This window comes from Patella vulgata, chromosome 9, assembly GCF_932274485.2.
Source record: "Patella vulgata chromosome 9, xgPatVulg1.2, whole genome shotgun sequence".
Taxonomy (NCBI): domain Eukaryota; kingdom Metazoa; phylum Mollusca; class Gastropoda; family Patellidae; genus Patella; species Patella vulgata.
In genome coordinates, this window is record NC_065887.2 from 6,832,981 (window position 1) to 7,114,441 (window position 281,461).

General features: G+C 36.5%; 3 protein-coding genes and 2 long non-coding RNA genes across 6 annotated transcripts; 3 read left to right on the top strand and 2 right to left on the bottom strand.

Annotated features, from left to right (window-relative positions):
• Positions 1-30,733: 30,733 nt before the first annotated feature.
• LOC130014381 (tripartite motif-containing protein 2-like) lies at positions 30,734-33,946 on the top strand. Its single transcript, XM_056103498.1, has one exon. The coding sequence runs from the start codon at positions 31,282-31,284 to the stop codon at positions 32,536-32,538; it is 1,257 nt and encodes a 418-aa protein (XP_055959473.1). The 5' UTR covers positions 30,734-31,281; the 3' UTR covers positions 32,539-33,946.
• Positions 33,947-39,423: 5,477 nt separating this feature from the next.
• LOC130014364 (uncharacterized) lies at positions 39,424-40,946 on the bottom strand. The gene is made up of 3 exons (XR_008789346.1): positions 40,820-40,946; positions 40,054-40,142; positions 39,424-39,608 (listed from the first exon to the last, which is right to left on the bottom strand). It is a non-coding gene; the product is annotated as an uncharacterized LOC130014364 (long non-coding RNA).
• Positions 40,947-58,377: 17,431 nt separating this feature from the next.
• On the top strand, positions 58,378-60,960 carry LOC126807965 (tripartite motif-containing protein 2-like). Its single transcript, XM_056103337.1, has one exon. The coding sequence runs from the start codon at positions 58,445-58,447 to the stop codon at positions 59,702-59,704; it is 1,260 nt and encodes a 419-aa protein (XP_055959312.1). The 5' UTR covers positions 58,378-58,444; the 3' UTR covers positions 59,705-60,960.
• Positions 60,961-64,695: 3,735 nt separating this feature from the next.
• On the top strand, positions 64,696-193,198 carry LOC126807949 (hyccin). Of its 2 annotated transcripts, none has more exons than XM_050532900.2 (12): positions 64,696-64,758; positions 69,679-69,774; positions 70,587-70,688; positions 79,486-79,620; positions 97,014-97,058; positions 159,882-159,962; positions 163,379-163,494; positions 168,436-168,531; positions 169,490-169,666; positions 171,737-171,824; positions 188,158-188,317; positions 191,970-193,197. In XM_050532900.2, exons 2-12 carry the CDS (start codon positions 69,685-69,687, stop codon positions 192,482-192,484), a joined length of 1,605 nt encoding a protein of 534 aa, XP_050388857.1. In that variant the 5' UTR covers positions 64,696-64,758; positions 69,679-69,684; the 3' UTR covers positions 192,485-193,197. The 2 variants fall into 2 exon arrangements, with proteins under 2 accessions (XP_050388857.1, XP_050388867.1); XM_050532910.2 differs by lacking the exon at positions 64,696-64,758 and adding an exon at positions 66,293-66,533 and having other exon boundaries at positions 191,970-193,198.
• On the bottom strand, positions 187,545-213,166 carry LOC126832066 (uncharacterized). Its single transcript, XR_007684538.2, has 3 exons — positions 213,051-213,166; positions 190,810-190,967; positions 187,545-187,901 (listed from the first exon to the last, which is right to left on the bottom strand). It is a non-coding gene; the product is annotated as an uncharacterized LOC126832066 (long non-coding RNA).
• Between the last annotated feature and the right edge of the window lie 68,295 nt (positions 213,167-281,461).

Below are 281,461 nucleotides of genomic sequence, written 5' to 3' on the forward strand. Positions count from 1 at the left end.
AATGTTTTTTTAATTCGGTAACAGGCACATGTTACATAATCTTGATTTAAGAAGCGTCTAAATAATATTATAATAATAACTTTTTTATGAAGTTTTCATTAGGCTGCATAGACAATTGGTATGATCATCATGCCACACTAAACTAACGTTAGGGTGGTCCAAGTTTAAAATTTGCAAGAGTTCTCAACGCAAATGTTAAACAAGGGAATAACTGTGCCATCTGAAAAAAAACAATGAATAGTATGGACCGTGTTATTTTTGAGTATGTCCTGTAGCCTCCTTCCAAAATTTCACCACGTGTCAGTATAACAGGTTAAACTTTGTTTGTAATTTATATCAATATGGAAATGCTACAGGCCTGGACCGGAGGGCAATTACAGACAATAAGTGCTGGTTTAAGTAAGAGGTTCACGAGTAAGGATGATGTAAATATCAAGGCTGTTCTGTTATAACCAAGGCAAATCAATTAGGAGTTCATTTTTACATTATATTTCAGGAGGTGAAACATTGCTTTAAACAAATCAACCACACAGAGCTCGACATATCTTTTCTTTTCGTCCCATAGGGCAGTTGACGGAAACAGAGAGGGTGACAATGATGTATATCGTAGTTATCAACATACTGATTATAATGACTACTATCCATGGTGGCAAGTAGATCTAGAATGGATGTATGACATCACAAGTCTAACTATATCTAACAGATATGATTTCAAGAATGGTAAGTCATTGGGTGGGGGCTGAATGGTTAAGATCATAAGGTTTGTCATTGAGTCAAGTGACGTGGTTTCGCTTCCTAGTTTGTACGTGACAGAGTGTAGGGTCGCCTGTCCAACCTCGTTGGTTGTCTCTACGTCTTCCGATTTCATCCCATTGCTAAAGGCCCAGTACACTCCAAAATTCACACCTGTGTGACTTTTGACTAAACCTGCAGTTGGCCTTAATATTTAGACCAAACCTGGAAACATGGTGTCTACCTTTGAGATTGGCTTAGACTTATGTGACACTCAAGGTTTACTTATTTACTGACTGTTAACTGGTTTCTTGTTGGGGGGGGGGGGGTACTGAAGGGATGTTCGCTAGAAATAAAGAGGCATATTATTTCTATTTCCAGTTGAAACCACGAGGAGGTCTCCCTTCTTATTCAACCACATATTTTTTTTTTTTATTATTATTATTTTCTTACTTTTTTTTTATTGCATATTTATTTCCATCTTTCTTTCATTTCAGGTGTCAGGTTACTGTGCAAGAGTGGTATGATTGACCTCAACACAAGTATTAAGGCAAAAGGTGGGTATATGACAATGGCTTGCATATGTCTGTCTTGCTTATTTACTATAGCTGTGATCCTGTAAAGTGTCATCTGCTGTTGATGGCTGGTCTAAATGGCCCTTTTTGTAGCCGGATTCAACTGCACAGTAATTCTTGTACTCGCGGAATTCATAAAGCTTTCGTCCACGCAGCAGAAGTGCTTGTCTTTGCACTTCGGGTCTGGATTGGTATTCTCTGTGGTACAGACTTTCTCTTTCTATTTGCCGCAGGGAATATCTTGTCTTTGGAGAAAGAGGGGCCCCAAGGAGTTTAGCTTTCTGCTCAGTGGCACTCTTTATTCCATCATTGCTTCTCAATATTGTTGAGGAAAGTCTACCCATCGCATTTCTTCCGTAATTTACATTCTTTGGAAGTGAAACACTCAACGAGCGGTTGATTGCTTCACATTTCTGTGTATTTGTTTGGAATTTGGTTTTTTCTAAAGCTGCTTCACTTATTCGGATTTTTAAAATTTCACTTAGAATTGATTTGTCATTTTCATTCATTTTCAGGGAATCAACTTTATTTGAGGCCAGATACATGGAACGGTTCCACCAGTTATTTGTTATCCCACCCCGGCACACAACAGAATGAAGGCGGCACTTTGAGCAGTCGCCATCGTAACACATGATAGTGGACTCTAGGACTTTTGGTAGGCGTTTTCTCATCTCCTCAGTATTACCACAGTGATTTTCAAACAATGTAGTCATGATTAGACTGCATCTAGCTTTTACATCTTGGCTCAGTATTTTCTTGATCTTGCCCTTATCCAGTCTGGTTTTACCAGGAAACATCTCCTCGCTGAATTTTGCATTTTAGCAGTGCCTAAATTGAGTGGCAGCCAGGTGTGAAGGGTCAGCTAGTCGCTCCACACTCCACATCGGATGCAAAATTTTTAAACTATCTTCAATTCCAGCAGCTGATCGTCCATCTCCATCTGTTGTTGCACATTTGATGAGGACGTTTTGGAGAGCTAGTTCTGTGCCAATGCTTTTCCCCATGTCATACTCAGATAATGGTGCGTGAACTGGTAAATTTGCAGTACAGCCTTCATGTCCCCCAGGGCAGTTGACAGTAAAACCTTTTCCCTTAAGCCAGGCACCTTGCCAGCACAGTTTATTTTGCATCACAGCACTCAGGATATATTTGTGCTTTGTGTTTGTCTCGCATGCAATTCCAATGGCTTGCGAGGCTGCTTGCCCTGGCTTTTTACTGTGGCCTATGGTTATGCTGTTGTAACGCCCATCCACTGCAACATTTATTATATTTGGGTTTACTGACCCTCCCTTCTGATTAAAAGATTTGACTGCTTCTATTTTTTCCCTCATGTTAATAGTGTTCAACCTTGTCATTTTAGCACTAACTTGGTTAGAAAGAGTCTGCATGCCACTGCGAGAGGGCGGTGGAATATCCAAATCTGTCAACAGCAGCCGAGCTCTGGTGTTTCCAACCGGCATATCTAACAGTCCAGATTGTAGGGTCAGATTAATAGCGGCTGCCTTTCTTCCTGGTTTGCCAGTTGGAATCTCTTTATACAACTTGTAGACAGGTGAGATAAATGTACATTTTGTACACTTTACAGAGTACATCCAACCCGCTCCCCACTTCTGCTCACTAACAGGCTGGAAATTTGGTACTGCACAGGCCTTTCTTCTCCCCTGGGCATGTAACCGAATGACAGAATTCCACATTTCAATCATTTTCTGGATGTCTATAATCCTGTTTCCCTGGATAGTATTCGCCTCAGAATTCTCAGTCTCATCCAAATTTAACATTTCAGGTCTACATCTCAAAACCCGATGACTTCCCGGACTGGCATTAGTAGAAAGATGATGCATATGAATTTCATCCCTGATCTCTGTGACACCTGTGGAAGTTGAGGGCAAATCATAATCAGTTTGGGTTCCAGCCGAGGACCCCTGTAAACGTTGCTGTTTAGTGTTGACTTCATGTCCGAGCTTGAAAAAGACAGCCTTGCGTTTATTATGGCCTCTCATATTGGAAGATAACATAAATGGCTTGTATGTTGACTGTTGTGCATATCTCTGGGTCAGGAAAGTTGTAGGTACCATCAACATTGTAAATCATTTGACAGACCAGAATGGAGAGTGAGAACTATGATTGGTCAGCCATGTATCAGATTCCATACTAGGGGGTGGGGATCATAAAACTGTTGTAGGGTTACATAATCAGATTATCTGAACTTAATTGTCCTATGTAAATACAGCTATGTAGGAGACATTTTAAAATTTATAGGCACTGCATGTTTCAACATCTTAGATTTGACCACAATTTGGCTCTTGAAACTGCGTTAAGAGAGAAAAACTAAGATCTTTTCGACGAAAATGTTAAAAAAATCTAATATTACATGATAATTACTGTTTTAAAGGATTTTCTTGTTTGATTTATATTGAATTTTTGTTATCTTTTTACAGAATGCATTTATGTTCAAAAATAAAAATGTTCTGTTTAATTCAAAATTCATGTGCTTTTAAATTTCTGTCTGAAATTCCGCAGTTTTCTGATGTATTGTAGTGTTTGCAGAATGCTGCACAGCTCATCTGAAAATGCATAGATTTTCATAATCTTTGGCCAGGGAATTGCATATATGTTTGTTTATTAGATAACAACAGATTTGTTTAAACTGCAGAAACATGTGAGGTATATAGGACTAAGACTAGTAATTATTTCCCTTTATTTCATGATGGACGAATGTAGTGCGAGTTATAAATAGACAATTTTTCCCTTAATTTTGTTCTCCCCTCTTCCTGCATTTTTGGGTTGACTTTTTGGTCTAGAATTGGAGAAAAGGGATCAAATTTGCAATTTCATAGCAGTTTTGGGTAATACTGATGATATTACAGCGGAGGGATAGGGGGTGTAAAGTGTCTTTCTGCAGAGCAGTCATTGTGTCGGAAGTGAGATTTTCACCCCAGTCAACTTCAAATCCGTGTAGCAAAAAATCTAAATGGTCAACCCCTACAAAATTATGATGAGGAGATTGCCAAATGTTGTCCCCATTGTGCCTATAAAGATTGGAACCAACGGAATGTTGAGAAAAAAGCTACAGCCTGTGATGTTACAGCCATTTAACATTGAAGTCAATGGGCAAATAATTGCTAGTCTGAGTCCGACTCCTTTATTAGGGTTGTCTTTCTTGCTTTTATCTTCCATTTATTTACGTTTTTGTTGTCTCAGAGATGGACTATTATTTAAAAAAAAAGTTGAAAATCGTAAAGTTTAGGAAATATTAATCATATAATGATGAAAATAAAATAAGAGCATATGATAATAAAAATGTGTTTGAAATTGAAGGCTCTATAATTAGCCTATAATTAAGGTATCAGTATGGAACGGATCGTAATCGTACGGTATTCACTACGGTCAGACTGATATTTAGGAACGTAAAGTTATCAGTCTGGAACGGATCGTAATCGTGTGGTATTCACTAAGGTCAAACTGATATTTAGGAACGTAAAGAAGACCATTTTACTAACCGTCTCCATTTTAAGAAAGAGCAGATATAAATATATGATTATATCGACAGAATCTCCACACGAATCTTTAATTTAGTAGAAGAAGAGCAAGTTGATCATTGTCGCCATATTTGACCTATTTCTCTATTTGTTGTATATGCATTAAGGCGTGGATCTAACCAACCCGAGTAGCTCATTATTGAGCCGAGAGATTTATGAAATGAAATTGGGGTTTAATGACCCGCATTCCTTCACTATTCAGGCTAATGAACACGAGGCGTTCAAGCCAGCTCTTTATTCACAGAGCCGCCTGGCTCCCCTGAGAGACTTTCACTGACAACTAGTCATTGTCGAGACTAATGATTTTTATCGCCGCTGTTGATCAATATATATATTAAATAATAGCCCGAATTTAAGTATACCAAAAGTTAAAGAAATATAACCAGTTTTTGAGCCATTCAGATATGACTGCCAAAATTGTAATCAGCGCGCATGTTTTTTTAGGCTAAAGTCTAACCATAAAACTTAGTGTCCATACATAATAAATATTTTATTCCATTAATCAATTCCATTCCGCCATTGGTTTGTCTTAAACTCGTCATTTGTGTTCATGGGCATCAGGGTCGAGATGGCAACGTTATATGTTTTATTCGTCTAATTTACTATAAAACATCATTCGGTTTGCCTCACGGGTTAATGGCATATTAATAGCTTTATTCACTGAGATGGTTCCTTTACTTATAGTTTATTTTTCGAATTGCTTTTTGTATTTATTTAAATGGAAATATTTAGCACCTTCTTGTTAAACCGTTGAAAGATTTAAAGTTTGGATTAATGTTAAGAGAGTGTGGGTCAAAGATGCCGCTGGCAGAGTGTGTATAGGGTGTTAAAGTTTAAAAGTTATTCCCTACAAGGTGGTTCTACGGTTCTTACCATAGAATTCAGCTGTGAAATAACACAGTTTCTTTCATTATGTGTACAACAATAAAACTAGTTCAATTGCAAGTTGTCTAAACCACGGTGCTGTGATGTATGCATCTAAATGTTTCGACGACCCACCAATCAGTAGTTGCATGATGATTAAATTTATCGGACATGGAATGTGAAAATGCTTTGGAACTTTCAACTGTAACACGTTGCAATAATTACTCAATATAAGCCAAAAGGATCCGCCTTGTTCATTTATAGTCCGGCCCTGTCTTCAGTATTAAAATATAAAATTGAACACAAAGTATATTTAGTAATCCGTATTGTAGTAATGGCAATCACGGCTTGTGTTTTTTTGTTTTGTTTTTTGTTGTTTGTTTTTTTTGCAAAATATAAAATAATTACGATGTCGTTTAACACTCACAATAACATATTTGGTTACCGGCCATTCAGCCATTCAGGTCGTACATGTGTCAAGTATACAGTCATATATACAAACGCCTAACTATAGAAGCCTACCATTCTTAATTTCTACTTTTCGCCCTCCAAAACACGAAAGTCGAAAAGTAGCAGTTACGACAAAATGTGAGGCGACAGCAACGCTATACAAGCCAAAATCGACTCGAAAATAGGAAATCAAGAAATAATACACTGCGATAATAGCGCCCCTCGTTTTTTTTTCCTAATTTCTTATTTTCGACTTGCATTTTGGCTTGTATACCGTCTTGTTGACTTTCGACTTAGTCATATTTTTGTATTTATTGATGTCAGTAAGATGTTACTATGGAGAACGTAAATTTCAGATTATACATTCCAGACTTCGTAATTGTAAAAGTGCTTTAAACTTCCATAGATTTTTAATGCATATTTCACATAACCCGACATGCAGTTGTGGTCATACTCAAGAAGACAGCGACCATTATTTTCTGCACTGCCCAAATTATTCGTCTCAGCGTATCTCAACATTAAATACCCTCCCATTTAAATCCATAAATACAAAAGCGTTCCTATATGGCGATACCAACGAAAGTAACCCGTTCAACAAAGTGAGTTTTAGTAAAGTTCACAAGTATTTAAAACTAAACAAGCGCTTTGAATAGATAAGGTAATTGTCAGGCGACGATGATTGGTGTTAAATAGTGATGATGACCATGATGATGACCATGAAGATGATTTATTTATATATTTATTTATATACTAGAAGAATGCCCGGCTTCGCTCGGGGGTCATAACTCCGAAACCGGAAGTGGTAGACTAACGCCACCTGGCCTATGTTACTCCCCGGTCCGAGCTACCCCTATACCCCAAATTTCAGACTCGGAAATGACAACGTGAATGATGGATCAGTCGAACGACAGAGTGAATGACAGGAGTTTTCCAGTCGAATAATAAAGATAATGGCAACTCTGGTCATAGCATATCTGTTTAAAATATATATCATATAAATGTTTATACACGTATTTGAAAAATACATTTAGGTCTACGTGTAATGTTGAATGTATAAATTCGGAAATGTTTTGATCTCTTGAACTGTATTATTTAAAATACACGATTAACGTATTAAATTGTAAATAATGAATCAAGCCAAGACATGTATTAAATGTTTTAAATGTTTTATTGAATTGGAATAGAAACTGAAAACAGATTAACACCCTGTGTGAGATATTTCATTCAAATATTGTGAAAGGGTTGGTAATAAAATTGTCATTGTGTCATTTTAATAACATTGAATCGTCCTATTCTGTTACGTAGTCGTCTCAACATATTGTTGTCATGGGTTACTTCTGCTAAACAACTCAATAGAAACGAGTAAAGTATTATAAACGAAATTATATCTAAAGAGTTCTTCATGACATGTATTGACTGTAAGACACAAAGCGTACAGGATCTAAGTGTGATGTTAAAGGTCAACACGCAAATATTGAAATTGGGTATGTTCGTGGATTGACTTATAGAATGTTGTTAATATTTCCATTTAAATAAATACAAAAAGCAATTCGAAAAATAAACTATAAGTAAAGGAACCATCTCAGTGAATAAAGCTATTAATATGCCGTTAACCCGTGAGGCAAACCGAATGATGTTTTATAGTAAATTAGACGAATAAAACATGTAACGTTGTCATCTCGACCCTGATGCCCATGAACACAAATGACGAGTTTACGACAAACCAATTGCGGAATGGAATTGATTAATGCAATATATATTTTATTATGTATTGACAATACTTTTCTGGTTAGATTTTAGCCTAAACACGACATGTGTGTTGGTGACAATTTTGGCAGTCATATCTGAATGACTCAAAAACTGTTTATATTTCTTTAACTTTTGGTATACCTAAATTCGGGCTATTATTTATGGTAGAAAGATATAATAAAATGACCTAAAGCTTTAAAACATATTTTTAAATATGTTGAGGCACCCTAAATTAAATTTGAAGCACCAGGGATAAATAAATAAAAATAGCTATAATGCATGGTTTTATTGTAACTAGTGAAATGATAAATATTGTACAATTTATCTAAAGAGTACATTTATGAAAACGTGGTACTTTTCTGATATCTAGTTAAATTAACACTTACCCAGATCTTGGCATAAGCATGACTTAAAATGATCACGGCTAAAACACTTCCGTGCGAATCAAGAATTCTTTATGTAAGAATAGAGCTTTATAAGACCGTAAATGCACCACACATTATGTCTCCATAAGATGGTAGCTATAATCTTTCAATCCAATCCCCTAATTAAGTATACCCCCACCCAATCATAAAAAAATAATAACATAGCAAAACGGTGTTTAATTCTGATCATCTAAATTATCAAATGATATTCGCCGAAGTAGTAACTGAGAAGGGCGTGTTTTAAGATATACATAATGTATCTTACTATTTTTCGCTTATATAATTTGATTTTCAAATACAAACCATTAATACTTATCTTAGCATTAAAACAATCAACCATTTGTGGTTATATTGAAATCTGTAAAAGACGCATTCTTTTTGAATATATTTTTAAAAAATAATAAATGGAAAAAAACATATTATTAACGCTTTTTCAACAAGCAATTGTTATACTCTTAGTGATTTGTAGAGCGTCAAATCACAATGTTATTGTACTGTTTTAAATTGTAGATTTTATTCATTCATGTAAAACATTTATTACAATTTTATAATAAAATGTATAAAACACTGAGTTCGAGATTCAAATCACAAATCCATCCAAGCTAGGATACTGCAAATCCGAATATTTTTGTTTATAAAATATTTACTTTCCATTCAATAAATATTCCAGTCATCTAGTTTTGGATTTGGGGAAATTCATTCTCCTTTTCCCATATATACAGATTGCCGTATTATTTAATAATCAAACCAAACAGCATGTAATCAAAGAACGCTTGTATCCGCCATATGTAATATTGTCACGTGACATTGTTATGTTTCGTTTCGCTCGGGAAGCGTTTATTATACATAATAGAACTCCAGTGTAGTAAGCCATAACTATGAACAATATCATGTCCCAAATAAATAATCTAATTTGTAGATCTGCAATTGGTCACATGATGGTCCGAACATTATTTGTATGGCTCTATTTGTTGACAGCAAATACCGCTAATAATTATCTTGGATAAAATACCTCGTTTAGTAAACGAGGCAATTTTACCCAGCCTCGTTCTGAACAAAATACCTCGTTCCAAAAACAGGGCAATTTGAAAAAAAAACACGTTTTGGAACTCCAGAGAAACGAGGTATTTTTTTCACCTCGTTACAACGAGGCAAAATCGGGGAAAAATTTTGAATGCCTCGTTCGGCATTTCTGTCCAAACGAGGCATTCTGAGGTTTTTAGTGATACACCACTACGGGTTCTTCGTCGCAGAAGACACTAACGTCGGCATCGTCTGAGATTGAGGACTCCATAACCGGAACTGGCACATCGTATCGGGTTTCGGCTGTAAACGATTCTTCTACTTCCATGGGTTCAGTTGTTGGGACCTCCATAACTTCTTCTTGTTGTTCGTCCATATCTTTCGTCTGCTTATTAGATTTAATGTTGTTTTTTTAAACATAAATTAGTTTACAATTCAACTAACACAAAAGTGTAAAAAGATTTTTTTCTAGTCTGTGCCCGCGTTTATGTCTACTCTTGGCAAAATCGTTATAATATAAAAAAAATCATGAAACAAGAATCAAAATGGCCGCCAATCGGGTCTCCAACGCCAATCCAAGCTCCCAAGATATAATTTCAAAACAGATTCTTACCTGCTGGTTCAAGTTGAACCGTTTCTGCTTTAATCATAATGTGATTCTGTAATGTAAGTATTTGAACAACATCGTAGCGCCGAACAACTAATGTTAATTAAGCATGATTTCAGAAAAATTGAACAGATTTGATAATAACATGCCGAGATTTTTTTCCTGACCGCGCCATATTATAAACATGAACTTCCGGTTTAAATTGTTGGAGTTTTTTTTAAGGAAACGAAATACTAATATTATACAGCGAAACAATATCGATGCTAAATTACATACATGGTATTATTTTTTTTATATAAATATTCACAAACCTGCGGTCTTGTATTCTATGTGACCATTAGCTTACATTTGTCAAACATATCACTGCTCCAAAATCATTTCAGCACGTTGTTAAATGTTAAATTAATTGTGTGAAATCACTTCATTTAATGTCCGCTTCCACCGAGATGATATCGCAAGAAAATGTAGCCTATAGTACGTTGATTTTATCAACCAATCACATTCAATAACAGTTTTACTTATTTTCTTGTCAACGCATTTGGAGTCAATTGTTAAAATCACACCGGGCATGAGCGCTCAACAGGCCTTTGATCTACCAGTTTACTGGGCCCAACTTTATTTTAACTACAGACATCTTAACACCAATTAGCATTCAAGTCTGTCTGGCTATATTGTCTGAGTAAAAAATACCTTTCTCTTACTTGTGGACCCCCGGATTAAGACTTTGTATGGAGTTCAAATTTAAAAAAAAAAATATTTGTTGACGGTACACATTACTTGTGTTAATTATATGGGAAAAAACACAAGATTTGTGTTAATGCATTAAAAAGAACACAAGTTTGTGTTAATGCAATGCAAAACAACACATAACTTGTGTAGAATAATTTTCACACAAGTACTTGTGTTGAGATCCAACACAAGTTTTTTTTCAGTGTAACTTCAAATTAATTGCCAACCCTTTTTTACAACATTTAAAAGAAATATCCCACACGGGGTGTTAATCTGTTTATATACCAATTCAATAAAACATATGATAAGATTGGCTTTATTCATTATATTTGGACCTAAAATGTCAAAGTGGCATTAACAAATCTTCAAAAATTCATTCATCAAAAAATATTAACCAGTGACGTGAATATGTCATTAGGTTCGGAATTTCTTCCAACTACAATAACAATCTTGAAATTGTTAAAAAAAAAAAACGAATGACAGGCTACCAACATCACACAAGAACTGAAGGAATTTTTACCAGGCTTGGCCATAATGGCGTCCACATGTCACGTGACTACCATTAGCCAATCATTATCGGCACACGGGTTGGCCAGACTCTCTATATATATAAGGCTCTGGTCCCAATACAGGCGTTCGCCCTGTTAACACCTTGACTCCAGTGATCCAGTATCCCAGTTATCCAGTCTTATAGTGCTCCAGTTATCCAGTGTTCCAGACTCTAGTTTTCCATTATCCTATTTACCAGTTTTCCAGTATTCTATTCTCCAGTTCAGCAGTATTCTATTCACCAGTACTCTATTCACGATGAACCCCATAATCAAAACCTACGAAGTCCCCGAAGATGAGACCAGCAGGGTGTCCTACCACGTGGCGGTCAGTAGCACAGAGAGATTGACCGACAGGTCTATCTTGAAGTGCCTGATCGACCTGCTCGGCAAGTGGGACGATATATTAACAATATATCAGGTTAAAGAAGAATGGCATGTCCACGTGAAGACGAAAGAGGTCAAAGCCACACTACTAGAAAAAGAAAGCCACACCTACATGGGGATAGAATACAGATTCTTCAGACGATTCTCGAAAGTAGTAACCCTCACCGTATATGACTTTCCAGTCTCTTACTCAGACGACTATTTTCATAATATTATGACCGATATTGGGTACGTCAGATCCTTCAAAGACCAAAGACTGCCGGGCACTAGAGTTTACAAGAGAGTAAGAGAGGTGGAAATAGAAATCAAGACGGAGGAAATGAAAAATATTCCACAGATAATAGTTCTGAAGACCCCTCACGGAGATGCCAGAGTCCGAGTCGTAACACCAGGCCAAGCTTCTCCATGCTTCCGATGCGAGAAGTTGGGCCACTCACGCAAGGAGTGCCCTCTTCGAGGCCCAGAAAGGGAAAAGAACAAACGGCCAGCACAACACCCAGTTCCAGTAGCAACAAAGCCAGTCGAGGACAGTAAAACAGTGATCGAAACAGTAACGCAGTCACCGCCAGTAACACAGTCTCCGCCAATAGAACCAAAGGCACCGAAACGAAGGAGAGAAGAGGGAGGTAGAACAACAGCAAAAGAAACAAGCTTCGAATTTACAAAGCCAAGACCACCTGCAATAAAAATAAATGAGAGCAGCTTTAACATCCAAGAATGCAGCTACCATCCCTCAACCTCAACACCTCTTGAGATCAGCTTCGATCCTAACATTGACAGTTTTATTGCTATCGACTAAAAAAAAGAAAAAAAAAATCCTTAATCAAACATAACACGTGATTGTCTGCGATATCACCTCGGTGGAAGCGGACGTAAAATACAACAAACTACTACAATACAGGCGTCATATATATATTCAAAATGAATGTGCTGAATACGGCTCGAAGGGCTTTTCACTTTCCTAAAAAAAATAACATTATCGATTTATTCTTGTGACGGTCTATAGATTAGATTAGAAATGTATGACTAGAGTGGAATGCGGTGGTGGGGATGGGGGGGACAGACGCGTGCGCTTTGGACCATAAGGTCTGTCAGTGAGTCAAGTGGCGTAGCTACGATTCCTAGCACGTGCAGGGCCTTTGGCATTCTTCCACTATTAGCAAGCGAATTGTTGAATTAAAATTGAACCATACGTTAGTCCCGAAATGCCGAAATGACCTAGTTTGTGTGGAGTGGATGTTAATCTCTCTCTCCGTACATTCCCTTGTTTTTAATCATTCTATATTTAATAAAACCATGTTAATGCACGGACTTTTTCTTTTTCTTTTTTTTTTCGTTTCCTCTGTCAGTGAGTCAAGTGGCGTAGCTACGATTCCTAGCACGTGCAGGGCCTTTGGCATTCTTCCACTATTAGCAAGCGAATTGTTGAATTAAAATTGAACCATACGTTAGTCCCGAAATGCCGAAATGACCTAGTTTGTGTGGAGTGGATGTTAATCTCTCTCTCCGTACATTCCCTTGTTTTTAATCATTCTATATTTAATAAAAACATGTTAATGCACGGACTTTTTCTTTTTCTTTTTTTTTTCGTTTCCTCTTATCTAGCGACATTCAAATATATTTTTGATTTGTCAGATATCCCCTCACAGCCTCACAATAATTTTTGGCCCTCGAAGGAATTATTGTAGCACAAATTAGAAATTTCCTCGATTCTGATTGGTCGAAAAGTGTGGTCGAATGGACAATAAACCCCCCTCTAAATTATCAAGGCGAATTACTACGTATAAATATAACAGTGTACTTTTTTTTCATTTTTGTGCTCAATGATCTTCCTCAACTCAAATCTTTATTGGCAAATATCTTTAAGGAATTCTGCACACATGACTATCACACCATTTTCAAACATCATCTTTTATGAAATCACATTTCTGAAATACATAAAACAGTAGAAAATCAGTCATAAATTAATTAAAACCGTTTTCTGGTATCCAAATAAATTCGTAACTAGGCAGTGACAGTGTCAGTAGGCCTATGTTTTCTTTTTTGGTAGGCGAGCTTCACTCACCAATTTTTATTAATCAGGTGGTGGATTTTTTTTAAAAATCATGCTTTCGAAATCTGACTAGCATGATCTACCTAATAATAAGTCATTAGTCACAAGGAATCGCTTGAGAATACAATGAGGGAGTCGAAAGCAGCTGAAATATAGGCCTAATCATTATCATTGCCAAAATTGTCGTTGACAACACGTCAGAACAGCTACATAGCAACCACTAGCATCTTAGACTAGACATCATTGTCATGGTTTATATGGTATTTTAGAGGATGAAAGCATGAACTTCAATTGTGTAAAGAAGAACTAGCTACAACATTGTGATAACAGTCTGCAAAATAAAATAATAAAGGCTGGAAACTTACATGAAACTCCCGAAGCGAAGTCATTTTTGTTGCCAAGAGTTACTCCTCTTTTAGTCTCGGATAGCAGGGCGGAATTTTTTTCAATCACGTTGACACTCGTCTCGAAATACCGCAATAATAGGCCTACTAATTTCTTGTTCTTTTAAAAATCTTCAAACGTTAAAAATATTTTTTGTTGTCGATATCCGAATAACATTTTCTTTCATAATTCATTTACCAGCAACTCGAGACTCAAACATTTTAAATTTGCAGGTAAGCAAGAGACCGTCTACAATCTATTGAAAATATTTTGAAAAATGAACGCAGGCGCGTGACCAAATAACGACTTTTTAAAATGAGTGTAAAAATGTTTCCAAAATAGTTCCGAAGAAAATCTCCAAATATTTGTGCTACAATATCGATAAACACGTTCCTGTTCCGTATTTATCGGGTGTTTATTGTCCATTTAACCATGCTTGAATTATCCATTAGAACAACTCGACGCTATCGCGTCTCGTGTTCTAATGATTCAAGCATGGTTAAATGGACAATAAACCCCCTCTAAATACGAAACAGGAAGTGTTTATCTCCTAATTAGTGGGCATAAATCATCTATCGTAGCAATGATCTCTGTATTAAAATTATATTTGGAACGTGCTTAACGAGTTTTATCACATATGTGTGGTTTAATGGTCGAGAGCGAGACATTAAGTAATATATAGTAACAACATGAGGGCTGTGAGGCCCGAATGTTTTTACAATATATTACGCAATGTCTTAAGCTCGAGACCATTAAACAACTTAAAATACAGACACTTGCACGTCACTCGAGTTCAATATTATACCAAGTTACGCTTGGCACATTGCCCGTACGATTATTTGAAATAATGGTACTCCAACATCAAAGGATGACGTCACATCTGTATTTTAAGAGATAATAACTGACACCAATATTGTCCTTTAACCGGACTATATTACACCATAAACAAAATATTTATAAAATTAAAAATAAATATCAAAAACTCTATATAAATATAAAATGGAAAAGATGATCCAACAACGTGGGTTTTCTTCGGGTCCACCTCTTTCCTCGCACAGAGTTAAAGCCCCTTACGCTAAATGCCCTTAGAGGTGGATGGATTTTCCCCATTTATTTTAACCTAAACGGGACTTGTTACCCCCCCCCCCCCCGCACACACACACACACATACACACGAGTTTTCACACTACTAGCTGACACCGGCCGACTCTAGTGTAAGATATGTTTATACATGTATTTGATAAATACGTTAAGGTCTACGTGTGTTGATGAATGTGTAAAAGTAAAGCGTTTTGATCTCTATAATTGTAGTATTAGAAATAAATGAACCACGTAATAAATTGTAACTAATGAATAAAGCCAATCTTATTATATGTTTTATTGAATTGGTATATAAACAGATTAACACCCCGTGTGGGATATTTCTTTTAAATGTTGTAAAAAAGGGTTGGCAATTAATTTGAAGTTATCTTTGTGTTATTAAACATTGAATCGTCCTATTCTGTTCTGTAGTGTTCTCAATATGCTGTTGTCGTGCTAAACAAATCAATCGAAACGGGTAATGTATATATTATAAAAGAATATTTGTCAATAGATTAATTCATAAATATATCTCACATGAAAAGGTTCAACCTAAGTACGGTATTTCTACTTGTCTGGTTATGACAAGCGAGAACGCAGTGATTAATGCACTTGCACGCTAACATGTAGATCCGGGTTCGATCGCGGTATTGGCCGTGAAAGTTCATCGAGATTTTGTGGTTTGGTGTCCCCTTGTGTCACGAAAAAAGGTATCATATACACATTAGCGTAATTGCCATTTGAAATCCAAAATACGAGCAGGCCTTTAGCCGCTGTCCGGGCAATATGTCCATTATAGCACACTGTGTGGTGTACGGGTCATGGCCTCATTTAGAAGGTTAAAAATCCTTATGTCCTGAAAAATGATCATCCACAAACGCATATCCATACATGCACGCATAAATATAAATATATTGAAAATTTCATTCTTAGCGACGTTATCACTACTTGAAGACGGAGAGAGAGAGAGGGGAGAGAGAGAGAGAGAGATGGGGGTTAACGTCCAACGCAAACGTCCTCGATAATGATAATCCAAAATCCCACACCCACACGTGCACCTGTGCACACAGACAAGTGCGGCGACAATACATTATGAATGTGGACGTATAAAAATAAATATATTGAAACTTTCATTCTTATCGACGTTATCACTACTTGAAGATGGAGAGAGATAGGGAGGGAGAGGGGCAACGTCCTACACAAACTAGGTCATTTTGGGACTAACATATGGTTCAATTTTATTTCATTAATTCACTTGCGCGTATGGGTCTTTAGCAGTGGGGGGAAACTGGAGGATCTGGAGAAATCCTACGAAGTTGGACAGGCGACCCGAATAACGAACAAATTTGTTGTTGGGTAATCGCGAATAACGAACTAGTTGTAATTAGTAATAAAATAAAATTGACCAAATATTTTAAAACAACCCCCGTCCCCGTCCCGTAAAAGCACGGTAATCGACTAGCTATTTAAAATAGAGATTCGCATCTGATTTTTAAAATCCAAACCAATGAATATTGTCGTAAATGGGTTAAAAGTATCTTGAAATCGAAAATGTACAAGTTTTTGTCATCTAAATTGGGCACTTATCGAAAATAAATTCCACCCTACAACAGCAAAACAAACAAGGTGTGTAACAATGTAATACAATATCATTTGGGTTCTAAATTTTAATATTGTATTCTGAATTCATATTTTATTTGTAACTCATTTTGGACATATATTAAGTGGCAGATTAATTGTAAGATTTAATCTATATCAGGTGTGGGGGTGTTGATATAATATTATGTAAGATGTAATGGGTTTGTCAAACTTGTATACTCGGAGTGTCTATATGATATAAGATTTAGGCTTAACACGTATTGACACCTTTTGTCTTGAGCTAAGATGTGTGACTCTTAATAATTACTTTTTATTGTTCTGATTACTAATGCTATTAACTATGGCGTGCCTAGCTGACGCGACAGATAATGCTCCACGATAATGCTGCGATATCACCTCGGTGGAAGCGGACGTAAAATACAACTAACTAACAACAATTAGGAAGACACTTGCGACAAGGTACTGGGCTAAGATCTCGCAACTGGGCGAAAGATCCCCAACCTTTTTCAGTCTAAAAAATACAAGATATGTGAGAGATCCTAGAAAGAAAAGCTTCGGCCAGGGTATCAGGGAAACAATCAAGGAACTGCGACTGGGGGAGCTCGTGATAAATGAACACGACCCCCCAGTGATCGCCCCTTAGACGCTCCCTATACCGCCGGTTAATCTAGATCTACTACAGAAAACCGACAAGAAAAACAACCCCTCTAGAACACCTGGAAGACAACTGGCCGTCTGATGACTGGGACCATGTGTACACCGATGGCTCACGCAATCCTGAAAGGGGCAGCAACTCGTTTGGAATATACCTGCCAAACGGGGGACAGGAAATAAGCAGGAAACTGCCCAATAACTGTTCGATGTACACTGCAGAGCTTGTGGCCATTCGTGACGCTATATCATGGATTTCCCATCAAAAGACCAGTAAGTTCGTCATTCCAAGCGACTCTCTGAGCAGTCTGATTTCAATCCAAAATGACCACTCGGAAAGAAGACCAGAAGTCATTTTGGAAATCAGGCAGCTGTACCAGAGGGTTTTAGAGAAGGGAAGCAAAGTAGAACTGGTGTGGATTCCATCACATGTCAACATTAGAGGAAACGAGGAGGCAGATCGACTCGCCAATGAAGGTCTCAAGGACACAGCACCACTCCGCACCATAGACTACAGCCCCACGGAAATCTACAGTATGGTCAAAAGACACGTCAATTCAATCTGGGAATTAAATCTCGTTGAACTTGACACATACAGATTCCGGCTGGATGACAAGATCTACACAAAGACAACACTCAATCACCCTAGAAGAGATATTTGTAGACTTATATCGAAGCTAAGGGTGAAAGAGCGGCTGCGAGACTACAAACACCAAGTCATCATCTGTGAGTGCGGAGAAGAATGTACCGCCAACCATGTCCTGGTAGACTGCGAGGTATACGAGGAGGAGAGAGAGGAACTAGTGAGAACAATGGAGACCAACAACATACCATTCAACACTAAGAACCTACTCTTCCCGAGACCAGATCTGAAACTGCAAATCTTCGAACAAATCTACTCCCTAATGGACACAGTTGGACTAAGTAGAATAGTGAAGTAAGAGGGGGACACGGTTAGACGGGCCCGGCATCTAAACACTAAACTACATAGGGGATTTATACCAAACTGGCAGGATAGTGGAGTAAGGGGGAGTCACGATCAGACGGACTCGGCATCTAAACACTATTCCACCAAAAACAGACACCAAACCTACAGAGTGGAGTAAGGGGAGGTCACGATAAGACGGGCCTGGCACCTAAACACAAACCCCACAAAGATGACATCTACCAAACTAGCAGGATAGTGGAGTAAGGGGGAGTTACGGTCAGACGAACTTGGCACCTAAACACTATTCCGCAAATAAAACTGATACTAAACCCAGAGAGTGGGACAGTGGAGTAAGGGGAGGCCACGATAAGACGATCCTGGCACCTAAACACTAACCCCAAACGATGACATCTACCAATCCAGAAGCAGACGAGATCATCTACCAAACGATATGTGTTGTATTAAATAAAGGGAAGAACTTCCCACTAAACCAAATCCATGGTCTAAGGCCAAATGGAAAGATTGCAAAATCATATTCTAAAAAACGGGAATCAGCTTCGGCTCTCCTATGTCTTGTCTGCGATATCACTTATGTGGCAGCAGACGTTAAACACCAAGAACGAACGAACGAAGACACTTGTCTACGATATCACTTCGGTGGAAGCGGACGTTCAATAAAGCTATTTCACAAACAATTATGAAGACAGGCAGACCCGGAGAGAGACCTAGATAGACCTGGGGAGACCCAGAGGGAATTCGGCCCGGACCTCGGGAGAGGAGGTCTGCCATATTGATTGGCTGCTAAAATGCAAGTATATTTTTTGAGTGTACGGATTGATTAGCTGAAATGAGGGGAGTTATTTCACACCAGAGACGGTCGCTTGTCCAGTAGACCAGTTAATCTATAACCCTTTTGCCCTTCCTTCTTTTGGCCGATCTCTCCAATACTATTATAAACACCCCGAAAATAAAAGAGGCGGGATTTGTTTTTATAATCTCACGCCCGATACAAATCGTGTTTACTTGTGCCTTTGTCTGTAATATCCATATTTAGCACAGTAATATCGAATATAGTCATTAAAACAAATGAAAATAAGCCGGCAATGGCACTCTGTACCAGTCTCCTCATATAACAGAACAAAAGCGACAATGGGAAGTTGTTTGAAAACGTATCACATACCTTGAGATAGTTGATCATCGGGTCCACACACAATTAAGCAGTTTTATTCTCCAAAATATAACTAAGATTGCCCTTTTAAAGTAGCTAAGTCTCTAACTCAATATCATCCAAAGTCGTCGACATTGAAAACACGAATCATTTGTCAATTTAAATCAACATTGATGTTGTGATCTTACCGAGTAAAGATGGGTTTCTGATATCCAATATTTAAGACAAAATAAACATTTTACCATTGGTACCCGAATCGTGTACCATAATGCGTTTCAGCGCCATTTGTAACAAGGGACTCAAAGAACGAGGCTAGACATATTCCACAAGTCATGTCAAACGGTGACGGGATATTCTTATCTGGAGAGCATGCGCAATAAATACTATCGGTGTAGACTGAAATAACCAGACGCTAGATATTGCCATTCGGTTGAGACTTCAGGCGTATTTCGCCGAACATAACTCATGAGAAATTACAGTAAAAACAGAAACGATTGAATGTAAATCAGTTTATATACAATTCTATTACATTATTATATGAGTTGCGACCCATTTGTGTCATTTTCTAGGTCCCAAATATTAGCTCTTTTAAGTTATATTCACAGTTTAGGCCTTCTAATGTGGAATACGATATAATTACTAATAATTTCATGTATTTCTTATTCTTTATTTATATGTCATATCAGAAACAATTGTAACGTCCCATTTGGGGTTACAAATCCAGATTTCGTAACAGTACTGAGCGCATAGAGAGTTTATGTCATAGTGACAATATAAAAACTAGGAGTATTTTACGGTTGATCCAAATATAGTTGTACTGTTACTAGAGTAGATATATAATGTCATTTCAGTAAGATACGAGGTATTTTGTCTACGACGTCCTAATTGAACACCCTAAATCAAAAGGTTATTTATTTAAAAGTAAAACAAATGACTTAAACAACCATACTCTAAAAAAAGAAAACTGTGGTTGAAAGTGCTAGAGTATTTGCTCTGTTTAGTAGTTTTAAAAAGCGTTTCGTAACATTCGCAAAACTCTTCTTTTTAATTCCACGTAGATCTGAGATACTGTATGAAATAGAGGTCTGGGGTTTTATTTTTACCACTGAAAGTGTTGTTGGGTGTGCTTAACGCTATTTCGAAAGTGTTGAGCAGATCAGACATGTTGTAAATCTTTAACGGGTATGAAATTTGAATAACGGTCATAATGCCATAATTCTGTAATTTTTTTTCAACCGAATTTTGAAAAAGTTATGTTTTTATAGCCGGGGACATTGTAGTCGGGGCAATATTCACGTGTGATATGTTGTTTCAGGGTTTTGGGGGACGAGAAACACGAATATGTCAATTGCATATGTGATAACAGGTGTGATAACTACCATGCATTGTTCCAGACATCCATGAATGTTATCCTTCATATATTGGGGGGTTTGGTGGTCGAATGGTTAACGTGTGCGCGTTGCATCATAAGGCATGTCATTAAGTCGAGTGGCGTGGTTCGATTCCCCGCTTATACCCGACAAGACTTTTGAACACAATAACTCTCCTTTTAATTGAGGTTGAATGCTCAGACTTGGTGTAGACGTTCATTAGGTGAATGCTTTGATGGAGTTCCGAAGATGAACATTTTCGGCTTAGGGTAAGCAGAGATAAGCAATCTGATTGGTTGATGCTTTGGGTCACGATAACTTTAGTTCTAATTAAGTGAGAGTGGTGTAACTTAGTGTATAGTTTCATTTAGGCTAAGTAGCGATAAGCAATTTGATTGGTCAAGACTTCGGAACATAACGATTTTGCTTTTAACTGAGGTGGGATGTTTAGACTTACTGTAGATGTTCATTGGGTCAATGTCTTGACCGAGTTCAATGCTTAACATTTGCTATTAAAGCTGAGCAGAGCAAAGCAATTTCATTGGTCGATACGTTGGGACAAGATAGCTTTGATTTTAACTGATGGAGATTGGTGAGACTTAGTGAATAGTGGGACATTAGCCTCATTGTTGCTTGTTATGATTGATTTTAGTAGCCTAGGGTGTCCTCTTTCAGAATCTCCCGGGTGAACCTCGGTCACCCTTGAGCGTTTTGAGAAATTCAAGATGGCGTCCAAGACGGTCGTCATTTCAAATAACTCCTATAGAATTTAGTCTAGGATAATAATTTTCGTGTCTAACCGTATGTTTTGGGGTTCAAGGAATACACTGAAATTGTTCATTATGTTGTGGAGTGATTAGATGATAGTACAATCCAAAATGCCAGGCAGTATGGCCCTTTAACTCGTTAGCAGCGGTTGGGGGCGATTATTTCACCAATAAAAAGCTATATCTATCTAGAGACAAACTATATATTTCTGGACATAGGAGCATACCGCACTTGAAAAGCTTGGCATAGGTTAAACATTTACAAAACCAAATTCTACCCGCAAAACACGGAAATAATCCCCACATTTAAAAAAACAAATTCTACCCGCAAAACACGAAAATAACCCCCACAAAACTATAGGTAATAATCAGTTTAATCCTTTAGTCGGGTTTCTGGTTGCAACCTGCAACAAACGCAAAATACTGTACATTCTAAGTCATCCCTAGCTACAAGCGAGTGTACAATATGGGATGTAACTCTTGCATCCGCATCTGCGATGAGCAACATGACAGACTCCGGAGCAAGTTGGATGTAATGTTCTCTATTTAGTATCCTTCACTCAGCAATACAGTTCCGGATCAAGTTCCCGGTGGATTACGATCTTCCGGTGGACGCCACACAATAGCTTGGTGATGAGCTCTTTTAATGTTCCCTGCAAATGCATCATTCGTTCTGCAATGGTTTGGGTGGGGATGATTACGATCCCTATCAAGTTTTAGATGTTTAGTATACGCTCCAAATTGCCAAATACAAATCTTGCTATATATATATATGGTAATTAAGATTTCTAATATACATTTTGTCATTGTGACCAATCTGGCGTCCGAGGGGATTAAGAATTTTTTCGTGGTCTGTATTTGCGACTTTGAGTGAAGATGGCTCAATTAATTTTAATCAAATTGGTGTGAACTTGCCGTGTACCTTTTCAAAACTGTAAAATATTTTCTCTGATATATTGATATTTAAATACCTTGCATATAGTAACCATTGGCTGTAAGTACATAAGATTTTAATGTTTAGTACGTTTGAATTATTCTCTTGTCGTTACCAAGCACAGAGAGAGAGAGATAGAGAGAGACAGAGAGACAGATAGAGAGATGTCCACAAACTGTCATTTCCGGACTAACATATAGTTCAATTATATTTCAATAATTTGATTACGCGTAGGGGTCTTTAGCAGTGGGAGGACCCAGATAAAAACCCACGAGGTTGGACAGGCAACCCTACTCCTTGTCACGTACAACCGGGGACTCGAAACCACGCCAGTTGTCTCAATAACAAACCTTATGATACAACGCGCACGCGCTAACCATTCGGCCATCCACACACCACACACACCCTAGTTAGATGAAATTTGTCTCTGTGCATCAAAACACATTTTTATTGATTTGTTTCCGTATGTTTTGATGTGTTTTCAGTCACCATGTTAATAAATATTAATGTCAGGGTTTTACTTGTTACATGTATATTAAATCAAACTGTATTTAGGACGTATTTTAAGATTTCACATGTCAATGCACCTTAAGTTATTACATACGTTGAAAGCAACCTGATAGATTTTTAGAAAGATTAGTCATCTCGAGACCCTGTACTCATTTGACCGGTATTTCCCTTTTTATTTATTGATAGACTTTACTATGGTAGCTGATTGGTATCATGTCGTGAAGTCGAACTTCATAAGGCGACAACCCGACATTACGACATTTTAACCCGACATCACGACAACTCGACACGTAATGTTGCGTAAAATTTCGAAATGTCGCGTAAAAATGTCGTGATTCCAACTGTGAAGGGTTCTTTTATGAGCCGCTAATGTGTACACAGGAATGTTTGGTTTTTTTTGTCCCATCTACACTACCGACAGGAAGAAACCACACTGCAAAATCCAGAAGAACTTTCGTGGCCAACACCAGGACCAGTGTACATAATTCTAATATTGAGACACGGGACCTTTAAGGGGTTAAAATAAAACTTCTTACTACTGTTTGACTATATATTACAGTATTAACAAAGTATATCACCCGCCATATTGTTTTGACTCATTGCAATGACGACATCTCGTCTGCTGTCATCACACAATACGCACCAGTTTTAACACTTCCCGTCGGTTTTATTGCAAACGAGACGTTATTTGATCATTCTACTGTTTCCAATGTAATTAAATTGGTCATTTTACAACATGTTATTAATTACAAATAAAACCTGAGCCGCGATCAAATGACCGGACGTAACGCGAAATGAGGCCAAAGGAATTCCCTTTGCTTTTTGTTAGTATCAGCCTGTATCACCCAATCGAGGGTCTGGGTGATCCAGACTGCACCAAGGCAAAACCACGCTTGTTTGTCAGGTGAAAGTTACACGAAATGAGGTCAATGACGTCGCACTACATTTTGCGAAATAAAAGGCAAACTATTTATTCCCAAAAGATATTATATTAATTTTTTACGACTTTACCTGTCTGCCCGAGAGATCAAATCAATTTTCCTAAGTATTTTACATACTAATGAGAGTATTCAGCTGTCATTCTGAGATTCTTAATTCACGGTCAGCTATGAATGCTAATTTTAATGTTAGTTAAACACGTCTCGACCAATCAAAAATAAGGGCTTCCTCATTTCGTGTAACTTCCGGTCCGACGAAGTGATAATCGGCAAGTGATAGCGCTTCGTGTTTGATTTGTAATTAGTAACGCCGTAAAATGAAATGATTTAATTACACTGTAAGTCGCGTAATGATCAAATAAAGTCTCGTTGGCAATAAAACCGACGAGAAGTGGTAGAACTAGAGAGTATTGTGAGATGACAACTGACGAAATATCGTCAGTGAGTCAAAACAATATGGCGAGCGATATTCAGTGTTAATGCTGTAATATATAGTGAAGCAGTTGTAAGAAGTTTCATTTTAATCCCTTCAAGTGCCTGTGTACTGAGCTGAGAATGATCACTTCTACCACTTTTCTGGAAAGGCGACAATCCGACATCAAGAGATTTTGACCGGCAGTACCACATTTGTACGCGACATGATATCAATCAGCCCCCATATTACACCGAGGACACAGTGAACAGAACTTCTATGGAATTTTCCATAAACGAATAGAAGTATTAATACTTAAAGGCTCAATACCACTCTTGTTGTAACTGAATAATATGTCCCAATCTTTATTCTGGTCAACAAATTGTACTATTTTAGAATATTTCAATTAATTGATGATACAAATTTCATCTTAACACACCTTATTTAAAAATTTTGAAAAATTCAACATAATGGTTTGAAACGTCTAACGTAAACCTTTCCAAATGAAACTTCGATTTAAAAATATTTTCGAACCCTCTGGACAAGTAAAATAGGATGTAATGGATAATTTACACAACAGGTAGGACACTTAAACATCTAGTACTTAGATAGAGATATTATTTATTTTCTGGAGCTTTCAAGCCAGCAAGAGGGTTATTGTCCCTTTAATACATAATTATACACAATTAATGCTTGTATACAGTCTGCCCTAAAGGTTGCCTCTCATTTTTCTGTTAATGTCTTTTTTCCGTTCATAGAATATAATAAATTCTTTACGGTGGTGATAAAGACTTGATTTAAATATTTCTATATTTAACTTTCCCTTTTATCCTTTTAGACTATCTTACGAATAGAAAATAATACCCAATATAAGCACACGACAAGAGATTTGCAATTGTATAAACAATTAGACATGTGATATTGGATAGTAGTTTCTCGAATTCTATAACAATAACCTTTATAAAATACCAAGACCAACTTGAATTATATAACAATAACCTTTTATAAAACACATAAACCTACTTGAAGATTCTTTTAAATATACAATCTATGAATGTTGACTTGACGTTACAATGAATAAATGAAATGAAGTTTAACCTACACATATCGTACTACAGGTATACTCCCGAACAGCAATATAGCAAAAATCATAGATTGATAATTAATAATAATCAATATTATTGAAAGCCTAAATATTGTCATATTCATTACGAGAAATGGAGTGAAATGTACACAAAACCACGTGTATTGGACAGGGCGAATCGGCGACGTCGATTGGCAGGCCTTTCATCCGTAAGTGACGTCGGTGATTAACGGTAAATGTTAGCTTGATCAATTAATTATTGATTTAATTATTAAATGTACGACTGTTTAAATCTCTTCGGTATCCAAGACATCTGAGGGTCTACGGAGTTGATTTGAGCTTAGCATGTAAAATAAAGGTCTATAATTAATAAAAGAAAGACTTCCATTAGGCATATTTAGCTCTTAACTAATCACACGAGTTTGCACAACACTAGCTGACATGGGCTGTACTATATACCGAAAAAAAACCCGAAAAACTCTGAACACCGAAAATCAATAAATTCCGAAAAAACACCGAATTACCGAAAAAAAAACGGGGGTCACACACACAAGGTGTTAGGTGGGTCAGGCTAGGCCACGCACAAAAATTGTGGAGATCTCTAGGTCACGCACAAAAATTGTGGAGAACTCTAGGTCACGCATTCAAATTGTAGACAAGGAGCCCAGAGGGTCAACCTAGCTGAACAGTGTACCCATTTTCCCCTATATGGTATCGATAATGCATGTATATCGGGTATCATCAGAATGTAAGTCTGCCGAGATTTTGGTGGCGGGTGTGGTATTCCCCGCCCAAAATGCAATGCCCCCAACTAGGCTAGATTAGCTCAAAAGTGTACCACATGAAAATCGTACAGCAGTGTACCGTACATCTTCAGGTATTACAAAAATAAGAAAGAAAATAAGAGGAAAGTCGGGACAGCCCAACTTTAAAAGTCCATATTTCCACGCGTAAACGGCCATGCTTCTAACTGATCTCTAAATAGCAGACGGTGAGGTAATCGCTTACGTTCATCCAGGGACCCTTTAGCAGCATCATACGAACTTAATCCAGGTAAAGTTTATGGCTTATATCTGAAACTTTCTGTCGGAGATTACAAGAGTTAAAATTTCAATTGAATCTAATAGTACTCTACACACCTAAGTAATGATCCATCATAGTTGAAAATAAAGTCATCACTCAAGACACAAAGTTCACACGAAAAATAACCTGCCTTTCACAAGGCCGAAAGTAGGTCTTCAATATGTTCACATGTGGAATGACACTAACGCTTGCATGCATACTCTTCAAAAAAGTAGGGGATATTGAAATGCAAATGCTTATGCAAATGAAATGAAATGAAATGAAATGGGGTTTAACGTCCTACTGTTTTGCTCCGAACTGGGCTAATGAAGACGGGCATACGCCATACAGTGTGCTATGAGGGTAATTTTGCCCGAACAGCGGCACTACGGCCTACTCTTATATCGAATTCCAACTGTCAAGGGATCTTTTACGTGCACGCCAATGTGTACACGGGACCTCGGTTTTTCGTCTCATCCGAATGACTAGACAGCTGTCCTTGTCAGGCCCTCCGTCCTGCATCACTGACAAGGGGTAACCACGCCGGAAAATCTGGATGAACTTTCTCGGCCAATGCAGGGATCGAACACCCGACCTCCAGGCTAGCGAGCCAGCGCCTTACCCACTTAGCCACCGTGATCCCCAAATGCTTATGCAGGTTGTGATATGATAAATAGTCATGGACACTTGACATGCTTTGAGAGTATGTTCACGGGTGAAAAACTTATCGCCCTAACAGAAGCACTGAGGTGCATGTGCGACACGCAATAGCGCCATACACATGGGAAGGGTTCATTGTCAAATTTGACACTTCAAGGAAGGCTTGATGAAAACTGCCGCGTGCTGGTTTATCAATCCATGTTTGCTTTCCTATCGGTTCTTGCATAAGATTTACTGTTAAGCGTATCTTTGCTTTTATCGGCAGACGTGTTCGTCGACCTCAACGTCAACCGATAACACCGCACGAATTGGCCGTGGCACTGCAAGTGGAGTGGTTCAGACAGATTGTCCCAAATCGTGATTGGACGGTTGATTAGGAGCAAGCCACGACGAATTGCTGAATGTCTGAGGATTGGTGGAGCAATTACTCATTATTAAGACAAAAATCAACAACGTCCATTTTCACTTTTGACAGTGTATCTCTTTGTAAGTGAAATGGGGCCGTCAGAAAAGACGCCCATTTGAACTGTTAATGTTCATGTATAGGCAATTGGCCTGTTATTAACATACACTGGTTACCTCTAATAAAAACAGCAGTGCATTGCCGCAGTTTGTATTGTTTCTCAATATCCCCTACTTTTTTTAAAGAGTATATTACAGGGAATGCAGCCCTGATCCCTTATACAGTTTTTTTTTCTGTATGTAGAACATGGCCTTGTACCAGTAGGAGACTAAAACTTATTTGATGCTCCATAATTCTTATAGTCTTACGTGGGACTTATTGTGATCCATGATCAACCTAGAGTGTCCCACTATATGTATGTGTTGCCTAGCGTGACCCATTACCCACCTAGAGTATCCACCATCTTCATACGTGACCTAGAGTTCCCCACAATTATTATGCGTGGCCTAGACTGACCCATGACCCGCCTAACAATTTGTGTGTGTGGCCTAGGGTTTTTGTCGGTGTGTTTTTTTTTCGGTATTTAGTGACTTTTCGGTATTTAGGTTTTTCGGATCTCTTTCGGTAATTAGTTAAAAAAAAAACATTTTTCGGTATGTTGGTTTTTTTCTTAGATCTTTATAGGTATTTTTCGGAGTTTTTTATGGATTCTTCGATACTGTTCGTTTTTTTTTAGTGTATTTGAAAAATACGTTTAGGTCTACGCGTGTTGTTACACATGTAAAAGTTAAACCTGTTGATCTCTTAAATTTTAATGAATTGTAACTAATGAATAAATTCAAGACATATCTTATTATATGTTTTATTGAATTGGTATATAAACAGAGTAACACCCCGTGTGGGATATTTCTTTCAAATATTGTGAAAGGGTTGCCAATAAAGTTGAAATTATCTTTGGGTTATTAAACATTGAATCGTCCTATTCTGTTCTATAGTCGTCTCAACATGTTGTTGTCATACGTTACGTCTGCTATAGCAACACCACAATAGAAACGAGTAATGTATTATGAAAGAAAATTACTGTATAGACTAATTCATATTATATCTCTCATAAAAAGGTTAACGGTAGTCCTACTTGTCTGGTGGGTGTAAGGATATATGACACTTGGTCGCTAGCACTTACATCAGGGTTCGATCTCGGTGTTAGCCGTGCAAATTCCTCTGAATTTTGTGGTTTGGTTTGTTTTCCCATTGTGTCAGTTGTGCAGGACTTAAGTGTGTGTTTGTGGGTGTGTTTGTGGGTGTGTGTGTGGGGGGGGGGACGTCTACTCGCTCGCACCGAAAAAGGGTATCGTAATTGCCATTTTAAATCCGAAATAAGAGCAGGCCTTGGGCCGCAGTCCGGGCAAAATTTCCTTCATAGCACACTGTATGGCGTATGAGTCATTTCCTCATTTAGAAGGCATGTCTTTATTTACGTCCCCATTTAGAAGGTTAATTAATAATCCTGATGTGTGTCCTAGATACACACACGTCCTGCGTCATCAGCAGAGTTACAAAATCAGTGACGTAAATATAAAGTGTGAAGGATATTCTATAAAGACAAAGGATACCCGGTCTTGTGCACGACAATCTTTACACGGATTTCAAATGACGAAGTCTTATTTAATGGAAGTTACCACATAATAAAAATATTACGAGTGACAAATGTTTGGTAATTTTCTGAATTTTATCCGTTCCGTTTCTGGTTTTTTTTAGTCAGTCGACCAATTATCAAATTGGCACATTGGCACATATAATCTTTATCTAAACGCTATCTTATATTTATGGCGAGCTCTCCTTACATTTCTAAAATGGTTTCATTCAAGATAACGTTCAAATAGCGCAGCGACCATGTTTACGGTGAAAGTACAATGAGACCGTCCACCACAATAGTATACATGACAGGGTAGGTAAACACGTGACAGGATAACTAAAGACATGACAGGGTAACTAAACACATGCCAGGGTAACTAAACACATTCCATTTAGATGGTATCATCAATATATCATATCATTTAGCTAAAGAAATGAGTTCGGTCCGATAACCGTAAACACAATAGTTTCTTATTTTGGCCTATTATAATATCATACTTCACATCTGTGTAATTTAAAATATCTGCCAATACACGGTATAGGTCGTAATGATAGGATAACAGGCCCGGCCCGTCGTAACAAAATGCATACTGGGCAAGGGGGAAGGGGGTAGGGTATGCTCTCGGCGCAAGGGGCCAAAAATTGTAAGCAAATCGATCAATTTTTTCCAAATTATTAAGACGGGGCTCCTCCCTTACGATGTTCAACGCAGCTTCTACTCTCTTACTATGCGAAAAATTACAGCGGTCGATTAGTTAGTTACAATTTGAGTGGATGTCTCAAAACTAACTATTTAATGAAGAAATGTGTAGCTGAATTTTAACTTATAAATTAAATAGTTTGTAATAGCTTGAATTCGAAAATCAGGGTAACAGCCTCTGTTAAGAATTATTGAAAATTAGTTCCACCCTACAATATAAAAACAAACAAGACATGTATAATACATCATCATACAAGACAGAAGTATATGTACATACAATAATTACAATAAAAATATGTTACATATATAACCTCCTCATAGTAATATCAGATGTACTACAAAGAGTGAGCATACTCTGTCCCGGTCACGATATCAGAACACGACGCTAAGATAATCTCGGTGTCCTACGTCATCAACAGAGTAACAAAATCAGTGACGTAATGGTAACGTGTGTAGGATATTTTAGAAAGACAGAGGATATCCTGCGTCGTGCATGACAATCGTTACACGAGTTTCAAATGTTGAAGTCTTGTTTGATGAAGTTATCCCACAATAGAAATAGTTAAAGTGAATTTCGTGGATTTTTCCGTTTCGTTACGAATGGGGATATTACGATGTCTGTCGGAGACCCCACGAGAAAACCAATTTTGCTCGATTTCGATCAATTATCAAGTATCTTTGACTTCTGGAATGGCACATATACTTTTTATTTAAATCTACACGCTATCTTACATTTATGGCGAGTTCTCTTTACAATTTTATAATGTTTTATCATGCCATTTAAGACGGGTCGTAGCTGGATCCCCGTTCCATTCAAGATAACGTTCAAATTGTGCAGCGACCAGTACGGTAAAGAACAATGTTGCAGTCCAGCATAATTGTACACATGACAGGGGTAGCTAAAGACATTACATTTGAAATGCTAACATTAGATCATGTTTCATATGTATACCACTTGTAAAAGATCCGCCCCTAAACCCCGAACTTTTAAATAGAGAGGGATATAAAGATAGATATCTAAAGGTGTATATAAAAGGTATATAGTCGTGTGGTATAACCAGTATAAAGACAGGGGTATAACGTTAGATATCTAAAGATAGATTTGTTTAGTAGTATGTTATAACCTGTATACATCACAATACTGTAATGTAGGACAAGTGTCTATTTCAATTCGGTAATGTGAACAACCATATAGATATAATCTGTGAATATTGCTGTACGTTTAATCCAAACCCTGTTTAAATTGGACATTCTTTGTTGAAACTTGGATGTACTTTTTGCACGGGACCCTACTGTGTTATAGATTTCTCTAAATATGGCGGAGGGAGACGATAATACACATAGCTGTAGTATCTGTTTAGAGGATTTTACTAAACCTAAAATACTACCATGTTTTCACACGTTTTGTGAACAATGTATAGACGACCATATCAGAGCACATTCACATCTCAACAAGTTTAATTGTCCTAATTGTAGGATCGACATTCAAATACCTGATGGTGGTGCAAGTGGGTTTTCAACAAACATTTATATTCAACCGAAAAGTAAAACGGAAAAACATTTCTGTCCGAGACACAAGGCAAATGAAATAGATTTTTATTGTCGAGATTGTTCTGTTGCTGTTTGTAGTAGATGTCTTATATTGGATCATACAACTCACTTAAAAACTGACCTTAATGACGTAGACCAAGAAATCAGAGGAAAGTTAAACATTATAAAGGGGGAGTTAGAAGAGAAGGTTGACGAAGTCGCGAAACATTGTGAATCTTTAACCAATCAAATATCTGATATCAAGAACCAAGCTAAAATAGCCTGTGATAATGTCGATACACAGGTTAAACAAGTTTGTAAAGAAGTCAGAAAACATGGCGGTGACATAAAATGTGAGATGAATAAAATTCGTGACGACGAAAGTAAAAAGTTACAGACATTACATGACGATATGATCCAAATGAAAAGTTCTCTACAGAACAGTTTGAAATCTGTGAATGAAGTGTTAAATGGTAAATCTACATTTCCAGTTGTAGATGCGTTAACCAATGTACAAACACTGACAAAAGATAGCAGATCAACCAGTTTAGATATACCCCCAGTAAGATATGTCCATTATCCTATGGTAGATATAGATGTTAAAACATTAAAACTACTACTAGGTGAAATAGAAACAATGGAGTCACCAACCTGGACATCTAGTTTTAGTTTGTATCGGGTGAAGACAGATGAGTACTACTCTGGTGATGATATAATGATACAAGGAATGCCATGGTATGTAGATGTTAGACGTCTTTCAGATACATCAACATTAGCATGTTACCTGAATCTGAGAGGAGTAGATGATAAAACAGTTAAATCCGTTACAGCTAGTTATACACGAAAACTATTAAATATAAACGATGTGAGTAAATCTATAGTGAAACAACGTACAGATCCATTTACACCTGGTGATGGAAAGGGTAGTAGTAAGTTGATAGAGTGGAATAAACTAGAAGATGTGAGTGAAGGATTTATAAACAACAATAAAACATTTACTGTGCAGGCGTCTGTAAAAATAAACAACATAGAACGATACTAACATTTATATTAGATAACATAGTATGATAGATCGGTGTCATCATAATACAAGAACATATCCACAGAACATATGTGAATAAAATAGATTTTAAATCTTTTTGTTTCAACTAATACAACGTTATATAGGTATGTATCTATGGTCGTGTGTGTAATAATAACTGATACAGTGTAAAGTTTGTGTCTATGGTTGTGTGTACAATGAATCGGTAAATAACTATTAACTGTGTAATGGTATCAGTTATGTGTAATATTAAATAGCTATTAACTATAAAGATATCATTTGTGTTCACTTGAGGTTGTAACGGTAAATTTAAGACGATTATGTGATACACAAAAACAAGGTGATTTATAGACAATTTATATAATTTAATATAATTTATCGACAGAAGATGATAAGAAGATAATAATTGTATTTATATAATTTTATGTTATTTATTGACAGAAGATGATTAGAAGATAATAATTGTGTTATGTAAAATGTGATATTTATAAACCAGGACCCACTTGAAGCACGAGGCTTAATAGACTGATTATTTAATAAACAAAAGGTTGGTTATCAGAGCCCCCCCCCCCTCGCCCTCCCCACCCTACCCTGAAAGTTCTTACCCCTCTTATTGGCCCCAGAATTGTGTTATGTAAAATGTGATATTTATAAACCAGGACCCACTTGAAGCACGAGGCTTAATAGACTGATTATTTAATAAACAAAAGGTTGGTTATCAGAGCCCCCCCCCCCGCCCTCCCCACCCTACCCTGAAAGTTCTTACCCCTCTTATTGGCCCCAGAATGCTGATTTTGGTGGAAACGTCCCATTAGATGCACCAATGTGTCTTGTATAATGTCTTTTTAAGGTTTACCGAGTCTCATCATTGACTTCGAAATCACTCTCGACAATCCAATATGGCGGAGATTCCAAATGGCGTCAAATCTTATATCATACATATGGCTTTCAATATGTCTTCATATAGGTTATTAATGCTACATAGTCTGGATCAGCCGATATTTTGGAATTTCGGGATAGGTCAACGTGTATCAGCTCTTAAAGTTTCGAATTAACAACCAACTCGGATTTAGTAGATATGACCACCTGTACGACGTTATCACCTAAAGAGATTTCAAGTTTTATATGAATTATATTTGGAGGGTAGTTCAAAATAACAGGGAATATAAATCATCTGTACTCAGCTTCATTATTGCTTATTGATTAATATATACTATATTTATTATGTATTATAACTATAGCCTATTCTTTGCTTGATAAAGATGAGAGGACCCTCGTGGAAACGTTGCCATAGAAATAAATCTGTTAAGTAGCTTGTATTCCATATAACCGTGTTATGTTTTTTAATTGGTGGTTGGTGTATTTGTAGACATTTTAAATATTGCAATAAATAAATTATACCACCCAGCTCTTAGTTTCTTTCGTAACTCTGTGAATAACATCGTTGGGTCACGTACAATAGTTGGTTGTCATAACAACATGTTGTGACGGGTGTCGTGCACAAGAATAAAGACAGACCTTCATTGACCAGCTTTCGGTTCAATCGAACACGTTTACGGAACAACCTTAAGCTAACGAAAATCTTTAAAACCTGAATGGAATTTCATCTTAAAGCAATACATATGAGGCATTTTAAATCAGGAAGCTAATTCTGCACAGGGTATGTAGATAGGTGCACGATAGCCATGTCGGGTCTAAATATTAAGGCTAACTGCGGATTTCGTCAAGGTCGCGAGATTTTAATAGGGTTAGGACACGTGAGTATGTGGACTAGGGATAGGGTTGGCGCTAGCCATGTTTATATCTCGTGACCTTTGATCAAATCTGCAGTTGACCTTACTATTTAGACCTAACGATGATTCCTTGTAGCCAATAGACTGAAGCGGGACATGGCGTTAAGGCATGGGGTGGGGGTGCAGAGGAAATAAAATTCGGGTGAGTGGCCGGGTTTGTCGGGGAAAATTACTGTCTGTAAATAATATTCTTATGGTATTAGTTGCATTGGGGTCCAATAAGATGGACACCGTGATAGGTTACACGTTTTCTTTGAGGTGGGGTGGGGATCTAACGCGTGCGCCTTATATCATAAGGGGTTTCACTGGGCCAAGTCCTCTGGTTTTCTTCCACTGCGAAAGACCACTAAACACAAACGAATTATTGAAATAAAATTGAACCATATGTTAGTCCCGAAATGACATGGTTTGTGTCGAGTGGACGTTAAACCCCATGTACCTGTCTCTTGTCGCATAGCTTGAGATATCTCGAAATAAAGATAACTACAGTGAGCAGCCTTACCGGAGCCTTCAGGGAATTCGATCACTATCGTGTTAACAAGGTTTAACGGACGCATGATGTGCCTGTGGAAGAGATAGTCCTAGAATACTGAAAATCAACAGGTTCATCCCCTCCGATATCAATGATTCATACTAAATTCGAAAATCAATTTGGTTGTTGGTCGTCTCACGGTTGTGGAGAAAATCGTTAGCAATGGATTGTGATCACAATGTTACAATGAATAACCGTTGAGACAAATGAAATGAAAAGGGGTTTAACGTCCTACTGTTCTGCGCCGAACAGGGCTAATGAAGACGGGCATACGCCATACAGTGTGCTATGAGTGAAATTTTACCCGGACAGCGGCACTACGGCCTACTCTTACATCGAATTCCAACTGCGTGCATGCCAATATGCAAACGGGGCCTCGGTTTTTCGTGCCATCCGAACGACTAGACAGCTGTCCTTGTCAGGCCCTCCATCCTGCATCACTGACAAGGAGGGAACCACGCCGGAACAACTGGATAAATAACCGTTGAGACAGCCTAACACAAGCTTATAAACCACCTGAATGGTATCAAAGGACATCAGGCCCCGAATTCACAAGCCATTATCAGGGTTAAAGTAGCTAAGTCTCTAACTCAATATCATCCAAAATCTTCGACATTGAAAACACGATTTATTTGTCGCTTTAAATCAACATTGATGTTGTGATCTTACCCGGAAAAGATGGCCTTATGATATCCAATATTTAAGACAAAATAAACATTTTACAATTGGTACACGAATCGTGTACCATAATGCGTTTCAGCGTCATTTGTAATAAGGGACTCGAAAAACAAGGTTAGGCATATTCCACAAGTCATGTCAAACGGTGAAGCTATATTCTTATCTGGAGAGTATGCCTAATAAATACTATCGGCGTAGACTGGAAAAACCAGACGGTAGAGATTGAAATTCGATTGAGAATACTGGCGTATTTCGCCGAACCTAACTGATTAGAAATTACAGTAAAAACAGAAACGATTGAATGTAAATCAATTTATATACATTCATATTACATTATTGTATGAGTCGCGACACATTTGTGTCAATTTCTAGGTCCCAAATATTAGCGACTTAGCTCCTTTAAGTTAAGAATTTACACAAATTTGTTCGCCTTATTGTAACTTCAAAATAGCCCTTTATAAAACCTAATTGTTGTTTTAATGTATCAAATACCTCAATAAGAATCTATCTGTTTCTGGATCAGAGATATTTCTCATGATTGAAAATTGGGTAAATTTTAAAATTAAGTCTGAGAATACTTTGTGAATTCGGGGGCCTGATCTTCTGTTGATAGTGGATAGGATCAGTCCTCGGTCTAGTGTTGTTCTTGCTCTATTCATCCTTTCTGGCCAATATTATTTTTCATCACGGCATCGACAGCCTTTCATATTCTCATAATACACAGCTTGAAGTAGCCAAGTCTCTAACTTAATATAATCCAAACTCTTCAACATTGAAAACACGAGTTATTTGTCGATTTAAATCAACATTGATGTTATGATCTTACCCGGAAAAGATGAGCTTCTGATATCCAATATTTAAGACAAAATAAAAATTTTACGACTCGTGTACCATAATGCGTTTCGGTGCCATTTGTAACAAGGGACTCGAAGAAAGAAGCTAGAAATAAAGTCACCATATTCTGGAGAGCAATAGTAATAGATTGGAATAACCAGACGCTACACTGAAAAAAAACTTGTGTTGAAAGAACACAAACTTGTGTTGTTTTCAACACAAGTTAGGTGTCTCTATTTAACAACACAAACTTGTGTTGAAAGAACACAAACTTGCACACGGGGCCTCGGTTTTTCGTGCCACCCGAACGACTAGACAGCTGTCCTTGTCAGGCCCTCCATCCTGCATCACTGACAAGGAGGGAACCACGCCGGAACAACTGGATGAATAACCGTTGAGACAGCCTAACAACAAGCTTATAAACCACCTGAAGGCTATCAAATGACATCAGGCCCCGAATTCACAAGCCATTATCAGGGTTAAAGTAGCTAAGTCTCTAACTCAATATCATCCAAAATCTTCGACATTGAAAACACGATTTATTTGTCGCTTTAAATCAACATTGATGTTGTGATCTTACCCGGAAAAGATGGCCTTATGATATCCAATATTTAAGACAAAATAAACATTTTACAAATGTCAAACGGTGAAGCTATATTCTTATCTGGAGAGTATGCCTAATAAATACTATCGGCGTTATAGACTGGAAAAACCAGACGCTAGAGATTGAAATTCGATTGAGAATACTGGCGTATTTCGCCGAACCTAACTGATTAGAAATTACAGTAAAAACAGAAACGATTGAATGTAAATCAATTTATATACATTCATATTACATTATTGTATGAGTCGCGACACATTTGTGTCAATTTCTAGGTCCCAAATATTAGCGACTTAGCTCCTTTAAGTTAAGAATTTACACAAATTTGTTCGCCTTATTGCAACTTCAAAATAGCCCTTTATAAAACCTAATTGTTGTTTTAATGTATCAAATACCTCAATAAGAATCTATCTGTTTCTGGATCAGAGATATTTCTCATAAACAGTGATTGAAAATTGGGTAAATTTTAAAATTAAGTCTGAGAATACTTTGTGAATTCGGGGGCCTGATCTTCTATTGATAGTGGATAGGATCAGTCCTCGGTCTAGTGTTGTTCTTGCTCTATTCATCCTTTCTGGCCAATATTATTTTTCATCACGGCATCGACAGCCTTTCATATTCTCATAATACACAGCTTAAAGTAGCCAAGTCTCTAACTTAATATAATCCAAACTCTTCAACATTGAAAACACGAGTTATTTGTCGATTTAAATCAACATTGATGTTATGATCTTACCCGGAAAAGATGAGCTTCTGATATCCAATATTTAAGACAAAATAAAAATTTTACGACTCGTGTACCATAATGCGTTTCGGTGCCATTTGTAACAAGGGACTCGAAGAAAGAAGCTAGAAATAAAGTCACCATATTCTGGAGAGCAATAGTAATAGATTGGAATAACCAGACGCTACACTGAAAAAAAACTTGTGTTGAAAGAACACAAACTTGTGTTGTTTTCAACACAAGTTAGGTGTCTCTATTTAACAACACAAACTTGTGTTGAAAGAACACAAACTTGTGTTAAATGTTGAAACAACACAAGACTTGTGTTAAAATTTACCAAACAACACAAACTTGTGTTGAAACTTGTGTGAAAATCTACACAATACTTGTGTTGAAACTTGTGTTGAAATTTCTGAAACTTGTGTTGAAATTTCTGAAACTTGTGTTGAAATTTCTGAAACTTGTGTGGTTTCATAAAAACTTGTGTATAACCACCAACAAAAACTTGTGTTTTATTTTCCCTCAATTTAGCAATCTTTCCCATGCAGCCCCCACCCCTTTTGCTCTGTTTAACCTGTAAAGTTTGATAAATGAGGTAACAATAATTTTATTTGTTAAATTATCATTTATTCATAAAATGACAGGAAAAGTAAATTAACACCACCAAATCAAAACTAAATAGACATCATTTGAAATGTTAACAGAAAAACAGAGATATAATTCTAATACTAATAAAAATGTTGTTATACTTTGCCCCCCCCCCCCACATTACAAAATACAAAATAGCTATTTAATTTTTTCTTTACCCGAAAACAAGAACTGAGAAAAGAAAGATCCCTACCCCATACCCCAAAAATATATAATTCAAATATATCTAAATTTAATAACATCCAAACCAAGCCCTAATTAGATTAATTATGCACTAAATTGAAATACTTTCAGAAACTGAAAAGTGCTACAAAGTCATATTACAAGTGATTTGTGAGGCATCTAGAAATAACTAGCATACACAGAAAACTAACAAAAGAAAAATGCACTATTTTGCAGGAGTAATAAAATGATGTAGAACCTTTTCCTCATTAAAAAAAAAACAACAAACAAAATGAATATTTTGTACATAAAAGGAGCAAAGCATCAAGATTACAGGATTGAAAAATAAAAAAATATCAGAGAAAATCGCAAACATTAAATAATATGTACAAAATATATATAAATAACCATGAGTCAAAAGCAAGGAGGAGTCACTGTGGTTCAGTGAGTATAAGGCATTGGCCGAGAAATTTCAACTGGATTTTTCGACATAGTTCCCACACGTCAGTAGTGTAGGACATGGCAAGGGATAATTGGGTATAAGCCCGGAATTGAAACTACCCCCACTGCGTTTACTTTAAAGAAACCTTGACAATTGAATTATCTGACTCAATGACAGACCTTCTGATCCAATGTGCGTGTGTTAACCATTCGGCCCTCCTGGGTTCCCTTTAAACAACCCTTGACAGTTGAAATATTTGATATAAGAGTAGGTTGTAGGACAGAAACACCATAATAACACAGAAAAGTAGGATCTTAAGCCCTATTTCATTTCATAAGCAAGGGAAAGTCACCTTAATGTAGGTCAAGGTTTTTTGTAATTCTGGGTATATTTGATCTACATTTGGTTTCTAGATTATGCCTATTAAATACTTTATGATTTCCGACCAAATTCTAAGAGATGTCACTTTACATTCTATATTATACATAAATTTCTGTAGAGAATTAAAATCTAATTGTGTTTGGGAAGAATATTTAACAGTAAAAACAAAAAATAAATATTCAAAAATTGGGTCAAATGCATTCTTTTCCAGAATTATAAAATAAATTGATGCTTGGGATCTCTTGTTGTTATCATACATCAAATAATCTTCCAGCCTAAAAAATAAAAAGTAGGCAATAAGAATACTTTCTTACTATTTATGGTTCACAATGTTTAAATAAACAATTTATTTTGCCACATCGAGACTGAGTCTCTATTTTGTTTCATCTTTGGGTAACACTTATTGTGTCTTGTCCAGTAACAGACCCAGGCAGATTATTATATTTTATTTCCATCGACAACAAATTGGATATTACCTATTAAAATCTATTTGAAAAGTAAAATATTGTCCATCATTTTTATACTGCTATTTACTGTAAAAATACACATAGGATCTATCACAACTTGAAGAAAATCAATGGATGTGATTGTCAAAAATCAAGAATGCCAAGACTTGGAATAGGAGAGTCCTAGGCATTGCCTCAAGAAGAATAACTAGATTACCAATCAAGTGTATAGAACTAGTTGATGATTAAAAATACAAATATGTATGTTACTTACATTTTACCTGATTATCAAGCTCTGTGAGAAAGAGTTTCCATAATATGAATAGCCATTTCCAACTGTCTTGATCTTTCTGATGTAGTTAACTGAGAAAAAAAACATACTATGTATTAGTTGACTTAAATCTACTCGACAGTTAAAAGATGAAAGTTTTAATTTAATTACATTGTATTGTAATGTGTTGGTTTGCTTTGTCACAGATGAGACAAAATGAAAAAAATGAAATGAAATGGGGTTCGGCGTCCTACTGTTCAGCTCCGACTGGGCTAATGAGGTTGGGCATATGCCATACAGTGGGCTATGAGAGAAATTTTGCCGGGTACCGTGACCCTAAGGCCTACTCTTGTATCAAATTCTAACTGCCAGGGAATCTTTTACATGCACGCCAATGTGTACACGGGACCACGTTTTTTTGTTCAATCTGAACGACTAGACAGCTGTCCTTGTAAGGCCCTCCGTACTGCATTGTCTTACTGCAAACCCGCGACCTTAAAATATGCGAGCCAGTGTCTAACCCACTTGGCCACCCACAGATGAGAGTCATATCTACATGTATCTGGACATAAGTAAGATTCTGTTTGTGCACATACATGTACGTGTACAAATTTACTATACTAAACTGAATTTTAAATTTCAAAACAATAAAATGAAATGGAGGTTTATGTCACATCAGCTCCAACCGGGCTATATTGTGCCAAACACATTATGGTGAGATTCTAAACTACCATAACAACCATCTTTTCTCTTAGAATTGAACACTCACCCTCCAAAAACACCTATGAGAAAGCATAGGTGCTCAAATCACCATTTCTTCAGCTCTTTCTTTTTCCATATTTGGGTTTTTTGACTTATTTTATTATATGATCTTTGATTTGCTATGGCATCTAATATGGAAACAGAAAAATATGAATATGTGACATGTAATAAACGATACCTTACCATATACAAACTGTGTGATATCTAAAACCATTTGAATCCCGAAGATCTTACCCAAGCCGCGACCTTAAAATATGCGAACCAGTGTCTAACCCACTTGGTCACCGTGGGTCCCCACAGATGAGTTAGTCATATCTACATGTATCTGGACATAAGTAAGATTCTGTCTGTGCACATACATGTACGTTCACAGTTTTACTAAACTAAACTGAATTTTAAATTTCAAAATATTAAAATGAAATCGAGGTTTATGTCACATCAGCTCCAACCGGGATATATTGTGCCAAACACATTATGGTGAGATTCTAAAATACCACAACAACAATCTTTTCTATTAGAATTGAACACTCACCCTCAAAAAACACCTATGAGAAATCATAGGTGCTCAAATCACCATTTCTTCAGCTCTTTCTTTTCCCATTTGGGTTTTTTGACTTATTTTATTATATGATCTTTGATATGATCTAATATGGAAACTGAAAAATATGAATATGTGACATGTAATTAACTGTTTAAGATACCTTACCATATACAAACTGTGTGATATCTAAAACCATTTGAATGACGAAGATCTTACGTAAGCCGTGAAAATCTGTTTTAATAACCCTTGTTTGTCATGTGACTGGACTGTCACAGTAATTAGAAGAGAGCCATGTGGCTTAGTGTGTAAGGCATTGGCTTGCTACCCGGGAGGTTGCGGGTTCACTCCCAGTGTTGACCGAGAAAGCTCATTTGGATTTTTCAGCATGGATTCCCTGTCTAGTCGTCATGGTGGCTAAGTGGGTAAGACGTTGGCTCACTAGTCTGGAGGTCGGGTGTTCGATCCCTGCATTGGCCGAGAAAGTTCACCCAGATTTTCCGGCGTGGTTTCCTCTTGTTAGTGATGCAGGACGGAGGGCCTGACAAGGACAGCTGTCTAGTCCTTCAGATTGAACAAAAAAACGTGGTCCCGTGTACACATTGGCGTGCATGTAAAAGATTCCCTGGCAGTTAGAATTTGATACAAGAGAAGGCCTTAGGGTCACGGTACCCGGCAAAATTTCTCTTGTAGCACACTGTATGGCATATGCCCAACTTCATTAGCCCAGTCCTCCGTACTGGATTGTCTTACTGCAAACCCGCGACCTTAAAATATGCGAGCCATTGTCTAACCCACTTGGCCACCATGGTCCCCCACAGATGAGAGAGTCATATCTACATGTATCTGGACATAAGTAAGATTCTGTTTGTGCACATACATGTACGTGTACAAATTTACTATACTAAACTGAATTTTAAATTTCAAAACAATAAAATGAAATGGAGGTTTATGTCACATCAGCTCCAACCGGGCTATATTGTGCCAAACACATTATGGTGAGATTCTAAACTACCATAACAACAATCTTTTCTCTTAGAATTGAACACTCACCCTCCAAAAACACCTATGAGAAAGCATAGGTGCTCAAATCACCATTTCTTCAGCTCTTTCTTTTTCCATATTTGGGTTTTTTGACTTATTTTAGTATATGATCTTTGATTTGCTATGGCATCTAATATGGAAACTGAAAAATATGAATATGTGACATGTAATAAACGATACCTTACCATATACAAACTGTGTGATATCTAAAATCATTTGAATCCCGAAGATCTTACCCAAGCCGTGAAAATCTGTTTTAATAACCCTTGTTTGTCATGTGACTGGACTGTCACAGTAATTAGAAGAGAGCCATGTGGCTTAGTGTGTAAGGCACTGGCTTGGTACCCGGGAGGTTGCAGGTTCGCTCCCAGTGTTGACCGAGAAAGCTCATTTGGATTTTTCAGCATGGATTCCCTGACTAGTCGTCATGGTGGCTATGTGGGTAAGACGCTGGCTCGCTAGCCTGGAGGTCGGGTGTTCGATCCCTGCATTGGCCGAGAAAGTTCACCCAGATTTTCCGGCGTGGTTCCCCCTTGTCAGTGATGCAGGACGGAGGGCCTGACAAGGACAGCTGTCTAGTCATTCGGATGATACGGAAAAACAAGGTCCCGTGTACACGTTGGCGTGCACGTAAAAGATCCCTTGACAGTTGGAATTCGATGTGCCGCTGTCCGGGCAAAATTTCCCTCATAGCACACTGTGTGGTGTATGCCTGTCTTCATTAGCCCAGTTCGGAGCAAAACAGTAGGACGTTAAACCCCATTTCATTTCATTTCTAGTCGTTTCAATGGAACACAAAACCTGAGGTCCCATTGGCGTGCATTTAAGCCGATAGTATGGTTGTTGGAATTTGTTGGCTGTAGCACCCGTGTCACAGTTCGACTGCCAGTTTGTGATACCCACTCGATATGAATGAGTGGTGATTGGCTAATGAATTCTAAAATCAGACGAATGCTTCGGCGAAGCGGACACACCACTCAAATACAATTCAGCCAAATATATCAAACATGTTTGATTCAGGCGTATGTCAGTGGATAAACTAGGTGAAGTTTAGCGCCAATTGATTCAGCCGAATCCTTTGGCTAGTTTACCCAGCACTGACGATTTAAGTTTGTACTTTCTTTATATGCAAATATCACATTTGAAAGAGGCTGTAGGCCTACTTTCTTTATATGCAAATATCTTATTTGAAATAGGCCATTAGTATGTGATTCCCCACTTGAATGTGACTAGGAATAGGGTCGCCTGTCCAGCCTTGTGGGTTTTCTCCGGGTCCTCTGGTTTCCTCCCTTTGCTAAATACCCCTAGGGTGTATTCGAAACAGTGTTCCGGTGCAGAGAACGGACGGAGAATGGGTTCTTGTCGGACTTGAGCAGTCTGGAATGCGTTAACGAACACGTTCCTGTTCTCAAATCCCACAATACCTCATAGCTGGTGTGAGGGAGAACAAACATGGTCGACGCATCGATAACTGCTGAGAAAACAGCATCATGGGTGCATTTATTAATTTAAAAGTTTAATACCGTTCGAAAATTGGATGTAGTATGTGGCCAGTATAACATCAAGTAAGTTAGGTTGCCAGGCAATGAAACATATGCCCACAGCAGTTTAATCATTTGCACAGTCAACAGGGATTGTTGCATATTCATTCTTTTGTAGGTAATTTGGGCATTTACAAGAAAATTTCATACAAGATTATAATTTTCGTCGTTTGTGGGTTTACAAAGGTCGACGCATCGATAATTGCTGAGAAATTTGTATGAAATTTGACAGATTTTTTTGTTTTACTAATTTAAATAATGCATACAAATTTCATACAAATCGGATGATAATTTTGTTGTTCGCGCATTCACAAGGTTCGAAAAAGTGAAACAAGGGCCACAACTCTAGACATAATTCGCGGAAATCGCAGATTATTGAAATTAAATAGGATTCATCTCATTAAAATAAAAACATATCAATTTCAAAATAATCAGGTCTGTAGACGACAGACGAGGGTGATGACAATATGCGACCACATTTCCATGTGGGCGTATCAAAAGGTGATGTAATCATCATCCAAATAATTGAAAAGGAGTAAAACGGAGTCATAATTTATCAAAATTATGCTTAATAGCGAAGTCAATACCAAACAAGTTATCGTAACAGATTGTATAAATTTAATTCATGGATACCGTTCTCTCATGTTCGAGACTCATGAAAGTGTTTTCATGTTCTTCAGCCGTTCTCGAACCTGCGCGAACACTGTTTCTAATACACTCCTACGGTACGCGCAAACAAATCATTCAAATAAAATTGAACAATATTAGCCTCGAAATTACCTAGCGCCAGTAAGTATAAAGGATCTATCCGACAAACACTAACAACAACTCTAGGTTTATGCATAATTAATATAACACAACATACACAGATGGCAATAGAATGAGACAGTGTACAGGAAAAGGGCGGAAACGGGAGAAGACTACCTGTCCTACTTGATTCTAGGACATATAGCATGGCATGGACCTACTTGATTCGACCAATTTAATACAAGGAAATGAATGGCATAGTTTGTGTCAAGTGAATTTAGTGAACTTTAAACCCCATTTACTCGCCGTCTCTCTACAGAGATAAATACTTTTCGTGTTACATACAATAACAATTATTGGCCATTATTAAAAAAAATATATTAAAAGAAAATGAAATTCTGTTACCTGTTTTTCTTTATGTAGTACATGCTAACATCAATGACTGGAAAAAAAATAACGAAACTGTAGAGAAACTTCTGAATCATTGAAAGTCTAATATTACTATTAGGCCTACACATTGATGACATTGATATATAAAAAAGGCTGATTTGTTTGTTGTTGTTTTTTTCTTTTACAGAAATAAGATTACATTTCAACTAAACAACTAACACAAAAGTTAGTATCTAGCTATAGTCCTTGTCTGGATATACATTTCTCCTTTTGCCCGAACGTCTATAAAAATCAAAGCTGGCGGCCAATAATTGCAACCGGGTATTACTATAAAATCAAGACAGATTCTTACCTGCTGGTCCTAGTCGGGGGTTTCTTGCAATTATAAGTATTTGAACAACGGTGTAGCGCCGATTAGCTAATAATAATTAAGCACGATTTCAGAAAAATTTAGACAGATTCATTAGATTGCTGAATTAGCGGAACACTTTTAGAACACATCAAAAAAAAATTCTTTGTGGCGCCATTATATAAATAGACTTCCGGTGCAGTCAGTGGCAGTGGTTCTAAATCTGACTGTTTTAAACGAAACGAATTATTATATACATAGAAGCAATATATACATGCTAAATTTAATACACGGTTTTATTTTTTGTAAAAATTTACAAACCTGCGGTCTGGTATTCTATGTGACCATTATAATTTTTTTTAAAATATCACGGCTAAAGCACTCTGTTGATGCTAACTTCACTTCATCTAACTGAATGTCGCTGATATAATATCAAAGAAAGCATTTGTCGCAATGACTAAAGTATAGATACTTCTTCTTATTTAGTTGTATTTTACGTCCGCTTCTACCGAAGTGATATCGCAGACAAAAAGTATAGATAACTTGGAGAACCATTATATCAATAAGTCGATTATGAGATACACGTGGATGATCAATTAAATTTGATTGGTTACTTTTCAGTTAACCAATACTGTCCAATTTCGATTACATCAACCAATTACATTATTAAGAGTTTTACTAATTTTTTTTGGTTCATTGCACATTGAATCAATTTTCGAAAACACCAGGGTGCTGAAAATAACATGTACACTATATATTCATTTGATCTATCAGTTTATTGGGTCAATAAAACCCCCCAGACATTTCAACTATACAGACAACTTAACACCAATTAACATTCAAGTCTGTCTGGCAATTGTCTGATTAATTGGTACTCACTCCCTTCCAGTGAAGAACAGCATGTGATTTTCGAGATGTGAATTAAGCCCTTTATTACTTTTCTTAAAACTTGACGACTCCCGAATTCAGACTTTGTATGGATTTTTTTTTAAAAAAGAAAACAAATCGTGGAAGGTACACATTACTTGTGTTAATGATATGAAAAAACACACAAGATTTTATAAATCGACACAAGTTTGTGTTAATGCAATGCAAAACAACACATAACTTGTGTAGATTAGTTTTAACACAAGTACTTGTGTTGAGATCCAACACAAGTGTTTTTTCAGTGTAGAGATTACCATTCGATTGAGACTTCTGGCGTATTTCGCCGAACATAACTGATTTGAAATTATGGTAAAAACGGAACTGGTTGAATGTAAATGAGTTTATATACATTCATATTACGTTGTTATATGCGTTGCGACCCATTTGTGTCAATTTCTAGATCCAAAATATTAGCGATTTAGGTAATTTAAAGTGTCACCTTTCAGAACAAATCAAATCACCTCTGCACAGGGCCCAACTTATTGTTTTCTTGTGCGGTTTCCGGGTTTGTACGGGGTGAGTCGGGGTTTCATGCTTTCTATTCCGAAAATTCTTTTGAAATTTGACTATGCGGAAAAAAAAACGACCCCCCCCCCCGATTTCCAGCGGTTTCCGGGTTTGTACGGGGTGAGTCGGGGTTTCATGCTTTCTATTCCGAAAATTCTTTTGAAATTTGACTATGCGGAAAAAAAAAACGAAAAAAACCCCCCGATTTCCAGCACTCTATTGGCATTATCCAGAGAAAAACAGGGTGGGACTGAATTTACGACCACAGCGCTACATTGACTTTAAAGCAAAATGAGCATGAAATTGAGGTAGGCCCACCGATGAAAAGTGGTACAGTTGAAACAGGGCCCACAAAAATGACCCCCCATCCCCCCTCCTCCCGCCACGCCTAAAGCCCAACAAATATTATTTATATAACCTACAAATATAATTTAGGGCGTATATAGCCTACATAAAATAGTCCGCATAAAATACATATTTTATATATTCGTCATGACAATACCCAGAAAGTATGCAATTAATTATGTATGTACAACTCGAGCCAATTCCTTAGTAACGTCATGTGCCCGACCCCATCTTTGTCAGTTTCGCAGGACGGGTGCCTTGTTAAGAACAGTGTCTAGTCGTTCTGATGTTACGAAAAATCGAGGCCCCGTGTACACATAATATGTGTCCACGTAAAAGAAGCATTGACAATAAAAGTAGGCCGTAGCGCGATGTACAAGAGACATTTCCGTCATAGCACACTGTATGGTGAACGCTCGTCTTTATTAGCCAAGTCAGTTCAGAAAAGTAGGAGTTTTGTTTAATATCGTGGAGTCTGATTCCTGGATCGTTAAAAAGATTTACTTCCCTTTGACCACTTGAAAAGCAAATTTAATGTCGTAATTATCGACACTGTCTTACCTTAAATACAATAAGAATATTTGTATATAGATTAGATATGTTACTGTACGGATGTTTTTAGAGGGAAACAATCAGCATATTAATTACACTAACGCTTTTATTACCCGTGTTCTTGAAGGTATGTCGTAAATATTAAAAAGGTCAGAGGTTATTGGATTGTTTACGGCAATAACACACAGGTTGTTGAACGAAGTTCTACTTTTTACTTGCACTTTCCACCGGTAAATATTGCTTAGTTTTCTACACGGGGGTAATTTTCCAACTGAAGAATTGTTGAATAAAATAGATGAAATGAGCGTATACGGCTGTACATAACAGAAAGTCCCAAAATGTCATTGTGTGTTGTGTCATGAGGAACGTAATTATATTTAAAATCACATTCACGGTTCAACCTGCTGTCACTCACTAATCGTGGCAAATGTTCAATTATCGAATCACCCCTAGAGCCAGTCAAATTTGTAATTGATTCATCTGACCTCATGATACGATTGTAGTGCACCTATATACTCCCAAACCCCACACCAGTTGTATGACATTTTGGTTGACATTCTGGTGGGTATAGAATTACACATCCCGTCAAAAAGACACCACTGCTTCAAAATGCCTTTGACCAGGCGGACAGGTCACAATATTTCTTTAGATGTCTGTGACATGCCGGGGCCTTTGTGTTTAAAACCATTAAGATCATAGGAATGTTACTAGAAAAATGATAAAGGCCAAGAAATTTCATCGATTTAATATTAAAGTAAAACTGTAGAGAATTACTTGTCTTAACCCTAATATGTTAAACACGAGTTACTTCCCTTAGTCGTAATATGTTAAACACGAGTTACTTCCCTTAAAGATTTAATCTGCTGAATTTCTTTTTCTCTGTACTTTTCTCAAATAAAAATAATATTGCTCAAATTCACATATCACAAGCTATCATGCACACCACCTTCTTTTGTTTGATAAATGGGAACATTTGGGAAAATGGCCAAATATGTTTGGAAAAGATTTATCGCCCTTATTATTCACCTGTCACCTGGGGTTACTCTATAAATAGGCCCGACGCCCGTCAGCCGTCGTCAGTTCTCGGAAATAGAGCATTGGGTCATTATGGCTGCCGTTAACGCAAATATTGCGAATCAAGCTGATTTCGATGCGATGAATTTGAGAGAAGATTTTTCCAAAATACACCTGCCGCTATTGCCTTCTGCAGGCAAAACGGACTTCTTGCTGTTCAACATGCCTGTCCAAATTGCCAACTTCAGTGCAATGAAGGGCTATTTGGCAGAGCAGTTGATGGTGTATGTTGGCGGTGTCCAGGCTGCAGGAGGAGATACAGTATATGGCTAGGGGGCTTTTTCGACAAATCCCACCTTGAGATATGGCAGATTTTGGGTCTCACATACCTGTGGACCCAGAGTTGTGCATTTTCCCGTGGCCTGACAATAGAACAGACTATGATACAGTTGAGCATTGGGTCAGAGCACAACTCGGCGGGCCTGGGCAAATAATGGAAATTGACGAAAGTTTATTTGCTAGGCGAAAGAACCACGTTGGCCGAGTTGTTAGAGAACAGTGGATCTTTTGGGGGCTATGATCCAGTACAAAAACATGGGTTCTTGATACTAGTCCCCCAAAGAGACGCAGCAACACTGGTGCCAATTATACAACAGTGGATTCTGCCCGGTTCTATTTTCCACTCGGATATGTGGGGGGGGGGGGCTACAACAACCTGGGTAACTTGGGATATGTCCACAGAACCGTTAACCATACACAGAACTTTGTAGACCCAGTTACCCAAACCACCACTAACCATGTTGGGGCCATGTGGCAGAGGGCCAAGAGTAAGATCAAGGCCATGCATGGTCAAACCAGTGGCGATCTGATATCAGAATACATGGCGGAATTTATGTGGCATCAGCGCCTCACTGATCATCCGTTCCATGCATTCTGGCATCAGATCGCCACGGATGTATACCCACTGTACAATTTTATAGTCTGTTCTTTGTATCTTGACTACTGGTTAGGATCGATTTAGCTTAACGATGTTTTATTAATGATAGTTCTTTAGATTCAATGTGTTTCAGTTTTTTAAACCTCATTTGTAGCATACTTAGAGATGTTTCATTTATAATTGTTAGATGTGTTTCACTTAGAATAGTTAGGTGGCTTTCATTTAGAATAGTTAGATGTGTTTCATTTAGAATTGCTTATAGACGTGTTTCATTTAGAATAGTTATATGTGTTTCATTTAGAATAGTTATATGTGTTTCATTTAAAAATGATTATGTAGACGTGTTTCATTTAGAATAGTTAGATGTGTTTCATTTAAAATAGTTAGATGTGTTTCATTTAGAATAGTTAGGCGCGTATAGACGAATTCCATTTAGAATAGTTAGATGTGTTTCATTTAAAATAGTTAGATGTGTTTCATTTAGAATAGTTAGGCGTGTTTCATTTAGAATTGTTTATAGATGTGTTTCATTTAGAATTGTTTATAGATGTGTTTCATTTAGAATTGTTTATAGACGAATTTCATTTAGAATAGTTAGATGTGTTTCATTTAAAATAGTTAGGTGTTTCATTTAAAATATTTAGAATAGTTAGGTGTCTTTCATAGTTAAATGTGTTTCATTTAGAATTGCTAGATGTGTTTCATAGAATAGTTAGATGTGTTTCATTTAGAATAGTTTGATTTTTGGAAACATTTCCGAGGTTTAGTGTATTTTTAGAATAATGGGATATGGGGGTTTTTTTAAAGAAAAGCTCAATATGTATTATTACAATAGTTATGAGGTGTATACAATCCGATATGGTGAAATAGAATTAACTTTATAGTCAACCACGAGACAGTGGGTTGGGGGCAGATTTATACATTTTAAAAAATTTTATCCTCAAATTCGTGTAGGCCAGCCAGATGACTAGTAAGTGGGAAGGGGTTATAGAATAACGTAATCACTACGACAGATTGGGGGAGGGGTATACTATTTATGAACGTTGGCTATAGAATATAGTCATATCTGGGTTGGTGGGCACCAAATGAGGGTTTTGGGTAATAATTGATATTTGTTATTAACGCAAATACGCAATACTTATATTATTGTATACCCATACCACCGAATTGTTAGCGTGCTGTATCATAAAGCCTGTCATTGAGTCAACTGGCGTGGTTTCGATTACACGGTTGTACGTGACCATGCAAAGGCCCTTATATCGATAGGAAGTTTGGAGTCACGGTTGGTTAGCATTGACTAGTGGAGGTCACCATGACCTTTCTCATTGACCTTGCCCATTGACTTAATTTCGGACACGGGTTTTGGATGCTATATCAAAGACTCGTTCTTTTAACAGAGAAGATCTTCTAAAAACAAAGGGAACGAGAAAACAATTTTGCAGCCTTACCTATTATTACTACATTTAACCCGTGCAATCCAAATATGTATCCAAATGTGAGAAGCTATGTACAGGCGCTAGACACTTGTCCAAAACTAAAGCATGCTCTAAAAGGAAGTAAAATGATAAACAATAAACGACAGGGCAAATATCTAACAACTGTTATCAAAAGCGTGCTTTGTTGATCAAAAACCTGTGTTAGGTGGAAGTATCACGAAATGTAATAGGCCGAATAGCGGCACGTGTTTACACATTTTGGAGGTAAATTCATTAAGAATCAGGGTGGTTATATCTATCTGTCAAAGAAATAAAACATAAAGTTATAGCAGTGATGTTGTGCATGGGAGGCCAAGGGGGATCTCAGAATTCAGGAATCATAGACCATTGTTTTTATAAGTATTCAAAGATGTCTACTTTTAAAATAGTAACATGAATTATACCATATAGATCGCCTGATGGTTGTAGCTGCTATGAGTCCATTTACTTGATTTGATATGGTTGTTGTTTATTGTCTGTGTGTCTTGTCAGTAGGTTTATCTGATTGGTTTTCGATTGTGTGTAGTGCACTCCTCCTGTACTTACTATTATAAAGATACATGTTGATAATATGATGACTAAAACCTGGTCATTTGATGGTGATAGAGACGGCTTTCCTTGCCAGAGGAGATATTGAAATAGGAGATGACTGTGATTACCTTACGGAGGCAGACCACCATTAAATTTCATCATCTGATTCTGTATTATAATAATGTTGCAAAAATAAATGTGATGATATATGAACTTATAAAACCATATAGGAGGCAGACCACCATTAAATTTCATCATCTCGGTACCCACGAATTGTAGTTCGTCTATTTATAGCAATTCTCTCTCTCTCTCTTTTCTCCCCATTTACATGCCCATTTGTGTTGATTTTTTGTTCTAGAATGGACGAAGAGGGTTTGAATTAACATTTTCTGCCAGGTTTTGGTAAATATTCATGATTTTGAGGCGGAAGGATAAGAGGGTTATCAGGTTAGCTACGGCGATATGTACGGCAACTAGTTACATGTTTTTAGTATGCTTCTTCAACTTTGTGTATCTCAAAATTTTGGTGGTCAACCTCATACAAATTTTAGTGCAAAGACATGACCATTTGTTCCTCTGTCTGTAGTGAAAAGCATTCAGCCCAACGAAAATTTGGGGAAAAGTTGGAGGTGGGCAAAGAAGCCAGAATTAACATTGAAGTCAATGGGGAAATTAATGGTGGTCTGCCTCCTTACCAGAAGGAAGAGTGTTAAATACTACAGGTTATTGGAGGATATTGTCGAGGTTTAAAGATTGTTTAACGATAGTCAATATCGAACACGGGACCAAGTCAACGTCTCACTCACTGAGTCACCGTGTCTCCACGGGTTATTGAAGGATATTGTCGAGGTTCAAACAGTGTTTAACTATAGTCAATATACAACCGTCCATGTTGATATCACGAAAAGTTTTTATTTACCTTTTATGTGATTTTTTGTGTATAATGTCTAACTTATTGACTTACTACGAAATAAGCTGAGGTTTTCAATGTTAATAAGGCTTAAGAATAGATTAATTCTGTCCAAAAATGAAATCTTTATCAAATCAGTTTTTAATATGGTATACATTTCTCACAAAGGTGCCCCTCTACCTGTCGGACAATCTGACTTTTCGGGCAGACGGGTAAAGTGAAAACAAAAATTATTTTTTCGTCTAGTTGACAAAATAAAGTTCCCGAAGTCTAATAGCACACTAACTTTACTTTTCTTTAATTGAATACCACGAATTTGTACTGAATTGACTATGGATTAAAACATTTTGTGTGGAGCCACTCTACTTTGTGCGACATTTTTCGGGCATCGATTATTATTTGTGAATGCAGCTGGAACGCATTTGCGGGGATTAAATTTTCAAAATTTTCTCGGGAAATTAGTTGGTTGTTTGTGATTTAGGATTCGGGTAAGTCACCTAAGGTAGGCTACATTAGACCACATTGAAGTTGTTGTATTCACGGACTGGAATAGCTGGAAAACGCGTTGCGGCAGTTAAATTTTCAAAATTTTATCGAGCTCGTACGCCTATGCATCACGGGGCCATTTTATTTAAACAGTTATCTGATATTTCTAGATTTATAAATAATGAATTACACGGACCATATATTTATCGTTGATGTTATACATTACGTATTCAATTTCACACACCGTCTTCTTTATATTATTATTGACATAATTATTCAACAAGGGCGTTACTCAAATATCTATTTTATTTTTACAGGTGTGACGGCGTTCAGGATCATAAAAGGTCTGACTATTAATTTTATTTGTGCAAACCAGTGAGGTGTTACAAGATGTTAATACAACCGTCTTAATGCTAGGTTTCCAATATCACGATTCAAATTTTCCCACCGCCGTCTGTAACCCGAATGTTTTTCGAGCGATTCAGGTTCTGTCCCCGTACCATTTATCGAGGCCGTACGCCTATGCAAGTGGTGCAGCATCGATTCCCAGTGTGTGCAGGACATCGGGTATTCTACTACTGTTAAAGACCCAGTTTGTGTGGAGTGGGCGTTAAGATCGACCCCCCCCCCCTCTCTCTTTCTCTCTCTCTCTCTCTCTCTCTCTCTCTCTGTTACATGGTTGTTGCGTCCTGCACATTTTTTGTGTAATTTTGCAGCATGATGGTAATTTCAAGCAATTCGAAACGTAGAATACAATTTGAATTTCAGTGACTTTCCTTGCAGTAAATATTCATAGACTAATTCAAACGGATACGCAGTAAATATTCACTTAGCTCTTAATATCACTATTAGTGATGAAATCGGGACGAGTTAATTAGCCAGCGATGTAGACTAATTTTCTTCTGCAAATTAAATTCTAAAACAACTTTTTTAAATTATTAAGAAAATATAAAGGTGTTTGAAGTGAATCTGGGTATAACATATTTCCTATTTAGTGTAAAGGAGTAAAAGATTCCTTTTTTAGGGGGACAAGTTGATATAACTACGCCCGATTTAAACAACGCACATGTTATTGCGATGTTTGTAAACATTATGATGTGGCGTCACACATTCAATCAAATAACAGAACGTCAATATTGTAAAGTTGTAAAAGAAGTCTTTTGCATTACCGCTATGATACAATTGATGGTTTTATTCTCTACATCGCATAGAGGGTGCGTACACTAGTCAGGTATAATGTAGCCATGAATTGATTGAAAGGATTATAAACTTACAAGGATGTACATTAGTCAGGTATAGTGTAGGTATGAATTGATTGAAAAGAATATAAACTTAAAAAGATATTTGATACATGTACCTTGATGAATAGAATAAATAGATAATCACGTGATACTCCAGTAATAAAGTAGGACGAACATACTAAAAACCCGAAAAATCGATTGTTCAAAAGGTTTTTAACTCAGCGAGTAGACTTGGTAACCCGGGGGGGGGGGGGTCTAACGTGTACAATTTACATCATAGGAATGAATGGATGGAGTTTTATGGCACGTCAGGTCCAATCATGCTATAATGCACCAAACATATTTTATCGTTGATCGTTGATTTCAAGTATAAAAGCATACGATCTGGACACACGAAAACCAAATATTACTAGAACAGAGAGTGGCGAGAACATGACGTCATACTCCATTAACATGCAGGGGCGGATCCAGGAATTTTGCAGGAGGGGGTTTGCCAGGTTCCTGAGAAAATTTATCCCCCCCCCCCGGCTTGAAATTTTTTGAGAAATACATGGTCTCTATCGTCATTTTGGCGTATATACATACACATTGATCTTTTTAAACAGAGAAATCCAACATCCTGTTTGACGTCAATTTTTATTATGAATTCATACGATGACATTGTGATTCAGTTTTAATGATGCAAAGCATTAATTGTGATATCACATATGTCTATATCATTATCTCGCGCTTTGAGTGCCCATCCTGTCGCACCATCTGACGATAAAGGATAAAGCACAAATTATGACACTTTTCTCATAAAAAAGGTTGTTTTACAAATAAATTTATGCAGCTGAGAAGAGGGGGGGGGGGCCTCTGGATCCGCGCCTGACATGATCTTATCGGCATCCCTAATAGGACAGACAGACATTGTATCTAAATGTACCGTGCCCTCAAATACCCCTGACATCATTATTTTAATATAGCAACAAAGCCAACGCCCGACATATTTAAAGTGATATGAATAATGGTACCATAAACGTGATTTTTGTAACTATCGGAGTAAAAAACACCTTTCTCTTATACTTGTGATTTACTGGGGTTTAAAGATATATTTATATGATGAGCGGACTCTTCGTGATATAATAGTTCAAAAATAGAATATTAATATATTGAAATATTCATTCAAATTACTTAATATTCTGAGCAAATGTATCACTGCTTGAAGATATGGCGTATAGTGTTTATTATCGAAGCAACTGTACTTAACAATCGCGACTTTGTCTAGATTAACCATTTTTAAATTAAATTATTATATCGCGATCGTGTTACGATCATCCGATGGTCTAGATAGTTGATTATAGGTTTGTCATGTGAATAAATGTCTTTATTTTATGATCAGTAGTGGAATACCGCGTTTTATCAGTGAAATAAAAGTGTTATTCCACTGGCTAAAGTAGTCCATGTTGTTTTTACCTAAAATGATTGTAAAATCATAAAATAAATAGAATATTTGTCGTTTTGTCGTGAATAACATATTTTATTTCATCTCTAAGCAAGAAAACGTTTATATTTTCACTCATGCTACGCATTCGTAGCAAGAAAACGTTTATATTTTCACTCATGCTACGCATTCGTGAAAATATAAGTTTTCTTGCTTCTCGATGAAATAAAATATGTTATTCACGACAAAACGACAAATATCCTCTATGAATAATAGTTTATATAACATTTGAAGCCAAATTAAAGACCCGCAACAGGTAGATTTACCTCTTATATAATGCATCTTTAACTTTTCTCAAAATTCTCGGAGAAGATTGTCTGTGCTTTAAAATCTTTCCACCACTCAGTTAAGTTATGTCATTTTAAAATTATATTTTATATTAACCAGCCATTATCTAAATTAACTTGTATATCTTATACAGTGAGTCATCTTGACCCTCTATAACGTAATATAATAACTTCTTATTTTATGTTTTTTGTCATCACATTGTGAGTTACTGGGGTGGAACTTTCCACGAAGGCTTCTGATATAATATCTGCTTTCTTTAAAATACATGTTGCATATACACAGTAGATTATCATTAAACTTAAATAATATCAGGCCATGAAAACAACAACCATGTGTTTACGGATACTTGGCCACCAAAAATAGAGTCGGTATATGTTGAAACACCATTTTTACTTTATTTTTTGTTTGTTCGTAGGGATTGTATTGACTATTTCCTGACATTTCTACCTGAATATATATCGAGAAATAGGGTCGGTATATGTTGAAACACCTTTTTCCTTTATTTTTTTGTTTGTTCGTAGGGATTGTATTAACTAGTTCCTGACATTTCTACCTGGATATAAACTGAGAAAGGTTCTTGAAAATAATACGGAAATTTCAATGTTGGAATTTTTGTACAGATGATCACGCCAAGACCGATTTATGGGCGGGCGAAATTGGCTAAAAAGATGAGTTCGGTCCGATAACAGTAAACACAAGTATTTCTTATTTTGGCCCATTATAATATCATACTTCACATCTTTGTAATTTAAAATACCTGTCAATACATGGTATAGGTCGTAATGATAGGATAACAGGTCCGGCTCGTCGTAACAAAATGCATACTGGGCGAGGGGGGGGGGGGTAGGGTACGCTCTCGGCGTAAGGGGCCAAAAATTGTAAGCAAATTGATCAAGTTTGTCCAAATTATTAAGACGAGGTTCCTTCCTTACGATGTTCAACGCAGCTTCTACGCTCTCACTATGCGAAAAATTACAGCGGTCGATTAGTTAGTTACAATTTGAATGGATGTCTCACAACTAACTATTTAATGAAGAAATGCGTAGCTGAATTTTAACTTCTAAATTAAATAGTTTGTAATAGCTTGAAATCGATCAGGGTAAAAGTCTCTGTTAACTAAATTGGAAAATTATCGAAAATAATAGAAAAACAAACAAGGCGTGTAACACATCATCATACAGACATGGCGTGTAACACATCACACCATCATACAAACATGCACATACGATTATCGAAAATTAGTTCCACCCTATAGAAAAACATACAAGACATGTATAATACATGATCAGACAAGATAGAAGTATATGTACACACAATAATTACAATAAAAATATGTTAGATATATAAACTCTTCATAGTGATATCAGATATACTACAAAGAGTGAGCATACTCTGTCCCGGTCACCATATCAGAACACGACGCTAAGATAATCTCGGTGTCCTACGTCATCAACAGAGTAACAAAATCGGTGACGTAATGGTAACGTGTGTAGGATATTTTAGAAAGACAGAGGATATCCTGCGTCGTGCATGACAATCGTTACACGAGTTTCAAATGTTGATGTCTTGTTTGATGAAGTTATCCCACAATAGAAATATTTAAAGTGAATTTCGTGGATTTTTCCGTTTCGTTTCGAATGGGGATATTACGATGTCTGTCGGAGACCCCACGAGAAAATCAATTTTGATCGATTTCGATCAATTATCAAGTATCTTTGACTTCTGGAATGGCACATATACTTTTTATTTAAATCTACACGCTATCTTACATTTATGGCGAGTTCTCTTTACAATTTTATAATGTTTTATCATGCCATTTAAGACGGGTCGTAGCTGGATCCCCGTTCCATTCAAGATAACGTTCAAATTGTGCAGCGACCAGTACGGTAAAGAACAATGTTGCAGTCCAGCATAATTGTACACATGACAGGGGTAGCTAAAGACATTACATTTGAAATGCTAACATTAGATCATGTTTCATATGTATACCACTTGTACAAGATCCACCCCTAAACCCCGAACTTTTAAATAGAGAGGGATATAAAGATAGATATCTAAAGGTGTATATAAAAGGTATATAGTCGTGTGGTATAACCAGTATAAAGACAGGGGTATAACGTTAGATATCTAAAGATAGATTTGTTTAGTAGTATGTTATAACCTGTATACATCACAATACTGTAATGTAGGACAAGTGTCTATTTCAATTCGGTAATGTGAACAACCATATAGATATAATATAAACCCTGTTTAAATTGGACATTCTTTGTTGAAACTTGGATGTACTTTTTGCACGGGACTCTACTGTGTTATAGATTTCTCTAAATATGGCGGAGGGAGATGATAATACACATAGCTGTAGTATCTGTTTAGAGGATTTTACTAAACCTAAAATACTACCATGTTTTCACACGTTTTGTGAACAATGTATAGACGACCATATCAAAGCACATTCACATCTCAACAAGTTTAATTGTCCTAATTGTAGGATCGACATTCAAATACCTGATGGTGGTGCAAGTGGGTTTTCAACAAACTTTTATATTCAACTGAAAAGTAAAACGGAAAAACATTTCTGTCCGAGACACAAGACAAAAGAAATAGAATTTTATTGTCGCGATTGTTCTGTTGCTACTTGTAGTAATTGTGTGATATTGGATCACAGAAATCATACAGTAGCTGATCTTCAAGAGGTTGACCAAGAAATCAGAGGAAAGTTAAACATTATAAAGGGGGAGTTAGAAGAGAAGGTTGACGAAGTCGCGAAACATTGTAAATCTTTAACCAATCAAATATCTGATATCAAGAACCAAGCTAAAATAGCCTGTGATAATGTCGATACACAGGTTAAACAAGTTTGTAAAGAAGTCAGAAAACATGGCGGTGACATAAAATGTGAGATGAATAAAATTCGTGACGACGAAAGTAAAAAGTTACAGACATTACATGACGATATGATCCAAATGAAAAGTTCTCTACAGAACAGTTTGAAATATGTGAATGAAGTGTTAAATGGTAAATCTACATTTCCAGTTGTAGATGCGTTAACCAATGTACAAACACTGACAAAAGATAGCAGATCAACCAGTTTAGATATACCCCCAGTAAGATATGTCCATTATCGTATGGTAGATATAGATGTTAAAACTTTAGAATCTTTACTTGGTGAATTAGAAACAATGGAGTCACCAACCTGGACATCTAGTTTTAGTTTGAATCGGGTGAAGACAGATGTCTACTACTTTGGTGATGATATAATGATACAAGGAATGCCATGGTATGTAGATGTTAGACATCATACAGATATATCAACATTAGGATGTTACCTGCATCTGAGAAGATTAGAAGATAAAACAGTTAAAACCGTTACAGCTAGTTATACACTAAAACTATTAAATATAAACGATGTGAGTAAATCTATAGTGGGACAATTTACATATACATTTACACCTGGTGGTGATGGATATGGTAGTAATAAGTTTATAGAGTGGAATAAACTAGAAGATGTGAGTGAAGGATTTATAAACAACAATAAAACATTTACTGTGCAGGCGTCTGTAAAAATAAACAACATAGAACGATACTAACATTTATATTAGATAACATAGTATGATAGATCGGTGTCATCATAATACAAGAACATATCCACAGAACATAATTATGTGAATAAAATAGATTTTAAATCTTTTTGTTTCAACTAATACAACGTTATATAGGTATGTATCTATGGTCGTGTGTGTAATAATAACTGATACGGTGTAAGGTATGTGTCTATGGTTGTGTGTACAATGAATCGGTAAATAACTATTAACTGTGTAATGGTATCAGTTATGTGTAATATTAAATAGCTATTAACTATAAAGATATCATTTGTGTTCACTTGAGGTTGTAACGGTAAATTTAAGACGATTATGTGATACACAAAAACAAGGTGATTTATAGACAATTTATATAATTTTATGTAATTTATCGACAGAAGATGATTAGAAGATAATAACTGTATTTATATAATTTTATGTTATTTATTGACAGAAGATGATTAGAAGATAATAATTGTGTTATGTAAAATGTGATATTTATAAACCAGAACCCACTTGAAGCACGAGGCTTAATAGACTGATTATTTAATAAACAAAAGGTTGGTTATCAGAGCCCCCCCCCCCCCGCCCTCCCCACCCTACCCTACCCTGAAAGTTCTTACCCCTCTTTTTGGCCCCAGAATGCTGATTTTGGTGGAAACGTCCCATTAGATGCACCAATGTGTCTTGTATAATGTCTTTTTAAGGTTTACCGAGTCTCATCATTGACTTCGAAATCACTCTCGACAATCCAATATGGCGGATATTCCAAATGGCGTCAAATCTTATATCATACATATGGCTTTCAATATGTCTTCATATAGGTTATTAATGCTATATAGTCTGGATCAGCCGATATGGTGGAATTTCGGGATAGGTCAACGTGTATCAGCTCTTAAAGTTTCGAATTAACAACCAACTCGGATTTAGTAGATATGACCACCTGTACGACGTTATCACCTAAAGAGATTTCAAGTTTTATATGAATTATATTTGGAGGGTAGTTCAAAATAACAGGGAATATAAATCATCTGTACTCAGCTTCATTATTGCTTATTGATTAATATATACTATATTTATTATGTATTATAACTATAGCCTATTCTTTGCTTGATAAAGATGAGAGGACCCTCGTGGAAACGTTGCCATAGAAATAAATCTGTTAAGTAGCTTGTATTCCATATAACCGTGTTATGTTTTTTAATTGGTGGTTGGTGTATTTGTAGACATTTTAAATATTGCAATAAATAAAATATACCACCCAGCTCTTAGTTTTTTTCGTAACTCTGTGAATAACATCGTTGGGTCACGTACAATAGTTGGTTGTCATAACAACATGTTGTGACGGGTGTCGTGCACAAGAATAAAGACAGACCTTCATTGACCAGCTTTCGGTTCAATCGAACACGTTTACGGAACAACCTTAAGCTAACGAAAATCTTTAAAACCTGAATGGAATTTCATCTTAAAGCAATACATATGAGGCATTTTAAATCAGGAAGCTAATTCTGCACAGGGTATGTAGATAGGTGCACGCCAGCCATGTCGGGTCTAAATATTAAGGCTAACTGCGGATTTCGTCATGGTCGCGAGATTTTAATAGGGTTAGGACACGTGAGTATGTGGATTAGGGATAGGGTTAGCGCTAGCCATGTTTATATCTCGTGACCTTTGATCAAATCTGCAGTTGACCTTACTATTTAGACCTAACGATGATTCCTTGTAGCCAATAGACTGAAGCGGGACATGGCGTTAAGGCATGGGGTGGGGGTGCAGAGGAAATAAAATTCGGGTGAGTGGCCGGGTTTGTCGGGGAAAATTACTGTCTGTAAATAATATTCTTATGGTATTAGTTGCATTGGGGTCCAATAAGATGGACACAGTGATAGGTTACACGTTTTCTTTGAGGTGGGTGGGGATCTAACGCGTGCGCCTTATATCATAAGGGGTTTCATTGGGCCAAGTCCTCTGGTTTCCTTCCACTGCGAAAGACCACTAAACACAAACGAATTATTGAAATAAAATTGAACCATATGTTAGTCCCGAAATGACATGGTTTGTGTCGAGTGGACGTTAATCCCCATGTACCTGTCTCTTGTCGCATAGCTTGAGATATCTCGAAATAAAGATAACTACAGTGAGCAGCCTTACCGGAGCCTTCAGAAAATTCGATCACTATCGTGTTAACAAGGTTTAACGGACACATGATGTGCCTGTGGAAGAGATAGTCCTAGAATACTGAAAATCAACAGGTTCATCCCCTCCGATCTCAATGATTCATACTAAATTCGAAAATCAATTTGGTTGTTGGTCGTCTCACGGTTGTGGAGAAAATCGTTAGCAATGGATTGTGATCACAATGTTACAATGAATAACCGTTGAGACAAATGAAATTAAATGAAAAGGGGTTTAACGTCCTACTGTTCTGCGCCGAACAGGGCTAATGAAGACGGGCATACGCCATACAGTGTGCTATGAGTGAAATTTTACCCGGACAGTGGCACTACGGCCTACTCTTACATCGAATTCCAACTGTCAAGGGATCTCTTGCGTGCATGCCAATATGCACACGGGGCCTCGGTTTTTCGTGCCATCCGAACGACTAGACAGCTGTCCTTGTCAGACCCTCCATCCTGCATCACTGACAAGGAGGGAACCACGCCGGAACAACTGGATGAATAACCGTTGAGACAGCCTAACAACAAGCTTATAAACCTCCTGAAGGCTATCAAATGACATCAGGCCCCGAATTCACAAGCCATTATCAGGGTTAAAGTAGCTAAGTCTCTAACTCAATATCATCCAAAATCTTCGACATTGAAAACACGATTTATTTGTCGCTTTAAATCAACATTGATGTTGTGATCTTACCCGGAAAAGATGGCCTTATAATATCCAATATTTAAGACAAAATAAACATTTTACAAATGTCAAACGGTGAAGCTATATTCTTATCTGGAGAGTATGCCTAATAAATACTATCGGCGTAGACTGGAAAAACCAGACGCTAGAGATTGAAATTCGATTGAGAATACTGGCGTATTTCGCCGAACCTAACTGATTAGAAATTACAGTAAAAACAGAAACGATTGAATGTAAATCAATTTATATACATTCATATTACATTATTGTATGAGTCGCGACACATTTGTGTCAATTTCTAGGTCCCAAATATTAGCGACTTAGCTCCTTTAAGTTAAGAATTTACACAAATTTGTTCGCCTTATTGTAACTTCAAAATAGCCCTTTATAAAACCTAATTGTTGTTTTAATGTATCAAATACCTCAATAAGAATCTATCTGTTTCTGGATCAGAGATATTTCTCATGATTGAAAATTGGGTAAATTTTAAAATTAAGTCTGAGAATACTTTGTGAATTCGGGGGCCTGATCTTCTGTTGATAGTGGATAGGATCAGTCCTCGGTCTAGTGTTGTTCTTGCTCTATTCATCCTTTCTGGCCAATATTATTTTTCATCACGGCATCGACAGCCTTTCATATTCTCATAATACACAGCTTGAAGTAGCCAAGTCTCTAACTTAATATAATCCAAACTCTTCAACATTGAAAACACGAGTTATTTGTCGATTTAAATCAAAATTGATGTTATGATCTTACCCGGAAAAGATGAGCTTCTGATATCCAATATTTAAGACAAAATAAAAATTTTACGACTCGTGTACAATAATGCGTTTCGGTGCCATTTGTAACAAGGGACTCGAAGAAAGAAGCTAGACACCATATTCTGGAGAGCAATAGTAATAGATTGGAATAACCAGACGCTAGAGATTACCATTCGATTGAGACTTCTGGCGTATTTCGCCGAACATAACTGATTTGAAATTATGGTAAAAACAGAACTGGTTGAATGTAAATGAGTTTATATACATTCATATTACGTTGTTATATGCGTTGCGACCCATTTGTGTCAATTTCTAGATCCAAAATATTAGCGATTTAGGTAATTTAAAGTGTCACCTTTCAGAACAAATCAAATCACCTCTGCACAGGGCCCAACTTAATGTTTTCTTGTGCGGTTTCCGGGTTTGTACGGGGTGAGTCGGGGTTTCATGCTTTCTATTCCGAAAATTCTTTTGAAATTTGACTATGCGGAAAAAAAAAACGAAAAAAAAACCCCGATTTCCAGCACTCTATTGGCATTATCCAGAGAAAAACAGGGTGGGACTGAATTTACGACCACAGCGCTACATTGACTTTAAAGCAAAATGAGCATGAAATTGAGGTAGGCCCACCGATGAAAAGTGGTGCAGTTGAAACAGGGCCCACAAAAATGACCCCCCCATCCCCCCTCCTCCCGCCACGCCTAAAGCCCAACAAATATTATTTATATAACCTACAAATATAATTTAGGGCGTATATAGCCTACATAAAATAGTCCGCATAAAATATATATTTTATATATTCGTCATGACAATACCCAGAAAGTATGCAATTAATTATGTATGTACAACTCGAGCCAATTCCTTAGTAACGTCATGTGCCCGACCCCATCTTTGTCAGTTTCGCAGGACGGATGCCTTGTTAAGAACAATGTCTAGTCGTTCTGATGTTACGAAAAATCGAGGCCCCGTGTACACATAATATGTGTCCACGTAAAAGAAGCATTGACAATAAAAGTAGGCCGTAGCGCGATGTACAAGAGACATTTCCGTCATAGCACACTGTATGGTGAACGCTCATCTTTATTAGCCAAGTCAGTTTAGAAAAGTAGGAGTTTTGTTTAATATCGTGGAGTCTGATTCCTGGATCGTTAAAAAGATTTACTTCCCTTTGACCACTTGAAAAGCAAATTTAATGTCGTAATTATCGACACTGTCTTACCTTAAATACAATAAGAATATTTGTATATAGATTAGATATGTTACTGTACGGATGTTTTTAGAGGGAAACAATCAGCATATTAATTACACTAACGCTTTTATTACCCGTGTTCTTGAAGGTATGTCGTAAATATTAAAAAGGTCAGAGGTTATTGGATTGTTTACGGCAATAACACACAGGTTGTTGAACGAAGTTCTATTTTTTACTTGCACTTTCCACCGGTAAATATTGCTTAGTTTTCTACACGGGGGTAATTTTCCAACTGAAGAATTGTTGAATAAAATAGATGAAATGAGCGTATACGGCTGTACATAACAGAAAGTCCCAAAATGTCATTGTGTGTTGTGTCATGAGGAACGTAATTATATTTAAAATCTCATTCACGGTTCAACCTGCTGTCACTCACTAATCGTGGCAAATGTTCAATTATCGAATCACCCCATCAAATTTAATTAATAAAAATGTCTTTTTGTCCACATTGCAAGATGATCGACAATGTAACACGAAAATGACAAGATACCGTACCCGATACTTAGTACTAGTACATGTAGGCTACTACAATGAATGTAGGTGTCATTTAATTTAGCTTGAATGTTATTTGTTAGTCAGGATCCTGGCCAATTATTAGTGAATTACTGAATTAATTGCATTCCTAGCTGCAATATTGTAGTAATGTCCTGCCTTGTCCACAGCTACAATTGATACACTATTCATTGGTAAATGAAGTCTGGCTTACATTTACGCCATAAAGTGTACCATGAGGGGCATTTTTGCCCGGAAAGTGGCGCTACGCCCTTCTCTTATATCAAATTCTGACTGCCAAGGGATCTTTTAAGTGAAGGCCGATGTGAACCCGATACCTTGTTTTTTTGGTGGGGGGGGGGGTTGTCTCGTCGAAGCGACTACATCTTGTCCCTTGCTAGGCCCTATGTCCTGCATCACTGACAAGGAAGAACCACACTGGAAAGTTTGATACAATTTCTCTGGCAATACAGGGATCGAACACAGGATATCCGAGTTAGCAAGCCATTGTCTTCATAGTCACTTGGCCACCGTTGCTCCCTACTTGATAGCTATTGTAAATGTACAAGATGTACAAGTGACATGCTAGATAGTGACATGTATTAGATGTTTTGAGTAAGGTAGCTAGTGCTAGCTGTTTTATTGTGTAAGTCAGTAATACCCCCGTCAGACTGGGATGGCAACCTTACTGCGACGCTACGATGACGGAAAATGGCCGCAGAGCGCGTCAAGATCACCATAAGCGCGGTAAAAGCGTGGTGGAAACGCCAGATGTTGTGCTGTGGTCTCCATGGTCGTGAATGATCGCCTACTCACCGCGTTTGTATTAAGCATGTTCAAAACAAACGCCAAGACTGCGATCTAACCTGGAAAGTTGTAATGCCTCCGTCAGATCGGGAGGCATCCTTACTGCGCTGCAGCGACAGTACGGCGACCAGAAAACACACAAGGTCGCCGGAAAACGTGAACACAACGTACGAAAATGTCCCAAAATATTACAAACTTGAAAAGAAAAATTGCGTTTTCACTTCTCTCCAGGGCAGATCGCAGAACCTTGGCGTTTGTTTTGAACATGCTCAAAACAAACGCCGTGACTCGGCGATCATTTGCGACCATCGAGATCATGGCGCGATATCTTGCGTTTCCACCACGCTTATGGCGTGAAGCAGAAGTAAAGACAGCTAGAGACAAATTCTAGACGATCACAAAGCTACAGAAATATGTAGTAAGAAAAGATGCATGGGTCGTATGTAGGATGTGGCGACCGGTTCCCTTAATCTGCTCTCCACGTCAGACAAAAGACCCATGGTGCTACATATTCGATTTGGTGCCGTGCTGAAGTTTCGACCTCTGGGGTAAGAAGTCACTTTAGAAGAAAAATACATATTTGAAGACGTTACGAAGAAAACCTGTACAATCCAGCAACAGAAAAAGTCTGGTGGAAAAGATCTGGTGGAGATATTCGTAAAATTGGGTAAATACATTTTGTTTGGAAAATTAAATTTGTTTAAAGACCAATTAATATTAATTTAAAGTTAAAATCTGATAAGAAACTAAATCTTTAAAATTTAACTGTATAGAGAATAAATTACAGTCATTCATAAGTTTTGATTGATAGGTATATTAAACAATATAATATCACTGGTTAGGTGTGTATATTGCCAGGTTAACATGACCTGTAGTAAATTTGTAGTAAAATTAAAGTTAAAGAGAAATTTTAGGGAGTAGGTTTTAAAAAAAATGTTTTGATATAACTAAGGAATAATAAGGAAACGGAATAGGGAATAAAGTAAGAAACTAATGTTGTCTCCGGATCGCAGTGAGAACTACGGCAGAGCTAAGGATGAAGTTTGTGAGTGATTAACTGTAGTTTCCTAGTTGGCCGTGGTTTCTACTGTGATTCGTTAATTTGTGTTTTTTGTTGTTTCGTATACTATATAATTTTGAGGCCCTTAGTCCAGGCCTTAGAGTTGTTGTAATTTAACTTTTGATTAAAAAGTTGGGTTATGTTGAAAATCCCATATGGTTAATCTAGGGATGTTGGTTATAGTTTTCCTGGGAAAAAACTAAAATTAACGGCTCGTTAAATTGTGAGATTATCGCAAAGTCATTAATACGAGTTTTATAGGAGGTTAAAGTTAAGAATACAACACTTTTTAGAAAAGTGGAGAAATACGGTAAATTTTGTCCATATATAATTTTATGTAATTAAATTTTTGCTTAGAAACGTAATATTAACGTTTAATATATACTGCTAATTGCTTTAAGCTGTCGACATGTACGCAATGATTAGGAATGTGTAATTTGACATGAGGTCGAATTATAATAAACAATAGTATTCATACTGTGTTAAATTTGACGGGTGTAAAAGTCACGGATTGCATTAATATAATATATAGGATATAGTTAACTGTATGTGTTATTAAAAGTTAGGTATGTTCTAATTGTTTTGTTTATAAAATATCGACTGATGTTCTTGGGGAGTGAGGTGCACATCACTTGCTTTGAACATGATTCTAAGTAATGTTATATGATATTGTGTGTAATTAAAAGGTATATTTTGATTGTTGTGTTTATAAAATACTAATGATGGAATAGGTACTGTAGGATAAAATGGAATGTCATTCATATACTGGCTCAGCTTGTGTTAGTGTCAGTCTGATAGGAATGTTTATAAAAAACGAAATACAAAATTGTAAATGATTAGGTCAAAAAGGTCACATTACTGACGGTGAAATATAAAATAACAATGTAGGAATTCTAAAACAGAAATGGAAATTATAAAACATAAACGTAATTATAAAATTGTCCATTACTGATCGAGTTCAGGTCAAAATTAGTTTGAAATTTATAATTAAAGGGACACATCAAAGTTAATTAATACTAAAATAAAGTTTAATTTTAATTAAGAGTGAGTTACTTTGTAAATTTTCGAAATAATAATATTAGACTAATATCAAAATAAAGTTTTAAAAAAAAAATTTAGGAATAGTTAGTTCTTGGTCTGATGGCAATGACATGTTTGATTGACAGATAAAATTGTACAACCCAATCATACTTAGAAGAAAAAAAAGAAAGTTTCAACTTGATACTATGGTAGCTGACACAGACCAATACAAATCCAAGAAGAAGAAATGGTTTACCAGTTCACCAAATTGAGATTTCCTGAGACAGAATTTAAAGTGAAACCTGAACTTTATAAATATTACGTGATGTGTTAAAGTGTTTTGAAATTAGGACATTTGAAGATTTAAAAAAGACAATTTGTGTTTTCTGTGTTTAGGCTTAGTGATTTTTCATAGGATTTTACAGTGATGAACTTTTTGGAGAACTTTTGCATGCAACTTTTGACTTTTGATTTTTGATTATTTGTGTTTTTATTTCACAGTTTTGTTATATAGTATAGTATCATTGTTATTTGTCTGTTGCATGAATAATTATAGGGTTTAGCACATAGAAGTTTTAAGAGTCTCCTACCTGTTCATTTAGCATAAATCTTGCAAGTGGGGGAGGTGATATATGTTGATTTTCTAGATTTCTGCTACATTTATGAATAGTTATATATTTCTACAGATGTTGGTATGGTTATTGTAAAGGATTCAAGGGATCTTTTACCCAATACCGAGCAAAAAGTCTTAAAGAAAGGGACGAATGTAATACTTTTAGTAGAATTTTTGCTCGAGAAATAACATATTCGCATAATAAGTGATATGTACTTAAAATACTTAAATCAACTTAGTCTGTGATTGACAGTTGACATATAAAAAAGAGCTCTTTAATCAAAACGTGTCAATAATTTACCACCAGAATTACACGTGAGTGGAATTATTCTAATTGCATCATTTGTTTTAAAGTAACCAATCATTTTGTTAATTACACAAGTTCAGGGCCATGATCACGCTTTATTGTGCATGATATTCATATACCTTTAAAAGAAACCATGGAACCCTGTAAGTCAGACTTCTATTAGGTTCCAGAGAGCTTACATCTGAGTTCCTAGACAGCCGCGAGGCTGGCTAGGGTGGAGAAATGGTTTTAGCTAGTATTGTTATCTATTATGCTTGTATACCTGTATTCAGCTATACATATATATAAAATATGTAGAAGCAAACTCGCATTGTTATTCCTGGTAAGACAAACGTCTTAAGAAACTGTAAGAAGTAAATGCACAACGTGAAGCAGAAGTAAAGACAGCTAGAGACAAATTCTAGACGATCACAAGGCTACAGAAATATGTAGTAAGAAAAGATGCATGGGTCGTATGTAGGATGTGGCGACCGGTTCCCTTAATCCACTCTCCACGTCAGACAAAAGACCCATGGTGCTACATATATTCTGTCTCCGTAGCAGCGCAGTAAAGGCGCCACCCGGTCTGACGGGGTAAAGAACGCGACTTCTTTCAAGTTTGTAAATTTTTGGGACATTTTCTCGCGTTGTGTTTAAGTTTGCCGTTGACCTTGTGCATTTTCTAGTCGCAGCAGCACAGTAAGGACGCCACCCGGTCTGACGGGGGCATTAGTGAGTAGTGTACTAGATGTTCTGTGTAAGGCAGCTAGCTAGTGTACTAGATCATGTTCTGTGTAAGTCATCTGGTGTAATAGATGTTTTGTGTATTTCAGATTTCAATGAAAGTGTTATGTAGTGAAGATAGTAATTCTACCATTAGTGTTAACATGTTAAATAAAGCTATTAAAGAATGGTTAGCTGATTATAAAGTTAGTACATGTATATTAAGTTATATTTAAAGCACGGCAGTCAAGCAAATTATTGAACTAAAATTGAACCGTGTATTAGTCCCGAAATGACCTAGTTTGTGTCCAGGGGCCGTCTAATCAATTTCTATAGCTGCCTCCCCTTATTTTACTTGCTACTCTACCATGTGCTTCTGGATTCCATTTTTAACTTTTTCTCTGTCATGGCTGTTGTGCACAGGATAAGGTAGACTTCTACTTACTAGAACACCTGATATCACTTCTGATATATTTGACGAGTACACAATTCATCTTACCATATCCTATATTTGTATGTGTCATGGAGTGGGGACCCTTTCCCAAGCTTGTGGATATTCTCTGGGTACTTCGACACTTCCTTCCACTTTGTGTAAGGGAGTTATCTAAAGATGTATTATGTAAGATTTAGATAAAGAGCTGATCATTCTCGCTATCATGGTTAAAAATAGATAATGAAAAGAGAATATGTTGAAAATCTCAGACAAATTATTTCATTCTGAATCTTGATAGTCATTACGACATGTACCTTGTTGTTACGATAGTAAACAAAGTCTTGATTATCCAGATTTTGATTAAATCATTAACTGACATATATTTTTAAATCTGTTAAAATTCATGTCATTTCAACAAATATCTAATTAATAATTTATATAACATTTAAGGCCTAAAGAAAGTCCTGCAATGATCAGATTTACATGTAGCTCTTGCGTAATCCATCTTTAAAAAACAATTTCTACATGAATCATTTATCTTATGTTTTCAATTGCTAATTTATTGTGGGTTTTTTTTTTTTTCAGGGATTACCAGATGCAGAAATTCATTCGTTTGCATCAACATTGAGAGAAAATAAAGAGTTAGTTATAGCTTTATATCAACTGTTTGAATCACAACCAAATGAGGTAAGTTTACACAGCATTATCTGCCCCTGGTGAACATTCTGCACACAGAGATCCATCTACTTCATACTTCGAGATTAGATCTCTGCCCTAAATCGCCGCCATATCTAAAAATTAGTATAATGTTTCGTAATGCGGTTCTACTCTGTTTCACATCTGTCATACATACAAAAATTATATTAAAAAATTCAATTTTATTAAATGGAAGCAGAATAAATACTTAACAAAAGGAGGTAAATCGCTAATATTTGGGACCTAGAAATTGACACAAGTGGGTCGCAACTCATATAATACTGTAATATGAATGTATATAAACTGATTTACATTCAATGGTTTCCGTTTTTACTCTAATTTCAAATCAGTTATGTTCCGCGAAATAAGCCAGCAGTCTCAATCGAGACTGCTGGCTTCTAGCGTCTGGTTATTCCAGTCTACATACACAGTTTGGTTTGGTGCAATATGTCTAGCCTCGTTCCTCGAGTCTCTTGCTAGTCCTGCGGCTAAAACGCATTATGGTACACGATTCCTGTACCAATGGTAACATGTTTATTTTGTCTTAAATATTGGATATCAGAAGCCCATCTGGTTAGATCACAGCATCAATGTTGATTTAATTGACAAATAATTTGTGTTTTCAATGTTGAAGATTTTGGATGATATTGAGTTAGAGACTTAGCTACTTGAAGTATACTTCGTGTTTTCGACTAAAATGGTCGATTTAGGACATAAAATGTCAGTCAACTAGCTTAGTGTCAGTTCTCAAGCGGAGCTAATTGTTGACAGACAGGCAGCCTAAGTTTAGTATGCCTGGTTAATATAACTTACAATTGAGTCAAGTGGTGTGGTTTCTATCCCAAGCTTGTACATAACAAGAAGGGGTAGTAACACTTCCCCATCTTCACAGGTTTTCTCCGTGTTCTCTCACTCGTAAAGACCCCTACGATAGGGTTCTTAATCGACTGATTTGTGCTGGGTATTGCCATTGCAGTCACGATACGATACATTATTGTGATTCAGGTGCTACAATATGATTCATATCACGATTCATAACAAAGTCAATCTAGTCTTTGTCGAGTGGACGTTAAACCCGATTTCTCTCTCTCTTTCATAACAAGGTCAATATCTACCAAGAAAACAACAGGATAAATAAATAATTGATATTTTTAGTCCTGCCGATGTCGAAGAAATAAAAACTGTTTTATAACACGATATTGTTTTGGATCAAAATAAGGACCAAAACAGTTTAAGAGTGACAGGTTACTTATTGAAGCAACAATAAAAGACATAAAAAAAAGAATCATTAAAGATCGATTTAGATTCTTGCGATTCGATAAACCACAAAACTATTCAAAATAAAACTATGCTTTGTGATAAACCCTGACTTTATGTCAAGTATCGCAATATGATGCAAAACAATTTTTGGCCATAATATACAGCCCTATTTCTTCGACATCAGCAGGACTAAAAATATCAAATATTCATTTATCCTGTTGTTTTCTTGGTAGATGTTGATATGGTTATGAATCGTGATATGAATCGTATCGTGAATTATTATTACTTTATTCACAGTAGAAGAACAAATAGAGCAGGGTTGAATCAGAGACTTGTGTAAACTTCAAATGGTTTTAAAATAAGATGTTAAAACTGGTCTATTTGATTTTTTTTTATTGCCTCAATTTTGCTCAGAATGAAGTAATTTCCCTGTTTTATTTTTGAACTTTTACAGCAAGAACTGTCAGTTCTTTATCTAATTCTAAATCTTACATATATCATTTTTAAGGATTTAGCTCCCTTGGTCTGAACAACAGAGCTTATTGGGAATGCATGGGAAAGAGAAAGAAATGAGGTTTTAACGTCCACGCGACACAAACTATGTCATTTCTGGACTAACATGGTTCAATTTTACTTCAATAATTCGCTTGCGCATAGAGGTCTTTAGCAGTGGGAGGAAACCACAAGCGACCATACGCCTTGTCACATACAACTGGGGAATCAAAACCACACCAGTTGACTCAATGACAGACCGTTCGGCCAACCAACCCCCCCAGGTAATCTATGGAGGCAGATCACTATCAACTTTCCTATCTCTATACCCACTAATGTAATTCTTTCTATTAATAGTATTTCTCGAAATGATGTTTAATCCTCATTACGATAGAGCATTGACCCATTTCTTTCCTTTTCCATTATAAGGGAAGGTGGTTTAACAAGTGCACTGTGTATCATAAGGTCTAAATTTAGGTGGTGTGGGTTTGATTCCCCGGTTGGACGTGACAAGGAGTAGGATTTCCCCTCCAATCTCTTGGGTTTGCTCTGGGTCCTCCGGTTTCCCTGTACTGCTAAAAACCCTTACATGCAAGCGAATTATTGTAAATGAAATTTAACCAAATGTTTGTCCCAAAATGACATAATTTGTATAGAGTGGATGTTAAACCACATTTCTCTCTCTCTCTTTCCATTATAAATTAATCGCTACTTTAAAGATACATTATCGGAGATTAGATAAAATGCTAGCAGTTCTCACTATAATAGTTCAAAAAAAGATAATGTAAAGGGAATTTGCTGACAATTTCAGTCAAACTGATCCACTCTGAACAGAAAATTTAGCGATTGAATTTTTGGCCTAGTCTCGATCATCATTACTAAAGTCGATACGATGAAAAACATAGTCTCGATTATCCATTTCATGATTAAATCATGAATGAAAGTTGAGCAGCAAATTGGATCTTAATCCGGTAAATATCAAGGGCTAGCGATGACATTGAGAGTTGGTTATGGTCTGGATAAGTTAATGTCTAATTAATAATTTAAACCTGCAATAGGCGAATTTAGCTCTTGCTAAGTATGTTTAAACTATAAGGATGTAATTACAATGTTTCAATGATGTATCCCTCTCCTATGAAATATATTAAAGTTGTACATGTATGATTTATTTTCATTGTGAACAGCCATGTTATCATATAATATACTACACAATAAATGACTAGCAACCTCTATAGGTACTACAGCTATCAATAATTTATCAACAATTAATTAGAGTTGTTTCCCTTGAGTAGATATTTTCCATTGATAAGTAAGTGATTATGAATGAGGTTCAGTGAGCTCTGTAATCTATGAAGTGAAAGTAGAGATTACATCTCTTTGATGTAACATATGATGACTTGTGGGTGACAACATTGGGTGTAATATAAATGATGAATGAAATATACGTGATAGTTTTAGTAACAGAAATTTAAGCCTTTTTAATGGGAGGTCACAGTAGATTTTAAACAGGGCTGGATTTACCATTAAGAGAGAGAGAGAGAGAGTTCTTAAGCAGTGGGAGGAAATCGGAGGACCAATAGAATATAGAGGGAGTTCTTTAGCAGTGGGAGGAAACCGGAGGACCTGTAGAATACCCACGAAGTTGGACAGACGACACTATTTCTTGTCACGTACAACCAGGGAATCGAAACCATGCCAGTTGACTTAATGCATACTGACACACAAACCATTCCCCCCCAACCATTAAACAAAATCAGAACGTGCTTAGGGGATCATAGAAACAGGAGCATAACAGAATATCTGTTTTGTTACATGACAAATTTAAAATATCAAATTAAAAAAATAATATTAAGAACTTATAATTAGATTTTCAATGTGAATTTTTTGTCTTTTCTTACTGTACAGTTTTTTGTTGCAATAAATAATGATGTGTATATAAAACTCCAGAAAAACTCTAACCACATGGGTCTTAATCTGGTCCTTATTTTAAAGATAACACTCACTGGTAAGCTGATACTGTTGACTTGTGAACCTGGGCCTTTAAGTAATGACAAATTTTTCATTAAATGGCATAAGAGGTCATTATTTTAAACTAATGTTTAGTATGTATAGAAAGTGGTTAGAAATTATACAGTTGTCATTAATTAGCAGGTGTGTAATTAGCTGTAAAAGATGTCACTACTGGTGTAAAAGCGTGACTATTTATAACACCCACCACTATTGAATACACAAACCTAGACAATAGTGGTGTATATCATTCAATAGTCACCTTAGTGACAAAATACCTACTTAATGACTACTGTCTGATTACTAACAATTTTAACTAACTAATACACATTATGTATATGAAATGACGTCTTTGATTTGCTGGTGTCATATAGATTCATTTATGAAAGTTATTTGATGCTTAGTCAACGATTTCAACTTTACAGTGTCAACTCTATTCAGTTAATTCCCACTGGGTCATAGCACCTCATGACCCTCTGTGGCTGAAACAAAAGTCTATTAGAAAAAAAGCTCAATGGTTACTATAAAGATTACTACCCATGTGATTTGATGATATATTTGGACTAAAAACCACTCAAAACAATTTAAATGCAAGACAACTATCCATTGCCTATAAGCATATATGCTAAGTAGACTTGTTTGTCACATGATCAAGTTGGTTCAGGGTAAATCCATTTCGGCTTGTATTTGTTGTTTGTCACTATCTATTTACTATAAATATCGAAGCACAAGTAAATTCTTAGATGATCCGCTGCCAACTTCTTTTTCTGAGGTTTAGTTGTAGTTGTAGAGCCTGCTGGACATTTTAAGTCTTTCAGTGTTCTCAAAACTGCCAGCCATTTGATCAACACATACTTAGTGATCCTTACGTCACTCGAGCAGACACAATTCCATTTTCATCCCCGTCTTCATTAGCCCAGTTTAGGAGCAGAACAGTAGGATGTTATACCCCATTTCATTTCCATTTTCATCCTGTGGGCTCCCCATTAGTGTTTTTAAGGGAATCCAGTATTTTTTAAGTAAGATTGAATGTATCTTATCTGCTTTCCATACCAAATATGCAATACTTTTATTGGAAATAATATAACTACCCAGTGAATAGTTTTGTGCACTCAAGGAATCCAGTATTTGTCTAAAAGATTGAGATTGAGTATCTCTACCTTCCATACCAATGAAATGAAATGGGGTTTAACGTCCTACTGTTCTGCTCCAACTGGGCTAATAAAGACGGGCATACGCCATACAGTGTGCTATGAGTGAAATTTTGCCTGGACAGCAGCACTACGACCTACTCTTATATTGAATTTCAACTGTCAAGGTATCTTTTATGTGCACGCCAATGTGTACTTAGGCCCTCGGTTTTACATACCATTCAAACAACTAGACAGCTGCCCTTGTCAAGCCCTCCGTCCTGCATCACTGACAAGGGATAACCACGCCGGAGAATCTGGATGAACTTTCTCAGCCAATGCAAGGATCAAACACCCGACCTCCAGGCTAGCGAGCCAGCGTCTTGCCCACTTAGCCACCATGACCCCCACCTTCCATACCAAGTATGCAATACTTTTATTAGAAATAATACCCTGTGAATAATTTTGTGGAATGCATCTTTAATTAATGCAAGTGCTAGGCTAGTAGAATAGCCCATGCTACCGCACCTGAATAAAGAATGCTAAAATTTAATTTTGGTGTTTTCAGTTGTGTTGAGAGATAATTAAAGCTGCAATTTCATATTTTTAAGTTATATTTTTAAGATTTATTAAAATAAAACCTTAAAATAGATGGTATCTATAAACAGTCCTACCTTGTTAAAGAATAATCCTATTAATCCTATAATTCACTATTGCCAGTTGAGAAACTGGCAATGAAAAATATCATTTTTCAACTTTAAATTCAAACGGTTGAAGATAGCTATTTCATGGGGGGAATAGAAAAACAAGGGAGATACATGTAATTGTGTTATTATTTCCGGGGTCAAAGGATTTTTAAGAGGGAGAATAATACGTATAATAGTGAGTTGACAACCTATTGAGCAAAATACATAGAAATAATTATGTTTTGACTTTCTTAGAAAATATGAAATTATCACTTTAAGCCAACATTGAGATATAACATTGGGAATATCACTAAAGTTCTAGAGTAGGGGTGTCAAACTCATTTCGATTTAGGGGCCACATGAACTAAAATTTGACATCAAGTCGGCGGGGATACACAAAAATATCAAGATAAAGAAAATTTTATTGTTTTATTTGAGTAAAATCGTTACATTTTATAATACGATACAATACTTTGAAATGGACAAAATTAGCCAAATTAGGTAATTTTTTTAGACTGGTTTCCAAATTGCCAAGATATAATTGGATATCTATGACATCCAGTACAGAAGTCAGAGTTTACTGAAACTGGAAACAATGATTTCCACCACTAGTTTCTAATTATTATGAACACAGCAGTTTGTTGAAATTTGTTCCAACGCCACATTTAAACCTTTGGCGTTCCAAATATGGCCGGGGGGTTGGATGGCTGAATAGTTAGCATGTGCGCGCTGTATCATAAAGTCTGTCATTGAGTCAACTGACGTGGTTTCGATTCCCCGGTTGTACGTGACAAGGAGTAGGCTTGCCTGTCCAACCTCGTGGGTTTTTTCCGGGACCTCTGGTTTCATCCCACTGCTAAAGACACATACGCGCAAGCGAATTATTGAAATAAAATTGAACCATGTGTTAGTCCCAAGTGACCTATTTTGTGTTGAGTGGATGTTAAACCCCATTTCTCTCTCTTTCTCTCTCTCTCCCCAGCTATCTGCAAGTGTAAAAGGTTTGGGAACCACTGATCTAATGATATTTTTACTTTCGGATAACTATCATTGACCCAAAATGTCCAGAAGAAATTGATTATGATGATAGTGAGCAGAGGTTGTGGGTCTTAGTTTTTATTAGTTTTATTTGGTTGCATGTGAAAGACGACTAACAGACATGATGCCTTTAATTATCCCAATGTTTGATTGACAGTTACCTTGATTGACAAGATTACTTTGTTAAATCAGCCATTTTATATTATACGCTCGGCCATTTTTAATCTTCTTAAGAACTAATGCTATATAAGGTCATGAGAGATAACGCAAGTATGTAATCACTCTAGCCACGCTATATCATTCTATTCTAAAGATACATCTAACGTCATTCAAACACAACTTATTTCAATTACTAAATAGTTCTGTTTCTAGCTATAACATTCAGGGCTCTTGATTTCTCAGTTGTTGCCAAGCAATGTCCTATATTTATTAAAAATGCTTTAAATATTGATAATAATACTATTTGTTTTGCACAACTATTTAATCTACAAGGGATTGCTCTAGGCACCAGAATTATTTAATTCACTAGGGGTTGCTGTAGGCACCAGAAAATGTTTAAGACTATACACAATAGAAAGTAATTTTATTAAAATTATTCTGAATTATCATTTAAAGATTAGGTTATCTTGCAATGGTATCACAATTATGTACATCAGATAAACTACTTTTAACCCGTTAAGCGTGACGTTTTTAAAACGTTAACTACCCCCTATTGTGTAATTAATTTGACGAAGTGACGAAGAACTATGTACTATGTTCTAAGAATAGGTTGGGGAAAATACATCCAAGGCGTTATATTACGCCCTACACACAGTGAGTGGCAGTTGTCCAGGACATTATATAATGACCTACGCACTTACGGGTTAAATCCCTTAACTAGTCTCTTACGATCAGCTCTCTTTTAGCTTTCCAGCCCCTGTTTTATGGAATGATCTAGCTTTAGTTTGAGATGTTGTACATCTCTATATTCTGTTGAAAAACAACTTAAAACATTTATTTAAACAAGCTTGTAATTGACACTGCTTATATAACTTTTAACTTGTCCATAATTTTTTTATTATTATTATATTGTCACTTTGTAAAGTGCCCCTGAATATGTGATGTGAAAGGGCACACTATAATAGTAAATGCTAGGGGACTGTGCCACACATAATTACACAAAACAAAAACTACAGACAGGACACAATATGCAGAAATCACAATCAAACATATATATCAAATTAAGTGAATGGGTCGGAGGGCTAGCCGTAAGCGTCCACTGCGCTGTACAGTCTCGTGCCTGTAGTGATACAGACTTCAACCAAAATTCTAAAACAAACAATCAGGAATACATCCCAGAGAAAATAACTGTGTAATACTAGTACAAATCATGATCTGCTATATGCTACATGAAATATAAATGTAAGCATATTGAAGTAAAAAATTACCTATACATTAGAAGTAAACATATCAGTGAAATGTATATAAAATAAGCCAGGTAGTCTAAAACTAAATGGTCTATGTTATAGTGAGAAAGAATTAAGGTATATTGACTATAAAGTTAGGGCATATTTTATATTTACCACAAAAAGATGTTGTAATAATGATAAAGATAAATATAGTAATACCACAAAAATAATAATAAAAATAAATATAGTAATAATAATTCTACCTTTTTTCTGGAAGCCAGTGTGCTTAATTACATAGTAACAACAATCTTTACATTCAAATATTTATTAGCTTTGCAAACTCCACAATAGTGAAATGAAATTAAAACTAGGCTAATGAAGTGGTATCAGGTCTTATGAGAAAGAATACTGTATGTGTTTACAGTATCCATTTTTTTTAAAAACATGTTATTGTATCAGAACTCAAATTACAATTTACAAAAACTTCCTGTTGATTTATCTCAATCATATGATAATTGACTGCTATATATTGTAGTTGAAAATCCCATTGAGGTACTAACCCTTCACCTACCAGCGGGGAATCAAAACCACGCCACTTGACTCAATGGCAGACCGTATTATGCAACGTGCATGCATTAATCATTCGGCCACCTACCGGTACATGTATTAACTCTAAAAATTCAGTTTGTATGAAAAGCTATATGAATTCAAAAACATTTTGTGTGAACTTTATAATGTCTCATGACATCATTCATTGATTTTCAATTTGTTTTTTATATATTTGTAGTACTTGGATCCAGTTTGTCATCAACTGTACGAGTTTTACCGTTCTGTGGAACCAGAGTTAAGAAGATTTGCTGTAGAGTTTGTACCCAGTCTCATCTGGTTGTATTTGCGCACACTGAGTGCCAATGATAAAAAGGTAGGTTTTGAGCCCGATTTTTATTCATACGCCCACACACATGGTTGCAAAAATAGTCAGAATAAAGCTGCTCAGTAATATAACACAGATGTCTTTAAAGTAGATCAGTTGTGTGTGGATCTGGTGTGTTTTCATTTAATGCTACTTCGCCTCTATAATTCGGTCATTCCTACACGATTGTCCAAATGTCTGACCAGGAATATATGCCCAATTGGACATCAAGATGTGGTGAATAATATTCAAAATTCCAAAATATACATTGTATTGACTGTACTGAGTGGATTACTACTGGATTTTCCAGCGTTGGATTTATTCCCTTACCACTTGTGCAGAATGAAGAAGTCAACTGCCTTTGAGCAAAACTCATAGATGGTGCTGGCTTGTGTATACTATATCCTATATAATCGTTTGCAGTGGATGATAATTTGTGGACAAATTTTCAATTAATCATAACTTTGTAAATAATATTATTATTTTTAGAGATTCAACTTCCACAATATTGTAGTTTACAAGGGATTATAAATCCATTTAAAGAGAATCCAAGACTTTTATCCGGATTGGATTTATTAATCGCTTAAAGAAACCCAATTTTATTTTTTGATAATATTTTCAGTTCTATTTTTAACAATCGACCCGTCGGTATGTTTCAACTCAATTCTGGTTTCTTATTAAAGCTGTAAGCTAAATCAGCTTAACGTCGATCTTTCATTAGACCTTGTGGCTAAGTGGGTACGACGCTGGCTCGCTAGCCTGGAGGTCGGGTGTTCGATCCCTGCATTGGCCGAGAAAGTTCATCCAGATTTTCCGGCGTGGTTTCCCCTTGTCAGTGATGCAGGACGGAGGGCCTGACAAGGACAGCTGTCTAGTCCCGTGTACATATTGGCATGCACGTAAAAGATCCCTTGGCAGTTGGAATTCGATATAAGAGTAGGCCGTAGTGCCGCTGCCCGGGCAAAATTTCCCTCATAGCACACTGTATGGCGTATGCCCGTTTTCATTAGCCCAGTTTAGGAGCAGAACAGTAGGACGTTAAACCCCATTTCATTTCATTTGACCTCAAATGTTACATAAATCAATGATTAGACATTTATTCACATGCCAAGCCCATAATCAAATCTCTAGATCACCAGATGGTTTTGATTTTCAAAGGATTTAATCACGATTGACAGTGAATAACTTAATTAATAAATGGATAATCAAGACTTTATTTATTATCGTAACAATAGTAGCAATGACAATTGAGACTACATTGCTCTCAAACTGAAATATGTCTGTTCAGAAAGTTGACAGAAATGTTCAGCTGTCAGCTCTTTGTCTAAATCTCAGATTATGGTTTAGATATGTTGTTTCATGTGTACTTGGATTTCAAGAGCACTAGCTCTCAAATGTATGAAAGTTTTATTAATTATTGATAATCTATTACCAGGGCGGTCACTTCAGAATTACATGTATGTGCTTTGATCATGTTCGTAATTTTTTAAATTCAGTTTTCATATAATTTGTTGATCTTATTATTTTTAAAGGTCGACAATTTTTATAATTTTCTCGATTTATAAATCAATGTTTAAGTTGTTTTACGCATAAAATCTATTAAGTTTTTTGAGGGTTTTCATTTTTTTTCAAAAAAAAAAGTAATTAAATTGTTTGACAGGTAAATTATCACCCATGTAGTTACCAGTAAGTTCAAATCCAGTCTGGGAAATATGCTTGTAACAAGAGCCCTGATATGAACTCTGATACACAAAATTAGTATCTAAAATATCCAGATCTTGAATATCACTTTTCTTGTCAATCCTCTCAATCCAGTTATTTATTATCAATATTCGATCAACCCTCACAATCAAAATATTAAAAATAATTTATTACCCATATTCAACTAACCCTGACAATCCAGATATTTATTACCCATATTGAACCAACCCTCGCAATCCAGATATTTATTGCTGTTATTCTGCTTATACTCCCAAACTAGATATTCATTACTGTCTGTCAAACTTTCCAATTCCAGATATTTATTCTACCGATCTTCCCAATCCAGATATTTATTACCCAAATTATACCGATCCTCCCAATCCAGATATTTATTACCAATATTCTCCCAAACTTTCCTTTCCAATCCAGATTTTTATTATCAATATTCTCCCAACCCTTCCAATCCAGATATTTATTTCAGATATTTATTCTACTGACCCTCCCAATCCAGATATTTATTACTGGTATTTTGCTACCCTCCCAATTCAGATATTTATTACCAATATTCTGCCAACCCTTCCAATCCAGATATTTATTACCGATATTTATTCTACTGACCCTCCCTCCCAATTCAGATATTTATTACTGGTATTTTGCTACCCTACCAATTCAGATATTTATTATCAATATTCTACCGCTCCACCCAATCCAGATTATGTGACCCTGAATCCTGTCCCTTGACAGATTTATATTTGTCTCTTGTGTATGTCCTTTTTAAACATGATCAAAGAAAACCAGGAAACAGGTTAAAAAAAACCAACAAACATCCAAGACTAGTGTCTATATCAGATGGGGGGCGGGGGGTGCTGTATGGTCTAAGACATCCACTTTAGATCATAAGGTCTGTCATTTATTCAAGTGAAAAAGAGTAGGGTCACCTGTCCATGCTCGTTGGTTAAACCCCATCTCTCTATCTCTTCTCTTTCAACTTCTCTTTCTCTCTCTCTCTCTCTCTCTCTCAGATGAAATTTTATGTGTAATAAAAAATCACTTTGATTACAAAATGAAATCAGAGTATTGATGTACCTAAAGAAAATGCTGGAGTTGAACCTGTTTTGATTGTCTTAACCTCCATAGAAACAAGTTCGTGTTTACTGTCACCCTCCCTCTCTCTCTGTCTCTCAGATGATTTATGTGTAAATTATGTGTAATAAAAAATCACCTTGACTACAAAATGAAATCGGAGCATTGATATACCTAAAGAAAATTTTGTAGTTGAATCTGTTTGATTGTCTTAACCTCCGTAAAAACAAGTTTGTGTTCACTGTCACCCTCTTAAAAATCACCTTAACTACGAAATGAAATCAGAGCATTGATATACCTAAAGAAAATGTTGGAGTTGAACCTTTTTGATTGTCTTAACCTCCGTAAAAACGAGTTAACAAGATAGTTCGTGTTCACTAGACATGTCTGTGTAAAACCAGACCATAAACCCACCCATCGTCCAATTGAAACGAGTTAAGGAAATGTAGATTAATCTGTTTGAGTGAATGTGAATGGGTTTATTGCATGTTGGCTGATCGTAACATCTTCATCATAACATCCATTTCCAAATAAACTAAATGTAGAAATTGATAGGAATGACTAAAATGAAAGAATTATGTTGATAACATTTTGTTTAACAAACGATCATTGGAATATATTTTTATATGCTCCCATTTAAACATGAACGAATATTGTCATAGACGCAATCTGTCCATCCGTCTGTACATCCATCCAACTTTTCCTGTGAAGGTCTGTCATTGAGTCAAGTGGAGTGGTTTTGATTCCCTGCTTGCATGTGACAAGTAGGGTCACCTGTCCAACCTTGTGGGTTTTCTTCAAGTCCTCCGGTTTCCTCTCACTGCTTAAGACTCCTATGAGCTTTCAAATTATTAAAATTTAATTGAACCATATGTTAGTCCCTAGATGATCTAGTTTGTGTTGAGTGGACTTTAAACCCAATTTCTCTCTCTCTTTCACAGTACCTAAATGAATTAATAAATCTCTCTCTCCTCTCCCCCTCTCTTTCACTCTCTCGGAACACTCATGTGTTGATGGGATTGTTGATTAGCCATATAAGGAAATATCCTAAAGAATTTCAAATATATATCTGATGTGTTTTGTTGATTTATGTTTCCGATTTTTAAAACTGCATCTGTTCTCTCGGTCAACTTAACTCGTTTAACTTACTACATGTACATTTCATTTCGGATTTGGTTTCTCATTTGCTCATAAGGAAGAAACCTATCGAAACTGAAAAGCTGGAATTTTTGAAAGTCTATCAAAATTCATAATTTTTTGTCTGCAGATTTCTCAGGTGCTTCTAATTCCTCCAACACAGCTAATGTCACTTGGGCACAACTTTTAGTATTTGTGATACATGCCATATGTTATTCTCTCATGAAATTTGACTAAGGATAGGAAGAAATGGCAAACGCCACTGTCTCGGGGGAGAAAAAAAGGCTGTTAAACTATCTCTCTCCTAGTTTGGGGGAAGGGGACCGGTTGAATGACTGAATGGTTAGCATGTGCACGCTGTATCATAAGATCTGCCATTGAGTCAAGTGGTGTGGTTTTGATTCCCCATGTTGTACCTGGCAAAGAGTAGGGTTGCAAGCCTTTCCAACCTTGTGGGTTTTCTCTGGGTCTTCTGGTTTCCTGCCACGGCTAAAGACCCTTACACGAAAGCAAAGTATTGAAACAAAATTGAACCATGTGTTAGTCCAAAAATGACCTAGTTTGTGTCAAGTGGACATTAAACCTCCCTCTCTCTCTCTCTCTCTCTCTCTCTCTCTCCAAGTTTTCCTTTCAAGAAAACAAAGAAGAGAGAAATGTAATTATGATATTGGAAGGACTGCGATTTAAATCCATATTTCCTGTATAATTATAATGAGTTTTGGTTAAAATATAATATTTAATTAGTTATACGGGACTAATGAGGTTTGTAATTAACTTTATCATTGATAACACAGTCTGAGTGACTCTACTTCGGATATAAGGAAGTTAATTTAGTAGAGGAATTTATCTTATTACAACTCCTATTGTTTGACAATGCTAATAATATTGTGAATTGTAAAAACAGTGGTTGGCATGGTGATTTATCGAGATTAAGAAACCTGGAAATAAGTCTCGCTCATCACTCGTAAAACATTTGTCGAGACTCAAATTCGAGCTTGAACAGGTTTTGTTAGTCATAAACGTTTGTTATTTCTCTATTTTTATACACTTTGTTTTAATTCCTAACACGAGTTCTTAGGTCTGCACACGTTTCATGTCCTCACCCAAGTTCTTACGTCTGTTCACGTTTCATGTCCTCACCCGAGTTCTTACATCTGTTTACGTTTCATGTCATCTCCCCAGTTCATTTGTCTGTTCACGTTTCATGTCTGTAGAGACAGATTTCTTAGAATTCATCAATCACTAACTGGTTTGATACACCTGGTAATCTTCTTCTTCCAGATCTTGTGAAAAAGCTCTCCTTTAAAAAAAACAAGGCTCGGTCGATTTGGGTATAATTGACATGGCATACTTTTTCTTTGGACAATTGTTCACCGATATTTCATGTGACGTCAGAAATAAACACCTGACCTGATTCTAAATTACTCTTTCTAGAATACCTGGTACCCACCTAAAAATGTGATACCTGTTTCTAAATGCTTTTACTGTTTCTAGAACACCTGATACCTGTTTCTAAATATGGTTACTGTTTCTAGAACACTTGATACCCGTTTCTTAATATGGTTACTGTTTTTAGAACACCTGGTACCTGTTTCTAAATATGGTTACTGTTTTTAGAACACCTGGTACCTGTTTCTAAATATGGTTACTGTTTTTAGAACACCCTAATACCTGTTTCTAAATGTGGTTACTGTTTCTAGAACACCTGGTACCTGATTCTAAATATTGTTACTGTTTCTAAAACACCAGGGGCCTGTTTCACGAAATTTTAACTAAAGATAAAATCTAAATTTTAGTAGATACTTCAATTTTGATAGGCTAAGCACTAAAATCAATCTAATAGTATCCAATCAAATTACTAAAATTTGGATTTTATCTTAGTTAAAATTTCGTGAAACAAGCCCCTGATACAAATGTACCTGTTTCTAAATGTGACGTATAATCTTTTGTCGTAGTTTTGCATGTAAATATAAATAAACATGTTTTATTTAGCCGTTAATCCGCTATATTAGGATTTTACGTCACAGATAAACGTATGTAAATTGTTGTCTTCTAGTGACCTTTTCATCTATTTCCATAAACTAATTACAGATTTCCGAGACAAATTTAGCCTTTCTTTTTGTTTATTTTATCGTAGATTAGATTTTGAAGTCTTTAGATTTAAGAATTTTGTTTTAAAAAAAGATTTGATATTAGAATTTAATTATGTTGTTATTTTCCAATAAATAAGATAATCATTTAATCCAGGTGTTTGATTATCTAATCACTGATTGCTGTATTTAGAATCTAATTCTTATACTTTTTAATATGTTAAAGATGCATTGTGCAAGAGCTAATTCTGCCTATTGCAGGTTTTTATACGCCCACATTGAAATGTGGTTGTATATTGTCGTCGCCCCCGTCCGTCCGTCTGTCCGTCCGTGGACGCTCTAGAGGCTAAAGTTAATATCCGATTGACTTTAAATTAATATACTGTGTTTAAGGCCATGAAACGAAGAAGCCTATTGATTTTCAGCGATTTCCGATAATTGCTGCCAGAGTTATGGCCCTTGATCACTTCAAAAAATCTTGTGGACGCTCTAGAGGCTAAAGTTAATATCCGATTGACTTTAAATTTATACACAGTGTTTAAGGTCATGAGACGAAGAAACCTATTGATGGCCCTTGATCACTTCAAAAAATCTTGTGGACACTCTAGAGGCTAAAGTTAATATCCGATTGACTTTAAATTTATACACAGTGTTTAAGGTCATGAGACGAAGAAGCCTATTGATTTTCAGCGATTTCCGATAATTACTGCCAGAGTTATGGCCCTTGATCACTTCAAAAAATCTTGTGGACACTCTAGAGGCTAAAGTTAATATCCGATTGACTTTAAATTTATACACAGTGTTTAAGGTCATGAGACGAAGAAGCCTATTGATTTTCAGCGATTTCCGATAATTACTGCCAGAGTTATGGCCCTTGATCACTTCAAAAAATCTTGAGGTCGCTCTAAAGGCCAAAGTTAATATCCGATTGACTTTAAATTTATACACAATGTTTAAGGTCATGAGACGAAGAAGCCTATTGGTTTTCAGCGATTTCTGATAATTACTGCCAGAGTTGACTTCAGATTGATACACAGAGTTTAAGAGCTTGAGACGAACAAGTATATTGATTTTCAATGAATTTTTATGACTTTGAACAGCTAGATCCATGATATTAAAAGTTTTGTATACTAAACGTTAGCATGGGGCAGAACTTTATAAAAACCAAACAAATTCTAATGGTTTTCTGATAATTACTTCATGAGTTGTTACTCTTAATCAGATTTTAGTGTATTATAAATGTTTCATTACCGAAAGAAGTAAAAATATGTGACAACACTTGTTGATTGCCCGGACGATTTAGATGCTGTGGGCGTATGTTTCGTTGCCTGGCAACCTATCTTTCTTTATGCCTTAAATGTTATATGTTTCATGGTCGAGAGCAAGACATTAAGTAATATATTGTAACAAGAGGGCCGTAGGCCCAAGTGTTTTTACAATATATTACACAATGTCTTAAGCTTGAGACCATTTAACGACTTAAAATACAGACACACCGCACATGCTTTTACAGTGAAATACATCATACGAGTCCAATATCTAACTAGTATAAATAATGTACGATTGGCAAGTTGCCTGTACGATTATTTGAAATAATGGTATGCCATCATCAAAGGGTGACATCACATCTGTATTTTAAAAATTATTAATTAGACATTTATTAACTTACCGAGGCCATAATTAACTGTTGGTGCCATCGGATGTTTCAGATTTTCAATGGATTTAAACACGATTGGGAGGTGAATGATTTAACTAAAAAATGGATAATCAAGACTTTGTTTACTATCATAACAATGGCAGCAATGACAATCAAGATGTTATTCTCCAAACAGCCCTAATGATGCTCAGAAATATGTAATTCTACTGAAATTTTGAAGATATTCCCTTTCCATTCTGTAGTTGTTAACTACTATAGCGAGAACTATCAGCTTTTTATCTAAATCTTACATAATGCATCTTTAATTAACCCCTTTTGATCCTGGTGTTTGCCAAAAAAGTTTATTTGTATGAATACACTGTTGCAAACAGGGCCCGATTCCTAGAAAATTCTTAAGCATATTCTTGTCCTTAGATTTTAAGTAGACTTTGCATTTAAGCAAGCTTATTTTGTGTTCCCAGAAAATTCTTAAGAACGTTCTTGTGCTTAGATTTTAATTAGACTTCAGTGTAAACACAAGCACGTTATTATGTGTTCCAAGAAAAAACTTAAGCACAACTTCGGTCTTAAACATTGTCAATCTAAGCACAAGTCCCAAGCAAGGTATGTGGCTTGCTTACCAACAAGATGGCTGACTGTAGAATAATTCGATGGCATTCCTACATCTTTTGATACTAAAGAGACAATTGAAAGATAGAGAAAACCCTTTAGAAACATATTCTCGAGAAGAATGCTATAGAAAATTTCGCTTCTACCCTGAAACCATTTTCCAGTTAGTAAACAACACTAACGCACAGGCTACTTTAAGATCAGGCGCTCTCACAATTATTTAGTGTGTTTGCATGTGCCTGTGTTTTTTTAGCTTGTGGCACATTTTATATGTGTATAGGGGACATGTCAGATGCATCTAAATCGACCATTTGCCGGGAAGCAATCAACCAATTTATGACGTACATGTAATTCACATGCCAAATTTGTTTTTATGACGTTAGAGAGCATTGTAGTCTCAGTTTTCCAGTCACAATGTGCTTAGACTCATACTTGACTTGTGCTTACGTAAGAACGGTCTTGAGAATTTTCTAGGGACGGTATTTTATAAATTTTCTTACATAAGAAAAAGTGAAGCATGACTTTGTGCTTACTTTAAGAATTTTCTAGGAACCGGACCCGGGTTTTTCTTTCTGTGTGGTTATATATATACTTGAGAGTATGGATGCAATGCAATATAACAATTTTATAACTTCCATAAAAAAATGTTTGGGTGTACGTTTAGATTTGAGTTTACATTTGAAGCGTAAAGCCATGAACTCGATCAACAAATGAAGTGATAAATGTTCAAGAATCAATTGGGGGGGGGGGGGTCGATGGCTAAATGGTTAGTGTGCGCACGCTGTATCATAAAGTCTGTCATTGAGTCGACTGGCGTGGTTTTCGAATCCCCGGTTGTACGTGACAAGGAGTAGGGTCGCCTGTCCAACCTCGTGGGTTTTGTCCGGGTCCTCCGGTTTCCTCCCACTGCTAAAGACCCCCATGCGCAAGCGAATTATTGAAATAAAATTAAACCATATGTTAGTCCTGAAATGACCTAGTTGTGTCGAGTGGACATTATTTATTTTCTATTTTTGCTCAGTACAGCTATTGCTTCCTATGAAGTTTTTAAGAATTTATTCATATTTAGCAATCATTGTTTGTGATTTTGAAACTTGTGAAAATATATCAAAACTTGGGTTCCATGGACAATTAATTCTCTTACAAATCTGTCCCTTAAGTAGGTGCTGAAAACTGGTCTGTAGTTATATTTTTTTTTTTATGCCCATGAAAAATGTATTTTTAATTTGTTGTTTTAAAGGTCATTTGAAGGTGACTGTGGAAGAAGTCTTTGAAGAATCTATAATAAACTGTTTGTATAGGTCACATGGAGATAAAACTATTGGCTATTGACATATTTTACGCTGGTATTTCAACCAGCTTCAGATTATATCAAAATAATTGGTTACTAATTGATTAGTTGTTAATTATTTATTGAAAATTCTGTACACTTGGTTGAACCATATTGAAGAGCTACATGTAACCCCCACTAAATTATCAATTTAAGAAAGTTTTTGTCTAAATATACTTGATAACTTCTTGTGTCGGCCCGTCATCAGATATTCAAGTCTTGATGCTATCCGCTCACTCAATTCTGGTTGCTTCAATAGAATTTGAGTACAGCCTTTTGATTGGTTCCTATAGATTGAAGTTGTTTTCTTTTAATTTATGTCAGCCATTTCCATTGGTGGTCTGTAAAGGGGTTTCTCATACTGTTATTATAGGCAAGGAATTATAGGATTCTAAAACTTTTGTTGTTTTAATGTATCAAATACATAAATAAAAAAAACTGTGTGAAAAGTTTTGTGTTTCTAGATCAAAGATATTGCTCATATACAGTGATTGAAAGTTGAGTAACTTCTTAACTTCAGCCTGAGAATGCTTTGTGAACTTGGGGTCTAATCGTACGGTTGGGATGGGAAATTAAGTTCAACCCATATACACTGGCCTGAGTGTCAGATTTAGGACAAATGAGACCCCTTACTTGGGATTTGGCTCATATATTCCGGACACATCCTACGCTATTTTTCAAACGTCCGACCAGGAATATGCTCAATCGGACATCAAGATCTGGTGAATAATATACAAAATGACAAAATTCCAGGAAGCGATATTCATAAGCATGCTGCTTGTTTTCGTATCCTTTAGACTGTACAATCGTATGATTACATGTATATGTAATTATATTATATAAAATATTGTTAAACTAAAATTCCAAAATTAATATAGTGTACCGGTACTGACTGTTCATGTACTATTGTACTATTCAACTCGATTATCGTTGATAATAGGCTGGATTGATTAGGTAATATATTAAGTGATCAACGTATTTATTGTGTCATACCGTCTATACACCTACCTTGATTAACTATGTAATCTGCCTTGATTGGCCGACTTAATCCTTTGTCCGACAATTCATCAATCCAATCCTGAACAGAAGTCATTGCTTCTCCTTTGTCAGACTATGTTTCAATCCTTTAAGAGAGATTATAAACTTAATCTACATGATTAAATTGTGGTTTCTCCATTGTCGGACATTTTAATCTCCTTAGTGTCGGCTGACAACATGTAGAAACTAGTCATATATGTCATATATCCTAATAGTATATAAAACCCCAAATCAATTTATCCGTTTTTGATATACAAGAGCTTTTTTATTTTGTGTTTTTACCAATTTTCAAGGGTTTAAGTGTAAATAATTTTATTAAATGAACCTGTCCATAATATCATATTTATTGTATTGGACATTAAATCTGTAATAAACATCAACAACACATATCCGTTAACTTGTCTGCAATATCACTTCGGTGGAAGCGGATTACAACAACACATATTTTTTGTAGGAATATTACTGACATAAATTTGAATATCGTACGGGAATAAAATATGAAAAATAACGAGGTGCAGTTATTTTTTTTATGTACAAATTTTTATATTTTGTTGACACCTGATTTTCAATTGTGGTGTGAAACCGTCTGCTTAAATAACAAAGAGTTATGCCCCTTTATTTTCAGTAAAAATGTCCGACAAAAAAAAAATTGAAATAGTAAAACTGGTCTAGTTCCCTAAGTTACTTAATAATCACGAGAGTCCAGTACCCTTACATTTTGTGACTGTTAGAAGTGCCAAGTTCTTTTGACTGTCAAGAAATTCAAGTTCGACGGAGTTCGGCAAATCAATGTTTTTTCGTGTGATCATCATATTTTTTGGGCTGTGGCCAAATCATAAAAAAAAAAAAAAGAATTATTAGATAATAGAAAAAATGAAAATTATTCCATCCCGCAAAATGATGTGCCAGAAATCAAGGACTTTTACTGACCATTAGGTGGGATGATCCAATTCCCAACTGATGTTCAGAGTTTCAGAAATCACACAATTTGGATTTTGATTCAGAATGTCTAGTTTTCAAACCCAAACTGCATTTCCAGAAAATTTGGTCTGCTAGGCTCTACTTGTCAATCAGGCGCTATGTGGTGAAGTTATATGTAGGTTTATTTTTCAAGCACTGTCACCATATTTTGCAGTTTAAGCTCTTCATAGTGCAGAATGCTTGTTCATTAAATTTTATTATTTTTTAGCATTTTCTGAGATTCTACCCAGATTATCGTCCTTATTGTTGTTAATTCTTTTTGCATTTTAACTCATAACATCAACTGGCATACTATCGCCATTCAGCAGACTAGTTGCATTATTTGTCTTACGTCTTGCTTGTAAATCATTTTGAGTGAAGCCGGTATTATTACAGGCCAGGGACTGTACAGCGAAGTGGACGCTTAGGCTATAGCTGACCCCCAGATCTATTCACTATTTTAACATTTGTTGTTTATTACTTCGCTATTTTCACTAGGGACCGGGTATCATTCAGATTTGATGAAAAAAGGAAAGAAACTGAGCTTACCATCTATAATCTAATACACATATTCAGTTAATAGATTGCCATGCAGAAAGTATTAAATACCATCAAGATTCATCAAAAAACGCCCAGTTTGTGCTACCTTTTAGTTTAAGAAACACCATTTAGTTTTGACATCGGTCATCTAGTTTATGACCATTTAGTTTCATAAACTAGACAACCAATGTCAAACTAAACCGTTTAGTTTTCTCGACTGTCACAAGAGACAAAATCTGAACATAGAAACCGTATTGAATTTATATATCTGAACGCTGTTAGTGTACAATTATAGGAAATACTTTGATCAATATTAAGGATAGGTCTTTTTAGGATACTGTGAATATAATGGCCATTTTAACAGTTATTTGGTAATACTGTCATTATCATCTGACTCGCTAATATTACTAATTACTAAAAATCATCGAAAAAAGATAATTAACGCTAATTAAGTCCGCGGAAAATAAATAATTGGCATCTCTTCATATTAACAACTATTGAATATATATGTATATTGTTGCACGTTTTTCACAATGTTCAATAAATGACATACACATACACTATGTTTTTATTGGTTGTCATGGAAACCAAAGTAATATTAATCTTAATAACCAAGAAATTAATTATTATGTTATTTTCGCTTTGAAATGTCACATTAGTTCTAAAGCGTTATTTATCATGATTAGCAAGAGTATTAAAAGCTTCAGCCGCGTACTAGATTATGAGATGTCCGTAAGATAGACATGCTTATACCACATACACATACGTCTCCCATTCCTAATTTAATTCCAGTTTGTCTCAAGTTTTCTACTGAAATTACTCTTTAGAATTTTAAAGACAATGATATTATGAATTTAAAAAAATAATAATATGGTTTTAATGCCTTTCTTCTGGCCTTGAGGGAAATGACTTCCATTTTTATAAGCTAGGTCTTTGTGACATGGAAGAAAATTTATTTTTTTTCAATGATTATTTATACTCATATAACTTTCTGCCAAGCTGAGTAATGACAGAACCTGATTAAAATATGGAATATGGTTAATATATTTAATTGTTTCTATGGTTACCTAAGCAATACTGGTGGTGGTGGAGGTGGTTTGTCCTTTACGACCCCCCATTAAACCCAAAACGACAAAATTTGATCATGTACTAAATGTTTGGAATTCAGCTGTATAAACCTGCCACAAGAATATTGTGTTTTGGAATCAGTGAGCATACCCTTCCTCATGCTAAATTACCATTCATCATTCCACTTCAATAGTCATATTTTTTCCGGGGGGGGGGGGGGGGGATGGCTGAATGGTTAGCATGTGCGCGCTGTATCATAAGGCCTGTCATTGAGTCAACTGGTATGGTTTCAAATCCCTGGTTGTACGTGACAAGGGGTAGGGTCGCCTGGCCAACCTTGTGAGTTTCCTCCCATTAATGAAATAAAATAGAACCATATGTTAGTCCCAAAATAACCTAGTTAATAAGCCCATTTCTCTCTCTCTCTCATACTTTTTCAAGAATAATGTCCTAATTTTCTGTTCCTATGGGCGTGGTTTCGATCCCAAGCTTGGATGTGGGTTTTCTCTGACTGTTTAAGGGGGGTTGGATGGCTGAATGGTTAGCGTGCGCGCGCTGTATCATAAAGTCTGTCATTGAGTCTAGTGGCGTGGTTTCGAATCCCCGGTTGTACGTGGCAAGGAGTAGGGTCGCCTGTCCAACCTCGTGGGTTTTCTCCGGGTCCTCCGGTTTCCTCCCACTGCTAAAGACCCCTACACGCAAGCGAATTATGTAAATAAAATTAAACCATATGTTAGTCCCGAGATGACCTAGTTTGTGTCGAGTGGACGTTAAACCCCATTTCTCTCTCTCTCTCTCTCTGACTGTTTAAAGCCTTCTATGCACAAGTGATTAGAAAAATGTATGCCACATGACCATCTTTATTAGCCTAGATGAGGGGCTTTAGGTCAAGTGGCATGGTTTCAAATCCCCAATCTGGTGGGTTTTCTCGGGGTACACAGTTTCCTCCCACAGCTTAAAGACTCCTATGTGCAAGCAAATTATTGAAATAAACTGAACCATGTGTCAGTCCCGAAATAACCTAGTTTGTGTCAAGTGGACACTAACCTCCATTTCTCTCTCTTTCTCTTTAGCCTGATGGTGCAGAAAAGTAGGATGTTAAACCCCATTTCATTTCTCAATTTCTGCATCGTAGTACAAAGTAGCTAGACATTGTACGACTAACTGTCCATTAAAAACACAATTTAGCATACTATCACTGTAACCCAGGCATCGTTTAATCTTGTGTATCTAGCACTAATTTCTTTCACATAAAATATCAAATCTCTGTTTAAAATCACCATAGATCATTTAATTAGTACTTCTGTCCAGTTTAAAGATGACCATTCAATTTTGATAATGAGTGTCCAATTTACAAGTGTTTAATTTCTCAATCATTGTTAAAAAATAAACAACCCAATTGATTAATGATGTATAATGATTAATTTTTGAACAGTGATCAGGAAATTAAATATTTGTAAATTGGACACTCATTATCAAAATTAATCAGTCAGCTTTAAACTGGACACATGTACAAATTAGATGATTTTTGGTGATTTTAAACAATTTTTACAAATTTTTAAACAAAGATTTGATATTAAACACATGTGAAAGAAATTAGTGCTAGATACACAAGATTAAACGATACCTGGGTTACAGTGTATGGACCCAGGAATTGACCTTGATGTTCGAGAATATGGTACATACAGTTCCCCCTCATTCGGGTACATATAGTTTTAACATACAGGGGCCTGTTTCACGAAGTTTTAACTAACATAAAATCCAAATTTTAGTAATTTGATTGGATAATATAAGATTGATTTTAGTGCTTAGCCAATCAAAATTGAAGAATCTACTAAAATTTGGATTTTATCTTTAGCTAAGATTTTGAGAAACATGGCCCAGGTAATGTTCTCTACTTGTAGATCTATTACTCTGTAAAGACAGAATTTGAAAAGATTTCTTTAACGAAGGCTGACACAGTTTATGACGTCATAACTTTGTTCTGAGGGTAAAATTCAAAAATCTAATTCACCAAATCGATGCAGAATTGTTCAAAGAAGAAGCATGCCAGTTTTCATGTCGATCGGACATGCGTTAGGCTTTTTCGAGGAGCATCCCCCCAAAAACAAAGATGAGCAGTGGTTAGCAACCAGTTCCTGGTCCAAAAAATGAAAAATGAACAAGAAAGAGAGCAAACTACATGTATGTCTTTCGAGACTAAGATATGGTTCAATTTTATTTCATTAATTCATTTGCGCATAGGGGTCTTTAGCAGTGGGAGCAAACCAGAGGACCCGGAGAAAACCCACGAGGTTGGACATGCGACACTAATTCTTGTCATATACAACCAGGGTTTTGAAACCACGCCAGTTGACTCAATGACAGACCTAATGATACAGTGCACACGTGCTACCATTCGACCAACCAACCCCCCATGTGCAAAAAAAAAAAAGCACAGGAAAAATAATTGGATTTCAATAAAACCAAATAAGACATATTCAACGTTTTTCATCCAATCTAAACCTTTTTATATAAACATAATAATGAATACACAGTTAAAAAGATGAAATAAAGTGAAATGAGGTTAACGTCCCTGCACCAATGGGGATAATGAAGACATGGGAGAAAAAGAAAAGATCTGATTGGATGATGATCAGATACTTCCACTGATTGACCAATAAATCAGTGAGAATATTTGATGTGTGAATTTTAAAATAGAAGATGTTGATCGAGTAAAGAGGCCCGTGTTGACACAAGGGATGAACAATCGTAAAGATTAACGGATCCTCGATATCTCGCGTTTGATAATTACTCCTCTAAGTGAAGATAGTAACAATAGATATATTGATCAAAATGTCCGACCATCAATTCTGACACCTGTTCATTCTCAAGTTCTACTTGTTCCCTATGTACAATCTTTTGTTGGTCATTTCTCTTCATAAAGGATAATTAAATCAGTTTTTTTGCTCGAGGATAAAATCCTTTTGTGAAGGATAAAATGAATCAGATTTTTTTTGTTTTGTTTTTAGTTATAATTTGCTTTATTGAACAGTTAAATAAGTAATACAGCCTTGAACTGATACTGGTTTTGTTCATTGTACATTGTAGTATAGGGGGATGGTCTAGTGGTTTAATGTGTGTGCATGGAATCACAAGGTCGTCATTGAATCAAGGGGCATGGTTTCGATTCTCTACTTGTGCATGACAAGGAGTAGGTTCGCTTATTCCATCACTTGGGTTTTCTCTGGGTCCTCTGGCTTCCTCCCACTTCTAAAGATCGCCTCGCACAAGCGAATTATTGGAATAAAATTGAAAGCAGGGGGATCGTAGGAAACCCCATGGGTTGGACAGGCGATCCTACTCCTTGCTGCATGATGAGTAAATATTCCTTATAAAATATATTTGGTGGTCAAGCGGTCTAAATGTGCGCTTTAGATCATAGAGGCTTGTACATGACAAGGAGTAGGATAGGGTTCTTCTAGACGATCAAAAAATTGTTGTCACAAATTTAGGGGAACCATGGTAACTCGTGAGTATCATGCTCTTCCACAAACCAGGAGGCCCTGTGTTTTATCTTGGTTTTAGCTGAGAAAGTTCCTCTAAATTTTCCAGCCAAGTTTCATCTTGTCTGTCGTGCAGAGAGAGAGAAATGGGGTTTAACATCCACTCGACCCAGACTAGGTCATTTCGGGACTAACATAATATGGTTTAATTTTATTTCAATAATTCACTTGCACGTAGGGGTCTTTAGCAGTGGGAGGAAACCAGAGGACCCGGAGAAAACCCATGAAGTTGGACCAACCCTACTCCTTGTCACCTACAACCGGGGATTCGAAACCACGCCATCCAACCCCTTTGTCTGTTGTGTAAGATGGAGGGCCCACCCAGGAAAGGTTTCTAGTCTTTCCAATGTGTATGTCATTGGCAGCCTATTCAAATCACCATACTGTGAGCCTTAGTGCCAATGTTTGGTGTATTGGGTATAGCCATATCTTATTGGAAAGGTTGGTGCGGAAAATTAAGATGTTAAAAACTCATTTCATTTCATCTCATTTAAAAAATTTTGTCCATTTTCTTTTTTTACTACTTAAGAGCCTTCTGTTCAAGCAAAATTTTGAAATAAAATAATTTCCATAGGTAAGTCCTAAAATAACCTAGTTGAATTATTTATACAGTTTTATTTTTATTTTTTATTTTTTTTTTTCAGAGTTGTGGAGGTGTGGAAGCTTTTTTATTAGGAATTTATAATTTGGTAAGTTTTTAGAATAAATTCTTTTTCGTAATTTTATATTTTGAAAAAAAAATGTAACATTGTTAGATTACAAATGTCAAAAATTTCATATACCATTTTACACTACAAAAATTTAACTATTCTGAGAACCATTCCTGGCACGTTTAGAAGCTTTAATGTAAACAGGGTTTATGTAATATTTAAAATCTGATACTGACACACCTTTTTACAAACTTATATTAAAGCAACCCTTTCCACATGTTGTTCTATCCTTCTATTGAGATGTCAGTCTGTCGGTCGGTCAGTCTGTCAACACATGCTTTTATTAAGGCCAGGAGGACCACACTACTAACAAAACCTATAAAACAAACCTGCAGACAAGACACACACATTACACAAAATGAACAACAATATCAAATCAACCTTATGGTCTATATTTTCTGAGATTGTTGATCACAGAAATTTGTCAGTTATTGAATGAGTTATAGCTGAAGTAATTATGGCTTACATGTACATCAGAAAAAGCTTTTTGCATATGATCTTAATGGCATGTGTCCTCATTCGAAGTTTAATGACCTTATTTCCCTCGGGTGCTATTCAAAATATGTTAGAAGAAAAAGCTTGTGAATGATCACTTCATTCCAGCTGTTTCTTTTCAAATTCTTGCTTTCACCATGAAAAGGCGACGAGCAAAACTAGTAATCCCTATCTGCTGCTGTAGAGAACCTTCATTATTGAAAAATATTTACCACTTTCTGTTTGATGGACCCAGTGAACCATTTCCATGGTGAAATAGCAGCAGGTACACAATTCCCAGACTAGCAGATTGATGTGGACAATATATAGCTTATATAATATGCATGCTATTCTCCTGTCAGTAAAAACAATTTACTGGATTGCTTGGCTTTCTGACCTTTAGACTTGTATAACTTGTCCTCTACTCTTCAACTACCTCTTAGTAAAGGGGCAGTCACACTATTGTGAATTGATACTTTAATACATCCTAATAAAAGTCCTTAAGTATAATTCCTGTGGGTTAGTATTTCTGGTTAGGAAGAAGCAGTCCTAGTCAGTTCGTAGACAAACCCTTTTTATTTTTATTTAACAACACTGTACATTTAAAGCGAGAATTTCAAATTTTCTAAGAAAGTTAAAACATAATTATTTCTATGTCTTTTGCTCAATAGGTTATCAACTCACTATTATACGATCATGGGCATTATTTCCCACCCTTAAAAATCTATGACACAGGAAATAACAACACAATTACCTCCCCTGTTTTGCTATTGACAACATGGGGCAGCCATTTTCCAACGTTGGAATTTGAAGTTAAAAAATGATATTTTTGCCAATTTCTCAGCTGACAATAGCGAATTATAGGATTAATAGGATTATTCTTTAACAAGGTAGGACTGTTTATGGATACAATCTATTTTAAGGCTTTATTTTAATACATTTTAAAAATATAACTTGAAATTGCAACTTTAAATAAAGACAATATAACCAAAGTGTTTGGTTACGAAAATAAAAAAAGCTAAAAAAAAAAGACACATATCAATAAGACACTTTAATACACCCCCCCCCTCAAAAAAAAAATAATAATCTATAACCTATGGAACAGATTTTACCATTCACATGAAAGGATTTAATTGTACTTTAGATATAAAACCATGAGATAAATCTCTTAGTGTGACTCATCCAATAAATGAGCCTGAAGGCCAACCTCCATCATAGAGTGCAAAAACTCAACCATGACTTAACGCCTTAGATATAGAAACCATAGTTTTAACATTGAAGTGAATGAATTTGGTTTACCGATGTCAACCAAGCAGAGATTAAATGTACCACGATTAGAAACAAGTGTATTTGTGTTCCCTATCCCAATAACAACTAAAACATTATAGTGACTGTCGGTTTGTCTGTCTGTCTGTCTGTTCGGGGTTGGCGGTTACACTAGCTCTGCCCCGAGTCTGAAATTTGGGGTATAGGGGTAGCTCGGACCGGGGAGTAACATAGGCCAGGTGGCGTTAGTCTACCACTTGCGGTTTCAGGGTTATGACCCCCGAGCGAAGCCAGGCATTCTTCTAGTTATAGATAAAAGACATATATACAATAAATAAAAACATTCATGTAGCCTATACATGAATTTTCAATGATACGAAACTAACTAAACTATCTACTAATTGTTGAACTAAATAATAGGCAGGATTCTTGTAGTGATGTAAGGGGGGTTGGATGGCTGAAAGGTTAGCGTGTGTGCGCTGGAACATAAAGTCTGTCATTGAGTCAACTGGCATGGTTTCGATTCCCCGGTTGTACGTGACAAGGAGTAGGGTCGCCTGTCCAACCACCTGGGTTTTCTCCGGGTCCTCGGGTTTCCTCCCACCGCTAAAGACCCCTAGGCGCAAGCGAATTATTGAAATAAAATTAAAACCATATGTTAGTCCCGAAATGACCTTGTTTGTGTCAAGTGGACGTTAAACCCCATTTCTCTCTCTCTCTCTGTAGTGATGTACATATGTATTTAACCAATTACATTGGCGTGCATGTTAAAGAACCCCTGACAGTTTTTAATCAAAGAAATGTAATGAAATGTGGTTTAACGTCCTACTGTTCTGCTCCAAACTGGACTAATGAAGACGGGCATACAGTGTGCTATGAGGGAAATTTTGCCTGGGCAGCGGCACTATGGCCTACTCTTATATCGAATTCCAACTGTCAAGGGATCTTTTACGTGTACGCTAATATGTACACGGGACCTCGGTTTTTCGTCCTATCCGAACGACTAGACAGCTGCCCTTGTCAGGCCCTCCGTCCTGCATCACTGACAAGGGGAAACCACATTTAATCAAAGAAGATTAGGCAGAAGTGCCACTGTCCTGGCGAAATTCTCCTACCTTACTATGCACCATAGAAATAGAACAGCCGTACAACTATTTTCGTCTCAGATTGACCAACTGTAAACCCCATTTGATTCATTTTTTAAAAAAGTGTCTAGTCCTTTAGATGGTACAAAAAGCTGAAGTCTGCTTGTGTTCTTGTCAGTGTGCTTGTAAAAGAATCCTTGACTGTTAAAATTCAAAGAAGAGTAGGCAAGAACACTGCTGTTTTGGTACATTTTCATTAGCATGGTGTGAGCCAAAAAGATGCTATACCCCATTTCATTTCATTTTAATATTGTGATTAGTATTAGCAAATGATACATTCAACGTTACTCTTCCAAATCTGATCCTTTTTTTTTTTCGGCAGTAAAACTGTTGAACATCTTATCTCTTAAACATTAAAAAACTGTCGAACAACTTATCTCTTAAACAGTAAAACTGTTGAGGTCGAAATTATTCTTTATTCAGCAAAAACTTAGCTTTTAAACAGTGAAACTGTTGAGGCCGAAATTATTCCTTATTCAGCAACCTCTGACATACAATCATCGTCTACACAAACCTTCAATCATCTCCTTTACTTCAATTACATGTCAACTGTACAGAAACATTTTCACAAATTTTAAATTTTTTTTTACAAATAATTGGAAAAATCATTTCTTAAAGAAAAAAGCGAAAATTGACAACCGATACTAGTAACATCAATTAAATTGTAGTCTATGATTGGTTACTGTATGCCAGGGTGGTGTAATTTAATTTCAAAGTAATCTGAGTGAAAGGCTCGTCTGGTTATTGTCGATATTGATCATCTGTGTGAACAACCAATAAACTGGAGTCTCTGTGATGACATCATTCTATTATTAGCCCGTCCTCCGCCTCTCCTTGGCAGTTTGTGTTAAAACTGGGTCAGTAATATTATTGTGGCTTTCGTCTGATGGCGGACAGAAAGAGAGGGACGATTAGATTAAGAAGGAAATTGACAGCTAGATTTTAAAGAATATTAATAATATCCCTGTCGTCTGTACTGAAGAATTTTGAGTCACATGTTGGAAAACGGACAATTTGGGTTTGGGTGGTGATACAAAACATGAAGATGTATGGTGATTTTTTTTAAATGCCCTGCTATTAAAAGTAATGTCTTTTTAAACAATATATAACAGAACATTTCAGTCAACCCCTTCCCTCATTTTTTATTCCCTGAAATAATTGCTCAGTAAGAAAAGCTCCATATGATGGCCGGCACCAGGTTTCTCCTTGTCAGTGGTGCAGGACTGAGGGTCTGACAAAGACAGCTGTCTAGTCATTCAGATGGGAAGAAAAACTGTGGTCCTGTGTAGACATTGGCGTACACGTTAAAGATCCCTTGGCAGTTGGAATTCAATATAAGAGTAGGCCGTAGCTCTATATGGTGAAAGTGTTTATGGATCAGCAAGTAGTGTACAAATAGTAAACAATTTGCCATGTTCAGAAGTAAATCTTACAGAAAACATAAAATGAATAGTACATATGTGCTATGAGTGAAATTTTGCCCAGACAACAGGAATACAGCCTGCTCTTATTTCAGTTTCCACCTTTTAAGGATATTTAATGTGCTGCCAATGGTAGACATATGACCTTGGATTTTCCATCAAATCTGAACAACTTATAGCGGCTGTTCCTTACCAAGCCCTTTGTTAGGGTGGCCCATGCACCTACAGAAATACAGTCAACCGCTGATAGTTCGAGACTACCACTGAAGCGTGCACATTCGCCGTGTCGAGGCCAACTTTCTGACAGTATGATACTATAAATAGCCATGGCACGTGCAATTCTCTACAAATCTATCAACTATTACAGCCGTAAAAAATTTATTGTTGACGATTTTGAATAGCAGTAAAATTAAGCTTCTTGGTTATTACAGCAGACTTAGAAATTACGTTCGTTTCATTTTTTAAATCGCTTTATCATTAACTGTACCGTTAAGAGCGGCATCTTTTGGTTTAGTACAAATACTATCTCTGAAACACTCGGGTTAGACAGGAACATGATACTAGCAGTAGTTTCATTTTACTTTTACAAGCTTCTTAAAACAATTGTTGAGCTAGCTAACATGCTCATTTCTTAATTCAATTTCTTGTTCTAGCTTTCTGTTATGTTTCGTAAAAAAGTAGTCTTGATTATCCCGACCTGTCAATCAGCCTTAGAATGGTCGATAGACTGGTTAAGCGACTCTAATTTCAAAACAAGGGCACGTAACCTATCTTTTCTCAAAAGTGTCTGGATGTTATGGACGACACATGGAACCAGTTTTCAGTCTATTATTTATAGATGATTAATGGTCATAGCTTATTAAGTACAACATGATCGTTTATTTAGTGACTATAATTGTGTGAAACTGATTTGAGGCTTGGCATATATATAAATATTGTGGCGAAATTGTCGAGATATATGGAGATATTTATTTATGGTGGGTCACCCTACCTTTGTCCAACACCATTGATATGAGGACACCTCGCTCAAAAATCCTGACATTTTCTCAGCAAACATTTAAATCAAATGTGGGACCTCTTGACTAGTAAAGAAAGCTACTCAAACCTTTTACTTCTGAGTCTATCCACGGGGGAGACACCTGATTCCCCATTGACTTTAATGTTAATTCTCGTCTCTTAGACCGACTCTAACTTTTTCCCAAATTTTCGTTGGGTAGAACACTTTCTACCACAGATGAAACAACATGTGACAACCTCTTGCTCAAAAGCTCATACGAGGTTCACCATGGAAAAATTGAGATACACAAACTGAAAGTAAAATTCAGTAAACATGCAATTTTCCGCCCCACCTTTCAACCTAACCAACTTCTTAATTCTTGTCTCCTTCTGCTACAAAATCATGAATATTTACTAAAACCTGGTAGAAAATGTATATTCATACCCTTTTCTTCAATTCTACACCAAAAAGTTAATAAAGGTCGCCATGCAAAAGGGTGAAAAAGGGAAAGGGAGAGAAAGACTAAAAATAACTTTCGCCCTTGTTTCATGGGTAACCAGCGTCCAGCGTAGGAATAATTGGTGAGCTGGGGCCACATGGTCAAATTATCCGCCCTTGATACTTCTACTATTCTTATCAACCAATCGAGTGGCCGAAGGGAAGTGACCTTCATTTTATTGCAACTAGGATTATTGTGGCCAACGTAAACAATGATCCAAAGACTGGTATGAAAGCTGCTTTTTAATTGGTTCGTAGAATCAAGCTATGATCAAGGGCGGATAACTTTAATTTGCGAAAACTCTGTGGATGGACCCAGAGGTTAGTGGAGTACAACGGAACGTTACCACTGGGGATACCGAGAATGAAGCCTACCTTTTATCATGTTTGGCCCATCAGATCTACTGGATACTGTTACTTGCTAGTTCCATCGCCAGCACCATCCATATCTACCAAGACGTCAGGGGGGTTGGATGGCCGAATGGTTAGCACGTGCGTGCTGTGTCATACGACCTGTCATTGAGTCAACTGGTGTGGTTTCGAATCCCCAGTTGTTCGTGACAAGGAGTAGGGTCGCCTGTCAACCTCGTGGGTTTTCTCCGGGTCCTCCGGTTTCCTCCCACTGCTAAAGACCCCTACGCGCAAGCGAATTATTGAAATAAAATTAAAACCATATGTTAGTCCCGAAATGACCTAGTTTGTGTCGAGTGGAGGTTAAACCCCATTTCTCTCTCTCTCTTTCTCTCTCTTTCTCTCTCTTTCTCTCTCTCTCTCTCTCTCTCTCCACCAAGACTTCATCTTTTATTTTATTGTTTAACACTTTACCACTTGGTACATGTAAATATGGACTACTCCAGTTCCTTGAAGAAACTTAAGAGATAAATGATATATTAATACTGGTACATCCGTGGACAGACCAATACATTCCCCGTCTTCATTAGCCCAGCAGTGAGCAGAACAGTAGGACATTAAACCCCATTTCATTTCCAAAACAGTCTGAAACGATTGTGTCTTAGACCAACCAAGATATGTGAATAGCATGCTGCATTATAGGACCATTTACTAGTTCATGCAGGAGCAACAGCTCTGCATGGGACAGGCGGTTTGGGCATTCCGAGGAGCACTACTCGGGGCACTTTAAATTAAAAAAAAGGTTAAGCTGCTTGTTGAAAATGATTGAAATAAATTTGTAGTACATGTTTTTAGTCCCGAAATAACCTAGTAGACATTAAACCCTATTCCTTCTCTCTTAAAAACTGCCGGTGAATGAAGAAAAAAATATGGGTACTAAAAATTTGACTCAAAACTCAGGAATAGGAAATCAAATTTGTATACTACTGCCTTTCCATAAAAGGTGACCTAAACCAAACCCCTGTTATAGTTGTAGTACATTTAACTTATGTCAATTAACCAATCTGATTAAAACACAGATCTATATTTTGTTTAGTTTTTTATACTTTAAATGGCCTACACTACGTGAAGATCTGACCAGTTGTACTGGGAGGTTGTGTCAGGGATCATATGAGTCGTATTTGATCCTATGACATCACACATTGATTAATAAATCAGCGTTGACGTTTCTAGTGGTTTACTCGCTTCTCACAGTTCCGTGCATTAAACACCAAGAACTCGCCATAACAGACCACTTCATTGGCTAATCCCTCACTTCAACCAAATGCCGGTAATATAACAACTCTTCCAGATCCTAGTGTAGTAAAGACAAGTAAAACGAAATTTAAACGAAATAGAATCTGTGATTTTATCAGATTGTCATTCAACAGTCTGTTTCATTGAAATTTTATAAACTTAGAATAAACACTAATTCACATGCTAGTTATTGTAATTTATAAAAAAGAATTCTATCTTCATATACTAAATTAAAATTTACTTGAAAGAAAAATTTATTATGTGTTTATATAGAATAATGTTGTTTTAACGTAAACACTATATTAGAAGTATTAGAACTGAAGATATTTGTCTAGTGAGAATTGTAACATACGTTAGTTAAACAGCGGATCACAGTCGTGGTGATGAAATACATTAGGACTGGAAGTGTAAAGCTTATAGAATAAGACACATGTGATCGTGATCCTAAGTCATATTTATTAAATGTTATGCTCGCTATATCGAAGAACTCTTTAGCAACCAAGGAAGGGATTATTCTAAAGTCATGATCGAGTGCAAGAACAAGTTAGAGATATATGACAATGAAATGCCAGAGGTTCACATCAAATGTAAGTATTTTATTATTCATTTTTTGTATTGATTTAGTTGAAAATTTTATATTTTTAAGGAATCTTGAATCCCGAGTGGTCTAACACATGTATGTCTTCTTTCATGGAGAGCCGCGGCCACTTAGTGAATATAGCGTTGGCCCAGTGTTCGATCCCGTTGGAGGAGAAAGTTGCCCATTTTCATTAGTCCAGCCAGTGCAAAACAGTGGGACATTATCCCATTTCATTTCAAATATTACACTTTCAAAACCCAGATTTGTATATGACAAGGAGTAAGGTGACCTGTCTAAAATGGGTTTCTCCTGATCCTCCAATGTCCTACCACTACTAATAAACTCAGCATACAAGTGAATTATTGAAATATCATAGGCTAGTCCCAAAATGATCAATGGAAAATTGAGTTTAATTTCCGCTCAACACAATCTAGGTCATGTAGGGACTAACATATGGTACAATTTTATACACTGAGGGGTCTTTAGCAGTACAGTAAAAAAAAAAACCACCAGGTTGGGAAGGCTACCTTACACCTTGTATCATGTACACTACAAGCTTGTAATCAAAACCATGCCACTTGACTCAATGACAGACCTTATGATCTAAAGCATGCACTTTAGATTACTCAACCCCAACTCAATTGATTCTAGATTTAGGGGGTTGTATGGCCGAATGGTTAATTCGTGAGCGTTGTATCATAAGGTCTGTCATTGAGTCAAGTGACGCAGTTTTGATTCCCAGCTTGTACGTGACAAGGAGTAGGGTCACCTGTCTGACCTCATGGGTTTCTCCTGGGTCCTCCGGTTTCCTCCCACTGCGGAAGACCCTACGTGCAAGTGAATTCTTGAATTCAAATTGTGGTCCCAAAATGACCTAGTTTGTGTTGCATGGACGTTAAACCCCATTTCTCTCCCTCTCTTGCTTCTAGACTCACATTTGTTGCTGGGCAACTTATCTGCACTGTCTGGCTTATTTATTCATTCAACTCAAGAAAACTTCAAGATTGTCAAACAGTTTTCCCTTGGTATCTGGAAAGATAAATTGTATTTGGTAACAAATATATTTTTCCTGGTAGTTTATGTATTTATGGTTGCAACTGTCAGGGAAACACATCTTCAAGAAAATTTCCAACTGTATGGAGCTGGTTTCTGCTTTAAATGTTACCAAGTGTATGGTTAAAAAATCACCAGACACTTTCCCAAATCGTAAAGATCATGATATTATTGATATGACACAAGGTAGTCATCTATACTAATATTTGTGACTGTCGCTTGTCTGTTCAGGGTTGTTGGCTACACTAGGGCTGTCCTGAGACTTAAATTGGGTGTATAGGGGTAGCTTGGACCGGAGAGTAACATAGGCTAGGTGGCGTTGGCCTATCGCTTCCGGTTTCAGATTTATACTACTTTCAACATGTACAGCACCGGTTCATCTGTTAGCTTTTATTATTGCAACTGATCTATATTTACCTGTAATTGAAACAATGGTTGAATCTTAGTTTGCACACGACATGGTAACTTGGTAGATACTAAATAAATCGAAACATCACTCGATAATAAACTATACAGTAATAATTTGTATTCCATAGAATTGTGTCCTGTACATTTACTATTCAGTTATACATGCCATTTATACAGTTGTTCATGATTCAAGTGGTATAGTATTAATCACAAGAATATAGGGCAACGAGTTGGCTCTTGTGGATATTCTCCAGGTACCCTGATTTTCCCTTAATATATTACATGCAAGTTGATTATTGAGATAAAAATGTACATGTAACATATGTTAATCCTGGAAGTCCTGGAATGACACCTAGTTTGTTGATTTCTCTCTCTCTCTCTCTCTCTCTCTCTCTCTCTCTCTCTCGGTTTGTCAAGTTTATTTGTGATATTATACATTTGTTTTTTTTTAAGAATTTATTTAAAAAACAACAACCAAAAATATACCATATATATTCATGTTTTTTTGTAAGAATTCATTTACAAAAAAACAACAACAACAAAATAAACTCTATCATATTTTGTTTTCTAACTAGGATGTTGGAAGAAGCATATCTTCTCCTGACCCATCTCCCCTAATGGTAATAAAACTCTTTCTCTTTTATACTTGTTTTATGTATTAAACATTGGGGGTTTGTGGTGAAACAGGATACAATGAAATAGATTAGTTTATTGATTTGAGTGACTTGTGGTTGTTTTTACTTGGTTTTTATCTCTGTATAAAGTATTGGCTGCTAATTACATATCGTGTTTGTACTTCCAGATCCTCAGATTTTTTGTATAAATCTACATTTAACAACAGCTTGATAAAAAATAAATACAGAAAGATTTGGAATAAGCGATTGATTTGATGAATGTACAGTAAAAGTACAAGCATCAGTTCGATTGTCAGTAAATGCCCATCTATTAATTTAAGTGTCAGTAATTGGATCAGTTCAACTGTCAGTAGATGTATATGCATCAGTTCAACTGTCAGTAAATGTACATCTATTAGTTTAACTGTCAGTAAATGTACATCTATTAGTTTAACTATAGGTAAATGTACATCTATTAGTTTAACTGTCAGTAAATGTACATCTATTAGTTTAACTATAAGTAAATGTACATCTATTAGTTTAACTGTCAGTAAATGTACATGCACCAGTTCAACTGTCAGTAAATGTACAAGCATCAGTTCAACTGTCAGTAAATGTACATGCATCAGTTCAACTGTCAGTAAATGTACATGCGCCAGTTCAACTGTCAGTAAATGTACATAGTTCATCTGTCAGCAAATGTAAATGGTTCAACTGTCACTAAATGTATCAGTTCACCTGCAAGTACGTGTATTGGTTCAACTTTCCTTAAATGTACATGTATTGGTTCAAGTGTCAATAAATATACATACATATAAATTGGTTCAACTTTCAGACAAAACCAATGTTGAGTATTAACCAATTGTTTAATGCCAAAGTTGACCTTTTAACCTTAATTCTATTCAACGCATTTTAAGAAGCTTTTAGCAAATTAACATGTTTTATTGACTAAAGTAAATGAGGGAGAGCTCCTTTAATATCTGTATGTGTAGAAGCAAGTGCTTTAATCTTTAAAACTGTTTTCAGTGTTTTATGTCAACAGTCTGGAGTCTCGAGAGTTGAATTTCCAATGGAAATCCTCTCTTCTATATTAAAATTTCCTGACATAAAGGTAAAACCTGTCTGTTGAAGTCATCACCACGTTTTATTTACTGACATGAAACCCGTATTGATTGATGGTAATCTCTTACTAAACCTTAGAATTTCACGCTGGCCAAAACTAATCTATCATCTAAGATTGTTAATTCCGATAGTTATATAGAAAGAGTTTATTTGGTGGAAGCAACTGCTGCCTGGACTAAATCCTGACTAAATTGTATAAACAGTTGAAATTTGAATATGGGAGACAGAAGCGGGCACTCCGTCTCGATAAACCTATATCATCCCTATACATTGCATATAATTTGTCAATGCTTTAGGTTACAATATCTTTAATTCTAATTGAGTGAAAGCCATAAAAATAGTGTCATCTATTTATTTTGAGATTAAGGCAGAAGGTATCAGCATCACTCTTGGCTTGTTCTTTATTATGAGATGGGGGGGGGGTTGGATGGCCAAATGGTTAGCGCGTGCGTGCTGCATCATAAGGTCTGTCGTTGAGTTAGCTGGCGTGGTTTCAATTCCCCAGTTGTACGTGACAAGGAGTAGGGTCGCCTTCCAACCTTGTGGGTTTTCTCCAGGTTCTCCGGTTTCCTTCCACTGCTAAAGACCCCTACGCGCAATTGAATTATTGGAATAAAATTGAACCATGTTAGGCCCGATATGTCCTAGTTTGTATCGAGTGGATGTTAAACCCTCTCTCAAATAAATGAAATGAAATGAGGTTTAACGTTCTACTGTTCAGCTCCGACTAGATAATGAAGAGGGGCATACGCTGTACAGTGTACTGTGAGAGAAATTATGCCCGGACAACGGTGCTATGGCCTACTCTTATTTCTAATTCCAACTGTCAAGAGTTCTTTTAAGTGCACGCCAATGAGTACACAGGACCTCGGTTTTTCGTCCCATCCGAACAACTATACATTGTCCCTCGCCAGTCCCTCAATGTCAAATCAGTTAACACACACAATGTATATATGTATAATATACATTTACATTGGGGGGGGGGGGGGGGATGGCCGAATGGTTAGCGTGCACGCTGTATCATAAGGTTTGTCATTGAGTTAACTGGCGTGGTTTCAATTCAGAGCAAACCAGTAGGACATGAACCCCATAACATTTATATGGATGTCTTTATTACACGGGTTGGTGCAGAAAGCCCCATTTCATTTCATTTACATTAAATTTTTGTTATATTCAATTAATTTCTGATTCAAAAAGGTTAAACTCGATTTAATGTATTGTGTATGCGATAATGAATTTAAGATGGTAGAATATTCTCATATTGACTGGTCGTAATAAAATACTCGATAAAATAGAAGATGAAAATGACTAGTAAAGTAGCACTAGTATTTACAGGATTATAAACAGAAGCATCAACAGGCACGCTATCGACGACCATTACTGACGGAGGGAATCTCCTCAGTTTATAAACAATCAATGAACTCAGCATTACCAGACGTGACCCACACAACTTTTTCACGTCTTAACGGTCTGCGTCTGTTCCTTTGTGTGAATACGAGAATATTGGTCGGCCGAAGAGAAATCTATTGATAAACGAGTTCAAGACACACATTTGATTTCCCCCACGGCAAATCAACACTTATTTCCATCAACATACATTGAATGTTATAGAAATTAGAAAAAACCAGGAAGGATTGGAAATAAATGTAAAAAGGAAATCTAATGATATTATAAGATGAACTCTCTTCCAAAATGTTATCATTGTCGGATTTCACACCGAATAAAAATTCTTCTAGTTTTCTCTGACATGATGTGTAATGGTGTTTATTAACACATCAGCACCAATCCTAATTTAGTGATGTATGAATGGCTGAATGCGGAAGTTTTATATGTTGAGAAATTATTTTATTTTAACACACCCCCCCCCCCCCCCAAAAAAAAAAAAAAAAAAAAATCTTTAGATAAGTAAAGACATATATAACAGCTTTTGAATAAAAAAAAAAGAATGATTTAAAAGTTCTATGCACAAGCGAATTAATGAAATATAATTCAACCATAATAAAATCTATTCATATCTAGAATATAAATATCATTTGTTCATATCCAACTTATAAATCAGAGAAAGAGAAATGGGGTTTAACATCCACTCTACACAAACTAGGTCATTTCGGAACTAACATATTATGTTAGTTGGATATGAACAAATGATATTTATATTCTACATATGAATAGATTTTAGTTTTAGTATCCAACATTAATGGCAAAGAAATCCCTTAAAAAATAGATCTGGCACGCTAACCATGAGGTCTTGCTCCCTATTTTGGCATAAGTTTCTGAGGTTTTTTAAGCAGTGGTGCAGAATTTAAAGTGTGGCAAGGAACAGCGACTTGACATTTGGATTGGACAAAAACTGGGCATGCACGTAAAAGAACCATTGATAGATGGAATTCAAAATAAGATAATGTCTGGACAAAATTTCCCTCATAGCACTTATACTGGCTTGTACAGAAAAGTAGGAAGTTAAACCCCATTTCATTTCTCTTCCAAAATGAAATGATTAATTACACGATCGTAAGACTTCTGTTCAATCTTAGTTTGATATCTGACAGGGAGAAGGATCGCATATATAACCTCATAGGCTTTCTCCACCACTTGATTAGTGTTAGTCCCAAAATGAGTGGTTGTTAATCTCCAATCTCTCTTAACACAATTTTGGATATAATTTATCCCATTTTGGATGTAATATGTCCCATATTGGATTAATATGTCCCATATTGGATGTAATTTGTCTCATTTTGGGATATGATTTGTCCCAATTGGGATATAATTTTTCCCATATAATTTGTCCCATTTTGGGATGTAATTTGTCCTATTTTGGGATGTAATTTGTCCCATTTGGGATGTAATTTGTTTCAATTGGGATATAATTTGTCCCATTTTACATCACTTAGATTTTTTTTTTCTTTATTTCGGAAAAAAAGGAATGGCTATAGTTTATAATTGTCTTCTTTTTTTTTCAAACTTTTGATTAACAAAGTAATAATATGGTTTGTCTACCTGGCTTTAGTATAATTACACTATATACGGTTTGGGATGTAATTTGTCCCATTTGGGATGTAATTTGTACCATTTTACATCACTTAGATTTTTTTTTTTCTTTATTTCGGAAAAAAAGGAATGGCTATAGTTTATAATTGTCTTCTTTTTTTTTTCAAACTTTTGATTAACAAAATAATAATGTGGTTTGTCTACCTGGCTTTAGTATAATTACACTATATACGGTTTTATTATGATTCACTTGTAGATTCCGTTCGATATCACAAAACCAGAAGTGAATTATTCTCCAGATCTCTATCTGGCTTTAGTTCTCATCCCTTTCGTTGAAAAGAGAAACAAGCGGGATGATGTTTTTGTTAATTCTCTGAGTAGCGGCAGATTTCTTGGTAAAATCTTCACCATTATATATATATATACAGTAAGTATTTTTGTTAATGGTATGGCATAGAAAATGGAATGGTTTATCTCTTGCAAGCTTTTTATATTGATTTTACTTTTTAAAAAATTGGTGGTTTATAAGACCAGAAAAATATATTTTACTAATATGTTGTGGAGACTGAAGTTAAAAAGAGAGAGAGAAATGGGTTTAACGTCTGCTCGACACAAACTAGGTCATTTCAAAACTAACACATGGTTTAATTTTATTTCAATAATTCGCTTGGGCGTAGGGATATTTATTTAGCAGTGAGAGGAAACAAGAAGACCCGGAGAAAATCCATGTGGTTGGACAGGCGACCCTACTCCTTGTCACGTTCAAGCGGAGAATCGAAACGACGCCAGTTTGAATGAAGTTAAAGATACATTATGTAAGATGTAGTTAAAGATAAGAAAAATTGAATATATTGAAAATTTCATTCAAATTACTTTATTCTGGGCGAAGTTATGACTGTTTGCACTGTAACCCAGGTATCATTTAATCTTGTGTATTTAGCACTAATTTCTTTCACATACCTTTAATATCAAATCTTTGTTTAAAAGTTTGTAAAAGTCATTTAAAATCACCATAAATCGTTTAATTTGTACTTTTGTCCAATTTAAAGCTGACCATTGAATTTTGATAATGTGTGTCCAATTTATAAGTGTTTAATTTCTCAATCACTGTTAAAAAATAAACAACCCAATTGATTAATGATGTATAATGATTAATTTTTGAACAATAGTTAGGAAATTAAATACTTGTAAATTGGACACTCATTATCAAAATTAATTTACAAATTTTTAAACAAAGATTTGATATTAAAAAAATGTGAAGGAAATTAGCAAAGGTACTTGACAATCAATACTATGGAATTTATTGTTAAATTTTCATATGTCGCAGGTGTTTTAATATATTTAAATCTAGTGAGTTGATTATATAATGGTCATGTGAATAAATGTCTGAATTATAGTTTATAAAACATTTGAAGCCAAAATAAAGACCAGGGGCCTGTTTCACGAAATTTTAACTAAGATAAAGTCCAAATTTTAGTAATTTGATTGGATAATATTAGATTGATTTTAGTGCTTAGCCAATCAAAATTGAAGTATCTACTAAAATCTGGATTTCATCTTTAGTTAAAATTTCGTGAAACAGGCCCCTGGGTCTTATTCACAGAACTTTAATCTAAAATATTTCAAGAATGCAGATGTTTTATTGCTTGAGAGCTAAAATCCTAGTACAATGAAATGGTTGCATCCTTAAAATATTTTACATTAATGCCCCCGTCCTTACTGCGCTGCTGCAACTAGAAAATGCACAAGGTCGCCGGCAAACTTAAACACAGCGCAAGAAATTGTCCCCGAAAAATTATAAACTTGAACAAAGTCTCGTTCTTTACCCCGTCAGACCAGGTTGGTGCCCTTACTGCGCTGCTACAGCGACAGAAAATGGACCCAGAGCGCGTCAAGATCACCAAAAGCGTGGCGGAAATGCCAGATATCGCGCTGCGGTCTCGATGGTCGCAAATGATCACTGAATCACGGCGTTTGTTTTGAGCATGTTCAAAACAAACGCCAAGGTTCTGCGATCTGCCCTGGAAAGATGTGAAAACACAATTTATTTTTCAAGTTTGTAATATTTTGGAACATTTTCGTACGTTGTGTTCACGTTTGCTGTCGACCTTGTGCGTTTTCTGGTCGCTGTACGGTCGCTGCAGCGCAGTAAGGACGCCACCATTGTCTGACTGGGGCCTTACAACTTTCCAGGTTACATCGCAAAGCCTTGCCGTTTGTTTTGCACATGCTTAAAACAAATGCGATGACTAGGTGATCATTCACGACCATGGAGACCACAGCACAATATCTGGCGTTTCCACCACGCGTTTACTTCGCTTATGGCGATCTTGGCGCGCTCTGTGACCATTTTCCGTCGCAGTAAGGCCTCCACCCCAGTCGGTTGGGGGTATTAGTTTTTGTGAATAAGACCCCTGAATTAGGCAGATTTAGCTCTTACATAATGCATCTTTAGCTGTACAACATAATGCATCTTTAAGGAAGGGGATATTGATATGATTTCCATCTGTTTGTAAAATCTTTTTGAAATTTCGTACGCTCACCGTGCTTATTGAAAATTTTCTCCAGATATAATCAAATTTGAATTAATGTTTGGCGCATTGATGACTTGTTTCTTTATAACACAATACGTTTTGATCTTTTATAAGAGGGGGGTTGGATGGCTGAATGGTTAGCGTGTGTGCGCTGTATCATAAAGTCTGTCATTGAGTCAACTGGCGTGGTTTCGATTCCCCGGTTGTACGTGACAAGGAGTAGGGTCGTCTGTCCAACCTCATGGGTTTTCTCCGGGTCCTCCGGTTTCCTCCCACTGCTAAACACCCCTACGCGCAAGCGAATTATTGAAATAAAATTAAAAACCATACGTTAGTCCTGAAATGACCTAGTTTGTGTCGAGTGGACGTTAAACCCCATTTCTCTCTCTCTCTCTCTCTCTGTCTTTTATAAGATATTTTTTATATGTGTCGGTTGGGTGGGAGTGATCAAACACGTTCCGTAGATCATAATGATTGTCTTCAGTGCAGGAGCCATGGTGGCTAAGTGAGTAAGACGCTGGAGGTTGCAGGTTTGCTCCCAATGTTGGCCAAGAAAGTTCATTGTTATTTACTGGCGTGGTTTCCCCATGTCAGTGGTGCAGGACGAAGGGCCTGACAAGGACAACTGTCTATTAGTCATTCAGATGGAAGGAAAAACCAAGGTCCCGCATATACATTGTCATGCATATAAAAGATCCCTTGACAGTTGGAATTCGATATAAGAGCATCCATAGCACTGCTGTTTGGGCAAAATTTCCCTCATAGCACATTGTATGGTGTATGTCCGTCTTCATTAAACCAGTTGGAGCAGAACAGTAGGACGTTATAATAGGCTACATGCATGGAGGCCTGTCTAAAAATGTATCTATGATAAGAATTCCATGTTACTTAAATAGCATGAGCATTCACTTTGTCAGTTTGCTAATTATGGAGGAAGACAATATGTATGCAATAAATTAGTATGTTACCATAGTAACAAGAAGATCAGATCATTAGGACTCCAGGAATCGTGAGAATTTGCAAGAGGATCCAGGTAATAAAGATGTTAAAACGAGATTAAAATATGAAACAATATCTCGCTGTTAATATTTAACATTATATTATTACCCCACAATAATCTAAACATCCATCAGTACTTCTGAAATAACACTCGACCTATCCCACAGTTTTATTAATTTTAATTCTTGTTGGCAATTGGTCCAGAGGTTCAATGGAATTCAATGAAATGAAATGAAATGGGGTTTAACGTCCTACTGTTCTGCTCCGACTGGGCTAATGAAGACGTGCATATGCCATACAGTGTGCTATGAGGGAAATTTTGCCCCGGGCAGCGGCACTATGGCCTACTCTTATAACAATTCCAACTAACATCATTTTAAGCTCAGTTTAGGGCTTTGATATAAGTATCAATTCAACAATTTGTAAAACAAGATAGAACCGGGGACATCCTATCTGACTCGCTCTTTGCAACTTCCTATCCACAAAATGAATCTGGTTTGAAAAGTTATCTTGTTATTAGACACTAGCATCTCATGTACCATGCACACATTTTGTAGATTCAGCACTTTTTTAACTTGATATATTATTATTATTCAATTTTATTAGAGTTCGCAAAAAAAAAAAACAACCACTTGTTGGTTGTATAAGATTAGGTAGCATGGTTGAGTGATTTTAATACAGATCTAATCTAACCTCAGTGACCTTAATAAAAGATGATTATAAACCACATGCTCCTTCAGTTCTAATTAATTGGTATAATCAGATTATAGTTGGATACTGCTGAAATACGAATTTACAACCAGAATTTAGTTTAGCTGAAGTTACTAGCAGTAGACCATGGGTGCCACGTGGGCTGTATATGCCGGTCAAGACCTAGGGCTATGGAAAATGACCATGACTAGATCTGACCCTTTTTTTTTCAAAACCCAATTTTCAAACATGGCTATGATCAACCTCTACTGTGTAACTATGCAATTACGGCCAGTACAGAATAATGCACACGAATAGAAGCCACATAATCTCATGATTAGTGTTATAGAATTGTATACATAGAATTTGTCAACAAATTATACTGAGCGTTGTGTTGATAATTAATGATGAGTATCTGGTAGTAGAACAATAAAAGTTAATTGAGATGTGGGAATCTTATCAATGGCCTGAAGCAGTCCATTCTTATTCATAGTCAATCACTATTTGAACACTCACATACTGTCCAGGTGTCATAAGAATTTTCTACAACAAAGCGGTTTACCGCTATTAGGGTCACATATGATGTAAACAAGATTATTATGATCTTCAAAAAAAAGGCAATTGATATCAAGTACTGCTCTTCGAATCCAACCAACTGTCATATTAAATAAAAACAGCATAGAAATTGCGTAAATCTTCAACAATGTACATGTTGGGAGAAAAATTGTCATTATTTTTTTTTAAAAAATGCTGATTCCGATTGTGAATTTTTTCAGATAATATTTCACTGCTGAAAGAGGCATTATTCAAGAACTAAATCTCCTATTGTAGGTCTTTCTTTAGGCTTTAAATGTTATATAAATTATTAATTAAATGTTATATAAATTATTAATATGGTAGTGCACATGTTTCCAAACACTGCAAGTGAGAAGAAAAAAAAGTATTTCTTGTGAATCCAGTATCATACATTGGGGATTTTCTTTGATTTGCTCTTATATTGTCAGAAATATAACAAAAACATAACTTCCTGCTCTCATATATTTATCCCTCAAGTGTACGCAGGAAGTGAGATAAGGACGCAAAGATCATAAAGATGGCACTAAAGGTCATGTTTTCTAGTGCCTAGACAAACCTCCTACATTACTTCCTGTTTAATTTCAAATTACTAGGCCTACCTGTAATATAATCACAACAAAAAAAAACAAAAAAAAACTTAAAACTGACAATAGTGATAAGACTCTTTTTATACGACCACATTGAAAAAATCTTCAAAAAATCTTGTGGACGCTCTAGAAGCCAAAGTTAATATCCGATTGACTTTAAATTTATACACAGTGTTTAAAGTCATGAGCCGAAGAAGCCTATTGATTTGCAGCGATTTCCGATAATTACTGCCAGAGTTATGGCCATTGATCACTCCAAAAAACCTTGTGGACGCTCTAGAGGCCAAAGTTAATATCCGATTTACTTTAAATTTATACACAGTGTTTAAGGTCATGAGACGAAGAAGCCTATTGATTTTTAGCGATTTCCGATAATTACTGCTAGAGTTATGGCCCTTGATCACTTCAAAAAATCTTGTGGACGCTCTAGAGGCCAAAGTTAATATCCGATTGACTTTAAATTTATACACAGTGTTTATGGTCATGAGACAAAGAAGCCTATTGATTTTCAGCGATTTTCGATAATTACTGCCAGAGTTATGGCCCTTGATCACTTCAAAAAATCTTTTGGACGCTCTAGAGGCCAAAGTTAATATCCGATTGACTTTAAATTTATACACAGTGTTTAAGGTCATGAGACGAAGAAGCCTATTGATTTTCACAGCGATTTCTGATAATTACTGCCAGAGTTATGGCTCTTGATCACTTCAAAAAAATCTTGTGGAATGTGGACTCTCTAGAGGCCAAAGTTAATATCCTATTGACTTTAAATTTATACACAGTGCTTAAGGTCATGAGACGAAGAATCCTATTGATTTTCAGCAATTTACGATAATTACTGCCAGAGTTATGACCCTTGATTACTTTGAAAAATCTTGTGGACGCTCTAGAGTCTAAAGTTAATATCCGATTGACTTTAAATTTATACACAATGTTTAAGGTCATGAGACGAAGAAGTCTATTCATTTTCAGAGTTATGGCCCTTGATCGCTTCAAAAAACCTTGTGGATGCTCTAAAGGCTAAAGTTAATATCTGATTGACTTTAAATTTATAAACAGTGTTTGAGGTCACGAGGCGAAGAATCCTATTGATTTTCAAAGATTTCTGATAATTACTGCCAAAGTTATGGCCCTTGATCACTTTGAAAAATCTTGTGGACGCTCTAGAGGCCAAAGTTAATATCCGATTGACTTCAGATTGATACACAGAGTTTATGATCTTGAGACGAACAAGTATATTGATTTTCAATGAATTTTTATGACTTGGAACAGCTAAATCCATGATACAGTATTAAAAGTTTTGTATACAAAACGTTAGCATGGGGCAGAACTTTATAAAAACCAAACAAATTCTAATGGTTTTCTGAGTTGTTGCTCTTAATCAGATTTTGGTGTATAATGTTTCATTACCGAAAAAAGTAAAAATATGTGACAACTCTTGTTGACTGCCCGGACGATTTAGCTGCTGTGGGCGTATGTTTCGTTGCCTGGCAACCTATCTTTATTAATATTAAACATACATTATGGGAGAATAGATAAAGATCTGGCAGTTTGCTGGAAATTACAGTCAAATTGATTCACTCTGAACCAAGAATTTAGCGATTGAATTTTGGGCCTAGCCTCGATCATCATTACTCAAGTCGGTATGATAAAAACATATTCTCAATTATGCATTTCATCCAGTAAATATTGCAGGCTAGCGATGACATTGAGAGTTGATTATGGTCTGGATAAGTTAATTAATGTCTAATTGATAATTTAGATAACCTTTCAGGCCTAAAGAAAGACCTGAAATAGGCAGATTTAGCTCTTGCATAATGTATGTTTAAAGATACATTCCTACAAAAGTATGGCAAATTTGGTATATTTTGGAAAGTAAAGATGTCCAATCTTACTAGAAAAATACTGGATTCCTTAAAAAACACCCGTAGGGCAAGCACTGAGCAAAAATGTCAGGGTATCACTAACTGTCAGCCCAATGGCTTATTGTCTGCCAGCTTGATTTAGGGAGCGGTTGTTATTTTTTGATCAAATGAGTAAGCGGTTTGGGGAACACTGATGGGTTTAAACCTACAATTTGATATTAAACAAAGTCTTGATTATCCATTTTAACATTAAATCCATTCAATATCTAAGCCATCTGATGAGCTAGAGAGTTGATTAGTAGCTTAACTGATATAAAACCAGAAAAAAAGACCTGCAAAAGGCAAATTTAGCTATTACATAATGCATCTTTCATTAAATGTGAAGAAACCAATTTAACAAAATTTTAGTGTGGATATTTTTCGGAAATATGCAAAGTATGAAAAGAGTGGTTGGAGATAGATAGATTCTACGAAGATTAATTTAGGTTCTTGTAACTCTGAATTAATGATAACATGTGCGCTGTATCATACGGTCTGTCATTGAGACAACTGGCATGGTTTCGATTCCCCAGTTGTACGTGACAAGGAGTAGGGTCGCCTGTCCAACCTCGTAGGTTTTCTCCAGGTCCTCCGGTTTCCTCCCACAGGTGAATTATTGAAATAAAATTGAATCATGTTAGCCCAAAATGACCTGGTTTGTGTAGAGTGGATGTTAAACTCTCTCTCTCTCTCTCTCTCTCTCTCTCTCTCTCTCTCTCTCTCTCTCTTAATTAATGATGGCAATATAGGGTTAATCAATATTGGCAGTTTATCTGTCACTGCACTCTAAATGTCTGATAATAATAGACCAATTCTCTTATTGTATTGTTCATACAGTCTCTTCTAATCCCTTCTGACAGTGAAATTTTATGGGAGGGATTAGTGAAGGGGATTAGAGGGTATTTCTATGAGGGAGTTGAAGGATTAAGACAATGAACCAGTTACGCTAACAGCAGACAGTGGATTATTGATTAATGAAATAAAGTAGGGGGATTGGATAGGTTGGGTTGGGGGAGGAAAGGATAATCATTTTTTCTTTATGTCAATTTTTAAATTAATAGGTTTTCAATTTGATCAAAATCAGACAGTTTTCAAAATGTTTTTTTTTTCGTTTTCGTTTTGTATGCAGTATTTTATTTTTGGCTGGACACATTGTTATTGACATTTAAAATATGTTCAGTTTTAAAGATACGATCCCGTGTACAAACTGGGTGGCTTGATGATATATTTGGACTAAAATCATATTCAAACTAATTAATTTATCATAATTTTGCTTCAAATCCTTCTCAAAACATTGTAATTGCCAAGGAAGACCCTGCTATAAAAAATCGATCAAAAGAGGTCATGTTTGTGTCATGTGACTTGTCTCTCTCGGTACCTAGCAACGGATGCGAAGTCGGAGGAGAATTCATTGTATACACTTGAGAGGATGTTGTCTTTAATCGCTGACCATTTGATTATAAATGTTGAATCTTAATTATATTCTCAGATTATCCACTGCTCGTGTCTTTTTCCACGATTTTTATCTCCGAAAGTGTTGTACATCTAACTCTTCATAAAGGTTATCAACATGTACATCAAGCGCTCAATCTCAGTGTGCAACCTTTGATGTCCCGCGTGCAGATATTCCTAATCGTCGGGCTGTCGATTAGGCGAACCCTTACATTTTTGTCCTGTATACGCTCCATGAGTGTTTTTCAGGGAATCCAGTATTTTTCTAGTAAGATTCAAGTGGACGTTATACCCCATTTTTCTCTCTCTCTCTGATGTTAATTAAAAAAACTTTAACTTCTATGTCTGTTTTGTTCTGCTGTTGTGTGGGGATTTTTAAATATCTGTATTAACAAAAATATGATGAATTGAATATTTATCAAAATTATTTATCCACTGCATGAGATAATATAATCCACACAAACCACCGCCACCTATGATCTTTGCTGAAGTCTTTTGATGGTCTTCGCTTTAATCCGATTGAATCCAAACCAGATATTTTGATTTGATTTTCTTAATTAAATGTTAAATAATCTTAGATTAATATTAAGCCAGGGAAAATTCGATGATTTCCGGAAAATGCCAATGTTGCATGCACAAAGGCTTTAAATATCAGATATGAAATAATATTTCGTATTTTACATGAAGGTATGAATTGGGCATTATGTGTATTCAAACCATATAGTATTTCGTATTTATGAAGGTGTAAATTGGGCATTATGTGTATATTTCACATGAAGGTATAAATTGGACATTATGTGTATTCACACCATATAATATTTTGTATTTTACATGAAGGTATAAATGCTATTGCATTTCAAATGATTTTGAATTTATCCTGATTTTACATATATATATATGTTGTAGCTTAGGAGGGACTAATGGAAGATTAGTTTTTTTGCAAACTAAATAAGTTGCCTCATTAAATAAAGCTTTTATTATTATTATGTGTCTATTTTACATGAAGTTTTAAATTGGACATTATGTTAATTTACACTATATAATATTTCGTATTTTACATGAAGGTATAAATTAGACATTACGTTAATTCACACTATATAATATTTCTTATTTTACATGAAGGTATAAATTGGGCATTACGTTAATATATTTTATATGGAGGTATAAATTAGGCATTACGTTAATTCACACTGTATATGGTGATAAATTGTGCTGGTAATTAAAGGTGGTAATTAACTATTAATAGTGTACTAATATAGCGTAGTACTAATATCATATTTTTATGTACTTTTAAAACTTGTTAAAAAATACACCTGCTTCAATTAATACTAGATACTTGACAGCTGCAAAGCTGACAGGGAAAGTAGGACTAGTTGTTCAGATGGAACAAAAAATAAATACTGTCTTTTGTATATTAAGAAATAGAAGTATTGTACAGGGATTGTATATGTTGGCGTGCATGTAAAAGAATTGGAAATGAAAGAATTGTACAGGGATTGACATTTGAAAAATTCAGGTGCTCTAAAAATTACTCTCTTGGTCAAGGTTAGAGGGGAACTGTTTAGAACACTCTCCTTTAAATGTTAAGGAGGATTGAAAATAAAAACAAACCATAAAGCAGATTGTGAGATTGTAATATTTTAGCATTTCTAGTTGAAGAAATTCAATAGTTTGTAAAATTAAAATATTTAACATGGTTGTCATTGCCGTAAAACCTCCCAATAACAAGTTGTGATCCTACAAAACTACATTCGTCCATATAATGATCAATGGAATTTTCTTTTCAACAGAGAGAGAGAGAGAGAGAGAGAGAGAGAGAGGGAGGGAGGGAGGGAGGGAGGGAGAGAGAGGGGAGAGAGAGGGAGAGAGAGAGAGTGTTTAACCTCCACTCCACACAAACTATGTTATTTCAGGACTAATTAACATATTGTTCAATTTTATTTCCATAATTCTCTTGAGCATAGGGGTCTTTAGCTTTGGGAGGAAACCGTAGGACCCGGAGAAAACCCATGAGGTTGGATAGGCTACCCTACTCCTTGTCACATTCTTTTCAACAATAAACACAGTAATTCATTACTTATGCCGCTATACATTATATATTCTATTTGATTAAAAACACAATTTATTTACTGAGGTATCGTTAATCTACTTGATTTTCATGCAATGGATAAATAAATTGTGATAAATGCATGAGTTAACAAATTTGTCATGAGATAATTCATGATTTTTGCTGATACTAATGTGCGCTTTTAATTGCGCTCCTTCTTTTGAAACAAGGAGCGTGAAGGAGAACTCCTCAAAATTCAACCCCTGCTTACTTATTTGAGCAGAGAAAGACCGACCATCAGGATTGTTCTAGCCCATTTGTACTAATACAGGGCTGATTTAATTGACTTGGTGAATGTGTTTAGTTATTTGGATAAGATGGAAAATCGATTTCACGTGGTATTGAACACATTATGAAGTAAGATCAAATTTGCTGTATTTTAGTCCCAAAATGATGATGAATAATTTTTATTGTCGGATTGTATATGTTTGGAAGGGGAGGGGGTCTGGTAGTTTACCATCAGGCGTGGTTTCGAATCCCAGCTTGTAAGTGACAAGGAGTAGACGTGCAAGCGAATTATTGAAATAAAATTGAACCACATTATGTTAGTCCCGAAATCACATAGTTTGTGTCAAGTGGACAATAAAACTCATTTCTCTCCCTTTCTCTTTGTATAAATGTTTGGTTTGGTAGCTTACTGTGGCATATTCATATGTATAATTTATTTTTTATTTTTTTTTTAGCTTTTTCTGTTCTCGTGTTTATCTAAATTATTAAATTGTTGGTATTGTTTTAAATATATCTTTTTTAAATCCTCCCGAGTAGTTTCCTGATAGTCCCCCTGTAAAAAAAAAACTTTTAAAACCGTGCCATAGAACTGTGCTACCGATTTGATTTTTATTCAATGACAAATGAAGGTTGAATATATTGAAAATCATTAAAAAATGCTACAAATTCTTCTTTGTTTTTTTTATTTTTTTTTTGTTTTTTTTTTATAGATTATATAAGCTTTAGTTTTTTTAGCTTAAATTACCTGTTGTAATTAAAGCATATAAATGTATCAGTTACCTTGATTGTGCTACACATGTTTAGTTTATAATTAATCATGTTTTGTAGCCATGAGCAGGAAAAGACATGTAAACGAGATGAAATACGGTGTTTTTCTGTTCAAATATGATAATGTGTTCTGGAAAATGGACAACGCTGATTAATTACCATAAAATAATGACAGGGTGTGTCGGAGTCGATCCGGGGATACAGTGACGAGCTTTCTGCGAGTAGAACATGTACAAGCACACACATACACATAACATTGTTTATACAGGTTGTCATGGTTACGGGTATAATGAAAGCCGTGTACATTAAGAGTGATTATGAGGATTGGTTGAAATCGGTAGAGATAATTAGTGGTCGGGATGAAGGGAGGAGGTCTAGGGTAGTATATAAACCCTCCTTGTTTTACCTGTAAGCATCAGTTACCTCGAGCACATCAGCAGGTGGATGTCTGTCACACCTGTATGGGTGGTATATCCGTATGAAGAGGGATGGTTATTATGTGGTACTGATTGATGGTGCTTGGATGAAGATAGAAGAATGGAATTAGTTAGTTCTGGTCATGTTTTATTTGGGCTTCTTGTTCAATAAGGTAGGAGTTACATTGATTTCCGTTTCACCAACTGAGGATATTTCTCCAGTTGTAAGGTTTTATATTATTTCATTTTTCGTTTTAAACAGAGTCCATTTCATTAGTTGTAAGGTTTAATGGATTTGTTTTTTTGTTATAGACACACTCTCTAATTGTGGGGGTTTAGGGATTCTATCTAATTGTAGGGATTTTAGTATCTCGTTTTCATTATGTATGTCTAATTGTATGGTTTTAAGGATTTCATTTTTTTTTATAAACAGAGTCCATCTCTCTTATTTTAAGGGTTTAGGGATTTCATTTTTTGTTAAACAGAGTCCATCTCTCTTATTTTAAGGGATTTCATTTTCCATTTTAAACTATAACTGTAAGGTTTATATAGGGATTTCATTATGAATTAGTCTATTGTTATTACAACAATTTTGATGATATAAAATATCATTTACAAGATTCAATTATGTACATGATTCACTTAGGTCGTAATAATAGATTTTTTGTTATATATACTTGTATGTAATTAATTATTCTTTGTTCATCTTCATCCTTTGTTAGAAAATGGCCCTGTTTTTTTCTTCTAGCTGAAGAGATTTCTAATTATCGGGAATAGATATCTGATTTTGGTTTCTTTTAATTTGGCATAAACGCAATTTTTTTCGAAGAGGTTTATATAAAAATTTTAAAAAAGCGAAACTGTTAATTATATTCCACATGAACTTTTCAAATGATTAAGAAGTGATAGTAGGTGTTCTTGGATAATATTTAGTTCCTTGTTTACGATGGGTAATGATTTACATTGTCTGATCTGTTTTCAATGTGAAGTCTTAACTGTAATTTTATACAAGTTGTATAAATATTCTGTTTACTTAATAACCCACAGCCAGATTCTCAACTTTTCAATCATGTCTGGACATTTTTTATTGCCAGTGGTCACATCCGATGCTGGTTTTACCATTGGAATATTTTATTCAATTTGATCGATCAATATTTTCTTTGGGTGTGTAATAATACAAAGTTTATTTTTCTGCAAAACTAATAAATAATATTTATATTCACATGTTTTAAAGAGAATGATTAATATACCCCAACCTAGGCATTTTCTCTAAAAAAAAAATAATAAGTATTCTTTTGCTGGGAAATAAAGCTGTAAAAAAAATGAAAAAATATGTATTTCTATCTCTATTGATTAAATTTTTAATATTAGTTGATAGCATTAATTAAGATTGCTAAAGATTAAGCACTTAATTTAAAAATTCGGATTATGCAGAAAAAAAAAAATCTCATTTAGTGAAAAAAACAAAAACAAAAATGGCTTGCAAACCTGAGGTAATCAATTACATCAAAAATTGACCAGCTGGTAAGATTTTGATTCTGTCTTGGAAACAGATTTTCTGTAATATCTAAACATACATTATGCAAGAGATAAATGTGCCGTTTCAAGTCTTTCTTTAGGCCTGATATGTTATCTAAATTATTAATTAGACATTAATTAACTCATCCAGACCATAATCAACTCTCAATGCCATCTTTAGCTTGCGATATTTAGCAGATTGGAGTACATTTCTTTAAAAATAATTAAACGTAAAAATGGATAAGCGAAACTTTGTTTCTTATCGTACCGACTTTAGTAATGATGATTGAGACTAGGCCTAAAATTCAATCGCTAATATCTCGGTTCAGAGTAGAGCAATTTGACTGAAATTTTCAGCATATTCTATTTACGTTATCTATTATAGTGAGAACTGCCAAATCTTTATCTAATTCCCCATAATGCCCCTTTAAACTTCTTCCCAATGTAAATGGAACAGTCAATTTTTAAAACTCTGTTTATGTACATTAATGATATTTGAGCCAACTGAGCTTGTACTTGGATCTGAGATTTATAGATTGATGTTATTAATTTCCTGGTAGTTGTTTTTAATTACATATCTTTTTTTATTTTAATATGATGAAGAAATTATATGTTTTCTATTTGATTTATTCTATTTTGTGTTTTATTGGCTTCTTTTATCACCAAGTGCAAATTATTTTTTTTTTACTGATTTTTAAAAAAGATTTCCACTATATTATTGAAGTTAATTTATTAATTCTTTATTAATCTTGGAGCTTTATTAAAGATTCATTATGGGAGAAAAGATAAAGAGATGGCAGTTCTCGCTATAATAGTTAAAAACTAGATAGTGTAAAGGTAATTTGCTGAAAATTTCAGTCAAATTGATCCACTATGAGCCGAGAAAGAAGCGGGTGAAATTTTTGCATAGTCTCATTAATATAAACACTTAGTCTCGATTATCCACTTTTTTGATTTAATTATCAATGGCCGTTAGCGGCATGAATCTAATCCAGACAACATCGAAGGCTAGCCTTGACATCGAGAGTTTATTATGATCTGGATAAGTTAATTAATGTCTAATTGATAATTTAGATGACATTTCAGGCCTAAAGAAAGACTTGTAATAAGCAGATTTTGCTCTTGCATAATGCATGTTTAAGTATGTATTTTCATCTTTTTAGAAACCAACTTCGTGGGTTTTCTACGGGTCGTCCGATTGCCTCCCACTGCTAAAGACCCCTAAGTGCAAGGGAATTATTGAAATAAAATTGAAGCATATGGTAGTCCCGAAATGACCTAGTTTGTGTCGAGTGGATGTTAAACCCACTCTCTAAAACAACTGATTTCACTTCTTATTCGAAGAATTCACATGTGCTTTTGTATTTAATAGCTTGAAAATAATTTTCCACCCACTAATTATTTATAAAAAGAGAATGTGAGTTATTTGTAAAATGATTTATTATGGTCAAATGTAGCAGTGTAATTACTATCTAATAACCAGCTGATAACCTGTTATATCCAATCAGTTACAATATAATTAATTATTGATACACGATATTGATTTTACATTAGTATATTAGACATCCATCTCCTCAACTCATCATCATCATCTTTCATCTCTATCACACAGACTCATACATTGTTTTATACAATTATATACATTGGTCTTCTCTGTATATAAGGGGGAGTTGGATGGCCGAATGGTTAGCAGGTGCACACTGTATCATAAGGTCTGTCATTGAGTCAACCGACATGGTTGTATGTGACAAAGAGTTATAGGTTTGCCTGTCGTGTGGGTTTTCTCTGGGTCTTTCGGTTTCCTCCCTCTTCTAAAGACCCCATACGCGCAAGTGAATTTTTGAAATAAAATTGAACCATGTGTTAGTACCGAAATGACCTAGTTTGTGTTGAGTGGACATTAAACCTCTCTCTATCTCTAATGTAGGATATTTCTGATGCTCAGAGCATTCCATTTCATATTCAAGCATTGTAGTGCATATAAAACATTAAATGAAATGTTAAAACATTGTTCTACATGTTGAAACATTCTTCTACATTTTAAAACATTGAATTTACATATTGGAACATTCTTATACATACATACATGTATTCAAAATTTCAAACATTGTATTACATGTTAAAACATTGGATTACTTTATAAACCAAACATAAAAGAATTTAGCAATATTTTGTGGGGTATTTTAAAGTATACTGTACCCAATCTGATTAAAATACAGATCTATATTTCGTTTAGTTTTTTTATACTTTCGATGGCCTACACTACATGAAGATCTGACAAGTTATAGCGATAGGTCACGTCAGGGGTCAAAAGACCAACTTATGACCCTATGACGTCAGACATTTGATTAACCAATCAGCATTGATGTTACTAGTGGATTACCCACAGTTCCGAGAAAAACACGCCTAAAGCTCGCCATAACAGACCGTTTCATTGGCTTATCCCTGACACCATTCAGAACACGAGTTAAATAACAACTCTTCCAGATCCAAGTGTAGTAAAGACAATTTAGTAAAACAAAATTTTGAACTATAAAAACGAAACGAAATAGGATCTGTGTTTTAACCAGATTGATACTGTACCATGATCTCAGAGAGTAATCAAATTGAAAATCCATAAATACAAAAATACCAGTTAGTGTAATAGAATAAGGACTTCACTAGGGGATTGAGCCAGAATACCTGGCATTTCAATTCTAAACTACTTTCAGGTGTTTTGAAAAGAGTATGTTTGTCCTGCCTCACACAAGACACCTGTCACTGTTTTATTTATAATTTGAACTAGGAGAATACCCGGCTCTGCCCAAATTTATATAGATTGTACCAGTAAGCATAACCTGCTTTATGCACATCACCTGTCACCGTTTATAGCTATGTGAACTCCTCTGAATTAAAAATAGGATTGGAGGCTCTAGAAAAAAAGTAAGCATAACCTGCTTCATGCACATTATCTGTCACCGTTTATATCACATGTGTATGATGACTGATTAATAATTGATACAGATAGATATCAGCAGGTAGAAAGAGAGATAGATAAACGCTATGGTACATTATTAATATAACTGATAACGGTAAACCGCCTTATCGGTGGAGAAATTAACATCCTCAATGGCTCGTTCAATAGATTACTTTACTTTCATAAATTTTACATTAAACAATAGCCCACAAATTATACAGACCGTAATCCCTTAATATGAATAAGTGATGTATTTTTTCCAGTTGATTGTGTGATGAGTCTACCAGGAATAAAGTGATAACGGATTCATTTAGTATTAATGTCATTTGTAACATGCTTTTGATAATTAACAAGTAAAACTGTTGAGAACAATTTATTTATAGTCTGAGTTTGGCATAGTTTATAAAATTATTATTTGAATTTTGAATTTTAATTGGTTGGAATGAACTATAGGCACTTAAGATCTAGAACTTTGTGGCAGGCATGTATTAATAATATCAAATTTGGCATAGTTCATAAAATTATTATTTGAATTTTGAATTTTAATTGGTTGGAATGAACTATAGGCACTTAAGATCTAGAACTTTGTGGCAGGCATGTATTAATAATATCAATTTTGGCATAGTTCATAAAATTATTATTTGAATTTTGAATTTTAATTGGTTGGAATGAATTATAGGCAATTAGAATCTAGAACTTTGTGGCAGGCATGTATTAATAATATCAATTTTGGCATACTTTATAAAATTATTATTTGAATTTAAAATTTTAATTGTTTGGGATATATATGAGCTACTTGTCCTGGACATGTATTAAAAAAGGTGGGTTAGGTGGTCTAGTGGTTTAACGCGTGAAATCACTAGGTCTGTCATTGAGTCAACTGGCGTGGTTTTGATTCCCTGCTTGTACGTGATGCAGAGTATGTTCTCCTACCCAACGTCATGGGTTTTCTCCGGGTCATCCAGTTTCCTCCTACAGCTAATTAAGATCTTTATAAAATATTATTGAAATAAAATTGAACCATATGTTAGTCCCGAAATGACTGAGTTTGTGTCGGGTGGACATCAAATCCCATTTTTATCAATGTATTAACATTCAAATCACAGATAAATCTGTAACAGACAAAATGACAGGCACGAGAAAGATTGTGCCGGAAAAAGCCTTCATTTAAGCCTAACATTGTCTGTGACAGGTGCCTAGTTTATTTACAGGCAAAATTCCTGGATTAGTGCCATATGAAAGTGGTCTTTTTCTCTCCAGGATAATGCATTAATGGTTGTTAGTCTTTCTTTGTTTGAGTTTAACGCACCAGGTAGGATTACAAACTGTCAATCTACCTGTAAATTACAGTAATGGGTGTCAATCAAACATTGATGTCATGTTTCATTCGTTAATGACGACTGATGGTTTGTTATTCACATGTGTACATGATGGCGTCTATTGTCTCCCGACTGAGATATAAACATGTACTGCATGGTTAGATTTTGTCCACTGATTCCATTTATGTGTGTTTTATTGAGAGGATGTTTGTTGCGAATAGCTGTTATGTTTAGGGTAAGAATATTTTCAGAAAGTTCAGCATATTATTGCCAAAATCCGTTCATACCTTGAAGTTTATGTTAAAATTTACACTGAAGGGTTAGATTTTGTCCACTGTTTCTGTTTATCTTATTGAGAGGGTGCTCGTTGAGAATAGCTGCTAGTTTTAGGGTAAGAATATCTTCAGAAAGTTCAGCATATTATTGCCAAACTCTGTTCATACCTTGAAGTTTATGTTAAAATATACAGACATTATATCCTATATCACATACCAGGGGAGTTGGATGGCCGAATGGTTAGCGTGTGCGTGTTGTATCATAAGGTCTGTCATTGAGTCAGCTGGCATGGTTTTGATTCCCCGTTTGTACACGACAAGGAGTAGGGTCGCCTTCCAACCTTGTGGGTTTTCTCCGGGTCCTCCAGTTTCCTCCCACTGCTTATGACCCCAACCCACAGCGAATTAATGAAATAAAATTGAACCATGTTAGTCCCAAAATGACCTAGTTTGTGTTGAGTGGACGTTAAACCCCATTTCTCTCTCTCTCTCACTCTCACTCTCAAAATGGTTGTTTATACCAGTACATTCTGTTCACCCATTCACACGATTGATTGCATATGTATGTATTAACTGCATTTATTTGTTCTATAGAAATCGTTAATTGTTAGTAGAAAATGCAGGATAATTGCTTCAATTAAATTGTTTTGGGTTTATTTGCAAGAGGACATCATGAAATAGCTTCAATGATAATAATTATTATAGTTATACAGAGGGTCGTGCTTTGTGTCCGTTATCAGAGAAGTTATTAATAACATAAAACACAGTTATCTCTAGGTTCGTATCTTGTCCCTCTCTTAAACCGGCTGGTTTATTTTAATCTGGTGGCCGTTATTGGTTCTTTATGACGGCAGACAGCAACTAGAGCTATGACTATTTCTTTACTTTAAGTATTAGAGAGTTAGTTTAGACAATGGTGGTGGCTATACCAGGTTGGCGATGTTGTTACAGTTGTGTAATAGTCGATTGATAGTTACATGTAATTTACTCTCCCGTGCTGCAACAGTATTTCTATCTCTATAATGAAGAGTTATTTTATACGCTTGATGTCATTTGTTTCTTCTGGAATGGAATCCCGTGGAGATATAGAGAGAGAGAGGGGGAGATTCCTGCTGTACAGCTCTGTACGAGAGTTCCACAGTAAATTTAGAACCATTTATTATGTGTAACCGAGTAAAAGCGTGTAACCTTAGTAGACTAATTTCTGGTTTTCTAGACGATTATTGAATTTCATGTTTGTGTAAAATCATTAGCTCGAAAGAAAATCAGGGATTATTTGTGTCAATTTTTGGACAAGGGAGTTATTTGATTACAGTTCATCCATTAATTTTGGTTTTAAGGTATTGGATGGATGACATAATTAAAATGAAGTAGAAACAATTCTTCGCTAGTTTTGAGACTGACATATTCTGATTTCTCTACCTGAGTATGTGAGGAGAAGCTTGCCAGTATAGTCTTTAACATTTGTAAGTGGAATTAGTGTCAAATGCACTCTGTTGAATTCATATCACGACATTGTTGACCACTAAAATTTGTGGATTTGGGTTTTGATGAAAAACTTCAAATCACTTTTGATCAGGACAGCTGACAGACAATTTATTTACACAACCCCTTCCAGTCAATCTAAGAGAAAGGTATTGTTTTATTTTTAACTTTATATTTTTATTTAAGCATACATTATGCAAGAGCTAAATCTGCCTATTGCAGGTCTTTCTTTAGGCCTGAAATGTTATCTAAATTATTAATTAGACATTTATTAACTTATCCAGGCCATAATCAACTCTCGATGGCATCGGATTTCTCCGATATTAAATAGATTAGAACGGTTCAGCCATATTTTGATTTAAGCTAAAAATGGAGGAGCAAGACTTAGTTTCGAACTACCAGTATGGTGGTTGAAATTATTGCACTCGTCTTGTCAAACCTTCAAAGGCTAATATCTTAGCTCGCAATAGAGTAATTTGAATGAAATTTTCAAATTTTTCATTTTACATATCTATTTTCGAACTATTATAGCAAGAATGGCTAGCTCTTTATCTAAATCTTACATAATGTATCTTTAACGTTAGTTTATTTTACGAGTTTGTCTCTGCTTGGCTTCAAATGACCAGTGTAAAATGTTGAGGAAGAAACCAAATTGGCATAAAACCAAATGTGGGTGCTTTTGCTGATAAGATTACCCAAAGAGATCATTTAGGAATCATTCAGAAATTTACTTTCATTCAATGTTAATATAATCCTGGTCCATCAGTTGCGAAATCACCAGAAAATAATTTTCTGACCTCGCTGATTTTAAGTTTGGTTTTTACCCACAGCATTATTTGTCAAGTTGACTATATTTTGTTTATTCATTAAATACCTTGCGTAGAATCACAAGAAATGTTCAGGCTCACCATTGCTCTTGATTTTTAACGTAAATGGCATCGATCTTAGACTCAAATAATTTAACCCAAGTTTCAGAGAGAACCCCTTTGTGGGTCGACTTCTGTGTTATTAGTTTTATGCAGTGTTAGATTTAGTTATAATCGCAGTTTAGCGAGACCTAAATATGGGTTCTAGGGTTCGACTAACTGTTTTAGGGAGATCCATGTAAGGGTCTTGGTGTTTGACTAGTTCTTACCATGTTTTATAATTCTATAAAATTAGATGTGTACCTTGATATCGTCCAGTTTACAGTGAAACTGAACATTACCCGGCCGTAGATTTTTCATGCAAATCCTCAGAATTAAGGACCACAGAATTTTACCTCCGAGTATTATTGGAACTCCATTTTCCATGGAATATCTCAGTATTTTTTTCTCAAACATTACCTGCTGTAGATTTCTCATGAAATTCCTAAAAATTAAGGACCACAGAATTTAACTTCAGAGTATTGGAACTCGATGTTCCATGGAGTATCTCAGAATTTTTTCCCCAAAAGTAATTGATTTAGGCAAGTTTCTGAAAGTGACCTATTCCGAGGTAAATTTTATGAGGAATTCCGAGATAAATTATACTAGATATTCCTCGGAATTCCTAGTTTTTAAACACCATTGATAGGCAGATCATGCTGTACAATATTACAAGATATTCCTCGGAATTCCTAGTTTTTAAACACCATTGATAGGCAGATCATGCTGTACAATATTACAAGATATTCCTCGGAATTCCTAGTTTTTAAACACCATTGATAGCCAGATCATGCTGTATAATATTACGGATTATAAACATTGATTTTACATGAAACAGATACATGTGTAACCGTCTTAATAGACAGCTTTATTATACTTTTATTCCCTGACATTTTTAGTAGTTTCCGTTCTTCTAGAATTCTTTTAAATAACTTAATAAAGAGCGAGGCTTTCAGAAATAGGTCTGCTCTCATGCAAAATGAATTCAGGGCAGACATTCTTCTTTTATGCACCGGGGGGTGGTCTTGTAGATTAACACCTGCGCATGAAATCTTAACGTCTGTCATTGAGTCAAGTGGCGTGATTAATAATCCCAACATGTTCATGAACAGGAGCAGGGTGGCCAGTCCAACTGCATGGGTTTTCTCTGGATCCTCCAGTTTCCTCCCACTGCTAAAGACGCCTATGTGCAAGCAAATTATTGAAATAAAATTGAACCATATGTTAATCCCGAAATGACCTAGTTTGTGTCAAGTGTATGTTAAACCCCATTCTCTATCTCTTTTATACACCAACTAGGATTATGGAGATGTGCGTAGGCCATGCAGTGTGCTATTGGGCGGAGAGGGATTTTGCCCAGGACAGCGGCGTTTCCACCAACTGTCAACTGTCAAGGGTTCTTTTACGTGCATGCCAACATGTCAAGGAAACTGTTTTTTATGCCATTTCTTAAGGTTAATTTGAAATATCGTTTGGAATTTGACGTTTTAGCTTGCTATATGTGACGCAGAAAAAGAACAAATCAGTGCGAGGACCAAGTGACAAAAAATAGAAAAATGTACGCCATAACAAAATGACAAGCACCCAAGGGATGGTACCTGACAATATCTGTGACAGATGCTCTGTTTCCAGGCTTGTAGGACTGGAACTATAATTACTATTGGTTACGAGTCATGACAGTTTGAGGTCTAGTCTCTTGTGCCTCATATATAACTAATTTCAACATGGTTTAATAGCATTTTAAAACTATATGGAGTTATTTTAGAATCATTCTGATCAGAAGTTATAACCATACATGTATTTCTGGATGCAAGTCTTTGTCTTACAAAACCAGAAGAAAAATATATTTTTTTAATAATAATTTACTCATTCATATAGACACCCAAAATCCAGTTAAAAGCTGCTGAATGCAATTATTTTTTAGGAAATTTTTTGTTAGTTCTTTTATTTTCAATTAAGGTTGCGTGTTCGTTCCCTGCATTGGCCGAGAAAATTTATCAGGATTTTCATTGTGGTTCCCCCATGTCAACACTGGAGGACGAAGGGTCTGGCAAGGACAGATATCTAGTTGTTTGGATTGGACGAAAAACCGAGGCCCCGTGTATACATTGGCGTGCACGTAAAAGATCACTTGGCAGTTGGAATTCGATATAAGAGTAAGCCATACTAAAATTTCCCTCATAGCACACTGTATGGCGTATGCCCGTCTTCATTAGCCCAGTCGGAGCAGAACAGTAGGACGTTAAAACCCCAGTTCATTTCATTTCATTTGTATTACCAATTATGATTTAAGGAAAGACCCAAAGTGATCATTTGTTTCCCTATGCAAAGTCGATTGAGGATTTTCTGTCCCGGATTGATTTATATTTTTGATGAAGATTCCTACTTAAGGTAACCACGGTGTGGTATTTAAGTGTTGCGGGCCGATCATCTGTAGTTCTAGAGTTTATCGTGTCGCTGTCAGTATGATGGATCTTAAAAACTCTTCAGTATGGAGGTTCATTTGTTTTAAGGGTCTCTGGAGGATTATGTGTCTGTGTAACAAGTGAAAATGATAATAGTTTACAGATAAGGAAAGACAAGATATTGATGATTCAGTGATAATATTGGTTTTTCTATTAAATTTTAGGTTATTTGCAATGCCGTGCTGTGCTCTTCTTGTGTTGACTGCATGGGTTTTCATGGATATCGGGCAAGGTCAGAAGGATAGACATCTTTAACAATTTGCTTGCAATAAATAGGCCAGACCTAAACATAAAAAATAGTTTTAGTTAAAGTAGCTAAGTCTCTAACTCAATATCATCCAAAATCTTCAACATTGAAAACACGATTTATTTGTCAAATTAAATCAACATTGATGTTGTGATCTTACCGGAATAAGATGGGCTTTTGATATCCAATATTTAAGACAAAATAAACATTTTACCATTGGTACACGAATCGTGTACCATAATGCGCTTCAGCCCCAGTTGTAAAAAGAGACTCGGGGGACGAGGCTAGACACATTGCACCAAATCGAACGGCATATGTAGACTGGAATAACCAGACGCTAGAAATTTGCACTCGATTGAGACTGCAGGCTTATTTCGCCGAACATAACTGATTTGAAATTGGAGTAAAAACGGAAACGATTGAATGTAAATCAGTTTATATACATTCATATTACAGTATTATATGCGTTGCGACCCACTTTTGTCAATTTCTAGGTCCCAAATGTTAGCGATTTAGCTCCTTTAATGCATCAGGATGTTTGTATATATCCCTAATTAGTTTTAAACAATACTTTATTTTCATATTGATAGCTTTCCAGGCAAAATTATCCTCGCTTCCATTGCACAAAACAACCATGTGTTAGTCCCAAAATGACCAAAATATTTTGTTAACCAGACATTGAATCCATTTCTTTCATATAGTCTTTCGGATGGGACAAAAAAAAACCTGAGGTCCTGTGTACACATTGGTGTGCACGTTAAAGATCCCTTGGCAGTTGGAATTTGATATAAGAGTTGTAGTGCAGCTATCTAGGGAAAATTTCCCTCATCATAGCACACCATATGGCGTATGCCCCGTCTTCATTAGCCAAGTCTGAGCAGAACAGTAGGAAGATAAACCTCATGAAATTCAGCAGTTCCTGAAACTGTAATTTACATGATCAAGTGTTGTTGTTTTTTTTTTCTTTTGTACTGGCACCTTATAATCATATTGCTCCCATTCTTGAACATTAACGGCTTGTAGTACAAAGTTATGTATAATTAGAACTATATAACTGCAACAATTTTTCTCCTCAATAGATATTTATTACAGACAGGTAGAAGGAGTAAAACATGTTGTTAAATAAATTCAATTACAATAATAGTTTTCACACTAGGGAAGGTTATGGTGGCAAAAATAATTTCTTTTTACGTTTGAAGATGACAGAGATATGATATTTATGTTCTGTTCAAGTGTCCTTAGAGGATATAATGTTATTATTGTTAGGATTTTATCCTTTTTAACGATCTTTAGGAATATTTGGTCCCTTCATTATCAGATTAATTATTTGAATGCTTTTTTAAAAGCTGTCATGGGTTATCTTTTTAGTGTATATGTAATATCAGTGACCGCGCTAGACATTGGCAAATTCGCCAATGGCGATAATTTTTTTTATTGGAGATCAAATTGATGATACTGGCGAAAGTTTTGGTGGATTAATTTTAGAGAGTGTAATTTCGAAAATCTTCTAATTTTAATCTTGAAATTGCATAGTTCACAATTCTTTCGATTGACTCGATGTAGTGTCTATTTTTAGTACATTTATTGACTCTAGTCTCAATCTTGCAAGTGGCAAATTAGTCAATGGTTACACATTTTAAAAACGACCGAAAGATCGAGTCTCAAGACTTAACTTTCAAACACAGTTACGTCCCTTTTGTATGGCGCTGCTGTGTTTAATTACGCTTAGCTATAATTTTTCCAATTTATTTTCAAATTATAATAATGAATATTGATTACTAATATTTATTTATCAAACCCAAAATAAGGATAGATTCATTTTTACTACCTTCATCTGCGAAGCACATTATTAACGAAACGGCAAATACAACTTCTACTTCTTTTAGAAAGTTACTGACGGCAGCAATGCGAATGTGATTGATGTGATGAGGAGTGTACGAGTGACACTTGTATGCTAGAATCTCATTTTTTGTTGTCTGCATCCTCACAAATGTGAACTTTCGGACAGTTCAGAAAATTAAATAAAACTCTTGTGCATTAAATAAGTGCATATTAGATATTTATGAATAGAAATATAATATTTGCCTACAAATTTCCAAATTTGGCTAATAAAATTTTGATTTGTCTAAAAATTTGGCCAAAGGTTTTAAAAGTCGAGGGCAGTCACTGGATATAATATATATATATTTGAAGACCTCCAGTTATCTTTATAAATTGTTATTTACCAATGCTGATGTTAAATATCCATGAAATATTTCTATTGTTGTCTGTTTGTTACCTCTGTGAAAATTTATTGTTTTTTAATATATGTTTTAAATCTCAAATTATTATACAATATCATGTAGAATATATATTTATTTATTGTGTTTTTAATTTCAGGTTGAAGAAAAGAAGATACAGAGAAAGAAAATAGGGTACTGAACTAAATTTAAAGATGTTGGGAAGATGATGGTCAAGAAAATTAATATTTATGGATTTATTCTATTTGTGTAAATTCTGGAAAGCGATTAGGTTATCTTTAAGTGGATGAAATACTGTATATCACCCATTTCTTTAATACAGTTTTTGTGGAACTTTAGATATTTTTTAAAACAATTTGTAAGTTTTATTTAAAAACATTCTTCAGAAGGATGAATTGCAAGGATGATGTACTGGCAGTATTAGACTAGTTATTTTAGGTTTGTTTGAGACGATGATACTAAATTCTAAAACTAACCATTGTTTTTGGGGTAACCATGGCATCCATAGTATAATGTCATAACCATGATGTATGGAATGGATTGGTAACCATGGCTGTGTGTAACCATATGATGTCGCTGCGAAAGTAATGGTAACCATGACATATGCCCATGATTTTGCTTGGTAACAATGGAATGAAATGGTAATCATGACATTAATAAACTACTGATAGAAGAGAATGGGTTAAAAGCGAGATGTAATGGTAACCAAAGGCTGACAAAGGCTGTTATGGTAACCAGTTGAAGGAGGAGGTATTGTAACCAGAGGCTGAAAGTGGGAGGGGGGAGATGTCATGGTAACCAAGGATGAAAGGGATGGGGTCATGGTAACCAAGGATGAAAGGGATTGGGTCATGGTAACTAAGGGTTGAATAATGAGGGAGAGACTGATATATATAGTAAATAAGGGTTAAAGGGCAAGGACATCTTGGTAACTAAGGGTTGAATAAAGGGGGAGGGGGGCTGGCTGTTGCTAAAGGAGGATGTTATGAATCAGTCAGTGGATGATTGTTATGATGGTGATTTATTTTTTATCAGCAGTTGTACCACTGATTGGGTTCATTACATCATTACACATAGCCACATCAACCAGTCTGATCTATAGAAACATCAACCAGTAAGAGAATCAATGTATATAGTGAGAAGTCAGTGGATGATTGCCGGTACCTACTATATATATAGTATCAGCAGTTGTACCACTGATTTGTTAAAATTTACAACATATCAACATTTCATCAGTATTACATGTTCAGGGGGCGGTGGCAAAAATGACTGGTAAGACAATCATTGTCATTGGCATTAATTAAAATGACTGTTAAGAGGAACATTTTCAGTGGCATTGATTAAAATGACTGGTAAGAGGACTGTTTTCAGTGGCATTAATTAAAATGACTGGTAAGATAATCATTATCAGTGACTTTAATTAAAATGACTGGTAAGAGGAACGTTTACTGTGACATTAATTAAAATGACTGGTAGTAGGACCGTTTTCTGTTGCATTAATTAAAATGATTGGTAAGACAGTCGTTGTTAGTGGCATTAATTATAATTACTGGTAAGACAATCTTTTTAGGTGGCATTAATTAAAATTACTGGTAAGAGGAACATTATCAGTGGCATTAATTAAAACGACTGGTAAAAGGATTGTTATCAGTGGCATCAATTAAAAAAAATAAATTTTTGATTTCAAAATTCTTTACAACCAGTGAACTAGTATAACACATGCGGACATCATAAACTATGGGAGTACTGTTAAATCAGTCAGTTAAGTTTATTTAAACTCATTAGCACCAAATTTTCAAAACAACTCAACAAATTGACTGTATACAAAGTTGTGAATTGATAATGGCCTGTAAGTCTTAAGTTATTTTTTTAAAATTTAAGAAATAATGAATTTAGTATGTAAGTATTTCTTTTTATGTCATTGCATGTTTGATGTAGTTTTTTGTTGAATGAATTAAAAGAATTAAAAAGTATTTTTTTGTTTTGTTATTTTTCTTTAATATGACCAACAGATTTCATCATGTCTAACAACTGGAACCTGAAATTTCATTTGCTAACTTGACATGGTTGTTTTGTTAAATAGCAGAGACTTTTGGTCCTTCGAATCCTGCCAAGGTCTGTGAAAAACCTTCAGGTTTCCTTTATGACAAAAGGGTATAAGAGATCTCTTGGCAATTGAAATTTAAAAATAATACAGAAGGTGGAAACAGCTGTCTGGGCCAAATTCTGTATGTGATGAGCATATTAGAAAAATAAGTTCTTTAGATTAGTCTCACAGAGATCTAGACATTGTGTTGCCAAGAGGTTAAACTTCCAGTCCATTCAGCACATTAGTTAAAATGTTGTAACACATGTTCTTAAGGGAAATCTTGGAGGTTAGGTGACCGAATAGTTAACGTGTAGTATCTTTGAAAGGCATTTAGTGCATGCGATATATAATAAACAGACAGCTTTATTGATAACTTTCACTAGGTTTATTAACTGCAACATTTCACCGTTATCAAGCAATGGTGAGTGTATCTTCATTGAAATGTTGCAGTTAATTTAAACCAGTGAATGTTATCCATGTTATCCATAAAGCTGTCTGTTTATTAGTTAATGTGTGCACGTTTGATCACAAGGTCTGTCATTGAGTCAAGTGGTGTGGTTTTGATTCCCCACTTGTATGTGACAAGGATTAAGGTCGCCTGTCAATCTTGTGGGTTTTCTCCGGGTCCTCCGGTTTCCACCTACTGCTAAAGACCCCTAAGCCCTAGTGAATATTGAAATAAAATTAAACCATATGTTTCGAGTGGATGTTAAACCCCCATTTCTCTCTCTCTCTCTTAAAGGAAATCTAAGGTACAGACTGACAATGTCGACCATCTTTGATTCGTTTCTTGAGCACACTTCCCAGGGCCTTTGGACACTTAAATTTAAATAGTTTTAGAATAGAGTCTTTTCATAAGAGTAAAGAGCTAGGACATATACCATAATTTCAACTTTCGTCCAATGAAATGGGCTAGGATATATACCATGATTTCAACTTTTGTCCAATGAAAAGGGCTAGGATATATACCATGGTTTCAACTTTCGGCCAATCAAAGGGCTAAATCCTTGAAATATTTTAGTTATAAGTTTTTGTGATTTGGACCCTGAGAGATTTTACACTAACTCTCTGACGGTACCATTTTCTCCACCCCATACCAATTTACCATGTCATCCCTGGTCTGTCTGGGAGCCCCGGTGGCTCAGTGACTAAGACCTTGACTCGCTAACCTAGAGGTCCTCTGTTCGATCCCTGCATTGGCCGAGAAAGTACATCATGATTTTCCATCGTGGTTTCACCTGGTTAGTGGTGCAGGACGGAAGGCCTGGCAAAGGACAATGAATAGTTTTTCGGATGGGACAAAAACCATGTACAATTGACGTGCACGTAAAAGACCCCCTAGCAGTTGAAATTATATATAAGAGTAGGAATTATATAGAAGAGTAGGCCATAGCGCTACACTTCCTTTCATTACTAGTCCGTCTGGAAAAGAACTTTGTGACCTGTTAGGTAAATTAACTAATGTTGTCTATCACATTCAGTTGCTAGAAAAAAACAATCTTAACTTTAATTAAAATCCACAGTTTTTATGATCAAGCCAGAAAAAAGCTTTCTGTTTATTGTATATTTTCCTTCTCATACTGTCTGGGGATATCAAACTTCAGTCATTCATGTCTCTGGACTATAAATATCTTTTTTTTATTTTACAAAATGAAATGAAATGAAATGGGGTTTGACGTCCTACTGTTCTGCTCTGACTGGGCTAATGAAGACGGGCATACGTTGGAGGGCCCTGAGAAAATCTACTTGGTTGGACAGACGAACTCTACACCTTGCCACGCACAAGCAGAGAATCGAAACCACGCCACTTTATTCAATGACAGACCATTTGCCCCACACCCCACACCCCACACCCCACCAAGGGACAAACTGGTAAGCCAATGCAATACTGAGTTTTGACATTATGGCTCTCTTCATACATGTATATGCAAGATAAGTTATACTATAAACATTTCTACTTAAAGTGGAATTATGGAAGATTAGATTGAAAGCTAACAGTTCTCACTATAATAGATAACGTAAAGAGAATATGCTGACAATTTCACTCGGATCCGAGAAAACTGTACTTCAAAAACACAGTAGCCTCAAATGTCATTGTTACCGTTGTTACGATAATAAACAAAGTCTTGATAATCGGTTAATCATGAACAGCTGTTGAACCACAGATCAGATTCAAATCTTTTTAAAATCGTACCCATCAGATGGCATGGAGGGTTGATTATGGTCTGGATAAGTTAATTAATGTCTAATTAATAATTTAGATAGCATTTCAGGCCTAAAGAAAGACCTGCAATAGGCTGATTTAACTCTTGCATAATGTATGTTTAACAGAAGCATTATGCAAGAGCTAAATCAGCCTATTGCAGGTCTTTAATTTGGCTTCAAATGTTACATAATTCTTTAGACATTTATTCACATGACCTATATTATTATTATCTCTTTAGACTATCGGATGGCAGAGATTTACATAGATTTGGTCACCCACAAGATTTAATAATTTAACAATAAAATGGATTATCGAGACTTAAGTCTCGGTTGTCAAGTACTGTTGCTACTATAATTGTAACAGATCTACGCTACATCTTTATACAGCAATTTGAATGATTGAATGAATTTTTTAATATTTTCATATAACATTATCTATTTTTGATCTATTGTAGCAAAAACGGTCAGCTCTTTATCTAAATCTTACATCATGCATCTTTAATATTAGAATTAGCTAAAATGTTTCATTTGAGATTATTGCACTAAGGGATGGGATGATAAAACCGAGGTCCCTTTTAAAAATTGGTGGTAAAGTTAAAGATCCCTGTGCAGTTAGATTTTGAAGGAAATTCACACATAACCTTAGACATAAAATTACCAAATGTTAGTCTCAAAATGACATAAAGTATCGACAGGATTTATTTCAAAGAAAATTACCGAGGCTAAATGAAAGAGTGTACGAAACAAGGCCGCTGTTGAGCGATGCCTTAACAAATGACATCTAAACTATTTAAAGTGCAATAAACTAAACACAGATAATGACAAATTATACAATTCCTGGAGACAGTGTGATGACTAATACAGACGGACAGGTCTTCTGTCTTAATAATATCAATAAAAATATTTTTATTTCCCCAATCACGACGCCACTGGTGTATACCTATAGATTTATCATAATTGTATTATAATATTATGTCTTATATTCAATTGATTTAATGCATGCCCAAAATACAAGTAAGAATGAAAATTTACCCTCTCACTCATTTTGTCCAATTGTTATAAAAATCCAAAAAGGTAATTTAAACACAAATTGGGATATGATGACAGCAGACAAAAGACAGCAGAGATTATGTAGGTGGAGTTAATGCCTGTCAATCAAACGATCGGCCATACTAAGGGTGAAGATGGAATTCAATCCCATTTCTAGTCAAAAATTAAACAGGTGATAACTATGTTCAGAATTAAGTAATTTGACTGAAATTTTCAATATTTCTTCTTTCATCATCTATTTTTGAACTGTTATAGCAAGAATGGCTAACTCCTTATAAAAATCTCCCATAATGTATCTTTAATAATATTTATTGTGTTTAAGGGGTTAGGAGTAGTCTAAGACATGCACTAAACTTTTCAACATTAATACCTTGCATACTTATTCCATGTGTAAAATAACCCAGAGGACAAATAACGCGTAATTTAAACAGGCATTATGCAAAAGCTAAATCTGCCTATTGCAGGTTTTTCTTTAGGCCTGAAATGTTATCTAAATTATTAATTAGACATTAATTAACATATCCAGACCATAATCAACACTCGATGCCATCGGATGGCTGCGATATAAGTAGATTTAAATATGTTTTGTGTTCGATGCGGTTACCGTAGAAATGGATAATCAACACTTTGTTTATTATGGGTGGATCACGTGGCTAAGTGGGTAAGAAGCTGGCTCGCTAGCCTGGAGGTCGGGTGTTCGATCCCTGCATTGGCCGTAGAAATGGATAATCAACACTTTGTTTATTATGGGTGGATCACGTGGCTAAGTGGGTAAGATGCTGGCTCGCTAGCCTGGAGGTCGGGTGTTCGATCCCTGCATTGGCCGAGAAAGTTCATTTAGATTTTTCCGGCGTGGTTCTCCCTTGTCAGTGAAGCAGGACGGAGGGGCTGACAAGGACAGCTGTCTAGTCGTTCGGATGGGACAAAAACCGAGGTCCCGTGTACACATTGGCGTGCACGTAAAAGATCCCTTGGCAGTAAGAATTCGATATAAGAGTAGGCCGTAGCGCCGCTGCCCGGGCAAAATTTCCCTCATAGCACACTGTATGGCATATGCCCGTCTTCATTAGCCCGGGTTAGGAGCAGAACAGTAGGACGTTAAACCCCATTTCATTAGTTAATTATGGTAACAAAAGCTAGACTATAATTCTATCGCTGATAGGCTCAGAGTGAAGTAGTTTGATATTTTCAACATGTTCCCTTTTCATTATTTTTAACTATTACATGTATAACGAGAACTGTCAGCTCTTTATTTAGTCTTACCTAATGCCGCTTTATGGTTAAATTCTTTGAAAAAGCAAATTTTCTAGCATGCAAGTTGAGCCACGAATAAAACGGAGTAAAAAGAGAAACCAATTCATTTTCTTACTGTTAAATCTGGTTTGTGTTGGACGGCTAGGTGTGAGGTCATCTCGCCTTATATGGTAGTATATCATTGTAACATGTACAGACGTTCCACAACTCATGTTAATAACGAGAATATTATCGACTCGAGTTGTAACTGATCAATTTCAAAAACACCATCCTCCATTCTTTTATTCTGTCTGAACCTAGAGACAAGATATTCTTCATTATTGAAACACTATCGCCAGACATCATTCTGTAAAATCCACCAGCAGACCACTTCATTTTTGTATAATACAGGCGATCATGATGAACGAGTTTTTAATATGACTGAAAAACATTTTTGTAGATGATATGTTAGGTCTGCAGGATAAATGATATAATCAAGGATTTATATTGGTGATTTTTTTTATCAGGGAAGTGAACTGATAGAACGGCATATAAAATATATAATGGTATGCAATTTACACTTAAAGTGATATTACCCCCTTCAATATGAAACTAAATGTATTTAATTTCTAATAATAATATGTTTTTAATTGACCTTACACATATCTAATAGAGATATTTCAATATCCAACTGCTAAGGGTTCTTTTACTCTTTTAAGGACACGCCAACGTCACATGGGAACACAATTTTTTGTACGTATGAAATGACTAGATATTGTATTTGCCAGGCCCTCTGTCCTACACCACTGGCAAGGGGAAATCAGCACCGAAGGGTTCTTTTACTCCTTTAAGGACACACGAACATCTACATATAGGACCTCAGATTTTTTTACCTATGAAATGACTAGATTCCTTTCCTTGCCCATGTATTTTAACTAAATTTTAACTAAAGATAAAATCCAAATTTTAGTAGATACTAAGCACAAAAATCAATCTAATATTATCCAATCAAATTACTAAAATTTGGATTTTACCTTAGTTAAAATTTCATGAAACAGGCCCCTGGTTTATACCTAGTCACTTGGCTCCTTATTTTCACCAATTTTTAATGCTAGACCTTGAACTAAACATTGGAGTCCAGTTTTTAAGATCTTTTCTACAACAACACGAGGCTAATGAAGACAGGCATATATGCTGTTTGCTATAAGCAAAATTTTTCCTAGACAGCGGCATCATAAGGTCTGTCATTGAGTCAAACAGCATAGTTTCAAGGAGGGTCGCCTGTCCAACCTCGTGAGTTGTTTCCGGGTCCTCCAGTTTCCTCCCACTGCTAATGACCCCAACATGCAAGCTCGTAATTAAAATAGAATTGAACCATATGTTAGTGCCGGAATGACCTAGTTTGTGTCGAGGGTATGTTGAACCCCTCGTCTCTCTCTCTTACACGCAAATGTATAAAATGTAGGGTTGTTTTACTTCATAAACCCAAAACATAATTTTCTTATAGAATCTTTAACATCATGATGAAGTAATATTAAAGACACATTATGTAAGATTTAGATAAAGAGCTGACCATTCTTGCTATAATAGTTCAACAATAGATAATGTAAAATGAAAATATTGAAAATATCACCATTTCTAGTTTTGACAAGATGTGTGCATAGTTGTAACCAGGGCACTTGTATATTCGCGACTTAGCCTCGCTTTCCCATTGTTAGATTAAATTTAATAAATGTTGAACCATTCTAATCTAGTTAAAATTTCAAGTATCCGATGCCATCGGGAGTTGATTATAGTCTTGTTTTGTTAATAAATGTCTAATTAATAGTCTATATAACATTTCAGGCCTAAAGAAAAACCTGCAATAGGCAGATTTAACTCTTGCATAATGTATATTTAATTTCTCTGTACGGCTATGCATGAATTTGAAAACCACACCCATGGACATAAATTTAGAAAAAGAAATGGAGAGAAATGGCCAAGGCTTAAAATTTGTTAATAGAAATTATCTTCTTTTAATGTAGATCCTCTAACATCAAGACGATTAGGAGGAAATGGGATGGACCAATAGAAAAAATCTTAATACTTCGTTATCCATTGAAGGCGGAAATCATGTCATGTGGGTCACATGACTATAGAGTATTATTGATTTCCTTTGGTGAAGAGTTGAAACCAATATGACAAGTGTCCCTGTCTATTTGTTTTACCTCCTAACACAGCTCAAGTACCGGTAGTAGTAAATGGGTTTCTTTTGACTGGAGACAAGATAGCCCTATAGTTACTGATCATCATCATTCACATCAGAGCTTATCCCCCCCATTCTGCTTCACATGAGATTGGTTGTAACATCAAGTAGATTTGAAATGGCACCAACAATAAGATAGCCCTTTAGTTACTGATCATCATCATTCACACCAGAGCTTATCCCCCCCATTCTGCTTCACATGAGATTGGTTGTAACATCAAGTAGATTTGAAATGGCACCAACAATAAGATAGCCCTTTTGTTACTGATCATCATCATTCACACCGGTCAAATCTAAATATTAAGGCCATGGCACCTCTAGATTTCGTTAAGGTCACGAGATGTAAACAGAGCTAGGAGACGTTGTTTGTAACGGTTAGGGGTAGGTCTAGGGTTAGAGTCAGGGATAGCACTAGCCTTGTTTACATCTTGTGACCTTGACGAAATCTGAAGGTGGCGTTAATAATTAGATCTAACCTTTCACACACAAGACCCTGTTCACTACTTTTCCTGTCCAGGATTGTGGGTAAGGGTTACGGTCAGAGTTAGTGCTAGCCCTGTTTATATCTTGTGACCTTTATGACATCTGTAGGTGGCCTTAATATTGAGATCTAACCATTCACACCAGACCTTTTTCACTCTATTTCCTGTCCATCAGATTGTTTATACCTATCGGATTACCATATCTACCGGTAGTTTTGAAATGGTGTCAACAAAAGTAGTTTCCAACAATTTCAAATTTTGGTTAAAAATTGGTGTTGCTTGAAGATGTATTATGTAAGAGCTAAATCTGACTATTGATAAGATTTTTTTCTTCTGCCTGAAATGTTATACAAATTGTCATTTAGACATTTATATTCACATTACAAGCTAATAATCAATTCTCTAGACAATCGAATGGCCAAGATATTAAGTGTTTGAGAAAATGCCGACCATATATTTGTTAAAACATTTTAAAGCATTTAAAAGCTGGAAAATCAAGATTATGTTTATTATTGTTGCATTGGTACTTGCCAATCTTAGACTATTTATGCTATTTATAATTAAAACTTCAAACATTCATAACTTTACTCAGAATAAAATTATTTGACTAAGTTTTATATATATAGTAGAGAGAGAGAGTAATAGATACTGATGTGGTTTAATGTCCACTCAACACAAACTAGGTCGTTCCATGACTAACAAATGGTTCAGTTTTACTTCAATGAATCGTTTGCTCATATGGATCTTTAGCTAAAAACCGGAGGACAAGGTTGAACACTTGTCACATACAAATCTGGGATCGCAATCACAAATGAAAAGAAAAAAGAATATACGCGAAAATAAAGCAAATAGCCTTATTCTAGTCAACCCATATACAATATAATTGTAGATAATGGAAGGAAGAAAAGAATCTATTTTAGGTTACATGGTAACACTGTAACTATTGTTATCTCATTTATTGTACCACATTTCCACACCTAATAATTCTTTTTTTTCCTATGGATTATCGTAATCAGGCATGTTTACTTCCATCATTTAAGAAATTGATTTTTGTGTACGTATAAAATACGCTTGTGTTTGATCAGCTAACAGGGACATTATTTGTTTACAAGGTGCATTTTTCAAATTGATTTTTGATAGCTGAGTTACACACTGTATTATATGGTGGTAATTATATCTTTATCTAGTGTGAACCATTATAGAAATGCGTTAGAATCGCGTGCTTTAAGTAACATGTTGGCTGGGTCAGTTGAATGGTCTATTACAAGCCTGGAAATCATGGGCACCTGTCACAGACAAAGTCCGGCACAGATTCAGGCTTTGTCAGGCACGAAACTTATGTGGCCTATCAATTTGTCGGCGTTAGTTGGGGTTTTTTTATTGATATTATTTATACGTGTCCGGCACAAAAGTTGAAAATAGGTACAAAACCTCAGGTGCCTGTCATTTTGTCGGCGCTAGTTGTTTTTTTATTATTGATATTGATTTATTTGTGTACGACACAAAGTCGAAAATGTCCAGTACTAGCTTATTAGTGCCTGACATTTGGTCAGATACATCTAAAACATTTCTCTACAGGCCTGGTCTATAATGCTTGCAATTTAAATACGTTCTATCATGTGACTTGGGGGGTTGGATGGCTGAATGGTTAGCACGAGCACGCTGTATCATAAGGTCTGTCATTGAGTCAACTGGCGTGGTTTCAAATCCCCAGTTGTACGTGACAAGGAGTAGGGTCGCCTGTCCAACCTCGTGGGTTTTCTCCGGGTCCTCCGGTTTCCTCCCACTGCTAAAGACCCCTTCGCGCATGCGAATTATTGAAATAAAGTTGCACCATATGTTAGTCCTGAAATGACCTAGTTTCTGTCTAGTGGACGATAAACTCTCTCTCTCTCTCTCTCTCTCTCTCTCTCTCTCTGTGTCAGTCATGTGGCTTGGTTTTAATACAAGGTGTGTATGTACATGACAAGTTGCCTGCCCAACCTCAAGTTGTTTTCTCCGGGTCCTCTGGTTACTTCCCACTGCTAAAGACTCCTACATGCAAGCGTTTGGTTCCCCCTTGTCAGTGATGCAGGACGGAGGGCCTAACCAGGACAGCTGTCTAGTCCTTCGAATGAGACGAAAAACCGAGGTCCCGTGTATACATTGGAATGCACGTAAAAGATCCCTTGGCAGTTGGAATTTGATATAAGAGTAGGCGATAGTGCCGCTGCCCGGGCAAAATTTCCCTCAGAGCACACTGTATGGCGTATGTCCGTCTTCATTTCCTACATGCAAGCAAATTATTGAAATAAAAGTGTACCATGTTAGTCCCAAACTGGGATAGTTTATGTCATAGCAGGAACGTTAAACCCCATGTCTCTCTCTCATCTCTTACTTTAGAAAAAATGGTTTTAGATCTTGAAAATCTTAAATCATCCTTTAATCTTTAAAACTTTGAACATTTTAGAAAAACTTTTATGTCTTAAAGAAAACTGACCATTTTGAAAGTGTATTTTGGATTATACATAATAGTAAGTGTAGGTGAAGCGCACTACACGCAAAACAAAAATATACAAGATAAACCTGCGGACAAGACAGAAAATAGACATTGCAAAAAAGAATCAAATATCAAATCAATTGAATAGATCCGGGGGCCAGCTGTAAGCGTCCACTTTATACAATTTGTGTATACAATGCAGACATGGGTTTTCACTGTGGACCTGAAATTTTAAATGTAAATGTGTTTCCACTTCACAAAACAAAATCACATTAATTTTTTTTTTTTATTAAAGTGACACTTTTATTTTATTGTGGATTCACTAATATGGATCCACACTTCGAGGATACCCGATTAGATATTCCAGAAATGAATTAACTCAATCCTTTGTCAGTCGAATAAACGGACGAGAATACTGTCTAGACCTGTCACCAGAACTGAAACAAGTTTCCCTGATTTGATTACATCACAAAGTCTTTATTCACACCGTGTCAGTTAAAGATGCATTATGTAAGATTTAGTTTAAAAATAGATAATGAAAAACGAATATATTGAAATTTCATTCAGACTACTTTATTCAGCATTTGCTGATGTGACATAAAAAGTTTGCCCCAGATTGGATGAAAACACATTGGCGTCCACATAAAAAGAACCGTCAAGTTGAAGAATAATATACATAAACGCTGCTGTCACAAATATTACCTGTAATCTAGAAAAAGTCCTCTATTTATGAGCCTAAATTCGTTAATTTAGGTATTCTAGTAAAAGACATCTATATTGAATGAATTATGAACCTTATTTTGTTAATCTCAAAATGTATTGTTTTGGGGAGGCATTAAAACCCTATCAAAGCAAATCGGAACATATCTGACTGTCAGTCTTGTCTGCTCTATAATATTTTATACAATAATTCAGATATTTATCTATTAGTTAATTTGATAAGAAGTAAGGTCGCCTGTCCAACCTCATGGGTTTCTCCGGATCCTCCGGTTTCCTCCCACTGCTAAAGACCCCTACACGCAAGCTAATTATTGCAGTAAAATTAAACCATATATTAGTCCTGAAATGACCTAGTTTGTGTCGAGTGGATGTTAAACCCCATTTCTTTCTCCCTCTCTATCTATTAGTTAATTTAAGCCATATATATTTTATGAATCATTGGTTTAATTTAGTGAACACTTTGTTAGTCTCCAAATGACATTCAATCAAATCAGATCATATACCAAACTTGTACAATGAGGGAGGTTGAATGGTTAGCACATATGAACGCTGTATCTAAGGGTCTGTCATTGAGTCAACTGGCATGGTTTTGATACCCTGGTTGTACGTGACAAGGAGTAGGGTTTCCTGTCAAATCCCGTGGGTTTTCTACGGGTCCTCCAGTTAACTCCCACTCCCACTACTAAAGACCTCTATGCGCAAGCGAATTATTGAAATAAAATTGAACCATATGTTAGTCCCGAAATGACCTAGTTTGTGTCGAGTGGATGTTAAACTCTCTCTCTCTCTCTCTCTCTCCCTTTCTCTCTCTCATATACAGTGATAATGTTATATTTATAGATGAGATATCTATCTATAAGAAGCTATCTATATTTTATGAACCATTAGCCTAATTTGTTAGAATATTGATATTTGATATAATTTTATGCTAATTTTATTGAAGTAAGAGGTAAGATCAATAACAGGTGTTTTATCAAGCATCACTAATGTCCGTGAATTATCCAACATTGAATCTTTGTTACAACACACTTAATATGCACCTCAAGAACAAGGTAAATTTACCTGAACTACAATCTACTACCTGTCAATACAGGTGTTATAACGACATTCTTCTTTTTTTCTTTTTTTGTAAGGGATTTAATCGAATTTAAAACCGACCCATGAATTTAGTTCACAGCAGATGCAGATGACACGGCCATCTTGTTATATAAGTAGCAGTATAGATCGATTGAATTTTTGATTCGTCATATCTTTTTAAATACTATCCAACCTCGTGGGGTTTCTCTGGTTTCCTCCCACTGCTAAAGACCCCTATGTGCAGGCAAATTATTGAAATAAAATTGAACCGTGTGTTAGTCCTGAAATGACCTAGTTTGTGTCGCGTGGACGTTAAACCCCATTTCTCTCTCACTCTCTCAGTCTGTAAATACTAAAGAGGACTGAACCATTTTTGGAATGATATTCATATTAGAAATGAACTTTCACAATATTGTAGTTGGCAAGACAGTCTTTTGTGCTAAAATCATACATAGAGTCTTTAAACATTATCGGGGGGTTGGATGGCCGAATGGTTAGCACATGCGTGTTGTATCATACAGCCTGTCATTGAGTCAACTGACGTGGTTTTGATTCCCTGGTTGTACGTGACAAGGAGTAGGGTCGTCTGTCCAACCTCGTGGGTTTTCTCCGGGTCCTCCGGTTTCCTCCTACTGCTAAAGACCTCTACGCGCAAGCAAATTATTGAAATAAAATTAAACCATATGTTATTCCCGAAATGACCTAGTTTGTGTCGAGTGGCCGTTAAACCCCATTTCTCTCTCTCTCTTTAGTGCCAAAATTATGCATAGTCTTTAAACATTATCCTGTCCTTTAGTGGCATATTTAGCGATTGGAAACTAACACAGCTATATGGGACAACAATCATATTGGTTTATTATACACAAGCTCAACGATTGGAAACGTATAAGGGAACTAACACAGCTATATAGGACAACAATCATATTAGTTTATTATACACAAGCTCAACGATTCAATAAGTATCCTCTTATTGTTGTCAAGCACAATAAACCTTCCAGTTTACTTATACCCTGTCAGACCAGGGTGGCGTCCTTACTGTGCTGCTACAACGACGGAAAATGGTCTCAGAGCGTGTCAAGATCGTCCTAAGCGTGGTGGGAACGCCAGCTATCGTGCTTTGGTCTCCATGGTCGCCGAATCATGGTGTTTGTTTTGAGCATGTTCAAAACAAATGCCAAGGTTCTGTGATCTGAACTGGAAAGCTGTTAGAACGTGGCTTTTTTTCAAGTTTGTAATTTTTTTGGACATTTTCTCGCATTGTGTTCACGTTTACCGGCGACTTTTTCACTCTGCTTGATAATGAACAGCGGATACTTATTGAAACGTTGTGCTTGTGTATAATAAACCAGTGATTGTTGTCCTATATAACTGTGTAGTTCTTTAAACATTGGATATCAGGAGCCCATATTGTCACAGTAAGATAACAACATCAATTTATTGATTGAAATGAACCAAATACTGCTTTTAATGTTGAATATTATGAATAAGTGAGAGAGAGATGGGGTTAAACGTCCATTCGACACAAACTAGTTCATTTCGAGACTAATATATGGTACAATTTTATTTCAATAATTTTCTTGCGCGTAGGGGTGTTTAGCAGTGGGAGGAAACCGGAGGATCCGGAAAATTATCAATGATATTGAGTTACAGCTTTTCACCCTTTCAAATTGGACAAAATATTTTCTGTTTTCTAAGTGAAACATATTCTTGATTTTCATTCTCCAGTGCATAACCTGATTGAGCTAATTAGAAGATAATCACCTAATTCATGTGAAACAATTACATCGTTAGTTCTACACCTCGTTAGCGGCCATTATCTACTAGATCAACATGTATTGATTATTGAATTAATGATGTTGTTTGATTGTTCTATGTACCTGAGTAATAAACAGATATTGATGAATATACTTTTAGTGAGACAAAAACTGGTCCTACAGTCCGGGATTGAACCCAGGCACATCTGGCATGGTGTCCATACACTTTTACTTAAAGTGTGTTTAATCCATCAGATGACATGACAACAAGTCAAGGACTGAAACTAGCCACCTCTAGCATGATTTTCATACGCTTTTACTTAAAGTGTCTCTAGTCACTTTTTGTTTTTTTGGAAGAGAGAGAGAGAGAGACATATTCAGTTTTATTTCCATAATTCGCTTGTGCATAGGGGTCTTTAGCTGTGGGAGGAAACCAGAGATTGAACAGGCGACTCCTATCCTTGTTGGGGGGTGGATGGCCGAATGGTTAGCATGTGCGTGCTGTATCATAAGGCCTGTCATTGAGTCAACTGGCGTGGTTTTGAATCCCTGGTAGGGTCGCCTGTCCAACCTCGTGGGTTTTCTCTGGGTCCTCCGGTTTCCTCCCCCCACTGCTAAAGACCCCTACGCGCAAGCGAATTATTGAAATAAAATTGAACCATATGTTAGTCCCGAAATGACCTAGTTTGTGTCGAGTGGACATTAAACCCTCTCTCTCTCTCTCTCTCTCTCTCTCTCTCCATGCCTCTTGACTCGTTTGACTGCAGACTTGTGATTTCATGTACAGTTGTTAATCCACCAGAACCCCACGCCCACCACCACCCCCACCCCACCCCATTTTGTTATGGCTAAAAACACTGATAAAAACAATTCAGCACCAGACAAATCGACAGACAGCAAAATGACAAAAAGATTAAATGAAATGGGGTTTAACGTCCTACTGTTCTGCTCTGAACTGGGCTAATGAAGACGGGCATACACCATACATTGTGCTATGAGGGAAATTTTGCCCGGGCAGCGGCACTATGGCCTACTCTTAAACTGAATTCCAACTGCCAAGAGATATTTTACGTGCACGCCAGTGTATACATGGGACCTTGTTTTTTTTGTCCCATCTTAGCTACTAGACAGCTCTCCTTGTCACGCCCTTCCATCCTGCACCACTGACAAGGGGAAACCACCTCGGAAAATCCCAATGAACTTTCTCAGCCAAAGCAGGGATTGTTCCTGACAAAGTCTGTGACAGGTGCTCTATTTTCAGGCTTGTATTTAATAAACAGAGCCACAGTGGCTTAGTGAGTAAGATGTTGGCCTGCTATAACCTGTTCAATTATTGCATTGGCCGAGAAAGTTCTTCAGGATTTTCCAGAAAGGTTCCTCCTTGTTGGGGTGCAGGACCGAGAGCCTGGCAAGGGACAATGCATAGTCATTTGGATTGTATGGAAAACATGGTCATGTTTGGACATTGGCTTGCACGTAAAAGATCCCTTGGAATTTGATAAAAGAGTAGGCCATACTGTCGCTGCCTGGGCAAAATTTCCCTCATAGCACACTGTATGGCGTATGCCTGTCTTCAATAGCCCAGTCGGAGCAGAATAATAGGATGTTAAACCCCATTTCATATTTAATGAACTGTATGATAAATAATTATCAATCTATTAATCAGAGAATTTACGGCAAGTTCATGCACTGAGATATAAACCAAAGCATATTGTTCGTCTAATCAGGGACATATAACATCCAATCAATTCCTTTCAGTGCTTGCATCATTTCTTCCCAGCGGTCAATGAATTTAAGGCGTTGCCTCGTTAATATAACGTGTGATTTAATCAAGAGGATTTTCTATTAAAGAAAAAACGAGCCAGATATTTTAATACATCTCAAAAGTAAAAGAATAGACCTTGTTTTTTTAATCTGACTTCAAACAAAATTTAAGCCTATAAGGTACATGAAGAAAAAGTCTAGCTTGGATGAAAGAGATAGCATAATAACCATTACTTTATTTAATGAACACTCAGATGCCTCAATATGCTAGTAGTGTAAAAATAATATAAATAATGTAAACTTCAAATGGACACAAATTAGAAGTGATTGCCACATTTGTTTAACTGAAATAATGTAAACTTCAAATGGACACAAATTAGCAGTGATTACAATGTTTGTTTAACTGACATGCTTTTAGATAACAGTCCTTGTCAGAGGGTGTGATAAGAAACAGTGTCGAGTCGTTAGGATGTGACAAAAAACAATACCAAGGTCTTGTGTACACTGTGGGGTGCACTTAAAAGAACCCTTATTAGATTAGTTGATTGGTGCAGAAAATACAATTGTCTTGTAAAACTGCATACTCTTCTTCGAATTCTATCAGCAAAGGACGTTTTTTATATGCACTTCTAATTTGTACACAATACCGGACCTTGGTTTTTGTCATCTCATCCATGTTACTAGACACTATAATGTAAGCCCTGCAAGTGCTTGAAAGGCTTATAGGGGGTTGTTAACAAGTGTGCATTTGATCATAAGTAGGGAGTAGGGTCGCCTGTACGTCCCACCTTGTGGGTTTTCTCCGGGTCTTCTGGTTTCCTCCCACTGCTAAAGACCCTGACGCGCAAGCGAATGATTAAAATAAGATTGAACCATATGTTAGTCATGAAATGGCCCAGTATGTGTTGAGTTGGCGATAAACCCCATTTCTCTCTCTTTTGAAAAGCTTATACCTAAGACTTGTTAGTCTAATTCCATTTCTTATATCCAGATTTTGAACGTTTTATTTTTTTTAATTCTGAAATGAAGATCAGTGGAAACTGCTGATTTAATTAGAGTCAATAATAGGCTTGTACTTTTCTTTCAAAACCATATCTCAAATTTCAAATAATTCTTTTTTTTTCTTTTTTTTTTCATTACTGCTGGCTTTTGATTGTTTTTCAAGTCTACCAGATAATCATTGAATATAAAATCAATAGAATCAATTACGAGTAGCAGCAGTAGACAAGAAATCTGTTCGTTGACAGAAGCCAGATCGAAATCGAGACAAAAAAAAACCAGTCATCTCCTTTCCCTTATTTGTTAATTGGGGGGGTTGGATGGCCGTATGGTTAGCACGTGCATGCAGTATCATATATCAGGCCTGTCATTGAGTCAACTGGCGTGGTTTCGAATCCCCGGTTGTACGTGACAAGGAATAGGGTCGCCTGTCCAACCTCGTGGGTTTTCTCCGGGTCCTCTGGTTTCCTCCCAATGCTAAAGACCCCTAAACGCAAGTGAATTAATGAAATAAAATTAAACCATATGTTAGTCCCGAAATGACCAAGTTTGTGTCGAGTGGATGTTAAACCCCATCTCTCTCTCTCTCTCTCTCTCTCTCTCTCTCTCTCTCTCTTTTCTCTCTTTCTCGCGGGGGTTGGATGGCCGAAATGGTTAGCACGCGCGCGCTATATCATACGGTCTGTCATTGAGTCCACTGGCGGGGTTTCTATTCCCCGGTTGTACGTGACAAGGAATATAGGTTCGCCTGTCCAACCACGGGGGTTTTCTCCGGGTCCTCCGGTTTCCTCCCTCTGCTAAAGACCCCTACGCGCAAGCGAATTATTAAAATAAAATTAAACTATATGTTAGTACCAAAATGACCTAGTTTGTGTCGAGTGGATGTTAAACCCCATTTCTCTCTCTCTCGCTTGATAAAGACTAGAGATAAGCCTAGTCGAAACATCACATCAGTAATAAACAGTATTTGTATACCATAGAATTGTGTCTTAGTAACAACAACTTTATAATCCTTATTACATCAACATCTAATGGATTAACTGTACAATAGATTATTATTTATATAACAAAGACTCTCCACTACAATTACAGGTAGTTGATATTGATTCGGCTTCAAGCTAATCTGTAATGACTGGCCATGGGAACTTATTTAATTATTATTCAATTCTTTATTTTAGATGTGGTAGAATAAATTCTACCTGGTTATTTAATTAAACATACATTATGTAAGAGCTAAATCTGCCTATTTCAGGTCTTTCTTTAGGCCTGTTATCTAAATTATTAATTAGACATTAATTTACTTATCCATAATCCAGGCCATAATCAACTCTCGATGGCATCAGATTTCTCCGATATTAAATAGATTAGAAGTACAGTTCAGCCATATTTTGATTTAAGCTAAAAATGGAGGAGTGCGACTTAGCTTCGAACAACCAGTACGGTGGTTGAAATTATTGCACACGTCTTGTCAAACCTTCAAAGGCTAATATCTTCGCCCGCAATAGAGTAATTTTAATGAAATTTTAAAATTATTCATTTTACATTATCTATGTTCGAACTATTATAGCAAGAATGGTCAGCTCTTTATCTAAATCTTACATAATGTATTTTTAAAGGATCAGTCACTATAGCAAGGTCCTGAACTTGTAATTGGTCATAGTATTAAAGGATCAGTCATTATGGCAAGTTCCTGAACTTGTAAAGTCCACCTGCCATTGCACTAATTGGTATTGTGGACTTGATTGTCTTTTGTAACGAGGGGTAGTGGGTGATTCACTGGCCGAATGCACATTAGATCCTATGGTCATGTGGCGTGGTTTCGATTTGCAGCTTGTACGTTACAAGGAGAAGGGTCGCCTGTCTAACCTCATGGGTTTTATTCAGGTCCTCTGGTTTCCTCCCACTGCTAAAGACCCCTATGCACAAGCAAATTATTGAAATAAAATGACCTAGTGTATGTCAAGTGGATGTTAAACCCCATTTCTTTCTTTCTCTTTCTAAGCAATAATAATAACCAGACAACCAGTGGACTAAGTCAAATTAATTTCCATGGAAACACAATATAAATCTGAGAAATGTCTAATTAAAAAAAGATCAGGTACTGTATAATGTGATGATCTGTGTGTTTCATTAAGATATCTTGATTGTTCTATGAGATATTCTCCTACAATAAAAATTGTATACCAAAATCAAATCAAATTTGTTCCCATGGAAACACAAAAATTCAAAATCACAAAATTTCCAATTAACAAAAGATACCACTACTATGTACAAAATTTCATAAAGAGATCCTGATCTTTTTATGAAAAATTCTATGGAAACTGAGCTTCCTTCTGTGTGAGATGGTTAAAAGCACATAGTTAATTTGTTGATAAGATTAGCAGGTTGTTTTATGAGATATTTTCTGGAAACAAAACCTTGATGGTCAAACAGAGCCCATTTCAATACCCCTCCCTTAGACATCTTCAAGGCATGAAAAGGACACAGTTTAAGAGTGATGCATGAACAAAGTTTCATAAAGAGATCTTTTATGATTGTTTTTTTATGAGATATTCTCTAGAAACAAAACCTGAATGGACAGACAGACAGATAGAGCCCATTTCAATATCCCTCCCATAACTTCAGTGCAGGATGATAAATGATCATAGTTAATTTGTTGTCTTTGATTAGACTTGATCGCTTTATGAAACATTCGTTGGAAACAAAACCTTGTTTTGAACCCCATTTTAATATCTCTCCCTTAGCTTCCTTTAGTGTGAGTTGATAATTTGTTGATGAGACTTAGTCTTTTTATGAGGTATTTACTGGAAGCAAAACTGCGATGGAAGGATAGAGCACATTCCAATATCCCTCCCTTAGCTGAGTGGGGTTGGATGGCCGAATTGTCAGCGTGCGCACGTTCAATTATAAGGGCTGTCATTAAGTCAACTGGAGTGGTTTTGATTCACAGTTGTACGTGACAAGGAGTAGGGTCGCCTGTCCAACCTTGTGGGTTTCTCCGAGTCCTCTGGTTTCCTCCTACTGCTAAAGACCCCTTTGCGTAAGCGAATTATTGAAATAGGACTAAACAGTGTGTTAGTCCCAAAATGACCTAGTTTGTGTCAAGTGAACGTTAAACCCCATTTTTTTCTCTCTCTCTCTCTCTCTTTTTTACTTTTATTTCACTTGATCATTTTATGAAATATTCTCAGGAAACCAAACCTAGTTGTATGGACAGACAAGTCGACCCCATTTTAAATTTCAATATCTCTCCCTTCATTTATTGCAAGATGATAAAATCACATATATTAGATTTGTTGATGAGACGTGCTTTAGTTTTATTTCATTTGTCCATTATCTCGTGGTAGTGATGTTGTATAGTGTTGACCTTTTAATGACTGTGAAAGAGAAGAATGTGAGAGATGTTATCTATTGTCGTACATCAATAGAACTAATTAACTGATAATTAACCCAAGATGGTTATCATGCTGATTACCTTCCGACTAACTTTCAAACAGAAGAAAGAAAATCTATCTTATACAGTGTCTTTTATTGATTTCATTGTTTCCCCAGATGTTCTTTACTGATGGGGAGCCACGGTGACTAAAGCCCTGTTTACACTTGGCCGCGATAAGCATGCCGTTCTGGGCACGGTACCAGGCGGCAATAAATTTCCAGAAATTGACCCGTTTACATTTCTCTGAAATAACCAGTCTCGGAACCGTGCCAAGCACGCCAAATGTGGAACTCTTCACAGAAACGTTAATTTCAGTCCCTATGCAAATTACCCGGATGAATACAATTATGATGGTTGATTTAGTTTGAGCAGCCATTTTGACAGAACTGATGACAGAACTGTCAAAGTTTGCGGGGGGAAAAAGTTCAAGGTTTGTTTCGCGCATACACCTTGACCAATAATGGAGTGACCAGCTGATTAATATATAAAACAAGTCGTGATTGTCGATTTTGTCGTTAAATTTTAAAATCTTGCATGTGTTCAAATCCCTTTAAATCTAGGCCACCCAAATGTCTAGAAATGAAATGAAATGGGGTTTAACGTCCTACTGTTTTGCTCCGAACTGGGCTAATGAAGACGGGCATACGCCATACAGTGTGCTATGAGGGAAATTTTGCCCGGACAGCGGCACTATGGCCTACTCTTATATCGAATTCCAACTGTCAAGGGATCTTTTACGTGCACGCCAATGTGTACACGGGACCTCGGTTTTTCGTCCCATCCGAACATCTAGACAGCTTTCCTTGTCAGCCCCTCCGTCCTGCATCACTGACAAGGGAGAACCACGCCGGAAAATCTGGATGAACATTCTCGGCCAATGCAGGGATCGAACACCCGACCTCCAGGCTAGCGAGCCAGCGTCTTATCCACTTAGCCCATTTTGCATAACATGTAACATTACATTTTGCATAACATTATATTTTACATTAAATTTCATAAGATCTGCATTCTGCAAACTAGATTTCAAATAACATTTTGCATAACATTACATTTCGCAATTACATTTTATAGGATCTGCATTCTGCAAACTAGATTTTACATTACATTTTGCATTATGTTCTATTACATAACATTACATTATATTACATGGTTTTGAGTTGGCAGTATGTCTTGTTTCTTGATTTGTCTTAACAAAATAAGTAAAAGAATTATTATTTGGTTGAGATAACTTATTCTAAAATCAGTATACTTGAGGTGGCCATTGTTAAACTAGGACTAAACGGAATGAATAAATCATGCTGTTCTTTATTTTGACCATGACGAGGCGATCAAAAAATATAAAACATTTATTTATATTAATAAAGCCTTATTATTTCTCTTTTCAGGATATAGTTGATTCTGTGGGGAATTTAAAATTTCATACGTTCCGCATTCCAAACCTGGGAAAAAAGTCTATTTATCATCAGGTAAGGTCTGGTTTGTTTTTATAAATATTTTATTATATAATATTGTTCTAATTGACAATCAATACTTGTATGTCTTTCATCCAGATATTATTCTGTTTATTATCAAGCCACCTGTCACAAACATTGTTAGACATAAATTCAGGTGTTATCAGGTATTATCAGGTGTTATCAGGTATTATCAGGTGGTATTATCAGGCACAATCAGTCCCGCATCTTTCATTTTGTCTGGCACAGATTTATCTGATTTTGGAGTTTTTGTATGCCCACATTGAAATGTGTTTTTTTATTGTCTTCACCCCTTTCTGCCTGTCATTGACAGCTATAAGAGACTAATTTAATATCTGATTGACTTTAAATTTAGACACAGTGTTTAAGCCTGTTGGTTCGATCCCTGCATTGGCCAAGAAAGTTCCCCCTTGTCAGTGATGCAGGACGGAGGGCCTGACAAGGACAGCTGTCTAGTCATCTGGATGGGGCAAAAAACTGAGCTCCCATGTACACATTGGCATGCACGTAAAAGATCCCTTAACAGTTTAAATTCATTATAAGAGTCGACCGTAGTGCTGCTGTCCAGGCAAAATTTCTCTCATAGCACACCATATGACATATGCCCGTCTTCATTAGTCCAGTTTGGAGCAGAACAGTAGGATGTTAAACCCCATTTCATTTAAGGCTGTTGATTTTCTACTTCTTTATTTCTCCAAAACTATATATTATACATAGTTAATGCAAAACTATATATTATACATAGTCATTGAGTTAATGCAAAATTATATCCTTTTTTCTTATTATTACAACATATTTATAGTGCACCCTTTCATATAACATGTTCAGGGGCACTTTACAAAGTGACAATATAATCATAAAAAAAAAAACAAGATTATGAACATTTTAACGATTGTGTATACAGAGTCAATTAAAAGCCTGATTAAATAAATGTGTTTTAAGTTGTTTTTTTAAAAGAATATAGAGATGTACAACATCTTAAACTAAATGGTAGATTATTTCATTAAACATGTGCTTGATATACAAAGGTTCCAACTTAAATGAAATGTGCGAACAATTAAGTAATATCAATAATTAATGAAAAATAGTGACAATAACAATAGTGGTTTATATTAAGTATATAACAAAAGGTTATCACGGAGGATTAACTTTTGATGTAATGGTTTTAATGAATCCACATTAACTTCTGTAATAAACATTAACTTCTGTTTTTACAATTATATATATATAACAAAAGTCTATGGAATTTGAATGTATTTGGACGATTTTGGCACCAATCTGGCAATAATCTTTTTCTTTCAGAAGAAAAATATTTACATTTTAAAATGTAGTGGAATTTGTCACCGATATTCAATAATTACTGCCACCAAAGTTATGACCCTTGATCAATTTGAAAACTGACTTTATACTTTTGACTTCAGGGATACAGGACGGAAGGCCTGACGAGGACAGCTGTCTAGTTGTTCAGATGGGACCAAAAAAAAATGAGGTCCTGTGTACACATTGGCATGCATGTAAAGATCTCTTGGCAGTTGGAAATCAATACAAGTTTAGGCCGTAGCGCTGCTGTACGAGCAAAATTTCTTTAATAGCACACTGTATGGCAGATGCGCATCTTTATTAACAGAGTAGGATGTTAAATTCCATTTCATTTCATTTCAGTATGAAAAAATAACTCATTATTTCACGGTATATCTTGTCAGAAATAGATTTTGTCCATTGGTGTCACTTCCATTTGTATCATATAGAGAAACACTCAGATTAAATAAGCCAAACTTATTTACCACTCAGTGTTATTAAAGTCTGTTTATCATTCCTATTGTTCGTACAATATCGGATTTTTTTCAATGCTTAATCCACACTAATTAATTATTTAACATTTAATTAGAAAAACAAAATCAAGATATGAACCGTAGATAATCTCTCCACTGGGTTTCAATCGGATTAAGAAAAGAGGCACATCAAAGGTGGCATTGGCTTTTGTTGACTATATCTGATGTGACAGTCACTAATGAACTGGCCCCAACTTCTTCACAAAGCATTCTCAGACTTAAGTTAAAGAATTTATTCAAAATTGCTAAAATATAGCCCTTTATAAAACCTTTGTTGTTTTAATGTATCAAATACATCAATAAGAAACTATGTGCAATTTTTTGTGTTTCTGGATCAAAGACATTTCTCATAAACAGTTAAGTCTGAGAATGCTTTGTGAACTTGGGGCCAGGTATCTATCTTTTATAACCTTGTGACGGACATATACAAGTATTGATGAAATGAAAATATACTGATTAAATACACTGTGCCGGACAAAATGGACAGGCAGCAGATGGATATATATATAAAGCCCTCCAAAGTCTGAAATTAGTACCTGACAATGACAGGTGACTTATTTCTTGACTTGATAATATACAGACTAATTATTTAAATTGTGCCTGACAATGGCTTGCATAATATACAGAATAATTATGTACTTTAGTACCTGACAATGTTGATGACAAATGCCTTATTTCTAGACTAATTATCCAAATTGTGCCTGACAATGGCTGGCATAAAAAAAAACAGAATAATAATGTAAATATGTCCCCAAAAATCTGACAGGTGCCTTGTTTCCAGGCAGTCTAATTATGTAAATATGTACTCGACAATCTGACAGGTGCCCTGTCTCCAGGCCTGAATAATATACAGACTAATTATTTAAATTGTGTCTGACAATGGCTTGCATAATATACAGAATAATAATGTAAATATTTACCCAACAATCTGACAGGTGCCCTTCTTCCAGGCTTTAATAATATACAGACTAATTATGAAATATCTACCTGACAATGGCCCTGACAGGTGCCCAGTTTCCATGCTTGGTATATTGTACAGTCTAATTATGTAAATTAGTACCTTACATTCTGACAGGTGCCCTTTTTCCAGACCAGGGATGGGATTTCGCCCGTATATTCTGGACTTGTCCGACGCTATTTTCCAAACGCCCAGAATTGTCCGACCGGGAATATGCGCAATCGGACATCAAGACATGGTGAATAATATTCAAAATTCCAAAATTAATATAGTTTACTGGGTGTATAACTACCACTCAACCCGATTGATTAGGTAATTAAGTGATGAACGTATTTATTGTGTTATACCGCCTATACACCTACCTTGATTAACTAGTTAATCTGCCTTAATCCTTTATCGAACAATTCACCAATCCAATCCTTTATGTCACTTTATTTTCGTTAAAAATGTCTGACAAGAAAATTTTTGAAATCCCATCACTGTTCAAGACTTTAATAATATGCAGACTAATTATGTAAATTTGTGCCTGACAATGTCTCTGACAGGTGTGTCCTGTTTCCAGACTTGATCATAAACAAACTGATTACCTGTATATGTAAATTTGATATTTCATGCTTCAGGTAAATATTGATAGTACCACATCGTTAACTGCAAGCGTTTTATCACGATATAATACCGAGGCTACCTGGAAGAGTGGACCACTTTCTCAGTATGAAAGTATCAACGGTCAAAACAGGTTTGTTTGTAATTCATTTATTAGAATATTGATGGTCATCCCAAATAAAGAGGAGGTCCATCTGCTCAACCTCAAGAATTTTCTCTGGGTCCTCCAGTTTCCTCATGCCTGTCCAACCTTGTGGGTTTTCACTGGATATTCCGGTTTCCTCCCACTACTAAAGACTCCTACGTGCAAGCCAATTATTGAAATAAAATTGAACCATGTGTTAGTCCCGAAATGACCTAGTTTGTGTCAAGTGGACATTAAACCCCATCTCTCTCTCTCTCTCTCTCTCTCTCTCTCTCCAGTTTCCTCCCACTGCTCGAGACCCCTACATGCAAGCAAATTATTGAAATAAACCTGTACCATGTTAATCCCAAAATGGCCTAATTTGTCTCGAGTGGATGCTAAAACCCATGGGGCCATGGCTGACAAACTATGCTTGGTAGTCTAACAGAAGTGAAAAGAAAAATATTGGTTCATGAATGCAAGGGTTCAATTGTGGAAGTTTGATTTAGACTTGGACAAAGGGCTCGGCAAGAAACACTGTTTAATCATTTCGATGGTACGAAAAACTGAGCTCCCCGGTACACATTAGCATGCACATAAAAGAACCCTTGCAGTTGGAATTGTTAAAGAGTAGGCAGAACTTTGTCTATAGCACACTGCATATAGTATGAACATTTTCATTAAAAAGAGAGAGAGAAATGGGGTTTAATGTCCACTTAACATAAACTAGATCCTTTCGCGACTAACATATGGTTCAATTTTATTTCATTATGTCGCTTGAACATAGGCGTCTTTGGCAGTGGGAGGAAACCGGAAGACCCAGGAAAATCCACGAGGTTGGACAGGCGACCTTACTCCTTGTAACATACAACCGGGGAATTGAAACCACACCAGTTGACTCAATGACAAACCTTATGATAAAACGCGCACGCGCTAACCATTCGACCATCCAACCCCGCTTTCATTAGAAAAGTAAGACTTTAAGCACTTTTCAATTCATTCATTTAAATTTATTAATTTAGCTTGTATTTGGAAAATCAATACTTTTTCTCAATAATTACAATGTTCATATGTATCTTGCTTGGACATCTGTAAAATCTTGTCTGATCATCCAACTTCCTCCTCTTAAGTGTTATTATCACGTTGCATGTCGTCTGTGACGACTAAAAATTACCGCAAAGTTTATGTGCTTCAGTTAAAAGGGTTTTTGATTATCGTAGTGGTTGCTTGGACAGCGTATAATTTTATTCAATTTATTTACCAGGGAACATGTTCGGTATATTGCTAACCAATCAGAACTAATGATAGATTTATGTGTGGAATATTTACCAATCGGAGATTGTATTGATTTAGTGTTGATTGTTTGAATATGTTTGAAACAAGATTGACCATGTACCATGTATTTTTATGTCTGTCAGTAAAATGAGGATCTGTTTAAGGATACGTTCCCGCGTACAAACTAGGTGATTTGATGATATATTTGGCCTAAAAACATATTCAAGCTAATTGATTTATCATAAATTTGCTTCAAATCCTTCTCAAAACATTGTAATTGTCAAGGAATACCCTTGCTATAAAAAATTGATCAAAAGAGGTCATGTTTGTATCACGTGACTTACGGGTGCGAAGTCGGAGGAGAATTCATTGCATACACAAGACGATGTTGTTTTTAATTCCTGACTATAAATTACAAATATCGAATCATAATTAAATTCTCGGATTATCCACTGCCAGCGTCTTTTTTGTGATTTTTATCTCAGAAAGTGTTGTACATCTAACTCTTCATAAAGTTTATCAAGTTTATACGCTCCATGAATGTTTTTCGGGGAATCCAGTATTTTTCTAGTAAGATTGGATATCTCTACTTTCCATATATACCAAAATTGCCATACTTTTATTGGAAATAACCACCTGATAAATACTTTTCTGGGAACCAATCAAGTGTTTCTGTCTCTTTTAAAGAATTTATAATCTGTTTCGTCTGCATACAAAAATAAAAATGAAAACTTAAAGATTATGGTTAAAGAGCTGGCTGTTCTTGCTATAATAGTTCAAAAATAGATAACCAAAAATAAATAGATAAAATATTTCATTCAAATTACTTCCGTCCGAGCCACGTTATCACTGTTTGTAGTTCTGACAAGATGTGTGTACTGGTTATTCGAGACATAACCTTGCTTCTCCATTTTTAAATTAAATCATTAAATGGCAGAACCATTTTAATCTACTTAAAATCGGTGTCAAATTATTATGTTCATTAAGTTATAATAAAGTTTTTGTTCGAGATTTAAGTATTAAATTCTGGTCTTATTTAGTTGAACAAAGTTCCAGCGGTTCCGTATTTATTTCCTTGTTGAATTTGAATTTTAAGTTATTAGCTGTACAAAGAATTTGTATTGAGAGATTTTTTTCTGGGCCCGAATTCACAAAGCATTCTCAGATTTAAGTTAAGAATTAACTCAACTTTCAATCTCTGTTCATAACAAAACACAACACAAAGTATATATGGATATAAGTAGTTATATCTATATATTACGAAACGTCGTTATTAAATAATAGAGAAGTAGTTATAACCATATATACCTTTTGTTGTGTTTTGTTATGAATAGAAAGGATCACGTGGCTAAGTGGGTAAGACGCTGGCTCGCTAGCCTGGAGGTTGGGTGTTCGATCCCTGCATTGGCCGAGAAAGTTCATTCAGATTTTCCGGCGTGGTTTCCCCTTGTCAGTGATGCAGGATGGAGGGCCTGACAAGGACAGCTGTCTAGTCGTTCGGATAGGACAAAAAACCGAGGTCCCGTGTAGACATTGGCGTGCACGTAAAAGATCCCTTGGCAGTTGGAATTCGATATAAGAGTAGGCCGTAGCGCCGCTGCCCGGGCAAAATTTCCCTCATAGCACACTGTATGGCGTATGCCCGTCTTCATTAGCCCAGGTTAGGAGCAGAACAGTACGACGTTAAACCCCATTTCATTTCATTTCATTTCATTGTTATGAATAGTTAAACTGTGCTTCTAGGTGTCATTTAAAGAACTGATTTCAATCTCTGTTTGAAATGTTTTATAAAGGGCTATATTTTAGTTAAAATAAAGCAATTTTAAATTCTTAACCTAAGTCTGAGAATGTTTTGAGAACACAGGGCCAGGATTCATTGGAACTAGTTCTCAAAAGTATTCAATCAGAAATTTCATTTTATTGATTTGTGAAATACGCCAACTCAATTCAGCTAATGCTACCTGTTGTGATTGTCGATGCGGACACGATGCGGACACGACGACTACCGTGAGAGTTATTGATGTGATCGTAGAGAGAGGGTTGTCTGGAAGCAACTGATAATAATAACTACAATTTCACTCGCGAAAATAAATTGAATGACTTTGATACTATCCATTGGACACAGGTATCCAGGGGAGATAATCGCTGGTGATCAGGTGCATGAAAATAATACCCTTGTATTTAACACTAAAATCAATAGAAAATACTGCTACTGGTTATCTAGTGTGCAATACAGACTCTTATACCACAGTAGGGGATCTATTTATAGCCCTTGAAAGATGATATTTGTTAAACAATGGAGATTATCTCTGTCTATGTGTAACTGATAATGGAAATAAAACCATTTAACTACCCATTCATTAAGTTCAAATTTTAAATGTAGAAATTGATATTAAAATTTATGGTCATTGCCGTCACTTTTAATCACGATTAACACAACATGATCTGATTTACACACACAATTTACATAAACAATTTCCTTGGTTATGTGGTTACAAATTGTTGTGGTTGCCACGGATATCTGTCATTCCATTCACATTTCATCTTGTAAGCACCCTGTTTGAGGCCATTTATTAAAATTTCGAACCTAACTCTGTGATGCCATATGAAAGCATTTTGTGTCTTGCTTGATTCTTAATCAATCCCACTGTGAGCCACAAAGAACCGTCAAATTCAACCCTTCTTAAATAAAGTTATTGTTATTATTATTATTAAACCCAGCCACCATGGGCGTGGATTTAGGGGGGGAACGTTTAGAATCGGAAGGGGGGGGGGACAGATTTTCAGGTTTATATCCACATGATGGTGAGCTTGTTTCTACGTATGTGGCCAAATCTATTTCACTCGTGCACAAAGTGTTCCTCATTATGTCACCTGAAGTGGGGCAGATGTTCTCTGCTGTCGAAGCTCTCCTCATCTCACACTGCTGAACCCTGCTAGTTCCTGCGCAGCCGAGCGATCCTTCAGCACTCTGCATCGTATCAAAACTTGGCTGTGTATCTCCATGACGTAAAACCGACTGATTCACTTGACGGCGTGTGCCGTGCATGATGACCCCCTTCATGTAGCCAAGATATTCAAAGAGAACAGTCCTGATTGTAGAATGAACGGCTTTGGATGATTCACTTAACTTCATGAACAATTAATATTTATGCAGCTTTGAGTAGGTAGTCAATTTTTCCATATTGTCATCATATTGCCCCTAGTTACCCCTAGAAATAACACTGGTACAGTAAAGTGTTCATAATTATTTATTTCGTTTGGTAATGAAATGTTCCATGTTTCAGGGTTCGTCCGTCCCCCACCAAAAGTTATGACAAATCCACACCCTTGCTAGCCACCACTGGTCAGCTCACAAGAAAATTGTGCCTAGACTAGTGATAGATAGTACCAAAAAAAAGAGGTCCACCCATGTCATGTACACATTGGGGCGTATATATAAGAGAAAGCGCGAGATCAGTGGGGTGTAACATCCACTCGACACAAACTAGGTCATTTCGGGACTAACATATGGTTCAATTTTATTTCAACAATTCACTTGCGCGTAGGGGTCTTTGGCAGTGGGAGGAAACTGGAGGACCCGGAGAAAACCCATGAGGTTAGACAGGCGACCCTACTCCTTGTACTTACTCTCTTGTGCCTTTGTCACCAATCTTTACTTTGTATTTATTTCAGGCACGCCATCTTAGCTCATTTAATCCAGTGTTATTATTGTGATATAGCCTCACTTTCAACTCGGTCACATCAAGCTTTCTGTAAGGCTTGTAGTAGGTAAGTACAATACTTTAAACATGTGAGACAACAAGCATTTGAGATGAAAAACTGGATTCATCTTCAACACCTTTATTTCACTCTCTTTCCGGACAATATCTGATTCTACCTCAATAAAATGTATTTGTTTATTTAACATTTGGGGATCACGGTGGCTAAGTGGGTAAGGCGCTGGCTCGCTAGCCTGGAGGTCGGGTGTTCGATCCCTGCATTGGCCGAGAAAGTTCATCCAGATTTCCTGGCGTGGTTCTCCCTTGTCAGTGATGAAGGACGGAGGGGCTGACAAGGACAGCTGTCTAGTCGTTCGGATGGGACGAAAAACCGAGGTCCCGTGTACTCATTGGCGTGCACGTAAAAGATCCCTTGACAGTTGGAATTCGATATAAGAGTAGGCTGTAGTGCCGCTGTCCGGGCAAAATTTCCCTCATAGCACACTGTATGGCATATGCCCGTCTTCATTAGCCCAGTTTGGAGCAAAACAGTAGGACGTTAAACCCCATTTCATTTCATTTCATTTATTTAACATTTAATTAAAGGGGTATTATGTAAGATTTAGATTATTCAAAAATAAGTAATGAAAAATTACTTTCTTTATTTGGAGCAAAGTTAGCAATGGATGTAGTTTTGACAATATGTTTGCATTGATTGTAACCACCGTACTGGTCATTTGAGTATTAGCTTGGGTTAAATTTTACATCTCGTGACCTTGATGAAATCTGCAGGTAGCCTTAATATTTAGATCTATCCTATGTTCAGCAGCTTGAAGCATCTGTTTTTTGTTGAAGAAATTCATTACATATGAAATATTAAATAAGATTTTATTCCATGTTATTGTTAAACAGTAAATATAAAGATTAAACTTAGCTGTTTTGATCAGTATTTCTACCAAATGATAAATTTATTATATTTTTACACACCACCATTTTAATCTCCTGTCTATGTTTTATTTTATTTGAAGGATTTGTTCAGCTGGATTTAGTAACTTAGATTCCTATGCTAGTACAGGATATAATAGTCCAGATTATCACAATACAGATAAATGTAATGGTATAATACATGAAGAACGTCCAGTACCTAGATTAGCAGTTAGCCCAGCATTATTAGTAGAAATGTTGTCGTGTTTATATTTCATAATGTAAGTTACAAACTGTATTAATATCACTTTACTAATAACAGTAGATATATGAAAATAGCAGGGGTTGGATGGCCGAATGGTTAGCACGCGCGCGCTGTATCATACGGTCTGTTGAATCAACAAGGAGTAGAGTCGCCTGTCCAGCCTCGTGGGTTTTCTCCGGGTCCTTCGGTTTCCTGCCACTGCTAAAGACTCCTATGCGCAAGCAAATTATTGAAATAAAATTGAACCATATGTTAGTCCCAAAATGACCTAGTTTGTGTCAAGTGGAAGTTAAACCCCATTTCTTTCTTTAAATGAAAATGAAATGGGGTTTAATGTCCTAGGGCCTTTATAAAATATATCAAGGGTATGTTTTGTGTTTAATGATTTGATCAGGTACAAGAAGGTGATTGTTGTGGTGATTCTATACACTGATCCTGAATTGAAGAGACATAACACAAGGGACATAACTCCAGTTAATTATGCCATGTTAGAAAATCTACCCTCTACTATCATTTTATGTGGGTTCTGAAGCTGCAATTCAGCCACTGAATGGTCTAAAACAGTGCTGTGTTCCTATACAAATAATTGTCCGATGCTATGATTAAACATGTAAACTCTACTAGTAAAAAAAAACAAGTTTAGTCCTAAAATGACCCGGTTGATTAATGTTTATTTCTTTTAATATTTTATATCCATCGACACGATTTATGATTTTTTATATTAATGAATCAGGGAATGTCGATGGCTCAGTGATTGAGGTGCCAGCTTACAATTCATGAGGTTGTGAGTTCAATCTTGGTTGTCAGTTTTGCAGGACGGGGGATGGCCTGGCAAGAAACAGTTTCTAATCACTTATATGAAAGGAAAAAACAAGGGACCTGTCTAAAGGTTGGCAAAAGAACCCTTTGGCAGTTTGTATTTGATGAAGTATAGGCTGAAATGCAACTGCCTGGGCAAAATGTCCCTCATATCGTACGGCATGACGTATGCCCCCTCTTCATTAGCCTGAGTGGTGCAGAAAAATAGGACGTTGAACCCCATTTCATTAATATTTTAACGATTAAACCCCATTTCTTCCATTTTTGAATAGATATCATGCCCTAAATGAATACATATCATGCCCTAAATGAATACATATCATGCCCTAAATGAATAGATATCATACCCTAAATGAATAGATATCCTACTCTAAATGAATAGATATTATGCCCTAAATGAATAGATATCATGCCCTAAATGAATAGATATCCTACTCTAAATGAATAGATATCATGCCCTAAATGAATAGATATCCTACTCTAAATGAATAGATATCATACCCTATATGAATAGATATCATGCCCTAAATGAATATATATCCTACTCTAAAAGAATAGATATCATGCCCTAAAGAATAGATATCATGCCCTAAATGAATAGATATCATGCCCTAAATGAATAGATATCATGCCCTAAATGAATAGATATATTCTCACCTCATAAATAGAATACCTAAAATACTTTGGTATTAAATACCCATTCTTCATTCCACATATTTTTTATGCCACAAATTTAAGTCTGAATATATGTCCGTATGAAGGATGCTGACTGAGCAGTGGAGTACAGATGTTACAGGATACTCCTGTCGACAACATCATTCTTGGAATCCATCCACATCTACTTAATGTGCCAATGGGAATATATACCCAATACACCACAAGACAGAACAATCTAGGCATCCCTAGGCAAACAGTCACACAGCACAACACATATTTACATCCCTGCTATTTATAGTTTGATGTGAAATGAAATGTATGAATATAATGAAAATGTAAAATGAAATTTAATAAATTCTTGTAACCTGATGGTTTTCGTGAATAAAGATTATTATTATTACAGCCTAGAAAATTGATCACTATACATGTGTTTATGAGATGATTATTTTGAAATATTTTTTTAGGTATTATGGGGAGCGAAATTTAGGTGTACAAGCATATCCAGACTTGATCTCTATCCAAATTTAGGTGTACAAGCATACCCAAACTTGATTTATATATTGTGTTGAGGAGATGATTATTGTGAGGAAATATTTTAAATATTTTTTAGGTATAATGGCGAGCCTAATTTAGGTGTACAAGCCGTAGAAGACATTCATGCTCGAGGATCATACGAACTGTATGCTGATGTCTTGATAGTAAGTTAATATTTTTTTTAAAATTTGGTTTGTCTAACCACTTTAATGCTGTCAATTGTGTGTTGTTGATTCCTACTCTCTCCTTATTTATACATTTTGGTATAAGACCTCATAAGATTCAAATTGAAGAACCCAGGGAAAGAACGATCTAAGTCACTTTTTCAACGAACCCCAGTTAATGGTGCCATCTGGTAGCAAATTGTATAAACTTTCTGTGGAACAATCAATTTCAGTTAAAAACGATCGGAGTCACATCAAACCAAGGCCCTTCTGAAATGGCCTCCCGGACAAATACGTCCATCGCACCCTTTATTTGATCTTAATTTGGCTGAAAAGTGAAAGTCAGTTGTTGTACTGGTAGTTATGATTCGTATTAAACATAATTTTGAGGTTGTAATTAAACCTACTCGTTGTTCTGTTCGCGTCAAGCATTCTCGTCCAAAAGTCTGTTTTGCCTTTTATGCGAAAAGACAAAAATGTGACTTAGGTCGTTCTTCCCCTGGACTCTTCAATTTAAAATGGGCTTGAAAACTGAATTGTGTTCAGAAAGAGTCATAAGTTTTAACTACATGACTTATGACACTCTTTCAACTCGTTTATAATATTGTGTTACTTATTGTTTACAGAAGTAATAAAACGAAAACAATTGCAAGGAAATTTTAGAACTTATTTTTATTAAGGAAATGATAAAGCAAATGTCTGTCATTTCGATATAATAATACTTAACATATCTTTGTCTGAAAGCATTTCATTTTGAAACACTCTATTGGAGTTATCTCCCTTTATACAGACTTTTTTAGATGCAAATAGACTTTCAATACAGAATGAAGTTGACAATGTTCATGCTTGTTATTAGGGAAATTAAATGGGGTTTAACGTCCCACTGTTTTGCTCCGACTGGGTTAATATAGATGGCCATACGCCATACAGTGTGCTATGAGGGAAATTTTGCGCGGGCAGCAGAGTTATGGCCTACTCTTATATCAAATTTCAACTACCAAGGGATCATTTACGTGCACGCCAATGTGTACACAAGACATGGTTTTTTTTGTCCCATCCGAATGACTATACATTACTGACAAGGGAGAAACCATTACTGACAAGGGTGACCCACCATAAATAAATATCTCCAAATATCTTGACAATTACGCCACAATATTTATATATATGCCAAGCCTCAAATCAGTTTCACACAATTATAGTCACTAAATAAACGATCCTGTTGTACTTAATAAGCTATGATCATTAATCATCTATAAATAATAGACTGAAAACTGGTTCCATTTTTGAGTAAAAGATAGGTTACGTGCCCTTGTTTTGAAATTAGTCTCGCTTAACCAGTCTATCGACCATTCTACGTCTGATTGACAAGTCGGGATAATCAAGACTACTTTTTTACGAAACATAACAGAAAGCTAGAACAAGAAATTGAATTTAGAAATAAGCACTTTAGCCAACTCAACAATTGTTTTAAGAAACTTGTAAAAGTAAAATGAAACTACTGCTAGTATCATGTTCCTGCTAACGAAAGTGATTCAGAGATATTATTTGTACTAAACCAAAAGATGCCGCTCTTAACGGTACAGTTAATGATAAAGCAATTTAAAAAATAAAACAAACGTAATTTCTAAAGCTGCTGTAATAACCAAGAAGCTAAATTTTACTGCTATTCAAAATCGTCAACAATAGATTTTTTACGGCTGTAATAGTTGATATATTTGTAGAGAATTGCACGTGCCATGGCTATTTATCGACTCAAAGAGAGTGCGGGGTAGTCAGAAATCAGTTCGAGACACGCAACTGAAACGTGCACATTTAGCCTTGTCGAGACCAACTTTCTGTAGAGTGCACGGGTCACCCTACCAATGTCTTACTCACTGAGCCACGGTGTTTCCCGTTAATATGAGGGACATGTGTATTAAAGTAGCAATGATTCTGTGTAAGGTGTAATAATTGGTTGCCATTAATCAGCCTAAATGTTGAATATGCATATTAATTTAGAAATGCTAAAGTAACATGCCTCTCTTTATTAGCTCAGTTGGAATTTGATACAAGAGTAGGCCATAGCGCCGCTACCTGGGCAAAATTTCCCTCATAACACACTGTATTGTTTATGCCTCTCTTTATTAGCTCAGTTGCAGTAGAAGGTTAAACCCCATTTTATTTCCTGTCTCTAATAATTAGAGATTAAACTTCTACGATATTGTAGTTTGTAAGGGTTTCCTATAGCGCTATTTGACACATTTTTTTTGTACTTGGTTTTATTTTATTATGCAAGAGCTGCATCTGCCTATTACAGATCTTTCTTTAGGCCTGAAATGTTATCCAAATTATTAATTAGACATTAATTAACAAAACAAGATCATAATCATGTCTCGATGGCATCGGATACTCAAGATTTTAGCTAGATTAGAAGGTTCGCAATTTAAAATTTTAATTTAAAAATGGGAAAGCGAGGTCAGGTCTCGAATGTTCCAGTGCTCTGGTTACCACTATGCACACATCTTCTCAAAACTAGAAACAGTGATAACCTAACTTGGCTCAGAATAAAGTAATTTGAATTAAATTTTTAATGTTTTCTTTATTTTTATCATCTATTTTTTAATTATTATAGCAAAAAATGACGAACCCTTTATTAAACTCTTAACTATTGTATCTTTAAAAAAATTTCAAAATATAGTCTATTTTACCTCCATGCAAAGACTTGATATTTCTGGAATTGGTATAAATTACCTGACAGAGAACAACATCTGCTGTGAATAATGAGATTTTGTTTGTAATTTACTTTTGATGGTAATGAATAAAGATCGGTAGAGGAAGCCAAGGATTTAAAGTAAATATAGATTAAAGTAGTAGGCTACTTTTAATTAATGTACATTGAAGGGTTTTACCATCTTTATAATAAAAAAAACATGTGGTGTATCTAAAAACACACTTGGTTTGTGTTTGTATCAGGGATCTTGTTGGGAGCCACGGTGGCTCAGTGAGTAAGGTGTTGGCGTTTGGTCCCTACGTTGGCTGAGAATGTTTATCTGGATTTTTCAACTTGGTCCCCTCCTTGTCAGTGGTGCAGGACAGAGTGCTATGAGGGAAATTCTGCCAGGCAGCGGCACTACGGTCTACTCTTATATCGAATTCCAGCTGCCAAGGGATCTTGATATAAACGCCAATGTGTACGCCTCACCTCAGGTTTTCTGTTCCATCCAAACAACTTGACAGGGAATTTTATTTGCTCGCTAACATTTACACCAGTCTCGGTTATCGTTCCCCTAAAACTTTGCCAAAACATGCGGAGATACTTTCTTGGCCAATACTGGGATTAAAACCCAGACCTTCTGGCTTGTGAGCCAGCACCCTACCCACTGAGCCACCATGGCTCCTTACTAAGATGCGATAAACCAGGGTTAGATCTTATTGATGGAGGGTTGGATGGCCGAATGGTCAGCACGCTCGCGCTGTATCATACGGTCTGTCATTGAGTCAACTGGCGGTGTTTCGATTCCCCGGTTGTACGTGACAAGGAGTAGGGTTGCCTGTCCAACCTCGTGGGTTTTCTCCAGGTCCTCCGGTTTCGTCCCACTGCTAAAGACCCCTACACGCAAGCGAATTATGGAAATAAAATTGAACCATATGTTAGTCCCGAAATGACCTAGTTTGTGTCGAGTGGACATTAAACCCAATTTCTCTCTCTCTCTCAGATCTTATTGATAAGGCCAACTTCAAGTTTGGTCTAAGGTTACGGGATGTAAACAGGGCTGGAGCTGATCCCAACCCTAAACCTAAACCCTGGACCTAGCCCTAACACTTAACCTACAATCTCACCAACAATCACTTGCCCTCACCTTATTTACATCTCATCGACCTTGACGAAAATTGAGCTGGTCTTAACAAATAGATCTAGCCACAAACCAGTTACAGTAGACATAAAGACATAACAGATGATATCTGCTGATATCAGCATATTATAATATATATATATGTCAGGTCACATGACATTTTACTTTCCTCTGATGCCATGACAACCTATATAGATGACCTAGGTTGTATATTTAAAAAAAAACACACAAACATAGAACCTTTAACAGAACCTCACTGTGCACCAGAATATATTATAAAGTCTGACATTGAAACAAAGGTTCACAGAGTATGACTTGGAGGTTTCAGTTCTACAGTATACAGCACTTATAAGATGTGTCGTTCAAGAAGTGCATGGATCGGGTAATACATCAAGTTGATTTTGAACAAGGCGGTTTGTGAGGAAAGGGTAGGTTGGGTGTGAGATAGGGGATTACAAAGATTATTATCTAAACCACCTTAAAGGGGAATTATGTAAGATAAGATAAAGAGCTGACAGTTGATAATGTAAAGAGAATATGCTGAATATTTCAGTCAAATCACAGATCGTATTCAAATCTGTTTAAAATGGTACCAATCAGATGGTATCGAGGGTTGATTGTAGTCTTGTTATGTTAATATATATCTAATTAATAATTTATATAACATTGGCATGCCCGTTAAAGATCCCCTGGTGGTTGGAATTCGATATAAGAGTAGACCATACTGTCGCTACCCGGGCAAAATTTCCCTCATAACACACTGTATGGCTTAGGCCCGTTTTCATTAGCCCATGGCAAAGCAGAGCAGTAGAACATTAAACCCCATTTCAATTTATTCCATTTCCCTTACTATGCCAGTCCCAGACTTGTTCATATCATAAAGTTAAAACATCTTACAGACCTTCCGGCAACTTGTATGTTATGTATACTCACTTATCTTAGGATGTATTACTTTTATATTGCACACTTTCATTTGTCTCAACATTTTTACGTTTAAAATCGACGGAAATTAATAAAAAAAACCATAAAAATATATGGAAGGATAATTTTTGTGAAGTCTGTGACCAAATGGAGAGGAAGAGGAAGAGCCAATAAAAGAATCTCCTCCAAAAAAACCTATAAATCTGATAAAGTGTATGTTATTCTATTACAGAGAGGATTTCCTTTGGTTATAAAAAAAATGAGATTTTGTATGAATGACAAACAGATTGTACTGTCTGTAGGAAATACGAGTGGTTACGTTTAAATGTCAAACAGAAGATGTAACTTTGTGTTTTACTTTCATAGTATCACTGATAACGGAAGACATCTTTTCATTGTGACTGATTATGGAAGATGTGTTTTCATAGTATGACTGATAACGGAAGGTTTCTTTTCATTGCTTCTTTCATAGTAGGTGGGGAGGGGGGGGACGGCCGAATGGTTAGAGCTTGCTTGTTGTATCAATCAGGTCTTTCATTAAGTCAACTGGCGTGGTTTCAATTCCTCCGGTTGTACGTGGCAAGGAGTAGGGTCACCTGTCCAACTTCATGGGTTTTCTCCGGTTTCCTCTCACTGCTGAAGACTCCTACGCGCATGCAAATTATTTAAATAAAATTGAATCATATGTTGGTCCCAGACTGACCTGGTTTGTGTCAAGTGGATGTTAAACCCCATTTCTCTCTCTCTTTCATAGTATGTCTGATAACTTCTTTTCATGGCTACTCTCATAGTAGCTGATAACGGAAGATTTCTTTTCATTGCTACTCTCATAGTAGCTGATAACGGAAGATTTCTTTTCATTGCTACTCTCATAGTAGCTGATAACGGAAGATTTCTTTTCATTGCTACTCTCATTGTATGCCTGATAGCGTCTTTCCATGCTACTATCATAGTATATCTGATAACGGAAGGTGTCTTTTCATTACTGCTTTCATAGTATGCCTGATTATGGAAGACTTCTTTTCGTTGCATAGAGTATATGTGAAGGAGTGACTCTTTTATTTGTGGGGAAATTCTGTTAATTATTTTTTTTGAAGATTGTCTTTCAACATTAAAAAGTTATAGCCCAGTTGTTGATAGGTAAACAATAAGCATCTAAAGGATATGATAAACAGATCAAGGTCCGATAAGTCGTCAACTAAAGTTCACTTATTCCCAAAATGCAAAAACAAAAAATTACTGTCTTACAGCTATACATTCTTGAATTTGACCAAATGCGGCTGGTGATGAAATGATGCTTACACAACATACAGTAGTATGCCTTGAGGGAAACTTTGCCCAGACAACTGATCGTCCAGGTTTTTGTCCCAATTGAAAGACACTGAATGTCCTGCAGAGCTTACAACGAGAAACTTTAATATGTGAAGTCTATTGAGAATCCAGATGATGCCACCCAGGATATCCAAGCTTGTAGGATTCAATGGGTTGGATTCTTATAGAAACCACCTTCGAACTAAGGTCCAAGAGAATTTGTCACGAATTTTACCCAACTAAATAACCAGAAAATGCCACATGGCAGCCATCTTGAATATTTAATTTTCCCCAAGGGTGCCAGGGTGGCATCATCCGGATTCAGAATCTACAAATATTGAAGATATATAATCCATCAAAAAACATAAGATGGACGACATTTCCTGGTTTGTCGACCTGCTGCCGGACTAAGATCCTCTTTAACGCAGCTTGAGTAACTTTTCCAACTGAGTTGTTTCTAATGTTTTGAAATTCATAAGCCATGTGTGAATTAAAAAAGTTTAGGTTACGTAAGAATATAGTTGAGATTTAATGATTATGATTTGGATGAAATTTTTTCCAAATTTTATTTCCTTGAAAAAGGCTCTTAGTTGTGGAGGGTATATAGCCAGCCTATAGCTAGAGGGAGGCATGAGATAAATGGTTTGGAAATAAGGTTAGTTTTAGTAAATATTTTACAACTTTAGGCTATGAAAGAGTATATTTGAGATTTTGCTAGTAAAAGTTATATGGTAGTATTAGTAGATACTTGAGATATGAACAAGATAAAGACTTGTTTGTAATCTAAAAATGATGTTATAAGTAGGAGTATATACAACTGGTTTATATACGTATATTAAACTACTTATGATAATAATTAATATGATATTTATATACTTAACTCTTGGGTGGTTCCACTTATATAACTACCACTTGAGATTGAATATGGTACTTAGATACGTACAATAGTTCTCTTTGTCATAGTTTCCTTTGAAGAAGAGACATTAGACATGAATCATTAGGGAAGTTATTAGTTCTGTTGATTGTTGAAGATACTTGATGGGTGTCATGTACTAAACAGGATATACGTAAATGTTTTTACCTATCATACAAATACACAACTTGTTAAACATATATTATGCAAGAGCTAAATCTGTCTATTGCAGGTCTTTCTTTAGGCCTGAAATCTTATCAAATTATTAATTAGACATTAATTAACCTATCCAGGTCATAATCAACTCTTGATGCCATCGCTAGCCTGCGATCTTTAGTGGATTTGAATACATTTTGCAATGGATAATTTAATGTAAAAGTAGATAATCGAGACTTCGTTTATTATAGAACTAATGTTAGTAATGATAATCGAGGCTAGTCTAAAATTGAATCGTGAATATCTCGGTTCAGAGTGAAGCGATACGACCGAAATTTTCAACATATTCCCTTTTCATTATCTATTTTTTAACTATTATAGCGAGAACTGTCAGCTCTTTAATGTATATTTAAATAATGAATGAATGAAATGGGGTTTTAGTTCTTACTTTTATACTCTTATTACATCAACTTTATCCCATCAAATTTCATATTTTATCATTGATTGATGATGACAAGAGAAACCTAGTCTAAACCTTGCTCAGTAATTCACAGTAATTGTATTCTATAGAACTGTGACCAGTTAATTTCCAGTTACTAAATGCTGCAAAACCACAAGAGAATACTTGTTGAAAGGTCAATTGCTATATGGGTACCAACCAGTGATTGTTTTCCATATAAATTGTGATGTTGTGTATTTATATTTTACTAAATGCCTTTGAAACAATTTAATAGAAGAGGAAGACGAAACTTTAGTGCATTAAAAAAACTTACAAGGTTATGTGCATATACAAATAATAGTAATAGAGATATACATGAAATAAACAAAGTATACATACATGGACATAATTATATAAACATATATATACTTTACAGAGACATGAAGGAATTATATACAAAAGCTCCTAAACATTTTAAAATTTCTACATTTTTATTTATCATAAGTATTTTAAATTGTTGTAAAACATTCATTTTATAAAAATTTGGTTCTAGAAATAAAATTAATCTGAACAGATCTTTTCTGTTTTCGTCATGTTGTTCGCATTTTGTTGTCTACCTCATGGCATATATTACACAAACGATCTTTTACGTATAATTTTAAATATCTACCTGTTTCAATTTTCAATTTATGTGCGCTTATTCTAAGATTTGTTAGTGCTTTTCTGTGTTTTAGATTTCTTATCACATCTAAATTATTTTCATAATTTATATCATTTTTTATAAGGACATGTCCTTAACTTATTTAAGGAATCCATCTAAGCCTTTATTATTATTTATTTTTGTGGACTATAAATTATTATAATAGAGAGAAGCTGCAAATCCATAAATTCAGACCAGAGTGTTCATATATATTGTTGGCCCATTTGTGATGTTTAAAACATGATCACATGTTGGAAAGATGTCTGTAAATATATGAAGATATGATATATACTATATAGGTCATATATCTTATATTTCACTTTCATCGCATTGTGTTTTATATCATATTCCCTGCTAGTCAACGCACGGAGACCTCCTCCCCTCACCTGGTCAACAATGTATGTGAACTTTACTACCTCCATCTGTGAAGAGTTTCCGGAGTAGAAGTAGCGGGAGGTGTTCGAGAACAAGGGGAGGTAACTAGATATGGAGTAAAACAACGTCTGATGTTTGGATAAAACATATGTCATAGGGTTTATACCAATACAGACAGACGGGTCGAGATGATGACTGACGAGATATTTGGGGTTGCTCTTTGATTTGGGACCAGTGCTGACCTATTTTGTTAGAATTAAAAAAAGATAAGACAGGATGCCTATAGTTCGTAAGAAATAAACCATGATTCTTTGTTACAAAGCAAACTGGTGGTCTTCTTTAGTGTTAAATCAGACCAGTATTGGCGTGTAGAGGTTACGTTATGCCCGAAGCCACCCCCTGATTATATGCTCCTCAAGCATACATGTAGGGTCTATTACTCAGAAAGAAAGATATATTAAATATCTAACATCACATGTAACACTCTTCCTTGTAGAACAAACTTAACAGGGTTTATTTCAAATTTAGAAAATAATTAATTTCATTCTTTGATTGGATTCCTGGGGTCATCACCGCCTCGGCCCACCCCTTTGCACCTCATTGCCGACCAGATTTTCTCTTAAGATAACTGTTAAAATCAGAAAACATGGAATGTTTCTGTAAAAATAAAATATAATTCTGCTATACGCAATCTAGAATAATTTGTCATTAATCATAAATATCCCCTCTTTCTATTGAAATATGTGAATTCATCAAGATGATTGGAATATTCCAAAACACAACTTTTATACAGCACCGTCACTAGCAACTTCAATTGTAGGGTAATAAAAAATAATATCGTCATTTATAAAGCGTGTTAATACTGAAGAACAGTTTCTAAGGCACTATACAGGTGACAATTCTATAGAATACAATTACTGCTTATTACTTAGCTCAGTTATAAGCAGTATTTGTATTCCATAGAATTGAAGAGTCCAGGGGAAGAACGATCTAAGTCACATTTTTGTCTTTTTGCATAAAAGACCAATCAGACTTTTGGACGAGAATGCTTGATGCGAACAGAACAACAAGTGGATTTAATTACAACTTCAAAATGATCTGTTTAATACGAATCATAATTACCAGTACAACAACTGACTTACACTTTTCAGCCAAATTAAGGTCAAATAAAGGGTACGATCAACTTGTATTGTCCGGGAGGCCATTTCAGAAGGGCCTTGGTTCGATGTGACTCTGATCGTTTTTACCTGAAATTGATTTTTCCACAGAAAGCTTATACAATTTGCTACCAGGTAGCGCCATTAACTGGGATTCGTTGAAAAGGTTACTTAGATCGTTCATCCCCGCAGCTCTTCAATTGTGACATGTATACATCAGTTCAATTACTAAATGCCATTGAAACAATTTCTAAAGTACTGTTGGTTGTTATATTCACTGTTTATTTACAGATCAGGGTTTTGAAAAACCAGAATGTTTTGAGTTGAGATTCAAAACAACTTGCATTAATTTCATTGACTTTGGTAATTGATTCCATACAAAAGATCCAGCATAGTGAGATGTTTCAACAATATTTTCTTGTTGATATCAAGCATAAGGATTCCATTACTATGACATCAAGATTTTGATGCTTCTGCATTATTTTCTGGGGTTTTTTTTTGTTGTTTAGTATTTGAACAAATAAGTTTGAAAGAAGTGTGATTAAAAGTTGGCTTCAAAATTAATGAATAACAATATAGACATGTTAAGGTGTGATGAGATGTCAATCATCCGATAACCATGGTGATATATGATGTTTTAACAGGTGATAATCATCTACAATTAATTACTCTGTCTGCCTCCTCCCGCTCTGTCCTGTATCTCTTGTAATCAACTGCACATGCTCCAACAGTTTATCACCAGGACACCATGCTATGTGATCTGTTGATATAATGTCTTATATAAACACACTTATTATTGGTCAGTTTATCTTCACCATTATCACATTCCAACCAATCAGTGCATAAGTAATTAATTGGGAATTTGTGTGTGTCTATTAATACTATTCTTATAGTCTGACCATAATATCATGATTTATGTATTGGACATTAAAAGTGTAATTACAACAACCAGGGGCGGATCCAGGATTTTCAGAAAGAGGGGATGGAGTGCTGCCCCCCCTTGGGAGTGCGAAGCCCGGCCCTAGGTGGGCGGACTGACGGGCAATCAATCAAGTCACCAACCGACTCGTTTCGGAGTAAATTACGATTTCGAACCTAAACTGACTGTTAATTCCTTTCCCGCAAGAATATATGGGCTGCCACCTCAAAAAATAAGTTGTATGTGACAAGGGGAGGGTTGCCTGTCCAACCTCGTGGGTTTCCTCCGGTTTCCTGCCACTGCTAAAGACCCCTGCGTGCAAGCAAATTATTGAAATAAAATTGAACCATGTGTTGGTCCTGTTCAGGTAAGAACCAAGGGCGACTCGTATACCTGTTGGTGTGAACAGTAACAATTTGATGAAGAGTAGATGGCTACGCAGCTGTCAAGGAAAAATTCACTTCCCTAACATTGTACACGAGATCGTAGAAGAATTCACCCCATATTTTTCCTCAAAATGTCCGAAGTTTTGTGTTTATGACCCATTCCATTCTCTGTATAGATTAAATGCTCCTGCCATTTATTGAATCCCAATCAGTGGCAGAAATATTTTTTTATAATTTTGTGCAGCTGTGAGGAACATTGAACTGTGTATAAAAGAACTATCAGGAGAAATCTGTGTGGAGCTATGATTGACCAGACGTAAACATTGTAGACTATAGTCATGTTATTGTATCTCTGTACCATCTGATCGACCAGACGTAAACATTGTAGACTATAGTCATGTTATTCTATCTCTGTACCATCTGTAAATGGTCATTGTCTTGTTTGTTATTTTAAACTGTGGGATTCAGCTATAATTAACCTGTGTTTACTGCCCTCACTGTCTTAATTACCAATTATATACATCAACAACACTACATCACATCCTCCCCCTAGCTACCATCCATGACCTTACAGACATAGACCTTGATCAACATTTTAAAATCATTTTGTTTTTCTTAATTACACAAAACTTGGGTTTCAATTAGCGCTTTTAGCTTGTTTCCGACATATTTGTGAATCTTGACTTATAGGCAGTGAAAATGATCTAGCATTTGGAGAATTTACCTGAAAGATAATATTCATGCAATGAAAATAGAATTTAACCTTAAAACATGATAAATAAAGTTGTTATGTATAAAAATTGGGATAATGCTAAAAATTGCCATTCTTTGGAAAAAATATGTTGCTACTGCGAGGTAGACTATGTCAAAAATTGACTAACGGGTAAAAATTTTAAAGTGAAAGCCCTATAGTTTCAATTTTTTTTTACAATTTAGTGTTTTTCTTAATTAACAAATGGGGCGAAAAACTAAGGTGTACCCAGACAGAATTACACTCCTATCAAAGTGCATGGTGTAGGCCCATCTTCAGTAGCCCAGTTGGAACAGAAAAGTAGTGTGCTCCGGTTAAACCCCATTTCATTTTGTTTCATTTCATATTGACTGCATGTTTATGACTGTCTGAGTTAAATATTAGTATTGTAATAAAACACAGGACCACATCTTGAATCCATTTTATTTGCACTTGTTGTTAAGATTTAATATGTATTTAAAAACATTTGGTCTTATATTAAATTGGGTTATATAAATAGGAATTATTGTCTGGGAGTCTATATATGTTCAGGTACTTCACATCTGACTTTGGGTGTAAAGCTTTCTCTCTAAAAAAACCCATCAACTAGCATGTGTACCCACTTTCTCTCTTTACCATAAACTTACATATTAATACCAGAAATGAAATGGGTTTTAATGTCCTACTGTTCTGCCTCGGCTGTGCTAATGAAGATGGGCATATGCCATACAGTGTGTTATGAGTGAAATTTTGATCGGACAGCGGCACTATAGCATACTCCTATATCAAATTCCAACTGCTAAGGGATTTTTTACATGCTCTCCAATGTAGCACAAGGCCTCGGTTTTTTGTCCCATCCAAATGCCAGGAAAATCTTAATGAACTTTCTCGGTCAATGCAGGAATCGATCACACGATCTCCAAACTAGTGAGCCAGTGTCTTACCCACTTAGCGACCGTAGCTCCTATTAATACCAATATGTACCCACTCTTTTATTGTATACCATAAACTTACATATTATTACCAGTGTGTATCCACTTTATCTGTATACCATAAAATTACATATTATTATCAGTATGTACTAACTTCAACTTTGTTCCCATGTAAAGATTGCACACAATTTCCATGTATTGCGCATCAAGATTGAAACCTGGCCTCAAGTTCATAAAGCATTCTCAGACTTAAGAATTTACTCAACTTTCAGACACTCTTTATGAGAATATCTTTGATCTAGAAACACAAAACTTTGCACATAGTTTCTTATTGATGTATTTGATACATTAAAACAACAAAAGTTTTATAAAGAGCTATATTTTAGTTAAAATAAGGCGAACAATTTTGAGTAAATTTTTAACCTAAGTCTTACTGTTCTGCATGATTTGGGCTGATGAATAATAACAATTTATCATTTATATAACGCTGAGTATCCAACACAAGTGTTGCTTAGTGGGGCCTTACAAACACAATTTGTAAAATAAAAAATTAAAATAATAAAATACACAAATATAATACATTTTAAACAAACAGACAAGTGATTATAGCACATATAAAAAAACTGAATATATAAATCAACACATGAAAGCACTTTGGAAAAGAACAGTTTTAAGTTTTTTTCGAAACATAGTTAATGATGATGCATTTTTCAGGGATTCATTCAAATTATTCCATAATTCAGGAGCAGCATAGCTAAGGACTGTTGTTCCTGCGATTGTCTTGGTTTTTAGTTTAACAAGCAGGTTACTTGAAGAGGATCTCAGGGTTCTAGATGGAGTATGGGCTCAGACATTGTTTCTTGCCATACCCTCCATCCTTCACCACCGACAAGGAAAATTCACACTGAACAAGGAACGTTCTGTCAGAACAAGACTTCCTTTCTAGTGAGCTAGAGCATAACTTCCTGAGCCACAGTGGTTTCTGTCATGTACGAACAATATTGATTTAAGTTGTAATGAACTAGTATCCGATATTTTAAGAATATCAATAAAAATTAAAATGAAAAAGGACATTACAGGAATTCAATAACTGATTCTCATGTTACGTATATAAACACTATGCACAACTGAATTCAAGTTTTTCTATAACCAGTAAACTAATTGTCCTCTCAGACTACGGATGAAAGCATTAGATATAACATGAATGCTGCTCCTTCTATTTTCTATGTCTTTGGAGCATTTATTTCATTAAGTCAGCAGGATAATTATCAAATCGTAAAAATTAAAGCAGAGGAATCAATGGTTGTCAGTTTCCAATAACATTGGGTTAATTTACTGTTTCCAGTACCATGTACAATTGTCATTCATCAGAGTTGTATTTCCAACTGGACACGTTTAATATAATCCAATATAATTACCTCCATTGTCGTCGCCCCTATCAATCTGTCTGTCTGTCAGACCATAACTTCCGGGATTATGGTCCATGATTGTATGAAAAATCATATTTTTAGTTTGTGGACCCTCTGGAGGTTGAGTTCAAATTTTGGGAAAATCAAAACGAAACTGCCCGACAAAATGGCCACCCGCATCTTATACTCAAATAGTTTAAAAGTATGCAATACAAAGGTTGTTGACCTTCTAGCGGTCACAATTTTTGTCCGATTTTGATGAAACTTAATATATGTTTATATCTCAAAGATCTCAGTTCCTTTAGATATTCGCACATTTCAGACCATAACTTACTAGATTTTGGCCCCTAATTGTATGAAAAAAATCATGGTTTTTTTTTAGCTTGTTCTCTATCCATCTCTTCCAAAATGTGGGCGGTATCTTGCTTGGCAACCGCTGGTTAATTACGGTATCTGAGAACAAGAACATTTTTTTAGACGTGCCTTGTATATGTACCGGTATATATATATATAATGAGCAGGGGGCAAGAGGGGGTTACCTAGTGTCTAGTTTACTGGTAGTTCCGGTCTTACTGGTACTAGTCTATTATTATTATTATTACTAGCAGGAGGTTATTACAATACTATTGCCATGCCAGATGTAAACTGTACTAACTTATTGTTATTCTACTTTTATATCTTATTATTATTTACAGTAGAACAGTTTCCGCTCCACGTATAATATACATAGTTATGAATGGAATCGTTGTCTTCCCTTAAATCAGATACAGTGCATCTTAGATTCACAGTTTTCTTAAGACTGCTCCCCCGTAGTGCTAGCTGAGACAGTTATCTTAAAATGCATCGAAAATGTGTACTAATTTCTATAAATATTTTATATAAACACCTCATCGTTTAGCTATTTATTAAGGTGTGTATGTTTACCGCGAATCCGAATTGAGATTGTCTCTCGGTTATGTTTGTTTCCTACAGTTTGTTATATTAAAATCTAGATGTGGGAATCTCGTGTAAGCTTATCTTCCTACAAGGGAAATGACAGTTATTGACAAGTTATCATAGGACTGTCTGTCTTCTGTTCAATTAAATCTAGATTCAGAAGATTGACTGTTTTGGACTGAAATCTGGCCCCAGTTTCACGAAAACATTCTCCGATTTAAGTTAAGAATTTACTCAAAATTGTTCGTCTTTTTTTTAACTAAACTATAGCCCTCTATAAAACTTTTGTTGTTTTAATGTATCAATTACATCAATAAGAAACGTGCTGGATCAAAGATATTTCTCGTAAACAGTCATTGAAAGTTGAGTAAATTCTTAACTTAAGTCTGAGAATGCTTTGTGAAACTGGGACCTGATTCTTGGCAATGAAAGCATATTAGAATAGCCATTGTTGCTAACATGAACTAAATCTGCTATATAGTATTAAGGAAGGAGGGGGATGTAGGAGAGGGGATGGGGTTCATCAAGTAACCGGTTGATATTTAAATATTTAAGGTAGTAGTGATCTGTTACAAATAAAATGAAATGGTGTTACTTTTCTGTATCAGCTGGGATACATCATAAAGTGTGCTGTGACGGTGAGAGCAATTTTTCACGAATAGTAGGGTTTCCGCTTACCACGTACAATTTTAACTGCCAAAGGTTGTTTTATTTACACTCCATTGCGTACATCAGACCTTAGATTTCTATTTTATCAGAATGACCAGACGCATTACCTTTCCAGGCCCACCATCCTGCATCACTGGCAAGGTGAAACCAGGGCCACCATCCTGCATCCTGGCAAGGTGAAACCAGGGCCACCATCCTGCATCCTGGCAAGGAGAAACCAGGGCCACCATCCTGCATCCTGGCAAGGGGAAACCAGGCCCACCACCCTGCATCACTTGCAGGGGAAACCTGAATTGAAAATCCAGAGTAACTTTTTATCAGCCACAATCACTGGAAATGAGTCCAGGACCTCCTAGTTAGTGAGGCAGTCAAACATGCCATTGGATTACCAATAAATAACTTTGAAAAACAAATATATGATAGATTGCCAGGCAACAAAAAGCATCTAGCACTAATTTCTTAACCCTTTCAGAATTTGATTACATTTTACATTGTCTTGATTTGATTTAATGTTTAAACATTGTGTATTTATTTTTTTTTTCAGGTGACGAGTGCCATTCGTAATTCATTGAAGGTGAATCCTACAGGACAACCAGTTGATGGCTTGATGGGAATAAAAGTATCATCAACCAATACATCATCATCTACATCACTGGCTAAATCAGCGATAACAAATGCTTCCTTTAGAACTAAAAAACTTCCAGGTAATATTATATTCCTGATTCATTTAATTACCTACAAAAACATATTGCCCATGGTACATCAATATGTTTTAGGATCAGTTTTGTTCCCAAATAAAACAGTGTCTAAGTCAATAGGATGCCATAAAAGAACCCTTGAATGTTCTCATTTGAAATACGAGTACCGTTATGCAGTGCTTCTCTGTTTGGGCAAAATTTTCCTCATAGCACACATCATGGTGTTGGCAATAATGCAAGGAATTATGTCAACATATCCTTTCCATAAGTATGTCAATGTTACCTGAAACAGGTAAATTTCAACGGCTTATATTCTAGTCTATATTTCTATGAGCAGGACTAAAATTACGTCACAGCTCGTTTATTGGTGGGAAGTTACCACTACTCACGGAAGACGGCGGAAATCTACCTGTGGCAGGTATCATTGACATTCGGGTTTTGTGTTATACTTATGGAAACGATATGTTGACGTAATACTTTGCATTATTTAAAAAATTTATGAAGCTTTTACAGTGATCTTTAATTGGTAGAGAAAAATAGGACTTAAACATCATTTTATTTCCTAGAATAATGTTGATATTTATAATACAGGAAGTATGTAAACTTATTAAAGATACTTTCCCAGAAACGTATTTATTGGGTGGTTCTTTCCAATAAAAGTATGTCAAATTTGGTATATATGGAAAGTATAGACACCCAATCTTAATAGAAAAATACTGGATTACCCGAAAAAAGCCCATGGGGCAAGCACTGGTCAAAATTGTCAGGGTATCCCTAACTGGCAGCCTGATTGTTATCTGTCAGCTTATTGTGTGCCGGCTTAAGTGAGGGAGTGATTGTTATTCAAATAAACTTCAGAAAAAGAAGTTGATAGAAATAATTAAAAATTTACTTAGGCTTCAATATGTATGGTAAATGTACCGTAAGTAATGATAAATACATTCTGAAAAATGGACCCTCCCACAATGAAGCTAAGTTGACAGACATTGCTTCTAACAACAGCTTACTTATAGCTATAGGTATCCCCGGCGATTACAAAGTTTTGGGAGGGAATTGAAGCAAATTTTTGATAGATTGGTTACTTTGAATATGTTTTTAGTCCAAATATATCATCAAATCACAAAGTTTGTAAGCGGGAATGTATCTTTAACAGTTGTTGATCTGTGTTGAGATTCGGTTTCCTTCTGATTTGAGCGCAACAAAATAAAAACTAAAATAGATGATATGTTTACTTAAATTAAAACTTAATTGATTCACATGAAAGCTTATATATGATTAATATAGAAGCATTGTTATGTGACAGATTTTCCACTTTAACATAGTTCCGTAATAAATACAGCCATAATGCGCTTTCAGTTACCAAGAAAACTAGTTTACACCAGGGGAAACATGCAAATTGATATCCAAAAATATTTAAAAATTATAATAAATGTGTGAAAATAAACAAAAAAGTTAAAAACCATCAATAAATGGTAAAGTGGTGTTTTGACATTTCTATTAACTTACTAACCTTATTCTCAGTAGATTTTGGGTGGAGTTGAAAATTTCAGACTAATATATTTTTAAAATCCACTTTTTTTTAGAATTTCTCAAGAAATGACCAACTTTTCTGTAGTCCCCGTATTTATATTTCTCAAATTATGAATAAATTGAATCAGAAATTTCATAAAATATGCATTTAGTCTGCATGAATGATTAAATTGAATTAAAAATTCAAAAATATGCATTAAACACGACCTTGAGTTATTAACCAGTCCCACTTTACCAGTAAATTGATTTAAGATAATTAAATAAAACGGGATAAAGATGCATTTTGTAAGAGCTAAATCAGCTAAGTTATTATTTAGACATTTTTCACATGACTAGCCTATAATCAACTGTCTAGACTATCGGATGGCGGAGATTTAAAGGGATTGAAACTCGGTCACCATTTAATGATTCAATTTAAAAATGACAAATCAAGTCTTAAGTCGATTGGAATTAAAAATAATGGATTTTTCACATGACTAGTCTAGAACATCTGATTGCAGAGATTTAAACGGATTGAAACACGGTCGCCATTTAATGATTCAATTTGAAAATGGCAAATCGAGGCTTAAGTCGATTGGAATTAAAAATAAGAGATGGATGTAGCACCACTGCCTAGTAAAATTTCCTTCCTAGAACACCGCATGACATATGCACATCTTCATGGTCGATAACAGCAGGACGTAAAACACAATTTCATTTCATAATAACATCAACTAGAGAGGAAGAAGTTATGGAACAGCATAAAAATCTTTGAGTTGATGTTTTTTTTAATAATATTAGACAAATTCCTTGACCTTGTTGAAACAACAAAAAGTATTTACAAAAAGATTGTTGAATTTTGTAACAATTTACGATTTATTTTGTTTTTACATGTAACAATATTCAGACCATTTGTTTCCAGTTGTCATAGAAAGTGATATATTAAGGTTATGTCAATGGAAAACTGTATTATAGTTTGTTATTCTTACCCTCGCTTGATTTATAACACAAGAAATTGATCTGTTTCTAAAATACTGTTTTACTCTTTTTACTCCCATGGCTGACCGAGTTTCTCCCCAGACCTCTGGAATGTCGAGCATCCAAACTGTACCAGTGACCCGATGACCTTCTTCCCATCAATCTTGACCTTGAACAATAAATTTATTAAATATAATGCGTATGTTTATTTAGTTGAGTTGTTTATTTAGACATTTTAGTATTTTTTAACTTCACCATCCAGTGTAAAAGTAGTTTAAGATGATGTCTCTTGTCAGATGGTTTGATGTTTATATTTGTAAATCAATGCCTACCACAGAGGTTTTGTAACGGTTGTGTTATTTTGGTTGACGATTTAAACTTTTAAAAGAGAGGAGTGGCTATCTGGCTTTGTTTCTCCTGGTTCTTCAGTTTCATGAAGATCCTCCAGTCCCAGTGTTGGGGAGTACCAATGAAGGAAGTAGAAGCTCTAGCTGAGTCAAAAGATATCCATGGGGTTTGAGGGGGCGGGGATTTGAGGTAGTGTGCTCTAATGCATTCGCTTTACATTATAAGGTCCATTATTGAGTCAGGTGGCTTGGTTTTGGTCTCAAACTTGTATGTGACAAGTAGTAGGTTCGCTGGCCAAACCTTGTGGGTTTAGTCTGAGTCTTCCTATTCTCTCCCACAGCCTGTCCAGAAATGACCTAAATTGTGTCCATTCTCTCTCTCTCTCTCTCTCCCCCCCCCCCCCACCTTGCCCCCCTTTCTCCCTGGAAGCAGAGGTTAAGCATCAACTAGTCAGCCAGCTATGAGTAACCTCTGAATGCCTCATCCCATTATTTCAGTTTCCAAATAGTTTTTATGTTTAAAAAAATTGTGAATTGTTAATTAGCGAATGAATTAAATGCTACTGCTGGAGAGATTAAGTCACCGTTTTTGCTTTTGCGTATCAAAATTAGCAAAGCTGCAGGAATTAGTCATTTTATTATGATAAACATTTTCTTGAAGTCGTTTAAAGATATACCAAAATCTTATATTATTTTCGAGATATTACTCAACATTATGAAAATGCCTCGACTCTCTTGATTCTGTTTTGCTGTTTAGAGTAACTAAATAAGATTTACTACATATAAAATATATTTAATTTTCAATTTTTCTGTATATTTTGTAGATGATATCCCAGTCGTAGAAGATACCGAAACATCGTCAAATAAATTAGCATCGATCGATGAAGATACTGGTAGCGATGGCCAATCAAACACACCAAGCAACCAGAGCAGTAAACATAACTTTAAGATTCCAGGACTCCCTAATTTTGGTAAAGGGGGTAAGAAGGATAAATTAAGAGGAAAGGACATGCGAAAGGATTCCGATGCTAGTATGAAGTCATCGTCGGCTACTCAAAATGGCGATTCTTTGAGCAGTGACGTTGTTAATGTGGCTGTGTCGCGAAACCCGTCGAAAATTGTGGACTCAATCGAGCTGCAGCCAATGGTAAAGAAGAGTGCTAGCTTGCATGATGAAAGTAACATGACTGTTTCTAACAGCTCAGATGATTCGGCAAGCAATCATTCAGATAGTGTGGGATTTTTGGGACATTCAAGTAGCACAAGTACCATTCGGGAAAAGAAAAACAATCTGACAAATAGCTTAACCAATCCAGACTCACTTAGCACTGACATGTGATTAAGTTAGCTAGTAATTTGGCAATTTCTAAGAATAGTTTGAATTCCCCAATCCTGATATGGCGGCAAGATTTTATATTTTGAATCCTGAAATTTAGAATTTTTAGTGTTTATTTTAGATGTTATTTTATTTTCACGAAAATTGCTTATGTAGTATTTATTGTATTCTTCCACTGCTGTGACAAAATGTTACAATATATTGTTTGGCACTTTATAGTGGTAGATTTGTTGGCTATAGTATTATGATTTGGATATTACCTTTATCATGGTTTTCAAGTTGAAATGTTAAAGGGCATATAACTCTCACCCAATATTATCAATAATATTCGATATTAAAAACACGATTTAGAACTCAATATTGGTCCAATTTTGTTATCCTACCGTGAAAATCTAGGATCCTGATATCCAATATTTGGGAGACAATGTCCGTCTCTATGGTCTATGAGCGCAATTCGTAATGAACAAAGCAAAACATACCGCACAAGTCATTGCGCAAGTAATTCAAAATGGCTGATCCACCTACGAAAAAGTTGTCAACGGATGCAAATGACTAGCATTCATTTTGGACTGCTAACATATTTCACTTAACATAACTGATTAGAAATTACAGTTAGATTTAGAAAATTTAATGTAAATCAGATTTATATATAATCTTTAAGTGGCATTTAGCGATTGGAAAACACATTAAAAGAACACAATTTTTATGGGAAACAATCACTGGTTTATTCTAAAAGCACGACGTTTCGACAAGTATCCTCTTATCGTTATCAAGCACAATGATAACGATAACGATAAGAGGATACTTTTAGAATAAACCAGTGATTGTTTCCCATAAAAATTGTGTTCTTTTAACAGATTTATATAGATTCATATTACATTAAAATCTACTTTTTGAGCCATTTTCGTATATTTTAAGGTTCCAAAGAACATAGCTATATGACCATTAATTAAAGAATAAGAGTAAGGAATAACTTCCTGTGGATATTGATTAGCATGTAGCTGTGATTTAATGGTCGAGATCGAGACATTAAAGTTACAATTTCATATTTTTAAGTTATATTTTTAAAATGTATTAAAATAAAGCCCTAAAATAGATGGTATATATCAACAGTCCTACCTTGTTAAAGAATAAACCTATTAATCCTATAATTCACTATTGCCAGTTGAGAAATTGGCAAAAATATCATTTTTAACTTCAAATTCAAACGTTTGAAGATAGCTATTCCATGGTGGGGAATAGAAATACAAGGGAGGTAAGTGTATTATTATTTCCTGTGTGAAAGTTTTTAAGTGGGAGAAAGATAACCTATGATCGTATAATAGTGAGTTGACAACCTATTGAGCAAAAGACATAGAAATAATTATGTTTTGACCTTCTTAGAAAATATGAAATTGTAACTTTAAGTAATATATAGACACTCGCACATGCTTTGCAATAAAATATGTCATGCGTGCCCAAAATTTCAACTAGTATAAATAATGTACGCTTGGCACACTGCCCGTACCATTATTTGAAATAATGATATGCCAACATCAAAGGATGACGTCACATCTGTATTTTAAAGATATATATACGGGGTATTGGATAGCCGAATGGTGTTAGGTGTGAGCTTGAAAGCATATAAGGTCTGCCATTGAGTCCAGTGGCGTGGTTTCAATTCTCAGCTTGTACATGACAAGGAGTAGGATCACCCTGTCCAATCTTGTGGGTTTTCTTCAGGTCCTTCAGTTTCCTCCACTGATCCCAATAAGATGTTAGTCCCAATATGACCTAATTTGTGTAGAGTGTATATAGAAAAATATACAAGCTGATTTTTTTTTTTTAGGGGGGGGGGGTGTAATCATGTCCATTGATGCCAATATCGAAATCATGTAGAATGTGTATTATAAGATTTTAGCAGGTCATAGCTTCGTGGTGCTCAACTATTAGAAACATTTTTCATCAGAGAGAGAGAAATGGGGTTTAAGGTCCACTCGGCACAAACTAGGTCATTTGGGGACCAACACATGGTTCAATCTTATTTCTATAATTCGCTTGCGTGTAGGGTTCTTTAGCAGTGGGGGAAACCGGAGGACCCTGAGAAAACCCTGAGGCTGGAAAGGTGACCCTACTCCTTGTCACATACAGCCGGTGAATCGAAACCACGCCAGTTGACTCAATGACAGACCTTATGATATAGCGCTCACGTGCTAACGCCTCGGCCATCCAACCCCCCATTTTTTGTCAGACATTTAATTCGAATAAACTCAACTTTTAATAATGATTGTTGTCCCATGATATTTATTTACCTACCTTTATTCCTTCTCATAATAATAATACTGTTATTTAATACGATTGTAGAAAAAACCAAAGTTATTGTTCATGTAATTATACCAATATCTATCTCTCTATGTGAACAGCTCTTTTACAAAACTTGATAAGCACGATGCCAAAATTATGGGAATTTAAAGTACCCAATGGTCTTCACTACAGAATAACAAGTAAAACACAAACACACGAACATTGTAAGCCAAAAAGAATTGTGGAAATTTCATGTACCACTCTAATGGTCTATACCACAGAGTAACAATTAACTAGAAACCCAAAAGACAAGAACGCAGACATTGTAATCATATTTTGTATTATGATTATCAATAAGACGAATTGATATAAACCTTTGGCTTGTGTTTTTATTCATACATTTTTCACAATGTTTGTACTTAACATTAATCTTATCTGAATAAAATATTATTTAATTCAACGTTCAAATCAAGTAAATGGATCATTAAGTCAATTGACATGGTTTTGCTTCCCCGGTTGTATGCGACAAGGAGTAGGGTCGCCTGTTCAACCTCATGATTTTTGTCCTGGTCCTCGGGTTTCCTCCCACTGCTTTAGACCTCTACGAGTAAATAAAATTAAACCATATGTTAGTCCCGAAATGGGGGGGTTGGATGGCTGAATGGTTAGCGTGCGCGCGCTGTATCATAAAGTCTGTCATTGAGTCGACTGGCGTGGTTTCGAATCCCCGGTTGTAGGTGGCAAGGAGTAGGGTCGCCTGTCCAGCCTCGTGGGTTTTCTCCGGGTCCTCCGGTTTCCTCCCATTGCTAAAGACCCCTACGCGCAAGCGAATTATTGAAATAAAATTAAACCATATGTTAGTCCCGAAATGACCTAGTTTGTGTCGAGTGGACGTTAAACCCCATTTCTCTCTCTCTCTCTCTCTAGTCCCGAAATGACCAAATTTGTGTCGAGTGGTCGTTTAAACCCCATTTCTCTCTCTCTCTCTCTCTCTTTTTGAAAAAAGACATGCTTGAATGGAGCTTATAGAGTTTTGGAAAGGAGCTGTTCAGATATTCCTATATATATAAAATCTATATCTATATATATATATTGATTATATGTAAAGTTGTGTATATATATATATATGAGTATATTTTGTATATACATGTATGATAATATATTGTTATGTTTTATATAGATATATAATGTATATATTTCATAGTTTTATAATCAGCTTGTAGATTTTAGTTAGTAATTTTAAATATCTCTATTGTGTCTTCATTCCTGCTTTGTTTACCTGTCTCTCCGTGGATACCTGTTTACCTGTCTCTCAGCGGATGCCTGTTCACCTATCAATTGTGTTGAATACACCAACAGACATTCTAACAAGTCACAAGGTTGTGGTCAGAAGATGCTAATTGTAGGCCAGTTGGGGAGGTTCGGGTGTTTCCGGAGTCCAAAATGGCCGCTTTATAAATGCGTATTTTGGGGAATACTAACCCGAACCCTAAACCTAACCTTTTTAAGAGGGGTAATAGGTAAATTGGATCAAAGTTCAGTCTTCTAAAAAGGGTTAGGGTTAGTATTACCCAAAATTCTCATTTATATAAAGCGGGCATTTTGGACTGCGGAAACACACGAATCTCCGCAACCGGCCTACAATTAGCATGTCCCTAGGTGGTCAAGTGGTCTGACGTGTACACTTTACATCATAAGACTGCTAAAGACCCCCTTATGAGCAAGCCAATAATTTAAATAAAAGTGCACCATATATTAGTTCAATCAGAATTGACCTAGTTGGTGTCCAGTGGATGATAAACCCCATTTCTCACTTTGATTAAAACTGATTTTTTTAATTATTATTTTTTTTTTCCAATTCCCCAGTTGAACGTGACAAGGAGTGGGGCCGCCTATCCAGTCTCGTGGGTTTTCTCCTGGTCCTCCGGTTTTCTCCCACTGCTAAAGATCCCTACGCGCAAGCAAATTATTGAAATAACCTGACACTTTTCATCAATTTTTGAAAGTTACACTGATAATTTCATAAAATAATGCAAGTGAAATGTTTTAGTAGTACCGGTACATAAAGTATTTAATTAGAAAAATATAATAATAAACATGAATATATCTATACTATAAGTGATCAGGAAAGTAAACATGTCTATATATATTAACAAACATACAATAGAGTATGGTATATATACCTACCTATTGATGATTACTTATACAGTTGATATAGTATATTTATATACCTACATATTCACGATTATATACAAAGTTAATAGGCCTACTATTATATACGAAGTTAATACTATTCAGTATGCATGGATATCTACCTATTCAAAATTATATATGAAGTTAATACTATTCAGCATGATGTTTTGTCACGATTATATACAAAGTTAAATACTATTATTACTTTTCATATACCTACATATTCCTGATTATATATAAAGTTAATACTATTCAGTTATATAACTATTCACATATATACAAAGTTAATACTATTCAGTTATATAACTATTCACATATATACAAAGTTAATACTATTCAGTTATATAACTATTCACATATATACAAAGTTAATACTATTCAGTTATATAACTATGTAAAATATTTAATTAGAAATATATGTAATGATAGTATCTATGGATACTAAAATATATAGGAAATAATATTTAAATAGAAATCTAACTTTTTATTTTATGATCAGTAGTGGAATACCGCGTTTTATCAGTGAAATAAAAGTGTTATTCCACTGGCTACAAGCGGACAAAGTAGTCCATGTTGTTTTTACCTAAAATGATTGTAAAATCATAAAATAAATAGAACATTTGTCGTTTTGTCGTGAATAACATATTTTATTTCATCTCTAAGCAAGAAAACGTTTATATTTTCACTCATGCTACGCATTCGTGAAAATATAAGTTTTCTTGCTTCTCCATGAAATAAAACATGTTATTCACTCTAAAACGACAAATATCCTCTATATATACATAAAAATCTCAGTTATAATTTCTGTACAATCAGAGGAATTAAGGTTAATCTGTTTGTTGAAAAAGTTTTGTAGATAAGGGTGAGAGGGGTAATTTATGTGTGATGGTTTACACTGTATTAGACCAGTGGATTTAGTCACAAAAACATGAATTAAAATAATTTAAGGTTTCAGAATTTTCATTGGCTGAGAGTTGTAATCCAAGTAGAGATTTTAGTTTTAAGCCAATAAAAAGTCTACATTCTTTAAGTATTTTATTTCAAGTATTTGTGAATAAGGTACCAGATGTGTATTGTAGAATATTGAGACTATTTTAGATTATTCATATGGTCACATTAAAGAGACATTACACTGTAAAATTTATATCATTGACTTAGCAACAAATAACTTTCACAAATGACACTAATAGATCAAAGTCGTCATTTTATATAAATGTTATATACATAAATTTTATTATAAAGTTTATTGAGGAGTTAAAATTAGTAGTAATCAGGATGTAGTCGTTATAAGTAGGTGTTATGTCACTAAGGTGTTAAAACGATGATTATTCAATGATATACATCACTATTGTCCAGGTTTGTGTATTCATTAGTGATGGGTGTTATAAATAGTCACGCTTTTACACCAGTAGTGACATCTTTTACAGCTAGTTACACACCTGCTAATTAATGACAACTGTATAATTTGTAACCACTTTCTATACATACTAAACATTAGTTTAGAATAATGACCACTTATATGATTTAATGACAGAAAAAAAAATCATTATTATAAGGCACAGGCTCATAATTCAACGGTATTAGCTTACCAGTATTAGATAGATGGAGATTTTCACAGTTGTTAAAAAAGATCAATATTGATTTGCTGTGATCAGATATGACAAATTAGATTGTATGGAAAATTTGAGACAAATCTGCTAATTCAAAACTGAGATATAGTTATATTAACATTCTGTATAGGTGGTCCACATGATAGCATTATGGTGGATGCTCATGAACAATACTTTGATCTAGTATTTTCGACAATTAACGACTAGGGTGATTTTGAATATGATTTTATATTTATATAATTAAATGAATTTAATTTATTTTCTTGTTGTTTACGGCCAGTAAATATATAGAATATTATTGAACACTTTATGAACACTGATAAAATATAATTTAAATAACTAATATTATCAATCGGATTAAAATACAGATCTATATTTTGTTTCGTTTTTTTATACTTGCGATGGCCTCCACTACATGAAGATCTGACCGGTTGTAGTAAAAGCTTGTGTCAGAGGTTGTATGAACGGCTTTTGACCCTATGATGTCAGAGATTGATATATCAATCAGTGTTGATATTTCTAGTGGTGTACCCACAGTTCCGTGCATCACATGCCAAGAAGTCGCTGTAACAGATGGTTTCATTGGCTCTTCCCTCACGCCATCCAGAACACAGGTTATATAACAACTCTTCCTGATCCTAGTGTAGTACAGACAAATGATATAAAATTTTGAATTTATAAAAACAAAACGAAATAGGATCTGTGTTTTAATCAGATTGTAATATTGTGTTTGTTTTTTAGGGGCAAATCGTCTGTCCATTGTTTGATAATGCATACACATGTATAGCATAATAAACTAAAAGACAGGTTTTATTAGTATTTTAAATTGTCACCAGTAGTAGATAGTAGTAGGTGTTTCACTGTTATACAAAATATGCTATAATTAATATGTCTTGTTTCCTAAAAAAAAACACCTTTTGACCTCATCAAGGATCTGACTGCCAGAAATTGATGAGACTCAAATCATATTACTGAGTTGGTTTCATAATGAACCTACGTCTCTAGAATATTCAAATTGGAATATCTGTTTGTTAAATTATTTTTTAGTCATTTCCATTTGTAATGTAGGATTGATGAGGATGAATAATTTGTATTTTTTGGTATATTAAAGATATTGACTAGAAGGTGCCATATGATCTGTATTATATATAAAGTAAGTTTGAATTGTACATTTCCATATCTTATATGAAATACTGTTACAATAATATAAAGACGTTTTAGTCCATTTTTTGTTTGTTATATTCTCTGAAATGTGGCCCGAGTTCACAAAACATTCTCGGACTGAAGTTAAAAATTTACCCAACTTTCAATCACTGTTTATGAGAAATATCTGTGATCCAGAAACACAAAACTTTGCACATAGTTTCTTATTAATGTATTTGATACATTTAAACAACAAAAATGTTATAAAGTTCTATATTTTAATTAAAATAAGGCAAACAATATTGAGAAAATTCTTAACTTAAATCTGAGAATGCTTTGTGAACTCAGGGCGTTCAAACACAATTACCCTTCACTGTATCTATTAGAGGTATGGTTTACACATGGCAACCATCACTGTTTCTATTGGAGCTATGGTTTACACATGGCAACCATCACTGTTTCTATTGGAGCTATGGTTTACACATGACAACCATCACTGTTTCTATTGGAGCTATGGTTTACACATGACAACCATCACTGTTTCTATTGGAGCTATGGTTTACACATGACAACCAGCACTGTTTCTATTGGAGCTATGGTTTACACATGACAATCATCACTACTTCTATTGGACCTATGGTTTACATGACAACCATCACTGTTTTTGATGGAGCTATGGTCCACTGTTCCTATTGGATCTATGGTCTACACATGGCGACCATCACTCTTTGGGTACTGGAGTTTTGGTGACAACCAACATTGGGTTCTATTGGGACTATGGTTTACAGAGAGAGAGGGTTTAACTCCACTCAACGCAATCTAGTTCACTGGTTTCTATTGGGACTATGGTTTACAGAGAGAGAGAGAGAGAGAGGGGGGGTTTAACCTCCACTCAACACAAACTAGGTCATTGGTTTCTATTGGGACTATGGTTTACAGAGAGAGAGAGAGAGAGAGAGAGGGGGGTTTAACCTCCACTCAACACAAACTAGGTCATTGGTTTCTATTGGGACTATGGTTTACAGAGAGAGAGAGAGAGAGAGAAGGGGTTTAACCTCCACTCAACACAAACTAGGTCACTGGTTTCTATTGGGACTATGGTTTACTGAGAGAGAGGGGGGGGGGGGTAACCTCCACTCAACACAAACTAGGTCATTGGTTTTTATTGGTACTATGGTTTATAGACGGATATTTGAATCTGAAGCCACCAGGTACAACAAAAATCCTTTCAAACCAGCCAGTTCTACTAATGGTATAATAATTACAGGTCATTAGGTTATAGTGAAGAATAATCACCTATAATTATATTACATGGTAAAACTACATTGCTAGCAGGTAGTGGTTTTAACCAAGGTGGTGGTATAGATAAACCTATGTTTAGCTGTCAGATAAAATTATAACTTGGACTGGTAGATAAACGAGTATTGGAGGTTTGTTAAAGATACCTCGAGTAGTTTCTATCTGTTGATAACTATTTTAATAGTTAACTAATTATCATCACATTAACTTCATTAAAATTACACTTTTATCTTCCGGCCTCTTTAAAGCGGAGACATGCTGGGATAAAAGAAAATTAAGACCACATGAAATCAACAATTACTTTTAGGAGAGACAGAGAGAGTTTAATATCCACTTTACTAGAGAGAGAGAGAGAGAACAAGAGTGGAGTTTAATATCCACATATTGTTCATCGATGGGGGGGGGTGGATGGCTGAATGGTTAGCGTGCGCGCGCTGTATCATAAAGTCTGTCATTGAGTCGACTGGCGTGGTTTCGAATCCCCGGTTGTACGTGACAAGGAGTAGGGTCGCCTGTCCAACCTCGTAAGTTTTCTCCGGGTCCTCCGGTTTCCTCCCACTGCTAAAGACCCCTACGTGCAAGCGAATTATGTAAATAAATTTAAACCATATGTTAGTCCCGAAATGACCTAGTTTGTGTCGAGTGGGTTTAATTTTATTTACATAATTCGCTTGCGCGTAGGGGTCTTTAGCAGTGGGAGGAAACCGGAGGACCCGGAGAAAACCCATGAGGTTGGACAGGCGACCGGTAATGGTAACATGACATTTAAATTCACAAACCACGTAGCAACAGTAAATAAAATGGAGCTGATTTGGTATCAATGCAATCTGATTAAAACACAGATCTATATTTCGTTTCGTTTCGTTTTTTTATACGTTAAATGGCCTACACTACATGAAGAACTGACCGGTCATACGAGTGGCTTTTGGTCCTATGATGTGCACCTCACGCTAAAAACTCGCCGTAACCGACTGTTTCATTGGCTAGTCCATCACATCATCCAGAACGCAGGTTATATAACAACTCTTCCAGATCCTAGTGTAGTAAAGACAGGTGATTTTGAACGATAAAAAACAAAACGAAATAGGATCTGTGTTTTAACCAGATTAGGAAAAATGAATTTGTTTTGATTTGTGAAGAAACTATCTGACTGCTGTCGCTTTAAGTGTGGTAATGGTAGTAGTTGTTAGATGTGTTGAAGATGGTAACCATCATTATAATATTATCTATAATCTAGTATTTACCTTAATTATATTATAACTCAAACCATACGACTGACTTATATAATCAGTGTATACTACAGATGTAGTTTGTATACACAAATTTAAATTATTAAAGATACATTATGGGAGATTAGATAAAGAGTTGACTATTTTTGCTATAATATATAAAAAACAGATAGTCAATGTAAATAGAATATGCTGAAAATTTCAGCCAAATTACTCCACTCTAAATTTTAGGCTAGCCTCGATCATCATTTATCCAATTTTACATTTAATCCTTTTTCAAAAAATGTATACCAATCCACTAAATATCTCAGGCTAGCAATGGCATCGAGAGTTGATAATGATAACATTTCAGTCATAAATAAAGACCTGCAGTAGGAGGATTTAGCTCTTGCGTGATGTATGTTTAATTGGACAATTGTTGGTTTTAATGAATCCGATCGTATCCTGTATATTTCAGGGGGCTTGGTTGTCGAGTGGTCAGGGCATTGGGCAAGAATCTCCTAGGTTCAAATCCTGACGTGGGCACGGTGGGCCAAGAAGAACGTTCGGGATTATCAGAGCCTGTCCATCACTTAATCAGTCAGGGGTTACGATAAATATGTTGATTAGTTATTCGAATGGGATGCAATAACGGGTGTCCAGAAACATTGCAGAAACATTGCTATCTCGGCAAAATTTACCTCTCTGATGTAGGACATTGATTCTTGAAATGACCGAAGTATTGTATATACCAGACCTTAAATCCCATTGTATACTGGTTACGGATAGGTTGTATTTATTTCAGCTGTAGATTGTCCAGATGAAAACAGCACAGTTTAACATACATTATGCAAGAGCTAAATCTGTCTATTGCAGGTCTTTCTTTAGGCACGAAATGTATCTAAATTATTAATTAGACATTAATTAACTTACCAAGACCATACACAACTCTCGATGTCATCGCTAGCCCGCGATATTTACTGGATTAGGATCCGATCTGGTGCTCAACGCTCATTCATGATTAAATCAAGAAATGGATAGTCGAGACTATGTTTTTTATCGTATCGACTTCAGTAATGATGATCGAGGCTAGGCCGAAAATTCAGTCGGCATTGGATCAATTAGACTGAAATTCTCAGCAAATTCCCTTTATTTAGTTTTGGCAGCTGTTTATCTAATCTCCCATAATGTATCTTTAAAAATACAGCAAAAACCATTTATTAGCAAGTTGAATGGGTCTCACAAGTGAACCCCAACCCCACGACCCAATCACTAATCAAATAAAGACATCAAATCTACCCAATGTAAAACTTTAGTTTGACCTAAATTCAAGCAGTCGTGCTTTCTTGCCATTAAGGTTTTTGTTCCCTTATACCACACTAGATATGGCATTCCTAACTATCTCAGTTATTCAAATTTTCTTAAAGGGTGAGAATTTCAAACACTCTAATGCTGTGGGTCACTGCGTTTTGCTAGCTGTCGAAGGATTGCAGAATGTTTGGAATCACCATGCATAGCTTCAGCGCCACAAGAGGCTGCACCAGACGAACCTGCGTATATAGAATGTCGTGCTGACATTAACTGTAGTATGAAGTTAGATAATGTTAGCCTGAGGTTGTTTTGGAGGCTTTTTTGGGGGTTGATTTTGTTTATTTAACTCTGATGAATTAAAAACCCATTACGCACTTCGTTTATAGCTTCAGTTGCAGACTACTTAAAGGGCTAATCCCGATATTTTTGGGAGAATAAAACTGCTTAATTTTGTGTTAAAATCCCTTAAATTCCTCTAGCTAAGGGCCGAGCAACTAACTCAATATTTGTTATACGTTTTAGAACAACTTAAACCCGTCAGTCTTCATCTGGAAATGGAGACCGGTGTCCCAAGCTGTATTATGCGGTGTCTGCATGAAACTAGACTTTTATTTTATAATAATAATGTGTAGGTGAAATTTACCTTTCGTTATCAAGTACAGCACATGGGTCATTCACTATATAGACCTCTAAAGGAACGGGGGTCGGTTATCAGGTCACCCAACGAAAAAACGACTCAATATTTTGTGCTGGAATTTTGAGAGAAGGTAAATACACCATTCCTCTATATTTTGGCGCTTAAATTTCATACGTACTCCGACTTTTATTTTTGAGACTCTTTTGAAATCGGGATAGTCCCTTTAAAAATACATTATGGGAGATTCGATAACGAGTTGGCAGTTCTCACTATAATAGTTAAAAACTAGATAATGTAAAGGCAATTTGTTGAAAATTTCATTCAACTTGATCCACTATGAACCGAGAACTAAGCGATTGAAATTTCCGCCTAGCCTCTATCATCATTAGGAGGGGGGGGGGGGGGGGGGTCACGTGGCTAAGTGGGTAAGGCGCTGGCTTGCTAGCCTGGAGGTCGGGTGTTCGATCCCTGCATTGGCCGAGAAAGTTCATCTCGATTTTCCGGCGTGGTTTCCCCTTGTCAGTGATGCAGAAAGGAGGGCCTGACAAGGACAGCTGCCTAGTCGTTCGGATGGGACAAAAAAACGGAGGTCCCGTGTACACATCGGCGTGCACGTAAAAGATCCCTTGGCAGTTGCCCGGGCAAAATTTCCCTCATAGCACACTGTGTGGCGTATGCCCGTCTTCAATTAGCCCAGGTTAGGTGCAGAAGAGTAGGACGTTAAACCCCATTTCATCATCATTATTAAAGTCAGTACGATAAACAGCACAGTCTCGATTATCCATTTAATCGTTAAATCGTGAAGGAAAGTTGTGCAGTAAATCGGCTCATAATCCACTAAAGATCGCATGCTGGCAATGCCATCTAGAGTGGATTATGGCCTGGATAGGTTAATTAATGTCTAATTAATAATTTAGATAACATTTCGGGCCTAAAGAAGGACCTGCATAGACAGATTTCGCTCATGCATAATGTATGTTTAATTGAAAAGTTAACAGTCAAATATATAATTTAGAAGCGGATTGAACAAGAAATGTATTAGAAAAAAATGGGGTTAACGTCATACTTTGTTTTCCTTTACCAACCGTTCTAATTGTGAAGGGAGATGTTAATTGTAGGCTGGTTGGCTAGGTTCGTGTATTTCCGGAGTGCACAATGGCCGCTTTATATAAATGAGTATTTTGGGGAATACTAACCCTAACCCTTTTAAGACAGGTAAAGGGTAAATTGGATCCAAGTTCAGTCTTCTAAAAGGGATAGGGTTAGTATTCCCCAAAATATTCATTTATATAAAGCGGCCATTGTGGAAAATTCCCGAACCTCCCCAACCGGCCTACGATTCGCTTCTCCCAATTATGAAGACGAACATACGCGATGCAGTGTGCTATGAAAGCATTTTGTTTTACACGAGAACATCGCTACGATCTACTCTTGTTTCGCTTTCCAACCAACTTGATCCCGAATCCAGGTGCTGGAATACGGTGAGAGAATATGTCTGCTAACTTGATCTCGAATCCGGGTGCTGGAATACGGGTGAGAGATTCCGCTCGGTAATCTTCTGTCAATTAATGGTATAAAAGTGACGGGATTTTCGCTCCATCCCAAGGACTAGACTTTTGTCCTTGCTAGGCCCCGAGTAAGGTACGGGTCATCCTCGGTATCCCGAGTGTTAGTGGAGAAGAACGGAATGATAACACTGGGGATACCGAGGATGGGCTATGGCTCGTTCAATTGGCCGAGATAGTTTCTAGGGATTTATCAACCTGTGGTGCAGGACAGAGAGATTTGTAAGGGGGAAGTGTCTAGTTAAACGTGACAACACGTTAAAGATACCCAGATTATTGGAAATCAAAATAATTTCTCTCATATCACACTGGATGGCCTGTGTCCATCGTCATTAGCTTCCCTCATATCACACTGGATGGCCTGTGTCCATCGTCATTAGCTTCCCTCATAGCACACTGCATGGCCTATGTCCATCGTCATTAGCTTCCCTCATAGCACACTGCATGGCCTATGTCCATCGTCATTAGCTTCCCTCATAGCACACTGCATGGCCTATGTCCATCGTCATTAGCTTCCCTCATAGCACACTGCATGGCCTATGCCCATCGTCATTAGCTTCCCTCATAGCACACTGCATGGCCTGTGTCCGTCGTCATTAGCTTCCCTCATAGCACACTGCACGGCCTGTGTCCATCGTCATTAGCTTCCCTCATAGCACACTGCATGGCCTATGTCCATCGTCATTAGCTTCCCTCATAGCACACTGCATAGCCTAAGCCCATCTTCATTAGCTTATTTTGGCAGATAAATAAGACGTTTAACTCCCTTGCATTTCAGAATTTAGATATAGTTCTATTTACGTAACTTTGTTAATCACGGTACATCAAATTTCACTAATAGTTTTAACATCTCTAATTCCTTTGAAGAGAGAATCTAAAAAAGTAGACCTAATAGATCCTAGTAAACCTGTAGGCCTAATAGATCCTAGTAAACCTGTAGGCCTAATATATCGTAGTAAACCTGTAGGCCTAATATATCGTAGTAAACCTGTAGGCCTAATATATCCTGGTAAACCTGTAGGGCTAATAGATCCTAGTAAACCTGTAGGTCTTATAGATCCTAGTAAACCTGTAGGCCTAATATATCGTAGTAAACCTGTAGGCCTAATATATCCTAGTAAACCTGTAGGCCTAATATATCGTAGTAAACCTGTAGGGCTAATAGATCCTAGTAAACCTGTAGGCCTAATAGATCCTAGTAAACCTGTAGGCCTAATATATCGTAGTAAACCTGTAGGCCTAATATATCGTAGTAAACCTGTAGGGCTAATAGATCCTAGTAAACCTGTAGGTCTTATAGATCCTAGTAAACCTGTAGGCCTAATATATCCTAGTAAACCTGTAGGCCTAATATATCCTAGTAAACCTGTAGGCCTAATATATCCTGGTAAACCTGTAGGGCTAATAGATCCTGGTAAACCTGTAGGTCTTATATATCCTAGTAAACCTGTAGGCCTAATATATCCTAGTAAAACTGTAGGCCTAATATATCCTAGTAAACCTGTAGTCCTAATATATCCTAGTAAACCTAAGCCTAATATATCCTGGTAAAGAGCAAGGAATAAACATAGAAATAAACAAGAAAGTACAATAAAATACAAGGACGGGAAGACAATGATGGGACAAATGTAGTGGGATTTCAACGGAATTTTAATTTGGGTATGCTTATTCAGAGAAAGCTCACCGGGGCTCTTGCTTTTTTAAGTTATAATATTTCGGAATTAATCCAGAGAAAGCCCACTGGGTATCTTGGTTTTTTGTTTAAAGGTTGTATTTTGTGGGCATTAAGCTCATCCCTCCTCTTGTATTCAACATTGTTATATATGAAGATACATTAGCGTGGTATGGTATTTTAATTAGGGCATTTTCAGAAAAGGGCCAGTGGGTCTCTTGCTTTTATAAGGTTATATAATATATGGGTTCTAAGTTCATACCTTCTCTTGTTATCAGGCTTGTTATATAGAATATGGTTAATATAAAGTTCAGTTAAGGGTCTGACTAACGTAAACTACTTAACTCTAATGAACTAACCCATTGTTTTAGACCTCCAACATTGCTTAATACATTCAAGTATTTCAATATTTCAAAACTTAAAGTGCTATTCTCACCCTGACAACTTCCACTGATTGGTTAAAGTCTTTTAGATTTTTTTAAGTGAGTTGACTGTATAATTTGACTAGTTTTATTCGTGTGCTATGTGAGGCTATTTTACTTAAGTTTTCAAATTACCAATTTATAATAGCTGACTTTGTCACGTCATTTGCACAGGTATCTATCCGATGGGGCCCACAGTGAGTCGGTGAGTATGGCTCACTAACCAGGAGGTCCCGGGTTCGATCCCGATGTTGGCCGAGGCATTTACCCGGGATTGTCCAGCGTATTGTCGGTGGTACAGGGCAGCGGGCTTGGCATGGGAAGCGTCTTGTCGTTCGAATGTGGCCATTTTGCACACAGACTACTCCATACTTCGAGAATAAATCTCTGCCTCAAATGGCCGCCATTTCCAAAAATTAGTATACGGTTTCACATCTGTCATACGCCCAAAGACTAAATAAACTTGTTCAATTTTATTAAATGGAAGCAGAATATAAATACTTAACAGAATTCTAGAAGTATACTTAGTGTTTCCGACTAAAATCGTCAATGTGGGACTTAAGATGTCGGTCAACTAGCTTAGTGTCTGTTCTGAAGCGGAGCTAACTGTAGACAGACAGCCTAAGTTTAGTGTGGGATGGGACGACATTCCCCTCATACAACATGGCGAATTGTTATCTTCTATCGGTCTTGGTGAGATATTTTCTTTGAGAAGATGCTAATACATCTTTAAGTTTTTTTTTACACTATTTTTGAAATAAATTCTTGTAAATGAATCACTTCACTTAATGATGTTGCAGAACATTAATAGCTGACTAAACGAAACTCTTGAGTTGTTTTCCTCTGGTCGGTGGAATTTTATAAATAGACGTGTTGTCTATATCAGTTGATTCATTCATACCCACATATTCACAGGACACTTACTTCCATGGCGTATCAATATCTCGAGATGAGTAACATCTCTAGTGACACCACACCACAAACGGTACCACCTTTGCCAGGATGAACTATTTGTGTCATTAAAGATACATTATGGGAGATTAGATAAAGAGCTGACAGTTCTCACTATAATAGTTAAAAACTAGATAATGTAAAGGGAATTTGCGGAAATTTGAGTCAAATGGATACATAGTCTCGATTATCCAGTTTATGATTAAACCATAAATGAAAGTTGAGGAGCAAGTCTGATCCTAATCCTATAACTATCGCAGGCTTGAGTTGACATCTGAATCAGTTAATAATTTAGGTAACATTTCAGGCCTAAAGAATGATCTGCAATAGGCAGAGTTAACTCTTGCATGATGTATGTTTAATTAAAATAAATGATCTATGAAACCAAAGTATGGATGTTAAATTTGATTATATTTAAATTTGATTATCTTTCAGAATATGCTTGATTATCATTCGTGATATGCTTGATTATCATTCGTGATATGCTTGATTATCATTCGTGATATGCTTGATTATCATACAAAATATGCTTGATTATTGGAATATGCTTGATTATTAGAATATGCTTGATTATCATTCAGAATACGCCTAATTATCATTCAGAATACGCTTAATTATCATTCAGAATATACGCTTAATTATCATTCAGAATACGCTTCATTATCATTTGGAATACGCTTAATTATCATTCAGAAAACGCTTCATTATCATTTGGTATACGCTTAATTATCATTCAGAAAACGCTTCATTATCATTTGGAATACGCTTAATTATCATTCAGAATACGCTTAATTATCATTCAGAATACGCTTAATTATCATTCAGTATACGCTTCATTATCATATGGAATATGCATGAGTGTCAACTGAGCACTAACTAGGCCATGTGTATTTGTTTATTCCAATAATTGGTTTATATACCAAGAACTACGGAAGTGGGAGAAACTATAGTACCCATACAAACCCAAGAGGCCCACGGGTTTAGTCATGCGATCTTACAAAGCCCACCACCCCGCCTGTGATTATGAATGAATGAATGAAATGGGTTTTAATGCACCTACAGGGGTAATGAAACGGGCATACACCATATTGTTTGTTATCAGGGATACTCTGCCTGGACAGCAACAGAATTCCAACCGTCGGTTTTTCGTCCCATCTGAACGACTAAGCTCTCCGTCCTGCATCACTGATAAGCTGGGACTCCAGGAGCGATCCCGTAACCTTCTGTGGTTAGTGAGCTAGCACGTTTATCACCGAGCCACCTCGGCTCCTTTGATTGTGGCTTACAGCTATATTAAATGAATCGTGTATTGTCCCAGATTATCAAATGAATTTAAAGAGGTCAATAAATGTTTGTTAGCACGTGTAGCCTATAAAGGTAAGTATTAGTTAGATGTATATAGGTATGATAAGTATGTCAAGTATATGTTTTACACGTGTAAAGATTGTATATATCAGATAAGAGTTGATTGAAAGTCTCGGATGAGAGGCGGCTAGTATTACTACCTGATATATATCTACACCATCAAACATTCTCTTTATCTTCACTAACATTCTCCACGATCTACATATATCTAATATAACATTCGATACCACTTCTCATCCATGGGCAGTAACTAGCTCAGAGCAACGAGGGGGGGGGGGGGGGCGGGGGTAGGGGAGGGTTTGTTCTCAGGGGTGCTGTAAATTGATGGACAATGTCTATCAATTGTTTTTATGGTCGACAATTTTTCCACTCCCCCCACCCTAGTTACGGTCCTGTCCTCATCTACATAAACCGAGTACTCGTTAACAATTTCTAACCTAAAACTGTCTGTATGCTGAAGATCGGCTACGTATGTATAAGTCAAAAGAGGAGCATGGCTCGATTAGACAAAAAAGATGAACATGGCTCGACTAGACAATAATTATATTTTCGTTTTAAGTTTTGGTGAATAAGGCCCCTGTTCGTTCCATTAGGACGTTTTTTTCCAACTCTTTAAAGATACGTTATAAGAGATAAGATAAAGAGCTGGCAGTGTTTACTATACTATTCAAAAAAAGTAGGGGATATTTGATTTTTAAGTGTTATTAAAGTCACCTAATGAAACTGACGAAGAAACAAATGACAAAATGAAATGAAGTTCACATTCATCGATTTATTCCAAATGATCGTTAGACTAAGTAAGGCACAGACTGACCATTATAAGGGTAAAATGATACCCGGGGTCAAACAGCAAAGTTACCACAGCATCACAACCAAGTCAGTAACGGGTAAATCCTCCTCTGTTTGCCAAACAAGCATTGATCCGACGTGGCATACTCCTAATGAGACGTCTAAGGTCATTTTGGTCCAGATTGTCCCATTCCTGTTGCAACGCAGCAGCAAGTTCTTGGACATTGGCAGGACGTTGTTGACGTTGACGTAACCTCTGTCCAAGCATGTCCCAGACATGCTCGATGGGGGAGAGGTCGGGACTCAGTGCTGGCCAAGGTAATGTGGTGATGTTCTGTTGTTGGAGGTAATCTGTAACGATCCTGGCCCTGTGACATCTTGCGTTGTCATCCTGGAAGATGAAACGGCGGCCATGACGTCGTGCGAACGGCACAACATGGACTGCCAAGATGTTGTCCCGGTAGTACTGGCCTGTAACACGCCCTGCAACAACATGTAAAGCCGTTCTTCCAGCAACAGTGATGCCTCCCCACACCATAACAGAACCACCCCCAAATCGATCATGTCTGATGACGTTAACGTCTTGGAAGCGCTCGTTTCGACGACGCCACACCCTCCTACGTCTGTCCAAAAAATCAACAGTGAACCTTGACTCGTCTGAAAACATCACATTGCTCCAGCGTCGATTATCCCAGTGTTGACGATCCCTACACCAACGACGTCTTGCCTGAATGTGATGATCTCTCAAACAAGGGATCACGCGAGGACGTCGGTCGCGAAGGTGACCCCTATGCAGTCGATTCCGAATCGTCTGGCCACTCACTCTCACACCAGTGTCTGTTTGAAGACGAGCGCTGATCTGATTTGCTGTGATGACACGATTTCTCAAGGCCAAGGTACGGATAAATCGATCCTGGGCTTGAGTTGTCGCCCTTGGTCGACCTGAGCGTGGTCTGTCCTGTACAGATTGTGTATCACGGTATCTGGACCATAGCCTGCTTATGACAGACTGAGAAACATTCATCGTCCGCGCCACAACCGCCTGTGTTGTGCCGATCTGTAGCATGTCAAGGGCACGTAACCTTTCATTTTGGGTAAGCCGACGCATATCAAAATTTGTTTTCTGGACACTAAAACAATTAAACTGATGTTTCCACCCTGGAATTCAATGCCACAATGACTGTAACATTCAAAGTCAGAGTCGTGCAAATCTTGGGTTGGACCCCCATGATGATCCCAAGCATCACCTGCATTCCATGCGGTAGCTATTGGTGCGTTTGGGCGTCACATGTAACTGGAAATGTTTCTTCTGTTAGGTTCTATAGTGACTTTTTTCGTAGTCATTTGCATATTTTAGTATTATGCCCCCAAAATCAAATATCCCCTACTTTTTTTGAATAGTATATTATAGTTAGAAACTAAATAATGTAAATTGAATTTGCTGAAAATTTCAGTCAAATTGACTGAATCAAATCTAAGCCAAAATACAACCATTGCTTCCCGTCGAATCAAAATTATAGCAAGAATAAATGAAATAGATGTGGTTTAACGTCCTAATGTTCTGCTCCGACTGGGCTAACGAAGGCGGGCATATGCCACACAGTGTGCTATGAGGCGGTTATTCTGCCCAACCCCCCAAAAAGCACAATGTATGGCGTACGCCCGCCTTCGTTAGCCCAGCCGGAGCAGAACAGTAGAACGTTAAACCTATTTCATTTCTCTGTCATGTCTGCTGGCACCTAGACAATATTACGAGAGTGAACAGGTGAGTCTGCTTTTTTTATAGATAAGACTTTGTGAAAGGTAAAACTCTTTTACAATCATTAATCATTCGTCTGGCATTAATTATATCCCCCAGGAACAGATACACACCTTGTTTGTTCAGTATACTGATAGTTTATTCCATTCTCCGAGACAGGTAAAAGTCGGCATGCCATCAGGTTAAACTGACTTTTTACCTACCTACCTACTTGACGACTACCTTTGATCTATTACATATAGAACAGCTACGAACTTAAACTCATAAAATCTTTTCAACTACAGATAATCATCACAAACGATGGAATTCTATATCAGTCTGATAGCAAATGGTTCTCTCTAACATTTTGACAAAAATAATACCTTTAACTTATTTCTCCTTCCTTCTCGTCCTCCACAACCTTTTCATCTTCTCTCGTCTTCGCTTAAATGCACACATAATGGTGAAAAGAAAATTACAACCAATTTAGCTATAGACATAAAGTCAATCTGCAACATAACCAAACTGCTGCTTGATATTTGACGTATGTGAATGTTTTGTAGATTCAATTATCTTTTCTTTGCCCATTTTCTAAAGTAGTTGCATAAATAGATATAGGTGTATAATACATTAATGTTTTATAGCGTTACTCTTTTATACACAGAGATAATAACTAGGTTTATGGGAACTGACATTAACTATAATGCTACACCGTAAAAAAACCAGATATGTGTTGTTTTTTGGGGTTGTTTTTTGGTTGTTGCTTTTTTTGCATTCTGCACACACAAAGAACTATCTTTGGCCGAGAAAGTTCATCCCGATTTTCCGGCGTGGTTTCTCCTTGTCAGTGATGCAGGACAGAGGGCCTGACAAGGACAGCTGTCTAGTCATTCGGATGGGACGAAAAAGCGAGTTCCCGTGTACACATTGGCGTGCACATAAAAGATCCCTTGGCAGTTGGAATTTGATATAAGAGTGGGTCGTAGCACCACTGGCTGGGCAACATTTCCCTCATAGCACACTGTATGGCGTATGCCCGTCTTCATTAGCCCTGGTTAGGAGCAGAACAGTAGGACGTTAAACCCCATTTTATTTCATAGCCTTTATTTATGGAAATTGTTTTAAACTTTTTAAATGATAAACCATTGCCCCAACAATTGTCATTAGTTTACTGTTTTGTAAACCTTTTCAATTTTATTAAATGAAACCAGAATATATACTTCACAACATTCTCAAAATATACTTTGTATTTTCGACTAAAATCGTCGACTTAAGACTTAAAATGCCGGTCTACTAGCTTAGTGTAGGCTATGTTGTCAAGCGTAAGTTTAGTATGGTGGTTTTGTTGATATGCAATCTCGGCGTTTTTGTTGGGAAAAGAGAGAGAGAGAGAGAGGGGGGGGGGGAGAGAGAGACACACACACACACACACACACACACCCGCACCCACACCCCCCACACACACACACCCACACACACAATCTCAGCGTCTTTGTTAGGAAAAGCTGAGAATCGAAGCCACGCCAATTGACACAATGACAGACCATGTGATTTCATCACTAAACCACCCAATGGAATTCACTGAGGTGATTCTTTAACTAGAATGTATTCTTTTTTATATTTATGTTATGGGTATCTGTTATTATGAATGAAATAAAATTGAGTTTTATGGACTACTTCTCTGCAACATCCGGGTTAATGACGTCGGGCATACAGTTTACTATGAGGGCAATTTTGTCAGGGCAGTGTCATTTTCGCCTACTCATCTTCGAATTCCAACTGTCAAGGGTTATTTTACATGTACACTAACATTTTCAGGGAACCTCGGTGTTTGCTGACATCCATGACATGCCCAATGACAAGAAGAAAGCAACTGTAAAGTCCCAAGGAACATTCTCCAGACACCCTGTCTGTTTACGTGAAGTACCATTCTGCTCAATTTGATTCCAACACAAATCCTATTTTCGTTTCGTTTTTTATAGTTAAAAATTTCGTTTACTTGTCTTTACTACACTAGGATCTGGAAGAGTTGTTATATAACCCACGTTCTGGCTGATGGAGGTCTGTTGCAGAGAGTTCTTGGCGTCATAGGATCAAAAGCCGCTCGTATGACCCCTGACCTACCCCCATCCCCATCTACAGCTTGTCAGATCTTCATGCAGTAGAGGCCATCGAAAGTATTAAAAAAACCGAAACGAAATATAGATCTGTATTTTAATCAGATTGGATTCTGCTGTATAATATTTTGTTCTCGCCTGTTAAATTCTGTTGTTATTGGAAGACTGGTCGAATATCAGTTAATTTTATTTTGAACAATTTATTTTGACAGTGCATAATATAAAAAGTAATATGAAAATGATGCCCACAGCAAGAAACCAATAACCAGGTTTATGGAACGTATATATATATAGAACTAACCAGATAGGTCTGTAAACATGAGTTTGTTTATCATTAACATTAAACATTGTTTACATGCCGTATATAATAAAATGTTAACTCTTTTATCAGCGGTTAAACATACATTATGCAAGAGCTAAATCTGTCTATTGTAGGTCTTTTTTTAGGCCTGAAATGTTATACAAACTCTTAATTAGACATTATCCAGGCCATAATCAACTCTCGCTGACATCGGATATCTCCGATATTAAATAGATTAGAACGGTTCAGCCATATTTTGATTTAATTCAAAAATGGGGAAGTGAGCCAAAGCTTCGAACAACCAGTACGGTGGTTGCAATTATTGAACACATCTTGTCAAACCTTCAAAGGCTGATATCTTCGCTCCCAATAGAGTAATTTGAACGAAATTTTCAATATATTCATTTTGCATTATCTATTTTCGAACTATTATAGCAAGAAAGACTAGCTCTTTATCTAAATCTTACATAATGTACCTTTAATATAGTTCTCTTTGTTTCTTTTAGGAAGCCGCTGTGCTTCCGTAATTACGGCGCTGACTCGGTAACCAGAAGATCTCGAGTTCGGGTTCCCGCCCGAAGTTGGTCCAGCACATTCCTTGGGATTTCCCGGCATGGTTTCACCTTGTCAGTGGTGTAAGCTGGGGGTCTGGCAAGGAAAAGTGTCTAGTAGTTCGGGTGGAACGACAAATGGAGGTCCCGTGTACACATTGGCAGATGGAATTCGAAATAAAAATAGCTCGCAGCGCTACTGTCCAGGCAAAATTGCTTATCCCCGTCTTTTATTAGCGCGGCCGGTGCAGAAATGGTTAAACCCCATTTTATTTGTTTCTATTCTTATTTTTGCTCGCTAGCATGGAGGTCGGGTGTTCGATCCCTGCATTGGCCGAGAAAGTTCATCCAGATTTTCCGATGTGGTTTCCCCTAGTCAGTGATGCAGGACGGAGGACCTGACAAAGACAACTCTCTAGTCGTGCGGATAGTAAGAAAAACCAAGGCCCCGTGGCGTGCTAGTAAAGGATCCCTTGACAGTTGGAATTCAATATAAGAGTAGGCGATAGTGCCTCCGCCCGGGCAAAATTTCCTTCATAGCACACTGTATGGCGTATGCCCGTCTTCATTAGCCCAGCATAGGAGCAGAACAGTAAAACGTTAAACCCCATTTCATTTCATTTCATTTCATTTCATTTCATTTGTTTCTATTCCCTCTGAAACCCGTCATCACTGCACCGCAATTATAATTATTAGTTAACCATATAAAATGTTTATATCTTGGATATAATCGAATTAATTCTCTTTATCAACATTATAATATGAAGTCAAGGTGGGTGGCATTTAATAACATGTCTTATATTTTACTACACCATATGTAAAGATTGTTACCAAATGTAATTTTTAAACCATTATTAATGAGATTTACATAAGGTTTGTGTAAGAACGTTTGAAGCCGGGGTCGGGTATTTCCACCGCGAACAAATACTGACTTCAAGCCGTGTTCAGGTGTTCCCACTGAGAATAAACGCTGACTTAAGCCGTGTTCAGGTGTTTCCACTGACGAAAAGCGCTGACTTCAAGCCGTGTTCAAATGTTTCCACCGCTTTAAAAACACCGACTTCAAGCCGGGTTCAGGCGTTTCCGGATTCTGGACAAACGTTGCCTTCAAGTCGGGTTCATGCGTTTCCAGTGATGACAAAACTAACTTTAAGCCATGCCACTTGACTCTGGACTAGACTGTTTTCTGGAAGGGCGAAGGAGGACATTCAGTGTATAAAATGACAATGCACGTTACAAACTGCACGCAGCGATCCATCTACGTCATACTTCGAGAATAATGATCACTGCCCTAGTTAGCCCCCATTTAAAACCCTCACGTGATCATTTTGGGGCGGGGCTTATCGACTGGACTATAGCTTTGTGTACACAACAGAGTAAAAATAACCCGATCAAGCACGTGTTTTATGTAAACACATGTCTTTGGGAAAATGTCAACTTCTGCCACTCCGGTAAAAGCGATATATAATATGTGCTAGTGGGTAATATTGCAATACATTATTTGCCATTGTAAACTGCCTTTAGAGTTTTAATCTGTTTATCTTTCAAAACAAGGTTAGATACTCCTAAATTTGTTTTCGCAAACAAAACCGCCTCTGTAAAATTATCTTTCATAGCAATCATGGGCGCCGCCATATTGAATAATTAGAGGAATATTTTGTGATTCGACTTTGATTAGTTTGACATCTTTCATACACACAGCGGCTAAATAAAACTATTTAATTTCATTCAATATGACAATTATAGAAGAGAAATAAATACCTCTAAAAATTACTAAAAGCATACTCGGTGTTTTCGACTAAAATCGTCGATGTAGGAATTAGAATGTCGTTTAATTAGCTTAGGGCCTGTTCTCATGCGGAGCTAGCTGTAGACAGGCAGCCTAAGTTTGGGATGTGCACGTTAAAGACCCGTGGACAAATTTGGAGGAAACGCCGCGCCATGTTTTCCTTCATATATTACTCCCCTCGCTAGTCCTGTTTGGTCATTTATTTCGGCATCGTCATTGTATGGTGAGTATATAGTGTTCGCTCACAAATAAAATGGGGTTTAACGTCCTACTCTTCAGGCCTAATGAAGTCAGCCATGAGAGAAATATTCCCCATAAAGCGCCCCCCCTCCCCCACGTCCTGCATCACTGGGAAGGTAAATACAAACTGGAAAATCCCGGGGAGGTTTCTCAGTCAACAATGGAATCGAAACCCTGGATCTCCTGGCTAGTGAGTAATTGTCTCACTTACCGGGCCGCTGCCGGGGCAAAATGTTCCTCAAAGAACACTGCATGGAGTATGTCCGTTACCATCAGACCAGTAGGACCAGAAAAGTACGACGTTAAACCAGATTTCCTTTTCGGATGCTTAATAACCGTGTACTAGGTATTTAAATAAATTGAAATAATCATGTTTCTATCGGCCATCTGTTCTGCTGGTATTTAAACTAGAAATGTGAAATAATTATGTTCCTATCTGTCATCTGTTCTGCTGATATTTAAACTAGAAATGTGAAATAATTTTGTTCATATCTGTCATCGGTTCTACTGTTCGGTCTGTAGTTTGTTGCGCCGATTTCCTGCATTTGTACATTAAAGAAGGAGTTGTGGTTTATTTCGTGAGTAGGAAATGGCTGATTTGTATAAAACGGGGTCGTTTATCAAAGTTATCATACACCACCTGTCAAATCGTTACCACATCTTAATTGTACGCTAACAATCGTTCCATATATTTATCCAACATTTTAACCTCTACTAGGAAATAAAACAATTTATGACAACTTTAAAAGCTCTGACTAAACTCCTTAAAAAGGGGGGACAGACCACAGATTGATATCAGACACAGGGCATGAAAGACAAACACTCAGCGCCATTAGCCAGAGTACATTATCCAGACTTAAAACACGTAGTTTTTCTTTACTTTCTGTCCAACAAAAAACTTTCTATTTTAACCCCTTGACCTAACTCTGGGAACTTTTTCTTTTTATCAAATATGGCTGCCATTAATCTACAGTTAAGGACAACTGGTTGCCATTAGCAACATTCTTTGAGGTTTCGCCGTCAACTAAATATGGTTAAAAATAACAAAAATTAGGGAGAAGTTTCCATATTAAGCTGCGATTTGACGTGGGAGTTCACAGGCCGGACGGAAACCCTGGTAGTGTAAATTGTCCATTTAGCTTGTGTTGATATATTTTGAACATGCAGATATAACAAGTTTGGATTGTTTGTTCTTTCAGATTTTTCGTATAATATGTATGAGTGCTTATCGAGCTTTAAATGAACGAAACTATGAATGAATGGACGAATGAATGAAATTAGTGAATGGATGAATAAATAAAAGAATGAATGAAAGGATGAATGAATGAATGCAACTAGTATGTGATATAAATAAACGAAACTATTAATGAATGGATCAATGAATGAATGAATGAATGTATGAAACTAGTACGTGATAAAAATGAACGAAGCTATGAATGAATAATGAATGAATAAATGAAACAAGTACATGAATAATTGAATGAACCTCTAAGTAAACTATAATTTAGCTAAAGAATGCAGGAAACCCTTTGATAAAAATGAATGAAAATGTACTCGAAGAAAACTGGAGACTGAACGAAACTAAAAAAAAGTAAAGGAACTAATGTATATAATGAATATTTGGGAAAACGAAACTGACATAAATGTTTCGCAACGCATATAATAATGTACAATGAAAACTTATTTACATTCAATCTTTTCTGTTTTACTGTAATTTCAAATCAGTTAATTTCGGCGAAATATGCCAGAAGTCTCAATCGAATGGCAATGTCTTGCGTCTGCTTATTCCAGTCTTCACCCGTAGTATTTACTGCGCATGCTCTCCAGATAAGTATATGGCATGACTTGTGGAATATGTCTAGCCTCGTTCTTCGAGTCCCTTGTTACAAATGGGCGGAAACGCATTTGGGTACACGATTCGTGTACCAATGGTAAAATGTTTATTTTGTATTAAATATTGAATATCAGAAGCCCATCTTTTCCCCGTAAGATCACCACACCAATGTTGATTTAAATTGATAAATAATTCGTGTTATCAATGCCGAAGACTGTGGATGATATTGAGTTAAAGACTTAGCTACTTTAAGACCTGTAGAGGTTTGTTAGATTCAACGAGTTTGTAGATGACCATAATATAGTATAATATAGTATAATATAGTATAATATAATATAGTATAATATAGTATAGTATAGTATAGTATAGTATAGTATAATATAGTATAATATAGTATAATATAGTATAATATAATATAGTATAATATAGTATAATATAGTATAATATAGTATAATATAATATAGTATAGTATAGTATAATATAGTATAATATAATATAATATAATATAGTATAGTATAATATAGTATAGTATAGTATAGTATAGTATAGTATAGTATAGTATAGTATAATATAGTATAATATAGTATAATATAGTATAATATAGTATAATGTAGAATAATATAGTATATTATAGTATAATATAGTATAATATAGTATAGTATATTATAGTATAATATAGTATAATATAGTATAATATAGTATAACTATAGTATAATATAGTATAATATAGTATATTATAGTATATTATAGTATAATATAGTATAATATAGTATAATATAGTATAACTATAGTATAATATAGTATAATATAGTATAATATAGTATAATATAGTATAGTATAATATAGTATAATATAGTATAATATAGTATAGTATAATATAGTATAATATAGTATAGTATAATATAGTATAATATAGTATAATATAGTATAACTATAGTATAGTATAGTATAATATAGTATAATATAGTATAATATAGTATAATATAGTATAATATAGTATAATATATAATATAGTATAATATAATATAGTATAATATAGTATAATATAGTATAATATAATATAGTATAATATAGTATAATATAGTATAATATAGTATAGTATAGTATAATATAGTATAATATAATATAGTATAATATAGTATAATATAGTATAATATAGTATAGTATAGTATAGTATAATATAGTATAATATAGTATAATATAGTATATTATAGTATAATATAGTATATTATAGTATATTATAGTATATTATAGTATAATATAGTATAATATAGTATAATATAGTATAATATAGTATAGTATAGTATAGTATAATATAGTATAATATAGTATATTATAGTATATTATAGTATAATATAGTATATTATAGTATAATATAGTATAATATAGTATAATATAGTATAGTATAGTATAGTATAGTATAGTATAGTATAGTATAGTATAGTATAATATAGTATAATATAGTATAGTATAATATAGTATAATATAGTATAATATAGTATAGTATAATATAGTATAATATAGTATAATATAGTATAGTATAGTATAATATAGTATAATATAATATAGTATAATATAGTATAAGTATAATATAGTATAATATAGTATAGTATAATATAATATAGTATAGTATAATATAGTATAATATAGTATAATATAGTATAGTATAGTATAGTATAATATAGTATAATATAGTATATTATAGTATAATATAGTATATTATAGTATATTATAGTATATTATAGTATATTATAGTATAATATAGTATAATATAGTATAATATAGTATAACTATAGTATAATATAGTATAATATAGTATATTATAGTATAATATAGTATAATATAGTATAATATAGTATATTATAGTATATTATAGTATAATATAGTATAATATAGTATAATATAGTATAACTATAGTATAATATAGTATATTATAGTATATTATAGTATAATATAGTATAATATAGTATAATATAGTATAATATAGTATAACTATAGTATAACTATAGTATAATATAGTATATTATAGTATATTATAGTATAATATAGTATAATATAGTATAATATAGTATAACTATAGTATAATATAGTATATTATAGTATATTATAGTATAATATAGTATAATATAGTATAATATAATATAGTATAGTATAATATAGTATAATATATATATTATAGTATATTATAGTATAATATAGTATAATATAGTATAATATAGTATAATATAATATAGTATAGTATAATATAGTATAATATAGTATAATATAGTATAATATAATATAGTATAATATAGTATAATATAGTATAATATAGTATAATATAGTATAATATAGTATAATATAGTATAATATAGTATAGTATAGTATAGTATAATATAGTATAATATAGTATAATATAGTATAGTATAGTATAATATAGTATAGTATAATATAGTATAATATAGTATAATATAGTATAATATAGTATAACTATAGTATAATATAGTATAATATAGTATATTATAGTATATTATAGTATAATATAGTATAATATAGTATAACTATAGTATAACTATAGTATAATATAGTATATTATAGTATATTATAGTATAGTATAATATAGTATAATATAGTATATTATAGTATATTATAGTATAATATAGTATATTATAGTATATTATAGTATAATATAGTATAATATAGTATAATATAGTATAATATAGTATAGTATAGTATAGTATAGTATAGTATAGTATAATATAGTATAATATAGTTATAGCTCCACGCAAATACTCAATCTGATTAAAATACAGATCTATATTTCGTTTCTTTTTTTAAAATTTTTGATGGCCTACACTGTCAGGGGTCGTACAAGCGACTTTTTGGCCCTATGACATCAGACATTGATTAGTTCCGTGCATGGTACGCCAAGAAGTCGCCGTAACAGACTCTTTCATTGGCTTATCCCTCACTTAAACCAAAACGCCAGTAATATAACAACTCTTCCAGATCCTAGTGTAGTAAAAACAAACAAAACGCAATTTTGAATAATGTAATAATGTAGTTTCATTTTTAGAGAGGTCCAAATCCCATTGTACATTATAAACGATCAAATATTTTTAACCTACCCTACACGCACCTCACCTCGGTGTCTCTTAAATGTATAATTTTTATATAGGTGCAGCTTACCCATTCTCTTAGGGGGGTTGGATGGCTGAATGGTTAGCGCGTGCGCGTTTTAACATAAGGTCTGTTATTGAGTCAACTGGCGCGGTTTCGATTCCCCGGTTGTACGTGGCAAGGAGTAGGGTCGCCTGTCGAGCCTCGTGGGTTTTCTCCGGGTCCTCCAGCCCCCCCCCCCCCCCTGCTAAAGACTCCTACGCTCAAGCGAATTATTGAAATAAAATTGAACCATGTGTTAGTCCCGAAATGATCTGGTTTTTGTCGAGTGGACGTTACCCCACCCCTTCTCTCGTTCCCCCTCTCTCTCTCTCTCTCTCTCTCTCTCTCTCGCTCCCCTCTCTCGCTCCCCTCTCTCTCTCTCTCTCGCTCCCCTCTCTCTCTCTCTCTCTCTCTCTCGCTCCCCCCTCTCTCTCTCTCTCGCTCCCCTCTCTCTCTCTCTCGCTCCCCTCTCTCGCTCCCCTCTCTCTCTCTCTCTCGCTCCCCTCTCTCTCTCTCTCTCTCTCTCGCTCCCCCTCTCTCTCTCTCTCTCGCTCCCCTCTCTCGCTCCTCTCTCTCTCTCTCTCGCTCCCCTCTCTCGCTCTCTCTCTCTCTCGCTCCCCTCTCTCGCTCCCCTCTATCGCCCCCTCTCTCTCTCTCTCTCTCTCTCTCTCTCTCTCTGTCTCTTTAATGTATATTTTTTATATATGTACTGCTTACCCCTTCTCTTAAAGATGCATAAAGTAAGAGTCAAATCTGCCTATTTCCGGTCTTTACGCTACATCTTCAAACACCGATAACTTCGCTCACAATAAAATAATTTCAATGAAATTTTCAATATATTCATTGTTCGCTATCTATTTTTTTTAACTATCATAGCAAGAACTGTCAGCTATTTATCCAAATGCCAAGAAAGTTCATCGGTATCTTCCGACGTGGTTTCCCCTTGTTAGTAGTGCACGTGCACGTAAAAGATCCCTTTGCAGTTGGAATTCGATATCAGTGTAGGCCATAGTGCCGCTGTCCGGGCAAAATTTCCCACATAGCACACTGTATGGCGTATACCCGTCTTCATTAGCCCAGTCGGAACAGAACAGTAGGACGTTAAACCCCAATTCATTTCATTTCACTTTATCCAAGCCTTACCTAACGTATCTTTAAACATGAAAATAATTCAACATATCCATAAAAGTTTATAACAACCAGATAAATGTAATACAGATTCAACCTGTTTTTTTTATTTGGGTTGTTCCCTGAGCCCAGATGAAAGACAGATTCATTTGTTTCACGGTTCCCTGCAAATATTTCACGCTCCGCCCCGATTTCTTACATTTACTGAAAGGCTGTATTCTACACAAGGATCAGATAACACCAATTTTCTTCATTCATATAACATTTAACGGTTTTTACATAATGACTTAATTCGTTTATCTTTTAACATCAAGATACATTAAATGACTTTTTAATTTAGAAACTTGATAAAGAATAAAAAGATAAAAACTTCTTTGATTTGAGTAAAAGAAAAGAAAATTGGCCGATTTTAAATACGTTTGACGCATTTGTTTCAAGAGATGTTACTGAGATGCAAAAAGATATAAGACTAATTCAATTAAACTTTTAGCATATTTCGATGAAACTGTGGTGTAGCCGAAGAGTTTGTACCGCCCAAGGCGATCATGCAAAAAAGATACAAGACTAATTAAATTAAACTTTTAGCATATTTTGATGAAACGGTGGTGTAGGCGAAGAGTTTGTCCCGCCCAAGGCGATCCTTGTCTTGACCGAGAAAGATGATCGGCATTTTCCGACGTGGTCAGTGGTATTGGATAGACATTCTCTAATCATTAATCTGAGACAATTGCTTAGTATTACTCATTGACACGATCCAGATTATCAGCGAGTTGATTAGTAATGACTAATGGTCAGTCCAGGATACGATTACAATTTTAAGATTTGTTCCGCCAGTTCTCAAAAAGAATCGCTCGTACCCCAAAACGTTATCGCTAAAATTATCGCCAAAATCAATTTTTTTATCGTCACTTTCATATTTTTATCGCAAAACGAAGAGTCTGACAAGGAAAGATGTTTAGTCGTTCGGATAGAACAAATATCCGGGGTCAAGTGTACAGATTAACTGGCAGTTGAAATTCGGTATAAGAGTAGGCCGTAGTGCCGCTGTTCGTGTAAAATTTCCATCATAGCGCACAGTATGGACTCTCTACAGGTCACAATTCTTGTCCGATTTTGACGAAACTTGAAATATAGGTTTATCCCCAAAAGATCTCGACTGCTTTTGATATTGGCATGTATCGGATCGAAACTTCATGGATTATTGCCCCTGTTTGTATGAACATTCACGTTTTAAGCTTGTGGACCCTATAGAGGTCACAATTTGTATCCAATTTTGTCGAAACTTGAAATGTAAGTTTATAACCCAACGATCTCAGTTCCTTTCGATATTCGCGCATATCGGACCGTAACTTCCTGAATTATGGACCCTGATTTTACGAAAAATCGCGTTTTTAGCTTGTGGACCCTATAGTGGTCATAATTTCTATCCGATTTAAAAAAAAAACGTATTATTATATCACCGTTACACCCTAAGGGCGGTTGAGTTCGAATTTCGTGAAAATCGGACCAAAATTCCCGGACAAAATGGCCGCCGTTTGTAAGCGAATAGTGTAAATATATGGTAAACAAGGTTGTGGACCCTGTATAGGTCACAATTTTAATTCGATTTTGATCAAACTTGAAATGCATGTTTATAACCTAAAGATCATGGTTCCTTTCGATATTTGCGTATATCGGATAGTAACTTCCTGAATTATGACCCCTGATAGTATATAGGAAAAATCACTTTCTTTTTAGCTTGTTCTCTATCCATCTCTCGAAAATGTGGGCGTATCCTGCCTGGCAGCCACTGGTTTTCAATGTAGTAGGTCAAAAATTGCCCTAAACAAGGTACGTTACTGCAAGGAAAGGAGAAAAAGTATACTTTATTGTATGGAATCCGATCTTATATTATTCTACGATCTGTATCAATATATATAATCCCAGTATGATCATAAACAAAACGATATCATAGAGGACATATAAAAAGGTCTAAAGTATAAGGTCAGACCAATTTAAAGTTTAGTTCAATAAATAACCCACTCAATCCTTGTTATAATTTCAAAAAATAAATATCCGGAACTTAAAGTAGCTAAGTCACTAACTCAATATCATCCAAAATCTTCGACACATATTTTTTTTTGTCAATTTAAATCAACTTTTATGTTGTGATCTTACCGGTAAAAGATGGGCTTCTGATATCCAATATTTAAGACAAAATATACATTTTACCATTCGTACACGAATCGCGTATACCATAATACGTTTCAATGCCATTTGTAACAAGGGACTCGAAGAACTAGGCTAGACATAATCCACAAGTCATGTCAAACGGTAACAACATATTCTTATCTGGAGAGTATGCGCAATAAATACCATCGGCGTAGACTGGAATAACCAGACGCTAGAGATTGAGACTTCTGGCGTATTTCGCCGAACATAAATGAGTAAATATTACAGTAAAATCAGAAACGATTGGATGTAAATCAGTTTATATACATTCATATTACATTATTATATGCGTTGCGACCCATTTGTGTCAATTCCTAGGTCCCAAATATTAGTGAAATGAAATAAAAAGAAATGGGGTTTAACGTCCTATTGTTCTGCTCCGAACTGGGCTAATGAAGACGGGCATACGCCATACAGTACGTGTGCTATGAAGGAAAAATTGCCCGGACAGCGCACTCCGGCCTACGCTAACATCGAATTCCAACTGTCAATGGGTCTTTTACGTGCACGTCAATGTGTACACGGGACCTCGGGTTTTCGTACCATCCGAACGACTAGACAGTTTTCATTTTCAAGCCAAATACTAGCGATTTAGCTCCTTTAAACCTTTTGAGAAGAGCAGCCTCGTTCCTTTTATTTTTTCCAGTTATCTATTTTCGTGAAGATATTGGAGGCTCCCAAAGATCAGACATTTAAATTGGTGTGTCCTAATGTATGAAATACGATCTAATTGACCGATTATTGGTAAATATGGTAACGAGAACCCTTTGTCCGGTCAGGGCATCATATTTTTAACAATTGTTGGTCAGTTTCACAGCTTATCCCCATACACAATATAACTATAGGTGTGATTTATATCAGACAGGTGTGATATATAGATATAAATATACATTATAATACACACCTAACCCCGGGATTATTGTTATAATATTGTCATCAACGTCTTGAGACACTTACCCTTTAACATTACTTCTATTTTGTTTTTGTTTATTTAACCCCGTTGATGTGCCAACCGTAACAGCTTTACAGGGAATGTTCGTAGGATTTAACCATTGGCGAATAGGTTGGAGGATGGGGTGGGTGTGGTGGTGGTGTGTGTGTGTGTGTGGGAGGGGGGGGGGCTGAGCAGTGTGCCCTTAACATCACTTCTATTTTGTTTTTGCTTATTTAACCCAGTTGATGTGCCAACTGTAACAGCTTCACAGGGAGTGTTCGTAGGATTCGCCGTCTAATTTAACCATTGGCGAATTGGCTGGAGGAGGGGATGGGGTGTGGTGTTGTGGGGTTTGGTGGGGGTAGGACTGAGCAGTGTGCCCTTATCATCACTTCTATTTTGTTTTTGCTTACTTAAGCCAGTTGATGCACCAACCGTAACAGCTTCACAGGGAATGTTTGTAGGATTCGGTCTAATTTAACTATTGTCGAATTGGGTGGCGAAGGAGTGAGTGGGGGTGAACAAATATAAAATATTCGCTAGACAGAACACTCGAGCAATAGTAGCGGTTAAAATCAAACAAGAATCTTAAGACTTATATTACAATCTATGGTACCTCGAATCGCGCTGCGCTTTAGAACATAAGGTCTGTCATTGGATCAATTGGTGAGGTTGCAACCCCAAGCTTACCTCCCTCTCCCTCTCTCCCTCTCTCTCTCTCTCTCTCTCTCTGTCTCTCTCTCTACTTGCCTTATTGTCCAGTTCCGGATGCCCTGCCTTGTCTAGTAGACAGTGTATCTAGAACTAATTATCATGGTTATTATCAAATTATAATATCAGTTAAAGTTATTGTTTCCGTTCAACTCTACAGGCTTATATCTAACTTCCGTCGATACACGTGACTTTGGTTAATATGATTCTACATTGGCCAATAATATAATATTTCTAGAATCTATTTCGCTTTATACTTCACCCATTTCTTAGCGGCGATCCGCACTGGCATCGACGGTGAGTCGAGAGAGAAAGAGAGAGGGAGAGAGAGAGAGAGAGAGAGAGTAGCCTAAATTTTGGGGCTAACATATGGTGCTATTTTATTTCACTAATTTGTTTACGCGAGGGTGTCTTTAGCAGTGGGGGGAAACCAGAGGATCCGGAGAAAACCCACGAGGTTGGACAGGCGACAGTACTCCTTGTCAGGTACAACCGGGGAATCGAAACCACGCCAGTTAACTCAATAACAGAACTTATGATACAATGTACCTACGCTAACAATTCGGCCATCCAATCCCCCCCCCCCCGCCCCTCACAGGCAGCACTGACAGTTGAAACAAAAACGTGGGTCTAGCAACCAATGTCCCTCATAACCTCCCTGCATGGCATATGCGTGTCTTCCTTAGCAAGACTGGTGCAGAAAGGCTACGGCATTATATATATATAAACGCCATTTCATTTCATATCAGTTTATATATAAAAAAAATCATGGTCGAGTTGTCCCTTTAAAGAAAAGAAACTGCAACTGTGGGTAGACATGGGACAAGAGAGTTCTCTGTGTGTGTCAACTGTCGTCGTATTTTTACACAGTAAAAATGTCTGACCCGGTGACCTACCGTCTAGTAGAAGAATTTTAATTATTTGATAAGACGACTTGATGCAGGTTACAGTTATTTGTTACGTCTTCTGCTGAATGGCGCGGTATGTATTAAAACATTCCTTGATAAGCATGTACTCCGTACAGAGAATGTCCAGAAAGTAACGAGATGGGTCATACGTTTCGCTAATACAATACTCACCGCCATATCCCCAAGCCCTACTTCAGTATACGAGTCATTCTAACAATCTGCAATCATTCTAGGTCCTGTTTCTAGCCCGTTATATTATAATATCAAAATTGAGGTAAATATTGAATCGGTATATACGTTTTATAGAACCGTTATTTCTCGACCTTCTTTTAACCCTTTCATGTCAGATTTTTCTCAAATGGTAATTGAAGAGTGAATATTGAAATTTATAGAGTTAACGATGTTTTTAGTATCAATTGTATGATTTTGGAAATAATATGAAGTGAAATGAAATGGGGCTTAACTTCCCACTGTTCTGCTCCGACTGGGCTAATGAAGACGGGCATACGCCATACAGTGTGCTATGAGGGAAATTTTGCCCGGACAGCGGCACTACGACCCACTCCTATATCAAATTCCAACTGCCAAGGGATCTTTTACGTGCACGCCAATGTATACACGGGACCTCGGTTTTTCGTCCCATCCGAACGACTAAACAGCTGCCCTTGTCAGGCCCCCGTCCCGCACTATTGACAAGGCTAAACACGTCGGAAAAGTATGATTTTGGAGTGTCTTAGAAATTTGCTGTCAACCTTAATGTATGATTCATCATCCTTTCATACTCGTTCTGGCTAGTTTTGACCACGCCCCATAAACGGAATTTCCGAAAAATGTCGTGTCCGTGGCGGGACATGCTTATATGTTACAGAAGGTCGGATACCGCATGCGACTGGATTTATCTGTACCAGACACGTCGTGTGGCAGATTTGCGTATTCTCGATCTACGTCATTGTTTGTGTTGATTGTAGTGTGGGTTGTTGACCTTCACTTTGATTATTTGGTTTATTTCTGCTGTGTTCGTATTCAGTGTGACTGCTTCATTGTTTATTATACCGTAATCGCATGTTAGTCTTAAAATGACATCTTTCCCAATTTTCTAAACCGAGAACCCGGTATGGAAATGTCAGAGTGTAAGCTGTGTAGGAGCATGTACCGGCATTTTGTTGGTACCCTGTCAGTCCTTATGTAAGAATCTGCATGTTTTATATATATATGTATATATAGTTATATCAGTGTTACAGCCAATGTACTATATACCTGTTATATTACATCACAGACTAGACACATACTTACAATACATATACCTACAAACATATAACACTAGACACAATATACAACTTATACATACAAACATATGACCATCACAGACTAGACACCCACTTATAATATACAACTTATACTCATAAACATATGACCATCACAGAATATACACAATATACAGCATAATTATAAAGCAAACATATTATGGGAACCCGATTTATACATAAGTGATGTGATTTCATTCGAGTCTCTTGTACAAGGAACCGAGTCAAATCAGGTACCGAGTCAAAACTTGGTTACCGAGTCAAAACTTGGTTACCGAGTCAAATCGGTTCCCGAGTCAAGTCAGGTAATGAGTGAAACCGCGGCACCGCCATGTATTGTCGATATTAAGAGTATTTAACCGTTCCATCATTGAGTAGGAATATTGGTAGCGTGGTGGCTAGATAACAGGATGTGACAGCGGGGGTTAGGGTTAGGTTGGGCTGTTAATAAGAGAAGGCGAGCAGATTCTGAAGTGACGTCGACGGTTTGAATTTTGAACACATCTTGTATTTTTAACCTTGAATAAACTCCTCTTGTATTTGTCAACTTGATCGAATCGAGGATGAATTGTAATGGAGTGAAATGAAATGAAATGGGGTTTAACGTCCTATTGTTCTGCTCCTGAAGACGGGTAATAAAGATGTAGCATGTTAGTCTCAATATGACCTACCAGTAGTTCTTATTTCTGTTTCTACCCAAATTAAATTCTTGAATTCTTATCTGTTGAAAGACAAGTAATACAACTGAAATGAAATGGGGTTTAACATCCTACTGTTCTGCTCCGACTGGGCTAATGAAGACGGGCATACGCCATACACAGTGTGCTATAATGAGGGCAATTTTGCCCTGACTAGCGAGCCAGCGTCTTACCCACTTAGCCACTGTGGCTCCCTGGATGAATTGTACACGCTCTTTGTGAAATCGGCTGAGTCTATCAAAATTACAACCCTTCGAGGCATTACGCAAGAACATAAATATGTTTGACGTGATTTGACTACACAGTTGCATCCGGTATGTTCGAATCAGATTGTATGCAATACTTGATATCAAGCCAGCGTTGGTGGGTCGGATGCTCAGGGAAGGGAAGGAGTCTAGTGGCTCGGGTGGGACCCTTGACCCCTTGACCCTTGACAAAGAGTAGGCGGAAATGCTGCTGTTCGTACAAAATCCACCTCTTAGTACACTACATGGGTATGTCCGTCTTGATTAGCAGAAAGGTAGAACGATAAACCCCGTTCCCGATTATTTCTAGAGATATTTTAAGTTTCAAAGAGTTTTACTAATACTTTACAGCAGGTGTGTGTGTGTGTGGGGGGGGGGGGTAGCATGTGCGCGCTGTGTCATAAGGTCTGACATTGAGTCAACTGGCGTGGTTTCGATTCCCCGGTTGTACATGGCAAGGAGTATAAGGGTCGCCTGTCCAAAATCGTATGGCGTTCCTAGTTCGCTCACCACCAAGTTTATCAGCAAATACATCAAGCGTTCTCTAACGCTGGGAGATCGGACATTTTTCGCGTGCAACCTTTGACATCACTCGAGCAGACATCCCCAATGGCCAGGTTGCCGGTTAGGGAAACCCTTATATTTTTATCCTGCATGCGATCCATGGGTGTTTTTTTTTTAGGGTATCCAGTATTTTTCTAGTAAGATTGGATGTTTCTACTTTCCATATATACCAATATTGCCTTACTTTTCTTGGGAAAAAACGCCCGATAAATACTTTTGTGTGAAAGTATCTTTACGTCGTTTATTTAATGTGGGAAAGTATCTTTAAATCGTTTATTTAATGTAAAATGTTTTAATACTAAACCGAATTTGGCATAATAATTCTTGTGCACAAAGTAAGCTCTACTCGGACTATTCAAAAATATATATATTTTTTTTTTGGTGAATGTTAATGTTTGGTTAAAGCCGACACCTGATAAATACTTTTTGTGGGAAAGTATCTTTAAGTCGTTTATTTAATGTAAAATGCATTAATACTAAACCGAATTTGGCATAATTCTTGTGCACGGCGATAGAAATGAAAACCTTGCATATCGATATCATGTTCCAGTAAAGGTTATTATCCCGATAAGCTATTTATTCTAGGGTCAGTGGATGACGTGGGTGTAGAGTTAGAACAAAATGACATGAAAACTTTCCAGTAAATATCTCACACCCATAAACTACAATCCATCAAATTATCAAATTATAAATGTAGGAGTTTTGGTGGCTAAGTGGGTAAGACATTGGCTCGCTATCCTGGAGGTCGGGTCTTCGAACCCTGCATTGGCCTAGAAATGAAAATGAAATGAAATGGGGTTTAAACGTCCTACTGTTCGGCTCCTATACTGGGCTAATGAAGACGGGCATACGCCATACAGTGTGCTATGAGGGGAATTTTGCCCGGGCAGCACCACTATCGCCTACTCTTATATCGAATTCCAACTGCCAAGGGATCTTTTACGTGCATTCTAATGTATACACGGGACCTCGGTTTTTCCTCTCATTCGAAGGACTAGACAGCTGTCCTTGTCAGGCCTCCGTTCTGCACCACTGACAATGGGAAACCACGTCGGAAAATCAGGATGAATTTTGTCGGCCAATGCAGGAATCGAACACCGGACCTCCAGGCTAGCGAGCCAGCGTCTTAACCACCTAGCCACCGTGGCTCCCGCATTGGCCGAGAAGGTTCATCCAAGTTATAAATGTAGGAGTTTCGGTGACTAAGTGGGTAAGACATTGGCTCGCTATCCTGGAGGTCGGGTGTTCGAACCCTGCATTGGCCGAGAAAGTTCATCCAGATTTTCCTTCGTGGTTCCTCTTGCCAGTGATGCAGGACGGAGGGCCTGGCAAGCACAGCTGTCTAGTCGTTCGGATGGGACGAAAAACCGAGATCCCGTGTACACATTGGCGTGCACGTAAACGATCCCTTGACAGTTGGAATTCAATATAAGAGTAGGCCGTAGTGCCTTGTCCGGGCAAAATCTCCCTCATAGCACACTGTATGGCGTATGCCTGTCTGCATTAGCCCTGTTCAGAGCAGAACAGTAGGACGTTAAATCCCATTTCATTTCATCTTTATGTAGGAGTTTGTTGGGTTTTTTTTGTTTTGCTTTTTTTTTTAAAAAAAAACCCCAACAAAAACACAACTCCAAACCAATGCTACTTTAGTATAATTTCCATTTGTTAAACGCTGATTATACAAACCAAACATTTCACAAATGTGTTTTGTATTGTTAACGCTTTATATTTTCTTCACAGGGCTCGTAGTATATTGTCGTGGGAGTTGTGGGGTTAAGTAAAACATGGAGCCCGCTTACAATTATCACATTTTATGCAATAAAAAGACGGATTAAAAAGGGAGATAGAAAGAAATAACACGTACTTGAAGGACTTACAGTAAGTAGGCGTAGAATAGATAGTTTGTCTCATCTGGATAAAGACGCGTCATATACACATTTGGTGTATTTAAAGGGCGTGTAGCTTTATTCTGTGAAACCCTAAAACAGAGGGAGAGAGAGAAATGGGGTTTAACGTCCACTCGACACAAACCAGGCCATTTCGGGATTAACATATGGTTCGGTTTTATTTCAATAATTCGCTTGCGCGTAGAGGTTTTTAGCAGTGTCAGGAATCCAGAGTACCCGGAGAAAACCCACAAGGTTGAACAAGCTACGCTACTCCTTGTCACGCACAGTCAAGGAATCGATAAAAACAGACGGACATGGTGAAAGCAACATAAGCATGTAATATGAGTGTATATAAACTTCAATTTTTATAATTATTTATTGTTATTCCTAATTAATTATGTCCGGTGAAATAAATGAACAGTTCAAATTGAACGGCAGTCGTTTGTGCCACCGTAGTCCATTCTAAACTTTCGTTTTTAAATATCATTTTGTCTTTTGTGAATTAGCCATTTATAATTGACTCGCCGGGTATGTTTTGCTTTGTTCATTACAAATGGCACTGGAGACCATAATAGCGAACCCTACGTCGGGAACAGATTTTAGAATGTTCATTGTGTCTTAAATATTAGATATCAGGAGCCCATATTTTCATGTCGATCGTATTTGATTATTGACGGAACCATAGACTTTTTTTCGAAGAACCTCGCTCTCAAGAAGAAGAACAACAAGATGAATAGGGCTTTGGGCCCAATTCCTGGGTTAACAAAATAAATAGTGTTAGGCCTCAGTATTCGAGTATCCGAATATTCTATCACTTAACTCCTGTACTCGAATATTAGTATTAAATTCGAATTAAATTAAATCTGCTCTTTATTCATCTAGTTTCTAATCTATATAACTATTTTAGTGATATAAATTGTCCATATTTTTTTCAATTTTTTATTAAATCATCATTTCAATTTTGGATATGATGTTGTGTAGAATATGTATATCATATGTAACATACCTTTCCGTGTCGGTCACGTGTTGCTCTTGTGGTTTCTTGTGAGTGATCGGTAGGACTGGAAGAAACAGTCTATAGCAGAGACTGTACAATGTTACACGTTCTAAGTAAGAATCTTTAAGATGTCAGAAATTGTGTTTTTTTGGGGGGTGGGGTGGGGATGGCCAAATGGTTAGCTCGTGCGCGCTGTATCATAAGGTCTGTCATCGAGTCAACTGGCGTGGTTGTACGTGGCAAAGAGTAGGGTCGCCTGTCTCACTGCTATAGACCCCTACGCGCAAGCGAATTATTGAAATAAAATTGAACCATATGTTAGTGTAGAGTGAATGTTAAACCCCATTTCCTCTCTCTCTCTCTCTCCCTATCTCTGTATGTGGCTTATGGTGTTCAGGGCCCTGTTTCTTGAAATCTTAACTAAAGATAAAATCCAAATTTTAGTAGGTACTTCAGTTTTGATTGGCTAAGCACTAAAATCAATCTAATATTATCCAATCAAATTACTAAAATTTGGATTCTATCTTAGTTAAAATTTCGTGAAACAGGCCCCTGGTTTCTCGTATTTTGATAGCACCTAATTGTTTGATATGCGCTGAGTATTCGAGTAGTGTTTTAGCTCGAAGGACAGAACACTGATAATGAATAAAAAAAGTTTCTATTTGACTAATTTTAGACATGTCACCGCCTGAGAGGTATATAGTTTTATAGTTAGTCATACAGTAAAAACTACGTAAACACATGTCGTCCATATTGTTTTTATTACTCGCGCATGTTTTTATAGCATGTAGACTACAATTTGTTCAAATTGGCAGGAAAGAGAAAAAAAAACTGCAGCAATCAATGTTAAAAACATTGAAAGAATAGAATGGGTTGTTGCGGATACTCCTTGATTTAAAGGGTCAATAGGGATGGGAGGAGTCGGGGTGTTCACAGATCATCGTCATAGTTCCTAGCAATTAGACACATCTGAGGCCATATCAGTTTGATTTGCTGTTTTTCGGGAACACTATTCCTTCTTATTTCTTCTGGAAAAAGGCTAATTTTAAAACAAAACATACCTGGTTGTGCTATCCAAGAGTTATAAGTTTCAAAATATTCAGTTTTGAATATTTAAATAAAACATACTTCACGTGGTTCAAGTGGCAATTTATTTATCACGGTGGCTAAGTGGGTAAGAGGTTCGCTAGCCTGGAGGTCGGGTGTTCGATCCCTGCATTGGCCGAGAAAGTTCATCCAGATTTTCCTGCGTGGTCCCCCCTTATCAGTGATGCAGGATGGAGGGCCTGACAAGGACAACTGTATATTCGATCGGATGGGGCGAAAAACCGAGGTCCCGTGTACACATTGACGTGTACGTAAAAGATCTCTGGAGTTGGAATTCGATATAAGAGTAGGCCGTAGCGCCGCTGCCCGGGCAAAATTTCTCTCATAACACACTGTATGGCGCATACCCGTCTTCATTAGCCCAGCTCGGGGCAGAACAGTAGGACGTTAAACCCCATTTCTTTTCATTTTTTAAAATATTCATCAAGGGCACGAAGAACAGATAATCTACTAGGCGTGGCCTAAGAGTGTTCTGTTGTAATAATCATCACCAGATTAAACATGCCACTACTGTCTACTCAAAAGTGGAAAAAGGCGGTTAAAACCGGCTCTTCTTTGCTGCACGAGCCGCGTTCCATTCATCATGTCTCTTATTCCAGTATTAAAATAGTCGTGATGCCAAGATAACTTTCAACTACGTTCGTTCGTAATTAAGGGTTAACATCCGGTTCCAACGAATGTGATACCTCAGACAAATGTTTGCTAAGCATTTTTTTTAAATAACTACCCCCTCCTCCAAACCCCCTTCCCGCGTAAAAACTGAGTGATTTGATGATATATTGGACTAAAAACATATTCAAACTAATTAATCTATCAAAAATTTGCTTCAGATCACTCTCAAAACATTGTATTCACAAGGAAATACCCCAAGATATAAAAATAATTTATTTTTAGAAGCAATTTTCCTGTTATTACTCGAATTTTTTCCATTGTTTTCATTGGCTTGATTTGCTCAGTTTGTTTAAAATATATTTGTACGTATTTTTGTGGTGGTCCTTTGTACCTTGATGTGCAATATAGAGGAATAAGCAATAAATATGGATTTTTTCCTGCTATTCATAAATGACTGTCATTTATTCCGTTCAGGGTAATACTTCCTCTTTCCCTAGTATGTATAGGGGGGTTGGCGGATGGTTAGCGTGTGCGCGCGGTATCATTGAGTTAACTGGCATGATTTCGATTCCCCGGTTGTACGCGACAAGGAGTAGGGTCGCCTGTTCAACCTCGTGGGTTTTCTCCGGGTCCTCTGGTTTCCTCCCTTTGCTAAAGACCCCTACGCGCAGGCGAATTATTGAAATATAATTGGGCCGTTTGTTGGTCCGGAAATCGCCTGGTTTGTGTCGAGTAGACGTTAAACCCTCTCTCTCTCTCTCTCTCTCTCTCTCTCTCTCTCTGTGTCTCTCTCTCCCTCCCCCCCTCTCTCTCTCTCTCTCTCTCTCATAACTTTATAACCGTGACTCATGGGCGTGTACCATCAACCGGTCTCTCATATGACATGAAAGGCAACACTCTTTAAAGGACATTTATACCAACTGGAATTAGATAGCATACATGTGTAAGAATGTATCTTTGTTATAATAGAACACAGAGAAAATAACGTCTATTTTTAACTTCACGTGGTTTTTACTTTCAGTTCATTCACCTAATAATTCATTCATCAGTATCAGTGTATCTAATCTGTAAGCTATCTAGGTTTTATCTGTATTACATGTACACGGTGTAGTTTCTAACACATAATTAATGTATCACGAAAACACAAAACCTCTATCACATAATAGATAACCTATTCTCTTGAAGCAGTAGTTTTGGCAAATGTCGCTATTCCACCACAGGTATTAGTTTATTTAAAGTAGCTACGTCTCTAACTCAATATCATCCAAAGTCTTTAACATTGAAAACATAAATTATTTGTCAATTAAAATCAACATTGATGTTGTGATTTTCCGGGAAAAGATGGGCTTCTGATATCAAATATTTAAGCCAAAATAAACATTTACCATTGGTATACGAATCGTGTACCATATGCGTTTCAACGCCATTTGTAACAAGGGACTCGAAGAACGAGGCTAGACATATTCCACAAGTCATGTCAAACGGTGACGACATTATCTTATCTGGAGAGCATGCGCAATAAATATTATCGGTGTAGACTGGAATAACCAGACGCTAGAGATTGTCATTCGATTGAGACTTCTGGCGTATCTCGCCGAACATAACCGATTTTAAATTAGAGTAAAAACAGAAACGATTGAATGTAGACTGGAATAACCAGACGCTAGAGATTGTCATTCGATTGAGACTTCTGGCGTATCTCGCCGAACATAACCGATTTTAAATTAGAGTAAAAACAGAAACGATTGAATGTAAATCAGTTTAATTTTGGGGAAATACATTTTCTCTATCGTCATTTTGGCGTATATCTGGGGTAACCATAGGTCATTTTGACAAAACACAAACTGGGATTTTGCATAAAAATATACTAAATACATGTACCTACTACGTTACGTTTTAGTTTTACTGATACATATGCAATAAAATCGGTTCTGCACAGGAAACTTTAAACATACAGTATGTAAGAGCCAAATCTGCCATTTACAGGTCTTTCTTTAAGCCTGAAATGTTATATAAATTATTAATTAGACATTAATTAACTTATCCAGGCCATAATCAACTCTCGATGGCACCGCTAGCCTGCGATATTTACTGGATTAGAACCCGGTCTGCTGCTGGATAATCGAGACTATGTTTTTTATCGTATCGACTTTAGTAATGATGATCGAGGCTAGACCAAAATTTCAATCGCTAAATATTCGGTTCAGGGTGGATCAATTTGACTGAAATTTTCAGCAAATTCCCTTTACATTATCTATTACATGTATAGTGATAAATACCAGCTTTTTTATTTAATCTCTCATAATGTATCTTTAAGGACGCAAAATAGAAAAACAAAAACCGATCGCGACTGTGCCAAACACCAACATTTATTTTTTTTTTCCGATACGCCGGGGCACAGATTACTGGACATAGAGTTTTCCACGATTATGGCTCCAAAATACGTGCACGCCAATGTGTACACGGGACCTCGGTTTTTCGTCTCATCCGAATGATTAGATAGCCGCCCTTGTCAGGTCCTGCGTCCTGCATCACTGACAAGGGAGAACCACACCGGAAAATCTGGATGAACTTTCTCGACCAATGCAGAGATCGAACACCCGACCCCCAGGCTAGCGAGCCAGCGTCTTATCTACTTAGCCACCGTGACTCCCTCTCCCGCTTTGAATGCCCATCCCATCCCACAATCAGATAATAGAAGATAAAGCACACGACCGTGGCATTTTTCTCATAAAAAGTGGTTTTTTTTTACAAACTTCTTTTATGGATCCCGGACATCGACGTATTAGCCTTTTCTGTTTCGTGAAATGAAATGAAATGAAATTGGGTTTAACGTCCTACTGTTCTGCTCTTATGCTGGGCTAATGAAGACGGGCATACGCCATACAGTGTGCTATGAGGGAAATTTTGCCCGGGCAGCGGCACTATCGCCTACTCTTATATCGAATTCCAACTGCCAAGGGATCTTTTACGTGCATTCCAATGTATACACGGGACCTCGGTTTTTCGTCTCATCCGAAGGACTAGACAGCTGTCCTTGTCAGGCGCTCCGTCCTGCATTTCTGTTTCGTCCTATCCGAACGACTAGACACTGTTGCTTGACAGGCTATTTCTTTAAATGCGCATGTAAATTTTCTTTATTTTTTAGAAAAAGAACCAGAATCACCTTCGACAACTTTTACGTCATTATTTTATTCCTAGACTATGTTTACGCGAAACCTAATGTTCTATTTCGTCCATAGTCTCGATTATTTATCCACAGTATCCAGACTGTTTAACTGAGTCTTTAGTCTCGATTAGTAAGGTTTATCATATGTATGTAATTATCATCCTCTGTCCGTACATATTTAAATATCAACCAAAAACTCGACAAGGATTTTAATCTAAACACAGGTTGTCTTGACATTTTGTTAGAACTTGACAACCCTAGTTTCTGTTTCACGTCTATAATTTCCACCACAGGAGGGTCAATTACTCTTATAAATAAACCTGCTAAAAAAATTGTTAGCTGTCTGAACTTTTTGAAAGTAAAATGTGTTCATGAAATGGTACTTCATGAAAAACATAATTGTGTAATATTACTATTACACTTTAAAGGGTGATAATTCGTAGACGTTTTTAGGTATGAACAGGGCAGTCGAAAATTCGGACAAGGCGGTCACAGAAATTCGAACAATCCTTGCACGTCTGGTGATTCCGTTAAAATAAATAATTTGTGGTACTTCATGAAAAAAACTAATCGTGAAATATTACTCATTAATAAGATAATAACTAAAATGTTATTTTCTTATGAACCGAGCATCCTAAAATTCAGCCAAGGCGGTCACAAAAATCCCAGCCATCCTTGCTGTGCCACTGGAGAATTTTAGAACAATAGATTAGGGGTCAAATCAAAACCAGAATCTTCATTATATTCCAATCTATAGTACCAAGAATCTCAAGTATATTACCAATATTTATATCCTTCCAAATAAAACTTTGATAGTCAGCTATATTTGGACAAAAGTAGATAACTTCGTGTACCAGAACCCGTGCGCCCCCCCCCCCGTACCTCAAATCAAATAGTCCCATACGCGTTAGATCATAAGGTCTGTCATTGAGTCAAATGGCGTGGTTTCGATTCCACGCTTGTATGTGACAAGGAGTAGGGTCGCCTGTCCAACCTCGTGGGTTTCCTCCGAGTCCCCCGGTTTCCCCCCACTGCTAAAACCCCTACGCACAAGCGAATTATTGAAATAAAATCAAAACCATATGTTAGTTCCAAAATTACCTAGTTTGTGACAAGTGGACGTTAAACCCCATTACTTTCTCGCTCCCCTACGTGTATGAAAAATATGGAAATAATAAAGACTCCAAATCGTTTAAGACAGAGTGCCCTCTTGAATTGAATTTATGAGTTAAGTGCACCGATAGTCTTATATCTACGGTAGCTGATAAGGGTAATGAAAAATAATATCATTTATTATTTTGAAATATTCACCCAAGTCAATTTTAATATAACTTGTTTTTCATAAATTTCACCCAAGTCAATTTTAATTTTCACCCAAGTCATTTGTAATATAATTTGGTTTTTTTTAATTTTCACCCAAGTCATTTGAAATTACAAAAAAACAAATTATATTACAAATGACTTGGGTGGAAGTTAAAATAGACTTGGATGAAAATTATAAGAAACAAATTATATTAAAATTGACTTGGGTGATAATTAAAAAAAATAAATGATATTATTTTTCATGTCCCTTATCAGCTACCGTAGATATGACACACGTGAGATGGTTGTTTAGAGACATTTGGACAAAGGAATCTGGTCCATGTTATTTTCATTAACGGCCTTGACTACTTCTGAACATTATAAAAACGAGATTTCAAAATGTCAACGGAAAATCTAACCTCCATGATATTTAATATTCCATTCAAAATTTCTAAAAAAAATAAATATTATGGTCTAGATCTTGAACATGAATTTGTAACAGAACGGGGCGGATCTACCATATATGAAACTAATGAATTTTAAGTTTCAGTGCCCCTAATCTCGGAGTTGTCCCGAAAGTTACCTTTGTCCACATTGCGTAACAACACGTAGGTATACTGTTGGGGCAGGGTCGGTAGCTGTTGTGTCCTGAGAATGTGAACATTTAGGAGCCCGTTTTCAACGGCTCCATGAGTTGCACTAAAAATATCAGACAAATTAAATAGGTTATTACGTTACACTTTGGCGCACACATTCAAAACGACTAAACGTTCATAATACACAAAAGTACATGAAGCACAAACGTAAATGATGCACAGTCGTACATAACGAACACGCTCACGTAACGAACAAAAGTACATACAGAACAGACTTACATGGTGCACAGACATAACGAACAAACGTACGTAACGAACAAACGTACATAACGGACAAACGTACATAACAACACACGTACATGATGCACAAACGTACATGATGAACAAACGTACATAACAGCAAACGTACATGATGCACAAACGTACATGATGAACAAACGTGCATGATGAACAAACGTGCATGATGCACAAACGGACATAACGAACAAACGTGCCTAACATACAAACATACATGGTGCACAAACGTGCATGACGAACAAACGTACATAACGAACAAACGTACATGATGCACAAACGGGCATAACGAACAGACGTGCATAACGAACACACGCACGTAACGAACAAACGTACATACCGAACAAACGTACATACAGAACTGAACAGACGACGTTGATGATGCACAGACATAACGAACAAACGTACATAACAAACAAACGTACATGATGCACAAACGGACATAACGAACAAACGTACATAATGAAAAAACGTACATAACGAACAAACGTACATAACGAACAAACGTACATAACACACGATGTGTACTTAATACAAATACAAAATATCGAGACTATAGGGGCCACAGTGCCTCAGTATGTAGAGTTCTCTGGATTGTCCAGTGTGGTTTCCCCTTGTCCGTGGTGCAGTATAAGATACCCCGGATTATATACTGCGATGCCACCCACAAGATCCGTACCGTTTTACCCCTTATGGCTTTTTTTCTTTCTTTTTGAAATATAAGTCAAGGCTTAAAAAGACCAGGCCACGTGTTCTCAAAGCATCCTCAGACTTAATTTAAGAATTTACTCAACTTTCAATCACTGTTTATGAGAAATATCTTTGATCCAGAAACACACAAATTTGCACATAGTTTCTTATTGATGTATTTGACATATTAAAGCAACAAAAGTTTTATAAATGGCTATATTTTAGTTAACATAAGGCAAACAATTTTGAGTAAATTCTTAAATTAACTTAAATCTGAGAATGTTTTGTGAAACCGAGGCCTAGCGAATATATTTTGACATCATTTATAAAATATTGTACTGTTTAATATTTCTCTTTTCATCCGCGTGTCAATAAAATAGTGATCCATCCCAGGAGATAGCGAGTTCTGTGTGTCTTTCCGGTCCAGAGTCTCGAGGGGAATCCCTAGGTCTGTTTCGTCTTACCGCATACATTGTGGAAGACCTTTTGGGAGGTACATGATGAGGTAGTCATATCTCTTCAATAGAATACCCCACGTGGTTAACGAGTTACATAACTAGGTAAGGAGTTGGAGGTAATTGGTAACATCTCCACCAAGGTTAGTCATGTCTATCAGACACGCATACTAAACTTACACTGTCTACATTTAGCTCTACTTGAGAACAGACACTAAGCTAATTGGCCGACATTTTAATTTCTAATTCGTCGATTGGTTAGCGCGTGTGCGTTGTATCATAAGGTCTGTCATTGAATCAACTGGCGTGGTTTCGATTCCCCGGTTGATTGTACGTGTCCAACCTCGTGGGTTTTCTCCGGGTCCTCTGGTTTCCTCCCACTGCTAAATACCCCTACACGCAAGTGGACGTTAAACCCCAACTCTCCCTGTGAGAAAATGTGAGATTAGCTGTTCTGCACCAACAATCACCCCAGCTAGAAGTCGAGGCAACATGCCTTGCTAATGTAAATTTGATACAACGAAAAGCCGGGGAAGGAAACAACATGACAATATAAATGTAATTGGGTGATAATTGAACTGAGAACAAGCACCAGGAATAGTTTCATGATAAACTTGTGACAGGTGTAGAAGTAAATCATTGTTTGTTATCGTGGACCAGCCGGTTTGTTGTTAGAAGGTTGTGGTTTAAGCGATTCGGGTCCTATAATAGATCATGTACTTTATTTCATATAAAACATTTGTTCTACAGATAACCATTTGTATCTCCACCAAATATAAAGAGGCGATGGCCGATTATCGATTCTGGGAGAACCGGCCTGTCAACAAGAATCTTCAAGGTTTGAATATTGGGGCGTTGCAAACGTAACCATTGACACCATTGACATACCATGTGTTACTCTTACGATGATTGAACAAAAGAGAAACTAGGTAATTTCCATTTCGGGACTAACACATAGTTATGATTCGCTTGCACGTAGGGGTTTTTAACAGTGGGAGGAAACCGGAGGACCTGAAGAAACCCACGAGGTTGGACAGGGGACCCTACTCCTTGTCACGTACAAACGGGGAATCGAAACCACGTCAGTTGACACAATGACAGACCTTATGATACAGCACGCACGTACTAACCATTCGGTTAGCCACCCTCTTTCCCCCATGTCACTTGAATTTAATCCCACGATTGGTGTTTTCAAGAGTGTTCATGGATAAATAATTAGTCCTGAACAATGTTGTAGCTAGAGTTAGAGGCGTAGGCGATCTTTCAGTTTTAGCTAGCCCACCTTCCCAACGACAACTACAATACACACCAAACATACTGAATTGATTAAGAAAATTGTGTCATGAATCTTGCATCCTTTTGAATTTTAAAACCTTAACAGAAACAACAGACCACTTTTTAAGATGTGTAAAAATGTTGAAAATTTTAAGATTAAACTGAAAACTCATCTATTTTGCACACTGTAGGAACCATAATATTCAACTGATGACATACTTATTATTTTTAACTTGCAACTGCATTCTATTTTATTTTGTGTGTAATTATAGTGTTCTTCCTATATTCTACTTGTATAATGTATATGTTTTGTAGTTTGGGAGTGACTTATCAAACTTCCCACTTTAAAATGCTATTGCATTTCTAATGATTTTAAATTTATCCTGATATTACATGTATATATGTCTTTGTAGTTTAGGAGGGACCTATGGAAGATTAGTTTGTTTTTTTTGCAAACTAAATACGTTGCCTCATTAAATAAAGTTTTTATTATTATTATTATTATTATTGTAGTTGACGAAATGTGCCGTCCGGGCGGACCACACCCTTTCTAAGCCCTATCTGCGGAACTGGTCCTGATATGAAGTGCTCTGGTTGTATTGAGTGGATAATACGCCAACATTTCGCCCACGTCAATCAATGCATGCTCTTGCCATACCTGTTAAATGTCTGTCCAGTTTGCACGTACAGTGTTTAAATTGACCACATAGCGGACAGTACACGTCCATGTATATTGTAAACATTAGGTCAGTTAATGCGCGTGCTTAGAATAGTGACACGTGCTACGGTAGAATTTGACGAGAGCAATTGGTTTATAATGGTTGCAGGGGTCAATATATAAAGTATAATCTATGTTTTATCGTCACTGGGTTTATAATGGTTGCAGGGGTCAATATGTAAAGCATAATCTATGTTTTATCTTCCCGAGGTTTTGAAGCTAAATATCTATAGCTATGTATGAAGATTGCACAAAAATTCCAAATGTTGATTACGCAGTTTAGAATGTTTTCTGGCGTCCATTCAAATGAAATGGGGTTTAATATCTTATACTGCCCGGACAGCGGCGCCACGGGTTACTCTTATTTTCTACTCTTGTTTCGAATTCCAACTGTCTAGGATTCCTTTACGTGCACGCCAATCTGTACACGGAACCTCGTTTTTGTCCCATCCGAACAATTAGACACACCGCTGTTCATTTCTTCGTTTTGAACCACTGGTAAGGGTAAACCGCGCTGGAAGATGTCAAGAGATACCAAGGGGATCGAACCCCGAACCCCCCAGCTTGATGAGCCAGCCCCTTACTCACTTAGGCACCGTAGCTCCTAGATATGTTTGCCAAAGGCTGATTACGCATTTTAGAATATTTTCTGACGTTCACCTAAATAATAACCTTGAAACTACCGTCTTTGATTTACACGGGTATGTAATGTATATTCACTTAACGCGGTAGTAATTTCACCAAATGGTCAAAACTATCATAATGCATGTATAAATCCAGCTGAAACAGACACTAAAGGTATTTCTATTGGTTCATGATTCCATTTATTTTAACATGGTGGAAGTGAATTTAAAATGTATACGGGATTTGAGATATGATCATTCGTTCGTTCGTTCCTGGAGGTTTACGTCCACTTCCACCTAGGGTGATATCGCAGACAAATGTTTCCTTAGAAACTTGCCAGACGAGGCCACAAAATAGGCTTAGTCCAGCTTTTTGGGTGAAGACACAATGTTTTTGCAGGTAAGCGTTCAAGGTGGAGAAATGATCAGCCGTAATATTTCTTTAATACTAAAGAGAGAAATGAGGTTTAACGTCCAGTCGACATAAACTAGGTCATTTCGGGACTACCATATGGTTTAATTTACAATGGAATTTCAATAATTCGCTTGCGCGTAGGGAGTCCTTAGCAGTGGGAGGAACCCGGAGGACCCAGAGAAAATCCGCGAGCCCCCCCCCCCCACTTTATACTGAAGTAGAACACACATTTGTTATATCTATATAAAGAAGACTTGCATCGAATTCTTTTAAGTGCACGTCAATGTTTATACGGGACCTCTGTTTTTCGTCCTATCCAACGACTATAAGTTGTCACTTGTCAGGCCGTCCTTCCTGCACCACTGACAAAGGGGGAGGGGGGCAAACCCAAAACTCCCGATGACCCTTTTTCGACCAACGCAGGGATCGAACACGGTACATCTAAATTATCGAACATACGTCTTACTCACTGAGCCACCGCGACTCCCATATCAACAACGTCATCAGAGTTTCGAAATATATCTGAAGGGGTACCAATCTGACTGAAACACACTTCCTATTTTTCGTTACGTTATTTATAGTTCAAAATATCGCTTTACTTATCTTCACTACACTTTCCTACACGAAGAAATAATAAAAAACGAAACGAAATATAGATCTGTATCAGCTTGAATGGATATGGTTTTAGAACAAAAGAACCAAGTTTCAAATTAACCATACTGTTTTCGTTGAGAGCCAGATATTAGATCGTATTCTCGCAAATACTCAAGTCTGTTACAAGTTACACCAAAAACATGTTAATCAATTGTAATCAATAGGCATGCGCACTTTGCATTTATTGGGTAAGTTTACCTTGCTGTCAATTATTGACGTAATTTTTGTATTTCCGTGCATTATGTTGTCATAGAAATACCTTTCACGTGTTGAGTAATTGTACCTATCATACACCTGCATTTTTGTAACAAGTTAAATTGATGCACGTGCTTGTCTATCATTATTGTTACATGTTATATTGAGGCATGTGCTTCATACTTGTCTATCATTCACATCACATATCCTTAACGTGTCTTCATTAGCCCAGTAGGAGCAGGGCCGTAACTTGCTCAGAGCAACGAGGGGGTGGGAAGAGTTCTCAGGGGTACTGTAAAATTGACCGTCACTGTATATCTAGTTTTTTTTTATGGTCGACAATTTTTTCGCGGGGGGGGGGGGGTAAACATTATGCAGGAGGGTATTCGCCCCCCCCCCCCCTGCGTCCCCCTCCACTAGTTGGAGCAGGACAGTAGGACGTTAAACCACATTTCATTTCATTTGATTGAAATCCAGACAATGATTTAATAAAACAAAGCTTTTGATTATCATTTTTGACGCAGTTTTTCTGTGGACACATATGTCCAGGAATAGGGGCCAGTTACAGGAATCCCATCTTCTGCTCCGACTAGGCTAATGAAGACGGGCATATGCCATACAGTGTGCTGCGAGGGAAATTGTGCCCGGACAGCGGCACTACGGGATCGTTTACGTGCACGCAGACTTACGTAGAACATTGGTGGATATCTGTATGTTCCATCTCTGGTATATAATCTTTATATATCATGTTTATAAACCCTGTTTATTTATTGTAGATATATTTAGATACTTACATCCGGGAATATATACTACAACCTTTTTTGACGTTGACCTAACTCTACACATCAAAGGTAACCAAGGGCAACCTGATCCTACAACCAGGTTCCACTGTACAGCACTTCCCGCCTTTTTTCTTATCAGCAGCAAAATAACTTGACCCTTGCATTTATTTATTTATCATCAGCAACATAAAACAGTTAGAATAAAAATGAGATGGTTCGAGATAATATTAAGATCACAAAGGCGTTAATAAAACCTACGAAAACCCAAAATATAAAATTTATAGCCTGGTTTATATGTCTTGTTTGTTTGATTTTACCACAAAACAAAATATAAATGGTGTGTAAAATCCGTTATGCAGATGGCCGGTTAGAAATGAAATGAAATGGGGTTTAACGTCCTACTGTTCTGCTCCTATGCTGGGCTAATAAAGACGGGCATACGCCATACAGTGTGCTATGAGGGCAATTTTGCCCGGGCAGCGGCACTATCGCCTACTCTTATATCGAATTCCATCTGCCAAGGGATCTTTTACGTGGATTCCAATGTATACATGGGACCTCGGTTTTTCGTCTCATCCGAAGGACTAGACAGCTGTCCTTGTTAGGCCCTCCGTCCTGCATCACTGACAAGGGGGAACCACGCCGGTGGCCGGATAGATCTATTTCATAAGGCCAACTTCAGGTTTGGTCAAAGATCACGAGATATAAACAGGGCTAGCGCTAATCCCAAACTTAACCCTAACCCTGAACCTAGCCCTAATGCTTACCCTAATCCTAACCTACAATCTCGTGCCCTAGCCTTATTTACATCTCAGCGACCTTGGCGAAAATTGAACTGGCCTTAAAAAATAGATTTAGCAGCAGATGGCCTTTATTCCTGTTTATTTAATTATGAAAACTTACCCTAACCCTAACCTAAAATCTCGCCAACAATCTGGTGCCCTAACCTTATTTACATCCCAGCGACCTTAGCGAAATTGAACTTGCCTTAACAAATAGATTTAGCAACAAATGGCCTTTATTCCTGTTTATTCAATTATGAAAACTTAAGAACCGCAGAAAATAATATTTAATTTTAAATATGTATTTTCCAATAAGAATGGCTGGGAGGAATAATCTATATTAATGTTTGTGACTGTCGTTTGTGTGTTTATCTGTCTATTTGTTCTGTATTTTAATCAGATTGGATTCTACACGTTCTAAGATTTACTCGGTCTGTAATACACATAGAGTACAGAACAGTAGTAGGACGTTAAATCCATTACAGTTTAGTCTATTGGAATCATTTCTATACACGTGTAACAAATTCGAAAAAAGGTTAGGGTGGCTTTTATGTATATATATATAGTTCCACTCAAAATATAACTTTCTTTGTTTGGTCTCGCCTCTCTCAGTAATTCATGTTATCTCTCAATCGGATTTGTCGGGAAAGTTACGTTCTCTCTCACCACCATAGTCACTCCAGTCAACAATCCTCGCTACGCTAAGGAGCAGGGTCTAGTCGCTCGCAATGTATGAAAAACCGAGGTCCGGTGTACACATGGTTGTGTCAGTAATAGAACCTTTTATTATAGTTCAAATTCGATGACACGCTGCTTTCTGGGCAAAATTCCCCTCACTGCACACTGTATGGCTAATACCTGTTTAATTACCCAGGTTGGTGCAGTAAATTAAACCACAGGTATATTGCATGTCTGGGCGGCAGGAGGGTGGGGCGGGGCGGGTTAGGAGAGCCTATACATTTAAAAGATTAAACCTCCGTCAGAAATGGCCTCAGATACAAGGAAATCAAGTTCAAACTTTCCCAAAAAATTTTTTTTGGGGGGGGGGGGCCAGAACCCAATACCCCCCTCGAGGCTCCGTGGCCAGGCACGCCGGGACAGCTCATTTTCCTGCGCACGCCCCCGATGGTTCAGTATTTATCCAACAATAAGACAATGTTTGATATAGAATGGTAGAGAGATGACAGATATATACAGTCTAGTATAATATAGACTATATAGATAGGTGATTAATACCACACGTGTTTCACCAGCTATAGTATATATAATATAGATAGGTATTTTATACTCGTTAACATGTGTTTCTAACAAACCTGTTTAGTCTAACTTTACATTTCAACATAAAAAACTTCTCTCTGTTCTATCATTCCGTACATACTATTGTTTCACTAGCTACTCTCGCCGTCTTTTTATCTCATATATTCCTATCCTGGAGCTTTCTTAGAATTTTGAGAATACAGGCTAGATCTGAACATATATTGGGCATAATAATGACAGTGACTGAAATGAAATTAAATACGGTTTAACATCCCAATTTCCCACTTTCTGTTGCACCAACCAGGATAACGAAGATGCCATGCGTCTTACAGTGTGCGATGAAGGAAACTTTGCCTGCACAGAAATTGAATTCCAACTGCCAAGGTGTATACGCGACCCGGGTCTTTTGTCCCATCCGAACGACTAGAGGCTGTTCCTTGCCCTACACCACTGACAAGGGGAAGGGATAATAGTTATTTTATATTTCTGTTACTACCAGTGTGTAACTTGCTTGTTTGACAGGCCTATAACCAGACGCTAGGGCGGTATCTTGTGGTTCATCCAAATTAGAAATAGGCAAATATAAAATTCTGTTTATTAGGTCAGATGTGTTAAAAGTAATAGTAAATAAGCCCGAACATACCTATCTTAGAAGCGTGCACTTAGAAAACAACCACTGAATTAGACTCGGTGTTCTTTGGCAGTTATTATTGGACACCTGCTAATTAAGTTTCACTTAGCTAGCGAAGTGAAATGAAATGGGGCTTAACGTTCTATTTTTTTTGCACCAACCGGACTATTAAATACGGGCATACGGTACACATTGTGTTGTGAGTGTTGGTCTGGAGGCAAATCTTCGACTGTTTTCATGGAATTCAAATAACCAAGGATTTTTCGTCCCATCCGATAGACCAGACGGTTATCCTTAACAGACTTCTTGTCTTGCAATAACCACTATCACCAACGTCAAATAGAATTGATGAGCTGCCAGACTATTGGCCAATAAATGCTATCACCAACGTCCAAGCCACTACCAGATCAAACCGGTACTGATTTTTTTTTATATTCCTATCCGAATGACCTAGAGCTTTTCCCAATCAAACTTCTGGCCCTGCAAAAACAAAGCTATCACCAACGTCAAGGTGACTTCGTGAGCTGCCAGACTAAAAGGTGGCCAACAACTGCTATCACTAATGTCAAAGGGACTTTCCGAGCTGTCCGATTAGAAGGTGACCAGTTGCGTTTTAAAGTTTTAAGTATTTCTTTTCATTTCTAGTTATATATTTCTAGATATTTTGAATTATGACCAAATTTAGTTTTGAATTCTTTCAGTACTGCCTGCCGTGTATAAGGCGATTAGGCAATATTTACATATCCTTGTGTACATCCAGAACATTCATTCCGGGTACACCCACTACCAATAATGTTTAATTACATTGCTGCTCTACTGGATCCGTCAAAGAATAACCTGTTTTCTTTACGATTACTAAATACTCTAAATTAGTCCAAATGCCCTTAGGTCTGTGTATGGCTCCTGTGACTTTAACTCGACCTGGTGGAGAACATGAGTAGGTGTGGATGTAGATTATTTACTGACATTGTTAGGTAATATCAGGCGTCTTCCACTTGAGGAGAAATATTTACAATATAAACAAATACATGTTAAAATCAACATCATTGTTATAGAAGCCAGACTATCAGTCGTCGTTTAATAGGTTGCTGTCTTTTAAAATCTAATAATATCTTTTAATTGCTGGAATTCGTGAGGATCAGGACTTTTGGAATGTAGAGTTTATCTTGATTTGATTAGTATAAGAAGCAAATAAAATGAAATTTAGTTTAACGGCCTGCGTTTCTGGACCAACCGGTTAATAAAGACGGTTGGACAATAAGCCACGGATAAAGAGGAGAGACATGTTTGAGCACGTGTTGTATCATATTAGCGACATAACGTAAATGTATTCACTTAAAGGAGCTAAACTAAACCTCTATTCTTTGGCGGGGGGGGGGGGGGGAGGGGGCAATGGTTAGCACGTGCGCGATGTATCATAAGGTCTGCCACTGAGTGAACTGGCGTGGTTTCGATTTCCCAGTTGTACGTGACAAGGAGTACGGTCGCCTGGTAACTAGAAATGGACACAAATGGGTCGCAACGCATTTAATAATGTAATATGAATGTATATACACTGATTACTGTAATTTCTAATCAGTTATGTTCGGTGAAATACGCGAAGAGTCCTAATTGAATGGCAGTCTTTGGCGTCTGGTTATTCCAATCTACACCGGTAGTATTTTCCCGTGGGATATGTCTAGCCTCGTTCATCTAATCGCTTCATTACAAATAGCGCTCGAAAGCATTCTGGCACGCGATTCGTGTTCCAATTTTAAAATTTTCATTTTGTGTTAAATATTGGATATTAGAAGGCCACCTTTCAAAGTAATATAACAACGTCAATGTTGATTTAAATTGACCAATAAGTTGGTAATGTCGAAGACTGGATGATATTGAGTTAGCGACTTGCCTTCTTTAAGTATAGCAATAAACAAAGTACATAAGAACGACAGAATCACCAGTACTGCCATTAAATTCTTTTAGACCTGAAGTTACACACTGATCCGCAGTGAATATTCTCTAGGTCGCGACAATCACTGATAAGGATGATATAGATGCGACTTAATGAGTCACAAATATTAACTTTTTTTCTCCGACAAATTAAATTCTCAAACATTCTTTTTATGTATTACGAAAATAAATAAAGACATTTGAAGTATTTGTAGGTAAGAATTATTTCCTATTTTAGTGTAAATGGGTATTAAAATGTTCAAGCTATCACTCTAATTCGTCATAAATACTGAGACAACTAACACGCTTTTTACAGTAATGTTCTGATAAGAATGTACGGTGGGGAGCTTGGTAGGGTAGTGGGTTGTGGTAGTACCCAGCTTGCACGCATTAGCTTGTCGACCCAGGGTTCGGCCGACCAGGATTTCCTGGATTTTTCAAGTCAGGTTCCAACTTAACAGGAGTGGCGCCCGAAAGTTCGGGATGCATAAAATAACACAGACCCGTCTTTCGCACTGTCCTTTTAAAAGCTTCATTGTACTCCTGACAAGCATAATAATGGTAGGTCTGTATTATTATTCGACCGAAGCATTTTGATGAGGAATTATATCAGAAATTTATATCTGCCGGAAAGGGGGAGAGGTGTGAATGTTATATATAGTGGTCTACTAACACACCATTCAATAAAAGCGGAGTGGCATCCCCATGTAGTATATAATAATAATAATAAACTGTCAGTCTATTGTGTATATATAAATAACCTACACGTATATACAAATAGTTATATCCTGTCCAGTTGTATTGTTTGACCTCTATTTTATCTACTCGTATATAGTAATCATTGACCACTCAATGGCCATCTACTTGTATAACCTAAATATTTTATTCTGCTGACCACTTATGAAGATAATTGGGTCAATATTTCACACAGTCTTCCCCTCTTCAGCTATCAATGAGCCCAGTGTGCATGCGAATTAACGTAATTAAATTATACCATATGCTAGACCATTCTGCACACAGGAAACTCTCTACTTTGAATATAGATCTTTACTCTGAATGGCCACCATGTTGAATAACTTTACATCTTTCATATACATACACCGAATAAATAAACATTAAACATGAAATGGAAGCAGAATCTATACTTTTAAAAATAATTCAAGTTATACTTAGAGTTTTAACTTAAATCGTTCATGTAGGAATAAAAATGTCTATCAATAAGCTTTGTGTCTTTTTTCAAGCGGACCCAAGCGTAGACAGACAGCGCAAGTTTAGTATGATGCTAGAATGGCCTGGTTATGTCGCATGGATGAGAGGGAGCTGGGGTTTAACGTCCACTCGACACAAAGTAGATCTTTCGGGACTAACATATGGTTCAATTTTTTCTTTCACTTGCGCATAGCGGTATTTAGCAGTGGGGGGACAACAGGGGGACCAACAAATGGTTCAATTTTTTCTTTCACTTGCGCATAGCGGTATTTAGCAGTGGGGGGACAACAGGGGAACCAAGAGAAAACCCTCGAAGTTAGACATGCGACCCTCCTACTCTTTGTCGCGTACAAGCAGGGAATGGAAACCACGCCATTCGACTCAATGGCAGACCTTATTAAACCTGTTGAGTCGAGTACTTAATCAAACCGTAACACCGTGTTAGATATTGAATCACAAATACTACTTTACTATAATATGTGTAGGCTTGGTAATACGATGTCACACCATTCCTCCGGAAATGAAATGGGGTTTAACATCCTACTGTTCTGCTCTGAACTGGGCTAATGAAGACGGGCATGCGCCATACAGTGTGCACGGGACCTCAGTTTGTCGTCCGATCGGAACGACTATACAAGTGTCCTTGACAGCCCCCCCCCCCCCCCGTCCTCCAGGATAGCGAGCCAGCGTCAACCCACTTATACCACCGTTACCCCCCCCCCCCCCCCAACCGCCACGGCATTCCTTCGTGAATATGGAATAAGAACAAAAGTAGCGTCTTTGACAGTCTTTCTCGATCAACTGAATTCCGCTATCGGTCTAATGTTTCAGTATTTATAACAAAGATATGATTGTGTAGCTAACCTTCCGATAGTCGTTGGCGGATCCAGGTTGGTGCCTTAGAGCCCCACCCACCCCACCCCACCCACACACACACACCTTAAATGACAGTAGATACATCTACTTCATACCTAGAGAATAAGCCTCTGTCCTTAATGGACGCCATATCCAAAATTAGTATATTGTTTTGTAATGAGGATCTACTCCGTTTCACATCTGGCACACACACACAAAGACTATTCAATTCCATTAAATGGAAGCAAAATAAATACTTCTCAAAATTTTCGAAGTATACTTAGTGTTTTCGACTAGAATCGTCGATTGAGGACTTAACATGTTGGTCAACAGGTTTAGTGTCTGTTCTAATGCGGAGCTAACTGTAGACAAGCAGTCTTAGTTTAGTATGCGTGCCTGACAGACATGACTAAACTTATACGAAACGTGTTGATTTGGGTTTTAGGTTGGATGTTCTGGTGTAGCAGGCCCAGACATGCGTCAGAAATCACCATAGACATTCAGATTTTTCAAAATGATCTCGAAGGACTCACCCCACCCCCACTCCATCTCCCCATAACCAAATATCCTGCGTCCGCCATTGCCAGTCGAACTTATTTGAATAAAGTGTTTGAGTTATCTGCCAATCTATATGTTATGTTGATATCTGCACTATGGGATCAACTGTATATATATATAAACACCATCGAATTGATAAACCTGATAATCTATATATATAATAAAACACATATACATGTACATTAACGTTTATTTGATCAAGTCTGTGTCAAGTGCTAGTGTTATTTACAGCCACGGTAGCCACGGTGTCTCATTGAGTAAGGCACTGGCTCACTATTTATGAGGTCCTGATTTTAACCATGAAAGGTTCACTGGATTTTCCGCCCGGATCCCTTTTGTCAGTTGTATGTTTGACTAAATACCGATGCCACATTCATATTAAACATACATTAAGCAAGAGCTAAATCGGCCTATTGGAGGTCTTTCTTTAGGCCTGAAATGTTATCTAAATTATTAATTAAACATTAATCAACTTAACCAGACCATAATCAACTCTCGATGGCATCGCTAGCCTGCGATATTTACCGGATTTGAACGGATTTCGTGATGGATAATTTAACGTAAAAATGGATAATAGAGACTTTGTTTGTTATGATAGTAACGTAAGTAATGACGACCGAGACTAGCCTAAACTTCAATGGCTAATATCTCGGTTCAGAGTGAAGCAATTTGACTGAAATTTTCAGCATATGCTGTTTTCATTATTTATTCTTTAACTGTCAGCCCTGCATATAATCTTACCTAAAGTCCCTTTAAGTATGCATACTAAGATAAATATTAGGACAATGAAAGATTAAAATACGAAAACTAATAATTAGTTTCCATGAGACATGAATCTACGTTCTCCTTGTTAAACAACTATACAACTGACAGACATCGAGAGACAACATTATTAGCCCCAGATTATAGTAACTGGCATAGTAATTCAAATCCGGAAACCGACTAAGACGCACGGATCAGGCCTTGTTTTTAAAACTTAGAGAGTGCTAATTTCACAGATCCAAATGAAATGAAATGTGGTTTAACGTCCTACTATTCTGCTCCGACTGGGCTAATGCAGTGTACTATATGTATAAGGGAAATTTTGCCCGGGTAGCGGCACTATGGCCTACTCTTATATCGAATTCCAACTGCCAAGGGATCTTTACATACACGTCAATGTGTACACGGGAACTCGGTTTTTCGTCCCATTCGAACGTCTAGACAGCTGTCCTTGTCAGGCCCTCCGTCCTGCACCACTGACAAGGGGAAACCACGTCGGAAAATCCTGACGAACTTCTCGGCCAATGCAGGGATCGAACACGCGACCTCCAGGCTAGCGAGCCAGCGTCGTACCCATTTAGCCACCGTGGCTACCTTCCCAGATCCAATATGGAAGGAGAGAAAGAGAGAGAAATGGTGTTTAACGTCCACTCGACACAAACTAGATCATTTCGGGACTAACATATGGTTCAATTTTATTTCAATAATTCGCTTGCGCGTAGAGGTCTTTAGCAGTGGGGGGGGGGACCGGAGGACCTGTACAAAAACCACGAGGTTGGACAGGCGACTCTACTCTTTGTCGCGTACAACCGGGGAATTGAAACCACGCCAGTTGACTCAATGGCAGACCTTATGATACAGCGCGCCCGTGCTAACCATTCGGCCAGGGTTAGGGAATTGAAACCACGCCAGTTGACTCAATGACAGACCTTATGATACAGCGCGTACGTGCTAACCATTCGGCCAGCCAACCCTCCAATATGGAAGGAGAACTTGTAGTTATGGTAACACGGATTATATTAGAACATCAAATGTATAACACCATCTCACAAATCACCATCTGTAATTCTCATATGACGCATCTATTTAGCTAATATTTTTTGCAAAGATGGTATAATACTCCTTCGTCATTTTATAGGTGCCAGTCTCGACAGAAATAACGATCGGTGTGTGAATTATTCGGGTATCGCCTGAGTTATTAGTAAAACGGTTAATTTTAGCAACACTGATAACTCACAATGTAAAGATAAATAAAAAGTGACCTACTGATATTTTATACGGTTTATTCCATCATTTGTTTTTCTTGTTGCCTTTACGATGTAGACAGACGATAATGAAATGCATTGAAATTGGTTTTAATGCTCGACTCTTCTGCACTAACCGTCTACTCGTCGTCCACTACCAACTGTAAAGAGTTTATTGACATTAACTCGGCACAGCCAGGTTAATTTGGGGCCTAAGTGGGTAAGAAGCTGGCTCGCTAGCCAGGAGGTCAGGTGTTCGATCCCTGCATTGGTCGATAAAGTTCATCCAGATTTTCCAGCGTGGTTCTCCCTTGTCAGTGATGCAGGACGGAGAGCCTGACAAGGACAGCTGTCTAGTAGTTCGGATGGGACGAAAAACCGAGGTCTCGTGTACACATTGGCGTGCACGTAAAAGATCCCTTACAGTTGGAATTCGATATAAGCCAAAGTGCCGCTGTCCGGGCACAATTTCCCCCATAGCACACTGTATGGCGTATGCCCGTCTTCATTAGCCCAGTTCGGAGCAGAACAGTAGGACGTTAAACCCCATTTCATTTCATTTCATTTGGGGCTAATTCAATAATTCTCTTGTGCGTAAGGGTGTTTAACCGTGGGGGAAATAAAATGGGGTTTAACGTCCTACTGTTCTGCTCCGACTGGGCTAATGAAGACTGGCGTACACCATGTAGTGTGCTATGAGGAAGAGGGACATTTTGCCCGGACAGCGTCGCTATAGCCTATTCTTATATCGATGTCTATCTTCCAGGGCTTCTTTTACTTGCACGACAATGTATACGTTGTCTCTTTCCAGGCCCTCCATCCTGCACCACTGACAACCCTAACCCTTACCCTAACCCTACGTCGGAAAATGCAGATAAACGTTTTCGACCCACGTAGGGATCGAACACGAGGCAATGTCTTACTCACTGAGCCACCGTGAGAGAAAAACATAGAGGTTAGGCAGGCAATCTTACTCCTTACCATTTAGGGCTGGGTGGCCAAATGAGTGTAATCGGGCAAGCTCATTTGCCCCCCCCCCAAAAAAAAAAAAAACGTCGGGCCAACAAAAAGGGAAAAAAAGTGTGCAACATGAGTAATATTTTCGGGTTAGTTTTCCGATCTTTTCTTTAATGTTGACCCCCTTCTTAGACTATGGACGCTGTACCCACACCGTCACGAAATAAATCGCGAACTCAATCGATCCCGGCTCCAAATTTCGGATGCAGGAATACCGTTTGAGACATGGATCTTGTTAAAAATAAATTCATTCGACACTGCAGCTGACAGTCCGATTGATTGGGTACACTCTGTCTGCGTGATCTTCGGGTTGGTCATAAAGTGGGATTTCGGTCTGATCAATTTTTAATTGCTGTGCCCACAGGCCACAACAGCTGTAAAACGCGTTTGCAGCCGTTTGATTTTCAAAATTGTCTTGGTGAGGAAACCCAGACTCCACTGTGTTGCGCTTGTCTCCTTTCAATTGGTAATTTTTTCGGGTATTTCTGTTTCGCCCCACAACCCCCTAAAAATATTCTTCATGCTCCTACGCCTATGTATAAATGTCCAAAGAAAGTTCCATGACCCAGAAGAGAATACCCACCACCTACTGTAAGATAGATACAAGATGTTATGTATTATTATATAAATATATATAGTATATCAAATATATATATATATTATTAGTTTGTACCAAGTCTACATAGTCTTACTTCTGACACACAGGATATATGGCAACCTATGACGTCATTGTCTACACGGCTTGTGGAATAATGAATGGAAGCGCGTGCTTCTCACGTGTGGTTGTCTGTAAGATCAGAGGAATAAGATAAATAGTTATGTTTAGTTTAATGTCGGTATCTACATTCTGGTGTTAGGTGTGAAGGTGGAGATCTGATTCAAGTCCTACCACAAGTGACTCATTTGACGTAAAAACAAGTTTCTCTTCTGGACTCTATACACAAATATACTCTCGAAATCCCCGCTTAATATGTTCCAGAATTCGTCTACAGTAACTGGGTATAATGTATGTCTCGTTACATTTTACGTCAAACTGGCTGAAATTCTTAGGTATTACACGAAGCCAGTAGTGTACGGATTAAAGGAAACAATTAATTTATGGGGGTTCGGATGGCCCAATGTTCTAGAGTGTCGCGCTTTGAGTTCTAGCTGGGGGTCCCCTTTTAACTTGCGTTCGTGGTTTCGATCCGTGGTGTGAGCGTTTGTGTCTTGGATATAGGGGGGCGCCTTCGCAACCCCGTGGGTTTACCCCCCCCTCCATTCACAGAGTGTGCTAAGATTTTAAAGATAAGACAACTTGTCTGCGATATCACCCTCAGTGGAAGCAGACGTTAAACACTAATAGATGAATAAGACTAACTTATGAAAACCAACGACATCTAGTCTTTTAAACATACATTATGCAAGAGCTAAATCTGCCTATTGCAGGTCTTTCTTTAAACATACATTATACAAGAGCGAAATCTGCCTATTGCAGATCTTTCTTTAGGCCTGAAATGTTATCTAAATTATTAATTAGACATTAATTAACCTATCCAAACCACAATCAACTCTAGATGTCAACGCTAGCCTGTGATATTTACTAGGTTAGGATCCCATTTGCTGCGCAACTTTCGTTCATGGTTTAATCATGAAGTGGATAATCGAGACTATGTTTTTTTTTATCGTACCCACTTTAGTAATGATGATCGAGGCTAGGCCGAAAATTCAATCGCTAAAATCTCGGTTCAAATGGATCAATTTGACTGACATTTTCAGCATATTCCCTGTACATTATCTAGTTTTGAACTATTATAGTAGAGAACTGCCAACTGTTTATCTAATCTCTCATAATGTATCTTTAAGTATACTATATTACATATGACTATATTATGGCCATCGACAAACTTATTGAAACTAACAAACCACTAAACGAGTCATGTATTCTATGGTGCCGCGGGTGCCATTTGTAATTAACAAAGAAAAACATGTCCTACAAGAGAGAGAAATGATGTTTAACGTCCACTCGACACAAACTAGATCATTTCGGGACTAATGTCGTACAAGACAATATGGAAGCGATAAGCCTAATGATTCACAATTGATAGAATAATAATAAAAAACGTGTAGAATGGACTAAGCAGGCGTAAACAAATGTCGATCAATTTCGACTGTTAACGAGTTTCACCGAATATAATTAATTTAGAAATTACAATAATTTTTTTAAAAGTTAAATATGGGTCACATGAATATATGTGCTTTTAGACCGATTTTCATCCATTTTAAGGTTCCAAAGAATAGAGCAGTACACCCTTTAAATCTATGATTAACAATCCAAATTTCCCGGCGAGTAGAGCATTCCCTACCAGGGGGGTAGGATGGCCGAAGGCTTCCTGTAGCTTTTAACTTGTCAGGAAGGTGGAGGAGGTGGTTGAATGGTTAACGCGCGCGCTGTATCATAAGGTCTGTCATTGAGTCAACTAGCTTGGTTTCGATTACCCGGTTGTACGTGACACATATTATGGTAAAGTGGTATTTGTGATTCAATATCTAACACCGTGTTACGGTTTGACTTAGTACCCGACTCAACTGGTTTAATAATGTCAGTCATTGAGTCGAATGGCGTGGTTTCCATTCCCTGTTTGTACGCGACAAAGAGAAGGAGAGGAGGGTCGCCTGTCCAACCTCGTGGGTTTTCTCCGGGTCCTCCGGTTTCCTCCCACTGCTAAAGACCCCTACGCGCAAGCGAATTATTGAAATAAAATTGAACCATGTGTTAGTCCCGAAATGATCTAGTTTGTGTGTGTGGGTGTCTCTCTCTCTCTCTCTCTCTCTCTCTCTCTCTCTCTCTCGCATTCCCTACCGGATGCAATAGTTGCGTAATAATTCTCTTGCATTCTCTACCGGATGCAATAGTTGCGTAATAATTCTCTTGCATTCCCTACCGGATGCAATAGTTGCGTAATGCTTATTATAAGTATTATTACTCCTTAACTTATCAACAATCGCATTTGTAATCAACGTCCAGCCCTACATAATAAACGGCATATTGTTCAGATTGAAATGTACAATACTATATATGATTAATCATAAATGTATTGAGCGGAAGTAAGTGATTATTGAATCATTATATTATATCATGTAGAGGTAACGACTTTAATAATACCCTCATTATAACCACCAGGCATTTAACATACTGTACTCTCATGTTTGCGGGGAGCCACGGTGGTTAAGTGGGGGAGGTCGGGTGTTCGATCCCTGCATTGGCCGAGCAAGTTCATCTAGATGTTCCGATGTGGTTTCCCCTTCTCAGTGGAGCAGGACGGAGGACAGCTTTTAATCGTTCGAATGGGACGAAAAACCGAGGTCCCGTGTATATATTGGCGTGCACGTAAAAGATCCCTTGGCAGTTGGAATTCGATATAGGAGTAGGTCATAGCCACTGCCCGGGCATAGTAAACAGGATTAATAAAGACGGGCATACGGGGTCAATTTTACCCTGACAGCGGCGCTTCCGCCTACTATTTCATCCCTCCCATTTACGTGGAGGGTCTGACAAGGACAGTTGTTTAGTCGTTCGGATGGGATGAAAAACCGAGGTCCCGTGTACACATTGGTGTGCACGCAAAAGATCCCTTGGCAGTTGGAATTCAATATAAGAGTAGGTCGTAGTGCCGCTGCCCGACCAAATTTCCCCCCTCAGCGTAGCCCTTTGTTCATTAGCCCTGTCGGAGCAGAACAGTAGGACGTTAAACTCCATTCCATTTCATTTCCGTGTCCCCCTGACGCAGACGTGCTATTTTTTATGAATATAATCATCTCTGATTGGCTTGTGAGTGCATTCGGTGCGTGAGAGCAATATGTCGGCCACATTGATTAAATTCTTGTTAAATTTAATAATTGAGTCGACAAGCAACTTAGATAAATTAAAAACTTTGACGAGAAAAGTTGATAAAAAATTCGCGAAATAGATGAGAGTAATGCAAATCAAATTTAATACACGTCTAGACGTTTCTTGGTCGCGCATGCGCTTTGCGTCATGGGTATAAAGGTTGTGACCCCCCCCCCCCCAACCTATTCAAATAAAAAAAAATGACTTGGTGGTTTCTATGCGGTTTTCAATTTTATTAGCAGATGCTGATCTGAATTATTTCATATTTATATTGCTGAACTAATGTCAAATATCGTGGCCCAGACATGCTGCAAATCGATTCTATAGCATGTTCCACACAATTCGAAACTTCTCTTAATGTGAAATGTTGTCTGAGACCGGATCTTCGGATCCAGGAAATCACGGGGGTGATCGGCTAAATCTATTTGTTAAGGCCAGCTCAATTTTCGTCAAGGTCGCCGAGATGTAAATAAGGTTAGGGCACGTAATTGTTGGCGAGATTGTAGGTTAGGGTTAGGGTAAGCATTTTTTTAAATTAAATCATTAAATGGCGACCGTAGTTTAATCTGTTTACATCTGCGTCATCCGATGGTCTAGAGAGTTGATTATAGACTTGTCATGTGAATAAATGTCTGAATAATATTGATGTAAGATTTGAAGCCAGAAAAAGACCCGCAATAGGCAGATTTACTTTTTACATAATGTATGTTTAACATACAATTGGTCATATCTCAACATTGGCTACATCTGTGGACGTAATACAAATCAATATTTACAACCAATCAATTTAACATCCATTGACTTTAAATTGCGACTTCTGTTTGCCTGGATACAAAGACCAATATATCACAAAAGTTGAAACTATCTACAACAGACTACGTACATGCCATATTTGACCACAGACAGACAGACGACGGAAATGTAGCAGGTAGCTTAGTTTTCCTGACTTAAGTTGTTGTGAAGGAAGGCGAAGAGGTCATCAAGTGTAAACAGAAACAATGAATCATTCTGTCTTAATGAGCCACTGTGACTCAGTGAGTAAGATGTTGGAAGCCCCGCGTCCGATCCCGGCGTTGGTCGAAAAGGTATTTCGTGATTTTTTAGTAAGTTTACCCTTGTCAGTGGTGCAGGATGATGAAACAAAACCCCTTAGTGTCATATACACGTAAAGGAAACCTTGATAGATGAAATTCGATAGAGCATGCCCAAACGCCACTGCCCGGGCAAAATGTATCTCATTGTATACTGACACATCTTCATCCATGCCCTGGGTGGCCGAATGGTTAACGCCTGCACATTGAATCAGAAGGTCTGCCATTGAGTCAATTGGCGTGGTTTCGATTCCTGGCTTGTACGGGACAATGAGTAGGGTCGCATGTCCAAACCTCGTGGGTTTACCCCGGGTCCTCCAACTGCTAAATACCCCTATGCGCAAGCAAATTACTGAAATAATAGTGAACAATATGTTAGTCCCGAAAGGATCTAGTTTGTGTCCAGTAGACGGTAAACCCATCTCTCTCTCTCTCTCTCTCTCTCTCTCTCTCCCTCACTCTCTCATCCATGCCCGTCTTCATTGTCCCGGTTGGTGCCCACAAATAGGACGTTAATCTCCATTTCATTTCATTTCGTTCTGACACCGTCTTCATTAGCCCAGTAGGACATTACACTCAATATCATTTCATTATGGTATAACATCTAGCCATGGTTATTAGATTTATTGAATCGGGGAGATCTTGACAACTGACAAATTTTAATAGCTGACTGCACAGTTTGCACAACACGACATTACGATAGTATCAGGGTGAGGACAGGACCAAATAAACATTTAAGCGCTGGTATAAGTCGTACAACTGACTGTATTATATACAATATTAGGACAGGCGTAATGATTATGTACATCTATGTGATTACTAGATTCGCCATTACACGATAAAGTAGTCCATCTATAAAACTGAAGCCATTAAACATACATTATGCAAGCAAGAGCTAAATCTGCCTATTAAATGGATTTCATTAGGCCTGAAATGTGTTTTAAATTATTAATTAGACATTAATTAACTCATCCTGGCCATAATCAACTCTCGATGTCATCGCGACCCTGCCATATTTACTGGATTGTTATACTGGAGTGAAGCGAGTGGTCCAACAGGTGCGCTTTAGATGATAACGTCTGTTATCAAATCATATATATATCGTGACTAGAAATAGGCTTGCCTGCTTAACCTGGCTGCTCATCCGGGAGCAACCTGCTTAACCTGGCTGCTTATCTCTTAGTTCAGCAGTTTCATCCGGTAGCACAATACTTCTGAAATAGGTTCAGATGCACTCCCAGATCGAGGCCGAGGTGATTCTCTTTTTGCATGCTACGTCATCAGTTCTCGAGGGCTGCCCCCACTGTGGCACAAAAACGTCGTGAAAACGCCTTGGACCCTCTGAAGTCGTAAGTTAATTCCGTGGTGGTTTAATTCTATTTCAGACAATCTTTTTTCATAATTATACGGAAACACACCCCTTTCAAATTATACCAGCCTATGTTAGACACTGTTTGACTGGTCGAATAAAAGCGAAATGATAGAACAAATCGACACTTTCAAACAGTGCACTTTTTGCTCTATTTACGATGAACTGACCACCGCGTTTTATCAAGAATGTGGATTCGTCTGAACCGTGAAAGTGCGTCACGTATTCCGAGAACGACGACGACTTCACCTCTCTAATATATGTCAAATCCCAATTCGTTCTGGGTGATCACGGTGGCTAAGTGGGTAAGACGCTGGCTCGCTAGCCTGGGGGTGGGGTGTTTGATCCCTGCATTGTCCGAGAAAGTTCATCCAGATTTTCCGGCGTGGTTCTCCCTTGTCAGTGATGCAGGACGGAGGGCCTCACAAGGATAGCTGTCTAGTCATTGGGATGGGACAAAAGACTGAGGTACGGGGAAACACTGGCGTGCACGTAAAAGAATTCGAATTTGAATTCGATATAAGAGTAGACCGTAGTGCCGCTGTCCGGGCAAAATTTCCCTCATAGCACACTGTATTGCGTATGCCCGTCTTCATTAGCCCTACAGTAGGACGTTAAACCCCAGTTCACTTCATTTCATTCCAACTCGCTCTCTAAACAGAATTTGTGAGATAAGCTGTAAAAAGAGGCATGCTTTAAAGAGTTATACGTGTGAGAATAGTCTGATAACATGCTATATCACTGATAATACACATAACTTATGTTTTTCATATTGACCGGCTTTTTATTTAAAAATACTGGAATGTTATCAACGGATCAACTGCAAAAAAAATCTGTGAATGTAAACACAGCAACGATAAAGTTTTGTGTTTCTTAGATATAGAGATACATAATTTATAGCATTTTGGTCTAGTAGCGAGATTGACGGAAAAATTAAACCCGAAATTTATACACAGTGTATATCTTCACGAGACGAAGAATCCTATTCAAACAGCGAAACTTGTTGAATTTCAATGATTTCCGATAATCACTGTCAGAGTTACGGCCCTTGATCAATATGAAAAATCGTGTGGATTAAAGGGGAATAAGAGGTTGTTATTTAAATATAATGATATATAATTTATAGTATCAGGATTGACAGAAAAGTTAAACCTAAAATATATACACAGTGTGTTTCTTCATGAGAGGAAGAATCCTATCGATAGACGTCATTTGGGAGCTGGAGGCGGCGGGGGGAGGGGGGTCGTTTTCGTCTTTTATTTAATGTATTTTCTTTCTTTTGGAAAATTTGACTGTCTTCCCTGAGATAAGTGAATAAGACGTTGGCCTGGCAAGGGACAATGTATGGTGTTTCGGATGGGACGAAAAGCCGAGGTCACGTAGAAGAACTCTTGACATATGTTGAAATTCGAAAAAAGAGTAGTTCATATAACCGCAATCTAATTAAAATATAGATCTATATTTCGTTTCGTTTTTTTATACTTTCGATGGCCTACACTACATGTAGATCTAACAAGTTATAGTGGGATGACGTCAGCTACCAAGCAAGCGACATTTGACCCGATTACGTCAGTCATTCGATTAACCAATTAGCGACCGCCATGTATTTTTTTTTATCTACTTTTGCTTTGTTTTGATTTCTATTGCCGCTAATGTCTACCCACAGTTCCGCGCAAAAAAGGTCAAACGCTCGATTCGACAGACCATTTGATTGGCTGACCCCTCATTTCAAGCAGAACACGAGTTAAATAACAAGGCTTCCAGATCCAAGTGTAGTAAAGACAAGGTAAATCGAAATTTTGAACTATAAAAACGAAACGAAATTGGATCTGTGTTCTGATCAGATTGATATAACCGCTGCCCGTGCAAACATTTCCCTCATGGGACACTGAATGGCATATGTCTTCTTCATTATCCCGGCCGACGCCGAAAAGTAGGACGATAAACTCCATGTCATAGAAATGTAAGGCGTGATTTCATATCATATTCCATTTATTACAATCGTCCCTTTAATTTATTGTCACTGATTTTGTTTGACAGCTTATCACTTTAAGGTGTGTTTTAGTCTACCATATCATCAAGTACAGGTGAGAAGGTCGATGACTAACAGTTTATTCTATATTGATAAAAAGATCCTGTCTAGGTTGGTGGATCTTAGGTTTTCTTTTATATCCGTTATTAAAACACAAATGACCACTTTATACCATTGTCCCATTCGACTCGAAGACCCAATTGTTTATAAGCGTCCAATAACTTAGTGTTTATATGTAAACGATATTATTATGACTGTCTGTTCAAAGAACTTAATTTCGGGAAATCAATCGACAGTGCTACGTATAAACGCTCTACGCTTAGTAAGGATGAAATTATATCCAATCACAGATCTGTACTCACTTCATTTGGTACTCCATGTGGAGATACCTATACAGATCTGCCCTTGTTATATTGGATACCTAAACTACATAAAAATCCCTACAAGCAACGTTTTATAGCAGGTTCATCCCGTTGTTCCACAAAACCACTTTCAAAAGTATTGACATCTATACTAACGGCAGTGAAAGAGAGTATTCAAAAATACTATGACAAAATATACTCTCGTAGTGGTTTTAATCAAATGTGGATATTAAAAAATTCCAAAGAATTACTTGATGGTTTACAATCTAGATCACTTGCTTCAATCTCATCTATACAAACGTTTGACTTTTCTACTTTGTACACTAAAATTCCCCATAGTAAATTAAAAGCCCGGTTAAAAGACATTATCCACATATTTTGTTAAGAACCATAGTGATTCCAAAAATAAATTCACCGCCAACAAGATAATTCAGATGTTGGATTTTTTAATTGATAATATCTTTGTTGAATTTGGAGGGGAAATTTATCAGCAAGTGGTCGGTATTCCCATGGGCACCAACTGTGCACCTTTGCTTGGTGATTTGTTTCTCTATTTCTACGAAGCCGATTACATACAGGCACTCGTAAAATCAAATAAACGATTAGTCAGACATTTTAATTTCACTTATCGATATATCGATGATGTTCTATCACTGAATAATCCAAAATTTAGTGATTATGTAGAATTCATATATCCTGATGAGCTCGAAATTAAAAACACTACTGACAGTAACAATTACGCTTCCTACTTGGATCTGCATCTCGATTTTGACAATTGCCAATTGTGACAATTTTGACAATTTAGTGTTAAATTGTACGATAAACGTGATGACTTTGACTTTCCGATTGTTAACTTTCCATTTATTGGTAGTAACATTCCAATATCACCAGCTTATGGAGTGTTTGTGTCTCAACTAATTCGTTATGCGAGAGCTTGTTCATTTTATTCTGATTTTTTAAGTAGATCGAGGCATTTGTCATCTAAACTTCAACTACAGGGATACTTGCGAACTAAACTTATTAAAACCTTTAAAAAGTTTTATGGGCGTCATATTGACTTGATTGGTAAATATAACATGTCTCTCTCGGCTATTATTCTAGATATATTTAATTGACGCGTATACAATCTCCCTGATTATGTCTGTCTACTACATCGTTAACACTGTTCATCACGTGCATTTTGCATACCGATAGTCTATTGGCCAATCACGCTATTTTACCGAGATTTCGCCAAATAGTTTGGATGCAGCTATGGCGGGTGTGGCGCCAGGCAGGGTAAGCTTACTCTTCCGGACACCTGTTACCACTGTTTGTCGTGTATTTTGTACACGGTGAACAGTCCATATGCTGATTACACTATTTTGCCTTATTACACTATTTTGCCTATACCGTTTTTTTTAGGACTTCGAATTTTGTCTAATGGTTTGGATTGTTCGTACTTGGTTTTATTTTATTATAACAACACAAATACAAATTTCCCATGCCTCATACAAACAGGTTATAGAATCAACCTAGTGACCTTTGAATCTGATCAATATCCGGAAGTGACGTAGAATCTGATCAGTTTTCGGATGTGACGTTGGCCGTGTTTCCAGATTCTGAAGCTGCTTTGTGGAAAGTAACAGATTATCGATCCTATGTGATGCTGAAATGCGCAATCCAGTGGATAACAGCGATACAAAGCCTCATGAGAATAAAATGAGAAGTCGTATCGGTTGAAAGACTGCTTTTTTACACCACTGATATATCCTTAGGAACTTTATCGACCAACACCAGGATCGAATCCGGCGAATCCGGCAACAGGCAGGGTAAGCTTATTCTTCCGGACACCTGTTACCACTATGCATCATGCATTTTATACATGGTGAACAGTCCACTTTCTGATTACACTAATTTGCCTATACCGGTTTTTTTAGCACTTTGAATTTTGTCTAATGGTTTGGTTTGTTTGAGTCACCATGATTCCCATCAGAAGTGGTATAAGATTCTTTATTATAATCATACACAACTGGGAGCCGCGGAGGCTCAGTGAGTAAAACGTTGGCTCGCTAACCTGGGGGTCCCGTGTTCGATCCCTGTGTTGGCCGAGAAAGATCATCGGGATTTTCCGGCGTGCCCCCCCCTTGACAGTGGTGCAAGACGGAGGACCTGGCAAGGGAGAACGTATAGTTGTTCGGATGGGACGAAAAACTTAGGTCCCGTGTACACATTGACGTGTACGTAAAGATCCCTTGGCAGTTGGAATTTGATATAAGAGTAGGCCATAGTGCCACTGCCCAGACGTATGCCCGTCTTCATTAGCCAAGCCGAAGCAGAACAGTCGGACGTTAAACCCCATTACATTTCTCCCACAGTTAAACAAAGTTGACAGCAGTATTTAAAGGGTTAATTTTACTTTAACACAATTGCTATTATTTAACTATGAGAATATGATTTATAAACAACTTTGACAGACAACTCACTTCATTATTCAATTAATTTATTTTAATCTTTTAAAAAGGCGCTAAATTTAGTTTGACCGTCTGTGTGAAGTCGTCTGACATTTTGTATAAATGTCACGTGGAAAAAACTCAGCATTAATTTGGTATAATTTTGTTTCAATGTCTACCCCGCCCATTTCCACTATCTTGTAATCACTGTATTCGTCATTTTAGAAATCCGTAAAAGTGGCTTTTAAATTTAAAGAAGAAGGATTAGCTGCATACTTATCAAAATGGCTAAAGAGGGTCAGTTTCCCTGGATTTAATTTTTGGGGTGATAATCTGTCTTAGTTGAAATAGTTATAGAGTTAGTTTTGAGATATGACCATTTTTTGTTTGTTCCACTGTCGACACTGCAAGCTAACTTTCCTTTAATCCTCAAAAAATAATCGCACTGAGCTTGCCCCAGCAATAATCAAAAGCTCAACCCAATAAGAAGATGAAACCCAACCATTATAAATAGTTAAATCGTATCTTTAAATACTCAAAACGTATCTTTAAATATTTAAAACTCGTCTTTAAATATTTAAAACGCATCTTTAAATAGCTAAAACGTATCTATAAATAGTTAAAACGTATCTTTAAATACTCAAAACGTATCTTTAAATATTTAAAACGCATCGTTAAATCTTTAAATACTCAAAACGTATCTTTAAATATTTAAAACGCATCGTTAAACTGTTAAAACTTGTTCTTAAATGGTTAAAACGTATCTATAAATGATAAAACTTATCATTAAATAGTTAAAACACCTACCCTTAAATGGTTAAAGCATATCTTTAAATGGTTAAAGCATATCTCTAAATGGTTAAAGCATATATTTAAATGGTTAAAAGCATATCTTTAAATGGTTAGGGCATATCTTTAAATAATTAAAACTGGTCTTTCAAAAATTAAAACTTATATTTAAATGGTGAAGGCATATCTTTAAATAGTTAAAACATATCTTTTAAAAACTTACCTTTAAAAAGTTAAAACCTATCTTTAAATGGTAAAGGCATATCTTTAAAAACTTATCTTTAAAAAGTTAAAACTTGTCTTTAAAAAGTTAAAAACGTATCTTTAAATAGTTAAAACTTTTCTTTAAATAGTTAAAACGTATCTTTAAATATCTAAAACGTATCTTAAATAGTTACAACTCATCTTTAAATAACAATGACTAGATAGGAAATGGACTGTGATATTTGCCAAGCCTATTACAGCGTGTGATCTACTGTGCCATCCCGGATGCAGACCTTACATCGATATCGTTTAATCTTCTATTAAAAGTTGTATAAATTTCAACAAAAAAAAATCGTTTACAAAATCAGATAAAATAATCTAGACTATCAGCAACAATGATGCAATGTTGATATAATCGTTTTGCACAGAGTATAAGAAACAGTTTTTTTATCATGTTATCATTGACACTAGTATAAATACTACACCACATACATCCGTGTGTTTGTTGTAGTCAGGGTCGAGGTGATCGCTAATTTTACATGAGGCACAAGATCCCGTGGAGTCACATAAGCACAATATTAATATTGTTGTGATCCCGGTGGCCCCGGTTGACCCGGGTAGTGGTTGCGACATGCTGGAGTCGCGTTGTACCATATCCGTGTCACTGTATATGTTTGGCAGATATGATTCTTGAGTTGAAAAGCGCATTGATACTACGGGACGCGTTGATACTACGGGGCGCAGTGATACCAAGGGGCGCATAAACACAAGACTCTAAACCCATGACGTAAATAAATAATAAAAAGTCCATTTATATCGCGCTAATTCCACATTTAGTCGTGCTCATGGCGCTACAAAAAACACAATCACACTTGCAAATATTACTAAAAAAAAAGATGTTTTCAATCTGGATTTAAAGGAGTCTAATAATGGACTGGATCGAAGATTTTCAGGTAGCGAGTTTCACAAATCGGCAGCAACAACACTAAATGGGCGAGCTCCAAAGGAGCTGAGTTTATATTTTTGGACTACAAGGTTGTTCTAAGGAGATTTGTCGATGGCATGTAACGTATCACAAGTTCTCTAAGATAAGATGGCATTTCACAGAAAACGCATTAATATATAAGAGACATCAATTTGAAGCCGATTCTCGCTTGCACTGGAAGCCCATCCATACGTCCCGGGCTGTGACTTTTCCACCTATTCCTTATCGAATTTAACTGCGAATATAATATAAGGGTTATTTTATATACACACTAATATGAGACTGAACACTGTTCCTGCACAAATGACAAGGTACACGGCATCTTGGATGAAGAAGGTTACCGTACAAGACAGAATGAAGAACATTGAATCGACAGACCTAAGGACATCGAGTTGAATCTCAGATGAACAGACGTACGTTACTACGAAACATACGCTGAATGTTAATTCCTACATCCACGATTTGGGGACTAGATCTATTTGTTAAGGCCAACTCAATTTTCGTCAAGGTCGCTGAGATGTAAATAAGGTTATGGCACGTGATTGTTGGCGAGATTGTGGGTTAGGTTTAAGAATTTGGGGGAGAGGTTAAGTCTCCACATAAGCACTGACATAGGATGATCAAGTGAATGGATCAGGGAGCCAGCCTTAAGCGTCCACTGCGGTCAGGGGCGGATTGGGCCATCGGGCGATCGGGCGATCGCCTGAAGGGCCGGTCGGACAAAAAACTGAAAAAAATAATTTTGTCCAATTCGTCTAAAAAACCTTTTTCTGCTGAACATTATATGGGGGGCGGGGGGTATTGGACCGGCCATGGAGCGATGATGATCATGTTGTATGTGACCGGTGGCTTTAACGAACCGCCACGCCATCACTGGAGTCTGGAATGGGCTGGTATAATAGACTTTCTGGGCCGGGTGTGCTGGGTGTGGGCCGGAATTCGGAATCCTGCAAAATATGACGATATAATCATTTCACAGATTGATGGTTGTAAATTACTTGCAGGTCGGGGTAAGATATACTATTTGACAGAGATTATAATCAGATATGCGGTCAGTAAAAAGGGGCCGCTCCGACACGGGAGCCCGGGCCGGTTTCCGGCCCCAATCCGCCCCTGACTGCGCTGTACAGTCCCGGGCCTGTAGTGATACAGACTTCACTCAAAAATGAAAACAAACTGACAATAAGGGGGAATATTTCCCAAAAGTGGTATAATACTAGTCATGCATGATCTGCTATATACTAACATCATGAAATATAAATGTCAGCACATTGAAGGAAAAATATCTATGAAATGTAGTAAAAAGTCAACTAAAATGGCCCATGTCATAGTGAGAAACATTATATAAGTATACTTTAAGAATTTTGAGGAATTCATTATTCTGCATTTATTTTCATATTCACTGAAATTAAAATTTTATTGAGTGTTTGTGTGTATGAAAAATTTAAAACGGTTTAGCACAACATAACAAAATTGTACACTAATTTTTCGACATGGGGGCCATTCGGGACAGAGATCTTTAGATAGTAGTCCTCTGTGTGCAGAATGAAGAACCCGCAGACTGAAGGGGGCGGGGGTGGGGGTGGGGTGGGGGTGGGACGAATGGTTAGCATGTGCCCACTGTATCATACGGTCTGTCATTGAGTCAACTGGTGTGGTTTCAATTCCCCAGATGTACGTGACAAGGAGTAGAGTCGCCTGTCCCACCACGTGGGTTTTTCTCCGGGTCCTCCGGTTTCCTCTCACTGCTAAAGACCCTACGCGCAAGCGCATTATTGAAATCAAATTGAACCATATGTTAGTCCCGAAATAACCTAGTTTGTGTCGAGTGGACGTTAACCCCCCCCTCTCTCTCTCTCTCTCAGACTGAAGGAACATCAGACACATACGAGTTGAATCTCAGAAGATAAAGTAAAGGTCAGAACAACCCGATAATAACTTCTCCCCAAAATGTCTAGAAGTAAAAATATCAGGCTAATAAAAACACCTAGAAGGAAATACCATTCTATTTTATTTACATTTCATAAAATACATTTATATCATGCTATATCTAATACGCAATACACACATGCTCTTTAAAGTAGCTAAGTCTCTAACTCAATATCATTCAAAGTCTTCGACATTGAAAACACGAATTATTGTTCAATTAAAATCAACGTTGATGTTATAATCTTACCTGGAAAAGATGGGCTTCTGATATCCAATATTTAAGACAAAATAAACAATTGGTAGACGAATCGTGTACCATAAAGCGTTTCAGCATCATTTGTAACAATGGACTCGAAAAACGAGGCCAGGCATATTCCACAAGTCATATCAAACAGGTGACGTCATATTCCTCTCTGGAGAGGATGCGCTATAGATACTACAGGTGTAGATTGGAATAACCAGACGCTAGAGATTGCCATTCGATTGAAATTAGAGTTAAAACGGAAAGGATTGGATCTAAATCAGTTTATATACATTCATATTACAATGTTATATGTGTTGCGACCCATTTGTGTCCATTTCTAGGTGTCAAAGAATAGAGATTTACATCCTTTAAAGAGGATAAAAGCAGCAAGAAAAGAGTTTAAAAAGTGGCTAAGCAAATGTTCTCAGCGCTCGAACAACACCCCCCGACACAGGGGGTCATATATTAGGCCAACTTAATTAGATTCTGCTAATTGAATAATAATAATGGAATGAAATGGGGTTTAACGTCTTACTTTTCTGCCTCGACTGGGCTTATGAAGAAGGGCATACGTTAGGCAGTGTGCTATGAGGGAAATCTAATTAGGAATTACAGGAGGTATAACCGCCTCTAATCGATGGCAAATTACGCTATTAATTCGACAGATTTAGTAAAGGGGAATTATGTAAGATCAGAGGTAAGATAGTTCTCGCTATAATAGTTTTTAAAAAATAGATAATGAAAAGGGAATATGTTGAAAATTTCAGTCAAATTACTTCACTTCGAGCCGAGTTATCGGCGATACAATTACAGTGTATCCTCGATTGTCATTGCTACCGTTGTTACGATAATTAACAAAGTCTCCATTATCCATTTTTACGTTAAATCATCAACCGTAAAACGTATTTAAATCTACTTAATATCGGGGCCATCCGATGGCATTGAGAATTGTTTATGGTTCTGGTAAGTTAATTAAAGGGGCATTATGTAAGATTAAGATAAAGAGCTGACCGTTGTCGTTATAATATTTCAAAAATAGATATACAAAATGAATATATTGAAAATTTCATTCAAATTACTTTATTTTGAGCAAAGTTATCAATGATTGTAGTTTTAACAAGATGTGTGCATTGATCGTAACTACTGTACTGGTCATTCGAGTCTTAGCCCCGCTTATCCATGTTTAAATTAAATCATTTAATGGCCGAACCGTTCTAATCTACTTAAAATCGGATGCATCTGATAGCATGGAGAGTTGATTATGAATAAGATGATTGTTCGTACTTGGTTTTATTTTATGTTAAAACTATTAGGGTGTTAACTGAAACAATTGTCGGCGATATAACTTCGGTGGAAGCGGACGTTAAATAAACCTATTTCACACACGATCAAACCTGTGGTGAATTTTTTTTATAAACGATATTTTTATTCGTTAAATCTGAATTTGGATTAGGGAACAAGCAATGCCTATGTGTAACCCCTCTCTTTCTGATTTAGATACATGTACACATTATAAATATATACATACCCACCTATATATATAGTTACACAAATATACATAATCAAATAAATATAGAACAGTATTTATTGTTGTATATGCTTCTTCATTTCACCTCCGTGTCTCTCGGTCGATATACTGGACAATAAATTATAATAATCTGATGGTTAATACAAACGTCAATTTGTTTCCGTGAAATATCAAAATAAAAACAAAAACCAAGATGAAATATTTAAATTCCCATCAAGTGAGTAATGTTCGTAATATGAAGCTAAAATCATCAACACAGAAAAACACCCTGTTTCTTTTAATAAAATATCAACAGTCTTTTTTAATGGCCTCAAGGCTAATCACTTTCTAGAAGACTTGACTTCTGAAATTACCCTTTAAAGGAGGCAAGTCTTTAACTCAATATCATCCACAGTCCTCGACATTGCAAACATGATTTATTGGTCAATTTAAAGGGCCAATCCCGATGATATTTTGCAGAATAAAACTGCCTAATTTTGTGTTAAAATCCCTTTAAATCCTCTAACTAAAACCCATCAGTCTTAATCTGGAAATGTAGACCGGTGTCCCAAGCTGTATTATGCGATATCTGGATAAATCCAGACATTTTTTTTTTTATAAAAATAATATGTAGGTGAAATTTACCTTTCGTTATCAAGTACATCACATGGGCCATTCACTGTATAGACCTCTAAATGAACAGGAATCGGTTATCAGGTCACGCAACGACAAATTTGACCCGAAATCTTAAAAGGGTTACGTGTCCGGATAAGCAGTTTTGGTGTTCACGTCCAAACGACAGAATATTTTGAGCTGAAATTTTTAGACAGGGTAAATACACCATATCTCTGTATTTTGGTCCTTAAATTTCATACGTACTCGGACTTTTATTTTGGGGACTCTGTTCAAATTGGGATAGTCCCTTTAAATCAACAGTGATGTTGTTATCTTAGGGTGAAAAGATGGGCTTCTGATATCCAATATTTCAGAAACAGTGAAATTTTTAAATTGGCACACGAATCGCGTGCCAGAATGATTTGCAGCTCCATTTGTAATGAAGCGACTCGGTGAACGAGGCTAAACATATCCCACAAGGGAATACTACCGGTGTAGACTGGAATAACCAGGCGCCAAAGACTGACATTCAATTTGGACTATTCGCGTATTTCGCTGATCATAACTGATTAGAAATTACAGTACCGCATCTTCGCGTGGTTCCATGATAGGGAAATGTTGTATGGGCAGCTATTGAATTCCAACTGTCAAGAGTCCTGTTACGTGCAAACCGATGTGCTGTAATGTATCACTGACAAGGGGGGACCACGCCGAGATATCCGGAAGAACTTTCGCGGGCAACACCGCGATGAAACCCGGGAGCTCTAGATTGGCGACCCAGCGCCTTATGACACTGACTCTCTAACCAGTTGATTCAGGTCTCAAGACCAGTGTTGTCTGAGTAATGAGTGCCAATGTTATGTTATGAATAAAGAATATAAAGCTACCCATGCGTAGTTAACTCTAACCTCCGACCGAAGAGGTCAAAATAGTTAAACTGGTTTGGCTTATAGTACGTGTGAACGCAACACAATGCTGTCTTAAAAACCCCAGCGATTATGAACTGGTTTAAAAATAAGCGTCTGAACGGGCTATTGGTCTCGAATATACCAGTGCCCTTGTTACCACATTGCACACATCTTGTCAAAACTACAAACAGTGATAACTTGGCCCAGAATGAAGTAATTTTAATGAAAATTTCAATATTTTCATTTTACATTATCTATTTTTGATCAAGTATAGCAAGAATGGTCAGCTCTTTATCTAAATTTTACATAATGGATCTTTAAGTAATAGATATAGAAATAATTATGTTTTGACTTTCTTAGCAAATATGAAATTTTCGCTTTAAATATGGTTATAGCACGCTATTCCACCATGTTGTCAATATCAATATTATCATCAAATATCAAAATCTTCCAAATCTTATGAAAACAGCAGACGTGTGACCGTCATTCGTCGCCATTTTGTTTTCACTATAAACATTTAATAAATGTTTTGACATTTTCACGATCTTTAAAGAGAAATTTGATATAAACAGGAGCGCATTCGATCCTAAATAAACGAATTTAATAGTGCAAGACCACGTGCACTATTATTCACATGAAATAAATTTACCATGGAGTACAGTGAGTGGTTCAAGACGTCTAGTCTCGGTCATCAGAATATTTGTCTGGATGATAGAGACTACAAGACGTCCTGCTAGAATAAGTTCATACTCCGCTAGGATTTGATTTCCGAACATCTGAGATTGCTTTCTTATCTCGGAACACTGGGGGGCCACCGAGGTCTCACACTGGGGGGGGGGGGGGCACCTGCACAGTGCACATGATTATGTGAAATATTTTATATTGTTTTTTCTTTCCATATTTGAAATTTTGTTTTTTTTGTGTTTATTTTTTTAGTTCTTTGTGATAGGAAATTACGACAAATATTGAATTAACTGACCGATTGGGTTGTTATTAAGGACCGCTATCGATTATTATCAATCATGTCCCTCTTCCAAAATTTTACGTTGAATGTACCTTACCCTAGTCAATTCAGGCCTAAAATACAGCCAGTTTGTTATAGGTGTCGGGTGAGGAATCGTATTCTTCAATTACATCTGCAAACTCTCGTGTTTTAGCATCCAGAAGATAGTGAGACCACAGGCACCACACATGATACTGTTCTTCAGCTGTCGTAATAGTTTATTATGCAGTAGTCCTATTATGAAAGGGGTGTTGGATGGCCGAATGGTTAGCACGTGCGCGCTGTATCATAAGGTCTGTCATTGAGTCAGCTGGCGTGGTTTCGATTCCCCGGTTGTACATGACAAGGAGTAGGGTCGCCCGCCAAACCTCGTGGGTTATCTCCGGGTCCTCCGGTTTCCTCCCACTACTAAAGACCCCTACGCGCAAGCGAATTATTGAAGTGGAGTTGAACCATGTGTTAATCTCGAAATGACCTAGTTTGTGTCGAGTGGGCGTTAAACCCCATTTCTCCCACTCTCCTATTATAGGGTTTGGGCACATGCGCGTAGGGCAGGAAACCGGAGGACCTGGTGAAAACCTCACGAGGTTAGACAGGAGACTCTACACACTGGCATGCACGTAAAAGATTCCTTGGCAGTTAGAATTCGACATACGTGTAGGCTTTAACGCCTCTGTCAGAGCAAAATTTTAACACTAGGACGTTAAACCCCATTTCATTCCATTTCTTTTACGTGTTTCGGGAATGGCGAAGCTCTTCGAAAAAGAAAATACAAGCTCGGTCAATTCAGGTACGTTGGACATGAAACGTAACATGCATGTTCCAAGGACAATTGCGCATAGACCAATGGCTTCGATTTGTGGTATGACGATGACGTCATGTTTGGTTCCTGTCCATAGTACAGGTGTACTTGTTTATTCGTATTGTAAGAAGACTGTTTTACAAATTTGTTTTGTAACACGATAAAAAAACTAAACAAACGCAGCTTTTGTTCGATGATATCTTTTTTTGTTCGGTACTTACCTTCAATTTTTATAATTTGTCAGCATTCCCTTTAAAATTGTCGCCATTAATAACAAATTATCGTCTGCTGGTGTATTTACGTCTGGTATTTAGAGAATGGGAGAATTGTGATAAGGCGAAAATTTCATGAAACTAAAAACCAAATAAACAGATTTAACACGAGATATATAGAGATTGAAACCTGCTTGTTGTTTTATTACGGTAAATATTATAAAACACAGTTAGGCCGACATAACCTCTAGAACAAAAACGGGGGGTTTGCATGGCCAAATGGCAAGCACGAGAGTGCTGTATCATAAGGTCTGCCACTGAGTCAACTAGCGTGGTTTCGATTCCCTGGTTGTACGTGATAAGGAGTAGGGTCGCCTGTCCGGGACCAGTATCATGAGAGACCAGTACCATGAGATAACTAGTATTTCTATAGACTGGAGACCAGTACCATGAGATAACTAGTATTTCCATAGACTGCAGACCAGTACCATGAGATAACTAGTATCTCCAAAGACTGGAGACCAGTACCATGAGATAACTAGTATCTCCAAAGACTGGAGACCAGTACCATGAGATAACTAATATTTCTATAGTGTAAAGGGTTTGATATTGATGTCATAATTATACACACAATAACACGCTCATTTTACGCACAATTCATTTTACAACTAGATTTACGGTGTTCAAGTCACCATAATCTGGTTAATAAATATTACAGGTGTTGCAGAAATTTGAACAGTTCACTACTTGAACAGGATCAAGTTAAAATTAATTATGTAGAGATGTTAATAAACAAACACTTAAACAATCTGAACACACACTGAAATGGGTCGGCCATATTACATGATTTTGCTGAAGGCGCCAGCTCCTTAGGAATCACAAATGACACAATCTGCTAATACATTTACCAGAGTCACGTAAATTAATGCGTTTATCGCGGGTTTTGCATAGACCAGATGACATATCGCAATTAAAACTCAAAAAAACATTTTAGGCTAAGGATATTTTAAATACCTCAAAGTCAGTAGAGGGATTGCTGCGAGGAATCGTCCTGATGGATCAGAATAACAATCTAACAAATGCAATAAAATGGAGTTGATGATGGAAATTTCTAAATGACAGGAGATCACAAGACGCCTTTTAGTTACTGCAGCACTTACAAGGGGGGACTAGGTTTGCAAATCGCGGGGGACTTTCTCAGTCAACACCCGGAAGAAACCGGGCATACTCATCGAGCTACCTGTCCATGAACAATTAGCGTAATTTAGATGGACTGACAGAAGTAGGGGAGAGGTTGTGGCTCGGGGAGCAGATGGTCTCGAGTTAGCTCCTGCTGTTGACCGGGAAATTTCCTCGCGATTGTCCGGGTTGGTTTCCTCTTTTCGTCTATTTGTTCGGATGCTAGTTTTTACATAAACGAACTCTTTGCGGTTGGAATTCGAAATAAGAATAGGTCGCAGCGCCGCTGTCCATGCACAATGTCCCTCGGAGCACACTGAATGACGTATGCAATATTCACTAGACCGGTTGATGCAGAGTAGTAACACGTTAAACCCCATTTCATTTCCATTCGTTTCTTTTCATTTCTGAGAGAGGTGGAGCAGCGTCGCCCCTTAATTTGGAACGGTTATACTCTTTAACGTTGAATCGGGGGTTGGATGGCTGAATGGTTAGCACGTGTGCGCTGTATCATAAAGCCTGTCATTGAGTCAACTGGCATGGTTTCGAATCCCCGGTTGTACGTGACAAGGAGTGGGATCACCTGTCCAACCTCGTGGGTTTTCTCCGGGTCCTCCGGTTTCCTCCCACTGCTAATTACTGAAATAAAATTAAACCATATGTTATTCCCGAAATGACCTAGTTTGTGTCGAGTGGACGTTAAACCCCATTTCTCTTTCTCTCTTTAACGTTGAATCAGACCTAACTTTAAAATTTGTTCGGCATATTATAGCAATATGCCATGAAGTCAATATTTAAACTTTTTCCCCACTTGACGTCATCCAAATATTGATCTTCTAATTACCGTCGACAAACGGCGCGATTCTTGAAGCGGACGCGTGTTTGCCATGGGATTACATTTTAATGCGTATTAACATGTATTATTCATAGTCGGGTATAAATGTATTGATATGATAATCGTGTTTATGTGAGTAATTTGGTTATCCAGGGGGGTAATAATGGCGGGAAACATGACGTCTGTTTGTTTATGAAAGTAATTATCGAATGACGTCCACCTTTCTGTCATCCTGCTCTTTTGTTTAACTAAAATGGTTAGTACGAGTTAAAGACTCGGAGTAGTCTGATGATAGTTAAGATTGTGTTGTGTTCCAGGTCTAAGTTTATATACAACTCATTATGGTGTTTATATACATGTATTTAGTGACAGGAAGCAGAGCATGTTGGGAGTTCTAGATTCGAGATCAGTTTACAATCATGAACTTCAGGTGTTCTTAGTTTTCTCAAATCAGACGCAAAATCTAATCAGATTATAATTACTGTTGTACACATCGGTCGATTCTGAATTTGTCTAGTGGAGAGAGTTAGAGGGGGAGGGGGATCGGTTTAACGTCTACTGGACACAAACTAGGTCAATTTGGGACTAACATATGTTTCCATTTTATTTCATTAATAGCCTTGCGCGTAGGAGTCTTTAGCGCTGGGGTGGGGGGGGGGGCAGAAAACCAACGAGGTTGGGGCATAAAAAAATAATAACAAATGAAATGAAATGAAATGGAGTTTAACGTCCTACTGTTCTGCGCCTAACCTGGGCTAATGAAGACGGGCATACGCCATACAGTGTGCTATGAGGGAAATTTTGCCCGGACAGCGGCACTACGGCCTACTCTTATATCGAATTCCAACTGCCAAGGGATCTTTTACGTGCACGCCAATGTGTACACGGGGCCTCGGTTTTTCGTCCCATCCGAACGACTAGACAGCTTTCCATGTCAGCCCCTCCGTCCTGCATCACTGACAAGGGAGAACCACGCCGGAAAATCTGGATGAACTTTCTCGGCCAATGCAGGGATCGAACACCCGACCTCCAGGCTAGCGAGCCAGCGTCTTACCCACTTAGTCACGTGATCCCCTCTATTCATAACAAAACACAACAAAAGGTATATATGGTTATAACTACTTCTCTTTTTTTTAATAACGACGTTTCGTAATATATAGATATAACTACTTATATCCATATACACCTTGTGTTGTGTTTTGTTATGAACAGAGATTGAAAGTTGAGTTAATTCTTAACTTAAGTCTGAAAATGCTTTGTGAATTCGGGCCCAAAAATAATAACAAATTAGTTTCAAAATAAACAAGTGTCGTATTGACTTGTGGCATCATTATCCGGTATTATACGTTCTGAACTCCGATAGATGAAAAGTCCTGGTTTGACAGAGGGTTGGTTGGTTGTTTAATGTCTGCTCCCACTAAAGTGATATCGCATATCGGCAGAAGGGTTTACTGTAGACATATAATCTCATCACCTTGTCTAATGGACCCACCGTAACGTGACGTAATCAGTAATTAGCACAGTGCAGTAATTAGTCCTTTCATTAATTAGCTGTGAACACGTTCAGGATAGATTTTTGAGAACTGGATTGCATTTGAATTATTGAAAAAAAAATACCCCCAAAAAACTCCAAATAAATAATAATACTCAAGGGGCTAACTGAAGGGGACGCAACGACGCGTCGTGGTCTTGAGTTTTTGAGTCCCTTGAGATTTTACGCCTCCTCTCAAAT

Excerpts from the sequence above, each read along its gene's own strand:
- LOC130014381 (XM_056103498.1), top strand. The coding sequence starts at position 31,282 with ATGGCGGAGGGAGACGATAATACACATAGCTGTAGTATCTGTTTAGAG.
- LOC126807965 (XM_056103337.1), top strand. The coding sequence starts at position 58,445 with ATGGCGGAGGGAGATGATAATACACATAGCTGTAGTATCTGTTTAGAG.
- LOC126807949 (XM_050532900.2), top strand. The coding sequence starts at position 69,685 with ATGAAAGTGTTATGTAGTGAAGATAGTAATTCTACCATTAGTGTTAAC. Across the intron at positions 159,963-163,378 it reads AAAAGTCTATTTATCATCAG|GTAAATATTGATAGTACCAC; the intron begins GTAAGGTCTGGT and ends TTCATGCTTCAG. Across the intron at positions 188,318-191,969 it reads TAGAACTAAAAAACTTCCAG|ATGATATCCCAGTCGTAGAA; the intron begins GTAATATTATAT and ends TATATTTTGTAG.